At 47.1% G+C, this 278168-nt stretch overlaps 12 protein-coding genes across 24 annotated transcripts in view; 6 read left to right on the forward strand and 6 right to left on the reverse strand.

The window, feature by feature from the left end:
* Window positions 1-2859: 2859 nt before the first annotated feature.
* Window positions 2860-23299, forward strand: LOC147646852 (uncharacterized). Its single transcript, XM_086872958.1, is given in 4 exon segments — window positions 2860-2923; window positions 5139-5941; window positions 20935-21091; window positions 21278-23299. Coding segments are annotated over 4 exon segments (2313 nt in total). The 3' UTR covers window positions 22567-23299.
* A 4347-nt stretch (window positions 23300-27646) lies between these two features.
* Window positions 27647-35961, forward strand: LOC147646853 (maestro heat-like repeat-containing protein family member 7). Of its 4 annotated transcripts, none has more exons than XM_086872838.1 (16): window positions 27647-27949; window positions 28141-28282; window positions 28531-28595; window positions 28705-29349; window positions 29534-29682; window positions 29940-30087; window positions 30294-30484; window positions 30567-30704; window positions 30976-31090; window positions 31263-31400; window positions 31616-31792; window positions 31912-32067; window positions 32227-32328; window positions 33344-33446; window positions 33723-33779; window positions 34079-34516. In XM_086872838.1, the coding sequence occupies exons 2-15, from the start codon at window positions 28165-28167 to the stop codon at window positions 33764-33766; spliced, it is 2289 nt and encodes a 762-aa protein (XP_086728964.1). In that variant the 5' UTR covers window positions 27647-27949; window positions 28141-28164; the 3' UTR covers window positions 33767-33779; window positions 34079-34516. The 4 variants fall into 4 exon arrangements, with proteins under 4 accessions (XP_086728964.1, XP_086728965.1, XP_086728967.1 ...); XM_086872839.1 differs by having other exon boundaries at window positions 27649-27949; window positions 34343-34516; XM_086872841.1 differs by lacking the exon at window positions 34079-34516 and adding an exon at window positions 34632-35961 and having other exon boundaries at window positions 27681-27949.
* Window positions 35962-39710: 3749 nt separating this feature from the next.
* On the reverse strand, window positions 39711-45314 carry LOC147646854 (uncharacterized). 3 transcript variants are annotated; one of them, XM_086872916.1, is made up of 9 exons: window positions 45088-45309; window positions 44206-44277; window positions 43932-44003; window positions 43741-43842; window positions 42826-43288; window positions 42129-42227; window positions 41577-41684; window positions 40781-40955; window positions 39711-40252 (listed from the first exon to the last, which is right to left on the reverse strand). In XM_086872916.1, the coding sequence occupies exons 5-9, from the start codon at window positions 42881-42883 to the stop codon at window positions 40009-40011; spliced, it is 684 nt and encodes a 227-aa protein (XP_086729042.1). In that variant the 5' UTR covers window positions 42884-43288; window positions 43741-43842; window positions 43932-44003; window positions 44206-44277; window positions 45088-45309; the 3' UTR covers window positions 39711-40008. The 3 variants fall into 3 exon arrangements, 2 of the variants coding, with proteins under 2 accessions (XP_086729042.1, XP_086729043.1); XR_015281779.1 differs by adding an exon at window positions 44660-44731 and having other exon boundaries at window positions 41577-43288; window positions 45088-45308; XM_086872917.1 differs by adding an exon at window positions 44660-44731 and having other exon boundaries at window positions 42129-43288; window positions 43741-44003; window positions 45088-45314.
* A 4290-nt stretch (window positions 45315-49604) lies between these two features.
* On the forward strand, window positions 49605-203104 carry LOC147646855 (uncharacterized). Its single transcript, XM_086872857.1, has 3 exons — window positions 49605-49681; window positions 49868-50945; window positions 201026-203104. Exons 1-3 carry the CDS (start codon window positions 49630-49632, stop codon window positions 201708-201710), a joined length of 1815 nt encoding a protein of 604 aa, XP_086728983.1. The 5' UTR covers window positions 49605-49629; the 3' UTR covers window positions 201711-203104.
* Window positions 65955-74228, reverse strand: LOC147646856 (serine/threonine-protein kinase pim-1-like). The gene is made up of 10 exons (XM_086872941.1): window positions 74135-74228; window positions 73563-73669; window positions 73408-73458; window positions 72837-73203; window positions 72047-72223; window positions 71659-71812; window positions 71253-71421; window positions 70753-70912; window positions 70482-70572; window positions 65955-70041 (listed from the first exon to the last, which is right to left on the reverse strand). The coding sequence occupies exons 1-6, from the start codon at window positions 74226-74228 to the stop codon at window positions 71706-71708; spliced, it is 903 nt and encodes a 300-aa protein (XP_086729067.1). The 3' UTR covers window positions 65955-70041; window positions 70482-70572; window positions 70753-70912; window positions 71253-71421; window positions 71659-71705.
* On the reverse strand, window positions 155400-161587 carry LOC147646857 (uncharacterized). 2 transcript variants are annotated; one of them, XR_015281778.1, is made up of 9 exons: window positions 161357-161587; window positions 160928-160999; window positions 160768-160839; window positions 160056-160163; window positions 159355-159426; window positions 158106-158177; window positions 156482-157482; window positions 156202-156367; window positions 155400-155672 (listed from the first exon to the last, which is right to left on the reverse strand). XR_015281778.1 is itself a non-coding variant. In XM_086872910.1 (9 exons), exons 1-9 carry the CDS (start codon window positions 161451-161453, stop codon window positions 155474-155476), a joined length of 936 nt encoding a protein of 311 aa, XP_086729036.1. In that variant the 5' UTR covers window positions 161454-161587; the 3' UTR covers window positions 155400-155473. The 2 variants fall into 2 exon arrangements, 1 of the variants encoding a protein (XP_086729036.1); XM_086872910.1 differs by having other exon boundaries at window positions 157405-157482.
* On the forward strand, window positions 168472-179078 carry LOC147646858 (maestro heat-like repeat-containing protein family member 7). 6 transcript variants are annotated; one of them, XM_086872832.1, is made up of 16 exons: window positions 168472-172499; window positions 172689-172830; window positions 173079-173143; window positions 173253-173897; window positions 174082-174230; window positions 174488-174635; window positions 174842-175032; window positions 175115-175252; window positions 175524-175638; window positions 175811-175948; window positions 176164-176340; window positions 176465-176620; window positions 176780-176881; window positions 177898-178000; window positions 178283-178339; window positions 178641-179078. In XM_086872832.1, exons 2-15 carry the CDS (start codon window positions 172713-172715, stop codon window positions 178324-178326), a joined length of 2289 nt encoding a protein of 762 aa, XP_086728958.1. In that variant the 5' UTR covers window positions 168472-172499; window positions 172689-172712; the 3' UTR covers window positions 178327-178339; window positions 178641-179078. The 6 variants fall into 6 exon arrangements, with proteins under 6 accessions (XP_086728958.1, XP_086728960.1, XP_086728961.1 ...); XM_086872834.1 differs by having other exon boundaries at window positions 172194-172499; window positions 172664-172830; XM_086872835.1 differs by having other exon boundaries at window positions 172207-172499; window positions 172674-172830.
* A 13312-nt stretch (window positions 203105-216416) lies between the features above and the next one.
* Window positions 216417-223501, reverse strand: LOC147646859 (uncharacterized). 2 transcript variants are annotated; one of them, XM_086872827.1, is made up of 6 exons: window positions 223325-223501; window positions 222937-223090; window positions 222531-222699; window positions 222031-222190; window positions 221760-221850; window positions 216417-221320 (listed from the first exon to the last, which is right to left on the reverse strand). In XM_086872827.1, the coding sequence occupies exon 6, from the start codon at window positions 220804-220806 to the stop codon at window positions 218440-218442; it is 2367 nt and encodes a 788-aa protein (XP_086728953.1). In that variant the 5' UTR covers window positions 220807-221320; window positions 221760-221850; window positions 222031-222190; window positions 222531-222699; window positions 222937-223090; window positions 223325-223501; the 3' UTR covers window positions 216417-218439. The 2 variants fall into 2 exon arrangements, with proteins under 2 accessions (XP_086728953.1, XP_086728954.1); XM_086872828.1 differs by having other exon boundaries at window positions 223325-223494.
* Window positions 222984-237823, reverse strand: LOC147646860 (serine/threonine-protein kinase pim-1-like). Its single transcript, XM_086872959.1, has 7 exons — window positions 237745-237823; window positions 224841-224947; window positions 224686-224736; window positions 224312-224394; window positions 224115-224224; window positions 223325-223501; window positions 222984-223090 (listed from the first exon to the last, which is right to left on the reverse strand). The coding sequence occupies exons 1-7, from the start codon at window positions 237821-237823 to the stop codon at window positions 222984-222986; spliced, it is 714 nt and encodes a 237-aa protein (XP_086729085.1).
* Window positions 237824-252405: 14582 nt separating this feature from the next.
* The window catches only part of LOC111944270 (uncharacterized), a 100112-nt gene continuing 74349 nt past the window's right edge, over window positions 252406-278168 (reverse strand). Inside the window, 2 exon segments of the mRNA XM_086872826.1 lie at window positions 252406-253545; window positions 268362-269201. Coding sequence (XP_086728952.1) covers window positions 252999-253545; window positions 268362-269201 — 1387 coding nt within the window. The 3' untranslated portion in view covers window positions 252406-252998.
* On the forward strand, window positions 259253-261381 carry LOC147646861 (uncharacterized). The gene is made up of 2 exons (XM_086872903.1): window positions 259253-259326; window positions 259513-261381. Exons 1-2 carry the CDS (start codon window positions 259275-259277, stop codon window positions 260517-260519), a joined length of 1059 nt encoding a protein of 352 aa, XP_086729029.1. The 5' UTR covers window positions 259253-259274; the 3' UTR covers window positions 260520-261381.
* Window positions 274265-278168, forward strand: part of LOC147646862 (uncharacterized) — a 6188-nt gene continuing 2284 nt past the window's right edge. Inside the window, exons 1-10 of the mRNA XM_086872873.1 lie at window positions 274265-274466; window positions 274824-274895; window positions 274984-275055; window positions 275144-275209; window positions 275660-275767; window positions 276397-276468; window positions 276557-276628; window positions 276716-276814; window positions 277266-277373; window positions 277659-277730. Coding sequence (XP_086728999.1) covers window positions 274370-274466; window positions 274824-274895; window positions 274984-275055; window positions 275144-275209; window positions 275660-275767; window positions 276397-276468; window positions 276557-276628; window positions 276716-276814; window positions 277266-277373; window positions 277659-277730 — 838 coding nt within the window. The 5' untranslated portion in view covers window positions 274265-274369. The remainder of the gene's footprint in view (window positions 274467-274823; window positions 274896-274983; window positions 275056-275143; window positions 275210-275659; window positions 275768-276396; window positions 276469-276556; window positions 276629-276715; window positions 276815-277265; window positions 277374-277658; window positions 277731-278168) is intronic.

The following is a 278168-nucleotide window of genomic DNA, read 5'->3' on the forward strand; positions in this document are numbered from 1 at the left end:
GGTTAGGATGGACTCGTTCGTCTGGCGGGTGAATTCCCTCCGCAGGTCACGCAGCTCACCTAGGGATAGAGAGCGAGTGATAATCTCTGGTTCTGTCTCCTCCGCTGCGTGTGAAGGTCCTGCCTCACCCTCATCAGTCACTATGCGGACTGATTTGCTTTTTGATTTCTTTTTCTGAATGGGGGCAACTTCTACCGGTTTAGGCTGCTCTGGTTCGGTGACTGTTTGTGTGGAGGTGCTCATGGCCCTTTTGGTTCCTTTCTCCTCTGTGGTAGTCTGCGTAGACATGGACGCTGTTGTTTTGCTCTTGGTTCCTTTCTCCTCTGTGGCAGTCTGAGTAGACACGGATGCTGTTGCTTTGCTCTTGGTTTCTTTCTCCTCTGTGGCAGTCTGCGTAGACACGGACGCTGTGGCTTTGCTCTTGGTTCCTTTCTCCTCTGTGGCAGTCTGTGTGGTCATGGATGCTGTTGCTCTGCTTTTGGTTCTTTTCTCTTCCTCCTCAAGAAGATGCTGTACCACACCAAACAGTGCTTTGTTTCTAAGCATGGTGTACATGGTGCAGGCCATGCAGAGAAAACAAAACAGCAAGACTAGGCTGTCCTTGGCATCCAGAGAGAACTCAATATTTTTAAAAACTGCTGTGCCTGACCTGAAAGGCTGGAAGAAACCACTCTCCACTCTTCCCACCAAGGGCAGGGTGCGATTGTTGAGAAGGTCCCAGATGTAGCAGCCCAGACTAGGACAAGCAAACAAAATTGAGTATATATTCCGAATGGTATTCATTGCCTCACAGGTTATCATGCCATAAGCATAATAAACCAATAAAGGAATTCTCATACCATTCCCTGGTCTCAACAGGAGCAATACAACAGGCAAGTAGTTCCCCATGTGAGGGAAAATATAGAGAGCAAGATACAGTACCCATATAGACAAGCCAACCACCATGGTGGATAGGTTTCTGTTAATATGAAATTGCAATTCTGACTTTCTCTCAGGTTAATGCCCCACGTTGGGCGCCAAAATATGTACTAGTTTGAAATCAAACCAGTGAGAGATCGCAAGTCAGAATTATAATTTAATAGGAAAATGATAAAAAGAATAAATGCAATAATATCAAAAACACTGACAGAGTCAGAATACAGCTTGGAACCCTGTTAGGGTGATGGTAGTCGTCCAGATGAGGTGGTCTTGTTGAAGCGTGATCCTCTGGAAGAAAGGGGGTCTGGTCTTCAGCTGAAAGTCCAGCAGTAGCTCCTGTCCTCTGGAAGTCCCGTAGGTAAGGGCTGCTGTGGTGTTCGAATTCTCAGCTTATATCCAGTATGGAATGCTTGGCTCCTCCCTCGGGGAGGAGCATCTCACAATGGGATGGTGAGTCATGAGATAAGGCCTTGATGAGCCATTAACAGAAAACAGTCCAGGAGGAAGTTATCTCTGAGTCATGCAGCAAGGCAGTGGTGGGCCCATTAACAGGGGACAATACAGGGGGAAGTTATCTATGAGTCATGGGGCAGGGCATTGATGGGCCCATTAACAGAAGGTAGCCCGGGGGGGGGGGGGAGGCAGGGAGCACTGCCTCACCTGGTTTCAACAGTACATGAGGATGGTGATAGAATATACTGCAACCCAGGACAATGAGTTTAGCTTGAAGTGCTTTGTTTTGAAGGTGAGGCAGGGTGGGAAGCCTCCATACCCTGGTGGGTTTTGCTTATGCTTTAATCATACTTAATTACTAGTAGATTATATATATAAATTTTAATTTTTTATTAAACTGTATTATTTTACTAAACTATATTCCTTTATACCACATTACTATTCAATTTAGTAAATTGTATTCATTTTTAATTAAACTGCCATTAAGCCAAGGGACCTAGTTGTCAAAATTCTAATTTCATTTATAACAATATTTTAACAAAGAAGGTTGGTACAACAACATTGGTATTTAACAAACGTGACACAATATGAGCTATATTAACAAAGAAGGCACCTTATGGTGACAACATTCTACTCTTCAAACTGTAAAACATCATTCTGTACTGATCAGAAGGTCATGATTTACTCTTTACCATCCTGATGCTGAATGTTTCCTTAGGCAGTCTGGTCACAGGGAAGAATGAATCCCTTGCAGGCTGCCCCTGTTTGGACAACCTGCTCCTCACCCCGAGCCTCAGCATGTCTGACAAGGCCCACGTGGGACTGACATCCCAAAACACTGAAAACATTTATCAACTTTTCTTTATCATTAAAATCTAATTAATTAATAAAAATAAAATTTCATTTTTAATAATAATATTCTGTGTTTTTATAATCTAATTTTTATATTTATATAAAAGATTTGATATAACTTTAGGAACAAAAAACATTAGCAGTCCTTGGTTCAAAGTACCACCATTCCCTTCATTAATTAATTGATCACTATTTCTCCCTCCTTATGCTAATTTGTCCTACTTTTAGTCCTTTGATCATGATTTTTATAATTTTCTCCGACAGGGCAAAGGGAGCCACTTTGGGCTCTATGGAGACTTTTCTGGGGAACATTTGAGGCAGTTTTGGGTCTGGGGAGGGAATTTAGAGACAACCTGGGGGTCTGGAGGACACTTGGGGAGCTGGGTGGGCTCTTGGAGGGGCACTTAGGGATTCTGTGGGACAATTCGGGGTCCGGGGGAGCACTTGGGGGCCAGGGAGGGGAATCTGGGGGCCCTCCGGGGTCTGGGCAGGCACTTGGGGGGGCTGTAACGTGGCTTCATGGGGTGCAGCGGATGATGGGACCTATAGGCGCCGATATAATACGGTTTAATGGTGCCGCGGAGCATCACGGGAGTTGTAAGCATTTTCCCAGTGGATTCCGGTGATGCGCGGGGCATGACGGGAGATGAAGTCCCGGCTGCAATAGCGCTCTATGGCGTCACGGAGCATGATGGGAGCTGTAGTCCCGGAAGTGGCTCGGAAGGCGCGTTTTGCGGTTCAGGGAAGCACTTGGAGAGCACTTCTGCGTCCAAGCCGTGGCTGCAGGTCCTCGGGGTGAATGTATACGGCTCGGGAGCACCTGGGGAGAACCTGGGGAGCTGTAACCGGGCTCTTTGGGGCCTGGGGCACGGCAGGAGGTTTGGGCGCGGAACTGTGTTCTGGGATGATGGGAGATGAATTCCCAGCCGTGTCTGGAAGGGGCATCTGTGGCGTCGGGAGCATTCAGGGATCCAGGGACGCTTTGGGGGGTCCCGAACGGGCGCTCCTGAAGGGAGGATCCCTTTGGGGATCCTGAAGGGTCTGGGGGACACATGGGACCTATGGGGGGTGATCCTAGGGTTCTGGGGAGCGCAGGGCATATTCCCAGTTCCTCACAACCTGGTCTCAGTTGCCCCCTGCAGGCTCCTACTCACTGCCAGGACGATCCCAGTATGATATCCCAGGATGATGTCAGTACACAGCCAGTGCAATCTCAGCCACTGCCAGGATGATCCCTGTACAAACCAGTCCCTGCCAGTTCTGCCACTCCTGGGATCCCCCAGTCCTCTCTGTGTTCCCCCCTCCCGCATCTCCCCAGAGGAGCCTCAAGGGCTGGCAGTCCCCAGCCAGGGTCCCCAGCCAGCCCCAGTTTTGGGGGATCTGCAGCCCCCAATTTTCCCAGTTTCCCTCTCCTTTTCCCCGTGCCGGGTTCCCTCCATCCCCAGCGGGTGGGAGCAGTGGAGAGCCCCGCGCTGCCCATCCCGACCTGTCCCGGCTCTATCCCCGCTCCTGCTGTGGGCTGTGAGGGGTTCAGGAACGGGGCACCGAGGGTGTTGCTGCTCCTGGGGGAGGAGGAGGAGGGATGGAAGAGGAGGGATGAAGGAGAGCAAGAAGGGATGGAAGTAGGAGAAGGGAGTGGTGTTAGGGAGGAAGTGGAGGAGGGAGGAAGAGGCGGAGCAGGAGGAAGAGGAAGAGGAGGGACAGAGGAGGATCAGGGAAAGGAGAAGGAATCACAAGGTCCAGCACACCCTGAATTCACAGCTCCCACCCGTGGGATCATCACCCCGCATCCCACAGCTGACCAGGGTGGGGGAGCTTGGCCCTGATATCCTGGAGGGTTCCTGGGTTGGGTTTTTTTGTGGGTGATGTTTGAAGAATGAAGAACTCCAAAGCTGTATGCAAAATGCCCCTTGGGGGGACATTGGGGGGTCCTGGTGGCAGCTGCAGGCAGAGGCAGCCTGGTGGAGCAGAGCCCTGTGTCCCCCAGGACCCCAAAGTGGGGAGCCCAGAGAGGGGGAGCGCCACAATTCACGGGACCCTCAACAGCCTGGAGAGGGGCAGGGGGGACTCCTTGGACCCCCTGCACCCCAAAGCAGAGAATAAGGGGAGAAGGGACCCTGAAGCCCCAAAAACCTCCAGCATCCCTAAGTGCTGAGATGGAAACGGGGAACTTCTCGGATTCCTGGCACTCCCAGCAGCCTGGGGAGGGCAGGGACTGAGTAGACTGGGGACCCCCAGTGCAAGCATGACCTCCAGGAGCTGGGATGGGAGGGAAACCCTGAACACCAAAGGGGAGAGACCAGAGATGGGGAACTCCTGGGAGGCATTTTCAGGGCTGAATCTTGGTGTTTGGGGTTTTTTATGGACTCCAGATGCTTGTTGACTTCTAGAGATGAACATGGGCAGAATGAACCACCTCAGCCCATGTGCTCATGAATCGTATTTTTCCCCAAGCCAGGATTTTTGATTCCCAAGCTTTGTCCAGATTGAGGAAGAGGCTGTGAGGAAGAGGAAGATGCCCCGGGACACCCAGGCAGGTGAGGAGGAAGTCAGTGCCCCTTTCCCTCTCTCTCCTGCTCCATCTCCCAGCCCAGCATGGCCCCCGGCTGCAGGACAACCCTGCTGCCGACGCTGTCCTGCTGTGGACGCACTGGGGGGATCTCCTTCCCCTTCCCTCTGGCACGGAGGCAAATCCCATCCTCTCCTTGTCCTTCCTCCCCCAGACAAGGAGCTGAGGATGGAGACCAGGGAGGAAAAATCCCTGCAGCAGAACCTTGTGGAAGAGGCTGATTTGCGCAGTTCCACAGTGCAGGAATCCAATGGGGAGGAAAAGCCCCGGAGATCCCGCAGGAGGAGAAGCTCCAAACCCATCCCAGGGTGCTCTGAGGAGGAAAGACTCACCCTGTGCTGGGAAGGTGGCTGGAGATCCAGCCGGGGCTCTGAGCTGGTGGTCCATGAGCAGCTTCACAAAGGGCAGAAACACTACAAGTGCTTGGAGTGTGGGAAGAGCTTCCGCCACAGCAACAGCCTGATCCAGCATCAGATGATTCACACTGGGGAATGGCCCTACGAGTGTGGGAAATGTGGGAAGGGCTTCAGCTTCAACTCCAAACTCATCATCCACCAACGCATCCACACTGGGGAGAGGCCCTACGAGTGTTCTGAGTGTGAGAAGAGGTTTCAGACCAGCTCCACTCTCCTCCAGCACCAGTGGATTCATACAGAGGAGAGGCCCTTCCGCTGCCCTGACTGTGGGGAGGGCTTCAATCACAACTCCAACCTCAATAGGCACCGGCGCATCCACACTGGAGAGAGGCCTTTCGAGTGTGTGGAATGTGGGAAGAGCTTCAGAAACAGCTCCTACCTGACCATCCACCAGAGGACCCACACTGGGGAACAGCCCTACGAGTGTGGGGAATGTGGGATGACCTTCAGCCAGAGGTCCCAACTGACCATTCACCAGATGATCCACGCTGGGGAGAGGCCCTACGAGTGCCCCGAATGTGGGAAGAGGTTTCATACCAGTTCCCGTCTCCTCAGGCACCAGCGGATTCACACAGAGGAGAGGCCCTTCCGCTGCCCCAACTGCAGCAAGGGCTTCAAGCACAACTCCACCCTCGTCACCCACAGGCGCATCCACACTGGGGAGAGGCTCTACAAGTGTCCCCAGTGTGGGAAGAGATTCACCCAGAGCTCTCACTTGACCAAACACCAACAGAGGCACCAGTAAGGGAAGCACTGCGAGTGCCCCAAGTGCAGGAAGAGCTTTGTGTGCTGCCCCAACTCCATCCCCCATCAGAGGACCCACGTTGGGCAAAGCCCTGATGACCCACATTACCAGTGATCTGTGTTGGGAAGACACTGGGCTGGTGGTCATTTTAGTTTGGTTTCAATTATCTTTTGGTTCATCTTCATCCTTGTAAAACAGACAAAATTGGGGTAAAAATCAACAAATTCATCAAAAGCATCTTAAGCCTCACTTTTTACTAGTGTTTCAAGGGAATCTGGGATTTAGGGAGAAACTTGGGAGTTGTGGCGGTATTTGGTGTAGTTGTCTCCATTTCTTGGCATTCAAAGGGATGAGAGGGTTTTATCTGCCACCTCTAAACCACTCCAAAATTATACAATTCCACAGCCTCTAAGGGTGTGATGCCTTAAGCTTTAGCTTTCATATTTTTCATATTCTGCACTGGCTAGGTTTGTAGTTTTGAACTTCATATTAAGTGTTAGTGAGCTCTCTTCACAGAGTAGGTAGACAAAACGATTCCTTTTCTAGCTTGATAACAAGGGCAGTCGTTACAAGTTTCAGGCCCAAAAGCATAAACAACGGTGGACTAAAGGAAGAAAACAAGAAGGATGGGACTTCATCATCTGAAGCTGTAATTGGACAATGAACCCAAATATGCAGATGGACCTAAGCTTACAAAAATGTGAGACCTTACAATCAGTTGTTCATCCATTTTTGTGGCCATTTTTGGTTGATCTTGGGTGTAGCCCTGTCCAGGCTCTTGTACTGCCCAAAGCATATCTTTTAAGGCCTTTTAATAAACTTTATTCTTACCTCTGTGCAGCCTCTGTTCTAGGTCAGCCTTCTGAAGGCATCAGGTGGAATGGGGTTGGAAGGGGACTGGGCGAAGTGGGATGCAGATCAGGAGGGGTGAGATGGGCATTGGTGGGGCAGGATGGGTGGGATAGGGATTGGGAGGTGTGAAATGGGCAAAATAGGGGTTGGGAAGGAGGTCTTGATGTCCAGCAGAGATGAGATGGGTTGGCCTTGGGATTGGGGAGGTGCGGTGGGGTCTGGAATGAGACAGCCAAAGTTTGGGGATGGTGAAGGGAGGGGGAGCCCATTACTGGGTGAGCTTTTGTGTGAGGTGCCCCTGCCCAGGGAGGCAAAGATTTGGTTTCAAATGAACATGATTAAAGTGAGAGGTGTGGGCAAGAGGGAATTCCATCCCTCTGCCTTGGAGTATGGGCCCTGCGAGCCCAGGAAGAAACTCCACCCTCGTGGGGTGGCAGCCCAGGGATTTCTGATTGGCTTTGGGCCCCTGGTGTTTCTCCCTTGCTGTGTTCCCAGTCGTCCCTGATTTTGAGCTCCACCCTGATTCTCAAAACCCATCTCCCTGCCTCTGTTCGGGGCTGTCTCTGGATCTGAGTTTGTTCCTGAGCTGGATAAATAGTTTCCTGAGCAGAGTCCCATCTCATTGGTGTCCCGTGCCTGTTCCTGGTAACTGTGGCTTCCCTGGACATGATCCTGCGGCCCTGGAATGCAAGACCCCACAAAATTGAGACACACCCCCCCCCCCCCCCCAGACCCCCCAAAAATCCCAGAATTATCTAATATTTGCCCAAATCCTCCAAAATTCCCTTAATTTCTGTAAAATGCCCTTTCTGTCCCCTCCCGGACCAGGTGCCTCCACTGGATCTCGGGGATGCCCCCAGGAATTTGGAGGGGATCTCTCCTCCCCTGCCACCCCAAAAAAAACATGGCTTTAGGAAAAGAAAATTCTCCAAAATCCCTTGGATTCAAGGGGGAGTTCCTCCATTTTTAATGCATTTTTTGTGTGTTTTCCCCAAATTTTTCATTTTTTTTATTTACTTTATTTTTTTTCATTTTTGATGATTTTGGCATTTTTTGAAGTGAGCTTTTGGGGGGGGGGTTCCCCCAATTTTTTTGAGGGGGTCCCTCAATTTTTTTTCTGGAGGTTCACCCCCTCCACCAATATTTCCTCCATCCCTCTCCCCCCAAATTGAGGTGAGAAAATATTTTTTTTACTTTTTTTCTGCTTTTATTTTTTATTTTTACCTTTTGCCCCCCCTTTTTTTTTTCTTTTTTCCTCTTTTTATTTATTTATACTCAATTTGGGGGGCTGAGGGGCAGGAACTTTGGGGTGGGGTCATCTGGGGGGACAGGAAACAGGGACACCCCCCTCCCCAAAAAAACGGAAAAAAATCCTGAGATTTCTGGTATTTCTCCCCCCACCCAAGGTATGAAAAAATTTATGTTCTCAGATTTTTGGTGATTTTTGGGGAGAGAGTTGCAATTTTGGTGGAAGTTTTGGGAAGGCTTGCTGTTTTTTGGGGAGTTCTCCCAGGATTTGGGGTGGAATTGGAGAAATTTGGGGGTTCGGGGGGAAATTTGGGGTTTTGGGGCAAAACTCTTAAGGTCCTGGGGGGAATTTTGGGGTTTTAGGGCAAGAATTTAAGGATTTTTTTCTAACATTTGGGTGTTTGGGGAGGAAGTTTGGGTGTTTGGGGAGAACTTTGGGGTTTTTAGGGAGAGGATTTGGGGAAAAAAATTGGGGATTTGGGGGGGGAGGAAATTTGGTGGTTTTGGGGGGAAATTCAGGGGTCCTGGTGGAGTTCTGATTTTGGGAAGGGGATTTGGGGAGGATTTTTTGTCTTTTGGGGGAATTTCCATTGATGGGGAGAGGTCCTAATCCCAGTGAGGAGAGGCATTTTGGGGAGGCCTGAATTTGGGGAGGGGTCTCAGGGAGGATTTCCGATTTTGGAGTGAGATTTGGGGGATTTTCCAGCGATGGGGAGGTGTCTTGGGGGTGGGATTTGGGGAGGGGTCTCATTGGGGCACCATCCTGAGCTGGAAGCGGGGGAGATGTTGGGAGTGAAATTTGGGGAGCGTTATAAATGGAAATGATTTGTGCTAACTAAATTGGGACTATTTGGAAAGTTATTATTAGAAGCAATCAAGGGAATTGGTGATACAAAGCAGGTGTACCCCTTTGCAGATGTTACGTGTTGAAATTAAGGTACAGGATGTAGTTTTGAGATAAGTGGTGTCCCAAGAAGAAATCAACCTTGAGATGGATAAAGTTGGAACAACTTTAGGCATAGGCCTGAAGATTATGAAGTGTAAGACTAATTAGTGGAACACAATGCTTATTTACATAACACTTAGTACACATGCAAAACCTGTAAGGTTATCCAGAGGACAATGAGGATGAGCGTAAGCCTTCATCCAAAATACCATCGAAAGGAGACTGAAGACCCCCTAGCAACAAGTGAGGCTTGCGCCATGAAGAATAGTGATGTAAAATTAAAGAATCAAAAATAGGAGGAGACTTAGGGGAAACATGAATGAATATGTATAAGCATACAGTATATAAGTTTAGTTTGAATTGCTTTGTTTTGGTACGTGAGGCAGGGTGAGAAGCCCTGCCCATACCCCAGTCAGTTTTGCTCATGCTTTAATCATACTCAATTACTAGCAAATTATATTCACACATATATATATATATATATATATATATATATATGAAGATATTCACTAAATTGTACTCTTTTACTGAATTGTTTTCCTTTTATACCAAATATCTATTCAATCCACTAAATAGTATTATTTTATTATATTGCATCCTTGTATTCAATTCACTAAATTGTATAATTTTTTCCCTTGTTATTTAATTGCTGTTAATTCAATAAATCTAGTTGTCTGATTTTAATTTCATTTACAACAGTACCAAGAAGAAAAGGGGCTTACTGAGAGCAAGCAAACTTAATCCTCTGCCAGGACACAAATTTAGAGGGCAAAAAATTAAAAAACCCCACAGCATCAGCCCAGCTTCCCAGTGAGAAGGGTTGGAACTCTCTGCCCTCAACACTTCCCCAGCAGGTTTACAAAGGTAACTGGGATCTAAGCTGTGCCCTCTGAATCAACAGAGCCAGCCTCCCTTCAGGCTGAAAAACCACAGCCCCAGTTATAGCCCTGGGTGCCTCCTGTGCCCCAGAGAATGGCCCGGCTCACCCGGCCCAGCCTGGCCCGAGCAGCCCAGACTGGCCTCAAGGGATGGGCTCCACCTGCCCGCTGTGCCCACAGGCCGGGCCCAAGGGCTCACAAGAGGCTTCCTCCCAGCTCTGCAAAACCTCAGCCAAGACTGTCCCCTTTGCTGTGCTGAGAAGAGTAAAAACCCCTCTCAATTTAACCCCACTGCACTCCTCATGGGGAATCCCTGCACACCTTAGGAGAGAGCCCAAATTTGCCCTGTGTGCCTCATGAGGTGCAGGCCCAGGTGATGCCACTGAAGGAAATGTGCCCTCACAGCCCAGGGACGCTCAGCACGGGCTCCCCCAGCCCCTCAGGGCCCTACCGCTGGTCACGGCAGCCCCTGCCTGGCTCCTGCCTGCCCACACCATGGTCAGCCCCGCCTGCTCCTGGACATGGAGCTCAGCCGGGGCTGGTACCATGTGGGCTTTGCTGGTGGTACCAGCCGGACACTGGGGTGAGAGCTCCATCTCTTTATTTGAACAAAAAACATGGGCCAACCCCTGCTCTGGTGGACAGGGGCTGCCCACTTTCAGTCCTGGCCAGGGAACAGGGCCAGGGGGCTCAGGGGCAGAGGGTCTCGCTTGGGAGGTGTGGGTCTTGGGATGCCCTCAAGACGGGGATGCAGCTGCAGCACAGCAGATGGGGAGAGATGTGAAGAGCGAGGATAACAGGTCAGCTTCTCAGAGACTAAAATCTTTGGCTGCTCTTCTGAAGCTGCAGAGGTGCTCCTGTGGAGAGAGGAGGTGGCTGAGGCCCCCAGCTACCGCTGGCACTCAGGGACCCTCCTGCACAGCACGGCCCAGAGAGGCCAAGGCTCCCCAGCACGGCTGGAGCTGCTGGCACAGCTTGGCCCAGCTGGACAGCTGCCCCTCAAGGCCCCAAGCAAGCAGGGGATGGCTCTGGGCAGGGTCCCTGGCCAGGAGCGGGCCCCAGAGCACCTCTGCCTTTCAAGGGCAATCTCGTCCCCGCTCTTTCTCCTGCCCACCTTGCTTTGCTTCTGCCTGCTGCTCCTGGGGCTGCTCTTGGCCAGGCAGCCTCAGTGGGAGCCAGCACTGGCTGCAGCCCCAGCGGGCTCCCCAGGACAAGGCCCAGCAATTAAGAGGCCAATGAAAGGCCTGGGCAGCAGCAGAACTCTCAGCAGAGTTATTTGGGCAACCAAGGCCTACCCACAAGTGCACAGCAGCCTCACTGGGAATGTTTCCTGACCATGAGCAGCCTTTCAAGAAGCTGTTTGAGGCCGAGATCGCAAAACACTCACCGTTTTCCCTTCTGGCAATACCAGATTCCGGCACAGCACATCATCAGGAAAACTGCTCCACCAGCCACAATGGCCATTAACTTAATCAAACCATCTGTTCCCTGGTAGAAAACTCTTCTCATGCTTTCCCAGATCTTCTGAGCATGTGCTGTGGTGCCAGCTGCATCTGTGGGAGCAATGGGCAGCGTGAGCCTGTGCTGTGCTCCACTGCTGAGCTGGCAGCACGCTGGATACAGCCAGGACGTTCTCTGTTTCCCCCAGAGCTGGGGCCTGCAGGCACCTTGCCACCCCTTGGCACAAGACTGCTCAACCCCCTGAGCTCAAATGGCACAATTTCTCTGTGCTGTGCTGGTCTTCTCCAGGCAATACTTGTCAAAGACATGGATAAGAATCAGGAAAATGCCCACGGTTTTGGAAATGCTCCAGGGCCACCCCTCTTCCAAACAGACCCTAAACCTGAACTAGCCTGAGACTGGAAATTTTCAGGGGATCTCAAGGTGTGCGTGGCCCATGGTGCAGTTTGGGCTCCCTGTCAGCTGATGCCAAATGCCTTCCTGCAGAGGCTGGGGAGAAGCTGCAGCCAGGCCAGGCTGGGAAACAGCCCTGTAGGCCATGAAAGCAGCAGTGGGGCAGTGAGGCTACCATGGATTCCTTCTTGCTGTACCGGGCACACGGCGTGTCCAGATGTGCAGAGAAAGCCCCCGGCTGCTGAGTCACAGGAGAAGGCTGAGGGACATGGACCCACCATGGCATCGCTCCAGATCATTCAGGATTATGTCCAGGTATTTGAGTTCCCCCATTGCTACATTACTATCTCCTATAGGTTTGTTCTTCTTTCTCAGGGGACCATAATATAAAATATTTCCATTTCCCAGGAATGGATCCCACAGAACCAGTGCTCAGCCTGTGGGATCAGCAGAGAGGCACCACACACCCCAGCGATGGGAGCTGGGCTTGCTTGCAGAATTTAGCTCAGGAGCTGGGAAAGTCCTCCCTGCAGACACACCTGTAACTCAACAGCCACAGAAGCTTCTCTCATCTCTGCTGCACAGGCAGCACTGAGCCACAGGAGCAGTGAGAGGATTGCGTAGGACGAGGGCACACACGTGCACAGCTCTGTCCTGGCACCTGCAGCAATGCCACCCTGGCCGACCCTTGGGCTCTGAGCTGGCGGCTCTCCCAGGGGGAAAGGCCTTGACCTACCCTCAGAATCTTCCTCATCATCAGGCTCAGTAACTGATACGGACAGGGAATCCAGATCATCTTCATCATCAGGTTCATCTGCAAAGAAAGTCAGGACAGAACAACTCCCGTGACACTGCGGAAGATTCTTCTTCAGGCTAGAGTGGCAGTGAGTGCACCTGGGTAACTGGTGCCCTCCAAGGCACTCCCTCATCTCTGCCTTCCACTCAGTAGCAAGGGCAGGGGGACCACGTGCCTGCAGTGGGCCCACAGTGGGATGGAAGGAGCCCCTTGCATGGCAGTCAGGGGAGAAAGGACTCCCTGGAGCTGCCAGCAGCTCTGAACTGAGCCTCAAGCAGGGCCAGGGCTTGGCAGCTGGAGCAGGAGCATCTCAGGTTCCCTGGGGCCAGAAAGGAGCCACACAAGGCAGAGCCCCAGGGCACAGCCTTGGGCCCAGCCCTTCCCTCTCTGCTCTTCTCTGTGGCTGCACAGAGCACACAGAAGGAGACACTGGCATTGCACACAGGAAGAGGATTGACAGCTAAATGCTCCTTCCTCCCACTGACAGCAATGCTGTGGGATCACTCAGGGCTCCCTGCTCAGAAAGGAGCAGGGCAAGGTTTCCAGAATCCATCAACCTTCAGACTCTTGAGGGAAATGGCATGAGAGTGAGCTCTTGCCACCTTGACATGGATTGTTCTGTGCGGAAAGGGACATCGAGAACTTGCCTCCAGCATCTGGCAAGGTCTTCAAACCGCCATTCACCAGCACTTCCAGATGCTCCATGTCACCATCCCAATCTAGAAGGGAGCACAGATCAGAACCATTCCATGGTGAGCTGGGATCCCTTTCTGCCTTAGGGAACTGGGCATTGCAAGGGTGTCGGAGAAGGCCGTGGGAGCCAGATGTCAATGGACATGGCCAAAGCTGCAGAGGGGCCTAACGAAAGCTCTGGACTGGCTCTGGACATTCTCAACACCTTCTCCATGCTCTGTGCAAAATCCCTGAAAGGCAGGCACAGCCAAGCAGCAGAGATTTACAGCTCAAGCCTCAGCAGGGCTCAGGCCCAGAGGCACAGCAATTACCTCCTGGGGCTGTGCCTGGCATGGCCTCCCTTCCTGCAGCAGAGGCTGCCCATGAGCCACTGCTTCCTCCGGGAAATGGCACCTTCAGCACAGCCTTTGAGTTCATCTCTGGAGGAAGGAAGAGCCACAGCTGGATCAGATAGAACCATTTCCCATTGAGGAGGTGGCATGTTCAAGTGGCAATATTTGTTAAAGTCATGGTTAAGGATCAGGAGAAAGGCCAGGTTATTGGGGCTGGCCAGGGCCCTCCCTCCTCCAAACAGCCCCTACACCTGATCTAGCCCAAGACCGGGAAATTGCAAGGGATCTCTGGCTGTGCATGGCCTGTGCTGCAATTTGGGTTCCCTGTCACCTGATGCCAAATGCCTTCCTGCAGGGACTGGGGAGAAGCTGCAGCCAGGCCAGGCTGGGAAACAGCCCTGTAGGCCGTGAAAGCAGCAGTGGGACAGCGAGGCTGACATGGATCCCTTCCTGCTGTGCCAGCCATAGCATGTCCAGATGTGCAGAGAAAGCCCCCGGCTGCTGAGTCACAGGAGAAGGCTGAGGGACATGGACTCACTATGGCGTCTCTCCAGTTCATTCAACATCTTATCCATGTGTTTGGATGTCTCCAGCGACTTACTATCCTCTGTAGGTTTGTTCCTCCCTCTCAGAGAACCTTAACAGAAAGTATTTCCATTTCAGATGAATGGATCCCACAGAACCAGGGCTCAGCCTGTGGGATCAGCAGGGACACACCACTCACCCCTGTGATGGGAGCTGGGCTTGCGTGCAGCAACCAGAAAAGGAGCTTGAAATGTCCTTGATGCAGACACACCTGTAACTCAACAGCCACAGAAGCTTCTGTCACCTGGTTTGTGACAGGTTGTCAATGATTATTTCTTGTTGGGACAGTGAGAACATACCTGCATGGGGCTCCAGAGGCTTAAAATCTTCATGCAGCCAAGCTGCTGGAGGAGCCTTCCTACCACCCTCATCTGGAAGGGAGCACAGATCAGAACCATTCCATGGTGTGCTGGGACCCCCTTCTGCCTTAGGGAACTGGGCACTGCAAGGGGGTCGGGGGATGGCCGAGGGAGCCAGATGTCAGTGGACATGGCCAAAGCTGCAGAGGGGCCTGGGGAGCTCTGGGCTGGCTCTGGACACTCTCCACCTTCTTTGCAGGCCCTGTGCAACATCCCTGGTGGGGCAGCAGAACCAGCCCAGGGCCCAGGGGCTCTCCCTGCCACAGAGGTAACCATTAAGCCCTGGGCCAAACTGCAGCATTCAGTGCCACAGACATCCCTACCTCCGTCCTGCCCTCTCTCCTGCCCTCCGTCCTTCAGCTGGGACAGCTCCCCCAGCCCAAGGGGACAGAGCCAGGCCCTCTCAGGGCACACTGGAGCTTTACCCTCCCCTCAGCCCTTTCCCCACCATGGGCATTCCTTGAAGCTGCTGCCAGGTTTTGGGATGTGTCTCCCATGGAGGGACTTCAGCAGAACTGCTCAGTAGCCGAGTGCCCTGAGCCTGCTCAGGATAATTCCTCTGCACTGTGCTCACACAGCCAAGCAACAGAGATGGCAGCTCAAGCCTCAGCAGGGCTCAGGCCCAGGGGCACAGCAATTACCTCCTGGGACTGTGCCTGGCATGGTCTCCCTTCCTGCAGCAGAGGCTGCCCATGAGCCACTGCTTCCTCCGGGAAACGCTGCCTTCAGCACAGCCTTTGGGTTCATCTCTGGAGAAAAGAAGAGCCACAGCTGGATCAGGTGGGGCTGTTCCCCAACAGGAAGGTGGCATCTTCAAAAGGCAGTACTTGTCCAAGTCATGAATAAGGTTCAGGAAGCCATCAAAACTTCAGAGCCAGGACGGGGCGCTCCCTCCTCCAAAGAGCTGCCATTCCACATCTACCCCAAGACTGGGAAATTGCAAGGGATCTCTGGCTGTGCATGGCCTGTGCTGCAGTTTGGGCTCCCTGTCAGCTGATGCCAAATGCTTTCCTGCAGAGGCTGGGGAGAAGCTGCATCCAGGCCAGGCTGGGAAACAGCCCTGCAGGACATGAAAGCAGCAGGGGGCAGTGAAGCTGCCATGGATCCCTTCCCACTATGCCAGGCACGGCGTGTCCAGATGTGCAGAGAAAGCCCCTGGCTGCTGAGTCTCAGGAGAAGGCTGAGGGACTTGGACCCACCATAGCGTCTATCCAGTTCACTAAGCATCTTGTCTTCTGTGGCTTTATTCCTCCCTCTAGGAGAACCTTAACAGAAAGTATTTCCATTTCAGATGAATGGATCCCACAGAACCAGGGCTCAAGCCTGTGGGATCAGCAAGGACACACCACTCACCCCTGTGAAGGGAGCTGGGCTTGCGTGCAGCAACCAGAAAAGGAGCTTGAAATGTCCTTGATGCAGACACACCTGTAACTCAACAGCCACAGAAGCTTCTGTCACCTGGTTTGTGACAGGTTGTCAATGATTATTTCTTGCCGGGACAGTGAGAATATACCTGCATGGGGCTCCAGAGGCAGAAAATCTTCATGAAGCCAAGCTGCTGGAGGAGCCTTCCTACCACCGTCATCTGGAAGGAAGCACAGATCAGAACCATTCCATGGTGTGGTGGGACGCCCTTCTGCCTTAGGAAACTGGGCACTGCAAGGGGGTTGGGAAAGGCCGTGGCAGCCAGATGTCAGTGGACATGGCCAAAGCTGCAGAGGGGCCTGGAGAGCTCTGGGCTGGCTCTGGTCACTCTCCACCTTCTTTGAAGGCCCCATGCAACATCCCTGGTGGGGCAGCGGGACCAGCCCAGGGGCTCTGGGGACTCTGTCTCACGCACAGAGAAAGCCCTCCCTTAAGCCCTGGGGGAAAACCATCCCCAATGCTTCCCAGGGAGAAGGAAGTGCTGTCTCAGGAAAGGGAAGCCAGGCCCTGGGCTCACCTGCTCCCTGTGCTCACCATGGAGCAGCCTGGGCAGCCCTGTCAGGCAGGGCCACTGCCAGGAGGAGCAGGAGGAGGAGGCGCAGAGCAAAGGCCATGGTGCCTTGCCCACTGCCAGTCCTGCAGCTCTTGCTGCCACCACTGTCCTGACACCGCTGTCCCAATGTCAGCACCGCTGCTGCCGCCGCCGCTGCTGCCACAACAGTCGTGGTCAAGGACTGACTGCTCGGTCCTTGTGGTGCTGTGCAACCACGAGGCTCTGGGACCTCTGTGACCTCAGAGCCTGCTGTCACCTCAGCCTGCTGTCACCCCAGAGACTGCTGTGACCTCATGGCCTTGGCTGTACCCCCTGAGTGTTCTCCCATCTGTACTCCAATCTGTACTGGACTGATTGTAAATCTTTGACTTCATCAAAGGGTCATTGCTAAACAAAACCTTGGTTTTGCCTGCTGACATTGCTGGTCATGTTCTGTCCCATGAGATGCTCTTGATGGTTGCCTCTTTTCCTGGGCATGGCACTGGAGGAGGTCCAGGCCCAGGTGATGCCACTGAAGGAAATGTGCCCTCAGCCCAGGGACACTCAACACAGACTCCCCCAGCCCCTCGGGGCCCCGCCGCTGGTCACAGCAGCCCCTGCCTGGCTCCTGCCTGCCCACACCGTGGTCAGCCCTGCCTGCTCCTGGACATGGAGCTCAGCCAGGGCTGGTGCTGTGTGGGCTTTGCTGGTGGTACCAGCCAGACACTGGGGTGACAGCTCCATCTCTTTATTGGAACAGAAGAGCTGTGTCAGGCCCTGCCCTGGCAGGAGGGACCCACCTTCAGTCCAGGCCACAGAGCAGGGCGGGTCCCTTCAGGGACACAGGGCCTTGCTTTGGGTGGTGGCAGCATCTGCACAGCAGCAAGCTGGTAACGCAGCTGTGACAGGGACATCACGTATGGGCATGGAGATGTGAAATGTGTGGTGCAGGTGTCCCTGAGGGAGGTGTTTGGCCTTTCCTGTGAAGCTGTAGAGGGGAACCTGTTGAGAGAGGAGATGGCTGAGGCCCCAGCTGCAGCTGGCACACAGGGACCCTCTTGCACACTGGGAGATTCTCACTGTGCTCAAAGTTTCCCTCTGAAGACTAAGAGGTGAATGTGGATGGGCTTAGCAAGCGGTCTGCGGCCAAACAATTGAGTTAGCAAAAGAAGAAATTGAGAAAATACAAGTTTATCCATAGCAAGGAAGTAGTCAAGGCCGTTAGCATGGAAACCAATAAAAAGGTGCATAAGGGGTATTTGCAGTTGTAATAAATGGAATTGGTTTGTGCTAACTAAATTGTAGCTGTTATTAAAGTTATTATTAGAAACAATCAAGAATCAGTGTTACAAAGCAGATGTACCCCTTTGCAGATGTTACATGTCAAAATTAAGGTACAGGATGGAGTTTAGAAGATAAATGGTGTCTATAGACCAAAATGGCCTTGAGATGGACAAAATTAGAATCAATTTAGGCATTGGGCGTAAGGATTAGTAAATATAAGGCTAATTAGTAGACTAACATAACACAAGGCTTAGTACGCACATGCAAACCTGTAAGGTTATCCAAAGGACAATGAGGAAGAAGAAAAGCCTTCACCAAAAGACCACCAAAAGAAGACTGAAGACCTCCTAACAACAAGTGAGGCATGTGCTGTGAACGAAAATGATGTTAAGTCAGAAAAATCGGAAATAGGAGGAAACTTACAGGAAACATTAATGAATATGTATAAGCATACAGTATATGAGTTTAGCTTGAAGTGCTTTGTTTTGAAGGTGAGGCAGGGTGGGAAGCCTCCATACCCTGGTGGGTTTTGCTTATGCTTTAATCATACTTAATTACTAGTAGATTATATATATAAATTTTAATTTTTTATTAAACTGTATTATTTTACTAAACTATATTCTTTTATACCACACTATTATTCAGTTTAGTAAATTGTATTCATTTTTAATTAAACTGCCATTAAGCCAAGGGACCTAGTTGTCAAAATTCTAATTTCATTTATAACAATATTTTAACAAAGAAGGTTGGTACAACAACATTGGTATTTAAAAAACATGACACAATATGAGCTATATTAACAAAGAAGGCACCTTATGGTGACAACATTCTACTCTTTAGACTGTAAGCATCTTTCTGTACTGATCAGGAGGTCAGGATTTACTCTTTACCATCCTGATGCTGAATGTCTCCGTAGGCAGTCTGGTCACAGAGAAGAATGAATCCCTTGCAGGCTGCCCCTGTTTGGACAACCTGCTCCTCACCCCAAGCCTCAGCATGTCTGACATGGCCCACCTGGGACTGACATCCCAAAACATTGATAACATTTCTCTTTAGAATTTTTCTTTATAATTAAAATCTAATTAATTAAAAAAATAAAATGTTATTTTTTATAATAATATTGTTCTGTATTTTTAGAACCTAATTTTTATATTAATATAAAAGAATTGATACAATTTTAGGAACAAAAACCATTATCGGTCTTTGGTTTAAAGTACCACAATTCCCTTCATTAATTAATTGACCACTATTTCTCCCTCTGTATGCTAATTTGTCCTACTTTTAGTGCTTTGATCATATTTTTTAATCATTTTCTCAGACAGGGTAAAAGGGACCACTTTGGGGTCCATGGAAACTTTTCTGGGGAACATTTGGGGCAATTTTGTGTCTGGGGAGGGAATTTAGAGAGAACTTGGTGGTCTGGAGGACACTTGGGGGAGCCAGGTGGGCACTTAGGGATTCTGTGGGACAATTCGGGGTCTGGGGGAGCACTTGAACGTCCAGGGGGGCGCTTGGAAGTCAGGGAGGGGAATCTGGGGATACTTCGGGGCCCGGGCGAGCACTTGGGGGGCTGTAACGGGGAATCCATGGGGCGCGGGGGATGATGGGAGTTGTAGGCGCCGGTATAATACGGTTTAATGGGGCCGCGGAGCATCACGGGAGTTATAGGCGCAGCTCCAATAGATTCCGGGGGGTCGCGGGGCATGACGGGAGATGGAGTCATGGCAGAAATAGCGCTCTATGGGCGCCGTGGAGCATGATGGGAGCTGTAGTCCAGGAAGTGGCTCGGAAGGCGCGTTTTGCGGTTCAGGGAAGCACTTGGAGTGCACTTCTGCGAACGAGCCGTGGCTGCAGGTCCTCGGGCGAATGTATACGGCTCGGGAGCACCTGGGGAGAACCTGGGGAGCTGTAACCGGGCTCTTTGCGGCGCGGGGCACGGCAGGAGGTTTGGGCGTGGAACCGTGTTCTGGGATGATGGGAGATGAATTCCCAGCCGTGTCTGGAAGGGGCATCTGTGGGGTCGGGAGCATTCAGGGATCCGGGGACGTTTTGGGGGGTCCTGAACGGGCGCTGAGGGGGCACTCGGGGATCCTGAAGGGTTTGGGGCACACCTATGGGACATATGGGGGGCGATCCCGGGGTTCCGGGGAGCGCCGGGCATATTCCAAGTTCCTTCCAGCATGATCCCATTTGCTCTCAACTCTCCCAGTCAGCCTCAGCACGATCCCATTCACTCCCAGTATATCATATTTGCCCCCAACCTGGTCTCAATTGCCCCCTGCAGCCTCCTACTCACTGCCAGTATCATCCCAGTATGATCCCAGTAAGATCTGTCTCCCTCAGTGTGATCGCAGTCTCTCCTGGCATGGTCCCAGCTGTTCCCAGTATCATCCCAGTATGATGTCAGTACACAGCCAGTGCAATCTCAGCCACTGCCAGGATGATCCCAGTACAAGCCAGTCCCTGCCAGTGCTGCCACTCCTGGGATCCCCCAGCCCTCTCTGTGTTCCCCCCTCCCGCATCTTCCCAGAGGAGCCCCAGGGGCTGGCAGTCCCCAGCCAGGGTCCCCAGCCAGCCCCAGTTTTGGGGGATCTGCAGCCCCCAATTTTCCCAGTTTCCCTCTCCTTTTCCCCGGGCCGGGTTCCCCCCGTCCCCAGCGCGTGGGAGCAGCGGAGAGCCCCGCGCTGCCCATCCCGACCTATCCCAGCTCCATCCCCGCTCCTGCCGTGGGCTGTGAGGGGTTCAGGAACGGGGCACCAAGGTTGTCACTGCTCCTGGGGGAGGAGGGGGAGGGATGGAAGAGGAGGGACAAAGGAAGATCATAGAAAGAAGAAGGAACCACAAATTCACTGGACCCTCAATAGCCTGGAGAGGAGCAGGGGGGAATCCTTGGACCCCCTGCACTCCAAAGCAGAGAATCAGGGGACAAGGGACCATGGGAATCCAAAAAGCCCCATCATCCCTAAATGAGGAGATGGAAACAGGGGGAACTTTTTGGATTCCTGGCACTCCCAGTAGCCTGAAAAGGGCAGGGACTGAGCAGACAGGGGAACCTGAGTGCAAGCGTAACCCCCAGCAGCTGAGACAGGGAGGAACTCCTGAAGACCAAAGGGGAGAGACCAGAGATGGGGAGCTCCTGGGAGGCAATTTCAGGGCTGAATTTTGGTGTCTGGGAGGTTTTTATGGGCCCCAGATGACCGGTGACTTCTAAAGATGGTCTTGGACCAAGAGACATTCAAAGTCAATGTACTCTTCCCCTGTTTTACCCATACCAGGATTTCCCAATCCCAGACCTTGTCTGGATGGAGAAGGAGGCTGTGAGGAAGAAGAAGATGCCCCAGGACACCCAGGCAGGTGAGGAGGAAGTCAGTGCCCCTTTCCCTCTCTCTCCTGCTCCATCTCCCAGCTCAGCCTGGCCCCCAGCTGCAGGACAACCCCGCTGCCGACACCATCCTGCTGGGGACGCACTGGGGGGATCTCCTTCCCCTTCCCTCTGGCATGGAGGCAAATCCCATCCTCTCCTTGAACTTCCTCCCCCAGACAAGGAGCTGAGGATGGAGACCAGGGAGGAAAAATCCCCATGGCAGAACCTCATGGAAGAGGCCATTTTGAGCAGCTCCACAGTGCAGGAATCCAATGGGGAGGAAAAGCCCTGGAGATCCCACAGGAGGAGGGGCTCCAAACCCATCCCAGGGTGCTCTGAGGAGGAAAGACCCACCCTGTGCAGGGAAGGTGACCAGAGATCAAGCCAGGGCTCTGAGCTGGTGGTCCATGAGCAGCTTCAGGATGGGGAGAAGCGCTACAAGTGCTTGGAGTGTGGGAAGAGCTTCCGCCACAGCAACAGCCTGATCTGCCACCAGATGATCCACACTGGGGAATGGCCCTACGAGTGTGGGAAATGTGGGAAGGGCTTCAGCTGCAACTCCCAACTCGTCATCCATCAGCACATCCACACTGGGGAGAGGCCCTACGAGTGTCCTGAGTGTGGGAAGAGGTTTCGGAGGAGCTCAGATCTCCTCGTGCACCAGCGGATTCACACAGATGAGAGCCCCTTCCGCTGCCCCGACTGTGGGGAGGGCTTCAAGTACAACTCCAACCTCATCAACCACCGGCGCATCCACACTGGGGAGAGGCCCTTTGAGTGTGGGGAATGTGGGAAGAGGTTTCTGAGGAGCTCAGATCTCCTCGTGCACCAGCGGATTCACACAGATGAGAGGCCCTTCCGCTGCCCCGACTGTGGGGAGGGCTTCAAGTACAACTCCAACCTCATCAACCACCGGCGCATCCACACTGGGGAGAGGCCCTTTGAGTGTGGGGAATGTGGGAAGAGCTTCCGCCAGAGCTCCAGCCTCATTACCCACAAACGCATCCACACTGGGGAACGGCCCTATGAGTGTGGGGAATGTGGGATGACCTTCAGGTGTAGGTCCCAACTGATCATCCACCAGATGATCCACACTGGGGAGAGGCCCTACGAGTGTTCCAAGTGTGGGAAGAGGTTTCAGACCAGCTCCAGTCTCCTCCAGCACCAGCGGATTCACACGGATGAGAGGCCCTTCCGCTGCCCCGAGTGCGGGAAGGGCTTCAAGATAAGCTCCCACCTCTTCAGTCACCGGCGCATCCACACTGGGGAGAGGCCCTATGAGTGTCCCCAGTGTGGGAAGAGCTTCTCCAGGAGCTGTAACTTGACCAGACACCAACAGAGGCACCACTAAGGGAAGCCCTGCGAGTGCCCCAAGTGCAGGAAGAGCTTCATGTGCTGCTCCAGCTCCATCCCCTATGGGAGGCCCCACGCTGGGCAGAGCCCTGATGACCCACGTTTCCCGTGACCTGCATTGGGAAGACAGTGAGCTGGTGGTGATTTTTTTGGCTCTAATATTCTTTTGATTCATCTTCATCCCTTTAAAATTTACAAAATTGGAGTAACAACCAACAGATTCATCAAAGGCATCTAAAATCTCACTTTTTACTAGTGCTTCAAGGGAATCTGGGATTGAGGGAGGTACATGGGAGGGTTTTGGGGGTTATTTGGTGTATTTGTCTCCATCTTTTAGCACTCAAGGAGATGAGAGGGTTTGATCTGTCACCTCAAAACCACTCAATGCCACCGAAAAGTACTCATTCTCACCCACAATTACTGGATTCCACAGGTTCTCAGGGTGTAATGCCTTAAGCTTTAGCTTTCATATTTTTCATATTCTGCGCTGCCTAGGTTTGTAGTTTTGAACTTCATATTAAGTGTTGGTGAGCTCTCTTCACAGAGTAGGTAGACAAAACAATTCCTTTTCTAGCTTGATACTAAGGGCACTTGTTACAAGTTTCAGGCCCAAAACCATAAACAAGGGTGGACTGAAGAGAGAAAAGAAGAAGGACAGGGCTTCGTCATCTGAAGCTGTAATTGGTATGGTGATGGACCTCAACTTCTAAAAATGTGAGACCTTGTGATCAGTTGTCCATTTTTGTGACCATTTTTGCTCCATCTTTGGTGTACTTTTGGCCAGGCTCTTGTACTGCCCAAAGCATATCCTTTAAGGCCTTTAATAAACTTTATTCTTAACTCTGTCTAGCCTCTGTTCTAGGTCAGCCTTCTGAAGGCATCAGGTGGAATGGGGTTGGAAGGGGATTGGGCCAAGTGGGATGCAAATCAGGAGGGGTGAGATGGGCATTGGGTGGGGCAGGATGGATGTGATGGAGTTTGGGAGGTGTGAAATGGGGGAAATAGGGCTTGGGAAGGGGGTCTTGATGTCCAGCATGGATGGGATGGGTTGGGATTGGGACTGGAGAGGTGGGGTGGGGTCTGCAATGAGACAGTCAAAGTTTGGGGATAATGAACAAAGGGGGAGCCCATTACTGAGTGAGTTTTTGGATATTCTACGTTCCTGCAGAGATTTTGCGGTATCTTATGTTTCTGAGGTGGTTTTTGGGCACTCCCCAAGTCTTAGGGGGTTCCTGAGAGCAGCTCCATGGAGCCCCACTGCCAGGAGTGGTTGCCATGGGCATGAGCTCAGAGCTGTAGCCAGAGTGCATTGCCTCAGTGCTTGATAGCAGAGAAATGATGAATGGCCCCAAACATCTCCAGTGTGCGTTTGGTGTCAAGATGAAAAATGAGGGATGGGGCCACTATGCTTTGAGATGATTTATTGCTCAAGTAGTTCGATAAGATATCAGTCTCAAGGCATGAGATTAATAGAGGAGCAACAAGTCAGCCATAGCTTGTGGAAGTCAGAGTTTCTTCTCTGCACAGAAATATATAACATTTTGGTCCAATAGGCCAATGGAAAACTGTTCAGACTATTCACTGAGTCCTCATAGCGGTGTAGTGAACGTTGTTTATTTCTATCTTTAGCACACTTTTGTAGGGTCTGACAGGGTTCGCGGGGCTTAACAAGCTACTATTGGTTAACACGTATTGTTTACATTCTTTTGCATGTACACCATGCCATTGTTTTTCTTTATTCTCGCTGTGCCAGGAGAATTTCAACGACAGTGCCTTTAATATTGTCACCTGAATTAAAAGCTGGGTTGTTCAGACAGGCTTTTACTAAAATATCATGCTTTTATTCTATTAAAGTATTTCCCTACATAGGGAATATACATACAGTAAATACAGGATATGTTATAATACACAGAGTCCTAAGACCTTTCTTTTGTTGCCCAGGGTGTGCAGGGCATACGGGAAGAGACGGAAATGGGTGCTTGTGCTCAGCAACCTGTCAGGGCATGCCGTGGTGCAGGGAAAATGGCCAGAAACCCTTGGCCTTTGGTGGTTCTGCTGAAGGCACAAGCCCTGTCCCATCCAGGAAGTGCCATCTGTGTCCTGCTGCCCGTGTGGTGCTGGCTGGGTTGCTGAGGGCTCCCAGGTGCCTCTTGATCCAGCTCCTCTGGAGCTCCTGTGGGGCTGCAGCGCTGCTGCTGGGCCAGGCTGGGGGAGACGCTGAGGGAACAGGGCACTGGGAGGCTGTAAATGGATGAGGGGCTGTGCAGGCCCAGACGGGACAAAACCGTGGGAAGGCGTGAGGGGGATGTGTGGAGGCTGGAGGCTCCAAGGGGACAGGAGGCCCCTGAGGGGCCGGGGTGGTGGGAAGACCTGAGGAATTGGGTGTCAGAGGCCATAAGCAGCCCCCGGGCAGCCGCCTTGTTCCTGACACCCGACTGCTCTGGTGCTTCCACAAAATGTCTTCCAGGCCTGCAGCAGAAGCCCTCGAGGCTGGGAAACCAGCCCTCCAGGAGGGTGGGGAAAGCCCAAGGTGCCCAGGCTGGGCTGGCTGGGGACATGGAGGGCAGGGGGGTGCTGCCAGGCCACAGCCACTGGGTGCCTCCAGGAAGGGGCAGTGCGCAGAGGCAGGGCTGGCCACCAGCCCAGGCCCTCACGGCTGCCCAGGCCACGGTGCTGTGACCGTGGCTCTCCTGACACAGAGCTCAGGGCCCACAGAGCTGCTGCCACCATGGGGAGGTTGGCGATGTCTCCTCGAGCAGGGCTGCAGAGTCGCTGCTGCTGAAGAGGCTCTGGAGCCACAGAAACAGCAGCAGAGTGGGCACAGGAACAGCAGCACCCCGAACGTCGGCACCTGCACAGTGAGGTGTCCGCAGCAGCCGGGTGCCAAACGGGGAGGCTGTGGGCACAGCTGCCTTTGGCTTGGCAAAAGGTTTCAGCAGAATTGGCCGCAATGGCTTTCTCTTCACTTGCAGCCTCACAGCAACACTGGGCAGCTTCAGCTGCAGCCTGTGCCCGTGACTGACTTGGATGGCCGTGCTTGAGGGTGGGCTCCCCTTTCACACTCAGGTGTCCCAAGGCAGCGGCATTGGTGCCATCGTGAGAGAGAGACACTGATGGGGTTCGAGCCTTGTGCTACACCTGTCCTCCCTCTCTTCTGTGAAGGCATCTTAATGACAGAGGCGTCAGCTCTGAAACTAAACCCTGGACTTGCTTAGAACAAAGGAAGAAGCAGCATGTGCTGAAAAAAAGCCGGGACTTACACAGCTCAGTTTTGCTCTCCACTTGGGGAACCACAGAATTCCAGAGCACTTTGTGTTGCAAAGAATCATAAACATCATCCAGTTCCAACCACCCTGCCATGGGCACAGGTGGTGTGCAGACACAACTGTCACTAGAACTGGAAGAACATTTCTCCATGTTTACCTTTTCTTCTCCTGGATTTCAAGCAAAGATGAAAAAATCATCTGGTGAATCACAAATGAATATTGTAGCTCACAGAATTAGGAGCAGGAGTCTCCAGTGGCCCATGGTGTGTCCATTCAACCATTGTTAGATTGTCCAGTTGGACTCAGCCTGGTGCAGCCTGAGCACAGGCACCAGGCTGGTCCATTTCAGCATCCCCAAGTCTTTGTGGTTCCCTGTGCACCCATTGCCTCCTGAATCCATTCTTGAATTCCCAGTTACTGCTGTGCAGGACATGAGAACACAGCAATAGCTTGTTTGGCTCATTCTTGTGTTCGCTGCTCCTGCCTAAAGTAATCATCAGGACTATATGCTGATGTAAAGATATAGCCAAACAGCAAAGATTTTTTCTGTAATGTCTAATACTAAAACCTTGTGTGACTGTTCACACTCTAAAATCCAGGGTGAAAATGACAGCTTTGGTATGGAAGAATCCTAGAAATTTTGACATGTGATTTTTCTAGTCAAGGATTTTAATGCCAATGCGGAAACTACAAAAATATTAAAACTTTTCATTTGCAACCCCTTTGAAATGGCATCAGCACACTTACAGGAGACAGGGTGTGACAGCAGGGACAGTACTTGGCAGTTCATGGCTTCAGATGTGGGAGATAAATATTTTGCCTGGGTTCAACCTGAAGTTCATGTTTTCCCAGGGTTTTGATTGACTGGTCATTGCAGGTAAATTTAATAAATGCAAAAGGATGTAAAAGCACAATTTCTGGAGAATGTGCACCTGGGAGAAAATTGGGAGAAAACCTTGAACACAGCCAGCAGGCTCTGGAAAAATTTTAAAAAGTTAAAAATTAAAAATAGATGTAGCTCTGTGATTGTCCAGGCAGGACTTTTTGTGTCTGGGGAAAATGTCTGCCTTGTACCAGCTGCACACAGAAAGACAGGCAGCAACTGAAGCCTTGAACATCAGAGAGTGGGCTAATGTTTCTCCCAGAAAAACAGACCGAAGATCAGACTGAAATGTGACAGTGCCTCCGTACAATCAAACCATCCTAGGAAACTCAGCAGCTGATGGTGTTTTTGTGCTACTGCAAACCCCTTCCATGGAAAACCTCATTCCAGGAAGGAGCAACATCATCTGACAGATAGCAAGTGGCCAGCAGTAGCTCCAGGAGCTTCCTGCAGGAAGGAGCCCAGCCCCCAATGCACATGGGCTTTGGCTGCCCTCTGGCACAGAAGCCCCCCAGGGGCACAGGTCTCTGGGGCAGGAGATGGGCACCAGCACTGCCAGGGCTCGGGTGGGGTGGCAGGTCTGCCTCGGTGGGGACTCTGCCACACCTGCTGATTTCAGTGCTGGCTGGGCCCCAGGGCTCAGAGCAGCATTCGTGCCCTGGCCCACACGTTCCTTGTCTGTGTCACACCTGCAAGTTTAGAATGGTCACCAGCCAGGACGTGTCCAAAAGAGGCCGTATCAGCTTCTGTGCAAGGCCCCGTGCCCTTCCATCTGTGGCTGCATCGGCAGCCCTGGGGCTCCTTCTGCTGCCCTGAGCCTGCAGGGCAGGGCAGCGTTTGCTGATGGTTTGAGGTGTTCCAAAAATCCTGTTGGGCTGTCTTAGACACTTTGGGCAAGGGATTCCTTCCAACCTGGGCCACTTATGGGGGGAGGGGGGCGGCCCCAGGGTAGAGGGCAGTGTGTGTAAGGGCCCTTTGTGACACGGCGCAGCACGGTCACCATAGGATGGAAATGGACAGGGTGTCAGAGGGCCCTTTGTGACACATGGTGACATAGGAGCTGGCGGTGACAGGGCCACACCACAGTGCTCGGTGCATGCGACAGGACAGGACGCGCCAGAGTGGTGCTGTGAGGAGCCCCCACACAGCACACTCATTTGTGTCTGACCTGGAGCTTTTCCGAGGCTTTACTCCCACAGGTGACCTTGTGGAAAGACTGCGAGACTCGGTGGCCGTGGCCTTCCCGAGGCTTTTCTTTTGCAGGTGTCTGCAAGGCCGGACTGTGGGACTTGGTAACCCAGAGCTTTCCTGAGGCATCTGCCATCCTTCTGGCCTGTGCCCTCAAGGTGAGACTGTGGGACTCGGTGACCAGAATCATTTAAGAGGAGTCTCCTGTCATTGTGGCAGGAGCCCTCAAGACCAGACTGCAGGACTTGCTGTCCTGTAGTCTTCCTGCAGCATCTCTACCGCAGGTGTCTTCAAGGCACAACTGCGGGCTTTGTTGACTCAGAGTTTTCCCAAGGCATCTCTCTTTAAGGTGCCCTCAAGGCCAGACTCTAGCATGGCAGGCAGATTCCTCAGCCTCTTCAAAGTGGTCAGGGGGAAAAGGAAGAAGGACACTGGAGCTGCTCCAGCACAACAGCCTGAAGAGCCGGAGCAGTTCCAGCCACTGCAGGATGGTGAGTGGCAGAGCTGGGCCACAGGGCTGATGGCTGCAGCCAGCTTGGCCCCATCCCATCCCACCTGCTTTGGACATGCCCACAGACAGAATGGAAGAGGGGCCAGGGCTGCCCCACCCCCCACAGCAGCCCTGCTCCATCCCCTGGCGCATCCCAGGGCTGTCCCTGCCTGGGGAGTGCACGGCTGGGCTGTGTTCTCCAGCCTCTCCCACAGCCCCTCAGCTCTGGCTGCACTCGCTCTTTGCCAGATGCAGCCATGGACCGGACCCAAGAGCAGGACCCCTCCCTTGGCCGCTTCCGCAGAACGCTGAAGGTACCTGCAGCCATCCCCACCTGGGCTGGGCCTGCTGTCACTGCTCAGCTGAGAACTGCACTTTTAGCACTCCATGGAACATGCCTAGCTTCTCTTTGTTCTCCTGCAGATGTTCCGGAGGTTTGTGCCCATTCAGCACAGAAAGAGCAGTACCACAGCAACTGAGAGCACAGCCAAGCCTGACTCTGGGCTGACCGAGCTCCAGGCAGAGCCTGATGTCAGCCCAGATTCATCTGAGCTCTCAGAAAAGTTTGACACCGGAGTGACTGAAAACTGGGAAGAGGCTTTTCTCATGTCAATGACTGAGGATGTGGCCACCACAGACACTATCAGTGGAGAGACTCAGGGCCTGACAAAGACTGAAACCAGCCCTGATTTGGCTGAGCACTCAGAAGATTCTGACAGTGCAATGAATGATCACAGGCCAAAGGCTGACATGGAAGTGACTGAGGACATGGCCATCACCAACTCCAGCACTGGTGTGGCCATCACAGACACTGTCAATGAAGAGACTCAGGGCACGACAAAGACTGAAACCAGCCCAGATTTGGCTGAGTGCTCAGAAGACTTTGACAGTGAAATGAATGATCACAGGGCAAAGGCTGACATGGAAGTGATTGAGGACGTGGCCACCACAAACGCCGACACTGGAGTGGCTCAGGACATCGCAAATACTGACACCATGCCAACTCCCACAGTTATTCATGCTCCCTCTACAGATTTCTTTGAGGAGAGAGGATTTGCTTCTCAGCAGGTACCCAGCCTGGGGCTAGGGCTGGAGGCCTCCCAGGGTTGTGTGCCCCCTCAAGCCATGGCCACTGGGCCCCCTCAGCCTTTCAGGCCAGCACAGTGTGGTGGGAAGGGAAGCACTTCTTGGGGGAAGCTGGGGAAGCTGATCCCTTTTACAGTGCTCCAAGTCTTTCCCATGCCTCCTCCAGGTGCCAGTCATGGTGAAAAACATTCACCAGAGTCTCACGTCCCATGTCACTGTGGGTGCCAGGCTGGCCACGAACATTCTGAAGCTGGCTGAAAAACACCCTGTTGATGTGGTGCTGACCCTCCTGCGCTGTGCCCCATCATGTGACAGGTATGGGGCCCACGTGCCTTGAGAGCTCAGGGCTCACCAGCCTTTAGGGCCCATTGCCCTGCACAGCCTGTCCAATGGGCTCTGCCCAACAGGCAGAGAGGTCCAGGAGCCTTGGGCCCCTCTGTTTCTCCAGGCTGCTGCCAATGTTCCCTCCCTGCCCCTCAGGGCACTGGGGCTTTGTCACTTGGGCTCCCACAGCTGCATAGGTCATGGTGCTATGACTGAGACACCCCTGATACAGAGCTCTGATCCCACAGAGCTGCTGCAATGATGTGGAGAACTATCGCCTCGTCGGGACCAACAATGAAGAAGGTGCTGGCAATACTGCTCTGTGTGATGGAGGATTGGCCTCTGCACAGCATGTGCACCTCCGATGGGGACAACAAGACTGTTTTTTCCCTGGCTGTGAGTTTATGGGCCCTTGCTCAGTCCCAGATCACCTCTCCAGCAGCTCTCCACCCTCTCCCTGCCTCTGCGAGCGCTGGGCTGAAACCTGGGCTAGGGGAAGGCTCAAGGGACACCGGGCCCGCTGCTCCCCCTGCGTCTCCCCTTGGGCCCTGCCCCATGGACACCTCAGCACTGAGCACTGTCTTTGGGTGCTTCTTTTGCAGGCAACTCTGGTGCTCTGGGTGATTATCCAAGTGCCTGAGTGCCACGAGGCCATGATCCTTTATTCCGCCCGCCTGTTTGTGGCTCTGCTGTTCCATGTTGTCATCACCACCCAGAAGATGCCACCAGTGGAAGTTGACATCTTCTGGAGAGCATGCCAGGAGGAACACCGCCTTCCCAGCAACCCCAACAGGTGCCAGTCCTCCTGTCCTTCCCATGCCTTTGTAGACACTGCCAGTTTTCCCAGTGTGACCTGGGCTTTGCTCTGCACACAGGTTTGCAGTGCAGGCCATGAAGGCTCTGCTCTGCTGTTTGCACTATGATAGTGAGTTGATGGCTATGGAGCGCAAGCGTGGCTGGGACACGCTGCTCTGTGCTGACACCCAGCACTATGCCGTGGGTCTGTTGGCCAGGTGAGACCCCCTTCTCCCCACTACCTCCAGCTTTTGTGCCCGGTGCCTGAGGTGTCCCCCACAGTCCCTGTGGTCCTGGGCCAGAGGGTCACTGAGAGATGGCTGAGCAGACTGGAAAAGGCCAGGAGAGGATGCCCAGAAGGAGCCACCTCCCAAAGTACCCACAGTCCCTCCAGGGATGCTGAGGAAAGACCAGACCTCAGTGAGTCATTCCTAGGAGAGGTTTGCCCTCCCCACCTCAGGGTCTTTGTGCCTTTTTCCCCGCTTCCAGGGAGATGCACGGTGCCTCCCTATCCTTATGTTCTGGGATTGCACTCCGCCTGCTCCGGCTGCTCAGCAGGGAGGAGCCATGCTGGGATCTGCCCTTCCTGCCATTCCTTGTGGAGGTGAGCTTGATGGCCAGCACTACCTCACTGACCTGCCTCTCAGCTCTCTGCCCTTGCATAGCCACAGCTGCCTGGGACGGTGCCTGCTCCCTGTGCCGCTGCCTGGACCCAGCCCTGTGTGGTTCCAGGCTCCTGCCAGCTGGGTCCCCTGTCACTGCCCTGTGCCTTTCAGGTCCTGGATTGCCTGGACTTGCGTGAACGTGGTGACAGCATCCTGGAGATCATGTCAATGCACCTGCAGAATGAGTGCAGGCAGAGGCGTCGCCTGGCGCTCAGAGGCCTCATGGTGCTCAGCAAGGATCCCTCGATGGTGAGGACAGGGCAGCAGCTGAAGCTGTGCTGGGGAAAGCAGCTCCTTGTGCTGGCTGGGCTTCAGGAGCTGAGGCAGCTGCTCCCAGCTCTCCTGCCTCACCTGCCTGAGTGCTTTGGGACAGCCCTTTGGCCTCTGGGCCCGGCGGCAGCAGAGTGGGGTTGCAGTGCCAGGGCCGTTCATGGCTTCTCATCACAGCCTTGTTTTCCACACAGGCCATAAGAATGTGCAGCCTGTCTCAAAGCCTTCTGGAGCTGCTGGGTGATGCAGACAGAGATGTGGTTGGCATGACCCTCCATGTGTTCACTAATATGCTCAAGAACAAAGACATTCTGATATCCAGTACCACTGCCCCAAAGCTGGCTGAGGCACTCCTGCTGCTCTTTGACCATGTAAGGCTCTGTACACGAGCACTGGCTGCCGTACAAAACTTTGTGCTTGACAGATATTTGGGCCTTCACCCAGGTGAGCCTGGAGTAATTGGTATTAAGTTCTTTTTCTCTTCCTTCAGGACCACAGCCATGTGCAGCTGCTCTCCCTTGACCTCTTCTTCAACATGATGGACTTGGTAATGGATGAGGGAAAAAAGCCCCTGGAGAAGATTTTGAGCCAGAGCCTGATTCCCCTCTTCATCCACTGCTATGATGAGAACCAGCATGTGGCGAAGGTCAGGTTTTGTGTGATGCTGGTGCATCCCTGGGAGGGGCATTGGCTTCCTCATGCCCTAGAACCTCCCGGGCTGCAGCCTCCTCTGGGCCCTGTCACTCAGACAAGAGTCCTGTGCCCTTGGCTGCATTGCCATCTCTGCATCTCTGCTGCTCTCCAGGCCTCTCGGGAAATGCTGATTCGTGTGGCTGAGTTCCTAAAGAGGAGGAATCTCAAGCAGCTGATGAAGAAGGAGCAGCTGTCGAACTTTGCAGAGTGTCTGGTAAGGACAGCCTAGAAGCCCCAGCCTCAGCCTGGAGAAGACCCTTGGCCCCAGCACTCAGTGTGTGGTGCTGGCATCTGTGCCCCTGCCCGGTGCCGCACCCAGGGGCGCCAGCCTGCGCCGCACACACCGCCCCCTTCCCTGGGCCGCACACGTTCTTCTCCAGGCTCCCGTGGCCCCGAGCCAGGTGCCAATGGAGCCCTTGGTATGCGGATAGAAAAACTCTATAACTCACAGAGTAGTTATGAGAGTAGGTATGAATTTATTCAGTGCTGAGGTGCATGGGGGATATCTCCTCCAAAAGCATGCACACCTTGGAGACTTGTTTCTCCCTTTTTATTCTCTACAAACCAGTGTTACACAGTATGCCTAATACATATTCATTTGCTAACCCTGCCTTTCCCTGCTTCATACTAAAATTAGTACCACGCCTATTTGCAGCTGCGCACTGCTCCTTGTTGTCACTCTGGTGGTCATCTGGGGGTCTTTAGGGCTGAAGTCAGCAATTTTCCTTCAGCTGAACTTTTCACCTTGTCTTTTTGTGCATGCTCCTTTCAGTTCTTTTGAACCCTCTCTTTCCATTTCTTGTGGCTTAGGGGTCCAAAAGAATCCAAGGAACCCCCCTCATCCTATGGTGCATTTATGCTTCCATCCTGTTTACGTATTCTAGCTCTTTATCTCATCCTGCAGTCTTTATTCTCTTCCTGCTCTTATGGGAGCAGTCAGCATTTCACACGGGTTTTGTAGCCCTTTCTTTTACTCAAGGCAATTTTTATAAATGATTCCTAATTCCTAATTTCTCTGTTTCACCCTGGCCCACTGGGGCTGTGGGCCGCGTCGGCACCGCGGCTCCCCAGGCAGCACCCGGCCCTCTGCCCCCTCCAGAGCCCGGCGCCAGCGGCTGCTGGCCGGGCCTCAGGGCTGGGCGGGCACGGGAGGCCGGGGCTGGCCGCAGGCAGTGCCCGACCGAGGGGCACAGCCCGCGCCAACCCTTCCCTCCTGCCGCTCTCTGCAGCTGGCACAGGACGAGAGGCGAGCAGCTGAGCACCTGCGCCGGGCCCTGCCGTACCTGCAGAGCCCTCAGGAGTCCCTGCGAGCGGCGGCCATCAGGTTCATCGGTGAGCCACGAACCTGGCTGGGCTCCCTCCCCGCCCCGCCGCAGCTCGGGCCCAGCCCCGGCTGCTGCCCCGGCATCCGGGCCCGGCGCCCTGGAGCCCCGGCTGCCCGCGGGGCTGCTGCCGGCCTCTGGCAGCCGTGCCCTTGGGCTGAGTCAGGATGCGGCAAGGGCCCGGGCTGAGCCCTGCCGGGGGCGGGAGGGCGTGTGGCCCCAGGGCTGGCAGCGCCGCTGGCAGGGAGCTGTGCCGCTGGGGCCCTGACAGGCTCTGTGTTCCCAGAGATGGTCGAGGTGCCAATGAGGGGTCAGCAGGAAGAGCTCTAGGCCTTCAGTAAGGGTGAGTGAGTGCTGTCCGTGGGGGCTGGCGGGGGGAGCTGCAGTCTCTGCCCTGGCCACTGAGGGCTTTGCTCCCTGTGTGGACAAGGGGTGGTGAGGGCAGAGCACAGAGAGATTTCAGGGACGTGGGGCGGGGGGTTTGGCGGGTGTGGATTCGTGACCAGGACCTTGCAGCTGATCCCGTTGGCCACTCTCCTCTTGTAACTGGCAAGAGCAGGCTGGGATGGCCTTGGCAGGACATTCTCCTAGGATTCCCACAGATGCGGGCTCTGATTGTGGCTCTGTTCCTCTCTCTTCCAGCCTTTTAAGCCCTGAGGAGGAATGACAGCCCTTCCCAGACAAACATAGTAGTTCAACTGATATTCAGTGAAAGAGCTGCAGAAGTACACTCATCTGCTGGCTCAGAAGAAACAGTGTTCATTTAAGACCTCCAGATACCATGGAAGATGAGAACACCTTGACACCAGAAGAGACCAGCTGGAGCTCCAGGCACAGCTAATGATTGACACAGCTGAGCCTGTGGGAAGCTCATGTGGCTTCAGGCCTCTCCCTGCCTGTAGATAGTTCCCTCCCTGCAGCCCTCAGACACTGCCCACTCCTTCTTTTTCCCTTCCACTCTTCCTCCCTTTTGACAGCTCCATGCCCCCAGCCCTCAGACTGTGCCACCCCCTTTTTTGCCTCTCAGCTCATCCCTTTGCTTTGCCTTCCAGCAATAAACAGTTTGGCTTTTTCACTTAACCTGCATCTATGTGGAGCTGAAGGGTCACAATTCTGGAGTTCTGTGACACAAATCCTGAGCCCTGAGACACACGGGCCCCTCCTGCTGTTCTCTTCTGCACTGTGTTTTGTTTAGAGATGCAGCGGAACGAGCGCAGATCAGGCTGGATAGGTGCCTGTGCTGAAGGTCCAGTTCCACAACATTGTGGAGTTAAAGGTCTTGCTGAGCACCCTGAGCCTTGGATTTTGGAAGAGCCAAGCTGAGTATGTCCTGAACCCCACTGTGTGGGGTTCTGTGTCAAGCATCCACAGACAGCAAAGGAGCTTAGAATGCCTGAGGCTTTCAAGAATAGCTTCCTGAAAGCACAGTAATGCTCCATCCCTGCTCAGGATCAGGAAGAGGGCAGAACCAGAGAGCATCTGGGCTTAACAGGGAGCTGTGGGTGTGTCTAAGAGCAAATGAAGCAGCAGCACAGTGGCCGAGACTCGGACGCACAACCGTGCCGGCGTCCGGAGCGCTGTCAGGCAGTGCCGGGATCCCGGCCTTGGTTCTGGGCCCCACAACTGAGGAACTGCAGCCCCTGCCTCAGAGCCTGTCAGAAAGCCAAGCAAGTGAGACCAGAGGGAGGGCATCCTTCCAGTCTCTCTTGGGCATGGCCACAAAACAGCTCCTGCTCCTTCTTCCTCCGCCTCTGTTTGGGCTCTGCTGTTACAAATGGAGACAAGTTTAGACAAGTTCTGCCTTTGTCTCAGCTTTGTGGCAGCAGCTCATTTTGAGGCAGCCTGCACCCCAAATGTCACTCATTCACAAGTTCTTAAGAATGGCTGATTTGGTTTATTATAAAATTAATTCTTTATTGAATTGACAAAGGATTAACAGACATCAGACTTTAAACAGACCACTTAGTACATAGGACAAAACAAAAAGAGCTACTACTAGATCAAAAATACAGTGGACAATAAAGGGTACCTTGTTATAAATCCATGTTGCGATACTGGCTTTTGCAAGTATTAAGATGAATGCTGTATGTTCTATGCTTTTGCAATGTCTTTTTCTCCTGCTAGCAAGTTTTAGGCATAGGTCAAGAAGAATTTTGGACGTTAGGGCAATGTCCTGTCTGTGCAAAGCAAGATAACCTCCAGGAAACAAATGATGGGGCCCAGGCTGCTATCAACACTGACCACCTGCAGAAGAAGGAAGCCCAGCCCAAATAAAAATGTGCTAAAGGGAAATAAAATCTGTAAGACACATGCTCTAAAAAGGCAGATTCAGGGCGTAGACATGAAAAATACTTTTTGGAAAAATATGAATATGCATTAAAACCCCCCAGCAGAATGGGAGTGTTCCAAAGATATCAGGTGTGTTCCTGGCAACGCACCAGGATACCCCAGCTGTTTTAACCCTTTGCTTTATTGTCTTTGTCTCCTAATTGTCTTTTTGTTTATATTAAACCTTTTATAATTTATTAAGTGAGTGAACCTCGTTTTTCACAATAGGAAGGAGTTCTTCACAGAAAGGCTGATTGGGAATTGGAATGGGCTGGCCAGAGGGGAGGTGGTGGAGTCACTGTGTCTCTCCAGTGGTGTGGGGGAGTAACATCAATCTCTGTGCAATAACTGATTTTGCTTTAAAACAATTGCTTCAAAATTGCTTCCTGTTCCACCGTGAGTGTCTGTGCTGGTTTGTATTAGTTGATAGTTGGTGAGGAGGGAAGAAGCCACCCATGCAAATGCTTTTTCTAGGAGGGGGCTGCTAAGAGCTTCCTCTGTGCTTAGCAAAACCAATAGCTGGCTGGCTCTGAGAATTGACAACCTATGAAACCATTTAGAAGCTGGATTCTCCTCTGTGAAATCCACATTTTAAAGACAGTCAAGCCGAGGAAAGCTCTCTGTTGTTTCCAGCTGTGAAGAGTTAACTGGGTGCTGGTCAGGCTGGCCCTGCTCCACCCTGGCCTGCACCGAGCCGGGCTCCGCCAGGCCCCCTTCACCACGGCCCGCGTGGCCCCAGCGGCTGCCGGGCACAGGGAGGGGAAGCCATCGGCCCGCAGCTGAAATTGAAGGAAGCAGGGGCCTGGACCAGCCATGCAGGCAGAACAGCCATGACTGTTCTGGCCGGGCCCCCTGAGATCTTTGCACAGCTCCAGGGCAGCCTGAAATTCATCACTGTGACTGCTTTTGGACCAGGCAAAAACCATCATGATCATCTGCAGGCCTGGGTGAGATATTAACTCTTTCAGTGCACAGATGAGACCTGCAGACCTCGATCCTCCCCTTGGGTGAGAGAAAAGGACAGAGTGAGGACATGTAGAAGACAACATGAAGACGCCAAAGTCAGTAAAGAAGGAGTCAAGTCCCAGATGAAAGGAGAATGAGGAGATGCCTTAGTATTGGGGCTGAAAGTTCTTTTGGTAAGGCCATGGACATGGACTATGATACACTAAAATATCCCCTTTAATTCATTAGAAAATATGGAAAGATGGAGTGTTCAAACTCTAAACATGGGCAGAGGCCTGTAAGAAACGGTCCAGTTTCCCTCATCTGCCTCATAACCATTGCAAGAACAGAGATCGAGACCCTGAAGACACCAAGGGACTTTGTGCAGGGGTTCTGGCCTGGTTGAGGTGGAAGCTTGCCAGGTGATTGTTTGCAGGAGTGCTTGCTGTGCTGTCAAGGTACACTGCCTTCATTCCTGCTGGTGAGCAGGGACTTGTAAGGAGCGGCCTGTTCTGTACCTTACACCTGCTTCCCAGAGCAAGGGGTCTCATCAAAATAGCCGAGGAATTTCCCCACCTCTTGGCCAGCTGCCCCTTGCTTTGAAACAGACTGTAAAAATGACTTTTCCAAGTTACTTTCTTTGAGAGAGATGTCTCCATGGAAGAAGACACCGGCGACCCTGTCTTGTCCGTTGGTAGCTATAACCCCACCCCCCCCCTTTTTTCTCCTTGCATTTTGCCTCTTTATCCCTCTCTCCCTCTCTCTCTCCCTGTCCTCTATCGCATCACCCTTGTTGCTGGCACTAAAATAAAGACGCATTACTGCTGATGTGATTTAAACTGAAATCCTTTGGTGTCCTTTTTGCAATCTGAGATCAAACGAACCTCTCATGACTCCCACTTGTGTTAGCGGATCGTGACACTCGGGAGCGGGGTGACCCAAGGTGCGGCTTAGAGCAAATGCTCCACGGCACGAGGATATTGGTAGGCGCACGGTGGAGACAAGGATGAGGAGGAGATCTCCAGTATGGGTTCCAAAGGCTTTTACTCCACTGCAGCATCCAGGGACTGAAGACCAAGAACACAACTAAGTGTGGGTTTTTATATGGGGGAGGCCAGAGGGAGGGCACAAAATTTTAACCAATAGGAAGAAACTATGGGAGGAGTGGAAGGTTCCATTCAACAATACAATAGGGGAAACAAGGGGAGCAGAGTGGGTCACATGGGCCAGTGGGGAATTGGAGATTAGGGGATTTCCAGAGGGGCGGTTCAGGTAGGAGGCTGGCCTAAGGGAAGACTGACAAATGGGTGTAATGACAGATGGGGAACATGAGAAAACAGGGGCTGGGCTTGAGGCAGGTTGGATTGATAGGTGGGTAGGAGGATACAAACTAGGAGCAAACCAATGACTTAGGGGAATAATTGGAGAAACCATTCAAACAAAGCAGACATCACAACAATAGAACTGTTAACCATTACAGGAGGTGGCATCTTCAAGAGGCGGTGGCATGTGAGTGAGCTCTTGCCACATTGACACTCATTGTTCTACGTGGAAAGGGACATTGAGAACTTGCCTCCAGCATTCTCCATGGATCTCAAACTGTCATGTGCCAGGGCTTCCAGATAATCCATGTTCTGATATCAATCTAGACGGGAGCACAGATCAGAAGCCTTTCCATGGTGCCCCCAGTGGAGCCGCGTCCGCCTTTGTCTGTCAGGAAAAGGGATGCGGGAAAAGTGGGCAGGTGCCACCCTGCTCTATTTGTGTGCCAGGCCTGAGCCTCAAGTGTTTCTGGTTTCTTAGCTAATTTCTCCCTGGCTCCTCTTTAATACGAGCAAGAGAATAGCATTGCACAGTCCAGTTTGACAAATAAGGCTTGTGCACAACTGAGTGCTTCCACTAAATTAAGAACCCAATGTGCTTGAAAGCCGACCTTCTGTTTGCTCAGGCCTCCTCACCTCTGTAGATGAGGTGACTTTATGCTGCTGGTATGTGGGTTTTAGGAGTATGTGGGTTTTTATCTGTGGTAGAGGTGAGGAAGTGTTGAACTCATTCCAATGAGCTGGCCAAAGCAATGACTTTAGTGTCTCTTTGGCTGGGAAGTAGCACTAGCCTTGTTGAACACAGCAGCACGAGCAGGGCTCCTCCAGCAGCAGGGACACACCATGAACCAGGAGGGGACCGTGGCACCGGAGGGGACTGTGGCACCAGAGGGGACTGTGGCACCAGAGGGGACCGTGGCACCGGAGGGGACCGTGGCACCAGAGGGGACCGTGGCACCAGCCGTGCCAAAGGCCTGAAAAGGGTGGCAAAGTCAGGTGGTGCTGCCTGGCTGCATGAACAGCTCAGGCAGGGCGTGGTGAGGAGCCAGATCTGGGGGCCATCCAAGGAGTCCTGTCAAGAGCAAATGGTTCTAATATTCTCTCGGGGAAAAAAAAGGGGCAATCTTTAGAGTGAACTGAAGTGCTAATAAATATTTGCTCACATATGGTGGGGTTTCTCTGCAAATGGGCTTTGATGGGAAATTTCTGACCACATTTAGTTTTGCTCTGTAAGTTGAGCACCTGAGTAGCTTTGTTGAGGAATGGAGAATTGTTTGTAGCTCAGTATTTTCTCAGGAGGAGCCTTACATTTTAGCACAGGAGGAAGGTAAGGCAAAGGTTTAAAAGCTTTCCCCTCCTGAAGTGACACACTTTCTGAGGAGTCTGAGGAGAATTCCCCTCAGCCTCTGCCAGGGCTGTTTGCCTCCTCTGCAGGCTCAGGATTCTGGGAGTTCCAGGAGCCTCAGGTGACACGGTATTTTCCTCTGAATATTTCTTGTTGTGCAGTATACAGGGAGAATATTTTGTGTGAGATTCTCCTCTGGGCTTTGAGGTGAATCTCAGTAATTCTGTTGATTTTCATGTCCAGATGAACTTTTTGTAGATAGGAAGGAAAAGGGAAGAGGCACCATGGAAAATTAATTGCTCAAAATTTGAGTGGCCCAACCACATTAAAAATGAAGTCTAAACTGAAGAAATCTTTTATTTTTATTTTTTTTTTCCTTGGTAGGTGGGGTAAAACATGAAGTGTAAATAAATAAAGTTCTTTGTAAAGGTTCAGCCAGCACCCAGCTGTATGAAAATCAAAAGGGATAAGACAGGGCATGGGAAGAATCTTCAGCCCTTCCCACTAAAGGTAAAAGAGTAGGAAAAGTGCCTCTGGCTGTTACCCACAGGTAATGTGTTATTTGAAGCCAAGAGCAGATGCCCCAAGCTGCTGGTGGCCCAAGCCCTGCCATGGCTGTCCCACTTTCAGTCCTAGCTGGACCAGGGTGGCTGGCTCGGGAGGGGAGGAGGTGGGGGAATCTCAGGGGGCTTCCTCTTCACAGCCAGGCTGGGGGGCCGTGGGGGAGGCACGGAGTGCTGGTGCTCTGCTTTCCAGGTCGACTCCTGCTTCTGAGGCCACATCTGAGAGCTGTCGAACGAGGCAGTCTCTGGGCTCCCTGGGGGCAAGGGAGAATCACACCTTCTTGGCTGGTATGCTGGAGCTGCAGCAGGGTGACTGTGGAGAGAGGAGGTGGCTGAGGCCCCCAGCTGCCATGGGCACTCAGGGACCCTCCTGCACAGCAGGGCCCAGAGCGGCCAAGGCTCCCCAGCACGGCTGGAGCTGCTGGCACAGCTTGGCCCAGCTGGACAGCTGCCCCTCAAGGCCCCAAGCAAGCAGGGGATGGCTCTGGGCAGGGTCCTTGGCCAGGAGCGGGCCCCAGAGCACCTCTGCTTTTCAAGGGCAATCTCGTCCCCGCTCTTTCTCCTGCTCACCTTGCTTTGCCTCTGCCCGCTGCTCCTGGGGCTGCTCTTGGCCAGGCAGCCTCAGTGGGAGCCAGCACTGGCTGCAGCCCCAGCGGGCTCCCCAGGACAAGGCCCAGCAATTAAGAGGCCAATGAAAGGCCTGGGCAGCAGCAGAACTCTCAGCAGAGTTATTTGGGCAACCACTGACTACCCACAAGTGCACAGCAGCCTCACTGGGAATGTTTCCTGACTATGAGCAGCCTTTCAAGAAGCTGGAGGGTGGAGATGAACAACAACTTACTGTTTCTTGTCCTTCCACCACCGGAATCCAACATAGCACAGGACCATGGAAAGTGGCACTGTGAACAGTGTCACTGCTGTGCCTATCATGCAGGACTTGCGCACATCCTGCGGGCAGAACACTCTTGGGGTGCTCGGTGGATTCTCAGCATTTATACTGGACTTGCCAAGCGCATCTGTGGGAGCAATGGGCAGTGTGAGCCTGTGCTGTGCTCCATTGCTGAGCTGGCAGCACACTGGATATGGCCAGGACATTCTCTGTTTCCCCCAGAGCTGGGGCCTGCAGGCACCTTGCCACCCCTTGGCACAGGCTGTGCCACCCAACAAAGCCCAGAAGGCCGAGAGCAGAGCCCAGGACAGCACAGCTGCTTGGGCAGTGGCTCCTTCCAGGGACATGGGCCAAACCCATCCCTGAGCAGCCACTGCCACCCCTGACCCTCCCTGCTCTGTGACAGCTCCCCCAGCCCAAGGGGACAGAGCTAGGCCCTGTAAGGGGCCAGTGCATCCTCTGCCCAGTTGGGAGCCAGGGCTGGCTGTGGCCCTGGGCTCACGGCAGGGCTCCCACTCTGGGCTGCTCCTGTGTCTTGGGCCTCTGGATGCTTAGGGCCAGCTCCAGGAGCAGCTGCTGGGGGAGAGATGTTGGTGCACAAGTCCCGATTCCCAGGGGCTGGGAATGAGCTCCAGAGGCCTGGAAGCCGCGGCACCTCCAGCTTTGGCTGCTGCCAGGCCATGCAGGCCTTGAGGGAAGAGCTGCTGGCACACAGCCCTGCCGAGGGAGAGCCCAGCACAGCAATTACCTCCTGTGCCTGGGCCTGGCATCTCCTCCTTTCCTGCATCAGGAGATGGCACAGGGCCATTCCTTCCTCTAGCATATGCCATCATCTGCACAAACATCTGCTCCAGCACTTGAGAAAGGAAAAAGGACAGCTGGATAAGATAGAACTGTTCACCATTAGGGGAGGTGGTATCTTCAGGAGGCAATACTTGTCAAAGTCATGGATAAGGGTCAGGAAAATATCCAGGTTATTGGGGCTGGGCCAGGGCCCTCCCTCCTCCAAACAGCCGCTACACCTGATCTAGCCCAAGACCAGGAAATATCAGGGGATCTCAGGGTGTGCATGGCCCATGCTGCAGTTTGGGCTCCCTGTCATCTGATGCCAAATGCCTTCCTAGAGGGACTGGGGAGAAGCTGCAGCCAGGCCAGGCTGGGAAACAGCCCTGCAGGCCATGAAAGCAGCAGTGGGGCAGCAAGGCTGCCATGGATCCCTTCCTGCTGTGCCGGGCACGGCGTGTCCAGATGTGCCCCTGGCTGCTGAGTGTCAGGAGAAGGCTGAGGGACATGAACCCACCACGGCGTCTCTCCAGATCACTCAGCATCCTGTCCAGAAGTTGGGATGCCTCCAGGGAATTTTTGTCTTCTATCTCTTTGTTCTTCCATCTTGGAGGACCTTAATGGAAAGTAGTTCCATTTCTCCATCAGTCCAGAGTAGCAGTGAGTGTACCTGGGTGACTGGTGCCCTCCAAGGCACTCCCTCCTCTCTGCCTTCCACTCAGGGGCAGGAGCAGGGGGACAAGGTGCCTGCAGTGGGCCCAAACTGGGATAGAAGAAGCCCCTTGCATTGCAGTCAGGGGAGAAAGGCCTCCCTGGAGCTGCCAGCAGCTCTGAACTGCACCCCAGGCAGGTCCAGGGCTTGGCAGCAGCAACAGGAGCAGCTCAGTCTCCCTGGGGCTGGCAAAGGAGCCACACAAGGCACAGCCCTGGGGCACAGCCCTGGGCCCGGCCCCTTCCTCTCTGATCTTCCTTGTAGCTGCACAGAGCACACGGAAGGAGACACTGGCATTGCACAGTGGAAGAAGATTGATAGTTAAATGCTCCTTCCTCCCACTGACAGCAATGCTGTGGGATCACTCAGGGCTCCAGAACGGAGCAGAGCGAGGGTTCCAGAATCCATCAGCCTTCAGATTCTTAAGGGAAATGGCATGAGAGTGAGCTCTTCCCACACTCACACTGATAATTCTGTGCAGAAATGGACATAGAGAACTTGCCTCCAGCATTCTCCATGGGTCTCAAACCATTATGTGCCAGGGCTTTCAGATGCTCCATGTCACCATCCCAATCTAGAAGGGAGCACAGATCAGAACCATTCCATGGTGAGCTGGGACCCCTTTCTGCCTTAGGGAACTGGGCACTTCAAGGGGGTAAGGGAAGGCCATGGGAGCCAGATGTCAATGGACATGGCCAAAGCTGCAGAGGGGCCTGGGGAGCTCCGGGCTGGCCCTGGACGCTCTCAACACCTTTTCCATGCTCTGTGCAACATCCCTGAAAGGCAGGCACTGCCAAGCAGCAGATATTTACAGCTCAAGCCTCAGCAGGGTTCAGGCCCAGAGGCACAGCAATTACCTCCTGGGGCTGTGCCTGGCATGGCCTCCCTTCCTGCAGCAGAGGCTGCCCAGGAGCCACTGCTTCCTCCGGGAAACGCTGCCTTCAGCACAGCCTTTGGGTTCATCTCTGGAGAAAGGAAAAGTGATAGCTGGATTGGATGGAACCATTCCTCTTTCAGGGAAGTGGTGTCATCATGATGCAATACTAGTCGAGGTCATGCATAAGGATTAGGAAATCATATAAACTTATGGGATTGGCCAGAGCCCTCCCTCCTCCAAACAGCCCCTACACCTGATCTAGCCCAAGACCAGGAAATTTCAGGGGATCTCAGGATGTGCATGGCCCATGCTGCAGTTTGGGCTCCCTGTCAGCTGATGCCAAATGCCTTCCTGCAGAGGCTGGGGAGAAGCTGCAGCCAGGCCAGGCTGGGAAACAGCCCTGCAGGCCATGAAAGCAGCAGTGGGGCAGCAAGGCTGCCATGGATCCCTTCCTGCCGTGCTGGGCACGGTGTGACCAGATGTGCAGAGAAAGCCCCCGGCTGCTGAGTGTCAGGAGAAGGCTGAGGGACATGGACCCACCTTGTCCTCCCTGCAGCATTTCCTTCAGCATTTGCTGCATGGTATTGGATGGCTCATGGGGTTTCCGGTGTCCTGTACCTTTGTTCTTTCCTCTTGGAGGACCTTATAAAAAAATATATATCCATTTCCCAGGAATAGATCCTAAAAAATCAGGGTTCAGCTTGTGGGATCAGCAAGGACACAATACTCACCCCTGCGACGGGAGCTGGGCTTGCGTGCAGCATCCAGCCCAGGAGCCTGGAAAGTCCTCCCTGCAGACACACCTGTAACTCAACAGCCACAGAAGCTTCTGTCATGTCTGCTGATCTGCAAAGGCAGCACTGAGCTGCAGGAGCGGTGAGGGGATCACGCAGGGCGAGGGCACACACGTGCACAGCTCTGTCCTGGCACCTTCAGCGATGCTGCCCTGGCTGAGCTTTGGGCTCTGAGCTGGCAGCTCTCCCAGGGGGAAAGGCCTTGACCTACCCTCACCATCTCCCAGAGCCTCAGTCCTGGATGTGGGTTGGGAAGCCAGATCACCTTCACCAAGAGGCTTGGCTGCAAAGAAAGGCAGGACAGAAGAGTTCCCATGGCACTGTAGAAGATCCTCAGGCTCCCTGGGGCTGGCAAAGGAGCCACACGAGGCCCAGCCCCGGGGCACAGCCCTGGGCCCGGCCCCTTCCTCTCTGATCTTCCTTGTAGCTGCACAGAGCACACGGAAGGAGACACGAGCATTGCACATGGGAAGAAGATTGATAGTTAAATGCTCCTTCCTCCCACTGACAGCAATGCTGTGGGATCACTCAGGGCTCCAGAACGGAGCAGAGCGAGGGTTCCAGAATCCATCAGCCTTCAGATTCTTAAGTGAAGTGGCACGTGAGTAAGTTCTTGCCACATTGACACTGATTATACTGAGCGGAAAGGGACATTGAGAACTTGCCTCCAGCATTCTCCATGGGTCTCAAACCGTCATGTCCCGGGGCTTCCAGATGCCCCATGTCACCATCCCAGTCTAGAAGGGAGCACAGATCAGAACCATTCCATGGTGAGCTGGGACCCCTTTCTGCCTTAGGGAACTGGGCACTGCAAGGGGGTCAGGTAAGGCCATGGGAGCCAGATGTCAATGGACATGGCCAAAGATGCAGAGGGGCCTGGGGAGCTCTAGGCTGGCTCTGGTCACTCTCCACCCTCTTTGCAGGCCCTGTGCAAAATTCCTGGAGAGGCAGCAGGACCAGCCCAGGGGCTCTGGGGACTCTCTCCCTCCCACAGAGGAAACCCTCCCTGAAGCCCTGCGGAAAACCATCCCCAATGCTTCCCAGGGAGAAGGAAGTGCTGTCTCAGGAAAGGGAAGCCAGGCCCTGGGCTCACCTGCTCCCTGTGCTTGCCATGGAGCAGCCTGGGCAGCCCTGTCAGGCAGGGCCACTGCCAGGAGGAGCAGGAGGATGAGGTGCAGAGCAAAGGCCATGGTGCCTTGCCCACTGCCAGTCCTGCAGCTCTTGCTGCCACCACTGTCCTGACACCGCTGTCCCAATGTCAGCACCGCTGCTGCCGCCGCCGCTGCTGCCACAACAGTCGTGGTCAAGGACTGACTGCTTGGTCCTTGTGGTGCTGTGCAACCACGGGGCTCTGGGACCTCTGTGACCTCAGAGCCTGCTGTCACCTCAGCCTGCTGTCACCCCAGAGACTGCTGTGACCTCATGGCCTTGGCTGTACCCCCTGAGTGTTCTCCCCTCTGTACTCCAATCTGTACAGGACTGATTGTAAATCTTTGACTTCATCAAAGGGTCATTGCCAAACAAAACCTTGGTTTTGCCTGCTGACATTGCTGGTCATGTTCTGTCCCATGAGATGCTCTTGGTGGTTGCCTCTTTTCCTGGGCATGGCACTGGAGGAGGTCCAGGCCCAGGTGATGCCACTGAAGGAAATGTGCCCTCAGCCCAGGGACACTCAACACAGACTCCCCCAGCCCCTCGGGGCCCCGCTGCTGGTCACAGCAGCCCCTGCCTGGCTCCTGCCTGCCCACACCGTGGTCAGCCCTGCCTGCTCCTGGACATGGAGCTCAGCCAGGGCTGGTGCTGTGTGGGCTTTGCTGGTGGTACCAGCCAGACACTGGGGTGACAGCTCCATCTCTTTATTGGAACAGAAGAGCTGTGTCAGGCCCTGCCCTGGCAGGAAGCACCTTCAGTCCAGGCCACAGAGCAGGGCGGGTCCCTTCAGGGACACAGGGCCTTGCTGTGTGTGGTGGCAGCATCTGCACAGCAGCAAGCTGGTAATGCAGCTGTGACAGGGACATCACGTATGGGCATGGAGATGCGAAATGTGTGGTGCAGGTGTCCCTGAAGGAGGTGTTGGCCTTTCCTGTGAAGCTGCAGTGGGGAAGCTGTTGAGAGAGGAGATGGCTGAGGCCCCAGCTGCAGCTGGTACACAGGGACCCTCTTGCACACTGGGAGATTCTCACTGTGCTCAAAGTTTCCCTCTGAAGACTAAGAGCTGAATGTGGATGGGCTTAGCAACTGGTCTGCAGGCCAAACAATTGAGTTAGCAAAAGAAGAAATAGAGAAAATACAAGTTTATCCATAGCAAGGAAGAAAGCAAGGCCGTTAGCATGGAAACCAATAAAAAGGTGCATAAGGGGTATTTGCAGTTGTAATAAATGGAATTGGTTTGTGCTAACTAAATTGTAGCTGTTCTTAAAGTTATTATTAGAAACAATCAAGAATCAGTGTTACAAAGCAGATGTACCCCTTTGCAGATGTTACATGTCAAAATTGAGGTACAGGATGTAGTTTAGAAGATAAATGGTGTCTCAAGACCAAATGGCCTTGAGATGGATCAAAATTAGAACAAATTTAGGCATTGGGCGTAAAGATTAGTAAACATAAGTCTAATTAGTAGACTAACATAACACAAGGCTTAGTAGGCACGCGCAAACCTGTAAGGTTATCTAAAGGACAATGAGGAAGAAGAGAAGCCTTCACCAAAAGACCACCAAAAGAAGACTGAAGACCCCATTGCAACAAGTGAGGCATGTGCCGTGAAGAAAAGTGATGTTAAGTCAGAAAAATTTGAAATAGGAGGAAACTTGCAGGAAACATTAATGAATATATATAAGCATGCAGTATATGAGTTTAGCTTGAAGTGCTTTGTTTTGAAGGTGAGGCAGGGTGGGAAGCCTCCGTACCCTGGTGGGTTTTGCTTATGCTTTAATCATACTTAATTACTAGTAGATTATATATATAAATTTTAATTTTTTATTAAACTGTATTATTTTACAAAACTGTATTCTTTTATATATTCAGATTAGTAAATTGTATTCATTTTTAATTAAACTGCCATTAAGCCAAGGGACCTAGTTGTCAAAATTCTAATTTCATTTATAATAATATTTTAACAAAGAAGGTTGGTACAACAATATTGGTATTTAACAAACATGACACAATATGAGCTATATTAACAAAGAAGGCACCTTACAGTGACAACATTCTACTGTTCAAACTGTAAAACATCTTTGTGTACTGACCAGGAGGTCAGGATTTGCTCTTTACAATCCTGATGCTGAATGTCTCCTTAGGCAGTCTGGTCACAGAGAAAAATGAATCCCTTGCAGGCTGCCCCTGTTTGGACAACCTGCTCCTCACCCCAAGCCTCAGCATGTCTGACATGGCCCACCTGGGACTGACATCCCAAAACATTGATAACATTTCTCTTTAGAATTTTTCTTTATCATTAAAATCTAATTAATTAATAAAAATAAATTTTGATTTTTATTATAATATTGTTCTATATTTTTAGAACCTAATTTTTATATTTATATGAAAGAATTGATACATTTTTAGCAACTAAAAACATTATCGGTCCTTGGTTCAAAGTAACACAATTCCATTTTCATTAATTAATTGATCACTATTTCTCCCTCCTTATGCTAATTACACCTATTTTTAGTCCTTTAATCATATTTTTTAATAATTTTCTCAGACAGGGTAAAAGGGACCACTTTGGGGTCCATAGAAACTTTTCTGGGGAACATTTGGGGCAGTTTTGTGTCTGGGGAGGGAATTTAGAGAGAACTTGGTGGTCTGGAGGACACTTGGGGGAGCCAGGTGGGCACTTAGGGATTCTGTGGGACAATTCATGGTTTGGGGGAGCACTTGAGCGTCCAGGGGGGCGCTTGGAAGTCAGGGAGGAGAATCTGGGGGCCCTTCGGGGTCTGGGCGGGCACTTGCGAGACTGTAACGGGGAATCTATGGGCCGCGGGGGATGATGGGAGTTGTAGGCACCGGTATAATACGGTTTAATGGGGCCGCGGAGCATCACGGGAGTTATAGGCGCATCTCCACTGGATTCCGGTGGGGCGTGGGGCATGACGGGAGATGGAGTCATGGCTGGAATAGCACTCTATGGGCGCCGCGGAGCATGATGGGAGCTGTAGTCCCGGAAGTGGCTCGGAAGGCGCGTTTGGCGGTGCAGGGAAGCACTCAGAGAGAACTTTTCCGTCCGAGTTGTGATTGCAGGTCCTCGGGGCGAATGTATACGGCTCGGGAGCACTTGGGGGAACCTGGGGAGCTGTAACCGGGCTCTTTTGGGCGTGGGGCACGGCAGGAGGTTTGGGCGCGGAACCGTGTTCTGGGATGATTGGAGATGAATTCCCAGCCGTGTCTGGAAGGGGCATCTGTGGGGTCGGGAGCATTCAGGGATCCAGGGAGGCTTTGGGGGGTCCTGAACGAGCGCTGAGGGGGCACTCGGGGATCCTGGAGGGTTTGGGGGAGACTTATGGGACATATGGGGGGCGATGCCGGGGTTCTGGGGAGCACAGGGCATAATCCCAGTTCCCGACAACCTGATCTCAATTGCCCCCTGCAGCCTGCTAATCACTGGCAGGACGATCCCAGTATGATATCCCAGGATGATGTCAGTACACAGCCAGTGCAATCTCAGCCACTGCCAGGACGATCCCAGTACAAACCAGTCCCTGCCATTGCTGCCACTCCTGGGATCCCCCAGCCCTCTCTGTGTTCCCCCCTCCTGCATCTCCCCAGAGGAGCCCCAAGGGCTGGCAGTCCCCAGCCAGGGTCTCCAGCCAGCCCCAGGTTGGATCTGCAGCCCCCAGTTTTCCCAGTTTCCCTCTCCTTTTCCTCAGGCCGGGTTCCCCCCGTCCCCAGAGGGTGGGAGCAGTGGAGAGCCCCGCACTGCCCATCCCGACCTGTCCCGGCTCCGTCCCCGCTCCTGCTGTGGGCTGTGAGGGGCTCGGGAACAGGGCACTGAGGGTGTCACTGCTCCTGGGGGAGGAGGAGGAGGGATGAAAGAGGAGCAGGAGGAGGAGGAGGGACAAATGAGGATCAGGGAAAGGAGAAGGAACTACAAGGTCCAGCACTCCCTGAATTTATAGTCCCCCACCTGTGCGATCATCACCCACCATCCCACAGGTGACTGGGGAGCGGGAGCTTTGCCCAGATATCCTGGGGGGGTCCCTGGGTTGGGTTTATTTGGGGGGGGTATGTTTGGAGAATGTGGAACTCCAAAGCTGAGTGGAAAATCCTACTTGGGGGGATATTGGGGGGTCCCACCGTCCTTAAGTGGGGAGATGGAAACAGGGGGAACTTTTCGGATTCCTGGCACTCTCAGCAGCCCGGGGAGGGCAGGGACCAAGCCGACAGGTGATCCCCAGTACAAGCGTGACTCCCAGCAGCTGGGACAGGGGGGAACCCTTGAACCCCAAACAGGAGAGACCAGAGATGGGGAACTCCTGGGAGGCATTTTCAGGCTGAATCTTGGTGTTTTCTGGAGGTTTTATGGACCCCAGATGTCCGATGACTTCTAGAGATGAACACGGGCAGAGGGACCTGCAAACTCAATGTCCTCATCCCTTGTATTTCCCCAAAACAGGATTTCCCATTGCCAAACCTTGGCTGGATGGAGAGGAAGGCTGCAAGAAAGAGGAAGATGCCTCGGGACACCCAGGCAGGTGAGGAGGAAGTCAGTGCCCCTTTCCCTCTCTCTCCTGCTCCATCTCCCAGCCCAGCCTGGCCCCCGGCTGCAGGACTACCCTGTTGCCGAGGCTGTCCTGCCGGGGATGCACTGGGGGGATCTCCTTCCCCTTCCCTCTGTCACAGAGGCAAATCCCATCCTCTCCTTGTCCTTCCTCCCTCAGACAAGGAGCTGAGGATGGAGACCAGGGAGGACAAATCCCTGCAGCAGAACCTTGTGGAAGAGGCTGATTTGAGCAGTTCCACAGTGCAGGAATCCAATGGGGAGGAAAAGCCCCGGAGATCCCGCAGGAGGAGAAGCTCCAAACCCATCCCAGGGTGCTCTGAGGAGGAAAGACCCACCCTGTGCAGGGAAGGCGGCCGGAGATCCAGCCGGGGCTCTGAGCTGGTAGTCCATGAGCAGCTTCACAAAGGGCAGAAGCGCTACAAGTGCTTGGAGTGTGGGAAGAGCTTCAGCCAGAGCAACAGCCTGATCTGCCACCAGATGATCCACACTGGGGAATGGCCCTACAAGTGTGGGAAATGTGGGAAGGGCTTCAGCTTTAACTCCAAACTCATCATCCACCAGCGCAGCCACACTGGGGAGAGGCCCTACGAGTGTCCCGAGTGTGGAAAGAGTTTTCGGATCAGCTCCAGTCTCCTCGTGCACCAGAGGATTCACACAGAGGAGAGGCCCTTCCGCTGCCCTGACTGTGGGGAGGGCTTCAAGCACAGCTCCACCCTCACCATTCACCGGCGCATCCACACTGGGGAGAGGCCCTTCAAGTGTGGGGAATGTGGGAAGAGCTTCAGACGGAGGTCCCACCTGATCCGCCACCAGAGGACCCACTCCGGGGAATGTCCCTATGAATGTGAGGAATGTGGGAAGAGCTTCAGCCGGAGCTCCCAACTGACCATCCATCAGATGATCCACACTGGGGAGAGGCCCTACGAGTGTCCAGAATGTGGGAAGAGGTTTCAGACCAGCTTCCAGTTCCTCAGGCACCAGCAGATTCACACGGATGAGAGGCCCTTCCGCTGCCCTGACTGTGGGGAGCGCTTCAAGCAAAACTCCCACCTCATCACCCACCGGCGCATCCACACTGGGGAGAGGCCTTATAAGTGTGACGAATGTGGGAAGGGGTTCAGCCAGAGCTCTAGCCTCAGTACCCACAAACGCATCCACACCGGGGAGAGGCCCTATGAGTGTCCCCAGTGTGGGAAGAACTTCTCAGACAGCTCTCAATTGACCAGACATAAACGGAGGCACCACTAAGGGAAGCCCTGCAAGTGCTCCAAGTGCAGGAAGAGCTTCGTGCGCTGCTCCAACTCCATCCCCCATCAGTGGACCCACGTTGGGCAGAGCCCTGATGGCCCATGTTCCCTGTGATCTGTGTTGGGAAGACACTGGGCTGGTGGTCATTTTGGTTTTGTTCTAATTATCTTTAGATTCATCTTCATCCCTTTGGAACAGACTAAATTGGGGTAAAAATCAACAAATTAATGGCATCTAATTAATCAATGGCACCTAAAACCTCACATTTTACTAGTGCTTCAAGAGCAACTGGGAATCAGGGAGCTACTTGAGAGTATTTAGGGGTTGTGGGGTATTTGGAGTTGTCTCCATTTCTTGGCACTCAAAGAGATGAGGGGCTTCAATCTGTCACCTCAAGACCTCTCAGTGCCTCTGAATGCTACTCAGTCCCACCCCAAAATTATTCAATTCCACCCCCCCTCCAGCTATGATGCCCTTAGTTTTAGCTTTCATTTTTTTCATATTCTGCACTGCCTAGGTTTGTAGTTTTGAACTTCATATTAATTGTTAGTGTCAGAAAAAATTAATCCACAAACACCAGAGGTTTATATGCAAAAAGGAGATAGAGGAGTGCTTTCAATTTTTTCAAATAAAGGGAGAGGCCATGGGGCATTCCCCTGGGATCTCTCTAATTTTTGGAGGGCGCAGCCTCCCTTTTATCCCAATTCCAGGCCGTACGTCCCTTCTCCCTTTCCCCATAGGCTGAGGGATTTGAGAGGTACAGACTTCCTGGTACACATGATACCTGAGATACCATCCCCCCTCCCCCCAGTGCATAATCTCCTTCTTAGTTCTCAGCCCTCTTGGAATTTTATGGTGTTTCCCCAGTGTCTCTTTCATCTTTCAGTTGAATCCATCCCATTGTTTCTGTTATCTCTCAGTGATAGTTTCATTTTATCGGCAGACTCACAGCTTGTTTGTAAAGACAAGTGTCACTCTGACAGTATAAGGTTTTAAAATCTTAGAAAATTTGGGGACTTAGAAAGAAAGTTAGGTTTGGTGAGCCCGGGAAGAGTAGGTCCTGGGAAGTGTTAGGCCTTGTACTTGCTAAAGATCATGTCAAACTGCACCTGTGTAATTGGTATATGATGAATGATACAATTGTTAGATGTGATTAGATATAATTATTGTTTAAAGAACATGAGGAACAATGTTAGGGGGTTGAGGGGGATCAGGAGCAATCCATGCTTGGGTAAAAACAATGCATACAATAGAACAATGTAAGTTTAATAATATGAAAGTTATATAATGATAGAGTATAAAAGTATGTTCAACTCAAAACCAAGTCAGGTCAGATTTGGGTATGTGTACCCCTGACACCCAGAGCTCTTAATAAAGCACCTTAATTTAATCATTCTGTGATTATGTGTGTTCCTGAACACTAACATTTTGGCGACCCCAGATGGGACCTTGTGAGTGCTGCTGAGCAAACTCACGACCCGATCACGCTCCAGCTGGCACCAAGGAATTCTTGGGGACCCCATCAGCTGCGACCGTCTCTGCTGCTCACAATTTCCCCAGGAGAGAAAGGTAAGGTGCTTTACTGTGGGGGTCAGAAAACCAGCTGATTCAGAGATCCTGGCTCTCCCTTGGAGGCAAGGCACTTTCTCTCAGAGAGAGAAAAGTATTACTCCCAGAAATCTTTGAGTTAGTTGCCTAGGCGCCGTCTGTCAGACAACTGCAATAGTGTTGCAGATCCAGCATTTGTGGTATATTGTAGTTATAATATGGAGAAACTTAAAGGGATTTTGGGCAGCAATGCTCCCATACCAGATACTTCTCCTTTGGGTGCTTATTAGCACGTTGGAAACAAGGTAACTTTGGGGAAGAATTACATAAGACTAAGATAATTTCGGCCAAATCTTCCCACAGAAAAAGACCCCAGCAACCCCGTCTCTTCTGTTGGTAGCTATAACCCCCTCTTCTCTCGCTTTACTTTGTTTTCTTTATCTCACCCTCTCTTCCTCTCCTCTCTCGCATAACCCTTGTTGGCACTAAAATAAAGGTACATTATTGTTGTTGTGATTTAAACTGAAATCCCTTGTGTCCGTCTTGCACTCTGAGATCAAACAAACCTCTCACGAGTCCCACTCGCGTTAGCGAATCTTGGCATTTAAACTGGAGTCACGGACAGGATTTCTGACAGACAGAAGGGGCTGCAGGTTTGTTGTGCAGTCTGTATTAGGGGAAGGACATTTTGCTCCAGTTGCACCCAGCCCGACACTCCCAAAAGAGTGAGCGGTGTCTGGAAAGCAAGAGGGGCAACTTGAATTTCCCGCAAATTGCACACGCCGAGGTGAAAAGCACCCCGCACTCACTTGAGGGCTCTGTCTGCAGAATTTCGCAAAAGATCTCTTAGTGCAAAAGGGCTGGATTGTTTTTGTTGTTGTGTGTATGAATTTTGACTGCTTGGTGTAGCAAAGAGACAATCAGAATTTTAAACTGAAGGAGTGCCTCCCAAGCAGATTTTTCCTTTTTACCCATACAGGGAAGCAAAAATTTGTGTGTGTGTGTGTGTAATTTAAGTTGATACCTCCCTGTAGTGGTTTTTCCCTCTGTAAAAATGACTGAAAATGGCTGCAGAAGTTAAAGCTGCATTTTATGCATGTTATGCTTTGTTAGCAAAACACAGTGCCAAACCTCCAGGAGGGAAAGGTTCATGCTTAATAATTGGTTTAATTTGGAAAATGTGATTGATAGACTATGTTTTTTTTACAACATGAAACAGAATTTAAACTGGGCAAAAATAAAACTCTACTCTGCTCATTTTTGGGAGCTTGTCTTACAGCAGCTATAGAAACTTGCTTTAAGTGAAGAAGTTAGGAAAGAACTATAATAGACTCCCTCCAAAACCTAGTTAAAATTTTGCAAAAACAATTGGATGAAGAAAGGAGTAAGATCAATCTGTTGTGAGTAGCCCTCCATGATAAAAATTCAAAAAATGCTGACTTGCTAAAGGAAACAAGAGAGGGAAACCCCTCTCATTAATCAAATTTACCCTCAAAAGGAGCTAACTTGGATAAAATTGTGGGGAACACTGGTGTCTTAGTTTGAAACCTCTAATTAAAAGACAATATAATATAATTATATCAATAATGAAAAGGATCCGCATATAACGACTGAAAATAAAGAAAAAGAAAAAAAAAAAAAAAAAAAAGGGAGTACGGGAGTCTGCCTCATGAGTCAGAGACAGAATATGTATTCTGAGTGTCTCTTACTGGAGGTGATTAAATTCGATTGAGAGAACAGGAAGCCAGTGGGTACTGGGGACATGGAGTCTTCGTAACAACAGGAGACAGATATAACCCATGGTCCCTAAATCAGCATGCAGCTTATCAGGCAGAGGGGCTAAACCCCTTGGAAAGGGGGGACCCTATAGCTATAGTTGGTACCCCCAACCAACTACTGGAAAACATTCACAAAGTTGCCTGCTTGAAAATGATACACAAAAGAAAATTAATTGCTGGTTCTAAATCACCAGTGTTGTTACCTGTGAAAACTGAAATTATGATCTCTTTAATTCAAGGCCTTCCAGAATCACTTAATCCTACAGCAATTTTTCTCATAAAAAACCCCCAAAACCATAGCAGCTATAACCCCTGTGGAGAGACTAGATAGATTTCTTGGGAACCCGACTGATTGACCTGGTTCCGCTGATCCTGGGTTTACTCCCTTCACCACCCCCTCTCAGCCGACAGGTTCACAACTGCGTTCTCCTGCTAGGAACCATAAAATTTGGACATGGAGCAAAGTTGCAAAAGAGTTAATTAATTACAGTAGAAATTATGGACCTGTAAAAATCCCAGAAGAAAAATCAGAGAAAGCAAAGGGTGTTAGATACATTGGTTCTCTTAATGAAAACCCAGAAAAGAGAAAACAAATCTCTAACCACCAGTACTGGTGGTCACTAAGGATAAAGAAGAGGGTCCCCAGAAACATAATGGATGACTTATCACTTAAAAGTTGAGTAAAGTAGTTTCTAATTAACACTGTCCCAAGTTCATTGTATCGAATGCCCCATTGTATAACCCAGCACACCTCTACAGGCTCTGGGCTGTGAGCCAAAGCAGTCTCCTTCTCAGCTTCTGGGAGTGGAGCCCAAACAGCCTCAAACCCCAAATCAGGGAAACTGGTAACTCTGCCTCTCATGGGTGAGCAGAGAGGTGGAGGTTGGTTGTATTTAAAATGCTCACTAGAAATAACAAAACTGGAGACATACTGATTTTAGCAATGGTGGGTCCCAAACGTGCGCCTATTACTTCTGTAGTTAATGCTAGAGCCCAAATTTCTGTGTTGACCAATACAGACTAGTACAGGATTTGAGAGCAATAAATGCAATAACTAAAGATATTTACCCAGTGGTAGCTAATCCTTGCACATTGTTAACATCCATAAAAGAGAAATATAAATGGTTTACTGTAATTGATTTAAAAGATGCCTTTTTCTGCATACCCCTTGACAAATATATATGATAAAAATATATGAGATAAATATATGAGACAAATATATGAGATAACACACTTAATGTATCTCAATTTTTCTGCATACCCTTGACAAAGAAAGTAGGAAACTACTTGCCTTTGAGTGGGAAAATCCAGAAAATGGAAGGAAAACTCAGCTCACCTGGACACACCTCCCACAAGGATACAAGAACAGTCCAACCCTATTTGGAAGCCAGCTATTTAAGGAGCTGGAGATTTGGACTGAGAATGAGCAAGTACTGAGAGAACAATACCTGCTGTTACAGTATGTTGATGATATACTGACAATTACAGAAGAGAAAACAACCTGCATAAAGGTAACAATTGAAATTTTAAATCAGCTGGGAATGGAAGGATATCAGGTGTCTAAAGAGAAGGCACAAATTGCCTGGCAAACTGTGATTTACATGGGATGTGAAATCTCACAAGGGCAACATAAGCTGGGTACTGATCATATTCAAGCTATTTGTGCTATTCCAGAACCCCAGAACCTGCATGAGCTGCGAGTTTTCCTTGGGATGACAGGGTGGTGCCACCTGTGGATCATGGATTATGGACTAATTGCAAAACCCCTGTATGAAGCCCAGAAGACGCAGCCGTTTACCTGGGGCAAACCACAGAAGGAGACCTTCCTCAAACTGAAGGAGGCATTGACAACGGCTCCGGCATTAGGATTGCCTGATTTACCCAAAGATATTCACCTGTTTGTGCATGAAAGACTACACTAGCACTGGGAGTGCTGACCCAACCTTTGGGAGGCTGGAAAAGGCCGGTAGGCTACTTCTCCAAACAACTTGACAATGAGAGTGCCGGATGGCCTTCGTGCCTGTGGGCAGTCGCAGCCACTGTGATGCTGATACAAGAAGCCAGGAAACTCACAATGGGTAGAGACATAGATGTCTACGTGCCACACATGGTGACCACTGTTTTAGAACAAAAGGGGGGCCATTGGCTATCTCCAAGCAGGATGATGAAATTCCAGGTAATCCTGACTGAGCAGGATGATGTCACACAAAAGACAACTAACCTCTTGAATCCAGCTTTGTTCCTGGCTACCACAACTGAAGAAGGCCCATTAGAGCACAACTGTGTAGAAGTAATAGAGTACACCTATTTGGCAAGAGAAGACCTGAAAGACATCCCACTAGAGCAAGCAGAGTGAGAGCTATTCACAGATGGAAGCAGCTTGGTGGAGAACGGGACCAGATACGCTGAATATGCGGTAACAATAGTCAGTACAATAGCGGAGGCAAAAGCAAATACCAAATACAAATCACCAAATTCATCTGCCCAGAGGGCAGAACTGGTTGCCTTAAGCAGATCACTAGAATTGAGTAAAGGGAAAAGGGTAAAGATATGGACTGACTCAAAGTATGCTTTTGGAGTAGTGTCTTCTCAAGGTACACATGTTAAACATCAAGATACAGTCCTGCAATTGATAAAAGCAATACAAAAACCTGAACAAGTAGCAATTATACAGTGTAAAGCACACCAATCAAGAAACTCCAAAATTTGTGAGGAAAATCGAAAAGCAGACTGGACAGCTCGACAGATTGCTTGAGAAGTGCAAACAACAATGGCATTGATACCTTTAAATGTTAATGTATCTCAATGTAATTTGCCTCCAAAACCAAAATATTCAGTAGAAGATGAGAAATTGGGACATTAGCTAAATGCACAAAATAATTCAGAAGAGTGGTATGTAACTGCACAAAGACAAATAGTGTTAACCCCCTTGATAATGAGAGAAGTTCTACAAATTAAACATAACAAATGCCATTGGGGTGCAGAAACATTGGTAAAATTGCTAAAACAAAAATTAATCTTGGTATGGGTGCTAACAATGGCAAAATCAACTCAGTGGCTAGACACAGGCAGAGCTAGGAAGGATTAAGATAGGAATAGAATCAAGATGACACTTGGCAAGAACCCTTTAGTAGAGTGAAATTTGGGTGGGCCCTAGAGTCTTTGCTCGGTCCTATAGCAAGCTATCAGAATAAAGAAATGTTGTACAAACTTACAGGTCAGGTAGATAAATTAGCAAGAGTGACCTGAGAAAGATTTAAAGAACTAAACGTACAATTACAATTTACTACTCCTGAAAGAGCATGGAGTGTGTGGGTTTTTTAAAGGGATGGATTGATCATTGCTGCATCCACATCCCAAATGTAACTGCAGATGTAGAATATGACATCAATCAGTTGCAACAAATAGAGCATGGAGCACAGGAAGAACAAAAGGATTTGACTACAATTGGTTAGGCAGAATCTTCAAAGGGTTAGGGTGGAATGTGAGGTCGTGGAGTAAATCTATCATTGAGAGTGCCATAATCTTACTAATTGTATTCTTAGCAATTTGGTTAGTTTGCAGCATCTTCAAGGTAGAAATACAGAAGAAAATGTCCTGGAACCAGAAAATAATAAAGGCACTGATGTGAGATCCACCATCTTCTGGTTCTCCAGTTCCTGACAGCATCCAGGACAGCTCACCTGGATGAGGTTTACATCAATCAAGGATTCAAAGAACATCAAGTATAAACTCAGAAGCAAAGAACTGTATCAAGTGAAAACATTTGCACTTATAGTGAAGTGAAAATGCTTTCATTTTGATATGTAATATCAAATATATAATACAAATATGTAATGATAGTAAAAGGTCTCAAAATCTTAGAAAATGCAAGGACTTAGAAAGTTAGGTTTGCCAAGCCTGGGAAAAGTTGGCCCTGGGAAATGTTAGGCCTTGTACTTGCTAAAAATCAGGTCAAAACTGCACCTGTGTAATCAGTAGATGATCATGATACAATTGTTAGATGTGATTAGCTATAATTATTGTTTAAAGAACATGAGAATGTTGGGGGGCTGGGGGGGATCAGGAGAAATCCATGCTTGGGTAAAAACAATGCATACAATAGAACAACGTAAGTTTAATAATTAATATATAAGTTATATAATAACAGAGTATAAAACATGTTCAACTCAAAACCAAGATGGGTCAGATTTGGGTATGTGAACCCCTGACACCCAGAGCTCTTAATAAAGTCCCTGCATACAATCATTTGTGATTATGTGTGTTCCTGAACGCTAACAATTTCATCAGATTTTACTGGAATTTTCTGGGATTTTTCTGGAATTTTGTGGGATTTTTCTTGAATTGTGTGGGATTTTTCTTGAATATTGTGGGGTTTGGAGAAGATTTAGGGACTTGTGGGATTTTTCTGGAATTTTGTGGGATTCTCATGAAATTTTGTGGGATTTTGAGGAGACTTGAAGAATTCTAAGGGATTTTCCTTAGATTTTGTGGAAATTTGTGGAGATATTGTGGAATATTTCTGGAATTTGGTAGCATTTTGAGAAGATTTAGGGGATTTTGTGGGATTTTTTTTCAATTTTGTGGGATTTTTGTGGAAGTATGTGAGACTTTGAACAAATGAAAATAATTTTGTGGGATGTTTCTTGAATTTTGTGGGATTTTTGTGAATGTTCTAGAATTGCCTAAAATTTTGTAGGATTTTTTAAAATTATTTTTGTGGGATTTTTCGGAAATTTTGTGGGACTTTTCTGGAATTTTGAAGGATTGTTCTCGAATTTTATGGGATATTCAGGCAATTTTGTGGGATTTTTCTGGAATTTTGTGGGATGTTTCTGGAATTTGGTAGGGTTTTGAGGAGATTTAGGGAATTTTTTGTGATTTTTCTGCAATTTACCAGGATATTGATGAGATTTTGTGGGATTTCTCTGGAATTACGTGGGATTTTTCTGGAATTTGGAAATATTTTGAGGAGATTTAGGGAATTTTGTGGGATTTTTTTGAATATTAGTGGGATATTGAGATTTTTTGGGATGTTTCTGTAATTTTATGGGATTTTTCTTGAATTTTGTGAGGTTTTCCAAGGATTTTGTGAGATTTTTCTGGAATATCGTCAAACTTGGCGGAGATATTGTGGGATTTTTCTGGATTTTTTTTGAATTTTCCAGGAGTTTTGTTGGAAGTGGAGGAGATTTTGTGGGATGTTTCTGGAATTTGGTGGGATTTTTCTGAAATTTTGTGGGATTTTCCTTGAATGATGTGGGATTTTTTTCTAGATTTTCTGGGAATTTGTGCAGATTTTGTGGGATGTTTTGTTATTTAGTGGGGTTTTGAGAAGATGTAGGGAATTTTGTGGGATTTTTCAGGAATTTGTGGGATTTTTCTTAAATTTTGTGGGATGTTTCTGGAATTTTGTAGGATTTTGAGGAGACTTGAAGAATTTTGAGGGATTTTTCTTAGAATTTGTGGAAATTTGTAAAGATCTTGTGGGATGTTTCTGGAATTTTGTGGATTTTTCTTCAATCTTGTGGGATTTTTCTGTAATCTTGTGAAATTTTTCAGGATTTTTTCAGAAATTTGTGGAGATTTAGTGAAATATTTCTGGAATTTGGTAGGGTTTCCTGACGATTTATGGAATTTTGTGGAATTTTTATTGAATTTGTTAGGATTTTTCTGGAATTGTGTGGGATTTTGAGGAAATGTTTTGGAATTTTGTGGGATGTTTGTGGATTTTTGTGGGATGTTTGTGGAATCTTCTAGGCTTTTTCTGGAATTTTGTAGAAAATTGGAGAAAATTTTGTGGGATGTTTCTGGAATTTGGTAGCGTTTTGAGAAGATTTAGGGAATTATGTTGGATTTTTCAGGAATTTAGTGGGATATTTCTGGAATTTTGTGGGATTTTCCTTGAATTTTGTGTGACATTTCCTGAATTTTGTGGAATTTTTTTGGCATGTTGTGGAATGTTTTGGCATTTTGTGGGATTTTAGGGAGACTTGAAGGATTTTGAGAGATTTTTCTTAGATTTTCTGGAAATTGGAGGAGATTTTGTGGGATGTTTCTGGAATTTGGTGGGGTTTTTGTGGCATTTTGTGGCATTTTGAGGGACTTGAAGAATTTTGAGGGATTTTTCTGAGATTTTGTGGAAATTTGTAAAGAATTTTTTGGGATGTTTCTGGAATTTCATAGCGTTTTGGAAAGATTTAGGGTATTTTGTGGGATTTTTCTTCAATCTTGTGGTATTTTTCTGCAATTGTGTGGAAATTGGAGGAGATTTTGTGGGATTTTTTGGAATTTGGTAGGGTTTTGAGAAGATTTAAGGAATTTTGTGGCATTTTTGTGGAGTTTTGTTGGCCTTTTGTCCTTCTTTAAGGCCAATTTAGGAGGAAAACTCCAAGTGGGGGTTTCCCCAGGGAAATGACCCCTCCCCCCCCAACTGTTCCGGGAAAGGAAAAGAATTTCCTTGGAGAGAAGTGGGAGAAGCTGTTTATTTAACAGAAATTGAATAATATTAAATAAGAAAACCTCTCGCTGTTGAATGGGATGGCAAATCTAGGAAGAAAAGTCCTTTTCATGTGCTGTAGCTCGGCTCGCTCAGGTTCTTATCAGTCCTTTCGGCGCTGGAAAGTGCCGAGGCCCAGGCCCCGGTGGGCCACAGGCGTGAGCTCCCGGGGTTTGGCTGCGTGTTCGGTCCAGAGCAGGCTTGCACAGATGCAGGTAAAAAGGGAAAAAACAAAGGTCCAGGGAACTCCTCTGCCTCAGCTAGCTAAAACTAACTAAAAGCCAGAGAGAAGCTGTGTCCTGCAGTGTGTCCGTGCTGCAGACACCACAGTCCAGGAGCGGGATGTGGGGGAGTGATGTTTTCTTTCAACACAAATTGCGCACTTCTTCTTCCGCCCCCTTCGCTCTCAGAGCCAGGCTTAAAGGTGCACAACTTAATATATAACATAAACCAGACGACTGGGGATACCAGGATCATAAAGTCACCCCAGGACAGCTCTATATATGACCTTTTTATTATTATTTTTTTTCCTACCAACTGGCCTCCTTTTCAGACACCTTAAGTCTTTTTAGCAAGAAAATTAAGCAGCTTTACAGTAGCCTCTTCAACCACTTTTTGTCCCCCTGACAAAAGCAAATCATCCACATCCTGCAACATCCTAACTCCTGAGGCTGGAGTAAACTCTCTTAATATTTTCTGCAAAGCTTGCCCAAACAAAACCAGTGACGCCGGATATCCCTGTGGGAGGACTGTCCATGTCAAATGTTGTTGTACCATTTTCCTTCCTTTTGTTCCAGTCATTTTCCTTTTAAACATGTTCCAGTTCAGTGGCAAGCAATGCCACTGCCTAAAGCCAATCACATTTTTTGTTTTAGTAACCAATTGCTCCCTGTCCCAATTTTTCGCATCAAGTCCATCTTAGGCGTAGGGAGGTGACTAAAAAATTAACCAAGGAAAGATAATAAAATACTTTCCCCTCAAGTTTTCCTACAGCCCCCACAGAGGAAGCTGCATGAGAAATACCTGGGCCTGCATAGGGACAGCACCAGCCCCGCACGGCAGCAGCTGCAGAATCGGCCTCAGAACTGAATCCTGCCAATTCTGCCTTTTTACAACAAAACACACAAAAAGCAGAAGGGGCACGGTGAGACACAAACTTTGAAGAATTTAAGATTCTAGAGAAGCTGAGGCCTTAATTAAAAAGAAGCCTTGCTAACTCTAATTAAAATCAATAGATGGGCCTTGCTAAAATTAAAGGTAGATAAAGAGGATGTCGCTCTATTAGGAACGGCGAGAAGAACGACACAGACTCTCTTGGGAGTCGATCAGGAGAATTTCTCTCTGGTTTATTACCTCAGGTCTTTTTTATAGACCGATACGTGAAAAGTACAGAAAAGAAACTCTTATTGGTTAGTAAACTAACACATCACTATCATTGGTCAGTGGGGTACACCACCCCTCGACCTTCTCTTGCAAGAAAACAAGGAACAGACAAACAGCACCTGCAAGGCTGTTTTCTGTCTCTGAGGATTGTTTTAATTCCTCCTCATGATTTCCCAGGCCACTTTCTCAGGCAAGACTGAGAAAGCTATGTGGCCTGCAATTTCCATAGGCACCGTGCTCTCTGTTTCAGTTAGCATCCACAAGAGGCCTTGCTAAAATAGAGGTTAAGCATTGGCTAATAACTAATTGTCAACTTTATGCTTGTTCAGTTGGGCTTATAGTGAGAAATAAAGTATCTGGTAAAGAACTTCAAGAACATAAGACAGTTGCAAATCAGAAACTCATTGAAGATATGAAACAAGGAGCCCAGCCAAGGGTCCATTTGTCACTTTGCATTGAAAAGGTTGAAAGGGCAGAACGAGGAAGAGCCATATCCCTTCCTCCCTTCTGTGACCCCTCCTCAGAAAAAGACCACTGACCCATTTCAAGGATCATGCTTAACTGCTTTTTTTCCTAAGTAGCATAGGAAGTGAAAAGTTGGTGGGAACTGGGTCATGAATATGTATTTGTATTCAATACTTCTGTAAATAAAAAGCCTGTATTCACCTGTGCTTGGGGCCGTGTGTATTAAGGGGTGACCTGACACATCAGCCCAGTGCTGTGAATAAACATACACTTTTTAATCCTAAAACAGTTAAGGAGTCTTTGTCTTTCTCAGTTGGATATTGATACCAGATCATATCCATGTTTTAGTAAATCAGCCTTAAAATGAATCCAAAAATTGTATGTGGAAAAAGGAAAAGAATTTGGGGGTTTGGGAAGAGTAGGATGGGTTTTGTTAACAGCAAATAGGAAAAAGCACCAACAGAAGGAACAATTGTTTTTGGAACACTCCCATGTGGAGTGACAGAAGAAGGTTATAGTCTTGAGCTCAGATTTGTTTGTACAAGTGAAAAAACAACAACAAGAACAATGATGATAATGATTATAATAATGATGATAATGATGATAATGATAATGATAATGATAATGATAATGATAATGATAATGATAATAATAATATAACACAATAATATATATTTATATACATAATTAAAAATTGATAATTTGAAATAATGTTGACAGTACTGATTTGTGAGCTTTGGCTGCTCACTGTAACACTAAGCACCCTACAAAAAAGGACTGGCAAAGACCCAAATGTCAGTGGTAAACTTTTGTGAATTGTATACATGGAATAAAGGAGGAAGGGGTGAAATTGGCTGTTTTTATAGGGTTTGGTGATACTATGATGCAGAATGCTCTGTCTGTTCCTGTGAAAAACACACTGATTAAGACTGCTGGGTTTTTCATGTACCAGACTCTCTACAAGCTGCAGGATTGGTTGAACAGGTGAAGGAGTTGTTAAGAGAGCAGTTGATAAAATGAGGAAATGGGAACCTGTCCTGGTGGAGAACCCATCTCCCAGATGTGTTCCATGCCCTTAACAATGGGCCCACTGGGGAAATGGAAACCCCTGGGTGTGCAGGGCTGCACCCAATTTGCAAACACAACCATGGACAGTGAGACTTGGACTGCCTGGGAAATGGTTCTGGGTGTGATGGCCCCTGACAGGGCCACCCCAGAGGCTGCAGGGCTGGACCTTCATGCACTGGAATTAATTAGGAAAAAGCCAAAGCAAATGAAAGTTAACAATACAAGAATAGGAATTCAGATTCCTCCAGGATGCTTTGGTTTGGTAACTGCTCACTTGAGCTTGGCCTTGCAAAGTGTTGATGTCATGGGAGGAGGAATTGATGCAGATTATCAAGGAAAAATTGATGTAAGTCTGTTAAACAATAATGAACAAGATTTTATTTTCCAACCCCATGGCAGGGTATTACAGTTATTAATACTGCAGTTTTAAAAACAATTGTGAAAGAAGGACATCTACCTCAAATCACCTCTGTTCATGGAGATCAAGAGTTTGGATGCACCAGTCCTAATAATTGGTCCAGAGGCCAAATGGCCCTCCAGAGGCAGCTGAAGGAACAGCTCTGGGGAAAGACAACAGTGTTTGAATCCTGAGACCTGGGCAGGAACAATGGGAATATATCCCTGCAGCCAAGTGTTCTCTGCCACAACAAGCTGATGTTATGGGATATTGTTTTACAGATGCTGCCAGAGCAAATTACCCTGTTTGGCCCAACGACCCCTTTGGAAAATGCTCTGATCTACGGGGCTCCATGTGAAGGCTGATGTGACACTGAGGGACTTCCACACCAATTCCAGACAGGAGCCTGGGTGCCCGTCAGGGACTGGGACCTGGCACTTCTTCAGCCGAAGGGGAGAGGATCCCAGTTTCCAGCTCCTGGCTGGAATTGGTGTGCAAGTCCCTCAGTGTCACATCAGCCTTCACATGGAGCCCCGTGGATCAGAGCATTTTCCAAAGGGGTCGTTGGGCCAAACAGGGAGATTTGCTCTGGCAGCATCTGTAAAACAATATTGACTTTTTCTGGCAGAGAACACTTGGCTGCAGGGACATATTCCCATTCTTCATGCTCAGGTTTCAGGATTCAAACAGTGTTGTCTTTCCCCAGAGCTGTTCCTTCAGCTGCCTCTGGAGGGCCATTTGGCCTCTGGACCCACACTCTGGACCAATTATTAGGACTGCTGCATCCAAACCTTTTATCTCCACAAACAGTGCTGATTGGAGGTGGATCTCCTTCTTTCACAATCGTTTTTAAACTGCAATATCAATATTTGTGATAACCTGTCATGGGGTTGAATAATCCAATCTTGTTCATTCATTTTTAACAGAATTTCTTTAATTTCTCCTTCATAATCTGCATCAATTCCTCCTCCCATGACATCAACACTTTGCAAGGCCAAGCTCAAGTGAGCAGTTACCAAACCAAAGCGTCCTGGAGGAATCTGAATTCCTATTCTTGTATTGTTAACTTTCATTTGCTTTGGCTTTTTCCTAATTAATTCCAGTGCATGAAGGTCCAGCCCTGCAGCCTCTGGGGTGGCCCTGTCAGGGGCCATCACACCCAGAACCATTTCCCAGGCAGTCCAAGTCTCACTGTCCATGGTTGTGTTTGCAAATTGGGTGCAGCCCTGCACACCCAGGGGTTTCCATTTCCCCAGTGGGCCCATTGTTAAGGGCATGGAACACATCTGGGAGATGGGTTCTCCACCAGGACAGGTTCCCATTTCCTCATTTTATCAACTGCTCTCTTAACAACTCCTTCACCTGTTCAACCAATCCTGCAGCTTGTAGAGAGTCTGGTACATGAAAAACCCAGCAGTCTTAATCAGTGTGTTTTTCACAGGAACAGACAGAGCATTCTGCATCATAGTATCAACAAACCCTATAAAAACAGCCAGTTTTATCCGTTCCTCCTTTATTCCTTGTATAAAATTCACAAAGTTTACCACTGACATTTGGGTCTTTGCCAGTTCTTTTTTGTAGGGTATTTAGTGTTACAGTGAGCAGCCAAAGCTCACAAATTGGTATTTTCAGCATTATTTCACATTATTGAGTTTTGGTTATATATATAAATATATATTATTGTGTTGTTATTGTTATTGTTATTGTTATTATGTTACTTGCACAAACAAATCTGAGCTCAAGACTAAAACCTTTTTCTGTACCTTCATGTGGGAGCATTCCAAAAAACAACTGTTCCTTCTGTTGGTGCTGTTAACAAAATCCATCCTTGTCTTCCCAAACCCACAAGTTCTTTTCCTTTTTCCATATGCAATGTTTGGATGCATTTTAAGACATCCTGCAGTTCAGCCTCTTTTAACCGACTGCCCCACTGCTCGCACGGTGCTCCCACCTCAGCCCCACTCCAGAGCCAGTGAACTCTGGGGAGGGCTTCCCTTCTGGGAATTTCAGATGGGACTGATTCCTTACATTTACATTTAAAAAGTGATATTTTGCTGTGATCTGGCCAGACTTTGCCAATTTTGTTTCACCAGTGGGCAGAGTCAGCACCAAAGGCACAAACACCACCTGAAGGAATCAGTGTCACTTACTGCAGCTCCAAGCAGCAAAGGATCACAAAAGGAGCAGCTCAGCAATGCACCCAATCATCACTGCCAAAGATTGCCTGCAGGCATTAACAAAGATCCAGTTCCCCTCAGACTTTGCCATCCCCAGATCCACCCATCAGCTGGGGATGCTGTCACAGCCAAGGACTGGAGAGCCACTCCTGGACACTGGGAAATCCTGCAGGTGCCTCCAGCCACAGGTGAGGCTCAACCCCCGCTGTGAGAGAGGGCCCAGCTTTGATAGTGCTGAATAAACAAACTGACAGCACTTCTGCTGTGGGAACATCTGGTTTCATCCTCCTCTTGCGTCCCTACCAAAGCCTGGCCAGGCCTCAAGGAGGAACCAAGGGAGTTGACTCTGTCCATACACCCCAAACAAGGCCAGATGTCGGATTTAATGGCCTTGTCTGGCTTCTAAACACAGAAAGGTCAATCCATGTTTCATTGATGAGTGGATCCATCTATCACAGTGCTAATGACCATGCATATTTCAGTAATGAGCAGACAGACAGATAACCTCTGGTTGGAAGGTTCATCCAGAGGTCACCTTTGGCTCAGGGCCTGTTGTTCAGGCCTCACTCAGGGCCTGTTGTTCAGACCTTGGCACTTCAGGGACGAGGTTTAGTGCTGGGCTTGACACTGCTGGGTGACTGGCTGGACTGGATGAGCTCAGAGGCCTTTTCCAGCAAAATGGATTCTATAATTGCAGGATTCTATCTGCTGCATTCAGCTAGGTCCATTACTTAGCAGCATTACTTTGGCCCAAAAGCCCCCTCTTACTCAGCTCTTGTGGCCTGAGGCTTCAGCTCCTTCAGCTCCTGGTGCTGAGCTGCTCACACTGAACGAGACGACTCAGAGAGAAGAATACAGTTCATCCAATTCCTTCTGGGACACAGAGAGGGGAGGTGTGAAAACAGGAGCATTGTTTGGTGTGGCCTCTTCTCTGCCCTTCACACCTTTCAGGGCTTTGAACCAGCCAAGAGCTTCCTCCAGGAGTTCAATGAAGCAGCTGTTCCTGCTCCCAGGTCTGGCTCTTCCCAGTCTCTGACCTTGACTGCTTTTGTCCCTCTTGCTGTGCCCTCTGCTCCCCCAGGGCTTGGTGGCTGCTGCCCAGGACTGTGGGACTGGCACAGATCAAGGGGTTGAGCCCCTCCTTTCTGTGCCCTTGGAGCTGCCTGGTCACAGCAGCCTTTTCCATCTGGAAGCTCCACATGGGGAGGGAGTCCCCAGCTCTGTTCCTGGCGTAACATGCAGGAGCCCAGGGCTGCCATCTCAAGTACCTGCTGGCACTGAGGGCTCCCAGGTGCCTCAGGCTGCTGTGACACCGCTGCACAGGGAGGGAAGCATGGCAGAGGCTGCACTGAAAGTCAGCTCCATGTGCTGGTGTTGGTACTTCTGCGGGTGCTGGCACTGCTGGTGCTGGTGCTGCTGGTGCTGCTGGTGCTGGTGCTGGTGGTGCTGCTGCTGGTGCTGGTGCTGCTGCTGCTGCTGGTGGTGCAGGTGCTGGTGGTGGTGCTGCTGGTCCTGCTGGTTCTGGTGCTGCCACTGATGCTGCTGGTGGTGATGCTGGTGCTGCAGGTGCTGCTGCTGCTGTGCTGGTGATGCTGGTGCTGCTGGTGCTGGTGCTGGTGCTGCTGCTGCTGCTGCTGCTGCTGCTGCTGATCCTGCCCCTGGTGATACTGCTGGTGCTGCTGGTGCTGGTGATGCTGCTGCTGGTACTGGTGCAGGTGCTGGTGCTGGTGCTGCTGCTGCTCGCACTGGTGGCAGTGCTGCTGCTGGTTCTGCTGGTGCTGCTGGTGCTGCTGGTGCTGGTGCTGCCACTGATGCTGCTGGTGGTGATGCTGGTGCTGCAAATGCTGCTGCTGCTGCTGCTGCTGCTTCTGTGCTGGTGATGCTGGTGCTGCTGGTGCTTCTGCTGGTGCTGCTGCTGGTGCTGCTGGTGCTGGTCCAGCCCCTGGTGCTGCTGCTGGTGCTGCTGGTGCTGCTCTTGGTGGTGGTGGTGCTGTTGGTGGTGCTGCTGCAGGTGCTGCTGGTGCTGCTGCTGTTGCTGCTATTGTTGCTGCTGTTGTTGCTGCTGCCACTGATGCTGCTGCTGATGCTGCTTCTTCTGGTGCTGCTGCTGCTGCTGGTGCTGGTCCAGCCCCTGGTGCTGCTGCTGATGCTATGGCTGGTGCTGCTGCTGGTGCTGCTGGTGCTGATCCTGCCCCTGGTGCTACTGCTGGTGTTGGTGGTGCTGCTGCTGGTTCTGCTGGTACTGCTGGTGCTGCTGGTCCTGGTGCTGCAGGTGATGCTGCTGCTGGTGCTTCTGCTGGTGCTGCTGCTGGTGCTGGTGCTGCTGCTGCTGCTGCTGGTACTGGTGCAGGTGCTGCTGGTGCTGCTGCTGGCACTGCCGCTGGTGCTGCTGGCACTACTGGTACTGCTGCTGTTGCTGCTGCTGGTGGTGCTGCTGGTGGTGCTGGTGCTGCTGGTGCTGATCTTGCCCCTGGTACTACTGCTGGTGCTGGTGGTGCTGCTGGTGGTGGTGCTTCTGGTGCTGCTGGCACTGGTGGTGCTGCTGCTGCTGCTGCTGCTGGTGCTGCTCGTGCTGGTGGTGGTGCTGCTGCTGGCACTGCTGGTGAAGCTAGTGCTGGTCCTGTCCCTGGTGCTGCTACCGCTGCTGGTTCTGCTGGTACTGCTGGTGCTGCTGGTGCTGCTGGTGCTGGTGCTGCTGCTAGTGCTGCTGGTGCTGGTACTGCTGGCACTGCTGGTGCTGTTGGTGTTGGTGCTGCTGGTGCTGCTGGTCCTGCTGCTGCTGCTTCGGCTGCTGGTCGTGCTGCTGCTGGTGCTGCTTTTGGTGGTGCTGCTGCTGTTGGTGCTTCTGGAGCTGGTTCTGCTGGTGCTGCTGCTGCTGCTGCTGCTGATCCTGCCCCTGGTGCTGCTGCTGCTGCTGGAGCTGCTGGAGCGGGTTCTGCTGGAGCTGGTTCTGCTGGTACTGCTGGTACTGCTGGTGCTGCTGGTGCTGCTGCTGGTGCTGATCCTGCCCCTGGTGCTGCTGCTCGTGCTGCTGCTGATCGTGCTGCTGGTGGTGCTGCTGCTGGCGCTGCTGGTGAAGCTGGTGCTGGTGGTGGTGCTGGTACTGCTGGTGCTGCTGGTGCTGCTGCTGCTGCTGCTCCTGCTGCTGGTGGTGCTGCTGCTGATGCTACTGCTGGTGCTGCTGGCACTGGTGCTGCTGGTGCTGCTGGTGCTGCTGGTGCTGCTGGTGGTGGTGGTGCTGCTGCTGCGATCATATTTCCAGCACTGCCCCACACTGAGGGATCAGATCCAGGCACTGCTGCTGCTCCCTCAGGACCAGCCCCACTTTGGTTGTTGCTGTCAGTGCCAGCACAAGCCGTGGCTGGAGCAGCGGGTGCTGACAGTGCCCCAAGGCCCAGGGCTGGAGGGGTCTCTGGGCTGGGGCTGGGAGGGAGCTGCCCCTTCTTCTCCCTGTGCCTCACGCAGAGCTGGGCCAGGCACAAGTGGGGCAGCAGAGCCAACAGGGAGCCTGCGAGTCTCTTCCAGCTGTGTCTGCTCAGAGTTTGGCCTTGGAGCTTCAGGTGGGCAAAGGCAGCTGCTCTGCTCCCTCTGCGTGTCCCTGTGTTCAGCAGTGCTGCTCCATCAGTCTGTGCCCAGCAACAGGGAAAAGCCTCAGCCCTGCAGGGCCAGGAGCTGCTGGGCTCTGCCTGAGCAGCTCAGCCAGCGGGAAGGGAGCTGCTCCACACAGGAACCAGGAGCAAAGGACACTTCTTTTTCATAGCATGATTTCTGTTTTAAGGGGAAAAATGCGGAAAAATAAAAGAAAAAAAACTTATATAAAATGTGAAAGATAAAAACAGAACCCAAGTGTGCAGTGAAATATCTTCTCTAACTTTGAATTAAGGTGTAATTGGTCTTTTGAAACATAAAACACAGTTATTTACTTTGTAAATGTGCTGATGGCATGATGCATCTTACTGGCCTCAGAAACCTTTCTGAAAAAGTTTTTGGGGTTTGATTCCAATATTGTTATTTGAAATTGTGGTGAAATTGGAGTGAAGCAAGAAGAAAGTGCTTTGCGCCTTCACAGCTCCAAGCAGCGCTGGGAATCTAAACTCTGTCAAACCCCAAATCCTTTAGAAGGTGCCCTTCCTTCTCACCCTGTGAATGAGCTGCACATTCCCTTTCAAACATTCAGGGGTTTCTTAAAGATGCAAAGTCCCACTTACAGCTTTTTGCTCTGGTTTGGAAGTGCAGAAGGGCGATTCTTCATCCATCAGCTCCAGACTGAACTGCCTCAGGAACACAGCAGTGGCACTTCTAGAGGAGGAAGAAAGTGCAATTGCACAATTGCAGCCAAAAAGAAAGGAAGAGTGGGACACAGAAAACATCCTGTGCAGATGCAGGCATTCAGCTGGGACTGTGGAGAGTTTGGGTCCTTGCCAATTATATGTGTGTCCCTAACTGCAATCTCTTGGCCTGCAGGAGAGTCTCACTCACCTGCAAAAGTAGAAAGCTCAGGCGGTGTGCTGGGAACGGGCTCGTGTGATGCAAAGCTGTCAGAGCAATGGGAGGGCAGGGTGAGCCCAGCTGTGCCTGGGGCTGAGCCCAGCAGAGCCCTGGCAGAGCCCAGAGCAGCCTCAGCATCCGCAGAGCCCGGCTGCAAGGAGAGAAACCAGAAACCGCCCGTCAGCTGAAGGCTCCTGTCCCCTTGTCCCAGCCATCCGTGGTGCCCAGGTCATGCTGGCCGTGCTCAGAGCTGGGCCCAAAGCTGCCCATCACTGCTGCCTTTGGGAGCAGAGCAGGAGGGCAGGCCATGTGCCCAGCCTGCAGCCAGCCACGGCAGACCCAGCCCCTCAGCAGCTGTCCAGAGACAAAAAGCAGCTTGGCAGCCAACTGAAGAATTGCTTGCATCCACCCCAGCCAAGGGGGGAACCTTTGGTGCCTGGCCAGGCTGTGCCATGCCCAGATCAGGGAGCATCCCCTGGCTGTGGACTCACCTGCAAATTGGGCGTGGAGCGAGTCTTTGAAGAAGACATGCCAGAATTGAAATCCACCATCTTCAGCTGGCCAGCTGGAGGAAGAGATTGCCATCCTTGAGGTTGCCCTTGGTGTCTCCAGCAGCAGCCCCAGGTGGTAACAGCTTCTCCAGGGGCTCCTTCTCCTTGCCTAGGGACCAGACCAAGCTGTCAGTGCTCTGCCCAGGGTCCCAGCCATCAGTGAAGCAGACAAGCAAAAGCAGGGGGAATGGTGGCCACCAGTGCTTGCCACACCAGGTGTCCAGCTCAGCTCCAGCCCAAGAGCTGTGTGTTCCCTTCTGATGACCCCTGCTCAGAGCTACAGGCACGACAAAAACAGCCTGGTTTGCTTTGCCACCGATTGCCAAGAAATGTGTGGAGCTGTTACCTGCCAGGCCCCTGGATCCAACTGTGCATGTGGATCTCTCCCATCTCCTAGGGCAGATGAACAGCCTGCATCCAAGGATCGCGCAAAAGGTCTTCTAAGGATGGCCTGTCCGAGGGTTGCATGGACAAACACCTCTTAATAATATCTTGGCATTCTGAAGAGAGAAACCAGGAATCACCAGTCAGTTGGAGAAGTTGCCGCCCCCTTCCAGTGCCCAGGCCATGCTGGGTGTGCCCAGAGCTGGGCCTCAACTTCCCCATGGATTCCCTGTTTGCAGGAGAGCAGGACATGTGCCACCTCCTCAGCAGCTGCCAGAGCAGGATGCTCATAAGCCCACAGCTGTCTCCCAAGCCTGGTGTTCCCCCTGTGCCCAGAGATGAGGATTCACCTTGGGAGAGCCGTCGTGGGAACAAGATCCGCCCCCAGATGATCTGCTGGCCCCTCATGAATGGGTGCTTCCCTATGACCAGCTGGTAGAGCAGGAGGCCCAGGGACCAGATTGTTGCTGCCTGGCCATGGTAGCGTTGCTGGTGGATCCACTCTGGTGGGCTGTAGGACAGGGTTCCTGTGGAACACAGATGGAGCTCATCAGGGGGATGCTGCTGCTCCCAGAGCCTGGCCCCAGCATCCCTGGGCATGTGGGGGCTGCCCCAGCGGCACACGGGGTGACCCACTGCCCTCTTGCCAGCACCTGGCACTTGGCTACAAACCCAGGGTTGGAAAAGAAGCCACTGCGGCTGGAAGAGGGCAGCAGAAGCACTGGGGAGGCCCAACCATGGCAACCAAATAAAAACACACCCCGTGGTAGAGAAAACACACTCTCCTCCCTGCCTGCATGGCCTCCAAAAAATTGTTAATAGGCCAAGGCAAACGTGGGGAGCAGAGGAGTTCAAGCCCTTCCTCGCTGACTCACTAAACTCTCTGGGGCATGGGGTCAGACCCCTGCCCTCTGCTACCCCCATGGGGGTTTTTGTCAGGCTGGCTGTCCCAGCCCCAGCCCAGGGCACAGTGGGTGCTGAAGGCTCTTGGCAGGGCTGGGAGCTGGTCCCCCTCACACCCCCATCCAAATCAATTTGCCTCAAGCATTGATCCCATCCTGGCAGCACCACGGGGAATCCCCGGTGCCACAGCCAGGCTGGGCCATGAGACGGCCAGGAGCATCCCCTGCGAGGGCTCACCTGCAAACTGGGTGTAGGCTGTGTCTTGCAGGAAGGCGCCACAGCCAAAGTCGATCAATTTCAGCTGCCCAGTGGCCAGGTCGAGCAGGATGTTCTCCGGTTTTATGTCCCTGTGCAGGACCCCGCAGCTGCTGCAGTGCTGCACGGCCTCCAGCACCTGGCGAAAGAGCCCCCGCGCCTCCTCCTCTGGCAGGAACCTCCGCTCCGCCAGCAAATGCGAGAGGTCCTGGCACCGCTGTGGACGCTCCAACACTAACACGAAGCTGTCGGGGAGCTCAAGCCACTCCAGCAGCTGAATGACTGCAGCACAGCCAGAGGACACCCTGTCCAGCAGCACAATCTCCATGGGAGCACGGGTGCCGTCGGGCTGCGGGAGGAGCACGGTGCTGTCAGTGGGGCTGAGGCCGGGCCAGGGCTCTGGGACCCCTCAGCCAGCCCGGGATGCTCTGCACACCTCGCTCACCCCACGCCCTCTCTCCCCGCAGGGCTCTCGGCGGCTCCCACCCCGCCTGGCCCCGGCTCATCCCTGCCCGGCACGCCCCGGCTTCTGCCGCTGGCCCCGCACACTCACCAGCTCGCCCCAGAGCCGGACGCGATCCCGCGGCACACATTTGATGGCCACCTGCGAGCAAGGAGCAGCAGAGGCTTGAGCTCGCTGCCCGCCCCGCCGCGCCCCCGCCATCTCCTCCGCCCCCTCCTCCTCCTCCTCCTCTGCCCACCGCTCACCGGGGCGCCGTCCGAGAGTCGCGTGGCCGCGAAGACGCTGCCGAAGCCGCCGCGCCCCAGCAGCGGGCCCAGCTCGTAGCGCTGCTGCAGGGCCTCCTGCGCCTTCCCTGGGGGCGAGTCGCGGCCATCAGCGCTCGGCCCGGGGACAGGAACGGCCCCCGAGCGCTCCCCGAGCTCCCCGGGCCGGGCATCCGCAGGCGTTCCCTCATTGGAACGCGGCAGCGGCGGCTCGGGGCCAGCGGCCGCGCTGCTGAGCGGCGGAGCTCGGGCCGGGGAAGCCGCAGCGGAGGCGGCGGCAGCGGCCCCGCCGCCTGTGTCCTCCGCGGGCCCCGGGAGGAGCCGGGGCCGGGGCCGGGGCCGGGGCCGGGGCCGGGGCCGGGGCCGGGGCCGGGGCCGGGGGCAGGGCTGCGGTCGGGACCGGAGCTGGGGCCGGGACCGGAGCCTGCGTCGGGGCCGGGGCCGGGATCGGGCAAGGCGGAGCCAAAGGGCAGCGATGCCGCCCCAGCCCCAGGCAATGATGCCCGCCCAGCAGCGCCAGCGCCAGCACAGCCAGAGCCCAGCGGAGGCGAGACCACGGCGGGACGGCCGGGGACGGGGCCGGGGCCGCCGGGGCCGGGGCAGCCCCGCCTGGGCCCGTGGGCGGGTCCGGGGGCGGGCCGGGGGCATGGCCCGGGCGGGTACGGGGAGAGGGAACCTGGAAGAGGGGGGGACGCAGGAAAAGGGAGACCCGGAGGGAATGTGGGTCCGTGGGAAAGGGAGAGGAGAGACAGAAAAGTGATAAATTTGATGCTTTCGCTGCTTCCACTGCTGCTGCTGCCGCCGCTGCTGCTGCTGCTGCCGCTGCCGCCGCTGCAACTGAAGCACCGGGACCGTTTGTCCCCGTGTCCGTTTGTCCGTTGCCCGCTCGGCCCCGGCCCGAGCCCCGCACTCCCCGGGCAGCCCCTGAGCCTTGCCAAACACGGGAACTTTGCCGTGTTGAGCCAAGAGCCAGAGTCTTGAATCCTGCACAGGGGCACAGGAATGCCCTTGGCTGCTGCTGTGCCTTGTCCCTGCTGAGGGTCAGGCACCATCTGAGCACATTCCCTGAATGCAGAATTTGTACCGGACCCAAGCGCTGCACTTGTGTCTCCAGCATTGCTTTCCAAGGAAAACAGGGCAAGGCAAACTGGGTATAGCTCATGGTATTTTACAGTGTCTAAAACTTGCCAAGTCTCAGATCTTAGAGGTGAGATCCATTTGGAATGAATGGGATGGAGAAAGTGCAAGATGGAAAAGGGGAACATAAAAATAAATAGAGAAAAATAGAGAAAAACATATTGGTTGTTTCTTTTGATTTGATTTTCATTTCATAAGAAAGTTGTTTCAATTTTCCCAGAATCTTCTCCACAGTCCCGTCTGTTCTTTCCAAAAACCTGTCCTGGAGAACAAGGCGCAGCTCCTATCACAAGATGTGCCCCCAGCTGCAGCTTCTCTTGGCTTCCCACACTGTAAGTGACTGCAGCACAACTCTTGCAGCAAAGCAGAACAAATATTTGAAGCACTTGAAACTTGTTCTTTCTTTTCCTTGTGCACTGGGGAGTTGTGCCATTGGTAAGGTTTCCACTGTTACTCATCTAGCCAAAGAAAACATGATGAGGTACCAGGAATTGTTAGGGAATACAAGCCTGGCTGAATGTGGAGAAAGAATCTCCAGGGTGTGCAGCCAGAAGTGGAGAGCTGATCATTCCAAATCCCCCATGGACACCTTGAAAGTGATCTGGAACATGAAAATGGGCTGACAGAGAGAGTTTGTTTCTGTGTTCAGTTTAGATGATTCTACATCTCTTGCACTGGGAGAAATCAAGAGCACAATCAGTTGATGATAAGCATCAGAACATGATAAGCTGGACCTCTCTGGATGACAGAAAGAATGTGAAAAGGAGAAATGCAGGGAATGACTTGGTGAACTTTGTATATAAGAAGGTACATTTTTTCCTAATAATTTCCAATTCATTCCCTTTGTTTTAGCCTTTTAAAAAGGCCAATTGCATCTCAGATTCCCCATGAAATGAGAACCCTGAGCTTGTGGAACTGCCTGAAAGGTGCCCTGTTCCTTTTTCTTCTGCTGCTCGGTAGAAACAGTGAAGTGAGTTGGGGAGTTCTGGGTTTTTTTTCTCCTAGTCGATTTTTTCATTTTATTTGCCACTGTAAAGGCAATTTCTGTGATGGCCTCTGTCAGTTGATTCTATTTCAGCAGCAGCAGCAGCAACAGGGCTGTGTTTGAGCACTGCAAATGTGACCTGTGTGGCTTTAATTCTCTTTGATTTTGTGCTCAGGGAGTTGGGAGCATTTGGAGATCTACTACTCATGAGGCCTTTTTAACAAGCAGTCCGAGTTCCCTGTCAGAAAAGCACAGTGGGTAGCACTGATTGAAAGAGGCAATTGCAGCTGTACTGCTAAAATTCAAGTGGCAAGCAGAAGAGGGGCAAGATCAGCTGGGATCTCCAATTGCCAAGGCCAAGGCACCAACAGCCTCCTGCTGTCACCTCAGGGTGAGCAAAACAGTGCTGAAAACAGCGCTGGAACCCGATCCTTTCTTCCTCTGAGGGCTGGCTGAGGGCAGCAGAGGCGGGCCTGAGGAATCAGGGCTGTTTGTGGGGGATTGTTGGTGTAGTCCAGAATTGCCCTGGCAAAAGGCCTGGCAAGCCGAGGCAGGAGCAGGTGGGAAGGGCCGGCGCTGCTGCTGCTCGTGGCCGGGAGCCCCGGCCGGGCCGGGCCGGCGCCCGCTGCGCTGCGGCTGCTGCTGCTGCCAGAGCCGGGCGGGACTCGGGGACAGGGAATGGACACGGGGGGACAGCAAAGGCCTTGGGGGCTGCAGGGATGTTGGTGCTCGCGCCAGCGCCAGCACAGAGCTTCAGCCCGCAATGAACCCCGAGGGAAACGCTGGGGAAAGGCTCCATTCAGCCTTTGTTTACTCGTCGCTATGAAGGGACCGAAATAAAAGGAGAAAGAGCAGGGCCCGACCCCTTCTCCTTTGGGAGGAGCCCCGCGCCTGGAGCTGAGAGGGGCCGTGAGGAAAAATGAGGGGCCATGAAGGGCTTTGAGAGGCCATGAGGGACCATGAGAGGCCATGAGAGGTTTTATGGGGCCATGAGAGGTTCTGTGGGGCAATGAGCGGCTGTGAGGGGCCATGAGGAGCCTCAGCCCTGGCAGGAGGGGGTCCCACCACGTCCCCAGGGCAGGGCCGCCGTGAGGGGCCGCGAGTGCAGAAGTGGCAGCAGAGCGGGCTTGGGGCGCCTCTGGGAGGGGATGAGACCCTTCCCCAGCTCCAAACCACACCAAACCCGGCATTAACAGGATTTTCCGTCTTTAGAATCCACTGGCAACTTGGAGTTGAGTGTCCAGTTTAATTCTGGTGGGAAAAACAAGGGAATTTTCCCAGTGTGTGACATCCAGCATTTGTTATTTATGTCTAAGATTTAAAAGTCTTGACAATGAAAAGTAATACTAAAAAATAATAATAACAACAAGACCAAGAAATAAAGCCCCGAATCCCAACAGTCAGCTCAGAAACATGTTTTTGTTTGTAGTAATAGAGTAGTACTAAAGAAATAAATGAAAGGGATTTAATTTGTAATTCAGACAAAAGATGTTTCATCTTTTTCCAAGGTTCTGGTCCCCTTCCTCCAGGGTCATTTCCTTTACTCACCCACTTTCTAATAGGTAGAAGGGAGTTAAGGCCATTGGAAAAGACAACAGCTCCTGTTTCCAAGATTAGCAGCCACCACTCCAGGGACCCTGAATTGCCCCCAGGCACGTGTGTGCACTTGAAGGGTGAGCGGGTGTTGGGGACAGAGATCTCAAACTCCTTCTAAGGCTGTGAGAAACCCACAAGTGGCAAAGTATCATTGTGGGTCAGCTCCTGCTGAAATTGCATTCCCCCACACCCTCCAAATGGGCAGGCAGGGCTGGGCTCTGGCAGGGTTCAGTTTTGAGTGCCTTGTGCTCCCTGGCATGGAAGTGATCCTATGAACTCTGGCATTGATGGACTGTGGTATGGCTGCTGAAAGAGGAGGGGGAATCTCAGGAGACAGGAATGTCTCTTGTTCTCCCTTCTCCCTGCAGAACCCCCTCTCCAAAGAGAAATGCCTGTGCCGGGTTTCCATGAGACCCCTTCCCTCAGGCCAGTGTCTGAGCCACTGTGTGGTCTGCAGGAGCCAAAGCCAGGGGAGTCCCAATATCAGTCACCCCATGGTCCCCACACAGCAGGAGAAAGCACTGCTTGCAGTGGGGCTGCTGATCTGTGACCTGTCCTGGTTCCATCCACCCCACTCCTCTCAGCCACAGGACCAGAAGGATCCCAGGAAAGCCACAGTGCTCTACCAGATGTCAGGAGCACTCCCTGCTGTGGCCTCAGGGATGCTGGGTGACCTCGTCGATGAGGATCTCTGACTGGTGATGGAATGTACAGTTACAGCAGAGAACGTTGCTTGTTTCTAGAACTAGAACAAAGATCCCAGATGGAACAAGCCTTGCTGGTTATAGTCAGAAGCATCAGTGACCAAAAGTTGTATTTCCTTTGGTTTGGTCACTTCTTTGTTCCTTCTCAGTGTTCAGGCTGGGCTGTGGGGTGTCCTCATTTGCTGCATTTTCTGAGCTCCTCTTGGATCCTTTGAGCAATAGGTTGTGCCCTCTGAGGATCCTTTGTGCTCCTTGGTGACCCAGGAGAACCTTGCAAACAATTTTTGGGGGAGCTGCTGCTGTGATGTCACAGGAACGTTGCCGTGTCCTTGTGGTGTTCCCGTTGCTGTGGGGCACAGAGGCCTCAGTGTCAGAGCGGCTCTGGGCACCTGCTCATTGCCTGAGGATCGTCCTGCCCGAGGCATTCTCAGCAGCCAGCCCAGCCCCTGATGGGTGTCCTTCTGTCCTTGCAGGGGGACAGAGAGTCTGCAGACATGTGCAGCACAGCCAAAATGATCCAGCAAGTGGTTGTTGCAGTTTTGCACTCTGGACTCTGTGGCTTCTTATGGGTATTTTTTAACCCACTGGGCCCTGAAGTTGAGGATTTCCCCAGGTGCACCATATGTGCCTTTGGGATTGCTGTGGGCTTTCTGTTCATCCTTTGGAACGGAGGTGATTTTGAATGAAAATTGCCATTAAGATGCCATTTATTTGGGAGAGCTCCTGCCAACAACTTCTTAAAAAAGGGGTTGTTTGTAACCAGCAGGGTGTGCACAGCATTGGAATGGAGCCTTGGGGGGTTCTGTTCCCCAAGAGGAGAGTCTGTGGCAACGGACCCTGGCGCTCCCTCTGTTTGCTCACCCAGCCAAAAACTGGACACAGCCTTATATTTTGTGCTGTTCTCTTGCTTGCTGTGTGATTCAAAAGGACTATGACTCCAGGAGGGAAGTTGTGAAAGTAAAATGCTCTCTCTTGGCATTGACTTGTTGTGTGGGATTTGCCAGCAGAGGCAGCTTTTTCTCCTAACAGCATCTGGTTCAGGTGAAGGTCCCCTCACACATGGACACTGGGAAGCTCCTTCTTCAGTGGGCAGGAAAAAAACCTTTGGTGTTCAGAGATCCCAGCTGTTCCCTTTCAACACCAGTATGAGTCCAGTAAGCTCCAGTATGATCCTTGTCACATGGCAGCACTCCCAGGATGGTCCCATTTGCCTCTGACTAGATCAACCCAGTCAGTCCCAGGATGATGCCGTTGGCTCCCAGCACGCTCCCAGTTGCTCCCAGTCACCCCCAGTATGGGGGATGATGTGCATGGCATGTTCCCAGTCATTCTCAGATACTCCCAGTATGAGTCCAGTCACTCTCAGTATGATCCAAAACTGGATTGCTGGGAGGCTTCATGGAATCCTGGAGACCATTGTGACACTCTAGGGCCCCATGGAACCGTGGTGACACCAGCTTGGCTGGGAGTGTTGATGTGCTGCAGGGTAGAAGGGCTCTGCACAGGCAGCTGGACAGGCTGGATCCAGGGCCCAAACCCAACAAGGTGAGGTTTAACAAGTCCAAGTGTCGGGTCGTGCACTTTGGCCCCAACAACCCCTGCAGTGCTACAGGCTGGGGACAGAGTGTCTGGACAGCAGCCAGGCAGAAAGGGAGCTGGGACACTGATGGACAGCAGGCTGGGCATGAGCCAGCAGTGTGCCCAGGTGGCCAAGAAGGCCAATGGCTCCTGGCCTGGATCAGGAACAGTGTGGCCAGCAGGAGCAGGCAGGGATTCCTCCCCTCTACTCTGCACTGGTTGGGCAGCACCTCGAGTGCTGTGTCCAGTTCTGGGCCCCCAATTTATTTAGGAAGGTCATGGATGGGCTGGAGCGTGTCCAGAGAAGGGCAACAAGGCTGGTGAGGGGTCTGGAGCACACAAGTCCTGTAAGTGATAGTAAAAGGTCTCAAAATGTTAGAAAATTTGGGGACTTAGAAAGGAAGTTAGGTTTGGAAAGGCCTTGGAAAAGTTGGCCCTGGGAAATGTTAGGCCTTGTACTTGCTAAAAATCAGGTCAAAATTGCACCTGTGTAATCAGTAGATGATCATGATACAATTGTTAGATGTGATTAGCTGTAATTTTTGTTTAAAGAACATGAGGAACAATGTTAGGGGGCTGGGGTGGATCAGGAGAAATCCATGCTTGGGTAAAAACAATGCATACAATAGAACAATGTAAGTTTAATAATTAATATGTGAGTTATATAATGCTAGACTATGAAAATATGTTCAACCCAAAACCAAGTTGAGAGAGATTTGGGTATGTGTACCCCTGACACCCAGATCTCTTAATAAAGCACCCGCATATAATCATTTGTGATTATGTGTGTTCCTGAACGCTAACAATTTAATCAGATTTTACTGGAATTTTCGGAGATATTTGTGGAATTTTGTGTAATACTTGTGGAATTCTGTGGGATGTTTCTGGAATTTTGTGGGATTTTTGTGGAATTTTGTGGGATACTGAGGAGACTTAAAAATTCTGAGGGATTTTTCTTCGATTTTGTGGAAATCCGTAAAGATTTTGTGGGATGGTTCTGGAAAATGGTAGGGTTTTGAGAAGATTTAAAGATTTTGTTGGGATGTTTGTGGAATTTTCTGGGATTTCTCTGGAATTTTCTAGGATGTTCCTGGAATTTTGAAAAATTTTAACTAGACTTGAAGAATTTTGAAATATTTTTCTTAGATTGTATGGAAATTTGGGGAGATTTTGTGGGATGTTTCTGGAATTTGATGGAGTTTTGTGAAAACGTAAAGAATTTTGTAAGAGGTTTCTGGAATGTGCAGTTTTTTTGAAATCTTGTGGAATGTTCTGGAATTTGGTGAGATTTTGAGAAGACTTGAAAAATTTTGAGGGATTTTTCTAGGATGAGTGGAAATTTATAAAGTTTTTGTGGGAAGTTTCTGGAATTTGGTGGAGTTTTGAGAAGATTTAAGGAGTTTGTTGGGATGTTCATGGAATTTTGTGGGATTTTTCTAGAATTTTGAAGGACTTTGAAGAGACATGAAGAATTTTGAGGTATTTTTCATAGATTGTGTGGTAATTTGTAAAGATTTAGTGGGATATTTCTGGAATTCGGTGGGGTGTTTGTTGGGATGTTTGTGGAATTTAGTGGGATTTTTCTGGAATTTGGTGGAGTGTTTGTGGAATTTTGTGGAAATTGGTAAAGTTTTTGTGGGATATTCCTGGAATTTGGTAGGGTTTTGAGAAGGTTTAGGGAATTGTGTGGGATGTTTGTGGAATTTCGAAAGACTTTGAGGAGACATGAAGAATTTTGAGGTATTTTTCTTAGATTGTGTGGAAATCTGTGGAGATTTTGTGAGATGTTTCTGGAATTTGGTGGAGTTTTGTGAAAATGTAAAGAATTTTGTGGGAGGTTTCTGGAATGTTGTGCGATTTCTTTGAAATGTTGTGGAATGTTCTGGAATTAGGTGAGATGTTGAGGAGATTTGAAGAATTTTGAGGGATTTTTCTAGGATGTGTGGAAATTTGTAAAGTTTTTGTGGGATGTTTCTGGAATTTGGTGGGGTTTTGAGAAGCTTTTTCTAGAATTTTGTGAGATGTTTCTGGAATTTGGTAGGGTTTTGATAAGACTTCGGGAGTTTGTTGGGATGTTTGTGGAATTTTGTGGGATGTTTCTGGAATTTTGAAGGACTTTGAGGAGACATGAAGAATTTTGAGGTATTTTGCTTATATTGTGTGGAAATTTGTGGAGATTTTGTGGGATATTTCTGGAATTTGGTGGGGTTTTGAGAAGATTTTTCTGGAATTTTGTGCGATGTTTTCGGAATTTTGTGGGAAGTGGAAGAGATTTTGTGGGATGTTTCTGGAATTTGGAAGGGTTTTGAGAAGATTTAGGGAATTGTGTGGGATGTTTGTGGAATTTCGAAAGACTTTGAGGAGACATGAAGAATTTTGAGGTATTTTTCTTAGATTGTGTGGAAATTTGTGGAGATTATGTGGGATGTTTCTGGAATATGGTAGGGTTTCGAGAAGATTTTGGGAGTTTGTTGGGATGTTTGTGGAATTTTGTGGGATGTTTCCGGAATTTGGTGTGATTTTTCTGGAATTGTGTGGGGTGTTTCTGGAAATTGAAGGACTTTGAGGAGACATGAAGCAATTTGAGGTATTTTTCTTAGATTGTGTGGAAATTTTTGGAGATTTTGTGGGATGTTTCTGAAATTTGAAAGACTTTGAGGAGTCATGAAGAATTTTGAGGGTTTTTTTAGATTGTGTGGAAATTTGTCAAGATTTTGTGGGATATTTCTGGAAATTCGTAGGGTTGTGAAAAGATTTTTCTGGAATTTTGTGGGATGTTTGTGGAATTTTGTGGAAATTTTTGTAGATTTTGTGGGAAGTTTCTGGAATTTGGTAGAGTTTTGAGAAGATTTAGGGAGTGTGTTGGGATGTTTGTGGAATTCCGTGGAATGTTTTTGGAATTTGGTGGGATTTTTGAGGGATTTTGCTGGATGTTTCTGGAATTTGGTAGGGTTTTGAAAAGATTTTTCTGGAATTGTGCGGGATATTTGTAGAATTTTGTGGAAATTTTTGGAGATTTTTGTGGGATGTTTCTGGAATTTGAGAGAGTTTTGCAAAAATGTAATCAATTTTGTGTGAGGTTTCTGGAATTTGCTAGGGTTTTGAGAAGACATGAAGAATTTTAAGGTATTTTTCTTTGTGTGGTAATTTGTAAAGACTTTGTGAGATATTTCTGGAATTTGGTAGGGTTTTGATAAGACTTAGGGAGTTTGTTGGGATGTTTGTGGAATTTTGTGGGATTTTTCTGGAATTTGTGGAATGTTTGTGGAATTTTGTGGAAATTGGAAAAGTTTTTGTGGGATGTTTCTAGAATTTGGTAGGGTTTTGAGAAGATTTAGGGAGTTTGTTGGGATGTTTGTGGAGATTTTGTGGGATGTTTCTGGAATTTGGTGGAGTTTTGCGAAAATGTAAAGAATTTTGTGGGAGGTTTCTGGAATGTTGTGCGATTTCTTTGAAATGTCGTGGAATGTTCTGGAATTTGGTGAGATTTTGAGAAGGCTTGAAGAATTTTGAGGGTTTTTCTAGGATATGTGGAAATTTGTAAAGATTTTGTGGGGTGTTTCTGGAATTTCGTAGGGTTTTGAAAAGACATGAAGAATTTTGAGGTATTTTTCTTAGATTGTGTGGTAATTTGTAAGGATTTTGTGGGATATTTCTGGAATTTGAGAAAGTTTTGCAAAATTGTAAAGGATTTTGTGGGAGATTTCTGGAATTTGGTAGGGTTTTGAGAAGACATGAAGAATTTTGAGGTATTTTTCTTAGATTGTGTGGTAATTTGTAAAGATTTTTTGGGATATTTCTGGAATTTGGTGGGGTTTTGATAAGACTTAGGGTGTTTGTGGGGATGTTTGTGGAATTTTGTGGGATTTTTCTGGAATTTTGTGGAATGTTTGTGGAATTTTGTGGAAATTGGAAAAGTTTTTGTGGGATGTTTCTGGAATTTGGAAGGTTTTGAGAAGATTTAAGGAGTTGGTTGGGATGTTTCTGGAATTTTGAAGGACTTTGAGGAGACATGAAGCATTTTGAGGGTTTTTTTTAGATTTTGTGGAAATTTGTCAAGTTTTTGTGGGATATTTCTGGAATTTGGTAGCGTTTTGAGAAGATTTTTCTGGAATTTTGTGCAATTTTCGTAGAATTTTGTGGAAATTTTTGGAGATTTTTGTGGGATGTTTCTGGAATTTTGAAGGACTTTGAGGGGACATGAAGAATTTTGAGGGTATTTCTTAGTATGTGTGGAAATTTGTCAAGATTTTGTGGGATATTTCTGGAATTTGGTGGGGATTGGCGAAGATTTTTCTGTAATTTTGTGGGATGTTTGTGGAATTTTGTGGGAAGTGTAAGAGATTTTGTGGGATGTTTCTAGAATTTGGAAGGGTTTTGAGAAGATTTAGGGAGTTTGTTGGGATGTTTGTGGAATTTTGTGGGATTTTTCTGGAATTTATGGAATGTTTGTTGAATTTTGTGGAAATTGGAAAAGTTTTTGTGGGATTTTTCTGTAATTTGGTAGGGTTTTGAGAAGATTTAGGGAGTTTGTTGGGATGTTTCTGGAATTTTGTGGGATGTTTCTAGAATTTTGTGGGATTTTTTTGGAATTTGGTGGGATGTTTCTGGAATTTTGTGGGACTTAGAGGAGACATGAAGTACTTTGAGGTATTTTTCTTAGATTGTGTGGAAATTTTTGGATATTTTGTGGGTTATGTCTTTAATTTGTAAGACTTTGAGGAGTCATGAAGAATTTTGAGGGTTTTTTTAGATTTTGTGGAAATTTCTCAAGTTTTTGTGGGATATTTCTGGAATTTGGTAGGGTTTTAAGAGGATTTTTCTGGAATTTTGTGGGATCTTTGTGGACCTTTGTGGAAATTTTTGTAGATTTTGTGGGATGTTTCTGGAATTTGGAAGGTTTTGAGAAGATTTAGGGAATGGGTTGAAATGTTTGTGGAATTCCGTGGAATGTTTTTGGAATTTGGTGGGATTTTTGAGGGATTTTACAAGATGTTTCTGGAATTTGGTAGGGTTGTGAAAAGATTTTTCTGGAATTTTGTGTGATGTTTGTAGAATTTTGTGGAAATTTTTGGAGATTTTTGTGGGATGTTTCTGGAATTTGGTAAGGTTTTGAGAAGATTTAGTGAGTTTTTTTGGATATTTGTGGAATTCTGTGGGATGTTTTTGGAATTTGGTAGGGTTTTGAGAAGATTTTTCTGGAATTTTGTGGGATGTTTGTGGAATTTTGTGGAAATTGGAAGAGTTTTTGTGGGATGTTTCTGGAATTTGGAAGGGTTTTGAGAATATTTAAGGAATTGTGTGGGATGTTTGTGGAATTTCGAAAGACTTTGAGGAGACATGAAGAATTTTGAGGTATTTTTCTTAGATTGTGTGGAAATTTGTGGAGATTTTGTGGGATGTTTCTGGAATTTGATGGAGTTTCGCGAAAATGTAAAGAATTTTGTGGGAGGTTTCTGGAATGCTGTGTGATTTTTTTGAAATGTTGTGGAATGTTCAGGAATTTAGTGAGATTTTGAGGAGACGTGAAGAATTTGAAGGACTTTTCTAGGATGTGTGGAAATTTGTAAAGATTTTGTGGGAAGTTTCTGGAATTTGGTAGGGCTTTGAGAAGATTTTTCGAGAATTGTGTGAGATGTTTCTGGAATTTGGTAGGGCTTTGAGAAGGTTTAAGGAGTTTATTGGGATGTTTGTTGAATTGTGTGGGAAGTTTGTGGAATTTCAAAAGACTTTGAGGAGACATGAAGAATTTTGAGGTATTTTTCTTAGATTGTGTGGAAATTTGTGGAGATTTTGTGGGATGTTTCTGGAATTTGGTGGAGTTTTGTGAAAATGTAAAGAATTTTGTGGGAGGTTTCTGGAATGTTGTGCGATTTCTTTGAAATGTTGTGGAATGTTCTGGAATTTGGTGAGATTTTGAGAAGACTTGAAGAATTTTGAGGGAATTTTCTAGGATGTGTGGAAATTTGGAAAGTTTTTGTGGGAAGTTTCTGGAATTTGGTAGGGTTTTGCGAAGATTTTTCTAGAATTTTGTGAGATGTTTCTGGAATTTGGTAGACTGAAGAGACGTGAAGCATTTTGAGGTATTTTTCTTAGCTTGTGTGCAAAATGGAGGAGGTTTTGTGCAAAGTTTCTGGAATTTGGTAGGGTTTTGAGAAGATTTAGGGAGTTTGTTGGGATGTTTGTGGAATTTTTTGGGATTTTTCTGGAATTTGGTGGGATGTTTCTGGAATTTTGTGGGATTTTGACTAGACTTGAAGAATTTTGAAAGATTTTTCTTAGCTTGCTTGCAAATTGGTGGAGGTTTAGTGGGAAGTTTCTGCAATTTGGTAGGGTTTTGTGAAAATGTAAAGAATTTTGTATGAGATTTCTGGAAGGTTGCGCGATTTTTTTGGAATGTTGTGGAATGTTTTGGAATTTGGTAAGATTTTAAAGAGACTTGAAGAATTTTGAGGGATTTTTCGATGATGTGTGGAAATTTTTAAGGTTTTTGACTTTGAGGAGACATGAAGCATTTTGAAGTATTTTTCTTAAATTGTGTGGAAATTTTTGGAGATTTTGTGGGATGTTTCTGGAATTTGAAAGACTTTGAGGAGACATGAAGAATTTTGAGGGTTTTTTTTTGATTGTGTGGAAATTTGTCAAGATTTTGTGGGATATTTCTGGAATTTGGTGGGGTTTTGAGAAGATTTTTCGAGAATTGTGTGAGATGTTTCTGGAATTTGGAAGGGCTTTGAGAAGGTTTAAGGAGTTTGTTGGGATGTTTGTGGAGTTGTGTGGGATGTTTGTGGTATTTCAAAAGACTTTGAGGAGACATGAAGAATTTTGAGGTATTTTGCTTATATTGTGTGGAAATTTGTGGAGATTTTGTGGGATATTTCTGGAATTTGGTGGGGTTTTGAGAAGATTTTTCTGGAATTTTGTGCGATGTTTTCGGAATTTTGTGGGAAGTGGAAGAGATTTTGTGGGATGTTTCTGGAATTTGGAAGGGTTTTGAGAAGATTTAGGGAATTGTGTGGGATGTTTGTGGAATTTCGAAAGACTTTGAGGAGACATGAAGAATTTTGAGGTATTTTTCTTAGATTGTGTGGAAATTTGTGGAGATTTTGTGGGATGTTTCTGGAATATGGTAGGGTTTCGAGAAGATTTTGGGAGTTTGTTGGGATGTTTGTGGAATTTTGTGGGATGTTTCCGGAATTTGGTGTGATTTTTCTGGAATTGTGTGGGGTGTTTCTGGAAATTGAAGGACTTTGAGGAGACATGAAGCAATTTGAGGTATTTTTCTTAGATTGTGTGGAAATTTTTGGAGATTTTGTGGGATGTTTCTGAAATTTGAAAGACTTTGAGGAGTCATGAAGAATTTTGAGGGTTTTTTTAGATTGTGTGGAAATTTGTCAAGATTTTGTGGGATATTTCTGGAAATTCGTAGGGTTGTGAAAAGATTTTTCTGGAATTTTGTGGGATGTTTGTGGAATTTTGTGGAAATTTTTGTAGATTTTGTGGGAAGTTTCTGGAATTTGGTAGAGTTTTGAGAAGATTTAGGGAGTGTGTTGGGATGTTTGTGGAATTCCGTGGAATGTTTTTGGAATTTGGTGGGATTTTTGAGGGATTTTGCTGGATGTTTCTGGAATTTGGTAGGGTTTTGAAAAGATTTTTCTGGAATTGTGCGGGATGTTTGTAGAATTTTGTGGAAATTTTTGGAGATTTTTGTGGGATGTTTCTGGAATTTGAGAGAGTTTTGCAAAAATGTAATCAATTTTGTGTGAGGTTTCTGGAATTTGCTAGGGTTTTGAGAAGACATGAAGAATTTTAAGGTATTTTTCTTTGTGTGGTAATTTGTAAAGACTTTGTGAGATATTTCTGGAATTTGGTAGGGTTTTGATAAGACTTAGGGAGTTTGTTGGGATGTTTGTGGAATTTTGTGGGATTTTTCTGGAATTTGTGGAATGTTTGTGGAATTTTGTGGAAATTGGAAAAGTTTTTGTGGGATGTTTCTAGAATTTGGTAGGGTTTTGAGAAGATTTAGGGAGTTTGTTGGGATGTTTGTGGAGATTTTGTGGGATGTTTCTGGAATTTGGTGGAGTTTTGCGAAAATGTAAAGAATTTTGTGGGAGGTTTCTGGAATGTTGTGCGATTTCTTTGAAATGTCGTGGAATGTTCTGAAATTTGGTGAGATTTTGAGAAGGCTTGAAGAATTTTGAGGGTTTTTCTAGGATATGTGGAAATTTGTAAAGATTTTGTGGGGTGTTTCTGGAATTTCGTAGGGTTTTGAGAAGACATGAAGAATTTTGAGGTATTTTTCTTAGATTGTGTGGTAATTTGTAAAGATTTTTTGGGATATTTCTGGAATTTGGTGGGGTTTTGATAAGACTTAGGGTGTTTGTGGGGATGTTTGTGGAATTTTGTGGGATTTTTCTGGAATTTTGTGGAATGTTTGTGGAATTTTGTGGAAATTGGAAAAGTTTTTGTGGGATGTTTCTGGAATTTGGAAGGTTTTGAGAAGATTTAAGGAGTTGGTTGGGATGTTTCTGGAATTTTGAAGGACTTTGAGGAGACATGAAGCATTTTGAGGGTTTTTTTTAGATTTTGTGGAAATTTGTCAAGTTTTTGTGGGATATTTCTGGAATTTGGTAGCGTTTTGAGAAGATTTTTCTGGAATTTTGTGCAATTTTCGTAGAATTTTGTGGAAATTTTTGGAGATTTTTGTGGGATGTTTCTGGAATTTTGAAGGACTTTGAGGGGACATGAAGAATTTTGAGGGTATTTCTTAGTATGTGTGGAAATTTGTCAAGATTTTGTGGGATATTTCTGGAATTTGGTGGGGATTGGCGAAGATTTTTCTGTAATTTTGTGGGATGTTTGTGGAATTTTGTGGGAAGTGTAAGAGATTTTGTGGGATGTTTCTAGAATTTGGAAGGGTTTTGAGAAGATTTAGGGAGTTTGTTGGGATGTTTGTGGAATTTTGTGGGATTTTTCTGGAATTTATGGAATGTTTGTTGAATTTTGTGGAAATTGGAAAAGTTTTTGTGGGATTTTTCTGTAATTTGGTAGGGTTTTGAGAAGATTTAGGGAGTTTGTTGGGATGTTTCTGGAATTTTGTGGGATGTTTCTAGAATTTTGTGGGATTTTTTTGGAATTTGGTGGGATGTTTCTGGAATTTTGTGGGACTTAGAGGAGACATGAAGTACTTTGAGGTATTTTTCTTAGATTGTGTGGAAATTTTTGGATATTTTGTGGGTTATGTCTTTAATTTGTAAGACTTTGAGGAGTCATGAAGAATTTTGAGGGTTTTTTTAGATTTTGTGGAAATTTCTCAAGTTTTTGTGGGATATTTCTGGAATTTGGTAGGGTTTTAAGAGGATTTTTCTGGAATTTTGTGGGATCTTTGTGGACCTTTGTGGAAATTTTTGTAGATTTTGTGGGATGTTTCTGGAATTTGGAAGGTTTTGAGAAGATTTAGGGAATGGGTTGAAATGTTTGTGGAATTCCGTGGAATGTTTTTGGAATTTGGTGGGATTTTTGAGGGATTTTACAAGATGTTTCTGGAATTTGGTAGGGTTGTGAAAAGATTTTTCTGGAATTTTGTGTGATGTTTGTAGAATTTTGTGGAAATTTTTGGAGATTTTTGTGGGATGTTTCTGGAATTTGGTAAGGTTTTGAGAAGATTTAGTGAGTTTTTTTGGATATTTGTGGAATTCTGTGGGATGTTTTTGGAATTTGGTAGGGTTTTGAGAAGATTTTTCTGGAATTTTGTGGGATGTTTGTGGAATTTTGTGGAAATTGGAAGAGTTTTTGTGGGATGTTTCTGGAATTTGGAAGGGTTTTGAGAATATTTAAGGAATTGTGTGGGATGTTTGTGGAATTTCGAAAGACTTTGAGGAGATATGAAGAATTTTGAGGTATTTTTCTTAGATTGTGTGGAAATTTGTGGAGATTTTGTGGGATGTTTCTGGAATTTGATGGAGTTTCGCGAAAATGTAAAGAATTTTGTGGGAGGTTTCTGGAATGCTGTGTGATTTTTTTGAAATGTTGTGGAATGTTCAGGAATTTAGTGAGATTTTGAGGAGACGTGAAGAATTTGAAGGACTTTTCTAGGATGTGTGGAAATTTGTAAAGATTTTGTGGGAAGTTTCTGGAATTTGGTAGGGCTTTGAGAAGATTTTTCGAGAATTGTGTGAGATGTTTCTGGAATTTGGTAGGGCTTTGAGAAGGTTTAAGGAGTTTATTGGGATGTTTGTTGAATTGTGTGGGAAGTTTGTGGAATTTCAAAAGACTTTGAGGAGACATGAAGAATTTTGAGGTATTTTTCTTAGATTGTGTGGAAATTTGTGGAGATTTTGTGGGATGTTTCTGGAATTTGGTGGAGTTTTGTGAAAATGTAAAGAATTTTGTGGGAGGTTTCTGGAATGTTGTGCGATTTCTTTGAAATGTTGTGGAATGTTCTGGAATTTGGTGAGATTTTGAGAAGACTTGAAGAATTTTGAGGGAATTTTCTAGGATGTGTGGAAATTTGGAAAGTTTTTGTGGGAAGTTTCTGGAATTTGGTAGGGTTTTGCGAAGATTTTTCTAGAATTTTGTGAGATGTTTCTGGAATTTGGTAGGGTTTTGATAAGACTTAGGGAGTTTGTTGGGATGTTTGTGGAATTTTTTGGGATGTTTGTGGAATTTTGTGGGATTTTGACTAGACTTGAAGAATTTTGAAAGATTTTTTTTAGATCGCTTGCAAATTGGAGGAGATTTTGTAAGATGTTTCTGGAATTTGGTAGACTGAAGAGACGTGAAGAATTTTGAGGTATTTTCCTTAGCTTGTGTGCAAAATGGAGGAGGTTTTGTGCAAAGTTTCTGGAATTTGGTAGGGTTTTGAGAAGATTTAGGGAGTTTGTTGGGATGTTTGTGGAATTTTTTGGGATTTTTCTGGAATTTGGTGGGATGTTTCTGGAATTTTGTGGGATTTTGACTAGACTTGAAGAATTTTGAAAGATTTTTCTTAGCTTGCTTGCAAATTGGTGGAGGTTTAGTGGGAAGTTTCTGCAATTTGGTAGGGTTTTGTGAAAATGTAAAGAATTTTGTATGAGATTTCTGGAAGGTTGCGCGATTTTTTTGGAATGTTGTGGAATGTTTTGGAATTTGGTAAGATTTTAAAGAGACTTGAAGAATTTTGAGGGATTTTTCGATGATGTGTGGAAATTTTTAAGGTTTTTGACTTTGAGGAGACATGAAGCATTTTGAAGTATTTTTCTTAAATTGTGTGGAAATTTTTGGAGATTTTGTGGGATGTTTCTGGAATTTGAAAGACTTTGAGGAGACATGAAGAATTTTGAGGGTTTTTTTTTGATTGTGTGGAAATTTGTCAAGATTTTGTGGGATATTTCTGGAATTTGGTGGGGTTTTGAGAAGATTTTTCGAGAATTGTGTGAGATGTTTCTGGAATTTGGAAGGGCTTTGAGAAGGTTTAAGGAGTTTGTTGGGATGTTTGTGGAGTTGTGTGGGATGTTTGTGGAATTTCAAAAGACTTTGAGGAGACATGAAGAATTTTGAGGTATTTTTCTTAGATTGTGTGGAAATTTTTGGAGATTTTGTGGGATGTTTCTGGAATTTGAAAGACTTTGAGGAGACATGAATAATTTTGAGGGTTTTTTTTTTGATTGTGTGGAAATTTGTGGAGATTTTGTGGGATATTTCTGGAATTTGGTAGGGTTTTGAAAAGATTTTTCTGGAATTTTGTGGGATGTTTGTGGAATTTTTGGAAATAGGAAGAGTTTTTGTGGGATGTTTCTAAAATTTGGAAGTGTTTTGAGAAGATTTAGGGAATTGTGTGGGATGTTTGAGGAATTTCGAAAGACTTTGAGGAGACATGAAGAATTTTGAGGTATTTTTCTTAGATTGTGTGGAAATTTGTGGAGATTTTGTGGGATGTTTCTGGAATTTGATGGAGTTTTGCGAAAATGTAAAGAATTTTGTGGGAGGTTTCTGGAATGTTTTGCCATTTTTTTGAAATGTTGTGGAATGTTCTGGAATTTAGTGAGATTTTGAGAAGACTTGAAGAATGTTGAGGGATTTTTCTAGGATGTGTGGAAATTTGTAAAGATTTTGTGGGAAGTTTCTGGAATTTGGTGGGGTTTTGAGAAGATTTTTCGAGAATTGTGTGAGATGTTTCTGGAATTTGGTAGGGCTTTGAGAAGGTTTAAGGAGTTTGTTGGGATGTTTGTGGAATTGTGTGGGATGTTTGTGGAATTTGTAAGACTTTGAGGAGACATGAAGAATTTTGAGGGTTTTTTTTTGATTGTGTGGAAATTTGTAAAGATTTTGTGGGAAGTTTCTGGAATTTGTTGGGGTTTTGAGAAGATTTTTCGAGAATTTTGTGAGATGTTTCTGGAATTTGGTAGGGCTTTGCGAAGGTTTAAGGAGTTTGTTGGGATGTTTGTGGAATTGTGTGGGATGTTTGTGGAATTTCAAAAGACTTTGAGGAGACATGAAGAATTTTGAGGTATTTTTTTTAGATTTTGTGGAAATTTTTGGAGATTTTGTGGGATGTTTCTGGAATTTGGTAGCGTTTTGAGAAGACTTAGGGAGTTTGTTGGGATGTTTGTGGAATTTTTTGGGATGTTTGTGGAATTTTGTGGGATTTTGACTAGACTTGAAGAATTTTGAAAGATTTTTTTTTAGATTGTGTGCAAATTGGTGGAGGTTTAGTGGGAAGTTTCTGGAATTTGGTAGGGTTTTGTGAAATTGTAAAGAATTTTGTAGGAGGTTTCTGGAAGGTTGTGCGATATTTTTGGAATGTTGTGGGATGTTCTGGAATTTGGTAAGACTTTAAAGAGACTTGAAGAATTTTGAGGGATTTTTCTAGGATGAGTGGAAATTTATAAAGATTTTGTGGGATGTTTCTGGAATTTGGTGGGGTTTTGAGAAGCTTTTTCTAGAATTTTGTGAGATGTTTCTGGAATTTGGAAGGGCTTTGAGAAGGTTTAAGGAGTTTGTTGGGATGTTTGTGGAGTTGTGTGGGATGTTTGTGGTATTTCAAAAGACTTTGAGGAGACATGAAGAATTTTGAGGTATTTTGCTTATATTGTGTGGAAATTTGTGGAGATTTTGTGGGATATTTCTGGAATTTGGTGGGGTTTTGAGAAGATTTTTCTGGAATTTTGTGCGATGTTTTCGGAATTTTGTGGGAAGTGGAAGAGATTTTGTGGGATGTTTCTGGAATTTGGAAGGGTTTTGAGAAGATTTAGGGAATTGTGTGGGATGTTTGTGGAATTTCGAAAGACTTTGAGGAGACATGAAGAATTTTGAGGTATTTTTCTTAGATTGTGTGGAAATTTGTGGAGATTTTGTGGGATGTTTCTGGAATATGGTAGGGTTTCGAGAAGATTTTGGGAGTTTGTTGGGATGTTTGTGGAATTTTGTGGGATGTTTCCGGAATTTGGTGTGATTTTTCTGGAATTGTGTGGGGTGTTTCTGGAAATTGAAGGACTTTGAGGAGACATGAAGCAATTTGAGGTATTTTTCTTAGATTGTGTGGAAATTTTTGGAGATTTTGTGGGATGTTTCTGAAATTTGAAAGACTTTGAGGAGTCATGAAGAATTTTGAGGGTTTTTTTAGATTGTGTGGAAATTTGTCAAGATTTTGTGGGATATTTCTGGAAATTCGTAGGGTTGTGAAAAGATTTTTCTGGAATTTTGTGGGATGTTTGTGGAATTTTGTGGAAATTTTTGTAGATTTTGTGGGAAGTTTCTGGAATTTGGTAGAGTTTTGAGAAGATTTAGGGAGTGTGTTGGGATGTTTGTGGAATTCCGTGGAATGTTTTTGGAATTTGGTGGGATTTTTGAGGGATTTTGCTGGATGTTTCTGGAATTTGGTAGGGTTTTGAAAAGATTTTTCTGGAATTGTGCGGGATGTTTGTAGAATTTTGTGGAAATTTTTGGAGATTTTTGTGGGATGTTTCTGGAATTTGAGAGAGTTTTGCAAAAATGTAATCAATTTTGTGTGAGGTTTCTGGAATTTGCTAGGGTTTTGAGAAGACATGAAGAATTTTAAGGTATTTTTCTTTGTGTGGTAATTTGTAAAGACTTTGTGAGATATTTCTGGAATTTGGTAGGGTTTTGATAAGACTTAGGGAGTTTGTTGGGATGTTTGTGGAATTTTGTGGGATTTTTCTGGAATTTGTGGAATGTTTGTGGAATTTTGTGGAAATTGGAAAAGTTTTTGTGGGATGTTTCTAGAATTTGGTAGGGTTTTGAGAAGATTTAGGGAGTTTGTTGGGATGTTTGTGGAGATTTTGTGGGATGTTTCTGGAATTTGGTGGAGTTTTGCGAAAATGTAAAGAATTTTGTGGGAGGTTTCTGGAATGTTGTGCGATTTCTTTGAAATGTCGTGGAATGTTCTGGAATTTGGTGAGATTTTGAGAAGGCTTGGAGAATTTTGAGGGTTTTTCTAGGATATGTGGAAATTTGTAAAGATTTTGTGGGGTGTTTCTGGAATTTCGTAGGGTTTTGAGAAGACATGAAGAATTTTGAGGTATTTTTCTTAGATTGTGTGGTAATTTGTAAGGATTTTGTGGGATATTTCTGGAATTTGAGAAAGTTTTGCAAAATTGTAAAGGATTTTGTGGGAGGTTTCTGGAATTTGGTAGGGTTTTGAGAAGACATGAAGAATTTTGAGGTATTTTTCTTAGATTGTGTGGTAATTTGTAAAGATTTTTTAGGATATTTCTGGAATTTGGTGGGGTTTTGATAAGACTTAGGGTGTTTGTGGGGATGTATGTGGAATTCTGTGGGATTTTTCTGGAATTTTGTGGAATGTTTGTGGAATTTTGTGGAAATTGGAAAAGTTTTTGTGGGATGTTTCTGGAATTTGGAAGGTTTTGAGAAGATTTAAGGAGTTGGTTGGGATGTTTCTGGAATTTTGAAGGACTTTGAGGAGACATGAAGCATTTGAGGGTTTTTTTTAGATTTTGTGGAAATTTGTCAAGTTTTTGTGGGATATTTCTGGAATTTTGTAGCGTTTTGAGAAGATTTTTCGAGAATTGTGTGAGATGTTTCTGGAATTTGGTAGGGCTTTGAGGAGGTTTAAGGAGTTTGTTGGAATGTTTGTGGAATTGTGTGGGATGTTTGTGGAATTTCAAAAGACTTTGAGGAGACATGAAGAATTTTGAGGTATTTTTCTTAGATTGTGTGGAAATTTGTGGAGATTTTGTGGGATGTTTCTGGAATTTGATGGGGTTTTGATAAGACTTAGGGTTTTTGTGGGGATGTTTGTGGAATTTTGTGGGATTTTTCTGGAATTTTGTGGAATGTTTGTGGAATTTTGTGGAAATTGGAAAAGTTTTTGTGGGATGTTTCTGGAATTTGGAAGGTTTTGAGAAGATTTAAGGAGTTGGTTGGGATGTTTCTGGAATTTTGAAGGACTTTGAGGAGACATGAAGCATTTGAGGGTTTTTTTTAGATTTTGTGGAAATTTGTCAAGTTTTTGTGGGATATTTCTGGAATTTTGTAGCGTTTTGAGAAGATTTTTCGAGAATTGTGTGAGATGTTTCTGGAATTTGGTAGGGCTTTGAGGAGGTTTAAGGAGTTTGTTGGGATGTTTGTGGAATTGTGTGGGATGTTTGTGGAATTTTTTGGGATTTTGACTAGACTTGAAGAATTTTGAAAGATTTTTTTTTAGATTGTGTGCAAATTGGTGGAGGTTTAGTGGGAAGTTTCTGGAATTTGGTAGGGTTTTGTGAAATTGTAAAGAATTTTGTAGGAGGTTTCTGGAAGGTTGTGCGATTTTTTTGGAATGTTGTGGAATGTTCTGGAATTTGGTAAGATTTTAAAGAGACTTGAAGAATTTTGAGGGATTTTTCGATGATGTGTGGAAATTTTTAAGGGTTTTGACTTTGAGGAGACATGAAGCATTTTGAAGTATTTTTCTTAAATTGTGTGGAAATTTTTGGAGATTTTGTGGGATGTTTCTGGAATTTGAAAGACTTTGAGGAGACATGAAGAATTTTGAGGGTTTTTTTTTGATTGTGTGGAAATTTGTCAAGATTTTGTGGGATATTTCTGGAATTTGGTAGGGTTTTGAAAAGATTTTTCTGGAATTTTGTGGGATGTTTGTGGAATTTTTGGAAATAGGAAGAGTTTTTGTGGGATGTTTCTGGAATTTGGAAGGGTTTTGAGAATATTTAGGGAATTGTGTGGGAAGTTTGTGGAATTTCGAAAGACTTTGAGGGGACATGAAGAATTTTGAGGTATTTTTCTTAGATTGTGTGGAAATTTGTGGAGATTTTGTGGGATGTTTCTGGAATTTGGTGGAGTTTTGCGAAAATGTAAAGAATTTTGTGGGAGGTTTCTGGAATGCTGTGCGATTTTTTTGAAATGTTGTGGAATGTTCTGGAATTTAGTGAGATTTTGAGAAGACTTGAAGAATGTTGAGGGAATTTTCTAGGATGTGTGGAAATTTGTAAAGATTTTGTGGGAAGTTTCTGGAATTTGGTGGGGTTTTGAGAAGATTTTTCGAGAATTGTGTGAGATGTTTCTGGATTTGGTAGACTGAAGAGACGTGAAGCATTTTGAGGTATTTTCCTTAGCTTGTGTGCAAAATGGAGGAGGTTTTGTGCAAAGTTTCTGGAATTTGGTAGGGTTTTGAGAAGATTTAGGGAGTTTGTTGGGATGTTTGTGGAATTTTTTGGGATTTTTCTGGAATTTGGTGGGATGTTTCTGGAATTTTGTGGGATTTTGACTAGACTTGAAGAATTTTGAAAGATTTTTCTTAGCTTGCTTGCAAATTGGTGGAGGTTTAGTGGGAAGTTTCTGCAATTTGGTAGGGTTTTGTGAAAATGTAAAGAATTTTGTATGAGATTTCTGGAAGGTTGCGCGATTTTTTTGGAATGTTGTGGAATGTTTTGGAATTTGGTAAGATTTTAAAGAGACTTGAAGAATTTTGAGGGATTTTTCGATGATGTGTGGAAATTTTTAAGGTTTTTGACTTTGAGGAGACATGAAGCATTTTGAAGTATTTTTCTTAAATTGTGTGGAAATTTTTGGAGATTTTGTGGGATGTTTCTGGAATTTGAAAGACTTTGAGGAGACATGAAGAATTTTGAGGGTTTTTTTTTGATTGTGTGGAAATTTGTCAAGATTTTGTGGGATATTTCTGGAATTTGGTGGGGTTTTGAGAAGATTTTTCGAGAATTGTGTGAGATGTTTCTGGAATTTGGAAGGGCTTTGAGAAGGTTTAAGGAGTTTGTTGGGATGTTTGTGGAGTTGTGTGGGATGTTTGTGGAATTTCAAAAGACTTTGAGGAGACATGAAGAATTTTGAGGTATTTTTCTTAGATTGTGTGGAAATTTTTGGAGATTTTGTGGGATGTTTCTGGAATTTGAAAGACTTTGAGGAGACATGAATAATTTTGAGGGTTTTTTTTTTGATTGTGTGGAAATTTGTGGAGATTTTGTGGGATATTTCTGGAATTTGGTAGGGTTTTGAAAAGATTTTTCTGGAATTTTGTGGGATGTTTGTGGAATTTTTGGAAATAGGAAGAGTTTTTGTGGGATGTTTCTAAAATTTGGAAGTGTTTTGAGAAGATTTAGGGAATTGTGTGGGATGTTTGTGGAATTTCGAAAGACTTTGAGGAGACATGAAGAATTTTGAGGTATTTTTCTTAGATTGTGTGGAAATTTGTGGAGATTTTGTGGGATGTTTCTGGAATTTGATGGAGTTTTGCGAAAATGTAAAGAATTTTGTGGGAGGTTTCTGGAATGTTTTGCCATTTTTTTGAAATGTTGTGGAATGTTCTGGAATTTAGTGAGATTTTGAGAAGACTTGAAGAATGTTGAGGGATTTTTCTAGGATGTGTGGAAATTTGTAAAGATTTTGTGGGAAGTTTCTGGAATTTGGTGGGGTTTTGAGAAGATTTTTCGAGAATTGTGTGAGATGTTTCTGGAATTTGGTAGGGCTTTGAGAAGGTTTAAGGAGTTTGTTGGGATGTTTGTGGAATTGTGTGGGATGTTTGTGGAATTTGTAAGACTTTGAGGAGACATGAAGAATTTTGAGGGTTTTTTTTTGATTGTGTGGAAATTTGTAAAGATTTTGTGGGAAGTTTCTGGAATTTGTTGGGGTTTTGAGAAGATTTTTCGAGAATTTTGTGAGATGTTTCTGGAATTTGGTAGGGCTTTGCGAAGGTTTAAGGAGTTTGTTGGGATGTTTGTGGAATTGTGTGGGATGTTTGTGGAATTTCAAAAGACTTTGAGGAGACATGAAGAATTTTGAGGTATTTTTTTTAGATTTTGTGGAAATTTTTGGAGATTTTGTGGGATGTTTCTGGAATTTGGTAGCGTTTTGAGAAGACTTAGGGAGTTTGTTGGGATGTTTGTGGAATTTTTTGGGATGTTTGTGGAATTTTTTGGGATTTTGACTAGACTTGAAGAATTTTGAAAGATTTTTTTTTAGATTGTGTGCAAATTGGTGGAGGTTTAGTGGGAAGTTTCTGGAATTTGGTAGGGTTTTGTGAAATTGTAAAGAATTTTGTAGGAGGTTTCTGGAAGGTTGTGCGATATTTTTGGAATGTTGTGGGATGTTCTGGAATTTGGTAAGACTTTAAAGAGACTTGAAGAATTTTGAGGGATTTTTCTAGGATGAGTGGAAATTTATAAAGATTTTGTGGGATGTTTCTGGAATTTGGTGGGGTTTTGAGAAGCTTTTTCTAGAATTTTGTGAGATGTTTCTGGAATTTGGTAGGGTTTTGATAAGACTTCGGGAGTTTGTTGGGCTGTTTGTGGAATTTTGTGGGATGTTTCTGGAATTTTGAAGGACTTTTAGGAGACATGAAGAATTTTGAGGTATTTTTCTTAGATTGTGTGGAAATTTGTGGAGATTTTGTGGGATATTTCTGGAATTTGGTGGGGTTTTGAGAAGATTTTTCTGGAATTTTGTGCGATGTTTTCGGAATTTTGTGGGAAGTGGAAGAGATTTTGTGGGATGTTTCTGGAATTTGGAAGGGTTTTGAGAAGATTTAGGAAATTGTGTGGGATGTTTGTGGAATTTCGAAAGACTTTGAGGAGACATGAAGAATTTTGAGGTATTTTTCTTAGATTGTGTGGAAATTTGTGGAGATTTTGTGGGATGTTTCTGGAATATGGTAGGGTTTCGAGAAGATTTTGGGAGTTTGTTGGGAAGTTTGTGGAATTTTGTGGGATGTTTCCGGAATTTGGTGTGATTTTTCTGGAATTGTGTGGGGTGTTTCTGGAAATTGAAGGACTTTGATGAGACATGAAGCAATTTGAGGTATTTTTCTTAGATTGTGTGGAAATTTTTGGAGATTTTGTGGGATGTTTCTGAAATTTGAAAGACTTTGAGGAGTCATGAAGAATTTTGAGGGTTTTTTTAGATTGTGTGGAAATTTGTCAAGATTTTGTGGGATATTTCTGGAAATTCGTAGGGTTGTGAAAAGATTTTTCTGGAATTTTGTGGGATGTTTGTGGAATTTTGTGGAAATTTTTGTAGATTTTGTGGGAAGTTTCTGGAATTTGGTAGAGTTTTGAGAAGATTTAGGGAGTGTGTTGGGATGTTTGTGGAATTCCGTGGAATGTTTTTGGAATTTGGTGGGATTTTTGAGGGATTTTGCTGGATGTTTCTGGAATTTGGTAGGGTTTTGAAAAGATTTTTCTGGAATTGTGCGGGATGTTTGTAGAATTTTGTGGAAATTTTTGGAGATTTTTGTGGGATGTTTCTGGAATTTGAGAGAGTTTTGCAAAAATGTAATCAATTTTGTGTGAGGTTTCTGGAATTTGCTAGGGTTTTGAGAAGACATGAAGAATTTTAAGGTATTTTTCTTTGTGTGGTAATTTGTAAAGACTTTGTGAGATATTTCTGGAATTTGGTAGGGTTTTGATAAGACTTAGGGAGTTTGTTGGGATGTTTGTGGAATTTTGTGGGATTTTTCTGGAATTTGTGGAATGTTTGTGGAATTTTGTGGAAATTGGAAAAGTTTTTGTGGGATGTTTCTAGAATTTGGTAGGGTTTTGAGAAGATTTAGGGAGTTTGTTGGGATGTTTGTGGAGATTTTGTGGGATGTTTCTGGAATTTGGTGGAGTTTTGCGAAAATGTAAAGAATTTTGTGGGAGGTTTCTGGAATGTTGTGCGATTTCTTTGAAATGTCGTGGAATGTTCTAGAATTTGGTGAGATTTTGAGAAGGCTTGGAGAATTTTGAGGGTTTTTCTAGGATATGTGGAAATTTGTAAAGATTTTGTGGGGTGTTTCTGGAATTTCGTAGGGTTTTGAGAAGACATGAAGAATTTTGAGGTATTTTTCTTAGATTGTGTGGTAATTTGTAAGGATTTTGTGGGATATTTCTGGAATTTGAGAAAGTTTTGCAAAATTGTAAAGGATTTTGTGGGAGGTTTCTGGAATTTGGTAGGGTTTTGAGAAGACATGAAGAATTTTGAGGTATTTTTCTTAGATTGTGTGGTAATTTGTAAAGATTTTTTAGGATATTTCTGGAATTTGGTGGGGTTTTGATAAGACTTAGGGTGTTTGTGGGGATGTTTGTGGAATTCTGTGGGATTTTTCTGGAATTTTGTGGAATGTTTGTGGAATTTTGTGGAAATTGGAAAAGTTTTTGTGGGATGTTTCTGGAATTTGGAAGGTTTTGAGAAGATTTAAGGAGTTGGTTGGGATGTTTCTGGAATTTTGAAGGACTTTGAGGAGACATGAAGCATTTGAGGGTTTTTTTTAGATTTTGTGGAAATTTGTCAAGTTTTTGTGGGATATTTCTGGAATTTTGTAGCGTTTTGAGAAGATTTTTCGAGAATTGTGTGAGATGTTTCTGGAATTTGGTAGGGCTTTGAGGAGGTTTAAGGAGTTTGTTGGAATGTTTGTGGAATTGTGTGGGATGTTTGTGGAATTTCAAAAGACTTTGAGGAGACATGAAGAATTTTGAGGTATTTTTCTTAGATTGTGTGGAAATTTGTGGAGATTTTGTGGGATGTTTCTGGAATTTGATGGGGTTTTGATAAGACTTAGGGTTTTTGTGGGGATGTTTGTGGAATTTTTTGGGATGTTTGTGGAATTTTTTGGGATTTTGACTAGACTTGAAGAATTTTGAAAGATTTTTTTTTAGATTGTGTGCAAATTGGTGGAGGTTTAGTGGGAAGTTTCTGGAATTTGGTAGGGTTTTGTGAAATTGTAAAGAATTTTGTAGGAGGTTTCTGGAAGGTTGTGCGATTTTTTTGGAATGTTGTGGAATGTTCTGGAATTTGGTAAGATTTTAAAGAGACTTGAAGAATTTTGAGGGATTTTTCGATGATGTGTGGAAATTTTTAAGGGTTTTGACTTTGAGGAGACATGAAGCATTTTGAAGTATTTTTCTTAAATTGTGTGGAAATTTTTGGAGATTTTGTGGGATGTTTCTGGAATTTGAAAGACTTTGAGGAGACATGAAGAATTTTGAGGGTTTTTTTTTGATTGTGTGGAAATTTGTCAAGATTTTGTGGGATATTTCTGGAATTTGGTAGGGTTTTGAAAAGATTTTTCTGGAATTTTGTGGGATGTTTGTGGAATTTTTGGAAATAGGAAGAGTTTTTGTGGGATGTTTCTGGAATTTGGAAGGGTTTTGAGAATATTTAGGGAATTGTGTGGGAAGTTTGTGGAATTTCGAAAGACTTTGAGGGGACATGAAGAATTTTGAGGTATTTTTCTTAGATTGTGTGGAAATTTGTGGAGATTTTGTGGGATGTTTCTGGAATTTGGTGGAGTTTTGCGAAAATGTAAAGAATTTTGTGGGAGGTTTCTGGAATGCTGTGCGATTTTTTTGAAATGTTGTGGAATGTTCTGGAATTTAGTGAGATTTTGAGAAGACTTGAAGAATGTTGAGGGAATTTTCTAGGATGTGTGGAAATTTGTAAAGATTTTGTGGGATGTTTCTGGAATTTGGTGGGGTTTTGAGAAGATTTTTCTAGAATTTTGTGAGATGTTTCTGGAATTTGGTAGGGCTTTGAGAAGGTTTAAGGAGTTTGTTGGGATGTTTGGGAATTGTGTGGGATGTTTGTGGAATTTCAAAAGACTTTGAGGAGACATGAAGAATTTTGAGGTATTTTTCTTAGATTGTGTGGAAATTTGTGGAGATTTTGTGGGATGTTTCTGGAATTTGGTAGCGTTTTGAGAAGACTTAGGGAGTTTGTTGGGATGTTTGTGGAATTTTTTGGGATGTTTCTGGAATTTTGTGGGATTTTGACTAGACTTGAAGAATTTTGAAAGATTTTTTTTAGATCGCTTGCAAATTGGAGGAGATTTTGTGGGATGTTTCTGGAATTTGGTAGACTGAAGAGACGTGAAGCATTTTGAGGTATTTTTCTTAGCTTGTGTGTAAAATGGAGGAGTTTTTGTGCAAAGTTTCTGGAATTTGGTAGGGTTTTGTGAAAATGTAAAGAATTTTTGTGGGAGGTTTCTGGAATGTTGTGCGATTTTTTTGGAATGTTGTGGAATGTTCTGGAATTTGGTAAGATTTTAAAGAGACTTGAAGAATTTTGAGGGTTTTTTCGATGATGTGTGGAAATTTTTAAGGTTTTTGACTTTGAGGAGACATGAAGCATTTTGAAGCATTTTTCTGAAATTGTGTGGAAATTTTTGGAGATTTTGTGGGATGTTTCTGGAATTTGAAAGACTTTGAGGAGACATGAAGAATTTTGAGGGTTTTTTTTTGATTGTGTGGAAATTTGTCAAGATTTTGTGGGATATTTCTGGAATTTGGTAGGGTTTTGAAAAGATTTTTCTGGAATTTTGTGGGATGTTTGTGGCATTTTTGGAAATAGGAAGAGTTTTTGTGGGATGTTTCTAAAATTTGGAAGGGTTTTGAGAATATTTAGGGAATTGTGTGGGAAGTTTGTGGAATTTCGAAAGACTTTGAGGGGACATGAAGAATTTTGAGGTATTTTTCTTATATTGTGTGGAAATTTGTGGAGATTTTGTGGGATGTTTCTGGAATTTGGTGGAGTTTTGCGAAAATGTAAAGAATTTTTGTGGGAGGTTTCTGGAATGTTGTGCGATTTCTTTGAAATGTTGTGGAATGTTCTGGAATTTAGTGAGATTTTGAGAAGACTTGAAGAATGTTGAGGGATTTTTCTAGGATGTGTGGAAATTTGTAAAGATTTTGTGGGAAGTTTCTGGAATTTGGTGGGGTTTTGAGAAGATTTTTCGAGAATTGTGTGAGATGTTTCTGGAATTTGGTAGGGCTTTGAGAAGGTTTAAGGAGTTTGTTGGGATGTTTGTGGAATTGTGTGGGATGTTTGTGGAATTTGTAAGACTTTGAGGAGACATGAAGAATTTTGAGGTATTTTTCTTAGATTGTGTGGAAATTGGAAAAGTTTTTGTGGGATGTTTCTGGGATTTGGTAGGGTTTTGAGAAGATGTAGGGAGTTTGATGGGATGTATGTGGAATTTTGTGTGATTTTTCTGGAATTCGGTGGGATGTTTCTGGAATTTTGTGGGATTTTGACTAGACTTGAAGAATTTTGAAAGATTTTTCTTAGATTGTGTGCAAATTGGTGGAGGTTTAGTGGGAAGTTTCTGGAATTTGGTAGGGTTTTGTGAAATTGTAAAGAATTTTGTCAGAGGTTTCTGGAAGGTTGTGCGATTTTTTTGGAATGTTGTGGAATGTTCTGGAATTTGGTAAGATTTTAAAGAGACTTGAAGAATTTTGAGGGATTTTTCTAGGATGAGTGGAAATTGGAAAAGTTTTTGTGGGATTTTTCTGGAATGTGGTAGGGTTTTGAGAAGATTTAGGGAGTTTGATGGGATGTATGTGGAATTTTGTGTGATTTTTCTGGAATTTGGTGGGATGTTTCTGGAATTTTGTGGGATTTTGACTAGACTTGAAGAATTTTGAAAGATTTTTCTTAGCTTGCTTGCAAATTGGTGGAGGTTTAGTGGGAAGTTTCTGCAATTTGGTAGGGTTTTGTGAAAATGTAAAGAATTTTGTATGAGATTTCTGGAAGGTTGCGCGATTTTTTTGGAATGTTGTAGAATGTTTTGGAATTTGGTAAGATTTTAAAGAGACTTGAAGAATTTTGAGGGTTTTTTCGATGATGTGTGGAAATTTTTAAGGTTTTTGACTTTGAGGAGACATGAAGCATTTTGAAGCATTTTTCTGAAATTGTGTGGAAATTTTTGGAGATTTTGTGGGATGTTTCTGGAATTTGAAAGACTTTGAGGAGACATGAAGAATTTTGAGGGTTTTTTTTTGATTGTGTGGAAATTTGTCAAGATTTTGTGGGATATTTCTGGAATTTGGTAGGGTTTTGAAAAGATTTTTCTGGAATTTTGTGGGATGTTTGTGGCATTTTTGGAAATAGGAAGAGTTTTTGTGGGATGTTTCTAAAATTTGGAAGGGTTTTGAGAATATTTAGGGAATTGTGTGGGAAGTTTGTGGAATTTCGAAAGACTTTGAGGGGACATGAAGAATTTTGAGGTATTTTTCTCATATTGTGTGGAAATTTGTGGAGATTTTGTGGGATGTTTCTGGAATTTGGTGGAGTTTTGCGAAAATGTAAAGAATTTTGTGGGAGGTTTCTGGAATGTTGTGCGATTTCTTTGAAATGTTGTGGAATGTTCTGGAATTTAGTGAGATTTTGAGAAGACTTGAAGAATGTTGAGGGATTTTTCTAGGATGTGTGGAAATTTGTAAAGATTTTGTGGGAAGTTTCTGGAATTTGGTGGGGTTTTGAGAAGATTTTTCGAGAATTGTGTGAGATGTTTCTGGAATTTGGTAGGGCTTTGAGAAGGTTTAAGGAGTTTGTTGGGATGTTTGTGGAATTGTGTGGGATGTTTGTGGAATTTGTAAGACTTTGAGGAGACATGAAGAATTTTGAGGTATTTTTCTTAGATTGTGTGGAAATTGGAAAAGTTTTTGTGGGATGTTTCTGGGATTTGGTAGGGTTTTGAGAAGATTTAGGGAGTTTGTTGGGATGTATGTGGAATTTTGTGTGATTTTTCTGGAATTTGGTGGGATGTTTCTGGAATTTTGTGGGATTTTGACTAGACTTGAAGAATTTTGAAAGATTTTTCTTAGATTGTGTGCAAATTGGTGGAGGTTTAGTGGGAAGTTTCTGGAATTTGGTAGGGTTTTGTGAAATTGTAAAGAATTTTGTAGGAGGTTTCTGGAAGGTTGTGCGATTTTTTTGGAATGTTGTGGAATGTTCTGGAATTTGGTAAGATTTTAAAGAGACTTGAAGAATTTTGAGGGATTTTTCTAGGATGAGTGGAAATTGGAAAAGTTTTTGTGGGATTTTTCTGGAATGTGGTAGGGTTTTGAGAAGATTTAGGGAGTTTGATGGGATGTATGTGGAATTTTGTGTGATTTTTCTGGAATTTGGTGGGATGTTTCTGGAATTTTGTGGGATTTTGACTAGACTTGAAGAATTTTGAAAGATTTTTTTTAGATTGTGTGCAAATTGGTGGAGGTTTAGTGGGAAGTTTCTGCAATTTGGTGGAGTTTTGCGAAAATGTAAAGAATTTTGTGGGAGGTTTCTGGAATGTTGTGCGATTTCTTTGAAATGTTGTGAAATGTTCTGGAATTTAGTGAGATTTTGAGAAGACTTGAAGAATGTTGAGGGATTTTTCTAGGATGTGTGGAAATTTGTAAAGATTTTGTGGGAAGTTTCTGGAATTTGGTGGGGTTTTGAGTAGATTTTTCTAGAATTTTGTGAGATGTTTCTGGAATTTGGTAGGGCTTTGAGAAGGTTTAAGGAGTTTGTTGGGATGTTTGTGGAATTGTGTGGGATGTTTGTGGAATTTGTAAGACTTTGAGGAGACATGAAGAATTTTGAGGTATTTTTCTTAGATTGTGTGGAAATTGGAAAAGTTTTTGTGGGATGTTTCTGGGATTTGGTAGGGTTTTGAGAAGATTTAGGGAGTTTGATGGGATGTATGTGGAATTTTGTGTGATTTTTCTGGAATTCGGTGGGATGTTTCTGGAATTTTGTGGGATTTTGACTAGACTTGAAGAATTTTGAAAGATTTTTTTTAGATTGTGTGCAAATTGGTGGAGGTTTAGTGGGAAGTTTCTGCAATTTGGTAGGGTTTTGTGAAATTGTAAAGAATTTTGTAGGAGGTTTCTGGAAGGCTGTGCGATTTTTTTGGAATGTTGTGGAATGTTCTGGAATTTGGTAAGATTTTAAAGAGACTTGAAGAATTTTGAGGGATTTTTCTAGGATGAGTGGAAATTGGAAAAGTTTTTGTGGGATTTTTCTGGAATGTGGTAGGGTTTTGAGAAGATTTAGGGAGTTTGATGGGATGTATGTGGAATTTTGTGTGATTTTTCTGGAATTTGGTGGGATGTTTCTGGAATTTTGTGGGATTTTGACTAGACTTGAAGAATTTTGAAAGATTTTTCTTAGCTTGCTTGCAAATTGGTGGAGGTTTAGTGGGAAGTTTCTGCAATTTGGTAGGGTTTTGTGAAAATGTAAAGAATTTTGTATGAGATTTCTGGAAGGTTGCGCGATTTTTTTGGAATGTTGTAGAATGTTTTGGAATTTGGTAAGATTTTAAAGAGACTTGAAGAATTTTGAGGGTTTTTTCGATGATGTGTGGAAATTTTTAAGGTTTTTGACTTTGAGGAGACATGAAGCATTTTGAAGCATTTTTCTGAAATTGTGTGGAAATTTTTGGAGATTTTGTGGGATGTTTCTGGAATTTGAAAGACTTTGAGGAGACATGAAGAATTTTGAGGGTTTTTTTTTGATTGTGTGGAAATTTGTCAAGATTTTGTGGGATATTTCTGGAATTTGATAGGGTTTTGAAAAGATTTTTCTGGAATTTTGTGGGATGTTTGTGGAATTTTTGGAAATAGGAAGAGTTTTTGTGGGATGTTTCTGGAATTTGGAAGGGTTTTGAGAATATTTAGGGAATTGTGTGGGAAGTTTGTGGAATTTCAAAAGACTTTGAGGGGACATGAAGAATTTTGAGGTATTTTTCTTATATTGTGTGGAAATTTGTGGAGATTTTGTGGGATGTTTCTGGAATTTGGTGGAGTTTTGCGAAAATGTAAAGAATTTTGTGGGAGGTTTCTGGAATGTTGTGCGATTTTTTTGAAATGTGGAATGTTCTGGAATTTAGTGAGATTTTGAGAAGACTTGAAGAATTTTGAGGGAATTTTCTAGGTTGTGTGGAAATTTGTAAAGATTTTGTGGGAAGTTTCTGGAATTTGGTGGGGTTTTGAGCAGATTTTTCGAGAATTGTGTGAGATGTTTCTGGAATTTGGTAGGGCTTTGAGAAGGTTTAAGGAGTTTGTTGGGATGTTTGTGGAATTTTTTGGGATGTTTGTGGAATTTTGTGGGATTTTGACTAGACTTGAAGAATTTTGAAAGATTTTTTTAGATTGCTTGCAAATTGGAGGAGATTTTGTGGGATGTTTCTGGAATTTGGTAGACTGAAGAGACGTGAAGCATTTTGAGGTATTTTTCTTAGCTTGTGTGCAAAATGGAGGAGGTTTTGTGTAAAGTTTCTGGAATTTGGTAGGGTTTTGAGAAGATTTAGGGAGTTTGATGGGATGTATGTGGAATTTTGTGTGATTTTTCTGGAATTTTGTGGGATGTTTCTGGAATTTTGTGGGATTTTGACTAGACTTGAAGAATTTTGAAAGATTTTTCTTAGCTTGCTTACAAATTGGTGGAGGTTAAGTGGGAAGTTTCTGCAATTTGGTAGGGTTTTGTGAAAATGTAAAGAATTTTGTAGGAGATTTCTGGAAGGTTGCGCGATTTTTTTGGAATGTTGTAGAATGTTTTGGAATTTGGTAAGATTTTAAAGAGACTTGAAGAATTTTGAGGGTTTTTTCGATGATGTGTGGAAATTTTTAAGGTTTTTGACTTTGAGGAGACATGAAGCATTTTGAAGCATTTTTCTGAAATTGTGTGGAAATTTTTGGAGATTTTGTGGGATGTTTCTGGAATTTGAAAGACTTTGAGGAGACATGAAGAATTTTCAGGTTTTTTTTTTTGATTGTGTGGAAATTTGTCAAGATTTTGTGGGATATTTCTGGAATTTGGTAGGGTTTTGAAAAGATTTTTCTGGAATTTTGTGGGATGTTTGTGGAATTTTTGGAAATAGGAAGAGTTTTTGTGGGATGTTTCTGGAATTTGGAAGGGTTTTGAGAATATTTAGGGAATTGTGTGGGAAGTTTGTGGAATTTCGAAAGACTTTGAGGGGACATGAAGAATTTTGAGGTATTTTTCTTATATTGTGTGGAAATTTGTGGAGATTTTGTGGGATGTTTCTGGAATTTGGTGGAGTTTTGCGAAAATGTAAAGAATTTTGTGGGAGGTTTCTGGAATGTTGTGCGATTTCTTTGAAATGTTGTGGAATGTTCTGGAATTTAGTGGAATTTTGAGAAGACTTGAAGAATGTTGAGGGATTTTTCTAGGATGTGTGGAAATTTGTAAAGATTTTGTGGGAAGTTTCTGGAATTTGGTGGGGTTTTGAGAAGATTTTTCGAGAATTGTGTGAGATGTTTCTGGAATTTGGTAGGGCTTTGAGAAGGTTTAAGGAGTTTGTTGGGATGTTTGTGGAATTGTGTGGGATGTTTGTGGAATTTGTAAGACTTTGAGGAGACATGAAGAATTTTGAGGTATTTTTCTTAGATTGTGTGGAAATTGGAAAAGTTTTTGTGGGATGTTTCTGGGATTTGGTAGGGTTTTGAGAAGATTTAGGGAGTTTGATGGGATGTATGTGGAATTTTGTGTGATTTTTCTGGAATTTGGTGGGATGTTTCTGGAATTTTGTGGGATTTTGACTAGACTTGAAGAATTTTGAAAGATTTTTCTTAGATTGTGTGCAAATTGGTGGAGGTTTAGTGGGAAGTTTCTGGAATTTGGTAGGGTTTTGTGAAATTGTAAAGAATTTTGTCGGAGGTTTCTGGAAGGTTGTGTGATTTTTTTGGAATGTTGTGGAATGTTTTGGAATTTGGTAAGATTTTAAAGAGACTTGAAGAATTTTGAGGGATTTTTCTAGGATGAGTGGAAATTGGAAAAGTTTTTGTGGGATTTTTCTGGAATGTGGTAGGGTTTTGAGAAGATTTAGGGAGTTTGATGGGATGTATGTGGAATTTTGTGTGATTTTTCTGGAATTTGGTGGGATGTTTCTGGAATTTTGTGGGATTTTGACTAGACTTGAAGAATTTTGAAAGATTTTTCTTAGCTTGCTTGCAAATTGGTGGAGGTTTAGTGGGAAGTTTCTGCAATTTGGTAGGGTTTTGTGAAAATGTAAAGAATTTTGTATGAGATTTCTGGAAGGTTGCGCGATTTTTTTGGAATGTTGTAGAATGTTTTGGAATTTGGTAAGATTTTAAAGAGACTTGAAGAATTTTGAGGGTTTTTTCGATGATGTGTGGAAATTTTTAAGGTTTTTGACTTTGAGGAGACATGAAGCATTTTGAAGCATTTTTCTGAAATTGTGTGGAAATTTTTGGAGATTTTGTGGGATGTTTCTGGAATTTGAAAGACTTTGAGGAGACATGAAGAATTTTGAGGGTTTTTTTTTGATTGTGTGGAAATTTGTCAAGATTTTGTGGGATATTTCTGGAATTTGGTAGGGTTTTGAAAAGATTTTTCTGGAATTTTGTGGGATGTTTGTGGTATTTTTGGAAATAGGAAGAGTTTTTGTGGGATGTTTCTAAAATTTGGAAGGGTTTTGAGAATATTTAGGGAATTGTGTGGGAAGTTTGTGGAATTTCGAAAGACTTTGAGGGGACATGAAGAATTTTGAGGTATTTTTCTTATATTGTGTGGAAATTTGTGGAGATTTTGTGGGATGTTTCTGGAATTTGGTGGAGTTTTGCGAAAATGTAAAGAATTTTTGTGGGAGGTTTCTGGAATGTTGTGCGATTTCTTTGAAATGTTGTGGAATGTTCTGGAATTTAGTGAGATTTTGAGAAGACTTGAAGAATGTTGAGGGATTTTTCTAGGATGTGTGGAAATTTGTAAAGATTTTGTGGGAAGTTTCTGGAATTTGGTGGGGTTTTGAGAAGATTTTTCGAGAATTGTGTGAGATGTTTCTGGAATTTGGTAGGGCTTTGAGAAGGTTTAAGGAGTTTGTTGGGATGTTTGTGGAATTGTGTGGGATGTTTGTGGAATTTCAAAAGACTTTGAGGAGACATGAAGAATTTTGAGGTATTTTTCTTAGATTGTGTGGAAATTGGAAAAGTTTTTGTGGGATGTTTCTGGGATTTGGTAGGGTTTTGAGAAGATTTAGGGAGTTTGATGGGATGTATGTGGAATTTTGTGTGATTTTTCTGGAATTTGGTGGGATGTTTCTGGAATTTTGTGGGATTTTGACTAGACTTGAAGAATTTTGAAAGATTTTTCTTAGATTGTGTGCAAATTGGTGGAGGTTTAGTGGGAAGTTTCTGGAATTTGGTAGGGTTTTGTGAAATTGTAAAGAATTTTGTAGGAGGTTTCTGGAAGGTTGTGCGATTTTTTTGGAATGTTGTGGACTGTTCTGGAATTTGGTAAGATTTTAAAGAGACTTGAAGAATTTTGAGGGATTTTTCTAGGATGAGTGGAAATTGGAAAAGTTTTTGTGGGATTTTTCTGGAATGTGGTAGTGTTTTGAGAAGATTTAGGGAGTTTGATGGGATGTATGTGGAATTTTGTGTGATTTTTCTGGAATTTGGTGGGATGTTTCTGGAATTTTGTGGGATTTTGACTAGACTTGAAGAATTTTGAAAGATTTTTTTTAGATTGTGTGCAAATTGGTGGAGGTTTAGTGGGAAGTTTCTGGAATTTGGTAGGGTTTTGTGAAATTGTAAAGAATTTTGTAGGAGGTTTCTGGAAGGTTGTGCGATTTTTTTGGAATGTTGTGGAATGTTCTGGAATTTGGTAAGATTTTAAAGAGACTTGAAGAATTTTGAGGGATTTTTCTAGGATGAGTGGAAATTGGAAAAGTTTTTGTGGGATTTTTCTGGAATGTGGTAGGGTTTTGAGAAGATTTAGGGAGTTTGATGGGATGTATGTGGAATTTTGTGTGATTTTTCTGGAATTTGGTGGGATGTTTCTGGAATTTTGTGGGATTTTGACTAGACTTGAAGAATTTTGAAAGATTTTTCTTAGATTGTGTGCAAATTGGTGGAGGTTTAGTGGGAAGTTTCTGCAATTTGGTAGGGTTTTGTGAAAATGTAAAGAATTTTGTATGAGATTTCTGGAAGGTTGCGCGATTTTTTTGGAATGTTGTAGAATGTTTTGGAATTTGGTAAGATTTTAAAGAGACTTGAAGAATTTTGAGGGTTTTTTCGATGATGTGTGGAAATTTTTAAGGTTTTTGACTTTGAGGAGACATGAAGCATTTTGAAGCATTTTTCTTAAATTGAGTGGAAATTTTTGGAGATTTTGTGGGATGTTTCTGGAATTTGGTGGAGTTTTGCGAAAATGTAAAGAATTTTGTGGGAGGTTTCTGGAATGTTGTGCGATTTCTTTGAAATGTTGTGAAATGTTCTGGAATTTAGTGAGATTTTGAGAAGACTTGAAGAATGTTGAGGGATTTTTCTAGGATGTGTGGAAATTTGTAAAGATTTTGTGGGAAGTTTCTGGAATTTGGTGGGGTTTTTAGTAGATTTTCCTAGAATTTTGTGAGATGTTTCTGGAATTTGGTAGGGCTTTGAGAAGGTTTAAGGAGTTTGTTGGGATGTTTGTGGAATTGTGTGGGATGTTTGTGGAATTTGTAAGACTTTGAGGAGACATGAAGAATTTTGAGGTATTTTTCTTAGATTGTGTGGAAATTGGAAAAGTTTTTGTGGGATGTTTCTGGGATTTGGTAGGGTTTTGAGAAGATTTAGGGAGTTTGTTGGGATGTATGTGGAATTTTGTGTGATTTTTCTGGAATTTGGTGGGATGTTTCTGGAATTTTGTGGGATTTTGACTAGACTTGAAGAATTTTGAAAGATTTTTCTTAGCTTGCTTGCAAATTGGTGGAGGTTTAGTGGGAAGTTTCTGCAATTTGGTAGGGTTTTGTGAAAATGTAAAGAATTTTGTATGAGATTTCTGGAAGGTTGCGCGATTTTTTTGGAATGTTGTAGAATGTTTTGGAATTTGGTAAGATTTTAAAGAGACTTGAAGAATTTTGAGGGATTTTTCGATGATGTGTGGAAATTTTTAAGGTTTTTGACTTTGAGGAGACATGAAGCATTTTGAAGCATTTTTCTGAAATTGTGTGGAAATTTTTGGAGATTTTGTGGGATGTTTCTGGAATTTGAAAGACTTTGAGGAGACATGAAGAATTTTGAGGGTTTTTTTTTGATTGTGTGGAAATTTGTCAAGATTTTGTGGGATATTTCTGGAATTTGGTAGGGTTTTGAAAAGATTTTTCTGGAATTTTGTGGGATGTTTGTGGCATTTTTGGAAATAGGAAGAGTTTTTGTGGGATATTTCTAAAATTTGGAAGGGTTTTGAGAATATTTAGGGAATTGTGTGGGAAGTTTGTGGAATTTCAAAAGACTTTGAGGGGACATGAAGAATTTTGAGGTATTTTTCTTATATTGTGTGGAAATTTGTGGAGATTTTGTGGGATGTTTCTGGAATTTGGTGGAGTTTTGCGAAAATGTAAAGAATTTTGTGGGAGGTTTCTGGAATGTTGTGCGATTTCTTTGAAATGTTGTGGAATGTTCTGGAATTTAGTGAGATTTTGAGAAGACTTGAAGAATGTTGAGGGATTTTTCTAGGATGTGTGGAAATTTGTAAAGATTTTGTGGGAAGTTTCTGGAATTTGGTGGGGTTTTGAGAAGATTTTTCGAGAATTGTGTGAGATGTTTCTGGAATTTGGTAGGGCTTTGAGAAGGTTTAAGGAGTTTGTTGGGATGTTTGTGGAATTGTGTGGGATGTTTGTGGAATTTCAAAAGACTTTGAGGAGACATGAAGAATTTTGAGGTATTTTTCTTAGATTGTGTGGAAATTGGAAAAGTTTTTGTGGGATGTTTCTCGGATTTGGTAGGGTTTTGAGAAGATTTAGGGAGTTTGATGGGATGTATGTGGAATTTTGTGTGATTTTTCTGGAATTTGGTGGGATGTTTCTGGAATTTTGTGGGATTTTGACTAGACTTGAAGAATTTTGAAAGATTTTTCTTAGATTGTGTGCAAATTGGTGGAGGTTTAGTGGGAAGTTTCTGCAATTTGGTAGCGTTTTGTGAAATTGTAAAGAATTTTGTAGGAGGTTTCTGGAAGGTTGTGCGATTTTTTTGGAATGTTGTGGAATGTTCTGGAATTTGGTAAGATTTTAAAGAGACTTGAAGAATTTTGAGGGATTTTTCTAGGATGAGTGGAAATTGGAAAAGTTTTTGTGGGATTTTTCTGGAATGTGGTAGTGTTTTGAGAAGATTTAGGGAGTTTGATGGGATGTATGTGGAATTTTGTGTGATTTTTCTGGAATTTGGTGGGATGTTTCTGGAATTTTGTGGGATTTTGACTAGACTTGAAGAATTTTGAAAGATTTTTTTTAGATTGTGTGCAAATTGGTGGAGGTTTAGTGGGAAGTTTCTGCAATTTGGTAGGGTTTTGTGAAATTGTAAAGAATTTTGTAGGAGGTTTCTGGAAGGTTGTGCGATTTTTTTGGAATGTTGTGGAATGTTCTGGAATTTGGTAAGATTTTAAAGAGACTTGAAGAATTTTGAGGGATTTTTCTAGGATGAGTGGAAATTGGAAAAGTTTTTGTGGGATTTTTCTGGAATGTGGTAGGGTTTTGAGAAGATTTAGGGAGTTTGATGGGATGTATGTGGAATTTTGTGTGATTTTTCTGGAATTTGGTGGGATGTTTCTGGAATTTTGTGGGATTTTGACTAGACTTGAAGAATTTTGAAAGATTTTTCTTAGATTGTGTGCAAATTGGTGGAGGTTTAGTGGGAAGTTTCTGCAATTTGGTAGGGTTTTGTGAAAATGTAAAGAATTTTGTATGAGATTTCTGGAAGGTTGCGCGATTTTTTTGGAATGTTGTAGAATGTTTTGGAATTTGGTAAGATTTTAAAGAGACTTGAAGAATTTTGAGGGTTTTTTCGATGATGTGTGGAAATTTTTAAGGTTTTTGACTTTGAGGAGACATGAAGCATTTTGAAGCATTTTTCTTAAATTGTGTGGAAATTTTTGGAGATTTTGTGGGATGTTTCTGGAATTTGGTGGAGTTTTGCGAAAATGTTAAGAATTTTGTGGGAGGTTTCTGGAATGTTGTGCGATTTCTTTGAAATGTTGTGAAATGGTCTGGAATTTAGTGAGATTTTGAGAAAACTTGAAGAATGTTGAGGGATTTTTCTAGGATGGGTGGAAATTTGTGAAGATTTTGTGGGAAGTTTCTGGAATTTGGTGGGGTTTTGAGTAGATTTTTCTAGAATTTTGTGAGATGTTTCTGGAATTTGGTAGGGCTTTGAGAAGGTTTAAGGAGTTTGTTGGGATGTTTGTGGAATTGTGTGGGATGTTTGTGGAATTTGTAAGACTTTCAGGAGACATAAAGAATTTTGAGGTATTTTTCTTAGATTGTGTGGAAATTGGAAAAGTTTTTGTGGGATGTTTCTGGGATTTGGTAGGGTTTTGAGAAGATTTAGGGAGTTTGTTGGGATGTATGTGGAATTTTGTGTGATTTTTCTGGAATTTGGTGGGATGTTTCTGGAATTTTGTGGGATTTTGACTAGACTTGAAGAATTTTGAAAGATTTTTTTTAGATTGTGTGCAAATTGGTGGAGGTTTAGTGGGAAGTTTCTGGAATTTGGTAGGGTTTTGTGAAATTGTAAAGAATTTTGTCGGAGGTTTCTGGAAGGTTGTGCGATTTTTTTGGAATGTTGTGGAATGTTCTGGAATTTGGTAAGATTTTAAAGAGACTTGAAGAATTTTGAGGGATTTTTCTAGGATGAGTGGAAATTGGAAAAGTTTTTGTGGGATTTTTCTGGAATGTGGTAGGGTTTTGAGAAGATTTAGGGAGTTTGATGGGATGTATGTGGAATTTTGTGTGATTTTTCTGGAATTTGGTGGGATGTTTCTGGAATTTTGTGGGATTTTGACTAGACTTGAAGAATTTTGAAAGATTTTTCTTAGCTTGCTTGCAAATTGGTGGAGGTTTAGTGGGAAGTTTCTGCAATTTGGTAGGGTTTTGTGAAAATGTAAAGAATTTTGTATGAGATTTCTGGAAGGTTGCGCGATTTTTTTGGAATGTTGTAGAATGTTTTGGAATTTGGTAAGATTTTAAAGAGACTTGAAGAATTTTGAGGGAATTATCTAGGATGTGTGGAAATTTGTAAAGATTTTGTGGGAAGTTTCTGGAATTTGGTGGGGTTTTGAGAAGATTTTTCGAGAATTGTGTGAGATGTTTCTGGAATTTGGTAGGACTTTGAGAAGGTTTAAGGAGTTTGTTGGGATGTTTGTGGAATTGTGTGGGATGTTTGGGGAATTTCAAAAGACTGAGGAGACATGAAGAATTTTGAGGTATTTTTCTTAGATTGTGTGGAAATTTGTGGAGATTTTGTGGGATGTTTCTGGAATTTGGTGGAGTTTTGCGAAAATGTAAAGAATTTTGTGGGAGGTTTCTGGAATGTTGTGCGATTTCTTTGAAATGTTGTGGAATGTTCTGGAATTTGGTGAGATTTTGAGAAGACTTGATGAATTTTGAGGGAATTTTCTAGGATGTGTGGAAATTTGGAATGTTTTTGTGGGAAGTTTCTGGAATTTGGTAGGGTTTTGATAAGATTTTTCTAGAATTTTGTGAGATGTTTCTGGAATTAGGAAGGGTTTTGATAAGACTTAGGGAGTTTGTTGGGATGTTTGTGGAATTTTTTGGGATGTTTGTGAAATTTTGTGGGATTTTGACTAGACTTGAAGAATTTTGAAAGATTTTTTTAGATCGCTTGTAAATTGGAGGAGATTTTGTGGGATGTTTCTGGAATTTGGTAGACTGAAGGGACGTGAAGCATTTTGAGGTATTTTTCTTAGCTTGTGTGCAAAATGGAGGAGGTTTTGTGCAAAGTTTCTGGAATTTGGTAGGGTTTTGAGAAGATTTAGGGAGTTTGATGGGATGTATGTGGAATTTTGTGTGATTTTTCTGGAATTTGGTGGGATGTTTCTGGAATTTTGTGGGATTTTGACTAGACTTGAAGAATTTTGAAAGATTTTTCTTAGATTGCTTGCAAATTGGTGGAGGTTTAGTGGGAAGTTTCTGCAATTTGGTAGGGTTTTGTGAAAATGTAAAGAATTTTGTATGAGATTTCTGGAAGGTTGCGCGATTTTTTTGGAATGTTGTAGAATGTTTTGGAATTTGGTAAGATTTTAAAGAGACTTGAAGAATTTTGAGGGATTTTTCGATGATGTGTGGAAATTTTTAAGGTTTTTGACTTTGAGGAGACATGAAGCATTTTGAAGCATTTTTCTTAAATTGTGTGGAAATTTTTGGAGATTTTGTGGGATGTTTCTGGAATTTGGTGGAGTTTTGCGAAAATGTTAAGAATTTTGTGGGAGGTTTCTGGAATGTTGTGCGATTTCTTTGAAATGTTGTGAAATGTTCTGGAATTTAGTGAGATTTTGAGAAGACTTGAAGAATGTTGAGGGATTTTTCTAGGATGTGTGGAAATTTGTAAAGATTTTGTGGGAAGTTTCTGGAATTTGGTGGGGTTTTGAGAAGATTTTTCGAGAATTGTGTGAGATGTTTCTGGAATTTGGTAGGGCTTTGAGAAGGTTTAAGGAGTTTGTTGGGATGTTTGTGGAATTGTGTGGGATGTTTGTGGAATTTGTAAGACTTTGAGGAGACATGAAGAATTTTGAGGTATTTTTCTTAGATTGTGTGGAAATTGGAAAAGTTTTTGTGGGATGTTTCTGGGATTTGGTAGGGTTTTGAGAAGATTTAGGGAGTTTGTTGGGATGTATGTGGAATTTTGTGTGATTTTTCTGGAATTTGGTGGGATGTTTCTGGAATTTTGTGGTATTTTGACTAGACTTGAAGAATTTTGAAAGATTTTTTTTAGATTGTGTGCAAATTGGTGGAGGTTTAGTGGGAAGTTTCTGCAATTTGGTAGCGTTTTGTGAAATTGTAAAGAATTTTGTAGGAGGTTTCTGGAAGGTTGTGCGATTTTTTTGGAATGTTGTGGAATGTTTTGGAATTTGGTAAGATTTTAAAGAGACTTGAAGAATTTTGAGGGATTTTTCTAGGATGAGTGGAAATTGGAAAAGTTTTTGTGGGATTTTTCTGGAATGTGGTAGGGTTTTGAGAAGATTTAGGGAGTTTGATGGGATGTATGTGGAATTTTGTGTGATTTTTCTGGAATTTGGTGGGATGTTTCTGGAATTTTGTGGGATTTTGACTAGACTTGAAGAATTTTGAAAGATTTTTCTTAGCTTGCTTGCAAATTGGTGGAGGTTTAGTGGGAAGTTTCTGCAATTTGGTAGGGTTTTGTGAAAATGTAAAGAATTTTGTATGAGATTTCTGGAAGGTTGCGCGATTTTTTTGGAATGTTGTAGAATGTTTTGGAATTTGGTAAGATTTTAAAGAGACTTGAAGAATTTTGAGGGTTTTTTCGATGATGTGTGGAAATTTTTAAGGTTTTTGACTTTGAGGAGACATGAAGCATTTTGAAGCATTTTTCTTAAATTGTGTGGAAATTTTTGGAGATTTTGTGGGATGTTTCTGGAATTTGAAAGACTTTGAGGAGACATGAAGAATTTTGAGGGTTTTTTTTTGATTGTGTGGAAATTTGTCAAGATTTTGTGGGATATTTCTGGAATTTGGTAGGGTTTTGAAAAGATTTTTCTGGAATTTTGTGGGATGTTTGTGGAATTTTTGGAAATAGGAAGAGTTTTTGTGGGATGTTTCTGGAATTTGGAAGGGTTTTGAGAATATTTAGGGAATTGTGTGGGAAGTTTGTGGAATTTCGAAAGACTTTGAGGGGACATGAAGAATTTTGAGGTATTTTTCTTATATTGTGTGGAAATTTGTGGAGATTTTGTGGGATGTTTCTGGAATTTGGTGGAGTTTTGCGAAAATGTAAAGAATTTTTGTGGGAGGTTTCTGGAATGTTGTGCGATTTCTTTGAAATGTTGTGGAATGTTCTGGAATTTAGTGAGATTTTGAGAAGACTTGAAGAATGTTGAGGGATTTTTCTAGGATGTGTGGAAATTTGTAAAGATTTTGTGGGAAGTTTCTGGAATTTGGTGGGGTTTTGAGTAGATTTTTCGAGAATTGTGTGAGATGTTTCTGGAATTTGGTAGGGCTTTGAGAAGGTTTAAGGAGTTTGTTGGGATGTTTGTGGAATTGTGTGGGATGTTTGTGGAATTTGTAAGACTTTGAGGAGACATGAAGAATTTTGAGGTATTTTTCTTAGATTGTGTGGAAATTGGAAAAGTTTTTGTGGGATGTTTCTGGGATTTGGTAGGGTTTTGAGAAGATTTAGGGAGTTTGTTGGGATGTATGTGGAATTTTGTGTGATTTTTCTGGAATTTGGTGGGATGTTTCTGGAATTTTGTGGGATTTTGACTAGACTTGAAGAATTTTGAAAGATTTTTCTTAGATTGTGTGCAAATTGGTGGAGGTTTAGTGGGAAGTTTCTGCAATTTGGTAGGGTTTTGTGAAATTGTAAAGAATTTTGTAGGAGGTTTCTGGAAGGTTGTGCGATTTTTTTGGAATGTTGTGGAATGTTCTGGAATTTGGTAAGATTTTAAAGAGACTTGAAGAATTTTGAGGGAATTATCTAGGATGTGTGGAAATTTGTAAAGATTTTGTGGGAAGTTTCTGGAATTTGGTGGGGTTTTGAGAAGATTTTTCGAGAATTGTGTGAGATGTTTCTGGAATTTGGAAGGGCTTTGAGAAGGTTTAAGGAGTTTGTTGGGATGTTTGTGGAATTGTGTGGGATGTTTGGGGAATTTCAAAAGACTTTGAGGAGACATGAAGAATTTTGAGGTATTTTTCTTAGATTGTGTGGAAATTTGTGGAGATTTTGTGGGATGTTTCTGGAATTTGGTGGAGTTTTGCGAAAATGTAAAGAATTTTGTGGGAGGTTTCTGGAATGTTGTGCGATTTCTTTGAAATGTTGTGGAATGTTCTGGAATTTGGTGAGATTTTGAGAAGACTTGATGAATTTTGAGGGAATTTTCTAGGATGTGTGGAAATTTGGAATGTTTTTGTGGGAAGTTTCTGGAATTTGGTAGGGTTTTGATAAGATTTTTCTAGAATTTTGTGAGATGTTTCTGGAATTAGGAAGGGTTTTGATAAGACTTAGGGAGTTTGTTGGGATGTTTGTGGAATTTTTTGGGATGTTTGTGAAATTTTGTGGGATTTTGACTAGACTTGAAGAATTTTGAAAGATTTTGTTTAGATCGCTTGCAAATTGGAGGAGATTTTGTGGGATGTTTCTGGAATTTGGTAGACTGAAGGGACGTGAAGCATTTTGAGGTATTTTTCTTAGCTTGTGTGCAAAATGGAGGAGGTTTTGTGCAAAGTTTCTGGAATTTGGTAGGGTTTTGAGAAGATTTAGGGAGTTTGATGGGATGTATGTGGAATTTTGTGTGATTTTTCTGGAATTTGGTGGGATGTTTCTGGAATTTTGTGGGATTTTGACTAGACTTGAAGAATTTTGAAAGATTTTTCTTAGCTTGCTTGCAAATTGGTGGAGGTTTAGTGGGAAGTTTCTGCAATTTGGTAGGGTTTTGTGAAAATGTAAAGAATTTTGTATGAGATTTCTGGAAGGTTGCGCGATTTTTTTGGAATGTTGTAGAATGTTTTGGAATTTGGTAAGATTTTAAAGAGACTTGAAGAATTTTGAGGGATTTTTCGATGATGTGTGGAAATTTTTAAGGTTTTTGACTTTGAGGAGACATGAAGCATTTTGAAGCATTTTTCTTAAATTGTGTGGAAATTTTTGGAGATTTTGTGGGATGTTTCTGGAATTTGGTGGAGTTTTGCGAAAATGTTAAGAATTTTGTGGGAGGTTTCTGGAATGTTGTGCGATTTCTTTGAAATGTTGTGAAATGTTCTGGAATTTAGTGAGATTTTGAGAAGACTTGAAGAATTTTGAGAAAATTTTCTAGGATGTGTGGAAATTTGTAAAGATTTTGTGGGAAGTTTCTGGAATTTGGTGGGGTTTTCAGAAGATTTTTCGAGAATTGTGTGAGATGTTTCTGGAATTTGGTAGGGCTTTGAGAAGGTTTAAGGAGTTTGTTGGGATGTTTGTGGAATTGTGAGGGATATTTGTGGAATTTCAAAAGACTTTGAGGAGACATGAAGAATTTTGAGGTATTTTCCTTAGATTGTGTGGAAATTTGTGGAGATTTTGTGGGATGTTTCTGGAATTTGGTGGAGTTTTGTGAAAATGTAAAGAATTTTGTGGGTGGTTTCTGGAATGTTGTGCGATTTCTTTGAAATGTTGTGGAATGTTCTGGAATTTGGTGAGATTTTGAGGAGACTTGAAGAATTTTGAGGGAATTTTCTAGGATGTGTGGAAATTTGGAATGTTTTTGTGGGAAGTTTCTGGAATTTGGTAGGGTTTTGAGAAGATTTTTCTAGAATTTTGTGAGATGTTTCTGGAATTTGGTAGGTTTTTGATAAGACTTAGGGAGTTTGTTGGGATGTTTGTGGAATTTTTTGGGATGTTTGTGGAATTTTGTGGGATTTTGACTAGACTTGAAGAATTTTGAAAGATTTTTTTAGATCGCTTGGAAATTGGAGGAGATTTTGTGGGATGTTTCTGGAATTTGGTAGACTGAAGAGACGTGAAGCATTTTGAGGTATTTTTCTTAGCTTGTGTGCAAAATGGAGGAGGTTTTGTGCAAAGTTTCTGGAATTTGGAAGGGTTTTGAGAAGATTTAGGCAGTTTGTTGGGATGTATGTGGAATTTTGTGTGATTTTTCTGGAATTTGGTGGGATGTTTCTGGAATTTTGTGGGATTTTGACTAGACGTGAAGAATCTTGAAAGATTTTTCTTAGATTGCTTGCAAATTGGTGGAGGTTTAGTGGGAAGTTTCTGCAATTTGGTAGGGTTTTGTGAAAATGTAAAGAATTTTGTATGAGATTTCTGGAAGGTTGCGCGATTTTTTTGGAATGTTGTAGAATGTTTTGGAATTTGGTAAGATTTTAAAGAAACTTGAAGAATTTTGAGGGTTTTTTCGATGATGTGTGGAAATTTTTAAGGTTTTTGACTTTGAGGAGACATGAAGCATTTTGAAGCATTTTTCTTAAATTGTGTGGAAATTTTTGGAGATTTTGTGGGATGTTTCTGGAATTTGGTGGAGTTTTGCGAAAATGTTAAGAATTTTGTGGGAGGTTTCTGGAATGTTGTGCGATTTCTTTGAAATGTTGTGAAATGTTCTGGAATTTAGTGAGATTTTGAGAAGACTTGAAGAATGTTGAGGGATTTTTCTAGGATGTGCGGAAATTTGTAAAGATTTTGTGGGAAGTTTCGGGAATTTGGTGGGGTTTTGAGTAGATTTTTCTAGAATTTTGTGAGATGTTTCTGGAATTTGGTAGGGCTTTGAGAAGGTTTAAGGAGTTTGTTGGGATGTTTGTGGAATTGTGTGGGATGTTTGTGGAATTTGTAAGACTTTGAGGAGACATGAAGAATTTTGAGGTATTTTTCTTAGATTGTGTGGAAATTGGAAAAGTTTTTGTGGGATGTTTCTGGGATTTGGTAGGGTTTTGAGAAGATTTAGGGAGTTTGTTGGGATGTATGTGGAATTTTGTGTGATTTTTCTGGAATTTGGTGGGATGTTTCTGGAATTTTGTGGGATTTTGACTAGACTTGAAGAATTTTGCAAGATTTTTCTTAGATTGTGTGCAAATTGGTGGAGGTTTAGTGGGAAGTTTCTGCAATTTGGTAGGGTTTTGTGAAATTGTAAAGAATTTTGTAGGAGGTTTCTGGAAGGTTGTGCGATTTTTTTGGAATGTTGTGGAATGTTCTGGAATTTGGTAAGATTTTAAAGAGACTTGAAGAATTTTGAGGGAATTATCTAGGATGTGTGGAAATTTGTAAAGATTTTGTGGGAAGTTTCTGGAATTTGGTTGGGTTTTGAGAAGATTTTTCGAGAATTGTGTGAGATGTTTCTGGAATTTGGTAGGACTTTGAGAAGGTTTAAGGAGTTTGTTGGGATGTTTGTGGAATTGTGTGGGATGTTTGGGGAATTTCAAAAGACTTTGAGGAGACATGAAGAATTTTGAGGTATTTTTCTTAGATTGTGTGGAAATTTGTGGAGATTTTGTGGGATGTTTCTGGAATTTGGTGGAGTTTTGCGAAAATGTAAAGAATTTTGTGGGAGGTTTCTGGAATGTTGTGCGATTTCTTTGAAATGTTGTGGAATGTTCTGGAATTTGGTGAGATTTTGAGAAGACTTGATGAATTTTGAGGGAATTTTCTAGGATGTGTGGAAATTTGGAATGTTTTTGTGGGAAGTTTCTGGAATTTGGTAGGGTTTTGATAAGATTTTTCTAGAATTTTGTGAGATGTTTCTGGAATTAGGAAGGGTTTTGATAAGACTTAGGGAGTTTGTTGGGATGTTTGTGGAATTTTTTGGGATGTTTGTGAAATTTTGTGGGATTTTGACTAGACTTGAAGAATTTTGAAAGATTTTTTTAGATCGCTTGTAAATTGGAGGAGATTTTGTGGGATGTTTCTGGAATTTGGTAGACTGAAGGGACGTGAAGCATTTTGAGGTATTTTTCTTAGCTTGTGTGCAAAATGGAGGAGGTTTTGTGCAAAGTTTCTGGAATTTGGTAGGGTTTTGAGAAGATTTAGGGAGTTTGATGGGATGTATGTGGAATTTTGTGTGATTTTTCTGGAATTTGGTGGGATGTTTCTGGAATTTTGTGGGATTTTGACTAGACTTGAAGAATTTTGAAAGATTTTTCTTAGATTGCTTGCAAATTGGTGGAGGTTTAGTGGGAAGTTTCTGCAATTTGGTAGGGTTTTGTGAAATTGTAAAGAATTTTGTATGAGATTTCTGGAAGGTTGCGCGATTTTTTTGGAATGTTGTAGAATGTTTTGGAATTTGGTAAGATTTTAAAGAGACTTGAAGAATTTTGAGGGATTTTTCGATGATGTGTGGAAATTTTTAAGGTTTTTGACTTTGAGGAGACATGAAGCATTTTGAAGCATTTTTCTGAAATTGTGTGGAAATTTTTGGAGATTTTGTGGGATGTTTCTGGAATTTGAAAGACTTTGAGGAGACATGAAGAATTTTGAGGGTTTTTTTTTGATTGTGTGGAAATTTGTCAAGATTTTGTGGGATATTTCTGGAATTTGGTAGGGTTTTGAAAAGATTTTTCTGGAATTTTGTGGGATGTTTGTGGAATTTTTGGAAATAGGAAGAGTTTTTGTGGGATGTTTCTGGAATTTGGGAGGGTTTTGAGAATATTTAGGGAATTGTGTGGGAAGTTTGTGGAATTTCGAAAGACTTTGAGGGGACATGAAGAATTTTGAGGTATTTTTCTTATATTGTGTGGAAATTTGTGGAGATTTTGTGGGATGTTTCTGGAATTTGGTGGAGTTTTGCGAAAATGTAAAGAATTTTGTGGGAGGTTTCTGGAATGTTGTGCGATTTCTTTGAAATGTTGTGAAATGTTCTGGAATTTAGTGAGATTTTGAGAAGACTTGAAGAATGTTGAGGGATTTTTCTAGGATGTGTGGAAATTTGTAAAGATTTTGTGGGAAGTTTCTGGAATTTGGTGGGGTTTTGAGAAGATTTTTCGAGAATTGTGTGAGATGTTTCTGGAATTTGGTAGGGCTTTGAGAAGGTTTAAGGAGTTTGTTGGGATGTTTGTGGAATTGTGTGGGATGTTTGTGGAATTTGTAAGACTTTGAGGAGACATGAAGAATTTTGAGGTATTTTTCTTAGATTGTGTGGAAATTGGAAAAGTTTTTGTGGGATGTTTCTGGGATTTGGTAGGGTTTTGAGAAGATTTAGGGAGTTTGTTGGGATGTATGTGGAATTTTGTGTGATTTTTCTGGAATTTGGTGGGATGTTTCTGGAATTTTGTGGTATTTTGACTAGACTTGAAGAATTTTGAAAGATTTTTTTTAGATTGTGTGCAAATTGGTGGAGGTTTAGTGGGAAGTTTCTGCAATTTGGTAGCGTTTTGTGAAATTGTAAAGAATTTTGTAGGAGGTTTCTGGAAGGTTGTGCGATTTTTTTGGAATGTTGTGGAATGTTCTGGAATTTGGTAAGATTTTAAAGAGACTTGAAGAATTTTGAGGGATTTTTCGATGATGTGTGGAAATTTTTAAGGTTTTTGACTTTGAGGAGACATGAAGCATTTTGAAGCATTTTTCTTAAATTGTGTGGAAATTTTTGGAGATTTTGTGGGATGTTTCTGGAATTTGAAAGACTTTGAGGAGACATGAAGAATTTTGAGGGTTTTTTTTTGATTGTGTGGAAATTTGTCAAGATTTTGTGGGATATTTCTGGAATTTGGTAGGGTTTTGAAAAGATTTTTCTGGAATTTTGTGGGATGTTTGTGGAATTTTTGGAAATAGGAAGATTTTTTGTGGGATGTTTCTGGAATTTGGGAGGGTTTTGAGAATATTTAGGGAATTGTGTGGGAAGTTTGTGGAATTTCGAAAGACTTTGAGGGGACATGAAGAATTTTGAGGTATTTTTCTTATATTGTGTGGAAATTTGTGGAGATTTTGTGGGATGTTTCTGGAATTTGGTGGAGTTTTGCGAAAATGTTAAGAATTTTGTGGGAGGTTTCTGGAATGTTGTGCGATTTCTTTGAAATGTTGTGAAATGTTCTGGAATTTAGTGAGATTTTGAGAAGACTTGAAGAATGTTGAGGGATTTTTCTAGGATGTGTGGAAATTTGTAAAGATTTTGTGGGAAGTTTCTGGAATTTGGTGGGGTTTTGAGAAGATTTTTCGAGAATTGTGTGAGATGTTTCTGGAATTTGGTAGGGCTTTGAGAAGGTTTAAGGAGTTTGTTGGGATGTTTGTGGAATTGTGTGGGATGTTTGTGGAATTTGTAAGACTTTGAGGAGACATGAAGAATTTTGAGGTATTTTTCTTAGATTGTGTGGAAATTGGAAAAGTTTTTGTGGGATGTTTCTGGGATTTGGTAGGGTTTTGAGAAGATTTAGGGAGTTTGTTGGGATGTATGTGGAATTTTGTGTGATTTTTCTGGAATTTGGTGGGATGTTTCTGGAATTTTGTGGGATTTTGACTAGACTTGAAGAATTTTGCAAGATTTTTCTTAGATTGTGTGCAAATTGGTGGAGGTTTAGTGGGAAGTTTCTGGAATTTGGTAGGGTTTTGTGAAATTGTAAAGAATTTTGTAGGAGGTTTCTGGAAGGTTGTGCGATTTTTTTGGAATGTTGTGGAATGTTCTGGAATTTGGTAAGATTTTAAAGAGACTTGAAGAATTTTGAGGGATTTTTCGATGATGTGTGGAAATTTTTAAGGTTTTTGATTTTGAGGAGACATGAAGCATTTTGAAGCATTTTTCTTAAATTGTGTGGAAATTTTTGGAGATTTTGTGGGATGTTTCTGGTATTTGGTGGAGTTTTGCGAAAATGTTAAGAATTTTGTGGGAGGTTTCTGGAATGTAGTGCGATTTCTTTGAAATGTTGTGAAATGTTCTGGAATTTAGTGAGATTTTGAGAAGACTTGAAGAATGTTGAGGGATTTTTCTAGGATGTGCGGAAATTTGTAAAGATTTTGTGGGAAGTTTCTGGAATTTGGTGGGGTTTTGAGTAGATTTTTCTAGAATTTTGTGAGATGTTTCTGGAATTTGGTAGGGCTTTGAGAAGGTTTAAGGAGTTTGTTGGGATGTTTGTGGAATTGTGTGGGATGTTTGTGGAATTTGTAAGACTTTGAGGAGACATGAAGAATTTTGAGGTATTTTTCTTAGATTGTGTGGAAATTGGAAAAGTTTTTGTGGGATGTTTCTGGGATTTGGTAGGGTTTTGAGAAGATTTAGGGAGTTTGATGGGATGTATGTGGAATTTTGTGTGATTTTTCTGGAATTTGGTGGGATGTTTCTGGAATTTTGTGGGATTTTGACTAGACTTGAAGAATTTTGAAAGATTTTTTTTAGATTGTGTGCAAATTGGTGGAGGTTTAGTGGGAAGTTTCTGCAATTTGGTAGCGTTTTGTGAAATTGTAAAGAATTTTGTAGGAGGTTTCTGGAAGGTTGTGCGATTTTTTTGGAATGTTGTGGAATGTTCTGGAATTTGGTAAGATTTTAAAGAGACTTGAAGAATTTTGAGGGATTTTTCTAGGATGAGTGGAAATTGGAAAAGTTTTTGTGGGATTTTTCTGGAATGTGGTAGGGTTTTGAGAAGATTTAGGGAGTTTGATGGGATGTATGTGGAATTTAGTGTGATTTTTCTGGAATTTGGTGGGATGTTTCTGGAATTTTGTGGGATTTTGACTAGACTTGAAGAATTTTGAAAGATTTTTCTTAGATTGCTTGCAAATTGGTGGAGGTTTAGTGGGAAGTTTCTGCAATTTGGTAGGGTTTTGTGAAAATGTAAAGAATTTTGTATGAGATTTCTGGAAGGTTGTGCGATTTTTTTGGAATGTTGTAGAATGTTTTGGAATTTGGTAAGATTTTAAAGAGACTTGAAGAATTTTGAGGGTTTTTTCGATGATGTGTGGAAATTTTTAAGGTTTTTGACTTTGAGGAGACATGAAGCATTTTGAAGCATTTTTCTTAAATTGTGTGGAAATTTTTGGAGATTTTGTGGGATGTTTCTGGAATTTGAAAGACTTTGAGGAGACATGAAGAATTTTGAGGGTTTTTTTTTGATTGTGTGGAAATTTGTCAAGATTTTGTGGGATATTTCTGGAATTTGGTAGGGTTTTGAAAAGATTTTTCTGGAATTTTGTGGGATGTTTGTGGAATTTTTGGAAATAGGAAGAGTTTTTGTGGGATGTTTCTGGAATTTGGAAGGGTTTTGAGAATATTTAGGGAATTGTGTGGGAAGTTTGTGGAATTTCGAAAGACTTTGAGGGGACATGAAGAATTTTGAGGTATTTTTCTTATATTGTGTGGAAATTTGTGGAGATTTTGTGGGATGTTTCTGGAATTTGGTGGAGTTTTGCGAAAATGTTAAGAATTTTGTGGGAGGTTTCTGGAATGTTGTGCGATTTCTTTGAAATGTTGTGAAATGTTCTGGAATTTAGTGAGATTTTGAGAAGACTTGAAGAATGTTGAGGGATTTTTCTAGGATGTGTGGAAATTTGTAAAGATTTTGTGGGAAGTTTCTGGAATTTGGTGGGGTTTTGAGTAGATTTTTCTAGAATTTTGTGAGATGTTTCTGGAATTTGGTAGGGCTTTGAGAAGGTTTAAGGAGTTTGTTGGGATGTTTGTGGAATTGTGTGGGATGTTTGTGGAATTTGTAAGACTTTGAGGAGACATGAAGAATTTTGAGGTATTTTTCTTAGATTGTGTGGAAATTGGAAAAGTTTTTGTGGGATGTTTCTGGGATTTGGTAGGGTTTTGAGAAGATTTAGGGAGTTTGTTGGGATGTATGTGGAATTTTGTGTGATTTTTCTGGAATTTGGTGGGATGTTTCTGGAATTTTGTGGGATTTTGACTAGACTTGAAGAATTTTGCAAGATTTTTCTTAGATTGTGTGCAAATTGGTGGAGGTTTAGTGGGAAGTTTCTGGAATTTGGTAGGGTTTTGTGAAATTGTAAAGAATTTTGTAGGAGGTTTCTGGAAGGTTGTGCGATTTTTTTGGAATGTTGTGGAATGTTCTGGAATTTGGTAAGATTTTAAAGAGACTTGAAGAATTTTGAGGGATTTTTCGATGATGTGTGGAAATTTTTAAGGTTTTTGATTTTGAGGAGACATGAAGCATTTTGAAGCATTTTTCTTAAATTGTGTGGAAATTTTTGGAGATTTTGTGGGATGTTTCTGGTATTTGGTGGAGTTTTGCGAAAATGTTAAGAATTTTGTGGGAGGTTTCTGGAATGTAGTGCGATTTCTTTGAAATGTTGTGAAATGTTCTGGAATTTAGTGAGATTTTGAGAAGACTTGAAGAATGTTGAGGGATTTTTCTAGGATGTGCGGAAATTTGTAAAGATTTTGTGGGAAGTTTCTGGAATTTGGTGGGGTTTTGAGTAGATTTTTCTAGAATTTTGTGAGATGTTTCTGGAATTTGGTAGGGCTTTGAGAAGGTTTAAGGAGTTTGTTGGGATGTTTGTGGAATTGTGTGGGATGTTTGTGGAATTTGTAAGACTTTGAGGAGACATGAAGAATTTTGAGGTATTTTTCTTAGATTGTGTGGAAATTGGAAAAGTTTTTGTGGGATGTTTCTGGGATTTGGTAGGGTTTTGAGAAGATTTAGGGAGTTTGATGGGATGTATGTGGAATTTTGTGTGATTTTTCTGGAATTTGGTGGGATGTTTCTGGAATTTTGTGGGATTTTGACTAGACTTGAAGAATTTTGAAAGATTTTTTTTAGATTGTGTGCAAATTGGTGGAGGTTTAGTGGGAAGTTTCTGCAATTTGGTAGCGTTTTGTGAAATTGTAAAGAATTTTGTAGGAGGTTTCTGGAAGGTTGTGCGATTTTTTTGGAATGTTGTGGAATGTTCTGGAATTTGGTAAGATTTTAAAGAGACTTGAAGAATTTTGAGGGATTTTTCTAGGATGAGTGGAAATTGGAAAAGTTTTTGTGGGATTTTTCTGGAATGTGGTAGGGTTTTGAGAAGATTTAGGGAGTTTGATGGGATGTATGTGGAATTTAGTGTGATTTTTCTGGAATTTGGTGGGATGTTTCTGGAATTTTGTGGGATTTTGACTAGACTTGAAGAATTTTGAAAGATTTTTCTTAGATTGCTTGCAAATTGGTGGAGGTTTAGTGGGAAGTTTCTGCAATTTGGTAGGGTTTTGTGAAAATGTAAAGAATTTTGTATGAGATTTCTGGAAGGTTGTGCGATTTTTTTGGAATGTTGTAGAATGTTTTGGAATTTGGTAAGATTTTAAAGAGACTTGAAGAATTTTGAGGGTTTTTTCGATGATGTGTGGAAATTTTTAAGGTTTTTGACTTTGAGGAGACATGAAGCATTTTGAAGCATTTTTCTTAAATTGTGTGGAAATTTTTGGAGATTTTGTGGGATGTTTCTGGAATTTGAAAGACTTTGAGGAGACATGAAGAATTTTGAGGGTTTTTTTTTGATTGTGTGGAAATTTGTCAAGATTTTGTGGGATATTTCTGGAATTTGGTAGGGTTTTGAAAAGATTTTTCTGGAATTTTGTGGGATGTTTGTGGAATTTTTGGAAATAGGAAGAGTTTTTGTGGGATGTTTCTGGAATTTGGAAGGGTTTTGAGAATATTTAGGGAATTGTGTGGGAAGTTTGTGGAATTTCGAAAGACTTTGAGGGGACATGAAGAATTTTGAGGTATTTTTCTTATATTGTGTGGAAATTTGTGGAGATTTTGTGGGATGTTTCTGGAATTTGGTGGAGTTTTGCGAAAATGTAAAGAATTTTGTGGGAGGTTTCTGGAATGTTGTGCGATTTCTTTGAAATGTTGTGAAATGTTCTGGAATTTAGTGAGATTTTGAGAAGACTTGAAGAATGTTGAGGGATTTTTCTAGGATGTGTGGAAATTTGTAAAGATTTTGTGGGAAGTTTCTGGAATTTGGTGGGGTTTTGAGTAGATTTTTCTAGAATTTTGTGAGATGTTTCTGGAATTTGGTAGGGCTTTGAGAAGGTTTAAGGAGTTTGTTGGGATGTTTGTGGAATTGTGTGGGATGTTTGTGGAATTTGTAAGACTTTGAGGAGACATGAAGAATTTTGAGGTATTTTTCTTAGATTGTGTGGAAATTGGAAAAGTTTTTGTGGGATGTTTCTGGGATTTGGTAGGGTTTTGAGAAGATTTAGGGAGTTTGTTGGGATGTATGTGGAATTTTGTGTGATTTTTCTGGAATTTGGTGGGATGTTTCTGGAATTTTGTGGGATTTTGACTAGACTTGAAGAATTTTGAAAGATTTTTCTTAGCTTGCTTGCAAATTGGTGGAGGTTTAGTGGGAAGTTTCTGCAATTTGGTAGCGTTTTGTGAAATTGTAAAGAATTTTGTAGGAGGTTTCTGGAAGGTTGTGCGATTTTTTTGGAATGTTGTGGAATGTTCTGGAATTTGGTAAGATTTTAAAGAGACTTGAAGAATTTTGAGGGATTTTTCTAGGATGAGTGGAAATTGGAAAAGTTTTTGTGGGATTTTTCTGGAATGTGGTAGGGTTTTGAGAAGATTTAGGGAGTTTGATGGGATGTATGTGGAATTTTGTGTGATTTTTCTGGAATTTGGTGGGATGTTTCTGGAATTTTGTGGGATTTTGACTATTCTTGAAGAATTTTGAAAGATTTTTCTTAGATTGCTTGCAAATTGGTGGAGGTTTAGTGGGAAGTTTCTGCAATTTGGTAGGGTTTTGTGAAAATGTAAAGAATTTTGTATGAGATTTCTGGAAGGTTGCGCGATTTTTTTGGAATGTTGTAGAATGTTTTGGAATTTGGTAAGATTTTAAAGAGACTTGAAGAATTTTGAGGGTTTTTTCGATGATGTGTGGAAATTTTTAAGGTTTTTGACTTTGAGGAGACATGAAGCATTTTGAAGCATTTTTCTGAAATTGTGTGGAAATTTTTGGAGATTTTGTGGGATGTTTCTGGAATTTGAAAGACTTTGAGGAGACATGAAGAATTTTGAGGGTTTTTTTTTGATTGTGTGGAAATTTGTCAAGATTTTGTGGGATATTTCTGGAATTTGGTAGGGTTTTGAAAAGATTTTTCTGGAATTTTGTGGGATGTTTGTGGAATTTTTGGAAATAGGAAGAGTTTTTGTGGGATGTTTCTGGAATTTGGAAGGGTTTTGAGAATATTTAGGGAATTGTGTGGGAAGTTTGTGGAATTTCGAAAGACTTTGAGGGGACATGAAGAATTTTGAGGTATTTTTCTTATATTGTGTGGAAATTTGTGGAGATTTTGTGGGATGTTTCTGGAATTTGGTGGAGTTTTGCGAAAATGTAAAGAATTTTGTGGGAGGTTTCTGGAATGTTGTGCGATTTCTTTGAAATGTTGTGAAATGTTCTGGAATTTAGTGAGATTTTGAGAAGACTTGAAGAATGTTGAGGGATTTTTCTAGGATGTGTGGAAATTTGTAAAGATTTTGTGGGAAGTTTCTGGAATTTGGTGGGGTTTTTAGTAGATTTTTCTAGAATTTTGTGAGATGTTTCTGGAATTTGGTAGGGCTTTGAGAAGGTTTAAGGAGTTTGTTGGGATGTTTGTGGAATTGTGTGGGATGTTTGTGGAATTTGTAAGACTTTGAGGAGACATGAAGAATTTTGAGGTATTTTTCTTAGATTGTGTGGAAATTGGAAAAGTTTTTGTGGGATGTTTCTGGGATTTGGTAGGGTTTTGAGAAGATTTAGGGAGTTTGTTGGGATGTATGTGGAATTTTGTGTGATTTTTCTGGAATTTGGTGGGATGTTTCTGGAATTTTGTGGGATTTTGACTAGACTTGAAGAATTTTGCAAGATTTTTCTTAGATTGTGTGCAAATTGGTGGAGGTTTAGTGGGAAGTTTCTGGAATTTGGTAGGGTTTTGTGAAATTGTAAAGAATTTTGTAGGAGGTTTCTGGAAGGTTGTGCGATTTTTTTGGAATGTTGTGGAATGTTCTGGAATTTGGTAAGATTTTAAAGAGACTTGAAGAATTTTGAGGGATTTTTCGATGATGTGTGGAAATTTTTAAGGTTTTTGACTTTGAGGAGACATGAAGCATTTTGAAGCATTTTTCTTAAATTGTGTGGAAATTTTTGGAGATTTTGTGGGATGTTTCTGGTATTTGGTGGAGTTTTGCGAAAATGTTAAGAATTTTGTGGGAGGTTTCTGGAATGTTGTGCGATTTCTTTGAAATGTTGTGAAATGTTCTGGAATTTAGTGAGATTTTGAGAAGACTTGAAGAATGTTGAGGGATTTTTCTAGGATGTGCGGAAATTTGTAAAGATTTTGTGGGAAGTTTCTGGAATTTGGTGGGGTTTTGAGTAGATTTTTCTAGAATTTTGTGAGATGTTTCTGGAATTTGGTAGGGCTTTGAGAAGGTTTAAGGAGTTTGTTGGGATGTTTGTGGAATTGTGTGGGATGTTTGTGGAATTTGTAAGACTTTGAGGAGACATGAAGAATTTTGAGGTATTTTTCTTAGATTGTGTGGAAATTGGAAAAGTTTTTGTGGGATGTTTCTGGGATTTGGTAGGGTTTTGAGAAGATTTAGGGAGTTTGTTGGGATGTATGTGGAATTTTGTGTGATTTTTCTGGAATTTGGTGGGATGTTTCTGGAATTTTGTGGGATTTTGACTAGACTTGAAGAATTTTGAAAGATTTTTCTTAGCTTGCTTGCAAATTGGTGGAGGTTTAGTGGGAAGTTTCTGCAATTTGGTAGCGTTTTGTGAAATTGTAAAGAATTTTGTAGGAGGTTTCTGGAAGGTTGTGCGATTTTTTTGGAATGTTGTGGAATGTTCTGGAATTTGGTAAGATTTTAAAGAGACTTGAAGAATTTTGAGGGATTTTTCTAGGATGAGTGGAAATTGGAAAAGTTTTTGTGGGATTTTTCTGGAATGTGGTAGGGTTTTGAGAAGATTTAGGGAGTTTGATGGGATGTATGTGGAATTTTGTGTGATTTTTCTGGAATTTGGTGGGATGTTTCTGGAATTTTGTGGGATTTTGACTATTCTTGAAGAATTTTGAAAGATTTTTCTTAGATTGCTTGCAAATTGGTGGAGGTTTAGTGGGAAGTTTCTGCAATTTGGTAGGGTTTTGTGAAAATGTAAAGAATTTTGTATGAGATTTCTGGAAGGTTGCGCGATTTTTTTGGAATGTTGTAGAATGTTTTGGAATTTGGTAAGATTTTAAAGAGACTTGAAGAATTTTGAGGGTTTTTTCGATGATGTGTGGAAATTTTTAAGGTTTTTGACTTTGAGGAGACATGAAGCATTTTGAAGCATTTTTCTGAAATTGTGTGGAAATTTTTGGAGATTTTGTGGGATGTTTCTGGAATTTGAAAGACTTTGAGGAGACATGAAGAATTTTGAGGGTTTTTTTTTGATTGTGTGGAAATTTGTCAAGATTTTGTGGGATATTTCTGGAATTTGGTAGGGTTTTGAAAAGATTTTTCTGGAATTTTGTGGGATGTTTGTGGAATTTTTGGAAATAGGAAGAGTTTTTGTGGGATGTTTCTGGAATTTGGAAGGGTTTTGAGAATATTTAGGGAATTGTGTGGGAAGTTTGTGGAATTTCGAAAGACTTTGAGGGGACATGAAGAATTTTGAGGTATTTTTCTTATATTGTGTGGAAATTTGTGGAGATTTTGTGGGATGTTTCTGGAATTTGGTGGAGTTTTGCGAAAATGTAAAGAATTTTGTGGGAGGTTTCTGGAATGTTGTGCGATTTCTTTGAAATGTTGTGAAATGTTCTGGAATTTAGTGAGATTTTGAGAAGACTTGAAGAATGTTGAGGGATTTTTCTAGGATGTGTGGAAATTTGTAAAGATTTTGTGGGAAGTTTCTGGAATTTGGTGGGGTTTTTAGTAGATTTTTCTAGAATTTTGTGAGATGTTTCTGGAATTTGGTAGGGCTTTGAGAAGGTTTAAGGAGTTTGTTGGGATGTTTGTGGAATTGTGTGGGATGTTTGTGGAATTTGTAAGACTTTGAGGAGACATGAAGAATTTTGAGGTATTTTTCTTAGATTGTGTGGAAATTGGAAAAGTTTTTGTGGGATGTTTCTGGGATTTGGTAGGGTTTTGAGAAGATTTAGGGAGTTTGTTGGGATGTATGTGGAATTTTGTGTGATTTTTCTGGAATTTGGTGGGATGTTTCTGGAATTTTGTGGGATTTTGACTAGACTTGAAGAATTTTGCAAGATTTTTCTTAGATTGTGTGCAAATTGGTGGAGGTTTAGTGGGAAGTTTCTGGAATTTGGTAGGGTTTTGTGAAATTGTAAAGAATTTTGTAGGAGGTTTCTGGAAGGTTGTGCGATTTTTTTGGAATGTTGTGGAATGTTCTGGAATTTGGTAAGATTTTAAAGAGACTTGAAGAATTTTGAGGGATTTTTCGATGATGTGTGGAAATTTTTAAGGTTTTTGACTTTGAGGAGACATGAAGCATTTTGAAGCATTTTTCTTAAATTGTGTGGAAATTTTTGGAGATTTTGTGGGATGTTTCTGGTATTTGGTGGAGTTTTGCGAAAATGTTAAGAATTTTGTGGGAGGTTTCTGGAATGTTGTGCGATTTCTTTGAAATGTTGTGAAATGTTCTGGAATTTAGTGAGATTTTGAGAAGACTTGAAGAATGTTGAGGGATTTTTCTAGGATGTGCGGAAATTTGTAAAGATTTTGTGGGAAGTTTCTGGAATTTGGTGGGGTTTTGAGTAGATTTTTCTAGAATTTTGTGAGATGTTTCTGGAATTTGGTAGGGCTTTGAGAAGGTTTAAGGAGTTTGTTGGGATGTTTGTGGAATTGTGTGGGATGTTTGTGGAATTTGTAAGACTTTGAGGAGACATGAAGAATTTTGAGGTATTTTTCTTAGATTGTGTGGAAATTGGAAAAGTTTTTGTGGGATGTTTCTGGGATTTGGTAGGGTTTTGAGAAGATTTAGGGAGTTTGATGGGATGTATGTGGAATTTTGTGTGATTTTTCTGGAATTTGGTGGGATGTTTCTGGAATTTTGTGGGATTTTGACTAGACTTGAAGAATTTTGAAAGATTTTTTTTAGATTGTGTGCAAATTGGTGGAGGTTTAGTGGGAAGTTTCTGCAATTTGGTAGCGTTTTGTGAAATTGTAAAGAATTTTGTAGGAGGTTTCTGGAAGGTTGTGCGATTTTTTTGGAATGTTGTGGAATGTTCTGGAATTTGGTAAGATTTTAAAGAGACTTGAAGAATTTTGAGGGATTTTTCTAGGATGAGTGGAAATTGGAAAAGTTTTTGTGGGATTTTTCTGGAATGTGGTAGGGTTTTGAGAAGATTTAGGGAGTTTGATGGGATGTTTGTGGAATTTTGTGTGATTTTTCTGGAATTTGGTGGGATGTTTCTGGAATTTTGTGGGATTTTGACTAGACTTGAAGAATTTTGAAAGATTTTTCTTAGATTGCTTGCAAATTGGTGGAGGTTTAGTGGGAAGTTTCTGCAATTTGGTAGGGTTTTGTGAAAATGTAAAGAATTTTGTATGAGATTTCTGGAAGGTTGCGCGATTTTTTTGGAATGTTGTAGAATGTTTTGGAATTTGGTAAGATTTTAAAGAGACTTGAAGAATTTTGAGGGATTTTTCGATGATGTGTGGAAATTTTTAAGGTTTTTGACTTTGAGGAGACATGAAGCATTTTGAAGTATTTTTCTTAAATTGTGTGGAAATTTTTGGAGATTTTGTGGGATGTTTCTGGAATTTGAAAGACTTTGAGGAGACATGAAGAATTTTGAGGTTTTTTTTTTTGATTGTGTGGAAATTTGTCAAGATTTTGTGGGATATTTCTGGAATTTGGTAGGGTTTTGAAAAGATTTTTCTGGAATTTTGTGGGATGTTTGTGGAATTTTTGGAAATAGGAAGAGTTTTTGTGGGATGTTTCTGGAATTTGGAAGGGTTTTGAGAATATTTAGGGAATTGTGTGGGAAGTTTGTGGAATTTCGAAAGACTTTGAGGGGACATGAAGAATTTTGAGGTATTTTTCTTATATTGTGTGGAAATTTGTGGAGATTTTGTGGGATGTTTCTGGAATTTGGTGGAGTTTTGCGAAAATGTAAAGAATTTTGTGGGAGGTTTCTGGAATGTTGTGCGATTTTTTTGAAATGTTCTGGAATGTTCTGGAATTTAGTGAGATTTTGAGAAGACTTGAAGAATTTTGAGGGAATTTTCTAGGATGTGTGGAAATTTGTAAAGATTTTGTGGGAAGTTTCTGGAATTTGGTGGGGTTTTGAGAAGATTTTTCGAGAATTGTGTGAGATGTTTCTGGAATTTGGTAGGGCTTTGAGAAGGTTTAAGGAGTTTGTTGGGATGTTTGTGGAATTGTGTGGGATGTTTGTGGAATTTCAAAAGACTTTGAGGAGACATGAAGAATTTTGAGGTATTTTTCTTAGATTGTGTGGAAATTGGAAAAGTTTTTGTGGGATGTTTCTGGGATTTGGTAGGGTTTTGAGAAGATTTAGGGAGTTTGTTGGGATGTATGTGGAATTTTGTGTGATTTTTCTGGAATTTGGTGGGATGTTTCTGGAATTTTGTGGTATTTTGACTAGACTTGAAGAATTTTGAAAGATTTTTCTTAGATTGTGTGCAAATTGGTGGAGGTTTAGTGGGAAGTTTCTGCAATTTGGTAGCGTTTTGTGAAATTGTAAAGAATTTTGTAGGAGGTTTCTGGAAGGTTGTGCGATTTTTTTGGAATGTTGTGGAATGTTCTGGAATCTGGTAAGATTTTAAAGAGACTTGAAGAATTTTGAGGGATTTTTCTAGGATGAGTGGAAATTGGAAAAGTTTTTGTGGGATTTTTCTGGAATGTGGTAGGGTTTTGAGAAGATTTAGGGAGTTTGATGGGATGTATGTGGAATTTTGTGTGATTTTTCTGGAATTGTGGGGATGTTTCTGGAATTTGTAGGATTTTGACTAGACTTGAAGAATTTTGAAAGATTTTTCTTAGATTGCTTGCAAATTGGTGGAGGTTTAGTGGGAAGTTTCTGCAATTTGGTAGGGTTTTGTGAAAATGTAAAGAATTTTGTAGGAGATTTCTGGAAGGTTGCGCGATTTTTTTGGAATGTTGTAGAATGTTTTGGAATTTGGTAAGATTTTAAAGAGACTTGAAGAATTTTGAGGGATTTTTCGATGATGTGTGGAAATTTTTAAGGTTTTTGACTTTGAGGAGACATGAAGCATTTTGAAGTATTTTTCTTAAATTGTGTGGAAATTTTTGGAGATTTTGTGGGATGTTTCTGGAATTTGAAAGACTTTGAGGAGACATGAAGAATTTTGAGGTTTTTTTTTGATTGTGTGGAAATTTGTCAAGATTTTGTGGGATATTTCTGGAATTTGGTAGGGTTTTGAAAAGATTTTTCTGGAATTTTGTGGGATGTTTGTGGCATTTTTGGAAATAGGAAGAGTTTTTGTGGGATGTTTCTGGAATTTGGAAGGGTTTTGAGAATATTTAGGGAATTGTGTGGGAAGTTTGTGGAATTTCGAAAGACTTTGAGGGGACATGAAGAATTTTGAGGTATTTTTCTTATATTGTGTGGAAATTTGTGGAGATTTTGTGGGATGTTTCTGGAATTTGGTGGAGTTTTGCGAAAATGTAAAGAATTTTGTGGGAGGTTTCTGGAATGTTGTGCGATTTTTTTGAAATGTTCTGGAATGTTCTGGAATTTAGTGAGATTTTGAGAAGACTTGAAGAATTTTGAGGGAATTTTCTAGGATGTGTGGAAATTTGTAAAGATTTTGTGGGAAGTTTCTGGAATTTGGTGGGGTTTTGAGAAGATTTTTCGAGAATTGTGTGAGATGTTTCTGGAATTTGGTAGGGCTTTGAGAAGGTTTAAGGAGTTTGTTGGGATGTTTGTGGAATTTTTTGGGATGTTTGTGGAATTTTGTGGGATTTTGACTAGACTTGAAGAATTTTGAAAGATTTTTTTAGATCGCTTGCAAATTGGAGGAGATTTTGTGGGATGTTTCTGGAATTTGGTAGACTGAAGAGACGTGAAGCATTTTGAGGTATTTTTCTTAGCTTGTGTGCAAAATGGAGGAGGTTTTGTGCAAAGTTTCTGGAATTTGGTAGGGTTTTGAGAAGATTTAGGCAGTTTGTTGGGATGTATGTGGAATTTTGTGTGATTTTTCTGGAATTTGGTGGGATGTTTCTGGAATTTTGTGGGATTTTGACTAGACTTGAAGAATTTTGAAAGATTTTTCTTAGATTGTGTGCAAATTGGTGGAGGTTTAGTGGGAAGTTTCTGCAATTTGGTAGCGTTTTGTGAAAATGTAAAGAATTTTGTATGAGATTTCTGGAAGGTTGCGCGATTTTTTTGGAATGTTGTAGAATGTTTTGGAATTTGGTAAGATTTTAAAGAGACTTGAAGAATTTTGAGGGATTTTTCGATGATGTGTGGAAATTTTTAAGGTTTTTGACTTTGAGGAGACATGAAGCATTTTGAAGTATTTTTCTTAAATTGTGTGGAAATTTTTGGAGATTTTGTGGGATGTTTCTGGAATTTGAAAGACTTTGAGGAGACATGAAGAATTTTGAGGGTTTTTTTTTGATTGTGTGGAAATTTGTCAAGATTTTGTGGTATGTTTCTGGAATTTGGTAGGGTTTTGAAAAGATTTTTCTGGAATTTTGTGGGATGTTTGTGGAATTTTTGGAAATAGGAAGAGTTTTTGTGGGATGTTTCTGGAATTTGTAAGGGTTTTGAGAATATTTAGGGAATTGTGTGGGAAGTTTGTGGAATTTCGAAAGACTTTGAGGAGACATGAAGAATTTTGAGGTATTTTTCTTAGATTGTGTGGAAATTTGTGGAGATTTTGTGGGATGTTTCTGGAATTTGGTGGAGTTTTGTGAAAATGTAAAGAATTTTGTGGGAGGTTTCTGGAATGTTGTGCGATTTCTTTGAAATGTTGTGGAATGTTCTGGAATTTAGTGAAATTTTGAGGAGACTTGAAGAATTTTGAGGGAATTTTCTAGGATGTGTGGAAATTTGGAACGTTTTTGTGGGAAGTTTCTGGAATTTGGTAGGGTTTTGAGAAGATTTTTCTAGAATTTTGTGAGATGTTTCTGGAATTTGGTAGGGTTTTGATAAGACTTAGGGAGTTTGTTGGGATGTTTGTGGAATTTTTTGGGATGTATGTGGAATTTTGTGGGATTTTGACTAGACTTGAAGAATTTTGAAAGATTTTTTTAGATCGCTTGCAAATTGGAGGAGATTTTGTTGGATGTTTCTGGAATTTGGTAGACTGAAGAGACGTGAAGCATTTTGAGGTATTTTTCTTAGCTTGTGTGTAAAATGGAGGAGTTTTTGTGCGAAGTTTCTGGAATTTGGTAGGGTTTTGTGAAAATGTAAAGAATTTTGTCTGAGGTTTCTGGAAGGTTGTGCGATTTTTTTGGAATGTTGTGGAATGTTCTGGAATTTGGTAAGATTTTAAAGAGACTTGAAGAATTTTGCGGGATTTTTCGATGATGTGTGGAAATTTTTAAGGTTTTTGACTTTGAGGAGACATGAAGCATTTTGAAGTATTTTTCTTAAAATGAGTGGAAATTTTTGGAGATTTTGTGGGATGTTTCTGGAATTTGAAAGACTTTGAGGAGACATGAAGAATTTTGAGGGTTTTTTTTAGATTGTGTGGAAATTTGTCAAGATTTTGTGGGATATTTCTGGAATTTGGTAGGGTTTTGAGAAGATTTTTCTGGAATTTTGTGGGATGTTAGTGGAATTTTGTGGAAATTGGAAGAGATTTTGTGGGATGTTTCTGGAATTTGTAAGTGTTTTGAGAAGATTTAGGCAATTGTGTGGGATGTTTGTGGAATTTTAAAACACTTTGAGGAGACATGAAGAGCTTTGATGTATTTTTCTTACATTGTGTGGAGATTTGTGGAGATTTTGTGGGATGTTTCTGGAATTTGGTAGACTTTGAAGAGACATTAAGGATTTTGAGGTATTTTTCGTAGATTGTGTGGAAATTTGTGGAGATTTTGTGGGATGTTTCTGGAATTTGATGGAGTTTTGCAAAAATGTAAAGAATTTTGTGTGAGGTTTCTGCTGGAATTTGTGCGATTTTTTTGGAATGGTGTGGAATGTTCTGGAATTAGGTGAGATTTTGAGGAGACTTGAAGAATTTTGAGGGATTTTTCTAGGATGTGTGGAAATTTGTAAAGCTTTTGTGGGAAGTTTCTGGAATTTGGTAGGGTTTTGAGAAGATTTTTCTAGAATTTTGTGAGATGTTTCTGGAATTTAGTAGGGTTTTGAGAAGATTTAGGGAGTTTGTTGGGATGTTTGTGGAATTTTGTGGGATTTTTCCGGAATTTGGTGGCATGTTTCTGGAATTTGAAAGACTGAGGCGACATGCAGCATTTTGAAGTATTTTTCTTAGATTGTGTGGTAATTTGTGGTGATTTTTGTGGGATGTTTCTGGAATTTGGTAGGGTTTTGAGAAGACTTAGGGAGTATTTTGGGATGTTTGTGGAATTTTGTGGGATGTTTTTGGAATTGGGCGGCATTTTTGTGGAATTTTGTAGGATGTTTCTGGAATTTTGAGGGACTTTGAGGAGACATGAAGAATTTTGAGGTATTTTTTCTTAGATTGTGTGGAAATTTTTGGAGATTTTGTGGGATGATTTTGGAATGTGGTAGTGTTTTGAGAAGGTTTAGGGAGTTTGTTGGGATGTTTGTGGAATTTTGTGGAATTTTGACGAGACTTGAATCATTTTGAACGATTTTTCATAGGTTGTGTGCAAATCTGTGGAGATTTTGTGGAATGTTTCTGGAATTTGAAAGACTTTGAAGAGATGTCGTGGTTTTAAACCAATAACTGAGAAAATTATTTATTTCTTGCTTTGAGATACGTATTAGAACAAGAGCAAAACAGGCCTAAAACTTAAAAGGAAAAAGGAAAGTTTATTGACAAACTACAATAATAAGAACACCAGAATAAACTTCCAGAAAACCTTTTCATCCGCTATCTACCCACTATTTCCTTGTTCACATGACATCAGAGACAAAAACGTTGGAACTTTGATGGTTAAAACAGTCCCAATTCTTGCTACAGTCTTTTCACCAGTCTTTGTAGAGAAACAGAAGTTTCTTCCTGTTAATTTATGGAGTTTCTTAGAAGAAAACTATTTTTATTATAGTTTTCCATTGCCCTAATGTTAGCTGCCCAGAGCTGCTATTATTAGAGCCCACTCCTCCCATTTTCACATCACTCTGAGGTTTGTATGGGCCATGAGTCTAGGGATAGCATTTTTAAGGATAAGTTATTCAAAGGCAATAAGTCTTCATCTGTTCTGTGAGCTTCACTAGAAAACAGTTTTTTCATTGCCTCTCAAGGCTTCAAATCTCCCAGCACTTCACTATACCATAATTACTCTACTTTTTACTCAAATTTACACTTTGAACACTTTATTCCTCTCTAGATTCTGTATCATGAATTAAAGGAGTTCTTTTCAGAACTGTCCATCTCCAGAGTTTTAACAGAAAGATATTTCAGCTTAATTAAAGCATCTTCTTAATTCTCTACCTTTCCTGAAGCTTCTTTTCTTTCCTGTCAGTGGTAGTTTATAAAGTCTCTTTTCATGTTGATCCCTCTCTCTCTCTCTCTGGATAAAAAGATTAATCCGCAAGTCTCATCTGGGTAATGAAAGAGTTAAAATCTTGCCCAGGCTTTTTGTAGGTGGTTCGGTGATCTCTGCTGAACAGGAGCTGGAGCCGTCTGCGATGGAAGGTTCTTCATGGCTGCTCTGGAGAGTGTAGTCGCCGCTCCAGCCCGCTGCAAGTCCAGGGCCTCTCTCTTTCTTCACTCGGCATTTTCCAGTGAATTTAGTTACAGCAAAACCTGCAGCCGAGCCAGAGATCGGTTCGGCCTGGCCTGGGCCCGAGGAAAACCTTCCGCAGGCCCCCCGCCATCTGCCAGCCGGGACACGCGGCTGGCCCCGGCCCCGGCCCCGCCCGGCCGCATGGCCTGGGCAGGGAACGGGAGGCCTGGAGCTCTGCCACCCTTCACAGCCAGGAAACAAAGAGAACCAAGAGAGCCCTGGTTTTACACTTTAAGGTAGGGTTCACAAGTTGATCCCACTTTTCAATGGCGTAAACTGCTGTCAATTCTCAGCAATGACCGATAATTGGTCAGGAGAAAAGACTCCAGGCAGTTCCCAGCAACTCCAACTCCCTTAAAGGTAAAGTTAACTCCATGACAATATGATTATATTGTTTTAATTAAAGGTTTCAAGCTAGGACAGCAGTGCTGCCCACAATTTTTCATCAGTTAGTTCTTTTTGAGGCTAAATTTGATTAATGAGAGGGGTTTCCCTCTCCACTGTTTCTTTGGTGAGTAAGCATTCTTTGAATTTTTAACCCATTCCTCTCTTCGGGCCACTGGCAAGAGATGGGTCTCTTTCCTTTCTTCATCTAATTGTTTCTGCAAAATTTCAACTAGGTTTTGAAAGGAGATGTCATGGTTTTAAACCAGTAACTAAAAAATTACTTATTTCTTGCTGTGAGATATGGATTAGAACAAGGGCAAAACAGGCTTAAAACTTAAAAAGGGATAAAGAAAGTTTATTAACAAAACTACAAGAACACCAGAATAAACTTCCAGAAAACTCTTCTATCTCTCACTACTTGACCATTTCTTTGTATACATGACACCATAGAGACAAAAAAAATTTTGAACTTTGGTGGTTAAAAACAGTCCCAATTCTTGCTACAGTCTTTTCATCAGTCTTTGTAGAGAAACAGAAGTCTCTTTCTGATAACCTATGGAGTTTCTCACAAGAAAACTATTTCTGTTACACTTCTCTGTTGCTCTGATGCCAGCTGCCCGGAAATCTGTCATCAGTTCTTCTCCTCTCATTTCACATCACTCTGAGGTGTGCATGGGCCATGAGTCTAGGGATGTCATTTTAAGGATGAGTCATTCAAAGGCAAAAGTCTTCTTCATCTGTCTCTGTGAGCTTTCCTAGAAAACAGTTTTCTCATTGCCCCCAAGGCTTCAAAATCTTCGCTTTACTCAGTTCCAGCAACTCACTGTATCACAATTACTCTCTCTTTTGCTCAAAAATCCACACTTTGAACACTCCAAGCTTCCCAATACTCTGTCATGAATTAAAGGAGTCTTTTTAAGCTACTATTGTCCATCTCCATAGCTTTAACAGAAAGGTATTTCAGCTTGTAAAGCATCTCCTTATTCTCTCTTCCCCATTTAAAACTTAACTCTTTTCCTCACTGTTTTTAGTGGTTTTATGATGTCTTCTTCATGTTGATTGTCTCTCTCTTTCTCTGTCTTTCTGGGAAAAAGGAGTAATCTGTACGTTTTATTCAGGTAGTAAAAGAATTAAAAGCTTTAGAAAAGCTGCAAGAGTTCATGGTGTCAGGTTTCAGTCCAGCAGCAGAAACTGAAAACTAAACCAGGTTGGCCGGCTCTGCTTTCTTTTCCTCTGCGCCCCCCCCGCCCCCGTCCCCCCCCCCTTTGTCCTCTGCGGCCTTGTCCGGCTTGGGAGGGGAGGGGGCAGGGGAGAAGGAGGAGGCCACGACAGAGCCTTGTTACCTTTTCAGAAGCCAGAAACAAAAGAGTGGACCAGAGTGCTCTGACTTTACATATTAGGGCGGTGTTCACAGTTTGAATTCACTTTTTAATGGTCAAAACTGCTGTCAATTGTTCTTAAAAATGACTGATAACTGGTCAGGAGGAAAGTCTCCCATCAGCCACCAGCACCTTCAACCTCCTTAGCTCCTAAAATCACTATAAAGGTAAAGCCACCCCATGACATCAATTAAAGACAGGAATGGGAGCGTGGTGGGGAAAAAGGGTTTCTGGAAGTTCTATTCTGCATTCTTAACCTTGTAGTTTGGTTAATAAACTTACTCATTCCTTTAAGTTTGAAGCTTCTTTTGCCCTTCTCATCATCCACATCTCACAGCAAGAAATGAGTAAGTTTTACAGTGATTTTCTAACTAATGCTTTAAAACCACAACAGGCGTAACAGAGAGTGGAACACTGGGGCTGTGCCTGCTGTGCTGTCACAGAGAGGGGGAAATTGGGACAGTCACAGCAGTGGTGTCACAAAGAGGAGGACATGGTAGCTATCACTGCTGTGGTGTCACAGAGAGGAGAACACTGGGGCTGTCCCTGCTGTGGTGTCACAGATAGAACACTGGGGCTGTCCCTGCTGTGGTGTCACAGAGAGGGGAACACTGGGGCTGTCACTTGTGCTAGTGTGTGTTAGATTGACATTTATGAAAAAAAGAGAAGCAGCTAAGGAAGTTAAGGTTGCTGGAAACTGATTGGAGTTTTTTGTCCTGGCCAATACCTGGCCATTTCTGGAATTGACAGTAGTTTTGCCCATTGAAAAGTGACATGAAGCTGTGAACACCACCCTTTCAATTTTAAGCCTGGGAATTTCTCTTTCTCTTTGCTTTCTGGCTTTTGAAGAGGTAACAGGGCTCTGGTTCAGCCTCCGCCGCTCCACGTCAGACAAGGCCGCGGCGGGGAGCGGGGCTGGCTGGAGTTCTGCGGTTCCTGGTGCTGGATGGCGACTGTGAAGTGACAGGAGCCCCTTCCCAGAGGGGCTGAAGCCCTCGCAGGGCTCGCTGCGCCTTGTGCAGCGGGGCTGCCGGGTCAGGCCACTTCCTGGCTCGGCTGCAGTTTCTGACGCTGCTGGCTTTCAGCAGAGACTGCCGAGGAAGGGGAGGGAAAGCTCTTGAGCTGCGGCGTGCTGAGACAGTGGCCACACTCCTCCAGAGCAGCTACCAAAAACCTTCCCTGGCAAACGGCTCCAGCCGCTGCCTCGGCAGAGATCAAGGCCTGGGCAAGAGTTTAACCCTTTCACTAGGCAGATGAGACTTGCAGATTAATCCTTTTTCCAGAGAGAGGGGAAGAGAGAGGGATCACCATGGAAAGAGACAGCATCAAGGATCAAAGGCAGCAAGGGAAGGAATTAACCCTCAGATGGAAAGACAATAAGGAGATGCCTGAATAAGCTGAAGTTTTCTTTTGTTCAAGCTATGGAGAGGGACAATAATGTCCTGAAAAAACTCCTTTCATTCCTGGAAGAGTATTTTGGGGGGAATGGAGTATTTCAAAGTGTAGATCTGAGCAAAAGTAATTCATTGATAAAGCTGAGTCAAGGGTGAAGTGGTTGTAATCCTAGGAGATGCTGGAAGAGAAAAGGAGAAGTGAGAGTTGTTGAAGATTTGTGGCTCTTAAGAGACAAAGCAAAAATTTCTGTTTCCAGAGATGGTCACAGAGACAAATGAAGAGAACTTTTGCCTTGGAAGATCTCATCCTTCAAAGGACACCCCTTGAATCATGGCCCAAGAACACAGCTCAGAGTGGTGTGAAATGGGAGGAAAGGACTGATGGCAGAGTTTTCTGGGCCACTGGCATCAGAGCAATAGGAAGCCATGAGAAAATGGTTTTCTTATGAAAAACTCCATAGATTGAAATAAAAGAACTTCTTTTTCTCGACAAAGACTGCTGAAAAGACTATAGAAAAGTTTGGACTGTTTTAACCACCAGGGCTTGGTTTTTTTCCTCTATGTTGTCAATTAAAGACAGGAATGGCAGCGTGGTGGGGAAAAAGGGTTTCTGGAAGTTCTATTCTGCATTCTTAACCTTGTAGTTTGGTTAATAAACTTACTCATTCCTTTAGGTTTTAAGCTTCTTTTGCCCTTCTCATCATCCACATCTCACAGCAAGAAATGAGTAAGTTTTACAGTGATTTTCTAACTAATGCTTTAAAACCACGACAGGCGTAACAGAGAGTGGAACACTGGGGCTGTGCTTGCTGTGGTGTCACAGAAAGGAGAACACTGGGGCTGTCCCTGCTGTGCTGTCACAGAGAGGAGAACACTGGGGCTGTCCCTGCTGTGCTGTCACAGAGAGGTGGAAACTGGGACATTCACAGCGCTTGTGTCAAAGTGTCATGGGGTGGTTTTACCTTTATGGTAGTTTTGAGAGCTAAGGAAGTTGAAGGTGCTGGTGGCTGATGGCAGTCTTTCCTCCAGACCAATTATCAGTCATTTCTAACAATTGACAGCAGTTTTGACCATTAAAACGTAGAGTCACGCTGTGAACACCTCCTTAAGATGTAAAGTCAGAGCACTCTTGTCCTCTTTTGTTTCTGGCTTCTGAAAAGGTAACAAGGCTCTGTCTTGGCCTCCTCCTCTCCCCCCCCACCCTCCAGGCCGGACAAGGCCACAGAGGACGAAGGGGGGGGGCGGAGGAAAAGAAAGCAGAGCCGGCCAACCTGGTTTAGTTTTCAGTTTCTGCTGCTGGACTGAAACCTGACACCATGAACTCTTGCAGCTTTTCTAAAGCTTTTAATTCTTTTACTACCTGAATAAAACGTACAGATTACTCCTTTTTCCCAGAAAGACAGAAAAAGAGAGAGACAATCAACATGAAGAAGACATCATAAAACCAGTAAAAACAGTGAGGAAAAGAGTTAAGTTTTAAATGGGGAAGAGAGAATAAGGAGATGCTTTACAAGCTGAAATACCTTTCTGTTAAAGCTATGGAGATGGACAATAGTAGCTTAAAAAGACTCCTTTAATTCATGACTGAGTACTGGATCCCACACTGAGCCTGTACACAGTCAAGTCGCCGGATCTCGTGGCCAGGTTAAATCTTGTGAAACTTGGAATCAAGATTGTTGGCTGAATTTAACAGCTGTACAATTGTCCTCCAAATTTGTGTGTGGTAAAAACAATACCAGATATTGGGGAGAGCTTAATGTTCATGTTGTAATACCTACCACACAGCCACCAATTAGATTGACTCCAAAAATTTCTGAAACCGGACCCTATGTAATCAGGAAAACTGGCCAACAACAAATGCTATTTAATCCAGCATGGTCTATCAAACTGTGATGGATTGGCATTTAAGAAAACAAAGAGAAACACCTAAGGAAGTTCAAACCGCTGGAGCCTGATGGGAGTTTGTCTCCTAGCCAACAGCTGGTCATTTCTAAGAATTGACAGCAGTTCTTAACCATTGAAAAGTGAGACACCACCTTAAGACCTAAGCCTGGGAATTTCTTGGTCTCTTTGTTTCCTGTCTGTGAAAGGTAACTGAGCTTTAGCTGGCTTCCCGTCCCCGGCCCAGCCCATGCGGCCCGGGCAGGGGCTGGGCTGGGCCTGCCGCAGCTCCCGGCCGGGAGATGGGGCCTGCGGGGCTTGCCCCGGGCTCTGGCCGAGCCAGGCCGGTCCCTGGCTTGGCTGCAGTTTTTGCTGTGACTGAATTCACCAGAGACTGCCAAGTAAGGAAAGAAAAGAAGCTCTTGACCTGCGGCGGGCTGAGACAGTGACCACACTCTCCAGAGCAGCCATGAACAATCTTCCATCGCAGACAACTCCAGCTGCTGCTCCGGCAGAGATCACAGAACCATCTACAAAGCCTGGGCAAGATTTTAAGTCTTTCATCACCCAGATGAGACTTTCAGATTAATCCTTTTTTTCCAGAAAAAGAAAAATATAGTAATCAACATGTAAAGAGACTTTATAAACTATCAGAGACAGTAAAGAAAAGAGTTAAGCTTCAGAAGAGGTAGAGAATAAGGAGATGCTTTAATTAAGCTGAAATACTTTTCTGTTAAAGTTATGGAGATGGACAATAGTGTCCTGAAAAAACTCCTTCAATTCATGACAGAGTATATAGGGAGGAATGGAGTGTTCAAAGTATAGATTTTGAGCAAAAGGTGGAGGAATTGTGATACAGTGAAGTGCTGGAACAGAGTGGGGAGAAGTAATAGTTGAAGATTTGAAGCCTTGAGAGGCAAAGAGAAAATTTCTTTTTTCAAGGGAAGCTCACAAAGACAAATGAAGAGAACTTTTGCCTTTGAATAACTCATCCTTAAAAATGACATCCCTAGACTCATGGCCCATAACACACCTCAGAGTGATGTGAAATGGGAGGAGAAAATATGATGACAGATTTCTGGACATCAGAAAAATAGAAAGCTATAACAAAAATAGTTTTCTTGTGAGAAACTCCATAGATTAGCAGAAGAAGACTTCTGTTTCTCTACAAAGGCTGATGAAAAGACTCTATCAGGAATTGGGACTGTTTTAAACACCTGAGTTCCAAACTTTTTTGTCTCTATGTTGTCATTTGAACGAGGGAATGGTTAAGTAGTGGGGGATAAAAAGGTTTTTCTGGAGGTTTATTCTGGTGTTCTTATTCTTGTAGTTTTGTTAATGAACTTACTTTATTCCTTTTAAGTTTTAAGCCTGTTTTGCTCTTGTTCTAATCCACATCTCATAGCAAGAAATAAGTAAATTTTCTAGTAATTTTTTAGTTACTGCTTTAAAACCACGACACTTTTGTAGTCTAAAAGGATTGCTCCTTTGAAAAAGAAGCCAAATTTTAAATTATAATTTACTTTTTCTCTCTTATTTTTTAAACCTCCTCAGGGCTTCATATAATTCTATTTTATAGCAAAAAGAACATTTGCCAAAAAGCTTTAAAACAAATAGCCAAGCACTGATACATGGTAAAATGCTGATCTTTTTATCTTTTTTTTTACCATTTCTTATCAGTGTTTTTTCTTCTTCTTTTCACTGCAATAGCATCACAAGTACGGAGAAAGAAAAAAGGCCACAGTCCATCATCATTTTCATCATTTTACAGAAATTTCTAAAAACTTTTGGGAATGAGGATGGGCAAAATCAGAACTACAAGAACAGGAGGCAACTGCAAGTCCCATCAGAAAGAAACCGGGATTTTCCTGGAAAAAAACAAAATGCAGTAACATTGATAAACACAAAAAAATTCCCAAATAAAATGAAAAATTTGGGCTCTACCAGGCCTTGGTAACCTGTTGTGTTGGAATTTCTCCTATTCCACCTCCAAGTTATTCTTTTCTCTCGCACTGTATTAGGAACGGCGAGGAGTACGACACTGACTCCCTTGGCTGCATTGTCCAAGAAAGCAAAGTTTATTATTCTTAATCTACTTTTATACACATGTTTGAGAAGGTCTGAGAGGTAAAACTCCCATTGCTCATTAAAGGTACACATCACCTTCATTGCTTAAGTGGAACACCAGCCCTTGACTAACACCTGCAAATTGGTGTCCTTTACCAAGAACTGTTGGGATTCCTTCTTATGCTTTCCCAGGCCAGAGAGAGAAGCCTGTGTGACTCAGTTTCACACAGGCTCTGTGCTCCCTGCCTGCTTTCAGCATCCATATGCATCCAGTGCATTTGGTTGGAATGTTATCCTTTTTTTCCCTTCTTAAAAATGCTTTTTTTCCCAGTTTCTTTGTGCTTGTTTCTACTGCGATTTCCCCATTCCCTGCACTATCCGGTATTTTTCTGGATCTGGATTCTCTCCTGCCTCACTCCCCGCTGTCTCAGACACCTGAAATCCCGCCCCCAAAAAAATCCCCAAAACTCTCAGAAGACTGGATCAGCACAACTTGTATCAGCACCATCACCAGAGTGTTCCTCGACAAACAGGCAGATTATTTGGGATGAGAACCCATCATCCAGCAGATCCATGAGTTCCTCCAATGTGGGGCTGGAAAAAGCTGCTAAAATCAGGATTTTGCCATTCTGGGAGTGTTTTGGAGCCCAGGTTTATTCCCATGGGGAATAAAATCCTTCCTGGTTTGAACCAATCCATTTGGAAGGCTGCACATGGCTCACCTGGGCTGGGAAAAAGCAGAAAAATCCTGGATCACACACCTGAGGGAGGGGTCTGTTAATCCTGGCTCATCCCACAAACTTCCATTCCTCAATCAGGGAAGGATGGATTAGGGAAATCCCCCGTCCAGGAGCACATATGGCACCTCCCAAAAAAACATTTCCTTCTTTTTCCAATTCCAGGAACCAAATTCCTGGATTATTTCCCATCAGGAAATGGGGTTAATTAAAGATCAGTTTTTTTCCCAGCATTCCGGTCTTAAGCACTCCAGCGATTCTGCTGATCTCTATCCCAGGTGTGATTCAGAGGGTTGGGATCTCCTGGAAAAGGGTATTGATGGTTTCTTCCTTGGAAACCCCAGGGCTCTGGTCCTGGCACATCCTGGCATTCTCACCCCCCTCAGATAAACCTGCTCCAGTTAGGAGCCCCAGGGAAGCACCAGAGCAGCCGGCTGTCAGGAACAAGGCAAATCAAGCCTGGGGGCTGCTCATGGAGCTGGATCAAGACGCACCTGGGAGCCCTCAGCAATCCAGCCAGCACCACATGGGCAGGAGGACACAGACGGCGCTGCCAGGCTGGGACAGGGCTTGTGGCTTTAGCACAACCACCAAAGGCCAAGGGGCTTCTGGCCATTTTCCCTGCACCACTGCACACCTGGGCAGCTTGCTGAGCACAAAGACCCTTTTCCCCCTCTTCCCCTATGCCCTGCAGACCCTGGGCAGCAAAAGAACAGTCTTGCAGTCTGTTTATTAGAACACATCTTTTATTTATACACTACAGAAAAATGATAAAAGAACAGTCTTGAAATAAATGGAGAATGCCTGCTGGATCAGGTGGCCACAGCAGACAGAGCCTTGCAGATCAGGTCCCTGTGGAGCTCCAGCAGCACAGCCAGGCACAGCCCCACGGACGAGGCCGTGTTCTTTTCCCAGCTGTGCATCTCTTTAAATACCTTCATGCAGTCTTTGGTTATTTTACTAATGGTGTGGGTGGGATTCTTATTTTTCTTTTTGAGAATTTCTTGGAAGGTTTCCTGATACAAAATGAAGGTGCCATCACTGATCTTTGATGGGATAATATCTTCCTAGTGTTTTTTCAACTGCTTTATTTTGGTTTCTTTACGCTTTGATGGCTTTTGAATTTTTTCCTGTGGCTGCTCTTCTGTTTTTCTGTTAGTTTGTAATCCAATTGAGGCTTGTTGTTTTAACATCAGATAGCATCTCTTGTCACTGATTTGTTTTGCAGTTTTGGATGGGATGTGTTCAGCAATCAGTTTATTAATGTTTTTATTACCCTCATATTGTTTTATTAGTTGGATTAGCAGATTTTCCTCCTCTTCACTCCAGCATTTCTTGTGGGCTCCTCTTGCTGATGTTTCTTTTGGTCTCATGGCTTCTAGCCTCTCCTGGTTTCTGACTGCTGGATGTGCAATTCTTTTATGTTGTCCCAGTCCAATTTTAGTTTGAAAACTCATCTGGCATACATTGCAGGGCCATTTTCCTGGGGATGTTTTTTTTATTTTACCTTTGCATTTTGGATAGTGGCAGGCAATGCTGTGAAAATTTGTATTTTCCAAATCACATCTGGTGCATTTAAATTTGCATTCTCTAATTCCATGTGCTCTGAGTAAATGTTCAATTAATCCAGGCATTTTATTCGTTTTAATACCGCAGCACGGGCAGGGTGGATTCTCATCTGGAACTGATATGACAGGGCAGTCTTCTGATTCCCCATTGTTTGGTGGTTGAATAGTGGTTTCCTCTGGCTCTGATAAAACTGCTGCTTCTTCCTGGGTGGGTGGGGGTGTGGCAGTCTTTTCCTGGCTCTTATCAATCCCGTTATCATCTAGAGATAAGCAAGTCATTGTATCATCACAGTACACATCAGGGTATTCCTCCAGCCCCTCCCGCCCCACACAATGGGCATTACATTCTTCGGCACAATGCATCGAGTTGTAGAACTCCAGTTTTAAACTTTTCCAAACCTCCCTTCCCAATTCTGAGGGTTTAAAATTTGGGTTTTGTGGCGATTTTATATGCCAGTCTTTAAAATTAGTTTGAGTCGCCGTGGACACACGGAGTAGCTTTAAAGCCTTTACCGTGGTGCCGTTTCAAAGTAAAACTAAGTCCAATTGAGGGAATATTGACTAACAGCACCCCCTCAAGCGCTGTCAGCTTTGCCCAACTTGACCGCGGGCTCGGTTTCAGGCAGGGAGCTTTTAAGGAGCTTCTGCCGATAACTTTTCGACGCAAAATCGTGAAACTGCACTTTGGGTGGCGAGTCCAAAGGCAGGGAGGCAGTGAAAAACACAACCTCACTCACACTGGGGCAGAAATCAGCTAGTTACCCTTGCGGGTATCCAGCGGGACCACGAGGAGGTCTGATTTCAGCGGCTAAGCCCAGTTAGGAATGCAAACTTACCTCTGTTAAGAGTCATAGTGACTCGACTCGAGTCGCCGGCAGAGGCGGCGAGCGGGCGGCCGCTTGCACAGGCCGGCAACGGGGCGTCCCCACCCCGCGGGGAGCAGACACGGCACCAGCCAGCAAGCGGCACCTCGGGGCGGACAGCGGGGAAAAGGAAGCAGGCGGAAGCGGGCGGTGGGACGCGGCTGGAACCCGCCGGCCCCCGGCGTGACTCGACTCGAATCCCCGGCAGAGGCGGCGAGCGGGCGGCCGCTTGCACAGGCCGGCTCTTCGGCGCTCCGCGCAGGTCTTTGGCCCCGGGCCCGCCTCCGGGGGCTCGCCGGGCGGCCCCGCCCTCTGACGTCACCCTGCCTTGGCACCGCCTTCCGGGCTTTCCCCGCCCCCCTGCGGCTTGGGTTCGGGCCGCCGCCGTCGGCCCCTCCCCGCCCACGGCCCAGGCGGCTCCTCAAGCGGCCGGCCGCTCGGCACCGCGACAACGCCTGCGGGGGCTGAGGAGCGGGCCGACGGGGCCGCCGGCGGCTTGAGGCTCGGTCTCCTCCCTTTCCGAGGAAGCTTTCTCGCCGGCGCTCTCTCGGAGGCTTTCGCTCCGACGGCGGCTTCCTTCCCGCTCGCCCCCGGCCGGCCCCACCGAAACCTGCAGGCGGACGGCAGCCCCGCTGACCGAGCCAGCCGGGCAGAAACCGAGGCGGGAGCAGGGCCGCCATCTGCTCGGGCCCAGACGCGGGAGGGAGCGCCGCCGGCTTCTGAGGGCTCCCTCCTTCCCTCTCGGGGAGACGCGAAGGCGGCGAGGCGCTCAGGCCGATAGGGGAGAGCCGCTCGACGCGTCACACGGCGGCCCGCCGGCCGACAGCAGGTCTGCCCAGCCGCCGGCCGACAGCAGCCACCAAAGGCCGCTCGCGTGCCACTGGGCTCCACCCCAAAGGCCGCCAACTGCCGAGGGCCGCTGTCCTGGTTTAGGGCAAATTTGGGAGAAAACCTCCAATGGGCCTCCCCCCGGGAAGCAAACCCAGGTGGCCCTTTTCTCCCACCCCTCAACCGGTTCGGAAGAGATTTCTCTGAGAGAAGTGGAAAAATCCTGTTTATTTCACAGGCACAGCTCTACCCAGCACAAGAATGAATGATATCAAATTACAAAACCTCTCGCCATTCAGAAGAGATGACGAACTTCAGAGGGTCTCTTTCCTGGGGGTGTTCGCTCTGTTATCAGTCCCTCTGGCGCTGGAAAATGCCGCTGCCCAGGCTGGGCTCCCGGTAGTCCACGGGTGCAAGCTCCCGGTGCTCCCCCGAGTCCCCAGTTCAGAGCAGGTGTTCGATTCGTTTCAGAAAAAGGGAAAGAAAACAGTCCAGGAAGACCTCTCTGCTCCGGCTAGTTGGAAAGCCAAGGCGATCTGTGTCTTGTGTCTGTCTGTGCTGTAGTCAAAACTCCCGATGCGGGGGGAGCAAGTACAGTCTGATAACAGGCTCAGTGCTTCTTTTCCACTCACTTTTACTCTTAGATGGAATTTTTAGAATACAAAATCTGTGTCTGGGTTAGGTGGACGAATGGGGATACAATTTAACATCATAATCAACCCAGGACACGGGGGGTCCCTCAATTTTTTTTTTCTGGAGGTTCACCCCCTCCCCCAATATTTCCTCCATCCCCCTCCCCCCAAATTGAGGTGAGAAAATATTTTTTTTAATTTTTTTTCTGGCTTTTTTTTTTTTTATTCCCCCCCCCCTTTTTTTTTTCCCTTTTTTCATCTTTTTACTTATTTACACTTAATTTGGGGGGCCAAGGGGCAGGAATTTTGGGGTGGGGTCATCTGGGGGGACAGGAAACAGGGAGACCCCCCTCCCCAAAAAAACGGGAAAAATCCTGAGATTTCTGGTGTTTCTCCCCCCACCCAAGGTATGAAAAAATTTATGTTCTCAGATTTTTGGTGATTTTTGGGGAGAGAGTTGCAATTTTGGTGGAGGTTTTGGGAAGGCTTGCTGGTTTTTGGGGAGTTCTCCCAGGATTTGGGGTGGAATTGGAGAAATTTGGGGGTTCAGGGGGAAATTTGGGGTTTTGGGGTGAAACTCTGAAGGTCCTGGGGGGAATTTTGGGGTTTTAGGGCAAGAATTTAAGGATTTTTTTCTAACATTTGGGTGTTTGGGGAGGAAGTTTGGGGCTTTGGGGAGAACTTTGGGGTTTTTAGGGAGAGGATTTGGGATTTGGGGAAAAAAATTGGGGATTTGGGGGGGGGAGGAAATTTGGTGGTTTTGGGGGGAAATTCAGGGGTCCTGGTGGAGTTCTGATTTTGGGAAGGGGATTTGGGGAGGATTTTTTGTCTTTTGGGGGAATTTCCATTGATGGGGAGAGGTCCTAATCCCAGTGAGGAGGGGCATTTTGGGGAGGCCTGAATTTGGGGAGGGGTCTCAGGGAGGATTCCCAATTTTGGAGTGAGATTTGGGGGATTTTCCAGCGATGGGGAGGTGTCTTGGGGGTGGGATTTGGGGAGGGGTCTCATCAGGGCACCATCCTGAGCTGGAAGCGGAGGAGATGTTGGGAGTGAAATTTGGGGAGCGTTATAAATGGAAATGATTTGTGCTAACTAAATTGGGACTATTTGGAAAGTTATTATTAGAAGCAATCAAGGGAATTGGTGATACAAGGCAGATGTACCCCTTTGCAGATGTTACGTGTTGAAATTAAGGTACAGGATGTAGTTTTGAGGTAAGTGGTGTCCCAAGAAGAAATCAACCTTGAGATGGATAAAGTTGGAACAACTTTAGGCATAGGCCTGAAGATTATGAAGTGTAAGACTAATTAGTGGAACACAATGCTTATTTACATAACAGTTAGTACCCATGCAAAACCTGTAAGGTTATCCAGAGGACAATGAGGATGAGTGTAAGCCTTCATCCAAAATACCATCGAAAGGAGACTGAAGACCCCCTAGCAACAAGTGAGGCTTGCGCCATGAAGAATAGTGATGTAAAATTAAAGAATCAAAAACAGGAGGAGACTTAGGGGAAACATGAATGAATATGTATAAGCATACAGTATATAAGTTTAGTTTGAATTGCTTTGTTTTGGTACGTGAGGCAGGGTGAGAAGCCCTGCCCATACCCCAGACAGTTTTGCTCATGCTTTAATCATACTCAATTACTAGCAAATTATATTCACATATATATATATATATGAAGATATTCACTAAATTGTACTCTTTTACTGAATTGTTTTCCTTTTATACCAAATATCTATTCAATCCACTAAATAGTATTATTTTATTATATTGCATCCTTGTATTCAATTCACTAAGTTGTATAATTTTTTCCCTTGTTATTTAATTGCTGTTAATTCAATAGATCTAGTTGTCTGATTTTAATTTCATTTACAACAGCACCAAGAAGAAAAGGGGCTTACTGAGAGCAAGCAAACTTAATCCTCTGCCAGGACACAAATTTAGAGGGCAAAAAATTAAAAAACCCCACAGCATCAGCCCAGCTTCCCAGTGAGAAGGGTTGGAACTCTCTGCCCTCAACACTTCCCCAGCAGGTTTACAAAGGTAACTGGGATCTAAGCTGTGCCCTCTGAACCAACAGAGCCAGCCTCCCTTCAAGCTGAAAAACCACAGCCCCAGTTATAGCCCTGGGTGCCTCCTGTGCCCCAGAGAATGGCCCGGCTCACCCGGCCCAGCCTGGCCCGAGCAGCCCAGACTGGCCTCAAGGGATGGGCTCCACCTGCCTGCTGTGCCCACAGGCCGGGCCCAAGGGCTCACAAGAGGCTTCCTCCCAGCTCTGCAAAACCTCAGCCAAGACTGTCCCGTTTGCTGTGCTGAGAAGAGTAAAAACCCCTCTCAGTTTAACCCCACTGCACTCCTCATGGGGAATCCCTGCACACCTTAGGAGAGAGCCCAAATTTTCCCTGTGTGCCTCATGAGGTGCAGGCCCAGGTGATGCCACTGAAGGAAATGTGCCCTCACAGCCCAGGGACGCTCAGCACGGGTTCCCCCAGCCCCTCAGGGCCCTACCGCTGGTCACAGCAGCCCCTGCCTGGCTCCTGCCTGCCCACACCATGGTCAGCCCTGCCTGCTCCTGGACATGGAGCTCAGCCAAGGCTGGTGCCGTGTGGGCTTTGCTGGTGGTACCAGCCGGACACTGGGGTGAGAGCTCCATCTCTTTATTTGAACAAAAAACATGGGCCAACCCCTGCTCTGGTGGACAGGGGCTGCCCAATTTCAGTCCTGGCCAGGGAACAGGGCCAGGGGGCTCAGGGGCAGAGGGTCTCGCTTGGGAGGTGTGCGTCTTGGGATGCCCTCAAGACGGGGTTGCAGCCGCAGCACAGCAGATGGGGAGAGATGTGAAGAGCGAGGATAACAGGTCAGCTTCTCAGAGACTAAAATCTTTGGCTGCTCTTCTGAAGCTGCAGAGGTGCTCCTGTGGAGAGAGGAGGTGGCTGAGGCCCCCAGCTACCGCTGGCACTCAGGGACCCTCCTGCACAGCAGGGCCCAGAGCTGCCAAGGCTCCCCAGCACCGCTGGAGCTGCTGGCACAGCTTGGCCCAGCTGGACAGCTGCCCCTCAAGGCCCCAGCGAGCAGGGGATGGCTCTGGGCAGGGTCCCTGGCCAGGAGTGGGCCCCAGAGCACCTCTGCCTTTCAGGGGCAATCTCGTCCCCGCTCTTTCTCCTGCCCACCTTGCTTTGCCTCTGCCTGCTGCTCCTGGGGCTGCTCTTGGCCAGGCAGCCTCAGTGGGAGCCAGCACTGGCTGCAGCCCCAGCGGGCTCCCCAGGACAAGGCCCAGCAATTAAGAGGCCAATGAAAGGCCTGGGCAGCAGCAGAACTCTCAGCAGAGTTATTTGGGCAACCACTGATTACCCACAAGTGCACAGCAGCCTCACTGGGAATGTTTCCTGACCATGAGCAGCCTTTCAAGAAGCTGTTTGAGGCCGAGATTGCAAAACACTCACCGTTTTCCCTTCTGGCAATACCAGATTCCGGCACAGCACATCATCAGGAAAACTGCTCCACCAGCCACAATGGCCATTAACTTAATCAAACCATCTGTTCCCTGGTAGAAAACTCTTCTCATGCTTTCCCAGATCTTCTGAGCATGTGCTGTGGTGCCAGCTGCATCTGTGGGAGCAATGGGCAGCGTGAGCCTGTGCTGTGCTCCACTGCTGAGCTGGCAGCACGCTGGATACAGCCAGGACGTTCTCTGTTTCCTCCAGAGCTGGGGCCTGCAGGCACCTTGCCACCCCTTGGCACAAGACTGCTCAACCCCCTGAGCTCAAATGGCACAATTTCTCTGTGATGTCCTGGTCTTCTCCAGGCAATTCTTGTCAAAGACATGGATAAGGATCAGGAAAATGCCCACGGTTTTGGAAATGCTCCAGGGCCACCCCTCTTCCAAACAGACCCTAAACCTGAACTAGCCTGAGACCGGAAATTTTCAGGGGATCTCAAGGTGTGCGTGGCCCATGGTGCAGTTTGGGCTCCCTGTCAGCTGATGCCAAATGCCTTCCTGCAGAGGCTGGGGAGAAGCTGCAGCCAGGCCAGGCTGGGAAACAGCCCTGCAGGCCATGAAAGCAGCAGTGGGGCAGTGAGGCTACCATGGATTCCTTCCTGCTGTGCCGGGCACACGGCGTGTCCAGATGTGCAGAGAAAGCCCCCGGCTGCTGAGTCACAGGAGAAGGCTGAGGGACATGGACCCACCATGGCATCCCTCCAGATCACTCAGGATTATGTCCAGGTATTTGAGTTCCCCCATTGCTACATTACTATCTCCTATAGGTTTGTTCTTCTTTCTCAGGGGACCATAATATAAAATATTTCCATTTCCCAGGAATGGATCCCACAGAACCAGTGCTCAGCCTGTGGGATCAGCAGGGACGCACCACAAACCCCAGCGATGGGAGCTGGGCTTGCTTGCAGAATTTAGCTCAGGAGCTGGGAAAGTCCTTGCTGCAGACAAACCTGTAACTCAACAGCCACAGAAGCTTCTCTCATCTCTGCTGCACAGGCAGCACTGAGCCACAGGAGCAGTGAGAGTATCACGTAGGACAAGGGCACACACGTGCACGGCTCAGTCCTGGCACCTGCAGCAATGCCACCCTGGCCGAGCCTTGGGCTCTGAGCTGGCGGCTCTCCCAGGGGGAAAGGCCTTGACCTACCCTCAGAATCTTCCTCATCATCAGGCTCAGTAACTGATATGGATGGGGAATCCAGATCATCTTCATCATCAGGTTCATCTGCAAAGAAAGTCAGGACAGAACAACTCCCGTGACACTGCTGAAGATTCTTCTTCAGGCTGGAGTGGCAGTGAGTACACCCAGGTGACTGCTGCCCTCCAAGGCACTTCCTCATCTCTGCCTTCAACTCAGGAGCAAGGACAGGGGGACCACGTGCCTGCAGTGGGCCCACAGTGGGGTGGAAGAAGCCCCTTGCACGGCAGTCAGGGGAGAAAGGACTCCCTGGAGCTGCCAGCAGCTCTGAACTGAGCCTCAAGCAGGGCCAGGGCTTGGCAGCTGGAGCAGGAGCATCTCAGGTTCCCTGGGGCCAGAAAGGAGCCACACAAGGCAGAGCCCCAGGGCACAGCCCTGAGCCCAGCCCTTCCCTCTCTGCTCTTCTCTGTGGCTGCACAGAGCACACGGAAGGAGACACTGGCATTACACACAGGAAGAGGATTGACAGCTAAATGCTCCTTCCTCCCACTGACAGCAATGCTGTGGGATCACTCAGGGCTCCAGAAGGGAGCAGGGCAAGGTTTCCAGAATCCGTCAACCTTCAGATTCTTGAGGGAAATGGCACATGAGTGAGCTCTTGCCACCTTGACACGGATTGTTCTGTGCGGAAAGGGACATTGAGAACTTGCCTCCAGCATCTGGCAAGGTCTTCAAACCGCCATTTACCAGCACTTCCAGATGCTCCATGTCACCATCCCAATCTAGAAGGGAGCACAGATCAGAACCATTCCATGGTGAGCTGGGATCCCCTTCTGCCTTAGGGAACTGGGCACTGCAAGAAGGTCACGTAAGGCCATGGGAGCCACATGTCAATGGACATGGCCAAAGCTGCAGAGGGGCCTGAGGAAAGCTCTGGACTGGCTCTGGACATTCTCAACACCTTTTCCATGCTCTGTGCAAAATCCCTGAAAGGCAGGCACTGCCAAGGAGCAGAGATTTACAGCTCAAGCCTCAGCAGGGCTCAGGCCCAGAGGCACAGCAATTACCTCCTGGGACTGTGCCTGGCATGGCCTCCCTTCCTGCAGCAGAGGCTGCCCATGAGCCACTGCTTCCTCCGGGAAACGCTGCCTTCAGCACAGCCTTTGGGTTCATCTCTGGAGGAAGTAAGAGCCACAGCTGGATCAGATAGAACCATTCCCCATTGAGGAGGTGGCATGTTCAAGTGGCAATATTTGTTAAAGTCATGGTTAAGGATCAGGAGAAAGGCCAGGTTATTTGGGCTGGCCAGGGCCCTCCCTCCTCCAAACAGCCCCTACACCTGATCTAGCCCAAGACCGGGAAATTGCAAGGGATCTCTGGCTGTGCATGGCCCATGGTGCAGTTTGGGCTCCCTGTCAGCTGATGCCAAATGCCTTCCTGCAGGGACTGGGGAGAAGCTGCAGCCAGGCCAGGCTGGGAAACAGCCCTGTTGGCCATGAAAGCAGCAGTGGGACAGCGAGGCTGACATGGATCCCTTCCTGCTGTGCCAGCCATAGCATGTCCAGATGTGCAGAGAAAGCCCCCAGCTGCTGAGTCACAGGAGAAGGCTGAGGGACATGGACTCTCCAGTTCACTCAACATCTTATCCATGTGTTTGGATGTCTCCAGCGACTTACTATCCTCTGTAGGTTTGTTCCTCCCTCTCGGAGAACCTTAACAGAAAGTATTTCCATTTCAGATGAATGGATCCCATAGAACCAGGGCTCAGCCTGTGGGATCAGCAGGGACAAACCACTCAGCCCTGTGATGGGAGCTGGGCTTGCGTGCAGCAACCAGAAAAGGAGCTTGAAATGTCTTTGATGCAGACACACCTGTAACTCAACAGCCACAGAAGCTTCTGTCACCTGGTTTGTGACAGGTTGTCAATGATTATTTCTTGTTGGGACAGTGAGAACATACCTGCATGGGGCTCCAGAGGCTTAAAATCTTCATGCAGCCAAGCTGCTGGAGGAGCCTTCCTACCACCCTTGTCTAGAAAGGAGCACAGATCAGAACCATTCCATGGTGTGCTGGGACCCCCTTCTGCCTTAGGAAACTGGGCACTGCAAGGGGGTCGGGGGATGGCCAAGGGAGCCAGATGTCAGTGGACATGGCCAAAGGTGCAGAGGGGCCTGGGGAGCTCTGGACTGGCTCTGGACACTCTCCACCCTCTTTGCAGGCCCTGTGCAATATCCCTGGTGGGGTAGCGGCACCAGCCCAGGGCCCAGGGGCTCTCCCTGCCACAGAGGTAACCATTAAGCCCTGGGCCAAACTGCAGCATTCAGTGCCACAGACATCCCTACCTCCGTCCTGCCCTCTCTCCTGCCCCCCGTCCTTCAGCTGGGACAGCTCCCCCAGCCCAAGGGGACAGAGCCAGGCCCTCTCAGGGCACACTGGAGCTTTACCCTCCCCTCAGCCCTTTCCCCACCATGGGCATTCCTTGAAGCCGCTGCCAGGTTTTGGGATGTGTCTCCCATGGAGGGACCTCAGCAGAACTGCTCAGTAGCCGAGTGCCCTGAGCCTGCTCAGGATAATTCCTCTGCACTGTGCTCACACAGCCAAGCAACAGAGATGGCAGCTCAAGCCTCAGCAGGGCTCAGGCCCAGAGGCACAGCAATTACCTCCTGGGACTGTGCCTGGCATGGCCTCCCTTCCTGCAGCAGAGGCTGCCCATGAGCCACTGCTTCCTCCGGGAAACGCTGCCTTCAGCACAGCCTTTGGGTTCATCTCTGGAGAAAAGAAGAGCCACAGCTGGATCAGGTGGGGCTGTTCCCCAACAGGAAGGTGGCATCTTCAAAAGGCAATACTTGTCCAAGTCATGAATAAGGTTCAGGAAGCCATCAAAACTTCGGAGCCAGGACAGGGCCCTCCCTCCTCCAAAGAGCTGCCATTCCACATCTACCCCAAGACTGGGAAATTGCAAGGGATCTCTGGCTCTGCATGGCCTGTGCTGCAGTTTGGGCTCCCTGTCAGCTGATGCCAAATGCCTTCCTGCAGAGGCTGGGGAGAAGCTGTAGCCAGGCCAGGCTGGGAAACAGCCCTGCAGGCCATGAAAGAAGCAGGGGGCAGTGAAGCTGCCATGGATCCCTTCCCACTGTGCCAGGCACGGTGTGTCCAGATGTGCAGAGAAAGCCCCTGGCTGCTGAGTCTCAGGAGAAGGCTGAGGGACTTGGACCCACCATAGCGTCTATCCAGTTCACTAAGCATCTTGTCTTTTGTGGGTTTATTCCTCCCTCTAGGAGAACCTTAACAGAAAGTATTTCCATTTCAGATGAATGGATCCCAGAGAACCAGGGCTCAAGCCTGTGGGATCAGCAAGGACACACCACTCACCCCTGTGATGGGAGCTGGGCTTGCGTGCAGCAACCAGAAAAGGAGCTTGAAATGTCCTTGATGCAGACACACCTGTAACTCAACAGCCACAGAAGCTTCTGTCACCTGGTTCATGACAGGTGGTCAATGATTATCTCTTGCTGGGACAGTGAGAATATACCTGCATGGGGCTCCAGAGGCAGAAAATCTTCATGAAGCCAAGCTGCTGGAGGAGCCTTCCTACCACCCTCATCTGGAAGGAAGCACAGATCAGAACCATTCCATGGTGTGCTGGGACCCCCTTCTGCATTAGGGAACTGGGCACTGCAAGGGGGTTGGGAAAGGCCGTGGCAGCCAGATGTCAGTGGACATGGCCAAAGCTGCAGAGGGGCCTGGAGAGCTCTGGGCTGGCTCTGGTCACTCTCCACCTTCTTTGCAGGCCCCATGCAACATCCCTGGTGGGGCAGCGGGACCAGCCCAGGGGCTCTGGGGACTCTCTCCCACGCACAGAGGAAGCCCTCCCTTAAGCCCTGGGGGAAAACCATCCCCAATGCTTCCCAGGGAGAAGGAAGTGCTGTCTCAGGAAAGGGAAGCCAGGCCCTGGGCTCACCTGCTCCCTGTGCTTGCCACGGAGCAGCCTGGGCAGCCCTGTCAGGCAGGGCCACTGCCAGGAGGAGCAGGAGGAGGAGGCGCAGAGCAAAGGCCATGGTGCCTTGCCCACTGCCAGCCCCGCAGCTCTTGCTGCCACCACTGTCCTGACACCGCTGTCCCAATGTCAGCACCGCTGCTGCCACAACAGTCGTGGTCAGGGACTGACTGCTCGGTCCTTGTGGTGCTGTGCAACCACGGGGCTCTGGGACCTCTGTGACCTCAGAGCCTGCTGTCACCTCAGCCTGCTGTCACCCCAGAGACTGCTGTGACCTCATGGCCTTGGCTGTACCCCCTGAGTGTTCTCCCATCTGTACTCCAATCTGTACTGGACTGATTGTAAATCTTTGACTTCATCAAAGGGTCATTGCTAAACAAAACCTTGGTTTTGCCTGCTGACATTGCTGGTCATGTTCTGTCCCATGAGATGCTCTTGATGGTTCCCTCTTTTCCTGGGCATGGCACTGGAGGAGGTCCAGGCCCAGGTGATGCCACTGAAGGAAATGTGCCCTCAGCCCAGGGACACTCAACACAGACTCCCCCAGCCCCTCGGGGCCCCGCTGCTGGTCACAGCAGCCCCTGCCTGGCTCCTGCCTGCCCACACCGTGGTCAGCCCCGCCTGCTCCTGGACATGGAGCTCAGCCAGGGCTGGTGCTGTGTGGGCTTAGCTGGTGGTACCAGCCAGACACTGGGGTGACAGCTCCATCTCTTTATTGGAACAGAAGAGCTGTGTCAGGCCCTGCCCTGGCAGGAGGGACCCACCTTCAGTCCAGGCCACAGAGCAGGGTAGGTCCCTTCAGGGACACAGGGCCTTGCTGTGGGTGGTGGCAGCATCTGCACAGCAGCAAGCTGGTAATGCAGCTGTGACAGGGACATCACGTATGGGCATGGAGATGTGAAATGTGTGGTGCAGGTGTCCCTGAGGGAGGTGTTTGGCCTTTCCTGTGAAGCTGCAGAGGGGAACCTGTTGAGAAAGGAGATGGCTGAGGCCCCAGCTGCAGCTGGCACACAGGGACCCTCTTGCACACTGGGAGATTCTCACTGTGCTCACAGTTTCCCTCTGAAGACTAAGAGCTGAATGTGGATGGGCTTAGCAACTGGTCTGCAGGCCTAACAATTGAGGCAGCAAAAGAAGAAATTGAGAAAATACAAGTTTATCCATAGCAAGGAAGAAAGCAAGGCCGTTAGCATGGAAACCAATAAAAAGGTGCATAAGGGGTATTTACAGTTGTAATAAATGGAATTGGTTCGTGCTAACTAAATTGTAACTGTTATTAAAGTTATTATTAGAAACAATCAAGAATCAGTGTTACAAAGCAGATGTACCCCTTTGCAGATGTTACATGTCAAAATTAAGGTACAGGATGTAGTTTAGAAGATAAATGGTGTCTCAAGACCAAAATGGCCTTGAGATGGACCAAAATTAGAAGAAATTTAGGCATTGGGCGTAAGGATTAGTAAATATAAGGCTAATTAGTAGACTAACATAACACAAGGCTTAGTACGCACATGCAAACCTGTAAGGTTATCCAAAGGACAATGAGGAAGAAGAGAAGCCTTCACCAAAAGACCACCAAAAGAAGACTGAAGACCTCCTAACAACAAGTGAGGCATGTGCCGTGAAGAAAAGTGACGTATAATCAGAAAAATCAGAAATAGGAGGAAACTTACAGGAAACATTAATGAATATGTATAAGCATACAGTATATGAGTTTAGCTTGAAGTGCTTTGTTTTGAAGGTGAGGCAGGGTGGGAAGCCTCCGTACCCTGGTGGGTTTTGCTTATGCTTTAATCATACTTAATTACTAGTAGATTATATATATAAATTTTATTTTTTTATTAAACTGTATTATTTTACTAAACTGCATTCTTTTACACCACACTATTATTCAGTTTAGTAAATTGTATTCATTTTTAATTAAACTGCCATTAAGCCAAGGGACCTAGTTGTCAAAATTCTAATTTCATTTATAACAATATTTTAGCAAAGAAGGCTGGTACAACAACATTGGTATTTAAAAAACATGACACAATATGAGCTATATTAACAAAGAAGGCACCTTACAGTGACAACATTCTACTGTTCAAACTGTAAAACATCTTTCTGTACTGATCAGGAGGTCAGGATTTACTCTTTACAATCCTGATGCTGAATGTCTCCTTAGGCTGTCTGGCCACAGAGAAGAATGAATCCCTTGCAGGCTGCCCCTGTTTGGACAACCTGCTCCTCACCCCGAGCCTCAGCATGTCTGACATGGCCCACCTGGGACAGACATCCCAAAACATTGATAACATTTCTCTTTAGAATTTTTCTTTATCATTAAAATCTAATTAATTAAAAAAATAAAATTTTATTATTTTATAATAATATTGTTCTGTATTTTTAGAACCTAATTTTTATATTTATATGAAAGAATTGATACATTTTTAGCAACTAAAAACATTATCATTCCTTGGTCAAAGTACCACAATTCCCTTCATTAATTAATTGATCACTATTTATCCCTCTTTATGCTAATTTGTCCTACTTTTAGTCCTTTGATCATATTTTTTAATCATTTTCTCAGACAGGGTAAAAGGGACCACTTTGGGGTCCATGGAAACTTTTCTGGGGAACATTTGGGGCAGTTTTGGGTCTGGAGACGGAATTTAGAGAGAACTTGGTGGTCTGGAGGACACTTGGGGGAGCCAGGTGGGCACTTAGGGATTCTGTGGGACAATTCGTGGTCTGGGGGAGCACTTGGGCATCCAGGGGGGCTCTTGGAAGTCAGGGAGGGGAATCTGGGGATACTTCGGGGTCTGGGCGAGCACTTGGGGGGCTGTAACAGGGAATCTATGGGTCGCGGGGGATGATGGGAGTTGTAGGCGCCGGTATAATACGGTTTAATGGGGCCGCGGAGCATCACGGGAGTTATAGGCGCATCTCCAGTGGATTCCGGTGGGGCGTGGGGCATGACGGGAGATGGAGTCATGGCAGAAATAGTGTTCCATGGGCGCCGCGGAGCATGATGGGAGCTGTAGTCCAGGAAGTGGCTCGGAAGGCGCGTTTGGCGGTGTGGGGAAGCACTTGGAGAGCACTTCTGCGTCCGAGCCGTGGCTGCAGGTCCTCGGGGCGAATGTATACGGCTCGGGAGCACTTGGGGGGAACCTGGGGAGCTCTAACTGGGCCCTTTTGGGCAGGGGACACGGCAGGAGGTTTGGGCGCGGAACTGTGTTCTGGGATGATGGGAGATGAATTCCCAGCCGTGTCTGGAAGGGGCATCTGTTGGGTCGGGAGCATTCAGGGATCCAGGGATGCTTTGGAGGGTCCTGAATGGGTGCTGAGCGAACACTTGGGGATCTTGGAGGGTTTGGGGCACACTTATGGGACATATGGGGGGCGATACTGGGGTTCTGGGGAGCGCAGGGCATATTCCCAGTTTCTCCCAGTTCCTTCCAGCATGATCCCATTTGATCTCAACTCTCCCAGTCAGCCTCAGCACGATCCCATTCACTCCCAGTATATCACATTTGCCCCCAACCTGGTCTCAATTGCCCCCTGCAGCCTCCTACTCACTGCCAGTATCTTCCCAGTATGATCCCAGTATGATCTGTCTCCCTCAGTGTGATCACAGTCTCTCCTGACATGGTCCCACCTGCTCCCAGTATCATCCCAGTATGATGTCAGTACACAGCCAGTGCAATCTCAGCCACTGCCAGGACGATCCCAGGATGATCCCAGTACAAATCAGTCCCTGCCAGTGCTGCCACTCCTGGGATCCCCCAGCCCTCTCTGTGTTCCCCCCTCCCGCATCTTCCCAGAGGAGCCTCAAGGGTTGGCAGTCCCCAGCCAGGGTCCCCAGCCAGCCCCAGGTTGGATCTGCAGCCCCCAATTTTCCCAATCTCCCAGCGGGTGGGAGCAGCGGAGAGCCCCACGCTGCCCATCCCGACCTGTCCCAGCTCCATCCCTGCTCCTGCCGTGGGCTGTGAGGGGTTTGGGAATGGGTCACTGAGGTTGTCACTGCTCCTGGGGGAGGAGGGGGAGGGATGGAAGAGGAGGGACAAAGGAAGATCATAGAAAGGAGAAGGAACCACAAATTCACGGGACCCTCAACAGCCTGGAGAGGAGCGGGGGGGAATCCTTGGACCCCCTGCACTCCAAAGCAGAGCATCAGGGGAGAAGGGGCCATGGGAATCCAAAAAGCCCCATCATCCCTAAATGAGGAGATGGAAACAGGGGAAACTTTTTGGATTCCTGGCACTCCCAGTAGCCTGAAAAGGGCAGGGACTGAGCAGACAGGGGAACCTGAGTGCAAGTGTAACCCCCAGCAGCTGAGACAGGGAGGAACCCCTGAACACCAAAGGCGAGAGACCAGAGATGGAGAGCTCCTGGGAGGCAATTTCAGGGCTGAATTTTGGTGTTTGGGAGGTTTTTATGGGCCCCAGATGACCGGTGACTTCTAGAGATGGACTTGGACCGAGACATTCAAAGTCAATGTACTCTTCCCCTATTTTACCCATACCAGGATTTCCCAATCCTAAACCTTGTCCGGATGGAGAAGGAGGCTGTGAGAAAGAGGAAGATGCCCCAGGAAACCCAAGTAGGTGAGGAGGAAGTCAGTGCCCCTTTCCCCCTCTCTTCTGCTCCATCTCCCAGCCCAGCATGGCCCCGGCTGCAGGACAACCCCGCTGCCGACACCGTCCTGCTGGGGACACACTGGGAGGATCTCCTTCCCCTTCCCTCTGGAATGGAGGCAAATCCCATCCTCTCCTTGTCCTTCCTCCCTCAGACAAGGAGCTGAGGATGGAGACCAGAGAGGACAAATCCCTGGGGCAGAACCTCGTGGAAGAGGCCATTTTGAGCAGCTCCACAGTGCAGGAATCCAATGGGGAGGAAAAGCCCTGGAGATCCCGCAGGAGGAGGGGCTCCAAACCCCTTTTCCTCTGAGGGGGAAAGACCCACCCTGTGCAGGGAAGGTGACCAGAGATCCAGCCGGGGCTCTGAGCTGGTGGTCCATGAGCAGCTTCAGGATGGGGAGAAGCCCTATGAGTGCTTGGAGTGTGGGAAGAGCTTCAGCCACAGCAACAGCCTGATCTGCCACCAAATGATCCACACCAGGGAATGGCCCTACAAGTGTGGGAAATGTGGGAAGGGCTTCAGCTGCAACTCCCAGCTCGTCATCCATCAGCACATCCACACTGGGGAGAGGCCCTACGAGTGTGGGGAATGTGGGAAGAGCTTCCGCCAGAGCTCCAGCCTCATTACCCACAAACGCATCTACACAGGGGAACGGCCCTATGAGTGTGGGGAATGTGGGATAACCTTCAGGTGTAGGTCCCAACTGATCATCCACCAGATGATCCACACTGGGGAGAGGCCCTACGAGTGTCCCAAGTGTGGGAAGAGGTTTCAGACCAGCTCCAGTCTCCTCTAGCACCAGCGGATTCACACAGAGGAGAGGCCCTTCCGCTGCCCAGAGTGCGGGAAGGGCTTCAAGCAAAGCTCCCACCTCTTCAGGCACTGGCGCATCCAAACTGGGGAGAGGCCCTGTGAGTGTCCCCAGTGTGGGAAGAGCTTCTCCAAGAGCTGTAGCTTGGCCAGACACCAACTGAGGCACCACTAAGGGAAGCCCTGTGAGTGCCCCGAGTGAAGGAAGAGCTTCATGTGCTGCTCCAGCTCCATCCCCTATGGGAGGCCCCACGCTGGGCAGAGCCCTGATGACCCATGTTTCCCGTGATCTGCATTGGGAAGACAGTGTGTTGGTGGTGATTTTGTTTTGGCTCTAATATTCCTTTGATTCATCTTCATCCCTTTAAAATTTACAAAATTGGAGTAACAATCAACAGATTCATCAAAGGCATCTAAAACCTCACTTTTTACTAGTGCTTCAAGGGAATCTGGGATTCAGGGAGGTACATGGGAGGGTTTTGGGGGTTATTTGGTGTATTTGTCTCCATCTTTTGCCACTCAAGGAGATGAGAGAGTTTGATCTGTCACCTCAAAACCACTCAATGCCCCCCAAAAAATATTCATTCCCACCCACAATTACTGGATTCCACAGGTCCTCAGGGTGTAATGCCTTAAGTTTTAGCTTTCATATTTTTCATATTCTGCGCTGCCTAGGTTTGTAGTTTTGAACTTCATATTAAGTGTTGGTGAGCTCTCTTCACAGAAGAGGTAGACAAAACAATTCCTTTTCTAGCTTGATACTAAGGGCACTTGTTACAAGTTTCAGGCCCAAAAGCATAAACCAGGGTGGACTGAAGAGAGAAAACAAGAAGGACAGGGCTTCGTCATCTGAAGCTGTAATTGGACCATGAACCCAAGTATGGTGATGGACCTCAACTTCTAAAAATGTGAGACCTTGTGATCAGTTGTCCATTTTTGTGACCATTTTTGCTCCATCTTGGGTGTACTTTTGGCCAGGCTCTTGTACTGCCCAAGGTGTATCCTTTAAGGCCTTTAATAAACTTTATTCTTAACTTTGTCTAGCCTCTGTTCTAGGTCAGCCTTCTGAAGGCATCAGGTGGAATGGAGTTGGAAGGGGATTGGGCCAAGTGGGATGCAAATCAGGAGGGGTGAGATGGGCATTGGGTGGGGCAGGATGGATGTGATGGAGTTTGGGAGGTGTGAAATGGGGGAAATAGGGCTTGGGAAGGGGGTCTTGATGTCCAGCAGGGATGGGATGGGTTGGGATTGGGACTGGGGAGGTGGGGTGGGGTCTGCAATGAGACAGTCAAAGTTTGGGGATAATGAACAAAGGGGGAGCCCATTACTGAGTGAGTTTTTGGATATTCCACGTTCCTGCAGAGATTTTGAGGTATCTTATGTTTCTGAGGTGGTTTTGGAGCACTCCCCAAGTCTTAGGGGGTTCCTGAGAGCAGCTCCATGGAGCCCCATTGCCAGGAGTGGTTGCCATGGGCATGAGCTCAGAGCTGTAGCCAGAGTGCATTGCCTCAGTGCTGGAGAGCAGAGAAATGATGAATGGCTCCAGACATCTCCAGTGTGCGTTTGGTGTCAAGATGAAAAATGAGGGATGAGACCACTATGCTTTGAGATGATTTATTGCTCAAATAGTTCGATAAGAGATCAGTCTCATGGCATGAGATTAGTAGAGGAGCAACAAGTCAGCCATAGCTTGTGGAAGTCAGAGTTTCTTCTCTGCACAGAAATATATAACATTTTGGTCCAATAGGCCAATGGAAAACTGTTCAGACTATTCACTGAGTCCTCATAGAGGTGTAGCGAACGTCGTTTATTTCTATCTTTAGCACACTTTTGTAGGGTCTGACAGGGTTTGCGGGGCTTAACAAGCTACTATTGGTTAACACATATTGTTTACATTCTTTTGCATGTACACCATGCCATTGTTTTTCTTTATTCTCGCTGTTCCAGGAGAGTTTCAAGGACACTGCCTTTAATATTGTCACCTGAATTAAAAGCTGGGCTGTGCAGACAGGCTTTTACTAAAATATCATGCTTTTACTCTATTAAAGTATTTCCCTACATAGGGAATATACATACAGTAAATACAGGATATGTCATAATACACAGAGTCCTAAGATTTTTCTTTTGTTGCCCAGGGTGTGCAGGACATACGGGAAGAGACGGAAATGGGTGCTTGTGCTCAGCAACCTGTCAGGGCATGCCGTGGTGCAGGGAAAATGGCCAGAAGCCCCTTGGCTTTTGGTGGTTCTGCTGAAGGCACAAGCCCTGTCCCATCCAGGAAGCGCCATCTGTGTCCTGCTGCCCGTGTGGTGCTGGCTGGGTTGCTGAGGGCTCCCAGGTGCGTCTTGATCCAGCTCCTCTGGAGCTCCTGTGGGGCTGCAGCACTGCTACTGGGCCAGGCTGGGGGAGACGCTGAGGGAACAGGGCACTGGGAGGCTGTAAATGGATGAGGGGCTGTGGAGGCCCAGACGGGACAAAACCGTGGGAAGGCGTGAGGGGGATGTGTGGAGGCTGGAGGCTCCAAGGGGACAGGAGGCCCCTGAGGGGCCGGGGTGGTGGGAAGACCTGAGGAATTGGGTGTCAGAGGCCATAAGCAGCCCCCGGGCAGCCACCTTGTTCCTGACACCCGGCTGCTCCGGTGCTTCCACAAAATGTCTCCCAGGCCTGCAGCAGAAGCCCTCGAGGCTGGGACACCAGCCCTCCAGGAGGGTGGGGAAAGCCCAAGGTGCCCAGGCTGGGCTGGCTGGGGACATGGAGGGCAGGGGGGTGCTGCCAGGCCACGGCCACTGGGTGCCTCCAGGAAGGGGCAGTGGGCAGAGGCAGGGCTGGCCACCAGCCCAGGCCCTCACGGCTGCCCAGGCCACGGTGCTGTGACCGAGGCCCCCCTGACACAGAGCTCGGGGCCCACAGAGCTGCTGCCACCATGGGGAGGGTGGCGATGTCTCCTCGAGCAGGGCTGCAGAGTCGCTGCTGCTGAAGAGGCTCTGGAGCCCACAGAAACAGCAGCAGAGTGGGCACAGGAACAGCAGCACCCCGAACGTCGGCACCTGCACAGTGAGGTGTCCGCAGCAGCCGGGTGCCAAACGGGGAGGCTGTGGGCACAGCTGCCTTTGGTTTGGCAAAAGGTTTCAGCAGAGTTGGCCACAATGGCTTTCTCTTCACTTGCAGCCTCACAGCAACACTGGGCAGCTTCAGCTGCAGCCTGTGCCCGTGACTGACTTGGGTGGCCGTGCTTGAGGGCGGGCTCGCCTTCCACACTCAGGTGTCCCAAGGCAGCGGCATTGGTGCCATCGTGAGAGAGAGACACTGATGGGGTTCGAGCCTTGTGCTACACCTGCCCTCCCTCTCTTCTGTGAAGGCATCTTAATGACAGAGGCGTCAGCTCTGAAACTAAATCCTGGACTTGCTTAGAACAATGGAAGAAGCAGCATGCGCTGAAAAAAAGCAGGGACTTAGACAGCTCAGTTTTGCTCTCCACTTGGGGAACCACAGAATTCCAGAGCACCTTGTGTTGCAAAGAATCATAAACATCATCCAGTTCCAACCACCCTGCCATGGGCACAGGTGGTGTGCAGACACAACTGTCACTAGAACTGGAAGAACATTTCTCCATGTTTACCTTTTCTTCTCCTGGATTTCAAGCAAAGATGAAAAAATCATCTGGTGAATCACAAATGAATATTGTAGCTCACAGAATTAGGAGCAGGAGTCTCCAGTGGCCCATGGTGTGTCCATTCAACCATTGTTAGATCGTCCAGTTGGACTCAGCCTGGTGCAGCCTGGGCACACGCACCAGGCTGGTCCATTTCAGCATCCCAAAGTCTTTGTGGTTCCCTGTGCACCCATTGCCTCCTGAATCCATTCTTGAATTCCCAGTTACTGCTGTGCAGGACATGAGAACACAGGAATAGCTTGTTTGGCTCATTCTTGTGTTCGCTGCTCCTGCCTAAAGTAATCATCAGGACTACATGCTGATGTAAAGATATAGCCAAACAGCAAAGATTTTTTCTTTAATGTCTAATACTAAAACCTTGTGTGACTGTTCAGACACTCTAAAATCCAGGGTGAAAATGACAGCTTTGGTATGGAAGAATCCTAGAAATTTTGACATGTGATTTTTCTAATCAAGGATTTTAATGCCAATGCGGAAACTACAAAAATATTAAAACTTTTCATTTGTAACCCCTTTGAAATGGCATCAGCACACTTACAGGAGACAGGGTGTGACAGCAGGGACAGTACTTGGCAGTTCATGGCTTCAGATGTGGGAGATAAATATTTTGCCTGGGTTCAACCTGAAGTTCATGTTTTCCCAGGGTTTTGATTGACTGGTCATTGCAGGTAAATTTAATAAATGCAAAAGGATGTAAAAGCACAATTTCTGGAGAATGTGCACCTGGGAGAAAATTGGGAGAAAACCTTGAACACAGCCAGCAGGCTCTGGAAAAATTTTTAAAAGTTAAAATTAAAAATAGATGTAGCTCTGTGATTGTCCAGGCAGGACTTTTTGTGTCTGGGGAAAATGTCTGCCTTGTACCAGCTGCACACAGACAGACAGGCAGCAACTGAAGCCTTGAACATCAGAGAGTGGGCTAATGTTTCTCCCAGAAAAACAGACCGAAGATCAGACTGAAATGTGACAGTGCCTCCGTACAATCAAACCATCCTAGGAAACTCAGCAGCTGATGGTGTTTTTGTGCTACTGCAAACCCCTTCCATGGAAAACCTCATTCCAGGAAGGAGCAACATCATCTGACAGATAGCAAGTGGCCAGCAGTAGCTCCAGGAGCTTCCTGCAGGAAGGAGCCCAGCCCCCAATGCACATGGGCTTTGGCTGCCCTCTGGCACAGAAGCCCCCCAGGGGCACAGGTCTCTGGGGCAGGAGAAGGGCACCAGCACTGCCAGGGCTCAGGGGGTGGCAGGTCTGCCTCGGTGGGGACTCTGCCACACCTGCTGATTTCAGTGCTGGCTGGGCCCCAGGGCTCAGAGCAGCATTGGTGCCCTGGCCCACACGTTCCTTGTCTGTGTCACACCTGCAAGTTTAGAATGGTCACCAGACAGGACGTGTCCCAAGAAGGCCGTACCAGCTTCTACCCTTCCATCTGTGGCTGCATCGGCAGCCCTGGGGGCTCCTTCTGCTGCCCTGAGCCTGCAGAGCTGGGCAGCATTTACTGACGGTTTGAGGTGTTCCAAAAATCCTGTTGGGCTGTCTTAGACACTTTGGGCAAGGGATTCCTTCCAACCTGGGCCACTTAGGGGGGGATGGGGGCTGCTCCAGGGCAGAGGGCAGTGTGTGCAAGGGCCCTTTGTGACACGGCACAGCACGGTCACCATGGGATGGAAATGGACAGGGTGTCAGAGGGCCCTTTGTGACACATGGTGACATAGGAGCTGGCGGTGACAGGGCCACACCACAGTGCTCGGTGCATGCGACAGGACAGGACGCGCCAGAGTGGTGCTGTGAGGAGCCCCCACACAGCGCACTCATTTGTGTCTGACCTGGAGCTTTTCCGAGGCTTTACTCCCACAGGTGACCTTGTGGAAAGACTGCGAGACTCGGTGGCCGTGGCCTTCCCGAGGCTTTTCTTTTGCAGGTGTCTGCAAGGCCGGACTGTTGGACTTGGTAACCCAGAGCTTTCCTGAGGCATCTGCCATCCTTCTGGCCTGTGCCCTCAAGGTGAGACTGTGGGACTCGGTGACCAGAATCATTTAAGAGGAGTCTCCTGTCATTGTGGCAGGAGCCCTCAAGACCAGACTGCAGGACTTGCTGTCCTGTAGTCTTCCTGCAGCATCTCTACCGCAGGTGTCTTCAAGGCACAACTGCGGGCTTTGTTGACTCAGTTTTCCCAAGGCATCTCTCTTTAAGGTGCCCTCAAGGCCAGACTCTAGCATGGCAGGCAGATTCCTCAGCCTCTTCAAAGTGGTCAGGGGGAAAAGGAAGAAGGACACTGGAGCTGCTCCAGCACAACAGCCTGAAGAGCCGGAGCAGTTCCAGCCACTGCAGGATGGTGAGTGGCAGAGCTGGGCCACAGGGCTGATGGCTGCAGCCAGCTTGGCCCCATCCCATCCCACCTGCTTTGGACATGCCCACAGACAGAATGGAAGAGGGGCCAGGGCTGCCCCACCCCCCACAGCAGCCCTGCTCCATCCCCTGGCGCATCCCAGGGCTGTCCCTGCCTGGGGAGTGCATGGCTGGGCTGTGTTCTCCAGCCTCTCCCACAGCCCCTCAGCTCTGGCTGCACTCGCTCTTTGCCAGATGCAGCCATGGACCGGACCCAAGAGCAGGACCCCTCCCTTGGCCGCTTCCGCAGAACGCTGAAGGTACCTGCAGCCATCCCCACCTGGGCTGGGCCTGCTGTCACTGCTCAGCTGAGAACTGCACTTTTAGCACTCCATGGAACATGCCTAGCTTCTCTTTGTTCTCCTGCAGATGTTCCGGAAGTTTGTGCCCATTCAGCGCAGAAAGAGCAGTACCACAGCAACTGAGAGCACAGCCAAGCCTGACTCTGGGCTGACCGAGCTCCAGGCAGAGCCTGATGTCAGCCCAGATTCATCTGAGCTCTCAGAAAAGTTTGACACCGCAGTGACTGAAAACTGGGAAGAGGCTTTTCTCATGTCAATGACTGAGGATGTGGCCATCACAGACACTATCAGTGGAGAGACTCAGGGCCTGACAAAGACTGAAACCAGCCCTGATTTGGCTGAGCACTCAGAAGACTCTGACAGTGCAATGAATGATCACAGGCCAAGGACTGACGTGGAAGTGACTGAGGACATGGCCATCACCAACTCCAGCACTGGTGTGGCCATCACAGACACTGTCAATGAAGAGACTCAGGGCATGACAAAGACTGAAACCAGCCCAGATTTGGCTGAGTGCTCAGAAGACTTTGACAGTGCAATGAACGATCACAGGGCAAAGGCTGACATAGAAGTGACTGAGGACGTGGCCACCACAAACGCCGACACTGGAGTGGCTCAGGACATCGCAAATACTGACACCATGCCCACTCCCACAATTATTCATGCTCCCTCTACAGATTTCTTTGAGGAGAGAGGATTTTCTTCTCAGCAGGTACCCAGCCTGGGGCTAGGGTTGGAGGCCTCCCAGGGTCGTGTGCCCCCTCAAGCCATAGCCACTGGGCCCCCTCAGCCTTTCAGGCCAGCACAGTGTGGTGGGAAGGGAAGCACTTCTTGGGGGAAGCTGGGGAAGCTGATCCCTTTTACAGTGCTCCAAGTCTTTCCCATGCCTCCTCCAGGTGCCAGTCATGGTGAAAAACATTCACCAGAGTCTCATGTCCCATGTCACTGTGGGTGCCAGGCTGGCCACGAACATTCTGAAGCTGGCTGAAAAACACCCTGTTGATGTGGTGCTGACCCTCCTGCGCTGTGCCCCATCATGTGACAGGTATGGGGCCCACGTGCCTTGAGAGCTCAGGGCTCACCAGCCTTTAGGGCCCATTGCCCTGCACAGCCTGTCCAATGGGCTCTGCCCAACAGGCAGAGAGGTCCAGGAGCCTTGGGCCCCTCTGTTTCTCCAGGCTGCTGCCAATGTTCCCTCCCTGCCCCTCAGGGCACTGGGGCTTTGTCACTTGGGCTCCCACAGCTGCATAGGTCATGGTGCTATGACTGAGACACCCCTGATACAGAGCTCTGATCCCACAGAGCTGCTGCAATGATGTGGAGAACTATCGCCTCGTCGGGACCAACAATGGAGAAGGTGCTGGCAATACTGCTCTGTGTGATGGAGGATTGGCCTCTGCACAGCATGTGCACCTCCGATGGGGACAACAAGACTGTTTTTTCCCTGGCTGTGAGTTTATGGGCCCTTGCTCAGTCCCAGATCACCTCTCCAGCAGCTCTCCACCCTCTCCCTGCCTCTGCGAGTGCTGGGCTGAAACCTGGGCTAGGGGGAGGCTCAGGGGACACCAGGCCCGCTGCTCCGCCTGCGTCTCCCCTTGGGCCCTGCCCCATGGACACCTCAGCACTGAGCACTGTCTTTGGGTGCTTCTTTTGCAGGCAACTCTGGTGCTCTGGGTGATTATCCAAGTGCCTGAGTGCCACGAGGCCATGATCCTTTATTCCGCCCGCCTGTTTGTGGCTCTGCTGTTCCATGTTGTCATCACCACCCAGCAGATGCCACCAGTGGAAGTTGACATCTTCTGGAGAGCATGCCAGGAGGAACACCGCCTTCCCAGCAACCCCAACAGGTGCCAGTCCTCCTGTCCTTCCCATGCCTTTGTAGACACTGCCAGTTTTCCCAGTGTGACCTGGGCTTTGCTCTGCACACAGGTTCGCAGTGCAGGCCATGAAGGCTCTGCTCTGCTGTTTGCACTATGATAGTGAGTTGATGGCTATGGAGCGCAAGCGTGGCTGGGACACGCTGCTCTGTGCTGACACCCAGCACTATGCCGTGGGTCTGTTGGCCAGGTGAGACCCCCTTCTCCCCGCTACCTCCAGCTTTTGTGCCCGGTGCCTGAGGTGTCCCCCACAGTCCCTGTGGTCCTGGGCCAGAGGGTCACTGAGAGACGGCTGAGCAGACTGGAAAAGGCCAGGAGAGGATGCCCAGAAGGAGCCACCTCCCAAAGTACCCACAGTCCCTCCAGGGATGCTGAGGAAAGACCAGACCTCAGTGAGTCATTCCTAGGAGAGGTTTGCCCTCCCCACCTCAGGGTCTTTGTGCCTTTTTCCCCGCTTCCAGGGAGATGCACGGTGCCTCCCTATCCTTATGTTCTGGGATTGCACTCCGCCTGCTCCGGCTGCTCAGCAGGGAGGAGCCATGCTGGGATCTGCCCTTCCTGCCATTCCTTGTGGAGGTGAGCTTGATGGCCAGCACTACCTCACTGACCTGCCTCTCAGCTCTCTGCCCTTGCATAGCCACAGCTGCCTGGGACAGTGCCTGCTCCCTGTGCTGCTGCCTGGACCCAGCCCTGTGTGGTTCCAGGCTCCTGCCAGCTGGGTCCCCTGTCACTGCCCTGTGCCTTTCAGGTCCTGGATTGCCTGGACTTGCGTGAACATGGTGACAGCATCCTGGAGATCATGTCAATGCACCTGCAGAATGAGTGCAGGCAGAGGCGTCGCCTGGCGCTCAGAGGCCTCATGGTGCTCAGCAAGGATCCCTCGATGGTGAGGACAGGGCAGTGGCTGAAGCTGTGCTGGGGAAAGCAGCTCCTTGTGCTGGCTGGGCTTCAGGAGCTGAGGCAGCTGCTCCCAGCTCTCCTACCTCACCTGCCTGAGTGCTTTGGGACAGCCCTTTGGCCTCTGGGCCCGGCAGCAGCAGAGTGGGGCTGCAGTGCCAGGGCCGTTCATGGCTTCTCATCACAGCCTTGTTTTCCACACAGGCCATAAGAATGTGCAGCCTGTCTCAAAGCCTTCTGGAGCTGCTGGGTGATGCAGACAGAGATGTGCTTGGCATGACCCTCCACGTGTTCACTAATATGCTCAAGACCAAAGACATCCTGATATCCAGTACCACTGCCCCAAAGCTGGCTGAGGCACTCCTGCTGCTCTTTGACCATGTAAGGCTCTGTGCCCCCAGCCACGAGCACTGGCTGCTGTACAAAACTTTGCTTGACAGATATTTGGGCCTTCACCCAGTGAGCCTGGAGTAATTGGTATTAAGTTCTTTTTCTCTTCCTTCAGGACCACAGCCATGTGCAGCTGCTCTCCCTTGACCTCTTCTTCAACATGATGGACTTGGTAATGGATGAGGGAAAAAAGCCTCTGGAGAAGATTTTGAGCCAGAGCCTGATTCCCCTCTTCATCCACTGCTATGATGTGAACCAGCATGTGGCGAAGGTCAGGTTTTGTGTGATGCTGGTGCATCCCTGGGAGGGGCATTGGCTTCCTCATGCCCTAGAACCTCCCAGGCTGCAGCCTCCTCTGGGCCCTGTCACCCAGACAAGAGTCCTGTGCCCTTGGCTGCATTGCCATCTCTGCATCTCTGCTGCTCTCCAGGCCTCTCGGAAAACGCTGATTCGTGTGGCCGAGTTCCTGAAGAGGAGAAATCTCAAGCAGCTGATGAAGAAGGAGCAGCTGTCGAACTTTGCAGAGTGTCTGGTAAGGACAGCCTAGAAGCCCCAGCCTCAGCCTGGAGAAGACCCTTGGCCCCAGCACTCAGTGTGTGGTGCTGGCATCTGTGCCCCTGCCTGGTGCCGCACCCAGGGGTGCCAGCTTGCGCCGCACACACCGCTCCCTTCCCTGGGCCGCACACGTTCTTCTCCAGGCTCCCGTGGCCCCGAGCCGGGTGCCAAAGGAGCCCTTGGTATGCGGATAGAAAAACTCTATAGCTCACAGAGTAGTTATGAGAGTAGGTATGAATTTATTCAGTGCTGAGGTGCATGGGGGATATCTCCTCCGAAAGCATGCACACCTTGGAGACTTGTTTCTCCCTTTTTATTCTCTACAAACCAGGGTTACACAGTATGCCTAATACATATTCATTTGCTAACCCTGCCTTTCCCCGCTTCATACTAAAATTAGTTCCACGCCTATTTGCAGCTGCACACTGCTCCTTGTTGGTCACTCTGGTGGTCGTCTGGGGGTCTTTAGGGCTGAAGTCAGCAATTTTCCTGCAGCTGAACTTTTCACCTTGTCTTTTTGTGCATGCTCCTTTCAGTTCTTTTGAACCCTCTCTTTCCATTTCTTGTGGCTTAGGGGTCCAAAAGAATCCAAGGAACCCCCCTCATCCTATGGTGCATTTATGCTTGCATCCTGTTTACGTATTCTAGCTCTTTATCTCATCCTGCAGTCTTTATTCTCTTCCTGCTCTTATGGGAGCAGTCAGCATTTCACACAGGTTTTGTAGCCCCTTCTTTTACTCAAGGCAATTTTTATAAATGATTCCTAATTCCTAATTTCTCTGTTTCACCCTGGCCCACTGGGGCTGTGGGCCGGGTCGGCACCGCGGCTCCCCAGGCAGCACCCGGCCCTCTGCCCCCTCCAGAGCCCGGCGCCAGCGGCTGCTGGCCGGGCCTCAGGGCTGGGCGGGCACGGGAGGCCGGGGCTGGCCGCAGGCAGTGCCCGACCGAGGGGCACAGCCCGCGCCAACCCTTCCCTCCTGCCGCTCTCTGCAGCTGGCACAGGACGAGAGGCGAGCAGCTGAGCACCTGCGCCGGGCCCTGCCGTACCTGCAGAGCCCACAGGAGTCCCTGCGAGCGGCGGCCATCAGGTTCATCGGTGAGCCACGAACCTGGCTGGGCTCCCTCCCCGCCCCGCCGCAGCTCGGGCCCAGCCGCGGCTGCTGCCCCGGCAGCGGCACCCGGGCCCGGCGCCCTGGAGCCCCGGCTGCCCTCGGGGCTGCTGCCGGCCTCTGGCAGCCGTGCCCTTGGGCTGAGTCAGGATGCGGCACGGGCCCGGGCTGAGCCCTGCCGGGGGCGGGAGGGCGTGTGGCCCCAGGGCTGGCAGCGTCGCTGGCAGGGAGCTGTGCCGCTGGGGCCCTGACAGGCTCTGTGTTCCCAGAGATGGTCGAGGTGCCAATGAGGGGGCAGCAGGAAGAGCTCTAGGCCTTCAGTAAGGGTGAGTGAGTGCTGTCCGTGGGGGCTGGCGGGGGGAGCTGCAGTCTCTGCCCTGGCCACTGAGGGCTTTGCTCCCTGTGTGGACAAGGGGTGGTGAGGGCAAAGCACAGAGAGATTTCAGGGACGTGGGGCGGGGGGTTTGGCGGGTGTGCATTCGTGACCAGGACCTTGCAGCTGATCCCGTTGTCCACTCCCCTCTTGTAACTCTGGCATGAGCAGGCTGGGATGGCCTTGGCAGGACATTCTCCTAGGATTCCCGCAGATGCGGGCTCTGATTGTGGCTCTGTTCCTCTCTCTTCCAGCCTTTTAAGCCCTGAGGAGGAATGACAGCCCTTCCCAGACAAACATAGTAGTTCAACTGATATTCAGTGAAAGAGCTGCAGAAGTACACTCATCTGCTGGCTCAGAAGAAACAGTGTTCATTGAAGACCTCCAGATGCCATGGAAGATGAGAACACCTTGACACCAGAAGAGACCAGCTGGAGCTCCAGGCACAGCTAATGATTGGCACAGCTGAGCCTGTGGGAAGCTCATGTGGCTTCAGCCCTCTCCCTGCCTGTAGATAGTTCCCTCCCTGCAGCCCTCAGACACTGCCCACTCCTTCTTTTTCCCTTCCACTCTTCCTCCCTTTTGACAGCTCCATCCCCCCAGCCCTCAGACTGTGCCACCCCCTTTTTTGCCTCTCAGCTCATCCCTTTGCTTTGCCTTCCAGCAATAAACAGTTTGGCTTTTTCACTTAACCTGCATCTATGTGGAGCTGAAGGGTCACAATTCTGGAGTTCTGTGACACAAATCCTGAGCCCTGAGACACACGGGCCCCTCCTGCTGTTCTCTTCTGCACTGTGTTTTGTTCAGAGATGCAGAGGAACGAGCGCAGATCAGGCTGGATAGGTCCGTGTGCTGAAGGTCCAGTTCCACAACATTGTGGAGTTAAAGGTCTTGCTGAGCACCCTGAGCCTTGGATTTTGGAAGAGCCAAGCTGAGTATGCCCTGAACCCTGCTGTGTGGGGTTCTGTGTCAAGCATCCACAGACAGCAAAGGAGCTTAGAATGCCTGAGGCTTTCAAGAATAGCTTCCTGAAAGCACAGTAATGCTCCATCCCTGCTCAGGATCAGGAAGAGGGCAGAACCAGAGAGCATCTGGGCTTAACAGGGAGCTGTGGGTGTGTCTAAGAGCAAATGAAGCAGCAGCACAGTGGCTGAGACTAGGACGCACAACCGTGCCGGCGTCCGGAGCGCTGTCAGGCAGTGCCGGGATCCCGGCTTTGGTTCTGGGCCCCACAACTGAGGAACTGCAGCCCCTGCCTCAGAGCCTGTCAGAAAGCCAAGCAAGTGAGACCAGAGGGAGGGCATCCTTCCAGTCTCTCTTGGGCATGGCCACAAAACAGCTCCTGCTCCTTCTTCCTCCGCCTGTTTGGGCTCTGCTGTTGCAAATGGAGACAAGTTTAGACAAGTTCTGCCTTTGTCTCAGCTTTGTGGCAGCAGCTCATTTTGAGGCAGCCTGCACCCCAAATGTCACTCATTCACAAGTTCTTAAGAATGGCTGATTGGGTTTATTATAAAATGAATTCTTTATTGAATTGACAAAGGATTAACAGACATCAGACTTTAAACAGACCACTTAGTACATAGGACAAAACAAAAAGAGCCACTACTAGATCAAAAATACAGTGGACAATAAAGGGTACCTTGTTATAAATCCATGTTGTGATACTGGCTTTTGCAAGTATTAAGATGAATGCTGTATGTTCTATGCTTTTGCAATGTCTTTTTCTCCTGCTAGCAAGTTTTAGGCATAGGTCAAGAAGAATTTTGGACGTTAGGGCAATGTCCTGTCTGTGCAAAGCAAGATAACCTCCAGGAAACAAATGATGGGGCCCAGGCTGCTATCAACACTGACCACCTGCAGAAGAAGGAAGCCCAGCCCAAATAAAAATGTGCTAAAGGGAAATAAAATCTGTAAGACACATGCTCTAAAAAGGCAGATTCAGGGCGTAGACATGAAAAATACTTTTTGGAAAAATATGAATATGCATTAAAACCCCACAGCAGAATGGGAGTGTTCCAAAGATATCAGGTGTGTTCCTGGCAATGCACCAGGATACCCTGGCTGTTTTAACCCTTTGCTTTATTGTCTTTGTCTCCTAATTGTCTTTTTGTTTATATTAAACCTTTTATAATTTATTAAGTGAGTGAACCTCGTTTTTCACAATAGGAAGGAGTTCTTCACAGAAAGGCTGATTGGGAATTGGAATGGGCTGGCCAGAGGGGAGGTGGTGGAGTCACTGTGTCTCTCCAGTGGTGTGGGGGAGTAACATCAATCTCTGTGCAATAACTGATTTTGCTTTAAAACAATTGCTTCAAAATTGCTTCCTGTTCCACCGTGAGTGTCTGTGCTGGTTTGTATTAGTTGATAGTTGGTGAGGAGGGAAGAAGCCACCCATGCAAATGCTTTTTCTAGGAGGGGGCTGCTAAGAGCTTCCTCTGTGCTTAGCAAAACCAATAGCTGGCTGGCTCTGAGAATTGACAACCTATGAAACCATTTAGAAGCTGGATTCTCCTCTGTGAAATTGACATTTTAAAGACAGTCAAGCCGAGGAAAGCTCTCTGTTGTTTCCAGCTGTGAAGAGTTAACTGGGTGCTGGTCAGGCCGGCCCTGCTCCACCCTGGCCTGCACCGAGCCGGGCTCCGCCAGGCCCCCTTCACCACGGCCCGCGCGGCCCCAGCGGCTGCCGGGCACAGGGAGGGGAAGCCATCGGCCCGCAGCTGAAATTGAAGGAAGCAGGGGCCTGGGACCAGCCATGTGGGCAGAACAGCCATGACTGTTCTGGCTGGGCCCCCTGAGATCTTTGCACAGCTCCAGGGCAGCCTGAAATTCATCACTGTGACTGCTTTTGGACCAGGCAAAAACCATCATGATCATCTGCAGGCCTGGGTGAGATATTAACTATTTCAGTGCACAGATGAGACCTGCAGACCCCGATCCTCCCCTTGGGTGAGAAAAAAGAACAGAGTGAGGACATGTAGAAGACAACATGAAGACGCCAAAGTCAGTAAAGAAGGAGTCAAGTCCCAGATGAAAGGAGAATGAGGAGATGCCTTAGTATTGGGGCTGAAAGTTCTTTTGGTAAGGCCATGGACATGGACTATGATACACTAAAATATCCCCTTTAATTCATTAGAAAATATGGAGAGCTGGAGTGTTCAAACTCTAAACATGGGCTGAGGCCTGTAAGAAACGGTCCAAAGTTTCCCTCATCTGCCTCATAATCATTGCAAGAACAGAGACTGAGACCCTGAAGACACCAATAGAATTTGTGCAGGGGTTCTGGCCTGGTTGAGGTGGAAGCTTACCAGGCGATTGTTTGCAGGCGTGCTTTCTGTGCTGTCAAGGTACACTGCCTTCATTCCTGCTGGTGAGCAGGGACTTGTAAGGAGCGGCCTGTTCTGTACCTTACACCTGCTTCCCAGAGCAAGGGGTCTCATCAAAATAGCCGAGGAATTTCCCCACCTCTTGGCCAGCTGCCCCTTGCTTTGAAACAGACTGTAAAAATGACTTTTCCAAGTTACTTTCTTTGAGAGAGATGTCTCCATGGAAGAAGACACCGGCGACCCTGTCTTGTCCGTTGGTAGCTATAACCCCACCCCCCCCCTTTTTTCTCCTTGCATTTTGCCTCTTTATCCCTCTCTCCCTCTCTCTCTCCCTGTCCTCTATCGCATCACCCTTGTTGCTGGCACTAAAATAAAGACGCATTACTGCTGTTGTGATTTAAACTGAAATCCTTTGGTGTCCTTTTTGCAATCTGAGATCAAATGAACCTCTCATGACTCCCACTTGTGTTAGCGGATCGTGACACTCGGGAGCGGGGTGACCCAAGGTGCGGCTTAGAGCAAATGCTCCACGGCACGAGGATATTGGTAGGCGCACGGTGGAGACCAGGATGAGGAGGAGATCTCCAGTATGGGTTCCAAAGGCTTTTACTCCACTGGAGCATCCAGGGACTGAAGACCAAGAACACAACTGAGTGTGGGTTTTTATATGGGGGAGGCCAGAGGGAGGGCACAAAATTTTAACCAATAGGAAGAAACTATGGGAGGAGTGGAAGGTTCCATTCAACAATACAATAGGGGAAACAAGGGGAGCAGAGTGGGTCACATGGGCCAATGGGGAATTGGAGATTAGGGGATTTCCAGAGGGGCGGTTCAGGTAGGAGGCTGGCCTAAGGGAAGACTGACAAATGGGTGTAATGACAGATGGGGAACATGAGAAAACAAGGGCTGGGCTTGAGGCAGGTTGGATTGATAGGTGGGTAGGAGGATACAAACTAGGAGCAAACCAATGACTTAGGGGAATAATTGGAGAAACCATTCAAACAAAGCAGACATCACAACAATAGAACTGTTAACCATTACAGGAGGTGGCATCTTCAAGAGGCGATGGCATGTGAGTGAGCTCTTGCCACATTGACACTCATTGTTCTACATGGAAAGGGACATGGAGAACTTGCCTCCAGCATTCTCCATGGATCTCAAACTGTCACGTGCCAGGGCTTCCAAATAATCCATGTTCTGATATCAATCTAGACGGGAGCACAGATCAGAAGCCTTTCCATGGTGCCCCCAGTGGAGCCGCGTCCGCCTTTGTCTGTCAGGAAAAGGGATGCGGGAAAAGTGGGCAGGTGCCACCCTGCTCTATTTGTGTGCCAGGCCTGAGCCTCAAGTGTTTCTGGTTTCTTAGCTAATTTCTCCCTGGCTCCTCTTTAATATGAGCAAGAGAAGAGCATCGCACAGTCCAGTTTGACAAATAAGGCTTGTGCACAACTGAGTGCTTCCACTAAATTAAGAACCCAATGTGCTTGAAAGCCGACCTTCTGTTTGCTCAGGCCTCCTCACCTCTGTAGATGAGGTGACTTTATGCTGCTGGTATGTGGGTTTTAGGAGTATGTGGGTTTTTATCTGTGATAGAGGTGAGGAAGTGTTGAACTCATTCCAATGAGCTAGCCAAAGCAGTGACTTTAGTGTCTCTTTGGCTGGGAAGTAGCACCGGCCTTGTTGAATGCAGACGCACGAGCAGGGCTCCTCCAGCAGCAGGGACACACCATGAACCAGGAGGGGACCGTGGTACCAGAGGGGACTGTGGCACCAGAGGGGACTATGGCACCAGAGGGGACCGTGGCACCAGCCGTGCCCAAGGCCTGAAAAGGGTGGCAAAGTCAGGTGGTGCTGCCTGGCTGCATGAACAGCTCGGGCAGGGCGTGGTGAGGAGCCAGGTCTGGGGGCCATCCAAGGAGTCCTATCAAGAGCAAATGGTTCTAATATTCTCTCTGGGAAAAAAAAGGAGCAATCTTTAGAGTGAACTGAAGTGCTAATAAATATTTGCTCATGTATGGTGGGGTTTCTCTGCAAATGGGCTTTGATGGGAAATTTCTGACCACATTTAGTTTTGCTCTGTAAGTTGAGCACCTGAGTAGCTTTGTTGAGGAATGGAGAATTGTTTGTAGCTCAGTATTTTCTCAGGAGGAGCCTTACATTTTAGCACAGGAGGAAGGTAATGCAAAGGTTTAAAAGCTTTCCCCTCCTGAAGTGACACACTTTCTGAGGAGTCTGAGGAGAATTCCCCTCAGCCTCTGCCAGGGCTGTTTGCCTCTTCTGCAGGCTCAGGATTCTGGGAGTTCCAGGAGCCTCAGCTGCCACGGTATTTTCCTCTGAATATTTCTTGTTGTGCAGTATACAGGGAGAATATTTTGTGTGAGATTCTCCTCTGGGCTTTGAGGTGAATCTCAGTAATTCTGTTGATTTTCATGTCCAGATGAACTTTTTCTAGAAAGTTCATGGAAAATTAATTGCTCAAAATTTGAGTGGCCCAACCACATTAAAAATGAAGTCTAAACTGAAGAAATCTTTTATTTTTATTTTTTTTTCCTTGCTAGGTGGGGTAAAACATGAAGTGTAAATAAATAAAGTTCTTTGAAAAGGTTCAGCCAGCACCCAGCTGTATGAAAATCAAAAGGGATAAGACAGGGCATGGGAAGAATCTTCAGCCCTTCCCACTGAAGGTAAAAGAGTAGGAAAAGTGCCTCTGGCTGTTACCCACAGGTAATGTGTTATTTGAAGCCAAGAGCAGATGCCCCAAGCTGCTGGTGGCCCAAGCCCTGCCATGGCTGGCCCACTTTCAGTCCTAGCTGGACCAGGGTGGCCGGCTTGGGAGGGGAGGAGGTGGGGGAATCTCAGGGGGCTTCCTCTTCACAGCTGGGCTGGGGGGCCGTGGGGGAGGCACGGAGTGCTGGTGCTCTGCTTTCCAGGTCGACTCCTGCTTCTGAGGCCACATTTGAGAGCTGTCGAAGGAGGCAGTCTCTGGGCTCCCTGGGGGCAAGGGAGAATCACACCTTCTTGGCTGGTATGCTGGAGCTGCAGCAGGGTGACTGTGGAGAGAGGAGGTGGCTGAGGCCCCCAGCTGCCATGGGCTCACAAGGACCCTCCTGCACAGCAGGGCCCAGAGCGGCCAAGGCTCCCCAGCACGGCTGGAGCTGCTGGCACAGCTTGGCCCAGCTGGACAGCTGCCCCTCAAGGCCCCAAGCAAGCAGGGGATGGCTCTGGGCAGGGTCCCTGGCCAGAAGCGGGCCCCAGAGCACCTCTGCCTTTCAAGGGCAATCTCGTCCCTGCTCTTTCTCCTGCCCACCTTGCTTTGCCTCTGCCCACTGCTCCGGGGGCTGCTCTTAGCCAGGCAGCCTCAGTGGGAGCCAGCACTGGCTGCAGCCCCAGCGGGCTCCCCAGGACAAGGCCCAGCAATTAAGAGGCCAATGAAAGGCCTGGGCAGCAGCAGAACTCTCAGCGGAGTTATTTGGGCAACCACTGATTACCCACAAGTGCACAGCAGCCTCACTGGGAATGTTTCCTGACTATGAGCAGCCTTTCAAGAAGCTGGAGGGTGGAGATGAAAAACAACTTACCGTTTCTTGTCCTTCCACCACTGGAATCCAACATAGCACAGGACCATGGAAAGTGGCACTGTGAACAGTGTCACTGCTGTGCCTATCATGCAGGACTTGCGCACATCCTGCGGGCAGAACACTCTTGGGGTGCTCGGTGGCTTCTCAGCATTTATATTGGACTTGCCAAGCGCATCTGTGGGAGCAATGGGCAGCGTGAGCCTGTGCTGTGCTCCATTGCTGAGCTGGCAGCACGCTGGATACGGCCAGGACATTCTCTGTTTCCCCCAGAGCTGGGGCCTGCAGGCACCTTGCCACCCCTTGGCACAGGCTGTGCCACCCAACAAAGCCCAGAAGGCCGAGAGCAGAGCCCAGGACAGCACAGCTGCTTGGGCAGTGGCTCCTAACAGGGACACGGGTCAACCCATCCCTGAGCAGCCACTGCCACCCCTGACCCTCCCTGCTCTGTGACAGCTCCCCCAGCCCAAGGGGACAGAGCCAGGCCCTGTAAGGGGCCAGTGCATCCCCTGCCCAGTTGGGAGCCAGGGCTGGCTGTGGCCCTGGGCTCACGGCAGGGCTCCCACTCGGGGCTGCTCCTGTGTCTTGGGCCTCTGGATGCTTAGGGGCAGCTCCAGGAGCAGCTGCAGGGGGAGAGATGTTGGTGCACAAGTCCCAATTCCCAGGGGCTGGGAATGAGCTCCAGAGGCCTGGAAGCCGCGGCACCTCCAGCATTGGCTGCTGCCGGGCCATGCAGGCCCTGAGGGAAGAGCTGCTGGCACACAGCCCTGCCGAGGGAGAGCCCAGCACAGCAATTACCTCCTGTGCCTGGGCCTGGCATCTCCTCCTTTCCTGCATCAGGAGCTGGCACAGGGCCATTCCTTCCTCTAGCATATGCCATCATCTGCACAAACATCTGCTCCAGCACTTGAGAAAGGAAAAAGGACAGCTGGATAAGATAGAACTGTTCACCATTAGGGGAGGTGGTATCTTCAGGAGGCAATACTTGTTAAAGTCATGGATAAAGGTCAGGAAAATATCCAGGTTATTGGGGCTGGGCCAGGGCTCTCCCTCCTCCAAACAGCCGCTACACCTGATCTAGCCCAAGACCAGGAAATTTCAGAGGATCTCAGGGTGTGCATGGCCCATGCTGCAGTTTGGGCTCCCTGTCAGCTGATGCCAAATGCCTTCCTACAGGGACTGGGGAGAAGCTGCAGCCAGGCCAGGCTGGGAAACAGCCCTGCAGGCCATGAAAGCAGCAGCGGGGCAGCAAGGCTGCCATGGATCCCTTCCTGCTGTGCCAGGCACAGCGTGTCCAGATGTGCCCCTGGCTTCTGGATGTCAGGAGAAGGCTGAGGGACATGAACCCACCACGGCGTCTCTCCAGATCACTCAGCATCCTGTCCAGAAGTTGGGATGCCTCCAGGGAATTCTTGTCTTCTATCTCTTTGTTCTTCCATCTTGGAGGACCTTAATGGAAAGTAGTTCCATTTCTCCATCAGTCCAGAGTAGCAGTGAGTGCACCTGGGTGACTGGTGCCCTCCAAGGCACTCCCTCCTCTCTGCCTTCCACTCAGGAGCAGGAGCAGGGGGACAAGGTGCCTGCAGTGGGCCCACACTGGGATAGAAGAAGCCCCTTGCATTGCAGTCAGGGGAGAAAGGACTCCCTGGAGCTGCCAGCAGCTCTGAACTGAGCCCCAGGCAGGGCCAGGGCTTGGCAGCAGCAACAGGAGCAGCTCAGTCTCCCTGGGGCTGGCAAAGGAGCCACACGAGGCACAGCCCTGGGGCACAGCCCTGGGCCCGGCCCCTTCCTCTCTGATCTTCCTTGTAGCTGCACAGAGCACACGGAAAGTGACACGGGCATTGCACAGTGGAAGAAGATTGACAGCTAAATCCTCCTTCCTCCCACTGACAGCAATGCTGTGGGATCACTCAGGGCTCCAGATGGGAGCAGAGCGAAGTTCCCAGAATACATCAACCTTCAGATTCTTAAGGGAAATGGCATGAGAGTGAACTCTTGCCACACTCACACTGATAATTCTGTGCAGAAATGGACATAGAGAACTTGCCTCCAGCATTCTCCATGGATCTCAAACCATTATGTGCCAGGGCTTTCAGATGCTCCATGTCACCATCCCAATCTAGAAGGGAGCACAGATCAGAACCATTCCATGGTGAGCTGGGACCCCCTTCTGCCTTAGGGAACTGGGCACTGCAAGGGGGTCAGGTAAGGCCATGGGAGCCAGATGTCAATGGACATGGCCAAAGCTGCAGAGGGGCCTGGGGAGCTCTGGGCTGGCCGTGGACGCTCTCAACACCTTTTCCATGCTCTGTGCAACATCCCTGAAAGGCAGGCACTGCCAAGCAGCAGATATTTACAGCTCAAGCCTCAGCAGGGTTCAGGCCCAGAGGCACAGCAATTACCTCCTGGGGCTGTGCCTGGCATGGCCTCCCTTCCTGCAGCAGAGGCTGCCCATGAGCCACTGCTTCCTCCGGGAAACGCTGCCTTCAGCACAGCCTTTGGGTTCATCTCTGGAGAAAGGAAAAGCCACAGCTGGATCAGATGGAACCATTCTCTTTTCAGGGAAGTGGTGTCATCATGATGCAATACTAGTCGAGGTCATGCATAAGGATTAGGAAATCATATAAACTTATGGGATTGGCCAGAGCCCTCCCTCCTCCAAACAGCCCCTACACCTGATCTAGCCCAAGACCAGGAAATTTCAGGGGATCTCAGGATGTGCATGGCCCATGCTGCAGTTTGGGCTCCCTGTCAGCTGATGCCAAATGCCTTCCTGCAGAGGCTGGGGAGAAGCTGCAGCCAGGCCAGGCTGGGAAACAGCCCTGCAGGGCATGAAAGCAGCAGTGGGGCAGCAAGGCTGCCATGGATCCTGCTGTGCTAGGCACGGTGTGACCAGATGTGCAGAGAAAGCCCCCAGCTGCTGAGTGTCAGGAGGAGGCTGAGGGACATGGACCCACCTTGTCCTCCCTGCAGCATTTCCTTCAGCATTTGCTGCATGGTATTGGATGGCTCATGGGGTTTCCGGTGTCCTGCAGCTTTGTTCTTTCCTCTTGGAGGACCTTATAAAAAAATATATATCCATTTCCCAGGAATAGATCCTAAAAAATCAGGGTTCAGCTTGTGGGATCAGCAAGGACACAATACTCACCCCTGCGACGGGAGCTGGGCTTGCGTGCAGCATCCAGCCCAGGAGCCTGGAAAGTCCTCCCTGCAGACACACCTGTAACTCAACAGCCACAGAAGCTTCTGTCATGTCTGCTGATCTGCAAAGGCAGCACTGAGCTGCAGGAGCGGTGAGGGGATCACGCAGGGCGAGGGCACACACGTGCACAGCTCTGTCCTGGCACCTTCAGCGATGCTGCCCTGGCTGTGATTTGGGCTCTGAGCTGGCAGCTCTCCCAGGGGGAAAGGCCTTGACCTACCCTCACCATCTCCCAGAGCCTCAGTCCTGGATGTGGGTTGGGAAGCCAGATCACCTTCACCAAGAGGCTTGGCTGCAAAGAAAGGCAGGACAGAAGAGTTCCCATGGCACTGTAGAAGATCCTCAGGCTCCCTGGGGCTGGCAAAGGAGCCACACGAGGCCCAGCGCTGGGGCACAGCCCTGGGCCCGGCCCCTTCCTCTCTGATCTTCCTTGTAGCTGCACAGAGCACACGGAAAGTGACACTGGCATTGCACATGGGAAGAAGATTGATAGTTAAATGCTCCTTCCTCCCACTGACAGCAATGCTGTGGGATCACTCAGGGCTCCAGAACGGAGCAGAGCGAGGGTTCCAGAATCCATCAGCCTTCAGATTCTTAAGTGAAGTGGCACGTGAGTAAGTTCTTGCCACATTGACACTGATTATACTGAGCAGAAAGGGACATTGAGAACTTGCCTCCAGCATTCTCCATGGGTCTCAAACCGTCATGTCCCGGGCCTTCCAGATGCCCCATGTCACGATCCCAATCTAGAAGGGAGCACAGATCAGAATCATTCCATGGTGAGCTGGGACCCCCTTCTGCCTTAAGGAACTGGGCACTGCAAGGGGGTCAGGTAAGGCCGTGGGAGCCAGATGTCAATGGACATGGCCAAAGCTGCAGAGGGGCCTGGGGAGCTCTAGGCTGGCTCTGGTCACTCTCCACCCTCTTTGCAGGCCCTGTGCAAAATTCCTGGAGAGGCAGCAGGACCAGCCCAGGGGCTCTGGGGACTCTCTCCCTCCCACAGAGGAAACCCTCCCTGAAGCCCTGGGGAAAACCATCCCCAACGCTTCCCAGGGAGAAGGAAGTGCTGTCCCAGGAAAGGGAAGCCAGGCCCTGGGCTCACCTGCTCGCCGTGCTCGCCACGGAGCAGCCTGGGCAGCCCTGTCAGGCAGGGCCACTGCCAGGAGGAGCAGGAGGATGAGGTGCAGAGCAAAGGCCATGGTGCCTTGCCCACTGCCAGTCCTGCAGCTCTTGCTGCCACCACTGTCCTGACACCGCTGTCCCAATGTCAGCACCGCTGCCGCCGCCGCTGCTGCCACAACAGTCGTGGTCAAGGACTGACTGCTTGGTCCTTGTGGTGCTGTGCAACCACGGGGCTCTGGGACCTCTGTGACCTCAGAGCCTGCTGTCACCTCAGCCTGCTATCACCCCAGAGACTGCTGTGACCTCATGGCCTTGGCTGTACCCCCTGAGTGTTCTCCCCTCTGTACTCCAATCTGTACTGGACTGATTGTAAATCTTTGACTTCATCAAAGGGTCATTGCCAAACAAAACCTTGGTTTTGCCTGCTGACATTGCTGGTCATGTTCTGTCCCATGAGATGCTCTTGATGGTTCCCTCTTTTCCTGGGCATGGCACTGGAGGAGGTCCAGGCCCAGGTGATGCCACTGAAGGAAATGTGCCCTCAGACCAGGGACGCTCAACACAGACTCCCCCAGCCCCTCGGGGCCCCGCTGCTGGTCACAGCAGCCCCTGCCTGGCTCCTGCCTGCCCACACCGTGGTCAGCCCCGCCTGCTCCTGGACATGGAGCTCAGCCAGGGCTGGTGCTGTGTGGGCTTTGCTGGTGGTACCAGCCAGACACTGGGGTGACAGCTCCATCTCTTTATTGGAACAGAAGAGCTGTGTCAGGCCCTGCCCTGGCAGGAGGGACCCACCTTCAGTCCAGGCCACAGAGCAGGGTGGGTCCCTTCAGGGACACAGGGCCTTGCTTTGGGTGGTGGCAGCATCTGCACAGCAGCAAGCTGGTAACGCAGCTGTGACAGGGACATCACGTATGGGCATGGAGATGTGAAATGTGTGGTGCAGGTGTCCCTGAAGGAGGTGTTTGGCCTTTCCTGTGAAGCTGCAGAGGGGAACCTGTTGAGAGAGGAGATGGCTGAGGCCCCAGCTGCAGCTGGCACACAGGGACCCTCTTGCACACTGGGAGATTCTCACTGTGCTCACAGTTTCCCTCTGAAGACTAAGAGCTGAAAGTGGATGGGCTTAGCAACTGGTCTGCAGGCCAAAGAATTGAGGTAGTAAAAAAAGAAATTGAGAAAATACAAGTTTATCCATAGCAAGGAAGAAAGCAAGGCCGTTAGCATGGAAACCAATAAAAAGGTGCATAAGGGGTATTTGTAATAAATGTTGTAATAAATGGAATTGGTTCGTGCTAACTAAATTGTAACTGTTATTAAAGTTATTATTAGAAACAATCAAGAATCAGTGTTACAAAGCAGATGTACCCCTTTGCAGATGTTACATGTCAAAATTGAGGTACAGGATGTAGTTTAGAAGATAAATGGTGTCTCAAGACCAAAATGGCCTTGAGATGGACCAAAATTAGAAGAAATTTAGGCATTGGGCGTAAGGATTAGTAAACATAAGGCTAATTAGTAGACTAACATAACACAAGGCTTAGTAGGCACGCGCAAACCTGTAAGGTTATCCAAAGGACAATGAGGAAGAAGAGAAGCCTTCACCAAAAGACCACTGTACTAGTTTGAAATCAAACCAGTGAGAGATCGCAAGTCAGAATTATAATTTAATAGGAAAATGATAAAAAGAATAAATGCAATAATATCAAAAACACTGACAGAGTCAGAATACAGCCTGGAACCCTGTTAGGGTGATGGTAGTCGTCCAGATGAGGTGGTCTTGTTGAAGCGTGATCCTCTGGAAGAAAAGGGGGTCTGGTCTTCAGCTGAAAGTCCAGCAGTAGCTCCTGTCCTCTGGAAGTCCCGTAGGTAAGGGCTGCTGTGGTGTTCGAATTCTCAGCTTATATCCAGTATGGAATGCTTGGCTCCTCCCTCGGGGAGGAGCATCTCACAATGGGATGGTGAGTCATGAGATAAGGCCTTGATGAGCCATTAACAGAAAACAGTCCAGGAGGAAGTTATCTCTGAGTCATGCAGCAAGGCAGTGGTGGGCCCATTAACAGGGGACAATACAGGGGGAAGTTATCTATGAGTCATGGGGCAGGGCATTGATGGGCCCATTAACAGAAGGTAGCCCGGGGGGGGGGGGGGGGGGAGGCAGGGAGCACTGCCTCACCTGGTTTCAACAGTACATGAGGATGGTGATAGAATATACTGCAACCCAGGACATAATCCACCCCTTATTCTATTACCATCTACATAATTCCAAATCAGTACCTTCCTTAAACTCCACACACACACACACACACATATATATATATATATACAATGGAACCTTACACACAGTTCTCACTTAAAATGAGGTCTCCTTGTGGCACACATCGGGTTTCCCCATCTTTCCGCATTACCCACCAAGTGCAACCAGGTCCTTGAGCGAAGACAATCCCACGGATAGGTTTGCTCTTGCCTGAGGTGGGATTAATCCAAACAGTCTTTCCTAACATACCTCTCATGTGTACCACAGGGACTTTATCTCCATCCACCGTGTGCAAGGGTTCAGACTGGGCAGGACCAGCTCGATTGATGGATCCTCTGGTGTTAACCATCCAGGTGGCCTTTGCTAAGTTCACTTCCCAATTTTTGAAGGTTCCTCCACCAAGTGCTTTTAGGGTAGTCTTGAGTAGTCCATTGCACCGTTCAACTTTCCCAGCAGCTGGTGCATGATAAGGGATATGATAGATCCATTCAATTCCATGTTCTCTGGCCCAAGATGGTGTTCCGGGCAGTAGCATGAGGCACAGGGTATGTCTCCAGCCATCCAGTGGTTGCTTCCACCATGGTCAACACGTAGCGCTTGCCTTGGCGGGTTTGGGGAAGGGTGATGTAGTCAATTTGCCAGGCTTCCCCATACCTGTACTTGGACCATCTTCCACCGTACCACAGAGGCTTCACCCGCTTGGCCTGTTTGATTGCAGCGCAGGTCTCGCAGTTGTGGATAACCTGTGAGATGCTGTCCATAGTAAGGTCCACCCCTCGCTCACGAGCCCATCGGTACGTTGCATCTCGTCCCTGATGACCAGAGGCATCATGGGCCCAACGAGCTAAAAATAATTCTCCCTTGTGCTGCCAGTCCAGATCCACCTGTGATATTTTCACCTTGGCAGCTCGATCCACCTGCTCATTGTTACGGTGCTCTTCATTAGCCCGACTTTTGGGTACATGAGCATCCACGTGTCGAACCTTCACGATCAGCTTCTCCACCCGAGCGGCGATGTCCTGCCAAATCTCAGCGGCCCAGATGGGTTTCCCTCTGCGCTGCCAGTTGGCTTTTCTCCAGCGATCCAGCCATCCCCACAGAGCATTAGCTACCATCCAGGAGTCAGTGTAGAGATAGAGCCTCGGCCACTTCTCTCTTTCAGCAATATCTAAAGCCAGCTGGACAGCTTTAAGTTCTGCGACCTGACTCGATCCACCCTCTCCCTCGGTAGCTTGTGCAACTCGTCGTGTGGGGCTCCATACAGCAGCTTTCCATTTCCGGTTAGTGCTTACAATTCGGCAGGAACCATCGGTGAAGAGGGCATATCGTCTTTCACTCTCCGGTAGCTCATTATATGGTGGGGCTTCCTCAGCACGTGTCACTTGCTCCTCTTCTTCAGAAGATAATCCAAAAGTCTCACCTTCAGGCCAGTTTGTTATAATTTCCAGAATCCCAGGGCGGTTCAGGTTTCCAATACGGGCACGCTGTGTAATGAGGGCAATCCATTTGCTCCAAGTAGCATCGGTGGCATGATGCGTGGAAGGAATCTTTCCCTTGAACATCCACCCCAGCACCGGCAGTCGGGGTGCCAGAAGCAGCTGCGCTTCAGTACCAATGACCTCTGAGGCAGCTTGGACTCCTTCATAGGCGGCCAAAATTTCCTTCTCTGTTGGGGTGTAGTTGGCCTCGGATCCTCTGTAGCTTCGGCTCCAGAATCCCAGTGGTCGACCCCGAGTCTCACCAGGCACCTTCTGCCAAAGGCTCCAGGACAGACCATTGTTCCCGGCTGCAGAGTAGAGCACGTTTTTCACTTCTGGCCCCGTTCTGACTGGACCAAGGGCTACCGCATGAGCGATTTCCTGCTTGATCTGGGCGAAAGCTTGTTGTTGTTCAGGGCCCCAATGGAAATTGTTCTTCTTGCGGGTAACCAGGTAGAGAGGGCTCACAATCTGGCTATATTCAGGAATGTGCATTCTCCAAAAGCCTATGGCACCTAGGAAAGCTTGTGTTTCCTTCTTGTTGGTCGGTGGAGACATCGCAGTGATCTTATTGATGACTTCAGTGGGAATCTGACGCCGTCCATCTTGCCACTTTACCCCCAGGAACTGGATCTCCCGGGCAGGTCCCTTCACTTTGCTCCTCTTGATGGCAAAACCAGCCTTCAGGAGAATCTGGATGATCTTCTGTCCCTTCTCAAATACTTCTGCTGCCGTGTTCCCCCACACAATGATGTCATCAATGTACTGCAGGTGTTCTGGAGCCTCACCCTTTTCTAGCACAGTCTGGATCAGTCCATGGCAGATAGTAGGACTGTGCTTCCACCCCTGGGGCAATCGGTTCCAGGTATACTGCACACCCCTCCAGGTGAAGGCAAACTGAGGCCTGCACTCTGCTGCCAGAGGAATGGAGAAGAACGCATTTGCAATATCAATGGTCGCGTACCACTTTGCTGCCTTGGATTCCAGCTCATACTGAAGCTCCAGCATGTCTGGTACGGCTGCACTCAGTGGTGGCGTGACTTCATTCAGTCCACGGTAATCCACCGTCAGTCTCCATTCTCCTCTGGACTTACGCACTGGCCATATGGGGCTGTTAAAGGGTGAACGAGCCTTGCTGACCACCCCTTGGCTCTCCAGCTCACGAATCATCGTATGGATGGGGACCACAGAGTCTCTGTCGGTGCGGTATTGCCGACGGTGCACTGTTGCTCTGGCAATTGGTACCTGTTGTTCTTCAACTCTCAGTAGTCCCACAGCAGAAGGGTTGTCTGAGAGACCAGGCAAGGTACTCAGTTGTCTGATGCCTTCTGTCTCTAGAGCAGCTATCCCAAAAGCCCAGCGATAACCTTTTGGGTCTTTGAAGTACCCGTTCCTGAGGTAATCTATGCCGAGGATGCATGGGGCCTCTGGACCAGTCACGATGGGGTGTTTCTGCCACTCATTCCCAGTTAAACTCACTTCAGCTTCCAGTACCGTGAGCTCCTGGGATCCCCCTGTCACCCCAGAAATAGAAATGGGTTCCGCTCCCACATACCTTGATGGCATTAGAGTGCATTGAGCGCCGGTATCAACCAAAGCCGTATATCTTTGTGGGTCAGATGTGCCAGGCCATCGGATCCACACTGTCCAATAGATCCGGTTGTCCCTCTCCTCTACCTGGCTAGAGGCAGGGACCCTCTAATCCTGGTCATGGTGCACGTTGCTCTCCTCCGGTGAATATGCTCTTGATGTCCCTTCAAGAGGATCACTCATATCATCATTTCTATACCTTCTGATGTTCTGGCCACGAGAGACCGGAGCGGCGCTGGCTCTAGATGAGCTCCTTGTGGTAGTTGTCCCTCTTTTTAGTTCACGTACCCGGGCTGCTAAGGAGGAGGTGGGTTTTCCATCCCACTTCCTCATGTCTTCTCCATGCTCCTGGAGAAAAAACCAGAGGTTACCTCGTGGAGTGTATCCTTTCTCCCTGGCTGGGGAATGCCTACTCCTAATAGCAGAGACTCTTGTTGGTTCTGGGGAGACGTGGTAAATTTCTTCCTTAAGTTCCTTTTTTAGTTTCTGATGGCCCTCTTCAATCAAGCTCCGGACTTGCTCAGCCAGCCTTGTTTCCACAGATGAGACATGGGTGCGAAACGGGGCAGTGACAGTGTCCTCGTAGATTCTTAGTTTATTGGCCAGGACACCCACCCTGTCCTCACCTTCCCTCCATTGCAGTGTTGCCAGGTAACGGGAGTACATCTCTGGTCCAAGCCGTGCAAATCTCAGCCACATCTGTGACGTGCACTGGACACCATCTGGGCTCTTAGGAAATCTCTCATCTTCTGCAAAAATGATCTCCAGCACAGCCAACTCCCTCAGGCATCGGATACCCTGTTCCATTGTGCTCCATTTTCCCTGGTGCACCTGGAGGTCTTTGCAGAGGTATCTGTCCCTTACACTTGTCAGCAGTCGCCTCCAGAGGCTGAGAGTTTCTTGGGTTCTCCCAATCCCCTGGTCAATGACCACATCCCGGGACAGCGATCCCAGTTGCCTGGCCTCACTTCCATCCAGGATGGTGTCGTTTGCTGCAGCGTCCCAGATGCGGAGCAGCCAGGTTAGGATGGACTCGTTCGTCTGGCGGGTGAATTCCCTCCGCAGGTCACGCAGCTCACCTAGGGATAGAGAGCGAGTGATAATCTCTGGTTCTGTCTCCTCCGCTGCGTGTGAAGGTCCTGCCTCACCCTCATCAGTCACTATGCGGACTGATTTGCTTTTTGATTTCTTTTTCTGAATGGGGGCAACTTCTACCGGTTTAGGCTGCTCTGGTTCGGTGACTGTTTGTGTGGAGGTGCTCATGGCCCTTTTGGTTCCTTTCTCCTCTGTGGTAGTCTGCGTAGACATGGACGCTGTTGTTTTGCTCTTGGTTCCTTTCTCCTCTGTGGCAGTCTGAGTGGACACGGATGCTGTTGCTTTGCTCTTGGTTTCTTTCTCCTCTGTGGCAGTCTGCGTAGACACGGACGCTGTGGCTTTGCTCTTGGTTCCTTTCTCCTCTGTGGATGCTGTTGCTCTGCTTTTGGTTCTTTTCTCTTCCTCCTCAAGAAGACGCTGTACCACACCAAACAGTGCTTTGTTTCTAAGCATGGTGTACATGGTGCAGGCCATGCAGAGAAAACAAAACAGCAAGACTAGGCTGTCCTTGGCATCCAGAGAGAACTCAATATTTTTAAAAACTGCTGTGCCTGACCTGAAAGGCTGGAAGAAACTACTCTCCACTCTTCCCACCAAGGGCAGGGTGCGATTGTTGAGAAGGTCCCAGATGTAGCAGCCCAGACTAGGACAAGCAAACAAAATTGAGTATATATTCCGAATGGTATTCATTGCCTCACAGGTTATCATGCCATAAGCATAATAAACCAATAAAGGAATTCTCATACCATTCCCTGGTCTCAACAGGAGCAATACAACAGGCAAGTAGTTCCCCATGTGAGGGAAAATATAGAGAGCAAGATACAGTACCCATATAGACAAGCCAACCACCATGGTGGATAGGTTTCTGTTAATATGAAATTGCAATTCTGACTTTCTCTCAGGTTAATGCCCCACGTTGGGCGCCAAAATATGTACTAGTTTGAAATCAAACCAGTGAGAGATCGCAAGTCAGAATTATAATTTAATAGGAAAATGATAAAAAGAATAAATGCAATAATATCAAAAACACTGACAGAGTCAGAATACAGCCTGGAACCCTGTTAGGGTGATGGTAGTCGTCCAGATGAGGTGGTCTTGTTGAAGCGTGATCCTCTGGAAGAAAAGGGGGTCTGGTCTTCAGCTGAAAGTCCAGCAGTAGCTCCTGTCCTCTGGAAGTCCCGTAGGTAAGGGCTGCTGTGGTGTTCGAATTCTCAGCTTATATCCAGTATGGAATGCTTGGCTCCTCCCTCGGGGAGGAGCATCTCACAATGGGATGGTGAGTCATGAGATAAGGCCTTGATGAGCCATTAACAGAAAACAGTCCAGGAGGAAGTTATCTCTGAGTCATGCAGCAAGGCAGTGGTGGGCCCATTAACAGGGGACAATACAGGGGGAAGTTATCTATGAGTCATGGGGCAGGGCATTGATGGGCCCATTAACAGAAGGTAGCCCGGGGGCGGGGGGGGGGAGGCAGGGAGCACTGCCTCACCTGGTTTCAACAGTACATGAGGATGGTGATAGAATATACTGCAACCCAGGACAACCACCAAAAGAAGACTGAAGACCCCATTGCAACAAGTGAGGCATGTGCCATGAAGAAAAGTGATGTTAAGTCTGAAAAATTTAAAATAGGAGGAAACTTGCAGTAAGTGTAGCTTGAAGTGCTTTGTTTTGAACGTGAGGCAGGGTGGGAAGCCTCCGTACCCTGATGGGTTTTGCTTATGCTTTAATCATACTTAATTACTAGTAGATTATATATATAAATTTTAATTTTTTATTAAACTGTATTATTTTACAAAACTGTATTCTTTTATACCACATTGCTATTCAGATTAGTAAATTGTATTCATTTTTAATTAAACTTCCATTAAGCCAAGGGACCTAGTTGTCAAAATTCTAATTTCATTTATAATAATATTTTAACAAAGAAGGTTGGTACAACAATATTGGTATTTAACAAACGTGACACAATATGAGCTATATTAACAAAGAAGGCACCTTACGGTGACAACATTCTACTCTTCAGACTGTAAACATCTTTGTGTACTGATCAGGAGGTCAGGATTTGCTCTTTACAATCCTGATGCTGAATGTCTCCGTAGGCAGTCTGCTCACAGAGAAGAATGAATCCCTTGCAGGCTGCCCCTTTTTGGACAACCTGCTCCTCACCCCAAGCCTCAGCATGTCTGACATGGCCCACCTGGGACTGACATCCCAAAACATTGATAACATTTCTCTTTAGAATTTTTCTTTATCATTAAAATCTAATTAATTAATAAAAATAAATTTTGATTTTTATTATAATATTGTTCTATATTTTTAGAACCTAATTTTTATATTTATATAAAATAATTGATACATTTTTAGCAACTAAAAACATTATCGGTCCTTGGTTCAAAGTAACACAATTCCACTTTCATTAATTAATTGACCACTATTTCTCCCTCTTTATGCTAATTACACCTATTTTTAGTCCTTTGATCATATTTTTTAATCATTTTCTCAGACAGGGTAAAAGAGACCACTTTGGGGTCCATAGAAACTTTTCTGGGGAACATTTGGGGCAGTTTTGTGTCTGGGGAGGGAATTTAGAGAGAACTTGGTGGTCTGGAGGACACCTGGGGGAGCCAGGTGGGCACTTAGGGATTCTGTGGGACAATTCATGGTTTGGGGGAGCACTTGAGCGTCCAGGGGGGCTCTTGGAAGTCAGGGAGGGGAATCTGGGGGCCCTTCGGGGTCCGGGCGGGCACTTGCGAGACTGTAACGGGGAATCTATGGGGCGCGGGGGATGATGGGAGTTGTAGGCGCCGATATAATACGGTTTAACGGGGCCGCGGAGCATCACGGGAGTTATAGGCGCATCTCCAGTGGATTCCGGTGGGGCGTGGGGCATGACGGGAGATGGAGTCATGACTGGAATGGCACTCTATGGGCGCTGCGGAGCATGACGGGAGCTGTAGTCCCGAAAGTGGCTCAGAAGGCGCGTTTGGCGGTGCAGGGAAGCACTCAGAGAGAACTTTTCCGTCCGAGTTGTGATTGCAGGTCCTCGGGGCGAATGTATACGGCTCGGGAGCACTTGGGGGGAACCTGGGGAGCTGTAACAGGGCTCTTTTGGGCGTGGGGCACGGCAGGAGGTTTGGGCGCGGAACTGTGTTCTGGGATGATGGGAGATGAATTCCCAGCCGTGTCTGGAAGGGGCATCTGTGGTGTCGGGAGAACTCAGGGGTCCAGAGATGCTTTGGGGGGTCCTGAACGAGCGCTGAGGGGGCACTCGGGGATCCTGGAGGGTTTGGGGCACACTTATGGGACATATGGGGGGCGATGCCGGGGTTCTAGGGAGTGCAGGGCATGTTCCCAGTTCCTCACAACCTGATCTCAATTTCCCCCTGCACCCTGCTACTCACTGCCAGGACGATCCCAGTATGATATCCCAGTGTGATGTCACTACACAGCCAGTGCAATCTCAGCCACTGCCAGGATGATCCCAGTACAAACCAGTCCCTGCCATTGCTGCCACTCCTGGGATCCCCCAGCCCTCTCTGTGTTCCCCCCTCCTGCATCTCCCCAGAGGAGCCCCAAGGGCTGGCAGTCCCCAGCCAGGGTCTCCAGCCAGCCCCAGGTTGGATATGCAGCCCCCAGTTTTCCCAGTTTCCCTCTCCTTTTCCTCAGGCCAGGTTCCCCCCGTCCCCAGAGGGTGGGAGCAGCGGAGAGCCCCGCGCTGCCCATCCCGACCTGTCCCGGCTCCATCCCCGTTCCTCCCATGGGCTGTGAGGGGTTCGGGAATGGGGCACTGAGGGTGTCACTGCTCCTGGGGGAGGAGGGGGAGGGATGAAAGAGGAGCAGGAGGAGGAGGAGGGACAAATGAGGATCAGGGAAAGGAGAAGGGACTACAAGGTCCAGCACTCCCTGAATTTATAGTCCCCCACCTGTGCGCTCATCACCCACCATCCCACAGGTGACTGGGGAGCGGGAGCTTTGCCCAGATATCCTGGGCGGGTCCCTGGGTTGGGTTCATTTGGGGGGGGGAATGTTTGGAGAATGTGGAACTCCAAAGCTGAGTGGAAAATCCTACTTGGGGGGATATTGGGGGGTCCCACCGTCCTTAAGTGGGGAGATGGAAACAGGGGGAACTTTTCAGATTCCTGGCACTCTCAGCAGCCCGGGGAGGGCAGGGACCGAGCAGACAGGTGATCGCCAGTACAAGCGTGACTCCCAGCAGCTGGGACAGGGGGGAACCCTTGAACCCCAAACAGGAGAGACCAGAGATGGGGAACTCCTGGGAGGCATTTTCAGGCTGAATTTTGGTGTTTTCTGGAGGTTTTATGGACCCCAGATGTCCGATGACTTCTAGAGATGAACGCGGGCAGAGGGACCTGCAAACTCAATGTCCTCATCCCTTGTATTTCCCCAAACCAAGATTTCCCATTGCCAAACCTTGGCTGGATGGAGAGGAAGGCTGCGAGGAAGAGGAAGATGCCTCGGGACACCCAGGCAGGTGAGGAGGAAGTCAGTGCCCCTTTCCCTCTCTCTCCTGCTCCATCTCCCAGCCCAGCATGGCCCCCAGCTGCAGGACAACCCTGTTGCCGAGGCTGTCCTGCCGGGGACGCACTGGGGGGATCTCCTTCCCCTTCCCTCTGGCACCAAGGTAAATCCCATCCTCTCCTTGTCCTTCCTCCCTCAGACAAGGAGCTGAGGATGGAGACCAGGGAGGACAAATCCCTGCAGCAGAACCTTGTGGAAGAGGCTGATTTGAGCAGTTCCACAGTGCAGGAATCCAACGGGGAGGAAAAGCCCCGGAGATCCCGCAGGAGGAGGGGCTCCAAACCCATCCCAGGGTGCTCTGAGGAGGAAAGACCCACCCTGTGCCGGGAAGGTGACCAGAGATCCAGCCGGGGCTCTGAGCTGGTGGTCCATGAGCAGCTTCAGGATGGGGAGAAGTGCTACAAGTGCTTGGAGTGTGGGAAGAGCTTCAGCCAGAGCAACAGCCTGATCTGCCACCAGATGGTCCACACTGGGGAATGGCCCTACAAGTGTGGGAAATGTGGGAAGGGTTTCAGCTTTAACTCCAAACTCATCATCCACCAGCGCATCCACACTGGGGAGAGGCCCTACGAGTGTCCCAAGTGTGGGAAGAGGTTTCGGATCAGCTCCAGTCTCCTCGTGCACCAGAGGATTCACACAGAGGAGAGGCCCTTCCGCTGCCCTGACTGTGGGGAGGGCTTCAAGCACAACTCCACCCTCACCATTCACCGGCGCATCCACACTGGGGAGAGACCCTTCAAGTGTGGGGAATGTGGGAAGAGCTTCAGCCGGAGGTCCCAACTGACCATCCATCAGATGATCCACACTGGGGAGAGGCCCTACGAGTGTCCAGAATGTGGGAAGAGGTTTCAGACCAGCTTCCAGTTCCTCAGGCACCAGCAGATTCACACGGATGAGAGGCCCTTCCGCTGCTGTGACTGTGGGGAGCGCTTCAAGCAAAACTCCCACCTCATCACCCACCGGCGCATCCACACTGGGGAGAGGCCTTATAAGTGTGACGAATGTGGGAAGGCGTTCAGCCAGAGCTCCAGCCTCAGTACCCACAAACGCATCCACACCGGGGAGAGGCCCTATGAGTGTCCCCACTGTGGGAAGAACTTCTCAGACAGCTCTCAACTGACCAGACACAAACGGAGGCACCACTAAGGGAAGCCCTGCGAGTGCTCCAAGTGCAGGAAGAGCTTCGTGCGCTGCTCCAACTCCATCCCCCATCAGTGGACCCATGTTGGGCAGAGCCCTGATGGCCCATGTTCCCTGTGATCTGTGTTGGGAAGACACTGGGCTGGTGGTTGTTTTGGTTTTGTTCGAATTATCTTTAGATTCATCTTCATCCTTGTAAAACAGACTAAATTGGGGTAAAAATCAACAAATTAATGGCATCTAATTAATCAATGGCACCTAAAACCTCACATTTTACTAGTGCTTCAAGAGAAACTGGGAATCAGGGAGCTACTTGAGAGTATTTAGGGGTTGTGGGGTATTTGGAGTTGTCTCCATTTCTTGGCACTCAAAGAGATGAGGGGCTTCAATCTGTCACCTCAAGACCTCTCAGTGCCTCTGACTGCTACTCAGTCCCACCCCAAAATTATTCAATTCCACCCCCCCTCCAGCTATGATGCCCTTAGTTTTAGCTTTCATATTTTTCATATTCTGCACTGCCTAGGTTTGTAGTTTTGAACTTCATATTAATTGTTAGTGTCAGAAAAAATTAATCCACAAACACCAGAGGTTTATATGCAAAAAGGAGATAGAGGAGTGCTTTCAATTTTTTCAAATAAAGGGAGAGGCCATGGGGCATTCCCCTGGGATCTCTCTAATTTTTGGAGGGCGCAGCCTCCCTTTTATCCCAATTCCAGGCCGTACGTCCCTTCTCCCTTTCCCCATAGGCTGAGGGATTTGAGAGGTACAGACTTCCTGGTACACATGATACCTGAGATACCATCCCCACTCCCCCCAGTGCATAATCTCCTTCTTAGTTCTCAGCCCTGTTGGAATTTTATGGTGTTTCCCCAGTGTCTCTTTCATCTTTCAGTTGAATCCATCCCATTGTTTCTGTTATCTCTCAGTGATAGTTTCATTTTATCGGCAGACTCACAGCTTGTTTGTAAAGACAAGTGTCACTCTGATAGTATAAGGTTTTAAAATCTTAGAAAATTCGGGGACTTAGAAAGAAAGTTAGGTTTGGTGAGCCCGGGAAGAGTAGGCCCTGGGAAGTGTTAGGCCTTGTACTTGCTAAAGATCATGTCAAACTGCACCTGTGTAATTGGTATATGATGAATGATACAATTGTTAGATGTGATTAGATATAATTATTGTTTAAAGAACATGAGGAACAATGTTAGGGGGTTGAGGGGGATCAGGAGCAATCCATGCTTGGGTAAAAACAATGCATACAATAGAACAATGTAAGTTTAATAATTAATATGAAAGTTATATAATGATAGAGTATAAAAGCATGTTCAACTCAAAACCAAGTCAGGTCAGATTTGGGTATGTGTACCCCTGACACCCAGAGCTCTTAATAAAGCACCTTAATTTAATCATTCTGTGATTATGTGTGTTCCTGAACACTAACATTTTGGCGACCCCAGATGGGACCTTGTGAGTGCTGCTGAGCAAACTCACGACCCGATCACGCTCCAGCCGGCACCGAGGGATTCTTGGGGACCCCATCAGCTGCGACCGTCTCTGCTGCTCACAATTTCCCCAGGAGAGAAAGGTAAGGTGCTTTACTGTGGGGGTCCGGAAACCAGCTGATTCAGAGATCCTGGCTCTCCCTTGGAGGCAAGGCACTTTCTCTCAGAGAGAGAAAAGTGTTACTCCCAGAAATCTTTGAGTTAGTTGCGTAGGCGCCGTCTGTCAGACGACTGCAATAGCGTTGCAGATCCAGCATTTGTGGTATATTGTAGTTATAATATGGAGAAACTTAAAGGGATTTTGGGCAGCAATGCTCCCATACCAGATACTTCTCCTTTGGGTGCTTATTAGCACATTGGAAACAAGGTAACATTGGGGAAGAATTACATAAGACTAAGATAATTTCGGCCAAATCTTCCCACAGAAAAAGACCCCAGCAACCCCGTCTCTTCTGTTGGTAGCTATAACCCGCTCTTCTCTCTCTTTACTTTGTTTTCTTTATCTCACCCTCTCTTCCTCTCCTCTCTCGCATAACCCTTGTTGTTGTCACTAAAATAAAGGTACATTATTGTTGTTGTGATTTAAACTGAAATCCCTTGTGTCCGTCTTGCACTCTGAGATCAAACGAACCTCTCACGAGTCCCACTCGCGTTAGCGAATCGTGGCATTTAAACTGGAGTCACGGACAGGATTTCTGACAGACAGAAGGGGCTGCAGGTTTGTTGTGCAGTCTGTATTAGGGGAAGGACGTTTTGCTCCAGTTGCACCCAGCCCGACACTCCCAAAGAGTCAGTGGTGTCTAGAAAGCAAGAGGGGCAACTTGAATTTCCTGCAAACTGCACACGCCGAGGTGAAAAGCACCCCGCACTCACTTGAGGGCTCTGTCTGCAGAATTTCGCAAAAGATCTCTTAGTGCAAAAGGGCTGGATTGTTTTTGTTGTGTGTATGAATTTTGACAGCTTGGTGTAGCAAAGAGACAACCAGAATTTTAAACTGAAGGAGTGCCTCCCAAGCAGATTTGTTCTTTTTACCCATACAGGGAAGCAAAAATTTGTGTGTGTGTGTGTGTGTGTGTGTAATTTAAGTTGATACCTCCCTGTAGTGGTTTTTCCCTCTGTAAAAATGACCGAAAATGGCTGCAGAAGTTAAAGCTGCATTTTATGCATGTTATGCTTTGTTAGCAAAACACAATGCCAAACCTCCAGGAGGGAAAGGTTCGTGCTTAATAATTGGTTTAATTTGGAAAATGTGATTGATAGACTATGTTTTTTTTACAACATGAAACAGAATTTAAACTGGGCAAAAATAAAACTCTACTCTGCTCAGTTTTGGGAGCTTGTCTTACAGCAGCTATAGAAACTTGCTTTAAGTGAAGAAGTTAGGAAAGAACTATAATAGACTCCCTCCAAAACCTAGTTAAAATTTTGCAAAAACAATTGGATGAAGAAAGGAGTAAGATCAATCTGTTGTGAGTAGCCCTCCATGATAAAAATTCAAAAAATGCTGACTTGCTAAAGGAAACAAGAGAGGGAAACCCCTCTCATTAATCAAATTTACCCTCAAAAGGAGCTAACTTGGATAAAATTGTGGGGAACACTGGTGTCTTAGTTTGAAACCTCTAATTAAAAGACAATATAATATAATTATATCAATAATGAAAAGGATCCGCATATAACGACTGAAAATAAAGAAAAAGAAAAAAAAAAAAAAAAAGGGAGTACGGGAGTCTGCCTCACGAGTCAGAGACAGAATATGTATTCTGAGTGTCTCTTACTGGAGGTGATTAAATTCGATTGAGAGAACAGGAAGCCAGTGGGTACTGGGGACATGGAGTCTTCGTAACAACAGGAGACAGACATAACCCATGGTCCCTAAATCAGCATGCAGCTTATCAGGCAGAAGGGCTTAACCCCTTGGAAAGGGGGGACCCTATAGCTATAGTTGGTACCCCCAACCAACTACTGGAAAACATTCACAAAGCTGCCTGCTTGAAAATGATACACAAAAGAAAATTAATTGCTGGTTCTAAATCACCAGTGTTGTTACCTGTGAAAACTGAAATTATGATCTCTTTAATTCAAGGCCTTCCAGAATCACTTAAACCTACAGCAATTTTTCTCATAAAAAACCCCCAAAACCATAGCAGCTATAACCCCTGTGGATAGACTAGATAGATTTCTTGGGAACCCGACTGATTGACCTGGTTCCGCTGATCCTGGGTTTACTCCCTTCACCACCCCCTCTCAGCCGACAGGTTCACAACTGTGTTCTCCTGCTAGGAACCATAAAATTTGGACATGGAGCAAAGTTGCAAAAGAGTTAATTAATTACAGTAGAAATTATGGACCTGTAAAAATCCCAGAAGAAAAATCAGAGAAAGCAAAGGGTGTCATATACATTGGTTCTCTTAATGAAAACCCAGAAAAGAGAAAACAAATCTCTAACCACCAGTACTGGTGGTCACTAAGGATAAAGAAGAGGGTCCCCAGAAACATAATGGATGACTTATCACTTAAAAGTTGAGTAAAGTAGTTTCTAATTAACACTGTCCCAAGTTCATTGTATCGAATGCCCCATTGTATAACCCAGCACACCTCCACAGGCTCTGGGCTGCGAGCCAAAGCAGTCTCCTTCTCAGCTTCTGGGAGTGGAGCCCAAACAGCCTCAAACCCCAAATCAGGGAAACTGGTAACTCTGCCTCTCATGGGTGAGCAGAGAGGTGGAGGTTGGTTGTATTTAAAATGCTCACTAGAAATAACAAAACTGGAGACATACTGATTTTAGCAATGGTGGGTCCCAAACATGCACCTATTACTTCTGTAGTTAATGCTAGAGCCCAAATTTCTGTGTTGACCAATACAGACTAGTTCAGGATTTGAGAGCAATAAATGCAATAACTAAAGATATTTATCCAGTGGTAGCTAATCCTTGCACATTGTTAACATTCATAAAAGAGAAATATAAATGGTTTACTGTAATTGATTTAAAAGATGCCATTTTCTACATACCCCTTGACAAATATATATGATAAAAATATATGAGATAAATATATGAGACAAATATATGAGATAACACACTTAATGTATCTCAATTTTTCTGCATACCCTTGACAAAGAAAGTAGGAAACTACTTGCCTTTGAGTGGGAAAATCCAGAAAATGGAAGGAAAACTCAGCTCACCTGGACACACCTCCCACAAGGATACAAGAACAGTCCAACCCTATTTGGAAGCCAGCTATTTAAGGAGCTGGAGATTTGGACTGAGAATGAGCAAGTACTGAGAGAACAATACCTGCTGTTACAGTATGTTGATGATATACTGACAATTACAGAAGAGAAAACAACCTGCATAAAGGTAACAATTGAAATTTTAAATCAGCTGGGAATGGAAGGATATAAGGTGTTTAAAGAGAAGGCACAAATTGCCTGGCAAACTGTGATTTACATGGGATGTGAAATCTCACAAGGGCAACATAAGCTGGGTACTGATCATATTCAAGCTATTTGTGCTATTCCAGAACCCCAGAACCTGCATGAGCTGCGAGTTTTCCTTGGGATGACAGGGTGGTGCCACCTGTGGATCATGGACTATGGACTAATTGCAAAACCCCTGTATGAAGCCCAGAAGACACAACCATTTACCTGGGGCAAACCACAGAAGGAGACCTTCCTCAAACTGAAGGAGGCATTGACAACGGCTCCGGCATTAGGATTGCCTGATTTACCCAAAGATATTCACCTGTTTGTGCATGAAAGACTACACCTAGCACTGGGAGTGCTGACCCAACCTTTGGGAGGCTGGAAAAGGCCGGTAGGCTACTTCTCCAAACAACTTGACAATGAGAGTGCCTGATGGCCTTCGTGCCTGCGGGCAGTTGTAGCCACCGTGATGCTGATACAAGAAGCCAGGAAACTCACAATGGGTAGAGACATAGATGTCTATGTGCCACACATGGTGACCACTGTTTTAGAACAAAAGGGGGGCCATGGGCTATATCCAAGCAGGATGATGAAATTCCAGGTAATCCTGACTGAGCAGGATGATGTCACACAAAAGACAACTAACCTCTTGAATCCAGCTTTGTTCCCACGTACCACAACTGAAGAAGGCCCATTAGAGCACGACTGTGTAGAAGTAATAGAGTACACCTATTTGGCAAGAGAAGACCTGAAAGACATCCCACTAGAGCAAGCAGAGTGAGAGCTATTCACAGATGGAAGCAGCTTCGTGGAGAACGGGACCAGATACGCTGGATATGCGGTAACAACAGTCAGTACAATAGTGGAGGCAAAAGCATTATTACCAAATCCATCTGCCCAGAGGGCAGAACTGGTTGCCTTAAGCAGAGCACTAGAATTGAGTAAAGGGAAAAGGGTAAACATATGGACTGACTCAAAGTATGCTTTTGGAGTAGTACATGTACATGGAGCACTGTAGAAAGAAAGAAGACTACTGGCTTCTCAAGGTACACACGTTAAACATCAAGATGCAGTCCTGCAATTGATAAAAGCAATACAAAAACCTGAACAAGTATCAATTATACAGTGTAAAGCACACCAATCAAGAAACTCCAAAATTTGTGAGGAAAATCGAAAAGCAGACTGGACAGCTCGACAGATTGCTTTAGAAGTGCAAACAACAATGGCATTGATACCTTTAAATGTTAATGTAGCTCAATGTAATTTGCCTCCAAAACCAAAATATTCAGTAGAAGATGAGAAATTGGGACATTAGCTAAATGCACAAAATAATTCAGAAGAGTGGTATGTAACTGCACAAAGACAAATAGTGTTAACCCCCTTGATAATGAGAGAAGTTCTACAAATTAAACATAACGAATGCCATTGGGGTGCAGAAACATTGGTAAAATTGCTAAAACAAAAATTAATCTTGGTATGGATGCTAACAATGGCAAAATCAACTCAGTGGCTAGACACAGGCAGAGCTAGGAAGGATTAAGATAGGAATAGAATCAAGATGACACTTGGTAAGAACCCTTTAGTAGAGCGAAATTTGGGTGGGCCCTAGAGTCTTTGCTTGGTCCTATAGCAAACTATCAGAATAAAGAAATGTTGTACAAACTTACAGGTCAGGTAGATAAATTAGCAAGAGTGACCTGAGAAAGATTTAAAGAACTAAACATACAATTACAATTTACTACTCCTGAAAGAGCATGGAGTGTGTGGGTTTTTTAAAGGGAAGGACTGATCATTGCTGCATCCACATCCCAAATGTAACTGCAGATGTAGAATATGACATCAATCAGTTGCAACAAATAGAGCATGGAGCACAGGAAGAGCAAAAGGATTTGACTACAATTGGTTAGGGAGAATCTTCAAAGGGTTAGGGTGGAATGTGAGGTCATGGAGTAAATCTATCATTGAGAGTGCCATAATCTTACTAATTGTATTCTTAGCAATTTGGTTAGTTTGCAGCATCTTCAAGGTAGAAATACAGAAGAAAATGTCCTGGAACCAGAAAATAATAAAGGCACTGATGTGAGATCCACCATCTTCTGGTTCTCCAGTTCCTGACAGCATCCAGGACAGCTCACCTGGATGAGGTTTACATCAATCAAGGATTCAAAGAACATCAAGTATAAACTCAGAAACAAAGAACTGTATCAAGTGAAAACATTTGCACTTATAGTGAAGTGAAATATGTAGTATTTAGATATGTAATATCAAATATATAATACAAATATGTAATGATAGTAAAAGGTCTCAAAATCTTAGAAAATCCAGGGACTTAGAAAGTTAGGTTTGCCAAGCCTGGGAAAAGTTGGCCCTGGGAAATGTTAGGCCTTGTACTTGCTAAAAATCAGGTCAAAACTGCACCTGTGTAATCAGTAGATGATCATGATACAATTGTTAGACGTGATTAGCTATAATTATTGTTTAAAGAACATGAGGAACAATGTTAGGGGGCTGGGGGGGATCAGGAGAAATCCATGCTTGGGTAAAAACAATGCATACAATAGAACAATTTAATAATTAATATATAAGTTATATAATAACAGAGTATAAAACATGTTCAACTCAAAACCAAGATGGGTCAGATTTGGGTATGTGTACCCCTGACACCCAGATCTCTTAATAAAGCCCCTGCATATAATCATTTGTGATTATGTGTGTTCCTGAACGCTAACAATTTCATCAGATTTTACTGGAATTTTGTGGGATTTTTCTTGAGTTTTGTGGGATTTTTCTTGAATTTTGTGGGGTTTTGAGAAGATTTAGGGACTTGTGGGATTTTTCTTGAATTTTGTGGGATTTTTCTTGGATTTTTCTGGCTATTGAAGAGATTTTGTGGGATGTTTCTGGAATTTTGTGGGATTCTCATGGAATTTTGTGGGATTTTGAGAAGACTTGAAAAAGTCTAAGGGATTTTCCTTAGATTTTGTGGAAATTTGTGGAGATATTGTGGAATATTTGTGGAATTTGGTAGCATTTTGAGAAGATCTAGGGAATTATGTGGGATTTTTTTTCAATTTTGCGGGATTTTTGTGGAATTATGTGAGATTTTGAACAAATGAAAATAATTTTGTGGGATGTTTCTTCAATTTTCTGTGATTTTTGTGAATGTTGTAGAATTGCCTAAAATTTTGTAGGATTTTTTAAATTATTTTTGTGGGATTTTTCTGGACTTTTGCGGGATGTTTCTGGAATTTGGTAGGGTTTTGAGGAGATTTAGGGAATTTTTTGTGATTTTTATGCAATTTACCAGGATATTGAGGAGATTTTGTGGGATTTCTCTGGAATTACGTGTGATTTTTCTGGAATTTGGAAATATTTTGAGGAGATTTAGGGAATTTTGTGGGATTTTTTTGAATATTAATGGGATATTGAGATTTTTTGGGATGTTTCTGTAATTTTATGGGATTTTTCTTGAATTTTGTGAGGTTTTCCAAGGATTTTGTGAAATTTTTCTGGAATATTGTCAAAATTGGCGGAGATATTGTGGGATTTTTCTGGAATTTTTTGGAATTTTCCAGGAGTTTTGTTGGAAGTGGAGGAGATTTTGTGGGATGTTTCTAGAATTTGGTGGGATTTTTCTGAAATTTTGTGGGATTTTCCTTGAATGATGTGGGATTTTTTTTGAGATTTTCTGGGAATTTGTGCAGATTTTGTGGGATGTTTTGTTATTTAGTGGGGTTTTGAGAAGATGTAGGGAATTTTGCGGGATTTTTCAGGAATTTGTGGGATTTTTCTTAAATTTTGTGGGATGTTTCTGGAATTTTGTAGGATTTTGAGGAGACTTGAAGAATTTTGAGGGATTTTTCTTAGAATTTGTGGAAATTTGTAAAGATCTTGTGGGATGTTTCTGGAATTTTGTGGATTTTTCTTCAATCTTGTGGTATTTTTCTGTAATCTTGTGAAATTTTTCAGGATTTTTTTTGAAATTTGTGGAGATTTAGTGAAATGTTTCTGGAATTTGGTAGGGTTTTCAGAAGATTTATGGAATTTTGTGGAATTTTTATTGAATTTCGTAGGATTTTTCTAGAATTGTGTAGGATTTTGAAGAAATGTTTTGGAATTTTGTGGGATGTACCTGGATTTTTGTGAGATGTTTGTGGAATCTTCTAGGCTTTTTCTGGAATTTTGTATGAAATTGGAGAAAATTTTGTGGGATGTTTCTGGAATTTGGTAGCGTTTTGAGAAGATTTAGGGAATTATGTTGGATTTTTCAGGAATTTAGTGGGATATTTCTGGAATTTTGTGGGATTTTTCTTGAATTTTGTGTGACATTTCTTGAATTTTGTGGAATTTTTTTGGCATGTTGTGGAATGTTTTGGCATTCTGTGGGATTTTAGGGAGAATTGAAGAATTTTGAGAGATTTTTCTTAGATTTTCTGGAAATTGGAGGAGATTTTGTGGGATGTTTCTGTTATTTGGTGGGGTTTTTGTTGGAATATCTAGGAAATTGTAGGAGATTTTGTGGGATGTTTCTGGAATTTGGTGGGGTTTTTGTGGCATTTTGTGGCATTTTGAGGAGACTTGAATTTTGAGGGATTTTTCTGAGATTTTGTGGAAATTTGTAAAGAATTTTGTGGGATGTTTCTGGAATTTCGTAGCATTTTGAAAAGATTTAGGGTATTTTGTGGGATTTTTCTTCAATCTTGTGGTATTTTTCTGCAATTTTGTGGAAATTGGAGGAGATTTTGTGGGATGTTTTTGGAATTTGGTAGGGTTTTGAGAAGATTTAAGGAATCTTGTGGCATTTTTGTGGAGTTTTGTTGGCTTTTTGTCCTTCTTTAAGGCCAATTTAGGAGGAAAACTCCAAGTGGGGGTTTCCCCAGGGAAATGACCCCTCCCCCACAACTGTTCCGGGAAAGGAAAAAAATTTCCTTGGAGAGAAGTGGGAGAAGCTGTTTATTTAACAGAAATTGAATAATATTAAATAAGAAAACCTCTTGCTGTTGAATGGGATGGCAAATCTAGGAAGAAAAGTCCTTTTCATGTGCTGTAGCTCGGCTCGCTCAGGATCTTATCAGTCCTTTCGGCGCTGGAAAGTGCCGAGGCCCAGGCCCCGGTGGGCCATAGGCGTGAGCTCCCGGGGTTTGGCTGCGTGTTCGGTCCAGAGCAGGCTTGCACAGATGCAGGTAAAAAGGGAAAAAACAAAGGTCCAGGGAACTCCTCTGCCTCAGCTAGCTAAAACTAACTAAAAGCCAGAGAGAAGCTGTGTCCTGCAGTGTGTCCGTGCTGCAGACACCACAGTCCAGGAGCGGGATGTGGGGGAGTGATGTTTTCTTTCAACACAAATTGCGCACTTCTTCTTCCACCCCCTTCGCTCTCAGAGCCAGGCTTAAAGGTGCACAACTTAATATATAACATAAACCAGACGATTGGGGATACCAGGATCATAAAGTCACCCCAGGACAGCTTTATATATGACCTTTTTATTATTATTTTTTTTCCTACCAACTGGCCTCCTTTTCAGACACCTTAAGTCTTTTTTTAGCAAGAAAATTAAGCAGCTTTACAGTAGCCTCTTCAACCACCTTTTGTCCTCCTGACAAAAGCAAATCATCCACATCCTGCAACATCCTAACTCCTGAGGCTGGAGTAAACTCTCTTAATATTTTCTGCAAAGCTTGCCCAAACAAAACCACTGACGCTGGATATCCCTGTGGGAGGACTGTCCATGCCAAATGTTGTTGTACCATTTTCCTTCCTTTTGTTCCAGTCATTTTCCTTTTAAACATGATCCAGTTCAGTGGCAAGCAATGCCACTGCCTAAAGCCAATCACATTTTTTGTTTTAGTAACCAATTGCTCCCTGTCCCAATTTTTCGCATCAAGTCCATCTTAGGTGTAGGGAGGTGACTAACAAATTAACCAAGGAAAGATAATAAAATACTTTCCCCTCAAGTTTTCCTACAGCCCCCACAGAGGAAGCTGCATGAGAAATACCTGGGCCTGCATAGGGACAGCACCAGCCCCACAAGGCAGCAGCTGCAGAATCGGCCTCAGAACTGAATCCTGCCAATTCTGCCTTTTTACAACAAAACACACAAAAAGCAGAGGGGCATGGTGAGACACAAACTTTGAAGAATTTAAGATTCTAGAGAAGCTGAGGCCTTAATTAAAAAGAAGCCTTGCTAACTCTAATTAAAATCAATAGATGGGCCTTGCTAAAATTAAAGGTAGATAGAGAGGATGTTGCTCTATTAGGAACAGCGAGAAGAACGACACAGACTCTCTTGGGAGTCGATCAGGAGAATTTCTCTCTGGTTTATTACCTCAGGTCTTTTTTATAGACCGATACGTGAAAAGTACAGAAAAGAAACTCTTATTGGTTAGTAAACTAACACATCACTATCATTGGTCAGTGGGGTACACCACCCCTCGACCTTCTCTTGCAAGAAAACAAGGAACAGACAAACAGCACCTGCAAGGCTGTTTTCTGTCTCTGAGGATTGTTTTAATTCCTCCTCATGATTTCCCAGGCCACTTTCTCAGGCAAGACTGAGAAAGCTATGTGGCCTGCAATTTCCACAGGCACCGTGCTCTCTGTTTCACAGTTAGCATCCATAAGAGGCCTTGCTAAAATAGAGGTTAATCATTGGCTAATAACTAATTGTCAACTTTATGCTTGTTCAGTTGGGCTTAGAGTGAGAAATAAAGTATCTGGTAAAGAACTTCAAGAACATAAGACAGTTGCAAATCAGAAACTCATTGAAGATATGAAACAAGGAGCCCAGCCAAGGGTCCATTTGTCACTTTGCATTGAAAAGGTAGAAAGGTCAGAACGAGGAAGAGCCATATCCCTTCCTCCCTTCTGTGACCCCTCCTCAGAAAAAGACCACCGACCCATTTCAAGGATCATGCTTAATTGCTTTTTTTCCTAAGTAGCATAGGAAGTGAAAAGTTGGTGGGAACTGGGTCATGAATATGTATTTGTATTCAATACTTCTGTAAATAAAAAGCCTGTATTCACCTGTGCTTGGGGCCGTGTGTATTAAGGGGTGACCTGACACATCAGCCCAGTGCTGTGAATAAACATACACTTTTTAATCCTAAAACAGTTAAGGAGACTTTGTCTTTCTCAGTTGGATATTGATACCAGATCATATCCATGTTTTAGTAAATCAGCCTTAAAATGAATCCAAAAATTGCATGTGGAAAAAGGAAAAGAATTTGGGGGTTTGGGAAGAGTAGGATGGGTTTTGTTAACAGCAAATAGGAAAAAGCACCAACAGAAGGAACAATTGTTTTTGGAACACTCCCATGTGGAGTGACAGAAGAAGGTTATAGTCTTGAGCTCAGATTTGTTTGTACAAGTGAAAAAACAACAACAAGAACAATGATGATAATGATTATAATAATGATGATAATGATGATAATGATAATGATAATGATAATGATAATGATAATGATGATAATGATGATAATAATATAACACAATAATATATATTTATATACATAATTAAAAATTGATAATTTGAAATAATGTTGACAGTACTGATTTGTGAGCTTTGGCTGCTCACTGTAACACTAAGCACCCTACAAAAAAGGACTGGCAAAGACCCAAATGTCAGTGGTAAACTTTTGTGAATTGTATACATGGAATAAAGGAGGAAGGGGTGAAATTGGCTGTTTCTATAGGGTTTGGTGATACTATGATGCAGAATGCTTTGTCTGTTCCTGTGAAAAACACACTGATTAAGACTGCTGGGTTTTTCATGTACCAGACTCTCTACAAGCTGCAGGATTGGTTGAACAGGTGAAGGAGTTGTTAAGAGAGCAGTTGATAAAATGAGGAAATGGGAACCTGTCCTGGTGGAGAACCCATCTCCCAGATGTGTTCCATGCCCTTAACAATGGGCCCACTGGGGAAATGGAAACCCCTGGGTGTGCAGGGCTGCACCCAATTTGCAAACACAACCATGGACAGTGAGATTTAGATTGCCTGGGAAATTGTTCTGGGTGTGATGGCCCCTGACAGGGCCACCCCAGAGGCTGCAGGGCTGGACCTTCATGCACTGGAATTAATTAGGAAAAAGCCAAAGCAAATGAAAGTTAACAATATAAGAATAGGAATTCAGATTCCTCCAGGATGCTTTGGTTTGGTAACTGCTCACTTGAGCTTGGCCTTGCAAAGTGTTGATGTCATGGGAGGAGGAATTGATGCAGATTATCAAGGAAAAATTGATGTAAGTCTGTTAAACAATAATGAACAAGATTTTGTTTTCCAACCCCATGGCAGGATAGAACAGTTATTAATATTGCAGTTTTAAAAACAATTGTGAAAGAAGGACATCTACCTCAAATCACCTCTGTTCATGGAGATCAAGAGTTTGGATCCAGCAGTCCTAATAATGGAGCCAGAGTGTGGGTCCAGAGGCCAAATGGCCCTCCAGAGGCAGCTGAAGGAACAGCTCTGGGGAAAGACAACACTGTTTGAATCCTGAGACCTGGGCAGGAACAATGGGAATATGTCCCTGCAGCCAAGTGTTCTCTGACACAACAAGCTGATGTTATGGGATATTGTTTTACAGATGCTGCCAGACCAAATCTCCCTGTTTGCCCCAACGACCCCTTTGGAAAATGCTCTGATCTACGGGGCTCCATGTGAAGGCTGATGTGACACTGAGGGACTTCCACACCAATTCCAGCCAGGAGCCTGGGTGCCCGTCAGGGACTGGGACCTGGCACTTCTCCAGCCGAAGGGGAGAGGATCCCAGTTTCCAGCTCCTGGCTGGAATTGGTGTGGAAGTCCCTCAGTGTCACATCAGCCTTCACATGGAGCCCCGTGGATCAGAGCATTTTCCAAAGGGGTCGTTGGGCCAAACAGGGAAATTTGCTCTGGCAGCATCTGTAAAACAATATTGACTTTTTCTGGCAGAGAACACTTGGCTGCAGGGACATATTCCCATTCTTCATGCTCAGGTCTCAGGATTCAACCAGTGTTGTCTTTCCCCAGAGCTGTTCCTTCAGCTGCCTCTGGAGGGCCATTTGGCCTCTGGACCCACACTCTGGACCAATTATTAGGACTGCTGCATCCAAACCTTTTATCTCCACAAACAGTGCTGATTGGAGGTGGATCTCCTTCTTTCACAATCGTTTTTAAACTGCAATATCAATATTTGTGATAACCTGTCATGGGGTTGAATAATCCAATCTTGTTCATTCATTTTTAACAGAATTTCTTTAATTTCTCCTTGATAATCTGCATCAATTCCTCCTCCCATGACATCAACACTTTGCAAGGCCAAGCTCAAGTGAGCAGTTACCAAACCAAAGTGTCCTGGAGGAATCTGAATTCCTATTCTTGTATTGTTAACTTTCATTTGCTTTGGCTTTTTCCTAATTAATTCCAGTGCATGAAGGTCCAGCCCTGCAGCCTCTGGGGTGGCCCTGTCAGGGGCCATCACACCCAGAACCATTTCCCAGGCAGTCCAAGTCTCACTGTCCATGGTTGTGTTTGCAAATTGGGTGCAGCCCTGCACACCCAGGGGTTTCCATTTCCCCAGTGGGCCCATTGTTAAGGGCATGGAACACATCTGGGAGATGGGTTCTCCACCAGGACAGGTTCCCATTTCCTCATTTTATCAACTGCTCTTTTAACAACTCCTTCACCTGTTCAACCAATCCTGCAGCTTGTAGAGAGTCTGGTACATGAAAAACCCAGCAGTCTTAATCAGTGTGTTTTTCACAGGAACAGACAAAGCATTCTGCATCATAGTATCAACAAACCCTATAAAAACAGCCAGTTTTATCCGTTCCTCCTTTATTCCTTGTATAAAATTCACAAAGTTTACCACTGACATTTGGGTCTTTGCCAGTTCTTTTTTGTAGGGTATTTAGTGTTACAGTGAGCAGCCAAAGCTCACAAATTGGTATTTTCAGCATTATTTCACATTATTGAGTTTTGGTTATATATATAAATATATATTATTGTGTTGTTATTGTTATTATGTTACTTGCACAAACAAACCTGACCTCAAGACTAAAACCTTTTTCTGCACCTTCATGTGGGAGCATTCCAAAAAACAACTGTTCCTTCTGTTGGTGCTGTTAAGAAAATCCATCCTTGTCTTCCCAAACCCACAAGTTCTTTTCCTTTTTCCATATGCAATGTTTGGATGCATTTTAAGACATCCTGCGGTTCAGCCTCTTTTAACCGACTGCCCCACTGCTCGCACGGTGCTCCCACCTCAGCCCCCCTCCAGAGCCAGTGAACTCTGGGAGGGCTTCCCTTCTGGGAATTTCAGATGGGACTGATTCCTTACATTTACATTTAAAAAGTGATATTTTGTTGTGATCTGGCCAGACTTTGCCAATTTGGTTTCACCAGTGGGCAGGGTCAGCACCAAAGGCACCAACACCACCTAAAGGAATCAGTGTCACTTACTGCAGCTCCAAGCAGCAAAGGATCACAAAAGGAGCAGCTCAGCAATGCACCCAATCATCACTGTCAAAGATTGCCTGCAGGCATTAACAAAGATCCAGTTCCCCTCAGACTTTGCCATCCCCAGATCCACCCATCAGCTGGGGAAGCTGTCACAGCCAAGGACTGGAGAGCCACTCCCGGACACTGGGAAATCCTGCAGGTGCCTCCAGCCACAGGTGAGGCTCAACCCCGGCTGTGAGAGAGGGCCCAGCTTTGATAGTGCTGAATGAACAAACTGACAGCACTTCTGCTGTGGGAACATCTGGTTTCATCCTCCTCTTGCGTCCCTACCAAAGCCTGGCCAGGCCTCAAGGAGGAACCAAGGGAGTTGACTCTGTCCATACACCCCAAACAAGGCCAGATGTCGGATTGAATGGCCTTGTCTGGCTTCTAAACACAGAAAGGTCAATCCATGTTTCATTGATGAGTGGATCCATCTATCACAGTGCTAATGACCATGCATATTTCAGTAATGAGCAGACAGACAGATAACCTCTGGTTGGAAGGTTCATCCAGAGGTCACCTTTGGCTCAGGGCCTGTTGTTCAGGCCTCACTCAGGGCCTGTTGTTCAGACCTTGGCACTTCAGGGACGAGGTTTAGTGCTGGGCTTGACACTGCTGCGTGACTGGCTGGACTGGATGAGCTCAGAGGCCTTTTCCAGCAAAATGGATTCTATAATTGCAGGATTCTATCTGCTGCATTCAGCTAGGTCCATTACTTAGCAGCATTACTTTGGCCCAAAAGCCCCCTCTTGCTCAGCTCTTGTGGCCTGAGGCTTCAGCTCCTTCAGCTCCTGGTGCTGAGCTGCTCACACTGAACGAGACGACTCAGAGAGAAGAATACAGTTCATCCAATTCCTTCTGGGACACAGAGAGGGGAGGTGTGAAAACAGGAGCATTGTTTGGTGTGGCCTCTTCTCTGCCCTTCACACCTTTCAGGGCTTTGAACCAGCCAAGAGCTTCCTCCAGGAGTTCAATGAAGCAGCTGTTCCTGCTCCCAGGTCTGCCTCTTCCCAGTCTCTGACCTTGACGGCTTTTGTCCCTCTTGCTGTGCCCTCTGTTCCCCCAGGGCTCGGTGGCTGCTGCCCAGGACTGTGGGACTGGCACAGATCAAGGGGTTGAGCCCCTCCTTTCTGTGCCCTTGGAGCTGCCTGGTCACAGCAGCCTTTTCCATCTGGAAGCTCCACATGGGGAGGGAGTCCCCAGCTCTGTTCCTGGCTTAACATGCAGGAGCCCAGGGCTGCCATCTCAAGTACCTGCTGGCACTGAGGGCTCCCAGGTGCCTCAGGCTGCTGTGACAGCGCTGCACAGGGAGGGAAGCATGGCAGAGGCTGCACTGAAAGTCAGCTCCATGTGCTGGTGTTGGTACTGCTGCGGGTGCTGGCACTGCTGGTGCTGGTGCTGCTGGTGCTGGTGGTGCTGGTGCTGGTGGTGCTGCTGCTGGTGCTGGTGCTGCTGCTGCTGCTGGTGGTGCAGGTGCTGGTGGTGGTGCTGCTGGTCCTGCTGGTTCTGGTGCTGCCACTGATGCTGCTGGTGGTGATGCTGGTGCTGCAGGTGCTGCTGCTGCTGCTGCTGTGCTGGTGCTGCTGATGCTGGTGCTGGTGCTGGTGCTGGTGCTGCTGCTGCTGCTGCTGCTGCTGCTGCTGCTGCTGCTGCTGATCCTGCCCCTGGTGATACTGCTGGTGCTGCTGGTGCTGGTGATGCTGCTGCTGGTACTGGTGCAGGTGCTGGTGCTGGTGCTGCTGCTGCTCGCACTGGTGGCAGTGCTGCTGCTGGTTCTGCTGGTGCTGCTGGTGCTGCTGGTGCTGGTGCTGCCACTGATGCTGCTGGTGGTGATGCTGGTGCTGCAAATGCTGCTGCTGCTGCTGCTGCTGCTTCTGTGCTGGTGATGCTGGTGCTGCTGGTGCTTCTGCTGGTGCTGCTGCTGGTGCTGCTGGTGCTGGTCCAGCCCCTGGTGCTGCTGCTGGTGCTGCTGGTGCTGGCAGTGCTCGTGCTGCTGTTGCTGGTGCTGCTGGTGCTGGTGCTGCTGCTGGTGCTGGCACTGCTGGTGCTGCCACTGATGTTGCTGCTGGTGCTGCTGGTGCTGGTCCAGCCCCTGGTGCTGCTGCTGGTGCTGCTGGTGCTGGCAGTGCTCGTGCTGCTGTTGCTGGTGCTGCTGGTGCTGCTGGTGCTGCTGCTGCTGGTGCTGGCACTGCTGGTGCTGCCACTGATGTTGCTGCTGGTGCTGCTGGTGCTGGTCCAGCCCCTGGTGCTGCTGCTGGTGCTGCTGGTGCTGGCAGTGCTCGTGCTGCTGTTGCTGGTGCTGCTGGTGCTGGTGCTGCTGCTGGTGCTGCTGGTGCTGATCCTGCCCCTGGTGCTACTGCTGGCGCTGGCGGTTCTGTTGCTGCTGTTGCTGCTGCTGGTGCTGCTGCTAGCACTGCTGGTGCTGGTGGTGGTGGTGCTGCTGCTGGTGCTGCTGGTACTGGTGCTGCTGGTGCTGCTCTTGGTGGTGGTGGTGCTGTTGGTGGTGCTGCTGCAGGTGCTGGTGGTGCTGCTGCTGTTGCTGCTATTGTTGCTGCTGTTGTTGCTGCTGCCACTGATGCTGCTGCTGATGCTGCTTCTTCTGGTGCTGCTGCTGCTGCTGCTGCTGGTCCTGGTCCAGCCCCTGGTGCTGCTGCTGATGCTATGGCTGGTGCTGCTGCTGGTGCTGCTGGTGCTGATCCTGCCCCTGGTGCTACTGCTGGTGCTGGTGGTGCTGCTGCTGGCACTGGTGGTAGTGCTGCTGCTGGTTCTGCTGGTACTGCTGGTGCTGCTGGTCCTGGTGCTGCAGGTGATGCTGCTGCTGCTGCTGGTGATGCTGGTGCTGCTGGTGCTTCTGCTTCTGCTGCTGCTGGTGCTGGTGGTGCTGCTGCTGCTGCTGGTATTGGTGCAGGTGCTGCTGGTGCTGCTGCTGGCACTGCCGCTGGTGCTGCTGGCACTACTGGTACTGCTGCTGTTGCTGCTGCTGTTGCTGCTGCTGGTGGTGCTGCTGGTGGTGCTGGTGCTGCTGGTGCTGATCTTGCCCCTGGTACTACTGCTGGTGCTGGTGGTGCTGCTGGTGGTGGTGCTTCTGGTGCTGCTGGCACTGGTGGTGCTGCTGGTGCTGGTGCTGCTGCTGCTGGTGCTGCTCGTGCTGGTGGTGGTGCTGCTGCTGGCACTGCTGGTGAAGCTAGTGCTGGTCCTGTCCCTGGTGCTGCTACCGCTGCTGGTTCTGCTGGTACTGCTGGTGCTGCTGGTGCTGCTGGTGCTGGTGCTGCTGCTAGTGCTGCTGGTGCTGGTACTGCTGGCACTGCTGGTGCTGTTGGTGTTGGTGCTGGTGCTGCTGGTGCTGCTGGTCCTGCTGCTGCTGCTTCGGCTGCTGGTCGTGCTGCTGCTGGTGCTGCTTTTGGTGCTGCTGCTGCTGTTGGTGCTTCTGGAGCTGGTTCTGCTGGTGCTGCTGCTGGTGCTGATCCTGCCCCTGGTGCTGCTGCTCGTGCTGCTGCTGATTGTGCTGCTGGTGGTGCTGCTGCTGGCGCTGCTGGTGAAGCTGGTGCTGGTGGTGGTGCTGGTACTGCTGCTGCTGCTGCTGCTGCTGCTGCTGCTGCTGCTGCTGCTGCTGCTGCTGCTGCTGCTGATGCTACTGCTGGTGCTGCTGGCGCTGGTGCTGCTGGTGCTGCTGGTGCTGCTGCTGGTGGTGCTGCTGCTGCGATCATATTTCCAGCACTGCCCCACACTGAGGGATCAGATCGAGGCACTGCTGCTGCTCCCTCGGGACCAGCCCCAGTTTGGTTGTTGCTGTCAGTGCCAGCACAAGCCGTGGCTGGAGCAGCGGGTGCTGACAGTGCCCCAAGGCCCAGGGCTGGAGGGGTCCCTGGGCTGGGGCTGGGAGGGAGCTGCCCCTTCTTCTCCCTGTGCCTCACGCAGAGCTGGGCCAGGCACAAGTGGGGCAGCAGAGCCAACAGGGAGCCTGCGAGTCTCTTCCAGCCGTGCCTGCTCAGAGTTTGGCCTTGGAGCTTCAGGTGGGCAAAGGCAGCTGCTCTGCTCCCTCTGCGTGTGCCCGTGTTCAGCAGTGCTGCTCCATCAGTCTGTGCCCAGCAACGGGGAAAAGCCTCAGCCCTGCAGGGCCAGGAGCTGCTGGGCTCTGCCTGAGCAGCTCAGCCAGCGGGAAGGGAGCTGCTCCACACAGGAACCAGGAGCAAAGGACACTTCTTTTTCATAGCATGATTTCTGTTTTAAGGGGAAAAATGCGGAAAAATAAAAGAAAAAAACTTCTATAAAATGTGAAAGATAAAAACAGAACCCAAGCGTACAGTGAAAAATCTTCTCTAACTTTGAATTAAGGTGTAATTGGTCTTTTGAAACATAAAACACAGTTATTTACTTTGTAGATGTGCTGATGGCATGATGCATCTTACCGGCCTCAGAAACCTTTCTGAAAAAGTTTTTGGGGTTTGATTCCAATATTGTTATTTGAAATTGTGGTGAAATTGGAGTGAAGCAAGAAGAAAGTGCTTTGCGCCTTGCCAGCTCCAAGCAGCACTGGGAATCTAAACTCTGTCAAACCCCAAATCCTTTAGAAGGTGCCCTTCCTTCTCACCCTGTGAATGAGCTTCACATTCCCTTTCAAACATTCAGGGGTTTCTTAAAGATGCAAAGTCCCACTTACAGCTTTTTGCTCTGGTTTGGAAGTGCAGAGGGGCGATTCTTCATCCATCAGCTCCAGACTGCACTGCCTCAGGAACACAGCAGTGGCACTTCTAGAGGAGGAAGAAAGTGCAATTGCACAATTGCAGCCAAAAAGAAAGGAAGAGTGGGACACAGAAAACATCCTGTGCAGATGCAGGCATTCAGCTGGGACTGTGGAGAGTTTGGGTCCTTGCCAATTATATGTGTGTCCCTAACTGCAATCTCTTGGCCTGCAGGAGAGTCTCACTCACCTGCAAAAGCAGAAAGCTCAGGCGCTGTGCTGGGAACGGGCTCGTGTGATGCAAAGCTGTCAGAGCAATGGGAGGGCAGGGTGAGCCCAGCTGTGCCTGGGGCTGAGCCCAGCAGAGCCCTGGCAGAGCCCAGAGCAGCCTCAGCATCCGCAGAGACCGGCTGCAAGGAGAGAAACCAGAAACCGCCCGTCAGCTGAAGGCTCCTGTCCCCTTGTCCCAGCCACCTGCGGTGCCCAGGCCATGCTGGCCGTGCTCAGAGCTGGGCCCAAAGCTGCCCATCACTGCTGCCTTTGGGAGCAGAGCAGGAGGGCAGGCCATGTGCCCAGCCTGCAGCCAGCCACGGCAGACCCAGCCCCTCAGCAGCTGTCCAGAGACAAAAAGCAGCTTGGCAGCCAACTGAAGAATTGCTTGCATCCACCCCAGCCAAGGGGGGAACCTTTGGTGCCTGGCCAGGCTGTGCCATGCCCAGATCTGGGAGCATCCCCTGGCTGTGGACTCACCTGCAAATTGGGCGTGGAGCGAGTCTTTGAAGAAGACATGCCAGAATTGAAATCCATCATCTTCAGCTGGCCAGCTGGAGGAAGAGATTGCCATCCTTGAGGTTGCCCTTGGTGTCTCCAGCAGCAGCCCCAGCTGGTAATAGCTTCTCCAGGGGCTCCATCTCCTTGCCTAGGGGCCAGACCAAGCTGTCAGTGCTCTGCCCAGGGTCCCAGCCATCAGTGAAGCAGACAAGCAAAAGCAGGGGGAATGGTGGCCACCAGTGCTTGCCACACCAGGTGTCCAGCTCAGCTCCAGCCCAAGAGCTGTGTGTTCCCTTCTGATGACCCCTGCTCAGAGCTACAGGCACGACAAAAACAGCCTGGTTTGCTTTGCCACCGATTGCCAAGAAATGTGTGGAGCTGTTACCTGCCAGGCCCCTGGATCCAACTGTGCATGTGGATCTCTCCCATCTCCTAGGGCAGATGAACAGCCTGCATCCAAGGATCGCGGAAAAGGTCTTCTAAGGATGGCCTGTCCGAGGGTTGCATGGACAAACACCTCTTAATAATATCTTGGCATTCTGAAGAGAGAAACCAGGAATCACCAGTCAGTTGGAGAAGTTGCCGCCCCCTTCCAGTGCCCAGGCCATGCTGGGTGTGCCCAGAGCTGGGCCTCAACTTCCCCATGGATTCCCTGTCTGCAGGAGAGCAGGACATGTGCCACCTCCTCAGCAGCTGCCAGAGCAGGATGCTCATGAGCCCACTGCTGTCTCCCAAGCCTGGTGTTCCCCCTGTGCCCAGAGATGAGGATTCACCTTGGGAGAGCCGTCGTGGGAACAAGATCCGCCCCCAGATGATCTGCTGGCCCCTCATGAATGGGTGCTTCCCTATGACCAGCTGGTAGAGCAGGAGGCCCAGGGACCAGATTGTTGCTGCCTGGCCATGGTAGCGTTGCTGGTGGATCCACTCTGGTGGGCTGTAGGACAGGGTTCCTGTGGAACACAGATGGAGCTCATCAGGGGGATGCTGCTGCTCCCAGAGCCTGGCCCCAGCATCCCTGGGCGTGTGGAGGCTGCCCCAGCGGCACACGGGGTGACCCACTGCCCTCTTGCCAGCACCTGGCACTTGGCTACAAACCCAGGGTTGGAAAAGAAGCCACTGCGGCTGGAAGAGGGCAGCAGAAGCACTGGGGAGGTCCAACCATGGCAACCAAATAAAAACACACCCCGTGGTAGAGAAAACACACTCTCCTCCCTGCCTGCATGGCCTCCAAAAAATTGTTAATAGGCCAAAGCAAACGTGGGGAGCAGAGGAGTTCAAGCCCTTCCTCGCTGACTCACTAAACTCTCTGGGGCATGGGGTCCGATCCCCGCCCTCTGCTACCCCCATGGGGGTTTTTGTCAGGCTGGCTGTCCCAGCCCCAGCCCAGGGCACAGTGGGTGCTGAAGGCTCTTGGCAGGGCTGGGAGCTGGTCCCACTCACACCCCCATCCAAATCAATTTGCCTCAAGCATTGATCCCATCCTGGCAGCACCACGGGGAATCCCCGGTGCCACAGCCAGGCTGGGCCATGAGATGGCCAGGAGCATCCCCTGCGAGGGCTCACCTGCAAACTGGGTGTAGGCTGTGTCTTGCAGGAAGGTGCCACAGCCAAAGTCGATCAATTTCAGCTGCCCTGTGGCCAGGTCGAGCAGGATGTTCTCCGGTTTTATGTCCCTGTGCAGGACCCCGCAGCTGCTGCAGTGCTGCACGGCCTCCAGCACCTGGCGAAAGAGCCCCCGCGCCTCCTCCTCTGGCAGGAACCTCCGCTCCGCCAGCAAATGCGAGAGGTCCTGGCACCGCTGTGGACGCTCCAACACTAACACGAAGCTGTCAGGGAGCTCAAGCTACTCCAGCAGCTGAATGACTGCAGCACAGCCAGAGGACACCCTGTCCAGCAGCACAATCTCCATGGGAGCACGGGTGCCGTCGGGCTGCGGGAGGAGCACGGTGCTGTCAGTGGGGCTGAGGCCGGGCCAGGGCTCTGGGACCCCTCAGCCAGCCCGGGATGCTCTGCACACCTCGCTCACCCCACGCCCGCTCTCCCCGCAGGGCTCTCGGCGGCTCCCACCCCGCCGGGCCCCGGCTCATCCCTGCCCGGCACGCCCCGGCTTCTGCCGCTGGCCCCGCACACTCACCAGCTCGCCCCAGAGCCGGACGCGATCCCGCGGCACACATTTGATGGCCACCTGCGAGCAAGGAGCAGCAGAGGCTTGAGCTCGCTGCCCGCCCCGCCGCGCCCCCGCCATCTCCTCCGCCCCCTCCTCCTCCTCCTCCTCTGCCCACCGCTCACCGGGGCGCCGTCCGAGAGTCGCGTGGCCGCGAAGACGCTGCCGAAGCCGCCGCGCCCCAGCAGCGGGCCCAGCTCGTAGCGCTGCTGCAGGGCCTCCTGCGCCTTCCCTGGGGGCGAGTCGCGGCCATCAGCGCTCGGCCCGGGGACAGGAACGGCCCCCGAGCGCTCCCCGAGCTCCCCGGGCCGGGCATCCGCAGGCGTTCCCTCATTGGAACGCGGCAGCGGCGGCTCGGGGCCAGCGGCCGCGCTGCTGAGCGGCGGAGCTCGGGCCGGGGAAGCCGCAGCGGAGGCGGCGGCAGCGGCCGCGCCGCCTGTGTCCTCCGCGGGCCCCGGGAGGAGCCGGGGCCGGGGCCGGGGCCGGGGGCAGGGCTGGGGTCGGGATCGGAGCTGGGGTCGGGACCGGAGCCTGCGTCGGGGCCGGGGCCGGGATCGGGCAAGGCGGAGCCAAAGGGCAGCGATTCCGCCCCAGCCCCAGGCAATGATGCCCGCCCAGCAGCGCCAGCGCCAGCACAGCCAGAGCCCGGCGGAGGCGAGACCACGGCGGGACGGCCGGGGACGGGGACGGGGCCGGGACCGGGGCCGGGGCAACCCCGCCTGGGCCCGTGGGCGGGTCCGGGGGCGGGCCGGGGGCATGGCCCGGGCGGGTACGGGGAGAGGGAACCTGGAAGAGGGGGGGACGCAGGAAAAGGGAGACCCGGAGGGAATGTGGGTCCGTGGGAAAGGGAGAGGAGAGACAGAAAAGTGATAAATTTGATGCTTTCGCTGCTTCCACTGCTGCTGCTGCCGCCGCTGCTGCTGCTGCTGCCGCTGCCGCCGCTGCAACTGAAGCACCGGGACCGTTTGTCCCCGTGTCCGTTTGTCCGTTGCCCGCTCGGCCCCGGCCCGAGCCCCGCACTCCCCGGGCAGCCCCTGAGCCTGGCCAAACACGGGAACTTTGCCGTGTTGAGCCAAGAGCCAGAGTCTTGACTCCTGCACAGGGGCACAGGAATGCCCTTGGCTGCTGCTGTGCCTTGTCCCTGCTGAGGGTCCAACACCATCTGAGCACATTCCCTGAATGCAGAATTTGTACCGGACCCAAGCGCTGCACTTGTGTCTCCAGCATTGCTTTCCAAGGAAAACAGGGCAAGGCAAACTGGGTATAGCTCATGGTATTTTACAGTGTCTAAAACTTGCCAAGTCTCAGATCTTAGAGGTGAGATCCATTTGGAATGAATGGGATGGAGAAAGTGCAAGATGGAAAAGGGGAACATAAAAATAAATAGAGAAAAATAGAGAAAAACGTATTGGTTGTTTCTTTTGATTTGATTTTCATTTCATAAGAAAGTTGTTTCAATTTTCCCAGAATCTTCTCCACAGTCCCGTCTGTTCTTTCCAAAAACCTGTTCTGGACAACAAGGCGCAGCTCCTATCACAAGATATGCCCCCAGCTGCAGCTTCTCTTGGCTTCCCACACTGTAAGTGACTGCAGCACAACTCTTGCAGCAAAGCAGAACAAATATTTGAAGCACTTGAAACTTGTTCTTTCTTTTCCTTGTGCACTGGGGAGTTGTGCCATTGGTAAGGTTTCCACTGTTACTCTTCTAGCCAAAGAAAACATGATGAGGTACCAGGAATTGTTAGGGAATACAAGCCTGGCTGAATGTGGAGAAAGAATCTCCAGGGTGTGCAGCCAGAAGTGGAGAGCTGATCATTCCAAATCCCCCATGGACACCTTGAAAGTGATCTGGAACATGAAAATGGGCTGACAGAGAGACTTTGTTTCTGTGTTCAGTTTAGATGATTCTCCATCTCTTGCAGTGGTAGAAATCAAGAGCACAATCAGTTGATGATAAGCATCAGAACATGATAAGCTGGACCTCTCTGGATGACAGAAAGAATGTGAAAAGGAGAAATGCAGGGAATGACTTGGTGAACTTTGTATATAAGAAGGTACATTTTTTCCTAATAATTTCCAATTCATTCCCTTTGTTTTATCCTTTTAAAAAGGCCAATTGCATCTCAGATTCCCCATGAAATGAGAACCCTGAGCTTGTGGAACTGCCTGAAAGGTGCCCTGTTCCTTTTTCTTCTGCTGCTCGGTAGAAACAGTGAAGTGAGTTGGGGAGTTCTGGGTTTTTTTTCTCCTAGTCGATTTTTTCATTTTATTTGCCACTGTAAAGGCAATTTCTGTGATGGCCTCTGTCAGTTGATTCTATTTCAGCAGCAGCAGCAACAGGGCTGTGTTTGATCACTGCAAATGTGACCTGTGTGGCTTTAATTCTCTTTGATTTTGTGCTCAGGGAGTTGGGAGCATTTGGAGATCTACTACTCATGAGGCCTTTTTAACAAGCAGTCCGAGTTCCCTGTCAGAAAAGCACAGTGGGTAGCACTGATTGAAAGAGGCAATTGCAGCTGTACTGCTAAAATTCAAGTGGCAAGCAGAAGAGGGGCAAGATCAGCTGGGATCCACAATTGCCAAGGCCAAGGCCCCAACAGCCTCCTGCTGTCACCTCAGGGTGAGTAAAACAGTGCTGAAAACAGCGCTGGAACCCGATCCTTTCTTCCTCTGAGGGCTGGCTGAGGGCAGCAGAGGCGGGCCTGAGGAATCAGGGCTGTTTGTGGGGGATTGTTGCTGTAGTCCAGAATTGCCCTGGCAAAAGCCCTGGCAAGCCGAGGCAGGAGCAGGTGGGAAGGGCCGGCGCTGCTGCTGCTCGTGGCCGGGAGCCCCGGCCGGGCCGGGCCGGCGCCCGCTGCGCTGCGGCTGCTGCTGCTGCCAGAGCCGGGCGGGACTCGGGGACAGGGAATGGACACGGGGGGACAGCAAAGGCCTTGGGGGCTGCAGGGATGTTGGCACTGGGGCCAGCGCCAGCACAGAGCTTCAGCCCGCAATGAACCCCGAGGGAAACGCTGGGGAAAGGCTCCATTCAGCCTTTGTTTACTCATCGCTATGAAGGGACCGAAATAAAAGGAGAAAGAGCAGGGCCCGACCCCTTCTCCTTTGGGAGGAGCCCCGCGCCTGGAGCTGAGAGTGGCCGTGAGGAAAAATGAGGGGCCATGAAGGGCTCTGAGAGTCCATGAGGGACCATGAGAGGCCATGTGAGGTTTTATGGGGCCATGAGAAGTTCTATGGGGCCTTGAGGGGCTGTGAGGGGCCATGAGGAGCCTCAGCCCTGGCAGGAGGGGGTCCCACCATGTTCCCAGGGCAGGGCCGCCGTGAGGGGCCGCGAGTGCAGAAGTGGCAGCAGAGCGGGCTTGGGGCGCCTCTGGGAGGGGATGAGACCCTTCCCCAGCTCCAAACCACACCAAACCCAGCATTAACAGGATTTTCCGTCTTTAGAATCCACTGGCAACTTGGAGTTGAGTGTCCAGTTTAATTCTGGTGGGAAAAACAAGGGAATTTTCCCAGTGTGTGACATCCAGTCATTGTTATTTATGTCTAAGATTTAAAAGTCTTGACAATGAAAAGTAATACTAATAAATAATAATAACAACAACAAGAACAAGAAATAAAGCCCCGAATCCCAACAATCAGCTCAGAAACATGTTTTTGTTTGTAGTAATGGAGTAGTACTAAAGAAATAAATGAAAGAGATTTAATTTGTAATTCAGACAAAAGATGTTTCATCTTTTTCCAAGGTTCTGGTCCCCTTCCTCCAGGGTCATTTCCTTTACTCAGCCACTTTCTAATAGGTAGAAGGGAGTTAAGCACACAGGAAAAGACAACAGCTCCTGTTTCCAAGATTAGCAGCCACCACTCCAGGGACCCTGAATTGCCCCCAGGTGCATGTGTGCACTTGAAGGGTGAGCGGGTGTTGGGGACAGAGATCTCAAACTCCTTCTAAGGCTGTGAGAAACCCACAAGTGGCAAAGTATCATTGTGGGTCAGCTCCTGCTGAAATTCCATTCCCCCACACCCTCCAAGTGGGCAGGCAGGGCTGGGCTCTGGCAGGGCTCAGTTTTGAGTGCCTTGTGCTTCCTGGCATGGAAGTGATCCTATGAACTCTGGCATTGATGGACTGTGGTATGGCTGCTGAAAGAGGAGGGGGAATCTCAGGAGACAGGAACGTCTCTTGTTCTCCCTTCTCCCTGCAGAACCCCCTCTCCAAAGAGAAATGCCTGTGCCGGGTTTCCATGAGACCCCTTCCCTCAGACCAGTGTCTGAGCCACTGTGTGGTCTGCAGGAGCCAAAGCCAGAGGAGTCCCAATATCAGTCACCCCATGGTCCCCACACAGCAGGAGAAAGCACTGCTTGCAGTGGGGTGCTGATCTGTGACCCGTCCTGGTTCCATCCACCGCACTCCTCTCAGCCACAGGACCAGAAGGATCCCAGGAAAGCCACAGTGCTGTACCAGATGTCAGGAGCACTCCCTGCTGTGGCCTTAGGGATGCTGGGTGACCTCGTCAATGAGGATCTCTAGCTGGTGATGGAATGTGTGGATGGAGGCCCTTGTCAGGAGGTTGTTGGACACATGCATGGCACAAGACTTCTTTTCCCCAAGTTCCAGCTTTATGTACAGTTACAGCAGAGAACGTTGCTTGTTTCTAGAACTAGAACAAAGATCCCAGATGGAACAAGCCTTGCTGGTTATAGTCAGAAGCATCAGTGACCAAAAGTTGTATTTCCTTTGGTTTGGTCACTTCTTTGTTCCTTCTCAGTGTTCAGGCTGGGCTGTGGGGTGTCCTCATTTGCTGCATTTTCTGAGCTCCTCTTGGATCCTTTGAGCAATAGGTTGTGCCCTCTGAGGATCCTTTGTGCTCCTTGGTGACCCAGGAGAACCTTGCAAACAATTTTTGGGGGAGCTGCTGCTGTGATGTCACAGGAACGTTGCCGTGTCCTTGTGGTGTTCCCGTTGCTGTGGGGCACAGAGGCCTCAGTGTCAGAGCGGCTCTGGGCACCTGCTCATTGCCTGAGGATCCTCCTGCCTGAGGCATTCTCAGCAGCCAGCCCAGCCCCTGATGGGTGTCCTTCTGTCCTTGCAGGGGGACAGACAGTCTGCAGACGTGTGCAGCACAGCCAAAATGATCCAGCAAGAGCTTGCTGCAGTTTGCACTCTGGACACTGGGGCTTCTTATGGGTATTTTTTAACCCACTGGGCCCCTAAGTCGAGGATTTCCCCAGGTGCACCATGTGTGCCTTTGGGATTGCTCTGGGCCTTTTGTTCTTTCATTGGAACGAAGGTGATTTTGAATGAAAATTGCCATTAAGATGCCATTTATTTGGGAGAGCTCCTGCCAACAACTTCTTAAAAAAGGGGTTGTTTGTAGCCAGCAGGGTGTGCACAGCATTTGGAATGGAGCCTGGGGGGGTTCTGTTCCCCGAGAGTCTGTGGCAGCAGATCCTGGAACTCCCTCTGTTTGCTCACCCAGCCAAAAACTGGACACAGCCTTATATTTTGTGCTGTTCTCTTGCTTGCTGTGTGATCCAAAAGGACTATGACTCCAGGAGGGAAGTTGTGAAAGTAAAATGCTCTCTCTTGGCATTGACTTGTTGTGTGGGATTTGCCAGCAGAGGCAGCTTTTTCTCCTAACAGCATCTGGTTCAGGTGAAGGTCCCCTCACACATGGACCCTGGGAAGCTCCTTCTTCAGTGAGCAGGAAAGGAACCTTTGGTGTTCAGAGATCCCAGCTGTTCCTTTTCAACACCAGTATGAGTCCAGTAAGCTCCAGTATGATCCTTGTCACATGGCAGCACTCCCAGGATGGTCCCATTTGCCTCGGACTAGATCAACCCAGTCAGTCCCAGTATGATGCCGTTGGCTCCCAGCACGCTCCCAGTTGCTCCCAGTCACCCCCAGTATGGGGGATGATGTGCATGGTATGTTCCCAGTCATTCTCAGATACTCCCTGTATGAGTCCAGTCACTCCCAGTATGATCCAAAATTGGACTGCTGGGAGGCTTCATGGAATCCTGGAGACCATTGTGACACTCTAGGGCCCCATGGATCCGTGGTGACACCAGGTTGGCTGGGAGTGTTGATGTGCTGCAGGGTAGAAGGGCTCTGCACAGGCAGCTGGACAGGCTGGATCCAGGGCCCAAACCCAACAAGGTGAGGTTTAACAAGCCCAAGTGTCGGGTCGTGCACTTTGGCCCCAACGACCCCTGCTACAGGCTGGGGACAGAGTGGCTGGACAGCAGCCAGGAAGAAAGGGACCTGAGGCACTGATGGACAGCAGGCTGGGCATGAGCCAGCAGTGTGCCCAGGTGGCCAAGAAGGCCAATGGCTCCTGGCCTGGATCAGGAACAGTGTGGCCAGCAGGAGCAGGCAGGGATTCCTCCCCTCTACTCTGCACTGGTTGGGCAGCACCTCGAGTGCTGTGTCCAGTTCTGGGCCCCCAATTTATTTAGGAAGGCCATGGATGGGCTGGAGCATGTCCAGAGAAGGGCAACAAGGCTGGTGAGGGGTCTGGAGCACAAGTCCTGTAAGTGATAGTAAAAGGTCTCAAAATGTTAGAAAATCCGGGGACTTAGAAAGAAAGTTAGGTTTGGAAAGGCCTTGGAAAAGTTGGCCCTGGGAAATGTTAGGCCTTGTACTTGCTAAAAATCAGGTCAAAACTGCACCTGTGTAATCAGTCGATTGTCATGATACAATTGTTAGATATGATTAGCTATAATTATTGTTTAAAGAACATGAAGAACAATGTTAGGGGGCTGGGGGAATCAGGGGAAATCCATGCTTGGGTAAAAACAATGCATACGATAGAACAATGTAAGGTTAATAATTAATATGTAAGTTAAATAATGCTAGAGTATAAAACATGTTGAGTTCAAAACCAAGATGGGAGAGATTTGGGTATGTGTACCCCTGAAACCCAGATCTCTTAATAAAGTACCTGCATATAATCATTTGTGATTATGTGTGGTCCTGAATGCTAACAATTTCATCAGATTTTACTGGAATTTTCTGAGATATTTGTGGAATTTTGTGGAATATTTGTGGAATATTGCGGGATGTTTCTGGAATTTTGTGTGATTTTGAGGAGACTTGAAGAATTTTGAGGGATTTTTCTTACATTTAGTGGGAATTTGTGGACATTTTGTGGGATGCTTCTGGAATTTTTTAGGGTTTTGAGAAGATATAGAGCGTTTTTTTAATTTTTCAGCAATTTCGTGAGATTTTGCTGGAATTTAATGGGATTTTGAGAAAATTTAAATAATTTTGTGGGATTTTTCTTGAATTTTGCGGGATTATCTTGAATTTTGAGGGATTTTTATTGAATTTTGTGGGATATTGAGGAAATTTAAGTTATTTTGTGGGTTGTTTCTGGAATTTTCTGAATTTTTGAAAAAATTGTGGAATTTTGTGGGATTTTGTGGGATTTTGAATAGACTTTAAAAATTTTGAGCGATTTACCTGGGATTTTTCAGAAATTTCTGTAGATTTGGTGAGATGTTTTTGGAATTTTGTGGGATTTTTCAGGAATGTAGTGGGATATTGAGATTTTGTGGGATGTTTATGTAAATTTTGGATTTTGAAGAGACATGAAGAATTCAGAGGTATTTTTCTAGACTGTGTGGAAATTTGTGAAGATTTTGTTAGATGTTTGTGGAATTTTCTGGATTTTGTGGAATTTTGTGGGATATTGAGGAGATTTGTAAAATTTTGAGGGATTTTAATTAGATTTTGTGGAAATTTCTGGAGATTTTTTGGGATGTTTCTGGAACTTGGTTGGGGTTTTGAGAAGATTTAGGGAGTTTTGAGTATTTTTTCTGGAATTTTATGGATTTTTGTGGTATTTTCTGGGATCTTTCCGGAATTTCGTAGGGTTTTGAGAAAGTTCAGGAAATTTTTCCGGATTCTTTCACACTTTTGTGATGCTTTTCAAGAATTTTCTGTGATTTTCAGAAAATTTAAAGACTTTTGTAAGATATTAATTTTATTGGGATATTGAGGCAACTTGCAGAATCTGGAGGGATTTTTCCTAGATTGTGTGGAAATTGGAAAAGATTTTGTGGGATGTTTCTGGAATTTGGTGGGGTTTTGAGAAGATTTTGAGACTTTTGTGGGTGGTTTATGGAATTTTGTGGGTGGTTTTTGGAATTTTGTGAGATGTTTGTGGAATTTTGTGGGACATTTCCTGAATTTTGAAGGACTTTGAGGAGACACGAAGCACTTGAGGTATTTTTCTTAGATTTTGCGGAAATTTGTAAAGATTTTGATGGATGTTTCTGGAATTTAGAAGGGTTTTGAGTAGATTTAAGGTGTTTGTTGGGATGTTTGTGGAATTTTGTGGGTGGTTTGTGGATATTTGTGGAATTTATCTCGAATTTTGTGTGAAGTTTCTGGAATTTTGTGGGGTTTTTTCTGGAATTTTGTGGATTTTTTGTGGGATTTTGTGGAATGTTTTCGGAATTTTGAAGGACTTTGAGGAGACACGAAGCACTTTGAGGTATTTTTCTTAGATTGTGTGGAAATTTGTAAAGATTTTGCGGGATGTTTCTGGAATTTGGTAGGGTTTTGAGAAGATTTAGAGAGTTGGTTGGGATTTTTGTGGAATTTTGTGGGTGGTTTGTGTAGAATTTTGTGGGTGGTATGTGGAATTTTGTGGATTTTCTGTGGAGTTTTGTGGGATGTTTCCTGAATTTTGAAGGACTTTGAGGAGACACAAAGCACTTTGAGGTATTTTTTCTTAGACTGTGTGGTAATTTGTAAAGACTTTGTGGGATATTTCTGGAATTTGGTAAGGTTTTGAGAAGATTTTGGGAATTTTGCCGGTTTTTTTCTTGATTTTTGTAAAGAATTTTGTGGAGATTTTGTGGGATATTGAGGAGACTTGTAGAATTGGGAGGGATTTTTCCTAGACTGCATGGTAATTTGTAAAGGTTTTGAGGGATGTTTCTGGAATTTGGTAGGGTTTTGAGAAAATTTAGGGAGTTTGTTGGGATGTTTGTGGAATTTCGTGGGATGTTTGCAGAATTTTGTGGGACTTTTTCTGGAATTTTGTGGGATTTGGAGGAGACTTGAAGAATTCTGAGGAAATTTTCTAAGATTGTGTGGAAATTTGTAAAGGTTTTGTGGGATGTTTCTGGAATTTTGTAGGGTTTTGATAAGACTTAGGGAGTTTGTTGGGATGTTTGTGGAATTTTTTGGGATGTTTGGAATTTTGTGGGATTTTGACTAGACTTGAAGAATTTTGAAAGATTTTTTTAGATTGCTTGCAAATTGGAGGAGATTTTGTGGGATGTTTCTGGAGTTTGGTAGATTGAAGAGACGTGAAGCATTTTGAGGTATTTTTCTTAGCTTGTGTGCAAAATGGAGGAGGTTTTGTGCAAAGTTTCTGGAATTTGGTAGGGTTTTGAGAAGATTTAGGGAGTTTGTTGGGATGTTTGTGGAATTTCGTGGGATGTTTGCAGAATTTTGTGGGACTTTTTCTGGAATTTTGTGGGATTTGGAGGAGACTTGAAGAATTCTGAGGAAATTTTCTAAGATTGTGTGGAAATTTGTAAAGGTTTTGTGGGATGTTTCTGGAATTTTGTAGGGTTTTGAGAAAATTTTGGGAATTTTGTGGGATATTTTGTAATTTTGTGGGATGTTTGTGGAATTTTGTGGAATTTTGTGGAATTTTGTGGAAATTTGTAAAGGTTTTGTGGGATGTTTCTGGAATTTTGTAGGGTTTTGGGAAAATTTTGTAAATTTTTTGAGATTTCTCTATAATTTGTTGGTATTTTTCTTGAATTTTGTGGGGCTTTTCAAGAATTTTGTGGGGTTTTTCTTTCATTTTGAGGAATTTGGAGGAGATTTTGTGGGATGTTTCTGGAATTTGTTGAGGTTTTGCAAACATTTAGGGAGTTTTGTGGGATTTTTCTGCAACTTCGATGGGTTTTTCTAGAATTTTGAGTGATTTTTATTAAATTTTGTGCGATTTTTCTTAGATTTTGTGAAGATTTGTGGAGATATTGTGGGATGTTTTTGGAATTTTGTTGGGTTTTGAGAAGATTCTGGGACTTTTGTGGCATTTTTCTGAAACTTCCTGGCATTTTTCTTGAATTTTTTGTAATATTGAGGAGATTTTGTGGGATGTTTCTGGATTTTGGTAGGGTTTTGTGAAGAATTTTGTGGAATTTTGTGGGATTTTTCTTGAATTTTGTCGTATGTTTCTGGAATTTTCAGGATTTTGAGGAGGTTTGGGGTATTTTGTGGTTTTTTTCTGGAGTTTTTCAGGATTTTGAGAACTTTTGGGGGAATTTTTATGAAGCTTTTCATGAAAAAAACAGGGAAAAAAAAGGAGTAGAAGTGATTATATTTCACTAAACAAAGGTGGAACGCAAAACCATCCAAAGGGACCTCAACTCCGTGCTAAATCTGCATGGTTTGGCCTAGCATCAGCCAAATGGGGTTAAGGTCATCCCAAGGTGTCCAAAGTGCAACCAAAAGGGCATAGAAATGCCCAAACTGGTGTCAAACCCACTCCAAATGGCCTAAAATCAGCCTTGAATCTCCCAAATGTGTGCAAGATCCACCCTGAGAGTAGCTGGTTTTGCCTCAAATCACCCAAAGGGCCCCAACATCACCCAAACTGGCCTGAAACACCCGAAAGTGATCTAAAATCACCTGAAAAGGGCTCGGTTTGACCAGTACCGGGACTGGGAGTGAGACTGAGATCGAGACTGAGACCGAGACTGAGACCTAAACTGGGCCTGAGACTGGGACTGAATCCAGCACCGGCACCGAGACTGGCACGGCTCCAGGACCGAGACTGAGACCAGGACTGGGATCAGCACTGGGATCACTCCTGGAGCAGCACTGGGATCAGCACCGGGATCAGCACCGGGATCACTCCAGAACCAGCACTGGGATCAGCACCGGGATCGCTCCAGGACCAGCACTGACACTGGGACAGGAACTGCTCCGAGGCCAAGACTGAGACCAGGACTGAAACCAGCACTGGCACCGGCACTGAGACTGGCACTGCTCCGGGACCAAGACCAAGACCGGGACTGAGAGTGAGATCGAGACAAAGACTGGGACTGGGAGCGCGCTGGGACCGACAATGGGACCACCACAGCTCCGGGACAGAGATCGACACCGGGACTGGAATCAGCTCTGGGATCGCTCTGGGACCACCGTGTTCACTCCAGGCAGTTTTGGCTGTGCCCCCAGGTGAGACTGGGAAGGGCTGGGAGGCACTGGGAGAGAACTGGGAGGGAACTGGGAGGGAACTGGGTGAGAGCTTTCAGCGGGGCGGGACTGCCGTGGTTTGCATCGTTCCGGTGCAGCCATCCCAGTCCATGTGGTCCCGGTCCATGTGATCCCAATCTCTGGTGCTGATCCATATGGTCCCGGTCTGTGCAATCCCAGTCTGTGCAATCCCAGTCTGTGCAATCCCAGTCTGTGCAATCCCAGTCTGTGCGATCCCAGTCTATGCAATCCCAGCCCATGGATCCCAGTCTGTGTGGTCCTGCATGGCACACACTCCAAGAGTCTGGAATTGCAGTTGCCAGCAAGGAAAAGATGTTCCTGCCCTTGAAGGCAAAGCTCTTGAGAAGGGGCCGAGAGCCAAGTGCAGCAAGATCTTACAGTGACATTTCCCTGCCAGCCCCCAGAACTTCACCCATGCTTGTTGTAGCTCCTGGATTGGGAATTAAATCAGGGAAGGGTTCTGGTGGGAGCTGCCCTGGGTGCAGGGAGACGCTGATGTTAGCGTTCAGGAACACACATAATCACAGATTGATTATATGCAGGTGCTTTATTGAAGCGTGCGGGATCTAGGGGTATCAGCAACCCAAATCTAGCTCCATCATCTTTGTCCAAAGTGCACATATTTCCACAATTTCAGCTGGAGCAGTAATCACTGTAACAACCTTATCAATATTGCTTCATTAATATTGCTTGATTAGCTTTATCAATATTGCTTCATGACAGTTAGCTCATCCTTGTACAAACATGTACAAATCTGATCTCTGGGTGGGTATCTTGGAATCCCCAAGTACCAGTTCCCTTTACCATAAACATTTCAGCTTGCTAGACCATCCCCAATACCAGACATTCTTGCGGCCTACTTCTTCATGGTTTTAAGAAACCTTTTCAGAAACATTAAACCCCATAGTAACATATTTCTCCTCTTTGAAAGTATTTCACTTTACTAAAATTAATGTAATGCTTTCACTATATAGTCTTGTTGCTCTGAGTTTATACTTGATGTTCATTTTCGAATCTACAGTTGTTGTAAGCGTTGTTACACTCTGGAGGACTTGGAGATGACAAATGCGGATGTGGATCTCTGTCCCGGGTCAGTGCCTTTATTATTTTCTGGTTCCAAGATACTCTTTTCTTTATCTCTCCTTTCAGAACTGCGTAGATTAACCAGATTGCTAAGAACACAATCACTAGGATTATCAGACTCTTAAGAATAGATTTGATCCATGAGCTCACATTCCATCCCAATCCTTCAAAAAATTTTATCTAACTAACTTGTGGTCAGATCTTGCTGCTCTTTCTGTGCTTCATGTTCTATTGGTTTTAATTGATTAATGTCGTGTTCTACATCTGCAGTTCCATTTGGGATGTGGATGCAGCAGTGATCAATTTGTCCTTTTATGTACCCCCATACTCCGTGTTCTTTCAACAATAACATATCTAAAGCCAATCTGTTTTGCACGGTCATTTTAGTCGTGGCTTGTAATTGTACATTTAGCTCTCTAAATCCCTCTGGTAACTCTTGCCAATCTTTCTACCTGACCTGTAAGTTTGTACATCTTTCTGTTATTGTAATTTTTTATTGGACTAAACAAGGATTCCAGAGCTCACTCAAATTTTATACTACTGGAGGGTTCTTGCCATCTTTCTTCATCTTCAATTTTGTTTTCCTGAACTTCTTGTCTCGTCCTTACTTGCAGAAGTTCATGTTCTCTTTTAAATGGGGACCTTTTCCAAATTGGGCATAAGGTGGGGAGGCCTAAAGTAATCTCTTTTACTTTTCCACTTACAGGCAAATGTGTTGTCCAGGTGCCATCGCTTGCTGCCCACACAAATTGGCCTGGACTCTGAACTGTACTTCTGCTCCATACTACCTTTTGGATCACTTGTCCTATCTTGTCATTTTTTTCACCTTGTTTATGTTTGATTCCTCTGCAGGCACATCCAATTCGCAGAGCTACCACTGGCAGTGGCATTTGTTTTATTTCCTCATCATCAGAAGTACAGTCCTAAGTTTTGTTACATACCCACCAATTCACTTTGTCTGCTTCCATTCTACTACTGCTTGCAGTGTTCCGTACTTATGGACCTGTTTCATTTTCAGAGCCTTCCCACTTAATGCACCAAGGGCTATCTGACATGTATTGGAATTTCTGAAGCACACTCACTCACCATGCACTGTCCCAAGCTTCAGCCCGATCTTTTCTTTCCTTTCATACTTCCATTGTGACACTGGAATCTTTTCTTTAATAACCTTTACTATCTTTTCATAACACCATCCATAATTTCCTAATCCCCCATACCAGCCTAGTTTTGGTTCATCCTTTCCTCCATTTTCATGACAATCCCATATAGATGAATACTTTGGCTTCACAGCATTTTCAAACACTGTCTTATTTGGGTACTGGTAATCTATTTGCAATACACAGCTCACGTTTTCATTTTTATTCTTTTGTATTTCAGGTAATTTTGATGGTATAATTCCCCAACTTATTGGGTCTCCTGCTGCCTTTGGTATTGGCAGACAGACAGTTATTTTGCTGGTGTTTTGCATGTTGGCAAAATCTTTAATTAATCCAATCATCACATTTTCTGCCTAAATGGTATTAGAGACTTTTATCACTTGTGTTTCAGGCTGCACCCCCACATCCCTCTTCATTCTAAAATGAAGAGTTGTCAGCTGATCCTTTTGCATTTCACATCTCAAGGTAACATTGATTCCAACTGATGGCACTAAAGGCCATAAAATAATCACCATTACAGTCACTAGCAACCTAGACATTTGAAACAATCAAACCTGCTTTATCTGCAGCTTCCTTGGTCCTACAGTTTGCACAGTCCACAGTGCAAGGGAAACCTTCACTCTGGTGTAAGTTATCCAGGGATCCAGTCCAGCTACTTTGACTGCTGTAAAGGAAGTTAACAGTACCTGATAGGGTCCATTCCACCTTTCTTTTAATGGTTCTTCGTTCCAGCTTTTAACGTACACTTCATCTCCCGGGGGGATGTCATGAACTGGATTCTCAAGAGTCAGCGGCCTATTCCACACAAGGGTGCTCTGAAGTTGAGCTAGAGCTTTTCCAAGAGACAACATAATTCTACACCTCTTGCTTCCCTGTAACATGTACATTTGCATTAGGTTCAGGGGATTCCTATGGTTTCCCATACAATATCTCAAAAGGACTGACTGACATCCCGCTTCTAGGCTTTATCCGAATCCTCAGCAGTGCTATTGGTAGAGCTTGTGGCCACTGCAGTTTAGCCTCTTGGCATATTTTGCTGATTTGCTTCTTCAAGGTCTGATTCATCCTCTCTACCTGTCCACTGGATTGGGGTCTCCATGGTGTGTGGAGATCCCAAGCTATTCCCAGCAACTGACTCACCTCCCTCACTACTGTGGCTATGAAATGTGGGCCCCTATCTGATGATATTCCTAGAGGCACCCCAAATCCTGGAATGATTTCTTGCAGTACCCACTTGACTGTCTCCTTTGCTTGATTTGTGTGACAGGGAAGAGCTTCTGGCCATCCTGAAAATGTGTTCAACCCCTACCAATAGATATTTGTATCCTCGAGTTCTTGGTAATTCTACAAAATCTACTTGCCAATAATCTCCTGGTTCTGCTCCTACCCAAATTCTTCCTATTTGTGCCTGTTGTCTAGCCACTGGATTGTTTTTTAACCAAATTTCACATTTTGACATTACTGATTTTGCCATTGTTAACATCCGTACTGAAATTAAATTTGGTTTTAACAATTTCACCAATGCCTCTGCACCCCATGACGTTCGTTATGTTTAATTTGTAGAACTTCTCTCATTATCAAGGGAGGTACCGCTACTTATCCCTGTGTAGTCACATACCACCCTTCTGAATTCTTCTGTGCATTCAGTGAGTGTCCCAATTTCTCATCTTCTATTGAATATTTTGGTTCTGGAGGTAAATTGAATTGAGATACAGGAGTTTTTAAAGGTATCAATGCCATTGCAGTTTGCACTTCTCAAGCAACTTGTCGGGCTGTCCAGTCTGCTTTCCGATTTCCCTCATGAATTTTGGAGCTTCCTGATTGGTGAGCTTTGCAGTGCATGACTGCTACTTGCTCAGGCTTTTGTACTGCTTTTATTAATTGCAAGACCGCATCTTGATGTTTAATGTGCGTGTCTTTAGAAGACAGCAGTCCTCTTTCTTTCCACAGTGCCCCGTGTACATGCACCACTCCAAAAGCGTATTTTGAATCACTCCATCTATTTACTTTCTTCCCTTCACTCAGCTCTAACGCCCTGGTCAAGGCAACCAGTTCTGCTCGTTGGGCAGATGTGTTTGCTGGCAAGGCCTTTGCCTCCACCACTGCACCTGTTGTTATTACCGCATATCCAGCATATCTGGTCCTGTTCTCCACAAAACTGCTTCCATCTGTAAACAGCTCCCAGTCTGCCTGTTCCAGTGGGACGTCTTTCAAATCTGCTCTAGCTGAGCAGGTGTGTTCTATCACTTCCACACAATCATGTTCCAATGGGCCTTCTTCAGTTGTGGTACATGGGAACAAAGCTGGATTCAAGAGGTTAGTTGTCTTTCGTGTGACATCATCCTGCTCAGTCAGGATTACCTGGAATTTCATCCTCCTGCTTGGATATAGCCAATGACGCCCCTTTTGTTCTGAAACAGTGGTCACCATGTGTGGCACGTAGACATCTATGTCTCTACCCATCATGAGTTTCCTAACCTCTTGTATCAGCATCACAGTGGCTGCGACTGCCCACAGGCACGAAGGCCATCCGGCACTCTCGTTGTCAAGTTGTTTGGAGAAGTAGCCTACCGGCCTTTTCCAGCTTCCCAAAGGTTGGGTCAGCACTCCCAGTGCTAGGTGTGATCTTTCATGCACAAACAGGTGAATATCTTTGGGTAAATCAGGCAATCCTAATGCCAGAGCTGTTGTCAATGCTTTCTTCAGTTTGAGGAAGGTCTCCTTCTGTGGTTTGCCCCAGGTAAATGGTTGTGTCTTCTGGGCTTCATACAGGGGTTTTGCAATTAGTCCATAATCCATGATCCACAGATGGCACCACCCTGTCATCCCAAGGAAAACTCGCAGCTCATGCAGGTTCTGGGGTTCTGGAATAGCACAAATAGCTTGAATATGATCAGTACCCAGCTTATGTTGCCTTTGTGAGATTTCACATCCCAGGTAAATCACAGTCTGCTGGGGAATTTGTGTCTTTTCCTTAGACACCTTATATCCTCCCATTCCCAGCTGATTTAAAATTTCAATTGTTACCTTTATGCAGGTTGTTTTCTCTTCTGTAGCTGACAGTGTACTGACATACTGTAACAGCAGGTATTGTTCTCTCAGAACTTGCCCATTTTCGATCCAAATCTCCAGCTTCTTAGCCAGCTGGCTTCCAAATAGGGTTGGACTGTTCTTGTATCCTTGTGGGAGGTGTGTCCAGGTGAGCTGAGTTTTCCTTCCATTTTCTGGATTTTCCCATTCAAAGGCAAACAGTTTCCTACTTTCTTTGTCAAGGGGTATGCAGAAAAAGGCATCTTTTAAATCAAATACAGTAAACCATTTATATTTCTCTTTTATCGAGAACAATGTGTAAGGATTATCTTCCACTGGGTAAATATCTTTAGTTATTCTATTTATTGCTCTCAAATCCTGTACTAGTCTGTATCAGTCAACACAGAAATTTGGGCTCTAGTGTTAACTACAGAAGTAATAGGTGCATGTTTAGGACCCACTATTGCTGTAATCAGTATGTCTCCAGTTTTGTTATTTCTAGTGAGCATTTTAAATACAACTAACTTCCACCTCTCTGCTCACCCATGAGAGGCAGAGTTACCAGTTTCCCTGATTCTGAGGCTGTTTGGGATCCACTCCCAGAAGCTGAGAAGGAGACTGCTTTGGCTCGCAGCCCAGAGCCTGTGGAGGTGTGCTGGGTTATACAATGGGGCATTCGATACAATGAACTTGGGACAGTGTTAATTAGAAACTACTTTACTCAACGATTAAGTGATAAGCCACCCATTATGTTTTTGGAGACCCCTTTCTTTATCTCTAGTGACCACCAATACTGGCGATTAGAGATTTGTTTTCTCTTTTTTTGGGCTTTCATTAAGAGAACCAATGTATCTAACACCCTTTGCTTTCTCTGATTTTTTTCCTTCTGGGATTTTTTACAGGTCCATAATTTCAGTTTTCACAGGTAACAACATTGGTGATTCATAACCAACAATTAATTTTCTTTTGTGTATCATTTGCAAGCAGGCAGCTTTCTGAATATTTTTCAGTAGATGGTTGGGGGTACAAACTATAACAATAAAGTCCCCCCCTTTCCAAGGAGTTAAGCCCCTCTGCCCAATAATCTGTGTGCTGAGTTAGGGACCATGGGTTACGTCTGTCTCCTGTTGTTAAGAAGACCTCATGTCCCAGTGCCCACTAGATTCCCGTTCTCTCAATCGAATTTGATCACCTCCAGTGAGAGACACTCAGAATACATATTCTGTCTCTGACTCGTGAGGGAGACACCCATACTCCCTCTTTTTTCTTTTTTTTTCTACTTTTTTCCCACTTTTTTCTTTTTTTCCTTTTATTTTTTTCCCTTTTTCTATTTTTAGTGGTTATGTGCGGATCAAGATCCTTATCATTGATATAGTTATATTCTGTTTTAATTAAAGGTTTCAAACTAGGACAGCAGTGTTCCCCACAATTTTATCCCAGTTAGATCTTTTTGAGGGTAAATTTGATTAATGACAGGGGTTTCCCTCTCTTGTTTCCTTTAGCAAGTCAGCATTTTTTGAATTTTTATCATGGAGGGCTACTCACAACAGATTGATCTTACTCCTTTCTTCATCCAATTGTTTTTGCAAAATTTTAACTAGGTTTTGGAGGGAGTCTATTGTAGTTTTTTCCTTACTTCTTTACTTACAGTGAGTTTCTATAGCTGCTGTAAGACAAGCTCCCAAAACTGAGCAGAGTATAGTTTTATTTTTGCCCAGTTTAAATTTTGTTTCATGTTGTAAAGAACATACTCTATCAATCACATTTGCCAAATTAAACCAATTATTGAGCACCAACTTTTCCCTCCTGGAGAAGGTCTGGCATTGTGTTTTGCTAACAGAGCATAACATGCGTAAAATGCAGCTTTAACTTCTGCACTGCTGTTTTCAGTCATTTTTACAAAGGAAAAACCACTACAGGGAGGTATCAACTTAAATTATACACATACACACACACACAACTTTTTGCTTCCCTGTATGGGTACAAAGAACAAATCTGCTTGGGAGGCACTCCTTCAGTTTAAAATTCTGGTTGTCTCTTTGCTACACCAAGCTGTCAAAATTCATACACACAACAACAACAAAAACAGTCCCGCCCTTTTGCACTAAGAGATCTTTTGCGAAATTCTGCAGACAGAGCCCTCAAGTGAGTGTGGGGTGCTTTTCACCTCAGTGTGTGCAGTTTGTGGGAAATTCAAGTTGCCCCCCTTGCTTTCCAGACACCGCTGACTCTTTGGGAGTGTCAGGCTGGGTGCAACTGGAGCAAAACGTCCTTCCCCTAATACAGACTGCACAACAAACCTGCAACCCCTTCTGTCTTTCAGAAATCCTGTCCGTGACTCCAGTTTAAATGCCACGATTCGCTAACGCGAGTGGGACTCGTGAGAGGTTCGTTTGATCTCAGAGTGCAAGACGGACACAAGGGATTTCAGTTTAAATCATAACAACAATAACGTACCTTTATTTTAGTGCCAACAACAAGGGTTATGCAATAGAAGAGAGAGAGAGAGATGAGGAAAACAAAGTAAAGAAAGAGAGAAGAGGTTATAGCTACCAACAGATGAGATGGGGTTGCTGGGGTCTTTTTCTGTGGGAGATCTGGCCGAAATTATCTTAGTCTTATGTAATTCTTCCCCAAAGTCATCTTGTTTCCAATGTGCTAATAAGCACCCAAAGGAGAAGTACCTGGTATGGGAGCATAGCAGCCCAAAACCCTTCTCCATGTTGCAACTACAATGCACCAAATGCCGAACCTGCGACGCTTTCGCAGTCGTCTTATGGACGGCGCCTAGGCAATACCAACGGGAATTCCTTTAGCCCAACCACGTGCAGCTCTCACTGTGTCTAACTGGCAGGCACCCAAACCAAAATAAAGCAACTTACCTTTCTCTCCTAAGGATGTTGTGAGCAGCAGAGACAGTCGCAGCTGATGGGTTCCCTGAGAATCCCTCGGTGCCGGCTGGAGCGTGATTGGTCACGAGTTCGCTCAGCAGCACTCACAAGGTCCCATCTGGGGTCGCCAAAATGTTAGTGTTCAGGAACACACATAATCACAGAATGATTAAATGAAGGTGCTTTATTGAAGAGCTCTGGGTGTCAGGGGTACACATACCCAAATCTGACCAGATTTGGTTTTGAGTTGAATGTGTTTTATACTCTATCGTTATATAACTTTCATATTAATTATTAAACTTACATTGTTCTATTGTAAGCATTGTTTTTACCCAAGCATAAACTTCTCGTGATTCCCCCCAGCCCCCTAACATTGTTCCTTATGTTCTTTAAACTATAATTATATCTAATCACATCTAACAATTGTATCATTTATCATCTACTGACTACACAGGTACAGTTTGACCTGATCTTTAGCAAGCACAAGGCCTAACATTTCTCAGGGCCTACTTTTCCCAGGGCTTTCCAAACCTAACTTTCTTTCTAAGTCTCTGAATTTTCTAATATTTTAGAACCTTTTACTATCATCCACACTGCAGCCTTGAGCTCCTGGTTCCTCAGACTGTAGATGAGGGGGTTCAGGCCTGGAGGCACCATCAAGTACAGAACGGGCACTGCCAGATCCAGGGATGGGGAGGAGATAGAGGGGGGCTTCAGGTAGGCAAATGCTGCAGTGCTGAGGAACAGGGAGAGCACGGCCAGGTGAGGGAGGCAGGTAGAAAAGGCTTTGTGCCGTCCCTGCTCAGAGGAGATCCTCAGCACAGCCCTGAAGATCTGCACATAGGAGAAAATGAACACAAAACAACCTAAAGTTAAACACACACCAACAGCAAGAAGGAAAATTTCCCTGAGATAGGATTTGGAGCAGGAGAGCTTGGGAATCTGGGGCACCTCACAGAAGAATTGGCCCAGGGCATTGCCCTGGCACAGGGGCAGGGAAAATGTATTGGCCGTATGCAGCAGTGAATAGAGAAAGCCACTGGCCCAGGCAGCTGCTGCCATGTGGGCACAAGCTCTGCTGCCCAGGAGGGTCTTGTAGTGCAGGGGTTTGCAGATGGACATGTAGCAGTCATAGGACATGATGGTCAGGGCACAGTGGTGCAGATGCAGCCCAGGTCGCTGAGGGACAGGTTGAGCAGGAAGAAGAACATGGGGCTGTGCAGGTGGTGGCTGCAGGCTACGGCGCTGATGATGAGGCCGTTGCCCAGGAGGGCAGCCAGGGAGATGCCCAGGAAGAGGCAGAAGTGCAGGAGCTGCAGCTGCCGCGTGTCTGCCAATGCCAGCAGGAGGAAGTGGCTGATGGAGCTGCTGTTGGACATTTGCTGTGGCTGGACATTGGGTACTGCCTAGAGAAAAGGACAGTGAAGAGTTAGGGTTGATCTGTAATAAAAATCAAAGCCATTTCCCATTCTCCCTCTTCGGTAACATACATGGACATACTTTTGTGTTTAAGAGTCCTGAGGTTTTCTTTATAAGCTCCTGTATATCTCTCCTGGTATTCTTGGATACCAAACCCTCTGCATTTCTGCATCTGCCACGAAGAACCGAGCAAGTTCTGTGAGGCAAAGTAATGAGTGCAGAGTGAAGGGAGATGATCTATGGTTTGACCTGTTCAGAGTTTTTCGGGGCTTTAACCTTCCTCCAGTGGAGTATGATCACCTTCCCATGTTTCCCTATTAAGACAGCTAGATATTGCAGAAAGCAGATGGACCCAGCATAGCCCAGCTCCACATTTGTATCCGAGGACTCATGTTGCTCATTTCACCAACCCAGCAGCATTTTCATTGTCAGAACACCTCTGCCTTTCCCCACGAGTCTTTCAGATAACACAAAGATGCTCTAGGACAGGTTTGCATCCTGGATTGGAGCTCCCAGCTGTGACTGAAATCTCAGGGAGACTTCCAAGTGTCCTTATGATGGCATTGGATGAAGGGAGATCCAGCTCCTTCCCTGGCTGCACTGCCAGCATTGCCCACAGCCGGGCACTGGGGACAGCGTCACCCTGAGCCAGCTGTGCCCCCTGCCAGAGCCCCCAGTGCTGGGCAGCTGCTCCCAGCCCTGTGCTCTGCAGAGGGAACTGGGCCCGGGACTGCAGAGCTGCCCCACAGCTCTGCTGCAACTCTGCCTGCACAGGAGGGGCTTCACACCTGGGAGCCTGGCCCTGAGGGCAGAGGCTGGGGGGACAGGAGGGAAGGGGCTTGTTCAGAGGTAGGGGCTGCACTGCAGGGGCTCCTGTGGACATCTCTAAACTCCCTCTGCCACAGGATTTCTGGGCTTTTGTTTTCTCTCATTCCCTGAGCTTCTCTCTGCTTCCTGGAGATTTTCCTCCTGCAGGTGCTTCCCTGTGCCTGATCTCTCTCTGCCAGCACCCACACACCCCAAATCTCTGTGCACTCCCCTTGGCCTGACAGAACGCTGCCTGTTTGCAGGGCTCTGTCTGGGGGCAGGTTCTGTTTGCAGCTTGGAGAAAGGAGAGCTCAGACTAAGCCTGATGGGTTCAGCAAAGGTAATGCTGGTGCTGTCCATGGGAAGAGCAGCTGAAAGAACATCAGGAATCTCCTGTGAACCTACTGATCACTAAAAGTAACAGTTTGGATGTCTCAGGCACTTCTCAAAAATTCATAATACCTTTAATATTTATCCCCATTGTCCCTGCAGTTCTGCAACAGTAGGAAACTGAGTACAAAGTCTTAAGAAATGTCCTCATTTTTATCAAAATGCTTGTCTTGGAAATATTTTATGACTGATCAGAAACCCTCAGCATGTCAGAGCTTCATGAGCATTCACCTCCCCTCCACCAGAAATACTCAGAGTTGTACTCACAGAGTCTGTAGGCACTGGGATGTTCCAGCTTTAGGAGATGCCTCCAGGAGCTGCAGCTGCATTGTCCTGCAGCCAGAGGCTTCCTGTGTCAAGGGCTGGCAGTGATTGTGCCCCAGGCACTTCTCAGCACCTTCCCAGCCCTGACTGATTGAAGCTCTCTGTGCCTCTGAGCTGTGCCTGGGGTGGCTGCAGGCAGTGCCCCAGCCCTGCTGGGCTGGCAGAAGAGCTGCTCAGCAAGAGAAATGTGCTTTTGAAGCTCTTCTTGGTTTCCAGGAGCTGCCTCTGTGCCAGGAGCCTGGCCCAGCTCAGCAGCACAGACACAGCAGCAGGACTTTAATGAGCCTCTTGGGGCTTTGTGCTGAGGCCCTGAACATCAGTCCCTGAGAGGGAGGGGAAGAAACCTCTCAAGAACTTCCAAGTCAGAATCCAGCTCCAAAGTTTCTTTTCCTTTTAATGGGTCCCACTGAGGGACGTGACTGAGAAAGTGTACCCAGGCCCCAGGCAGAGCAGAGAACTGGAGGCTCTGATGACAGATGGGGACAAAGAGAAGCCAAGTCCTGGTGCCCTGGGCCACAGCAGCCTCTGTGCCAGCAAGGGCTGTGAGGAGACACCTTGTCCTGAGGCCCTGGGGCCTCCTGGCACAACCCCAGCAAGGCTGGCCACTGTCACCCCCTTGGCCTGCCCTCAGCATCCCCCCTAGCCCACATGCCAGTGGCCTCAGGGATCTGCTGGAAGGGGTCCCTGGGGAGCCTTGCTCAGGAATGGCCCTGGGGGCTCCTTCATGCTCCCAGGGACTGCAGCTTTTTCAAAGGACTTTGGCTTTTGCCTTGCAGTCTCTGAGAGCTTTGTGCAATCCTGGTCTCCAATTATCTGCTGTAATTAGTCCCTTGAGAGGCTTTGTCATTAACAACACTCTGTGGGGCTCATTAATGCTTCAAGGTACTTCAGTTTTTAAGGTACTTTCTTTTTTCCTTCCCACACTGAGTGTCTGAGAAGTTTGTGCAATCAAGGCCCCAATTATCTGCTTTAACGAGTCCCTTGGGAGCTTTGCATTGACACTCGGTGGGGCTCATCAATACTTTGAGATACTCTGGGGTTTTTCAGCTACTTTGGATTTTCCTTCCAACACTGAGTCTCTGAGAGGTTTCTGTGCAATTCTGGCCTCCAGTTCTCTCCTCCAAGGAGTCCATCAGGAGCCTGTGTTGGGGATGAACCTCAGTGGCACCCATTAATGTTTGGAAATACTTTGGGTTTTTCCTCTGACTTGGACTCCTGGAAAGGTTTGTGCAATCTCCTCTCAGGCCCTGAGGTTCAAGGGCTCAGCTCCAAATGCACCACGGGGCTCATTAGGATCAAGCAAATCCTAACAAACCATGGCTGTGCCTTGATTTCCCTCTGGTCTGGTGCAGTTCTTAGGAAAGTTTCCTACAATAGTTATGGAGAAATAGTTCAAAGAGCTTCTAGGAAGTATGTGTTCCTATTTTAAAGGGTGTCTTTTATTCCTGTTCTCTTTAGAGCAGATGTGATTGCAGCATTCAGTGATGGATATTGATCCAGGGTCTCTCCTAAGGAGGTCTGGCCAGGTCAGAGAAGCTGTGCCTTGAGGTCTGACCCAGTGTGGACAACCTTGTTCCACATTCCCCAGCCCCATCCTGTCTCTCCTCCCTCACCTGGGACCTGCTTTGCTCACAGAACTGGCTGCACTCAGGCAAAGAGGGGTTTTTCTTCTTTTATTGTAGCAATCTAAAACTTCTGAGTTTCCCCATGGAAATCAGATACCCTCCTCAAGTGTGTGCCAAGGCCAAGGTGCCACCAAGGAGGTTCCCCTTCCCCAAGGCAGAACCACACAAGGAATGTTTCAGACACACAGGGAGTTCTACAAGAAACACAAACCTAAAGTTGGCTGAAGGCAGAATTAGAGCAGCTGCAGAGGGACAGACAAGCTTTGAACTCCTTGCAGCTGAAAGCACCAAGTGGGTTGTTGGGAGGTGTGTGAGTGAGGCAAGAGTGAGGGAAGGGAAATGCAGAGAGCCCTGGAAGTGCTTCTGTGCAGACAGGCTGTGGGAAAGGGCACTGCAGAGCTGCCCTGGGCCAGCTGTGAGAGTGGATTATCATCCCAACCTGCACTGGGCCATTGCAAGGGGCTGTTGCCATGGACACTGCACTGACCCCACTGTTGGGTTTGGGTGCCACAGCTGGCCTCATCAGATTTGAAAACTTGAATCAAATTATTCCTAGAGGTTTGGCTTGTTTAGGTCTTCTGAATGCTCGTGAGCCCTGGGGCACTGAATTCCTGACTTGAAGAGCTGAAGGTTGAACAAGCCTCTGGAGAAGTAAAACTCAGCACCAGCAGTCTCCAAGTTTCTGAGGAAGTCAGCAGCCCCCACTGAGGCCATCCCTGCCCAGAGACTGTGAGGGAATGGGCAGACAAGGAGAGCATCCCTGGGGCTGGGGAAGCAGAACTCAGAGGCACCAGCAGCTCCAGGTGGGAAATGGAGCGTGGAATGGGGCTGTGAAAGCCCTGTCTGGGCTGTGCCAATCAGGACAGACAAACCCTGACCCCCATCCCCCAGACAACTCTCTCAAGGATACATTTAGAAGGAATTACAATTGTTTGTGTCCTCTGAGTTGGATGCACTGGAGAAATACCTACAAGAAATTTTTTAGAGCTCAAAAGAACAAAATATACTTTACTGGCAACTTTAGAAACTCAGAGAAACTTTGTCAAAAGGTTTAATATGACATTCAACCAACAAAAAATATTTCTCAAAGCAATAACTTGGCTCATTCAACTTTAAAAACTCTAAGTTTTTAAGTTTCTCAAAATTTGCAAGAGGATAGAAATAGAAGAAGAAGACACTGAAAGACAGAAAGACAACAAAACCTTAGAGAAGCACACACAGCTACCAACTCCTGGATTCCAGCAGCGTTCAGATTGAAATTCCAAGAGGATGTAGGGTCAAGACTTGTTCTTGCCTTGTGGTCAGCCTTAAATTCCCCTTGGTCTTCCTGGGCCCTTTCCCCAGGTGGGATTTCCCATCATTTGGTCACTCAGGAGCTGGGCTGGGTGCTCCAGAGGTGGGTGTGGAGCATTGCCTTTGGTGTGCCAGGGACTGGCAGACACTGCTGGGCTGGGAGAGAGGCTCTGAGGGGATTTGGGCTACAGGGCAGTGCAGTGCTGGGGTTACAGGGCAGGACAAGGCTGGACCTGCCCCTTCCTTCCCCACAGACAAGATGTTTCCAGCCAACAACCTCCTCCAGTCTCTCACAACAGGCAACGATGGAGGTGGAATCCCAGTTCTGGCCATGGATACCTGGCTGAGAAGGTCAGTTCTTTTTCATTGGAGGGAAGTACAGAGCCCCAGGGTTTGGAAGGCAAGTGAGACATGGACATCAGGAGGCCAAGGCCAGCCAGACTTGCCAATAATGGCAGACTTAATCTGGGAGCAGAATTTTCCTGGCAATATTCCTATGGGAAAACTGCTGAATATCAGGAAATTTGGAGATGCAATCCCAATTCTGGTTTTTGGTGCCTAGAGAAGAAGGACAGTTCTTTTTCATAGCAAGGAAAGCATGGAGCCCCTGTGTTCTAGTAGCAGATGAGAAGTGATCCTCAAGAGGCCCAGGTCAGCCACACAAGTCAGGCCAAGCCAGACCTGTTCCATGTTCCCATGGTTCCATTGGGCCCTGCAGTGTCACAATGGTCTCTGTGGTTCCACAGGTCCCAAAATGTCACAATGGGCCCTTGGTCCCATGGAGCCCCCCAGGGTCACTGTGGTTCCCTTGGATCCATGAGGCCCCGTGGTATCACAATGGATCCTTGGTTCCATGGAGCCCCACAGTGTCAGAATGTTCTGCTTGGTTCCATTGGGCCCTGTAGTGTCACAATGGTCCCTTGGTTCCATGGGGCCCTGTGCTGGTGCATTCCCCCCTGCCCTTCTCAGGCCGCCCTGCCAGCTGAGAAATGCTCCTTGGGCCTGGGCCTTGGCCAACAGCCCCTGGGCTCAGCTCCTCTGCAGCTCATCAGAAACACTGTCTGCTCCCAGGCACTGCTGCTGCCCAAGCAGCTCCTGCTTGCTTCAGGAGCAGCCCTGGGAACTGTTTCTGTTCCCTCCGTGGCACAACATCCCTGTTCTCAGCCTTGCAAAGAAAGCTGTCGATGCCAAGAGCGGCCAGGATGAAACATTGCTGTGCCTGAAGCCCCTCTCTTGAGGCCCTACAAACAGCGCTCCAAAAGGAGCCCCTTGCAGCTCTCCTGGGCCAGCCACCTCCCTCGGAGTGGGGCCTCTGTGAGCCGGGAACTCTCCCGGTTTGCTGCACTCGGGGCATCCCCGAACAAGGATGGAGCCTGGGCCGATCCCCCCACTCCTCCAGGCTCAGCCCTTGCCCACTGGGGAGATGCCAAAGCATCCGCAGGGAGCATTTCCCTGCCCTGAAGGGGAATTTCTCACAGCTGCCTTGCACTGCCTCTTTGTGTCTGTGTGCACACACCAGTGCTGTGCCCTGGCAAATGGGGCAGAAATGCTGCTGTCGGAGAGGTTGGAGTGCCTTGGAGATGTGAGTCAGTCAGGCCTGTAAGTGAGGTTCAGTCACGAGGTCTAAGCTAAGTTAAATGCTGCTAAGTTTTGTTCTTTTCCTAACTTGTAATGTTTTATATATATATTATAAGCTAAGTTAAATACTGTTAAATATTATTCATCTGCTAAACTGCTAAGTCATATAAGTTAGGTTAAATACAGTAAATACTGTTCTTTTGCTAAATTGTGATGTTTGGGATATCAATTAAGGTTAAGGTATCAGTTAAGTCCTGTTAAGTTTGAGCTCTGTTAATCTTTTAGGCTGTATTCCTTTTATCCTTGCCCTCACTGTCCTTTTGTCACACACACACACACACACACACACACACACACACACACACATATACACACACAGACACTTCTGGGTTCATTTTTGGTTTAGTTGCCTGGAATTTGTTTGCTTTTGTTGTTGCTTTGTTTCCTTGCTGTGCCTGAAGTGTCCAGTCAGGACTACAGTGACTCTTGCAAAGGAACTTTGTGCTGCTGGTGCTTAATATTAAATCCTGTTTTTGTTCCTTCCTTGCCAGGGATTTTTTAAACGCTCTCAAGCCTTTGTTTGTGACAGGGTGAAGGAGCCCTGGCCCAGGCTCTGGTTCTGGCAGCACTGGCCAAACGCTGCTGGAGCTCAGCCAGCCCTGGAGCTGGGAGCCCTCCCTGGGGAGCCTGTTCAGTGACCCAGCAGCCTCGGGGGAAAAACCTTTTCCTCACATCCAGCCTAAACCTGCCCGGCTCAGCTCCAGCTGCTCCCTCCACTCCTGTCCCTGGGCACCAGAGGGAAGAGGTTCTGCAGCCCCCAGCCAGGGACCCGCTCCCAAGGCTGCTGCCACGGCAACCAGGCCTGGCACCAGCTGGGATGCTCGGATTCCATGGGCTGGGCTTCAGGAATGGGATTCCCCAATTTCCTGCTCCCGCTAAATTCGCGCTGCCGCTCACTTCCCTCCCGCCTCCCATGGAAAACACAAAAGGCAAAGATCCCAGGCTTGGATAAGAACAATTTATTGAGAATAGAAACAAGATAAGGAACTAACAGGAAGAGAAACAATTTGGATTACAGAAGGGATAAGACAAACTATTTACAGGGAAAAGTAAACACCACCTACTGGCTCTTCCTGGACATGTATTTCCTCCTGCCAGGAAATGACACCCTTCTCCTCTGGTGAGTCCTTTTCCTGCCCCTGGCAATGACCTGAGATGGGATTGAATATAATGACAGGGCCATGGCCATACCCTCACATTCTTTGATCCCAAATCATGTCATTGCCACAGGCAGGAAAAGGTACAGGGGTGTTCTCAGCATGGATTACATGGAACATGGATCACAAAGTCACCAGGTCACTTCCCAACATGGATCCTCTGGAGCTGGAGCCATGGACAGAGCTCTTGCTGCATTTGGGGCTTTAGCAGGGCTTGGTGGAGGCACTTACTGGTGCCTCCGTTGGTGTTTGATCAAGTGAGAGTGCCTGGAGAAGCTCTTCCCACACTGGGGACATTCGTAGGGCCTCTCCCCAGTGTGCGTGAGTTTGTGGGTACTGAGGCTGGAGCTTGGGCTGAAGCTCTTTCCACATTCCCCACATTCATAAGGCCTCTCCCCAATGTGGATCCACCGGTGCCTGATGAGGGTGGAATTGTGCTTGAAGCCCTCCCCACAGTCAGGGCAGCAGAAGGGCTTCTCATCTGTGTGAATCCACTGGTGCTGGAGGAGATTGGAGCTGGTCTGAAACCTCTTCCCACACTCAGGACATTCGTAGGGCCTCTCCCCAGTGTGGATGCGCTGGTGGATGATGAATTCGGAGTTGAAGCTGAAGCCCTTCCCACATTTCTCACACTTGTAGGGCCATTCCCCAGTGTGGATCATCTGGTGGCGGATCATTTTGCTGCTCCGGCTGAAGCTCTTCCCACATTCCAAGCACTTGTAGCGCTTCTGCCCTTTGTGAAGCTGCTCATGGACCACCAGCTCAGAGCCCTGGCTGGATCTCCGGCCGCCTTCCCTGCACAGGGTGGGTCTTTCCTCCTCAGAGCACCTTGGGATGGGTTTGGATTCCCTCCTCCTGCGGGATCTCCAGGGATTTTCCTCCCCGTTTGATTTTTGTGCTGTGGAGCTGCTCAAAACAGCCTCTTCCATGAGGTTCTGCCCTGGGGATTTGTCCTCCCTGGTCTCCATCTTAAGTTCCTTGTCTGGGGGAGGAAGGACAAGGAGAGGATGGGATTTGCCTCTGTGCCAGAGGGAAGGGGAAGGAGATCCCCCCAGTGCGTCCCCGGTAGGACAGTGTTGGCAGTGGGGTTGTCCTGCAGCCGGGGGCCAGGCTGGGCTGGGAGATGGAGCAGGAGAGAGGGGGAAAGGGGCACTGACTTCCTCCTCACCTGCCTGGGTGTCCTGGGGCATCTTCCTCTTCCTCACAGCCTCCTCTTCCATCTGGACAAGGTCTGGGAATGAGAAATCCTGGTTTGGGAGAAAACAAGGAATGAGCACAATGAGTTTGAATGTCCCTTGGCCCAAGTCCCTCTCTAGAAGCCACTGGATATCTGAGGTGTCTTGGTTTGAAAGGAAAGGTGTTTTCTAGGGTAGGCGGAAACCTCCACTGAAATTGATAAAAATGTAAGCAACAACCCCTTCAAAATTCCAGAAACATCCCACAAAATCTCCTCCAATTTGCACACAATCGAAGAAAAATCTTTCAAAATTCTTCAAGTCCCATAAAAATCCCTAAAAATTCCACGAAATTCCACAAACAGCCCACAAAATTCCACAAACAAAAAATTCCACAAAAATTCTCGAAATCTTCTCAAAACCCTACCAAATTCCACAAACATCCCACAAAATCTCCTCCAATTTCCACACAATCTTAAAAAAATCTCTCAAAATTCTTCAAGTCTCCTCAAAATCCCTCAAAATTCAAGAAAATCCCACAAAACCTTTACAAATTTCCACATAATCTAAGAAAATCTCCTCAAAATTCTTCAAGTCTCCTCAAAATCCCACAAAATTCTAGAAAATTCTACATCTCAAAAATCCCCACAAAATTCCACAAACATCCCACAAAATTCCCTTAATCTTCTCAAAAACCTACCAAATTCCAGAAATATCCCACAAAATCTTTCTAAATTTCCACACAATCTAAGAAAAATCCCTCAAAATTTTCCAAGTGTCATCCGTATCCCACAAAGATCCAGAAAAATCCCACCAAATTCCACAAACATCCTACAAAATCTCCACAAATTTCCACACAATCTAAGAAAATCTTCTCAAAATTCCTCATGTCTTTTCAAAATCTCACCAAATTCCCGAAAATTCCACAACATTCCAAAAAACTCCATAAAATTCAAGAAAAACCCTACTAAATTCCCTAACTCTTCTGAAAACCCTACCAAATTCCAGAAACTTCTCACAAAATCTCCACAATTTTTCACAAAATTCTGGAAACATCCCTCAAAATTCCAGAAAAGTCTTCTCAAAACCCTACCAAATTTCCTAAATCCTCTCAAAACCCTACCAAATTCCAGAAACATCCCACAAAATCTCCTCCAATTTGCACACAATCGAAGAAAAATCTTTCAAAATTCTTCAAATCTCGTAAAAATCCCTCCAAATTCCACAAAAATCCCACGAAATTCCACAAACTTCCCACAAACTTGACTCCTCTCCCTGGGTGGAGCATCTCACAATGGGCTGATGTCATTTTATCAGTATTGCAGTGAGACTCAATGGCCCATTACCAGAAGATATCCCCCTGGGGGGAGGATGGGTGGTGGGAGAGATAAAGAAAACTGCCTCACCAGGTTTTAACAGCTGGCCCATTAACAGAAGACATCCCCCCCATTATGAGGGATGGGTGATGAAAGAGATAAAGAAAACTGCCTCACCAGGTTTTAACAGATGGTGATAGAATACATACTTTTGGTTACATCTTGCATTGCAACCCAAGACATGGGGTCCATAAAAATTTTACACCACCAAAATTCAGCCCTGAAAATGCCTTCCAGGAATTCCCCACCTCTGTTTTCTCCCTTTTGCTGTTCAGGGTTTACTCCTTGTCCCAGCTCCTTGGGGTCACGTGTGTACTGGGGGTCCTCTGTCTACTCAGTCCCTGACCTCTTCAGGCTGCTGGGAGTGCCAGGAATCTAAAAATTTCCCCTGTTTCCATCTCAACACTTAGGGATGCTGGAAGTTTTTGGGGTCCCAGGGTCCCTGCTCCCCTTATTCTCTTCTTGGGGTTTCAGGGGGTCCGTGGAGACACCCCCCCCCCCGTCCCTCTCCAGGCTGTTGAGGGTCCCGCGAATCGCGGCTGTCCCCCTCTCTGGGCTCCCCACTTTGGGGTCCTGGGGGTCACAGAGCTCTGCTCCTCGAGACTGCCTCTGCCAGCAGCAGCCACTGGGAACCCCCAATGTCCCCCCAAGGGGCATTTTCCACTCAGCTCTGGAGTTCTTCATTCTCCAAACATCCCCCCCCACCCCAAAACGCAACCCAGGAACCCCCCAGGATATCTGGGCCGAGCTTGCCCTCCCCAGTCACCTGTGGGATGGCGGGGTGACGATCCCACGGATGGGAGGCTGTGAATTCAGGGAATGCTCAGCTGGGATATACTGGGCCTGATATCATACTGGGATAAGAAGCACTTGACTGGGATTACTAGGAGTGTCTGGGAATGGCTATGGACATGCTGAGGGCAAATGGGATATACTGGGGGTGTCTGTGACCATACTGGGGATGACTGGGAACACACTGGGAACAATGGGAACTGTGCTGGGGACAACTGGGACCCTGTGCTGCAGACAACTGGGAACAAGTAGGAGTGACTGGGTCTGCACTGGGTGCAACTGAGTGTGACTGGGACCATGCTGGGAGCGGCTGGGTGCAACTGGGATCACACTGGGAGGAACAGGGAGCAACTGGAACCATGCTGAGGGCAACTGGCATCCTGCCGGGAACACAGTGGGAGCAGCTGGGCCATGATGGGCAAGACTGGGACCATACTGGCAGCAACTGTAACTGCACTCAGGATGACTGGGAGTGGCTGGGAGCAACTGGGATCAGGCTGGAAGCACCTGAGGAGTGACTGAGAGTGACTGGGATAGACTGGGAGAGACTGAAACCACAGTGCAGGTAAATGGGAGCAACTGGAACCACACTGGATAATCATGGGAGCAGCTGTGCCCATGCTGGGGTCATACTGGGATCCCAGTGGAACTAACTGGGATCCTACTGGGAGCAAATGGAATGATGGTGGCTGTGACTGGAAGCATGCTGGGAGGATCTGGGGTTGACTGGAACCATACTGGGAGTGACTGAGTGCAACAGCTCATACCTGAGAGTGACTGCAATTGTACTGGGAGTGGCCGGGATCATCCTGGAAATGTTTTTCTGTAGATCTTCTGTCTTTCTGGTCTCTTTTTCTTCTCCTTCTTATCCTACATACCTGGAACATTTTTGTATATCTTAATGTTACCCAAAATCTTAAGGGTTAACACTTTTTAGGTTAAATGGGCTAAGTTAGTAAACTTAATGCTATGGTAAGAGTTGTATGTTCAGTTTAATGTTGTATTAAACCCTTTGCATAGTTCCATGATTGTCTATATTGTGCCAGTTAAATTTTGTATCATTTTGACCTTTTTGCTCAGTTGGTCAGAGAATGGTGCCAGCATCACCGAGGTTGTGGGTTCAATCCTTGTGGGGCTATTCACTTAGGAATTGGACTTGATGGTCCTTGTGGGTCCCTTCCTACCAAGAATATTCTTTGCATCTGTCCATTCTGAGAATATCTGGTTGGTGTTCCTCCTGTGCACTAAACTCAAGCACAGGAACCTTTGGTTACCACCAGCATTGAAGTGTTCTGGGGTGTTACAGCCCTGCAGGCTCACAGTGGCATCTTGTTTCCATAAGGCCCCAGAGGGTCCCACTGGTTCCTTGGTTCTATGGGCCCAAGAGTGCCAAAATGATCCCCTTGGTTCCACAACTTCCCACAGTGTCCCACTGGCCCCTTGGTACCATAAGGATCTAGAATGTCACACAGGTTTATGGCATTTGTCCTTGCTGCCCCTCACATCCCACTGCCCCACAGAGAGCCCTGAGCCACCCGTGAGGGACAGGCCCTGCTGGGCCAGGCCTGGGCTCAGGGCTTGGCCTTTCTGCTTCCTCCAACCCAGCCAGGGCTGGCTCAGCATTGCAGTTCCCTGCTCAGAGCCTTTGGCTCCCGGCAATCCTGGCCTCCAGAATCTGCTCTCACCAGTGCCTGGGGAGCCTTTGGCAGTCCCTGCCCTCAGTGGGGCCGATTGAAGCTCCAAGGGTCTTGGAGTTTTGCTTCTGATTCCTTGAGCAGCTTCTTCAGCCTGAAGGAGGGACAAAAGTGGATCAGGAAAAATAGAAGGAACCACGAGGTTGAGCACTCCCTGAATTCATAGCCCCCTACTTGTGGGATCATCATCCCCCACCCCTCAATCCGAGGAGCTCGGCCCAGATATCCTGAGGGGTCCCTCAGGGGTTGGGTTTTTTGGGGAGGATGTTTGGAGAATGAAGAACTCCAGAGCTGAGTGGAAAATGCCCCTTGGGGGGATACTGGGGGATACCAGCATCCCTAAGTGAGGAGATAGAAATAGGGGGAACATTTCAAATTCCTGGCACTCCCAGCAGCCTGAAGAGGTCAGGGACCGAGTAGACAGAGGACCCCCAGTACAAGCGTGATCCCCAGCAGCTGGGACAAGGAGGAAACCGTGAACACCAAAAGAGGGAGACCAGAGATGGGGAACTCGTGGAAGGCATTTTCAGGGCTGAATCTTGGTGTTTGGGAGGTTTTTATGGACCCCATGTCTTGGGTTGCAATGCAAGATGTAACCAAAAGTATGTATTCTATCACCATCTTTTAAAACCTGGTGGGGCAGTTTTCATTATCTCCTCCATGACCCAACCCTCATAACTGGGTGATATCTTCTGTTAATGGGCCAGCTGTTAAAACCTGGTGAGGCAGTTTTCTTTATCTCTCCCACCACCCATCCTCCCCCCAGGGGGATAGCTTCTGGTAATGGGCCATTGAGTCTCACTGCAATACTGATAAAATGACATCAGCCCATTGTGAGATGCTCCACCCAGGAGCATCCTGGGCCATTCCTGCCTAGATATAATCTGAGCATCAGAACACCACAGGCAGTCTTTCTCCACTTGTATCCCAGAGGAGAGAGAAGACGCATCTACAGCACCAGAATTTCAGAGGTAAGCTACACCCTTCTATGGGATCATTGCTTCAACAGAACCACATCTGTCACTCCATGTGGACTGCAGCCACCATTTAATCTTAAATTTGGATAAGACTGCTTCCAACACCCTGACCAACAGGGTGTCAGGTTGTATTCTGATTCTCTCAGTGAGTTGTTTTTTTGTTGGTTTGTTTGTTGGTTTTTTTTTTGTACTGCTGCATTTTCATTTCCTTTCTTTAATAAATAACTGTTATTTATATTCCTATATCAATATATGAGAGGACTTTGATATCAAGATTATAATAATTCGGAGGGGGTTGTTGCTTACATTTTTATCAATTTCAGTGGAGGTTTCTGCCTTCCCTAGCAAACACCTTTCCTTTCAAACCAAGACACCTCAGATATCCAGTGGCTTCTAGAGAGGGACTTGGGCCAAGGGACATTCAAACTCATTGTGCTCATTCCTTGTTTTCTCCCAAACCAGGATTTTCCAATCCCAAATCTTGTCTGGATGGAGAAGGAGGCTGTGAGGAAGAGGAAGATGCCCCAGGACACCCAGGCAGGTGAGGAGGAAGTCAGTGCCCTTTTCCCCCTCTCTCCTGCTCCATATCCCAGCCCAGCATGGCCCCCGGCTGCAGGACAACCCCGCTGCCGACACCGTCCTGCCGGGGACGCACTGGGGGGATCTCCTTCCCCTTCCCTCTGGCACGGAGGCAAATCCCATCCTCTCCTTGTCCTTCCTCCCCCAGTCAAGCAACTTAGGATGGAGACCAGGGAGGACAAATCCTCACAGCAAAACGTCATGGAAGAGGCTGACTTGAGCGGCTCCACATTCCGGGAATCCAATGGGGAGGAAAAGCCCTGGAGATCCCGCAGGAGGAGGGGATCCAAACCCATCCCAGGGTGCTCTGAGGAGGAAAGACCCACCCTGTGCCGGGAAGGCGGCTGGAGATCCAGCCAGGGCTCTGAGCTGGTGGTCCATGAGCAGCTTCAGGATGGGGCGAAGCCCTACAAGTGCTTGGAGTGTGGGAAGAGCTTCAGCTCGAGCAGCAAACTGATACGCCACCAGATGATTCACACTGGGGAATGGGCCTATGAGTGTGGGAAATGTGGGAAGGGCTTCAGCTGCAACTCCGAATTCATCCGTCACCAGCGCATCCACACTGGGGAGAGGCCCTACGAGTGTCCCAAGTGTGGGAAGAGGTTTCAGAGGAGCTCTCATCTCCTCGTGCACCAGCGGATTCACACAGATGAGAAGCCCTTCTGCTGCCCTGACTGTGGGGAGGGCTTCAAGCACAATTCCACCCTTGTCAGGCACCAGCGGATCCACACTGGGGAGAGGCCCTACGAGTGTCCCCAGTGTGGGAAGAGCTTCAGAAACAGCTCCTACCTGACCATCCACCAGAGGACCCACACTGGGGAACGGCCCTATGAGTGTGGGGAATGTGGGATGACCTTCAGCCAGAGGTCCCAACTGACCATTCACCAGATGATCCACACTGGGGAGAGGCCCTATGAATGTCTCCAGTGTGGGAAGAGGTTTCGCATCAGCTCCACTCTCCTCGTGCACCAGCGGATTCACACAGAGGAGAGGCCCTTCCACTGCCCTGACTGCGGGAAGGGCTTCAAGCGAAACTCCCACCTCATCTCCCACCGGCGCAGCCACAGCGGGGAGAGGCTCTACAAATGTCCCCAGTGTGGGGAGAGCTTCACCCAGAGCTCTAACTTGACCAGACACCAACAGAGGCACCACTAAGGGAAGCCCTGCGAGTGCCCCAAGTGCAGGAAGAGCTTCATATGCTGCTCCAGCTCCATCCCCCATCAGAGGCCCCACGTTGGGCAGAGCCCTGATGACCCACGTTCCCAGTGATCTGTGTTGGGAAGACACTGGGCTGGTGGTCCTTTTGTTTTGTTCCGATTATCTTTTGATTCATCTTTATCCCTTTAAAACAGACAGATTTGGGGTAAAAGTCTATAAATTCATCAAAGGCATCTAGAGCCTCACATTTTACTAGTGCTTCAAGGTAATCTGGTATTCAGGGAAATACTTGGGGGTTGTGGAGCTATTTGGTGGAGTTTTCTCCATTTTTGGCACTCAAAGCAACGAGAGTTTTATCTGTCACCTCAGAACCACTCAATGCCACTGAAAACTGCACAGTGCCACTCAAAACTATTGGATTCCACAACCCCTCCGGGTGTGATGCCTTAAGTTTTAGCTTTTAAATTTTTCATATTTTGCACTGTCTAGGTTTGTAGTTTTGAACTTCATATTAAGTGTTAGTGAGCTCTCTTCACAGAGTAGGTAGACAAAACAATTCCTTTTCTAGCTTGAGACCAAGGACAATCATTACAAGTTGCAGGCTCAAAAGCATAAACAAGGGTGGACTGAAGAGAGAAAACAAGGACAGGACTTCATCATCTGAAGCTATAATTGGACCATGAACCCAAATATGCAGATGGACCTCAACTTACAAAAATGTGAGACCTCGTGATGAGTTGTTTGTTTTTGGGTTTTTTTGACCATTTTTGGTCCATTTGGGGTGTAGCACTGGGAAGGCTCTTGTACTGCCTAAGGTGTATCCTTTAAGACCTTTTAATAAACTTTATTCTTAACTCTGTCTAGCCTCTGTTCTAGGTCAGCCTTCTGAAGGCATCAGGTGGAATGGGGTTGGAAGGGGATTGGGCAAAGTGGGATGCAGATTGGGGGTTTGACATGGGCATTGGGTGGGGCAGGATAGGTGTGATGGAGTTTGGGAGGTGTGAAATGGGGGAAATCAGGCTTGGGAAGGGGGTCTTGATGTCCAGCAGGGATGGGATGGGATGGGTTGGGGTTGGGATTGGGGATGTGGGGTGGGGCCTGCAATGAGACAGCCAAAGTTTGGGAATGATGAAGGGAAGGCGTGTCCGTTACTGAGTGAGTTTTTGGATATTCCACATTCCTGAAGAGATTTTGGGGTATCCCACATTTCTGAGGCAGTTCTGGGGCACTCCCCAGCTCTTGGGGGGCTCCTGAGAGCAGCTCCATGGAGCCCCATTGTCAGGGGTAGTTGCCATGGGCATGAGCTCAGAGCTGCAGCCAGAGTGCGTTGCCTCGGTGCTGGAGAGCAGAGAAATGATGAATGGTCCCAGACATCTCCAGTGTGTGTTTGGGGGGCAGAACAAGTTCTGAATGGGTGGTGCAGTCTCTGCCCTAGCCCAGCCACTGCAGCCTCTGCTCCAGCCCCAAAGTGGCTGCCAAGCCCCTGGCACCCCAAAAACCCCACCTGGGAGAGGAACCACAGCAGGTGAGGCTGTGACACGAGTGTGACACTTGTTGGGAAGGTAGAATTAGAAAGAAATTATAAATATGACTCCTTAGCCAGAAAGGCTAAGGAAGAAATACAAATGAAAGAACAGTTTGAATAATTGAAAGAAGCCGGTCTGGTATGCCAGAACACATTCTTTCCCCCAGTAAAACTAAGCTAAGACCCCTCTTCCCAGCCTTATAAGGAAAGGTCTGAAGGACCCTGAGATAACTAAAAATATGCAAAAGCAGCGATTTCTATAGGTCACACACAAATGTTACTGTATTAGTATACTTAGAAAGATTGGTTAGTGAAGGATTAAAATATTCAATGTATAGGTTATATAAGCAACTGTAAAGGAGAGCTCGCTCTCTTGCTACGCTCTCTTGTCTCTCTTGCCTCACTTTTTCTACGCTCTTTTTCCTGCTCTTTTTACTTCTCTTCTTTATGCTCTTTTCCCAGCTCTCTCACTTCTGTTCTGTTACTCTCTTTCTTAGCTATCTTAAGTCTTGAACTCATGTATTCGTATTTTACTCCCTTTTGTATTGTTCCCTCTGAGCCTGCTTTGAGCTTCATCTGCTGGCTCCTAGCAGGTTCTCTCTCTCTCCCACGCCCTGAAATAAACTACTGACATCTAACTCGATTATAGAGGTCTCTGCCGTGTCCCGGAACGTCCACACCCCGAAAGCGTCTCTTACAGACACTGACATGTGCCACAGCCCCGGAGCTCACAGCAGCTGAGATGGCGCTGGATCCAAGGCTGACTGTGGATCTCTGTCCCTCTCTCTTCTCTTGAATTCCTTTTCTCCAAATCTGTATAACTTGAAGTTGGATGGATTAGAGTTTGCTTAGTCAGTTCTCTGTGAAGTGCTTTACTGTAATTCCATGTCACTTTATGATTTCCCAAGTACTTCATTCTCTAAATTTTTCAAGTAAAAGTTTGTTTCCCCCCTCCTGGGAAGCTAGTTGTTTTCTCCCATGCACTGCCCGAGGGGATCGAGGTACCTCAGGTCCCTTTCCAGCAGGGGCCGAGCGAGCCTGGGGCACAGCACAGGGAACTGCAATGCTGAGCCAGCCCTGGCTGGGTTGGAGGAAGCAGAAAGGCCAAACCCTGAGCCCAGGCCTGGCCCAGCAGGGCCTGTCCCTCACGGGTGGCTCGGGGCTCTTTGTGGGGCAGTGGGACATGAGGGGCAGCAAGGACAAATGCCATAAAACTGCAAGCCCTGCCAGCCTCCTCAGGGAGGGCCGAGCGAGGAGCAAAGACCTTCCTGGGGCTGTGCCCTGGGCCAGGAGGGATTGTGCCAGTGGAGTTGACCCTAAATTTCTTCTCCCAGGCAGCTTTAGGACACGGAACATGGAGAAGCCAAAGTCAACTCTCAGCTTTCCACAGTCTTCCAGTAGAATCCTGTGTGGGGAGCAGCCTGGGAGCAGGGTTTGTGTGTCAAGGGAGGGGAATTCAGAGCCCTTTTCTCCCCCATGGCCTAAGGATCTGCATTTTCAATGGCCCTGCAGCTGCCAAAGGGGCCTTTTTCACCCAGCTGAGAACAGTTCTGCTGATAACCTGCCCTAAACCTGCTTTTCCTGCAAATGTGCCAATGAAGCCTCATTTTTTGCAGCCCCAGGTCTTGTGCACATGCAGACGTGAAAACTGAAGGATGGAAAGGATCTGCTGGGAGGAGTCCTCTTTTTCTTGTTTTTTTTGGTGGTTTTAATTTTTAAATTTTTTTTTTAATTGATTCCTGCTGTCAGCTCTGGGCAGAGCTCTGTAACTGTGTGTGACACTTGTCTGTGGCACTGTGTGGGTGGCCAAGGGGACCTTCCCTGAGCTGTCTGCAGAGGAATCCACAGCAGCCCAGGCAGGGGGTGCTCAGTGGCCGCTCAGTTCCACTGACTGGATGCAGCTCTGGACGCTTCCCTTGGAGCATCTCCAGGGAGGGAACGCTGGGGCTGCCATGGCTGTGGTGTCACTGCCAGGGGAACGCTGGGGCTGCCCTGGCTGTGGTGTCACTGCCAGGGGAACACCGGGGCTGCCCCGCTCCTGCCCCACCCCATCAGCTCTGCCAGCGCCTCCAGGGGACACAAAGGCTGAGCCAAAGGCTGAGAGTTGCACAAGGGGCTGAGCTGGGATCTGGGACCCATTGGGATCATGGAGTCCAGCCCCCGGCCCTGCACAGACACCCCAACAATCGCAGCCTGTGCATCCCTGGCAGCGCTGGCCAAAGGCTCCTGGAGCTGTGGCAGCCTCGGGGCCGTGCCCATTCCCTGGGGAGCCTGGGCACTGCCCCAGCCCCCTGTGGGGGAAGAAGCTTTTGCTGATCCCCAGCCCTGCTCCGGCCCAGCTCCAGCTGTTCCCTTGGGTCCTGACCCTGCTCACCTGGGCACAGATCAGAGCTTGCCCAGAGAATCCATGGCTGCCCCTGGATCCCTGGAAGTGTCCAAGGCCAGGTTGGACAGGGCTTGGAGCAGCCTGGGATAGTGGAAGGTGTCCCTGCCCATGGCAAGTGGTGGAATGAGATGAACTTTAAGGTCTCTTCCAAGGCAAGGCATTCTGTGATTCTGTGATTTTGGGAGAGATGCTGAAGCTCTGGCTCAGCTTTATATCACCAAATGTCTGGACCCAGCAGCAGCCATGGGTGGGATCATCTCCTCCTCCCTCTCGCTGTGGATGTAACTCACCCAAGGGCAGTGTCATAAATGAAATTGAAATTTGGACGACTAGGTCTATTGGGTTAACAGCAGTTTAATAATAAGAAAAGAAAAATGATACAATTTAGTGAATTGAATGCAAGAAAACAACTAAATAAAAGAGTACAATTTAGTGGATTGAATAGCAATTTGATGTAAAGGAATATAATTTAGCAAAAGAGTACAATTTAGTGAATATATTCATATATATATATATATATATATATACACACACGTATATGCACACACACACACACATACAGATATAAATATATATATATATATATAATACAGATATATATATAGATATATAGATATATAGATATATAGATATGAATATAGCTTGCCAATAATTAAGAATGATTAAAGCACTAGCAAAACTGAACGGGTTATGGGGAGGACTTCTCACCCTACCTCACATATAAAACAAAGCAATTCAAACTAAACTTATATACTGTATGCTTATACATATTCATTCATGTTTCCTGTAAGTCTCTTCCTATTTCCGATTCTTTAATTTTACATCACTGTTCTTCACGGCGCATGTTTCACTTTTTGTTAGGGGGTCTTCAGTCTTCTTTTGGTGGTCTTTGGACAAAGGCTTACACTCATCCTTGTTGTCCTCCAGATAACCTTGCAGGTTTTGTGTGCGTACTAAGCATTGTGTTATGTAAGTAAGCATTGTGTTCCACTAATTAGTCTTACACTTCATAATTTTCAGGCCCTATGCCTGAAGTCATTCCAATTTTGTCCATCTCATGGTCAATTTTCTCTTGGGACATTACTTACCTCAAAACTACAATCCGGTATCTTAATTTTAACATGTAATATCTGTAAAGGGGTCCATCTGCCTTGCAACACCAATTCCCCTGATTGCTTCTAGTAATAACTTTCCAAATAGTTACAATTTAGTTAGCACAAATTATTTCCATTTCTAACACTCCCCAAATTCCACTCCCAACGTCCCCCCTGCTTCCAGCTCAGGATGGTCCCCCAATGAGACTCCTCCCAAAATCCCACCCCCAAGAAACCTCCCCATCACTGGAAAATCCCCCCACATCCCACCCCAAAATCAGGAATCCTCCCTGAGACCCCTCCCCAAATTCAGGCCTCCCCAAAATGCAGCTCCTCACTGTGATCAGGACTCCTCCCCATCAGTGGAGATTCCCCCAAAATCCAAAAAATCCTCCCCAAATCCCCTTCCCAAAATCAGAACTCTGCCAGCACCCCTGAATTTTCCCCCCAAAACTACCAAATTCCTCCCCAAAAAATCCAAAAATTCCTTCCAAATACCCCCAAAACCCCTATACTCTCCCAAAAGTCCCACATCCTCACAAGACTCAAATTCTCCCCCCCAAAATTTTGCCCCCAATCCCACCAAATTTTCCACCCCAAAACCCCAGTTTTTTTACCCCAAACCCCAAATCCTCCCCCTAAAAAACCCAAAGTTCTCCCCAAAACCCCAAATTTCCCCCCAAACACCCAAATGTTACAAAAAAATCCTAAAATTCCTGCTCTAAAACCCCGAAATTCCCCCCAGGAGCTCCAAAGTTTTCCCCCAAACCACCAAATTCCTCAATTCCACTCCAAAACCTGGGAACACCCCCCAAAAAACAGCAACCCTTCCCCAAAATCCCCCCAAAATTGCAACCCTCTCCCCCAAAATCACCAAAAAGGGGGGAGGGGAATGGAGGAAATATTGGGGGAGGGGGTGAACCCCCAGAAAAAAATTGAGGCACCCACCTCCAAAAAATTGGGGGAACCCCCCCCAAAAAAGCTCACTTTGAAAAATGCCAAAACCACCAAAAAATGGCAAAAAACACTGACAAATTAGGGGGGAACCCCCCCAAAATGCATACAAAATGGGGGAACACCCCCTTGAATCCAAGGGATTGTTGGGATTTTTTTTCACAAAAGTGCTGGGTTTTTGGGGGGTGGCAGAGGAGGAGAGATCTCCTCCAAATTCCTGGAGTTGTCCCCAAGACACCATCTGCAGAGGCAGCAGAGGGGGACAAAAAGAGCATTATAGGGAAATTAAGGGAATTTGGGGAGTTTTGAGTGAATTTTAGGGAATTTTGGGATTTTGGAGGTCTGGGGAGGGTCTTAATTTTGCAGGGTTTTGCGTTCCAGGGCCGCAGGTTCATGTCCAGGGAGGCTATAGTTACCAGGAACTGGCATGGGACACCAACAAGACGGGATTCTGCTCAGGAAAACATTTATCCAGCTCAGGAACAAACTCAGATCCAGAGACAGCCCCGAACAGAGGCAGGGAGATGGGTTTGGAGAATCAGGGTGGAGTTCAAGGTTAGGGACCACTGGGAACACAGCAAGGGAGAAGCACCAGGGGCCCAAAGCCAATCAGAAATCCCTGGGTTGCCATCCCATGAGGGGTCCAGGGTGGAATTTCTTCCTGGGCTCATAGGGCCCATACTCCAAGGCAGAGGGATGGAATTCCCTCTTGCCCACACCTCTCACTTTAATAATGTTCATTTGAAACCAAATCTTTGCCTCCCTGGGCAGGGGCACCTCACACAAAAGCTCACCCAGTAATGGGCTCCCCTTCCCTTCATCATCCCCAAACTTTGGCTGTCTCATTCCAGACCCCACCGCACCTCCCCAATCCCAAGGCCAACCCATCTCATCTCTGCTGGACATCAAGACCTCCTTCCCAACCCCTATTTTGCCCATTTCACCCTTCCCAATCCCTATCCCACCCATCCTGCCCCACCCAATGCCCATCTCACCCCTCCTGATCTGCATCCCACTTTGCCCAGTCCCCTTCCAATACCATTCCACCTGATGCCTTCAGAAGGCTGACCTAGAACAGAGGCTGCACAGAGTTAAGGATAAAGTTTATTAAAAGGCCTTAAAGGATATACCTTGGGTATACAAGAGCCTGGCCAGGGCTACACCCAAGATCAACCAAAAATGGCCACAAAAATGGATGAACAACTGATTGTAAGGTCTCACATTTTTGTAAACTTAGGTCCATCTGCATATTTGGGTTCATTGTCCAATTACAGCTTCAGATGGTGAAGTCCCATCCTCCTTGTTTTCTTCCTTTAGTCCACCCTTGTTTATGCTTTTGGGCCTGAAACTTGTAACAACTGCCCTTGGTATCAAGCTAGAAAAGGAATTGTTTTGTCTACCTACTAAGTGAAGAGAGCTCACCAACACTTAATATGAAGTTCAAAACTATAAACCTAGACAGTGCAGAATATGAAAAACATGAAAGCTAAAACTTAAGGCATCACACCCTTAGAGGCTGTGGAATTGTATAATTTTGGAGTGGTTTAGAGGTGGTAGATCAAACCCTCTCATCCCTTTGAATGCCAAGAAATGGAGACAACTCCACCAAATACCGCCACAACCCCCAAGTTTCTCCCTAAATCCCAGATTACCTTGAAACACTAGTAAAAAGTGAGGTTTAAGATGCTTTTGATGAATTTGTTGATTTTTACCCCAATTTTGTCTGTTTTACAAGGATGAAGATGAACCAAAAGATAATTGAAACCAAACTAAAATGACCACCAGCCCAGTGTCTTCCCAACACAGATCACTGGGAACGTGGGTCATCAGGGCTCTGCCCAACGTGGGTCCTCTGATGGGGGATGGAGCTGGGGCAGCACACAAAGCTCTTCCTGCACTTGGGGCACTCGCAGGGCTTCCCTTAGTGGTGCCTCTGTTGGTGTCTGGTCAAATTACAGCTCTGGGTGAAGCTCTTCCCACACTGGAGACACTCGTAGGGCCTCTCCCCGCTGTGGCTGCGCCGGTGGGAGATGAGGTGGGAGTTTCGCTTGAAGCCCTTCCCGCAGTCAGGGCAGCGGAAGGGCCTCTCCTCTGTGTGAATCCGCTGGTGCACGAGGAGAGTGGAGCTGATGCGAAACCTCTCCCCACACTGGAGACATTCGTAGGGCCTCTCCCCAGTGTGGGTCATCTGGTGAATGGTCAGTTGGGACCTCTGGCTGAAGGTCATCCCACATTCCCCACACTCATAGGGCCGTTCCCCAGTGTGGGTCCTCTGGTGGATGGTCAGGTAGGAGCTGTTTCTGAAGCTCTTCCCACACTGGGGACACTCATAGGGCCTCTCCCCAGTGTGGATCCGCTGGTGCCTGACAAGGGTGGAATTGTGCTTGAAGCCCTCCCCACAGTCAGGGCAGCAGAAGGGCTTCTCATCTGTGTGAATCCGCTGGTGCACGAGGAGATGAGAGCTCCTCTGAAACCTCTTCCCACACTTGGGACACTCGTAGGGCCTCTCCCCAGTGTGGATGCGCTGGTGACGGATGAATTCGGAGTTGCAGCTGAAGCCCTTCCCACATTTCCCACACTCATAGGCCCATTCCCCAGTGTGAATCATCTGGTGGCGGATCAGTTTGCTGCTCCGGCTGAAGCTCTTCCCACACTCCAAGCACTTGTAGGGCTTCGCCCCATCCTGAAGCTGCTCATGGACCACCAGCTCAGAGCCCCGGCTGGATCTCCGGCCGCCTTCCCTGCACAGGGTGGGTCTTTCCTCCTCAGAGCACCCTGGGATGGGTTTGGAGCCCCTCCTCCTGTGGGATCTCCAGGGCTTTTCTTCCCCGTTGGATTTCTGTGCTGTGGAGCTGGTCAAAACGGCCTCTTCCATGAGGTTTTGCTGTGAGGATTTGTTCTTCCTGGTCTCCATCCTCAGCTCCATGTCTGGGGGAGGAAGGACAAGGAGAGGATGGGATTTGCCTCCGTGCCAGAGGGAAGGGGAAGGAGATCCCCCCAGTGCGTCCACGGCAGGACGGCCTCGGCAGCGGAACTGTCCTGCAGCCGGGGGCCATGCTGGGCTGGGAGATGGAGCAGGAGAGAGGGGGAAAGGGGCACTGACTTCCTCCTCACCTGCCTGGGTGTCCCAGGGCATCTTCCTCTTCCTCACAGCCTCCTCTTCCATCTGGCCAAGGTTTGGGAATGGGAAATCCTGGCTTGGGGAAAAATACGATTCATGAGCACATGGGCTGAGGGGGTTCCTTCTGCCCATGTTCATCTCTAGAAATCACCGGGCATCTGCAGTCCATAAAAACCCCCAAACACCCGGATTCAGCCCTGAAAATGCCTCCCAGAAGTTCCCCATCTCTGGTCTCTCCCCTTTGGTGTTCAGGGTTTCCCTCCCATCCCAGCTCCTGGAGGTCATGCTTGCACTGGGGGTCCCCAGTCTACTCGGTCCCTGCCCTCCCCAGGCTGCTGGGAGTGCCAGGAATCCGAGAAGTTACCCGTTTCCATCTCAGCACTTAGGGATGCTGGAGGTTTTTGGGGCTTCAGAGTCCCTTCTCCCCTTATTCTCTGCTTTGGGGTGCAGGGGGTCCAAGGAGTCCCCCCTGCCCCTCTCCAGGCTGTTGAGGGTCCAACAAATTGCAGAGCTCCTCCTCTCTGGGCTCCCCACTTTGGGGTCCTGGGGGACACAGGGCTCTGCTCCTCCAGGCTGCCTCTGCTGCCAGCTGCCACCAGGACCCCCCAATGTCCCCCCAAGGGGCATTTTGCATACAGCTTTGGAGTTCTTCATTCTTCAAACATCACCCACAAAAAAACCCAACCCAGGAACCCTCCAGGATACCAGGGCCAAGCTCCCCCTCCCCTGTCAGCTGTGGGATGCGAGGTGATGATCCCACAGGTGGGGGCTGTGAATTCAGGGAGTGCTGGACCTTGTGATTCCTTCTCCTTTCCCTGATCCTCCTCTGTCCCTCCTCTTCCTCTTCCTCCTGCTCCGCCTCTTCCTCCCTCCTCCACCTCCTCCCTAACACCACTCCCATCTCCTACTTCCATCCCTTCTTGCTCTCCCTCATCCTTCCACTTCCATCCCTCCTCCTCCTCCCCCAGGAGCAGTGACAACCTCAGTGCCCCATTCCCGAACCCCTCACAGCCCACAGCAGGAGCGGGGATGGAGCCGGGACAGGTCGGGATGGGCAGCGCGGGGCTCTCCGCTGGTCCCACGCGCTGGGGATGGAGGGAACCCGGCCTGGGGAAACTGGGAAAACTGGGGGCTGCAGATCCAAACTGGGGCTGGCTGGGGACCCTGGCTGGGGACTGCCAGCCCTTGGGGCTCCTCTGGGGAGATGTGGGAGGGGGGAACACAGAGAGGGCTGGGGGATCCCAGGAGTGGCAGCACTGGCAGGGACTGGTTTGTACTGGGATCATCCTGGCACTGGCTGAGATTGCACTGGCTGTGTAGTGACATCACACTGGGATATCATACTGGGATCGTCCTGGCAGTGAGTAGGAGCCTGCAGGGGGCAATTGAGACCAGGTTGTGAGGAACTGGGAATATGCCCTGCGCTCCCCAGAACCCCGGCATCGCCCCCCATATGTCTCATAAGTCTCCCCCAAACCCTCCAGGATCCCTGAGTGTCCCCTCAGCGCCCGTTCAGGACCCCCCAAAGCATCTCTGGACACCTGAGTTCTCCCGACCCCACAGATGCCCCTTCCAGACACGGCTGGGAATTCATCTCCCATCATCCCAGAACACAGTTCCGCGCCCAAACCTCCTGCTGTGCCCCGCGCTCCAAAGAGCCCGGTTACAGCTCCCCAGGTTCCCCCCAGGTGCTCCCAAGCCGTATACATTCGCCCCGAGGACCTGCAGCCACGGCTCGGACGCAGAAGCGCTCCCCAAGTGCTTCCCTTCACCGCCAAACGCGCCTTCCGAGCCACTTCCGGGACTACATCTCCCATCATGCTCCGGGGCGCCAATAAAACGCTACTGCAGCCGGGACTCCATCTCCCGTCATGCCCCGCGCCCCCCCGGAACCCATTGGAGCTGAGCCTATAACTCCCGTGATGCTCCGCGGCACCATGAAACCATACTATACCGGCGCCTACAGTTCCCATCATCCCCCGCGGCCCATAGATTCCCCGTTACAGCCCCCCAAGTGCCGCCCAAGGGCCCAAAGGGCCCCCAGATTCCCCTCCCTGACTTCCAAGCGCTCCCCTGGACCCCCAAGTGCTCCCCCAGGCCCCGAATTGTCCCACAGAATCCCTAAGTGCCCACCCGGCTCCCCAAGTGTCCTCCAGACCACCAGGTTGTCTCTAAATTCCCTCTCCAGACACAAAACTACCCCAAATGTTCCCCAGAAAAGTCTCCATAGACCCCAAAGTGGCTCCTTTTGCCCTGTGGGAGAAAATCATTAAAAAATATGATCAAAGGACTAAAAATAGGTGTAATTAGCATAATGAGGGAGAAATAGTGATCAATTAATTAATGAAGGGAATTGTGGTACTTTGAACCAAGGACCAATAATGTTTTTTGTTCCTGAAAGTGTATCAATTCTTTCATATAAATATAAAAATTAGGTTCTAAAAACACAGAATAATATTATTATAAAAAACAAAATTTTATTTTTATTAATTAATTAGATTTTATTCATAAAGAAAAAATTATAAAGAGAAATGTTATCAATGTTTTGGGATGTCAGTCCCAGGTGGGCCATGTCAGACATGCTGAGGCTCGGGGTGAGGAGCAGGTTGTCCAAACAGGGGCAGCCTGCAAGGGATTCATTCTTCTCTGTGACCAGACTGCCTAAGGAGACATTCAGCATCAGGATTGTAAAGAGTAAATCATGACCTCCTGATCAGTACACAAAGATGTTTTACAGTTTGAACAGTAGAATGTTGTCACTGTAAGGTGCCTTCTTTGTTAATATAGCTCATATTGCGTCATGTTTTTTAAATACCAATGTTGTTGTACCAGCTTTCTTTGCTAAAATATTGTTATAAATGAAATTAGAATTTTGACAACTAGGTCCCTTGGCTTAATGGCAGTTTAATTAAAAATGAATACAATTTACTAATCTGAATAGTAATGTGGTATAAAAGAATACAGTTTAGTAAAATAATACAGTTTAATAAAAAAATAAAATTTATATATATAATCTACTAGTAATTAAGTATGATTAAAGCATAAGCAAAACCCACCAGGGTACGGAGGCTTCCCACCCTGCCTCACCTTCAAAACAAAGCACTTCAAGCTAAACTCATATACTGTATGCTTATACATATTCATTAATGTTTCCTGTAAGTTTCCTCCTATTTCCAATTTTTCTGATTATACGTCACTTTTCTTCACGGCACATGCCTCACTTGTTGCAATGGGGTCTTCAGTCTTCTTTTGGTGGTCTTTTGGTGAAGGCTTCTCTTCTTCCTCATTGTCCTTTGGATAACCTTACAGGTTTGCATGTGCGTACTAAGCCTTGTGTTATGTTAGTCTACTAATTAGCCTTATGTTTACTAATCTTTAGGCCCAATGCCTAAATTGGTTCTAATTTTGGTCCATCTCAAGGCCATTTTGGTCTTGAGACACCATTTATCTTCTAAACTACATCCTGTACTTTCATTTTGACATGTAACATCTGCAAAGGGGTACATCTGCTTTGTAACACTGATTCTTGATTGTTTCTAATAATAACTTTAATAACAGTTACAATTTAGTTAGCACGAACCAATTCCATTTATTACAACTGTAAATACCCCTTATGTCCCTTTTTATTGGTTTCCATGCTAACGGCCTTGCTTTCTTCCTTGCTATGGATAAACTTGTATTTTGTCAATTTGTTCTTCTGCTGCCTCAATTCTTTGGCCTGCAGACCAGTTGCTAAGCCCATCCACATTCAGCTCTTAGTCTTCAGAGGGAAACTTTGAGCACAGTGAGAATCTCCCAGTGTGCAAGAGGGTCCCTGTGTGCCAGCTGCAGCTGGGGCCTCAGCCATCTCCTCTCTCAACAGGTTCCCCTCTGCAGCTTCACAGGAAAGGCCAAAAACCTCAGTCAGGGACACCTGCACCACACATTTCACATCTCCATGCCCATACGTGATATCCCTGTCACAGCTGCATTACCAGCTTGCTGCTGTGCAGATGCTGCCACCACCCAAAGCAAGGCCCTGTGTCCCTGAAGGGACCCGCCCTGCTCTGTGGCCTGGACTGAAGGTGGGTCCCTCCTGCCAGGGCAGGGCCTGACACAGCTCTTCTGTTCCAATAAAGAGATGGAGCTCTCACCCCAGTGTCTGGCTGGTACCACCAGCAAAGCCCACACAGCACCAGCCCTGGCTGAGCTCCATGTCCAGGAGCAGGCAGGGCTGACCACGGTGTGGGCAGGCAGGAGCCAGGCAGGGGCTGCTGTGACCAGCGGCAGGGCACTGAGGGGCTGGGGGAGTCTGTGTTGAGTGTCCCTGGGCTGAGGGCACATTTCCTTCAGTGGCATCACCTGGGCCTGGACCTCCTCCAGTGCCATGCCCAGGAAAAGAGGCAACCATCAAGAGCATCTCATGGGACAGAACATGACCAGCAATGTCAGCAGGCAAAACCAAGGTTTTGTTTAGCAATGACCCTTTGATGAAGTCAAAGATTTACAATCAGTCCAGTACAGATTGGAGTACAGATGGGAGAACACTCAGGGGGTACAGCCAAGGCCATGAGGTCACAGCAGTCTCTGGGGTGACAGCAGGCTGAGGTGACAGCAGGCTCTGAGGTCACAGAGGTCCCAGAGCCCCGTGGTTGCACAGCACCACAAGGATCGAGCAGTCAGTCTTTGACCACGACTGTTGTGGCAGCAGCGGTGCTGACATTGGGACAGTGGTGTCAGGACAGTGGTAGCAGCAAGAGCTGCAGGACTGGCAGTGGGCAAGGCACCATGGCCTTTGCTCTGCACCTCTTCCTCCTGCTCCTCCTGGCAGTGGCCCTGTCTGACAGGGCTGCCCAGGCTGCTCCGTGGCGAGCACGGCGAGCAGGTGAGCCGGCAGCCTCGGTCCCCTTTCCGGGGACAGTGCTCCCTTCTCCCTGGGAAGTGTTGGGGATGGTTTTCCCCCAGGGCTTAAGGGAGGGTTTCCTCTGTGGGAGGGAGAGAGTCCCCAGAGCCCCTGGGCTGGTCCCACTGCCCCACACGGGATGTTGCATGGGGCCTGCAAAGAAGGTGGAGAGTGACCAGAGCCAGCCCAGAGCTCTCCAGGCCCCTCTGCAGCTTTGGCCATGTCCACCGACATCTGGCTGCCACGGCCTTTCCCAACCCCCTTGCAGTGCCCAGTTCCCTAAGGCAGAAGGGGGTCCCAGCACACCATGGAATGGTTCTGATCTGTGCTCCCTTCTAGATGACGGTGGTAGGAAGGCTTCTCCAGCAGCATGGCTTCATGAAGATTTTCTGCCTCTGGAGCCCCATGCAGGTATATTCTCACTGTCCCAACAAGAAATAATCATTGACCACCTGTCATGAACCAGGTGACAGAAGCTTCTGTGGCTGTTGAGTTACAGGTGTGTCTGCATCAAGGACATTTCAAGCTCCTTTTCTGGTTGCTGCACGCAAGCCCAGCTCCCATCACAGGGGTGAGTGGTGTGTCCTTGCCGATCCCACAGGCTTGAGCCCTGGTTCTGTGGGATCCATTCATCTGAAAAGGAAATACTTTCTGTTAAGGTTCTCCTAGAGGGAGGAATAAACCCACAGAAGACAAGATGCTTAGTGAACTGGATAGACGCTATGGTGGGTCCAAGTCCCTCAGCCTTCTCCTGACACTGAGCAGCCAGGGGCTTTCTCTGCACATCTGGACACGCCGTGCCTGGCACAGTGGGAAGGGATCCATGGCAGCTTCACTGCCCCCTGCTGCTTTCATGGCCTGCTGGGCTGTTTCCCAGCCTGGCCTGGCTACAGCTTCTCCCCAGCCTCTGCAGGAAGGCATTTGGCATCAGCTGACAGGGAGCCCAAACTGCAGCACAGGCCATGCAGAGCCAGAGATCCCTTGCAATTTCCCAGTCTTGGGGTAGATGTGGAATGGCAGCTCTTTGGAGGTGGGAGGGCCCTGGCATGGCTCCAAAGTTTTGATGGCTTCCTGAACCTTATTCATGACTTGGACAAGTATTGGCTTTTGAAGATGCCACCTTCCTGTTGGGGAAGAGCCCCACCTGATCCAGCTGTGGCTCTTCTTTTCTCCAGAGATGAACCCAAAGGCTGTGCTGAAGGCAGCGTTTCCCGGAGGAAGCAGTGGCTCATGGGCAGCCTCTGCTGCAGGAAGGGAGGCCATGCCAGGCACAGTCCCAGGAGGTAATTGCTGTGCCTCTGGGCCTGAGCCCTGCTGAGGCTTGAGCTGCCATCTCTGTTGCTTGGCTGTGTGAGCACAGTGCAGAGGAATTATCCTGAGTAGGCTCAGGGCACTCGGCTACAGAGCAGTTCTGCTGAGGTCCCTCCATGGGAGACACATCCCAAAACCTGGCAGCGGCTGTAAGGAATGCCCATGGTGGGGAAAGGGCTGAGGGGAGGGTAAAGCTCCAGTGTGCCCTGAGAGGGCCTGGCTCTGTCCCCTTGGGCTGGGGGAGCTGTCCCAGCTGAAGGACGGAGGGCAGGAGAGAGGGCAGGAGGAAGGTAGGGATATCTGTGGCACTGAATGCTGCAGTTTGGCCCAGGGCTTAATGGTTTCCTCTGTGGCAGGGAGAGCCCCTGGGCCCTGGGCTGGTGCCGCTACCCCACCAGAGATATTGCATGGGGCCTGCAAAGAAGGTGGAGAGTGTCCAGAGCCAGCCCAGAGCTCTCCAGGCCCCTCTGCAGCTTTGGCCATGTCCACTGACATCTGGCTCCCTTGGCCATCCCCCGACCCCCTTGCAGTGCCCAGTTTACTAAGGCAGAAGGGGGTCCCAGCACACCATGGAATGGTTCTGATCTGTGCTCCTTTCTAGACAAGGGTGGTAGGAAGGCTCCTCCAGCAGCTTGGCTTCATGAAGATTTTAAGCCTCTGGAGCCCCATGCAGGTATGTTCTCACTGTCCCAACAAGAAATAATCATTGACAACCTGTCACAAACCAGGTGACAGAAGCTTCTGTGGCTGTTGAGTTACAGGTGTGTCTGCATCAAGGACATTTCAAGCTCCTTTTCTGGTTGCTGCACGCAAGCCCAGCTCCCATCACAGGGGTGAGTGGTGTGTCCCTGCTGATCCCACAGGCTGAGCCCTGGTTCTGTGGGATCCATTCATCTGAAATGGAAATACTTTCTGTTAAGGTTCTCCGAGAGGGAGGAACAAACCTACAGAGGATAGTAAGTCGCTGGAGACATCCAAACACATGGATAAGATGTTGAGTGAACTGGAGAGACGCCATAGTGAGTCCATGTCCCTCAGCCTTCTCCTGTGACTCAGCAGCTGGGGGCTTTCTCTGCACATCTGGACATGCTATGGCTGGCACAGCAGGAAGGGATCCATGTCAGTCTTGCTGTCCCACTGCTGCTTTCATGGCCTACAGGGCTGTTTCCCAGCCTGGCCTGGCTGCAGCTTCTCCCCAGTCCCTGCAGGAAGGCATTTGGCATCAGCTGACAGGGAGCCCAAACTGCAGCACAGGCCATGCACAGCCAGAGATCCCTTGCAATTTCCCGGTCTTGGGCTAGATCAGGTGTAGGGGCTGTTTGGAGGAGGGAGGGCCCCGGCCAGCCCCAATAACCTGGCCTTTCTCCTGATCCTTAACCATGACTTTAACAAATATTGCCACTTGAACATGCCACCTCCTCAACGGGGAATGGTTCTATCTGATCGAGCTGTGGCTCTTCCTTCCTCCAGAGATGAACCCAAAGGCTGTGCTGAAGGTGCCATTTCCCGGAGGAAGCAGTGGCTCATGGGCAGCCTCTGCTGCAGGAAGGGAGGCCATGCCAGGCACAGCCCCAGGAGGTAATTGCTGTGCCTCTGGGCCTGAGCCCTGCTGAGGCTTGAGCTGTAAATCTCTGCTGCTTGGCAGTGCCTGCCTTTCAGGGATTTTGCACAGAGCATGGAAAAGGTGTTGAGAATGTCCAGAGCCAGTCCAGAGCTTTCCTCAGGCCCCTCTGCAGCTTTGGCCATGTCCATTGACATCTGGCTCCCATGGCCTTCCCCGACCCCCTTGCAGTGCCCAGTTCCCTAAGGCAGAAGGGGATTCCAGCACACCATGGAATGGTTCTGATCTGTGCTCCCTTCTAGATTGGGATCGTGACATGGAGCATCTGGAAGTGCTGGTAAATGGCGGTTTGAAGACCTTGCCAGATGCTGGAGGCAAGTTCTCGATGTCCCTTTCCGCACAGAACAATCCGTGTCAAGGTGGCAAGAGCTCACTCATGTGCCATTTCCTTCAAGAGTCTGAAGGTTGACGGATTCTGGAAACCTTGCCCTGCTCCCTTCTGGAGCCCTGAGTGATCCCACAGCATTGCTGTCAGTGGGAGGAAGGAGCATTTAGCCGTCAATCCTCTTCCTGTGTGTAATGCCAGTGTCTCCTTCCGTGTGCTCTGTGCAGCCACGGAGAAGAGCAGAGAGGGAAGGGCTGGGCTCAGGGCTGTGCCCTGGGGCTCTGCCTTGTGTGGCTCCTTTCTGGCCCCAGGGAACCTGAGATGCTCCTGCTCCAGCTTCCAAGCCCTGGCCCTGCTTGAGGCTCAGTTCAGAGCTGCTGGCAGCTCCAGGGAGTCCTTTCTCCCCTGACTGCCATGCAAGGGGCTC

Source organism: Cyanistes caeruleus, unplaced genomic scaffold (genome assembly GCF_971803275.1).
Source record: "Cyanistes caeruleus unplaced genomic scaffold, bCyaCae1.hap1.1 HAP1_SCAFFOLD_78, whole genome shotgun sequence".
Classification (NCBI taxonomy): Eukaryota; Metazoa; Chordata; class Aves; order Passeriformes; family Paridae; genus Cyanistes; species Cyanistes caeruleus.

Bases quoted from the DNA above. Each gene is read 5' to 3' on its own strand.
- LOC147646859 (XM_086872827.1), bottom strand. From the start codon at position 220,806: ATGATCGCAGCAGCAGCACCACCAGCAGCAGCACCAGCAGCACCAGCA.
- LOC147646861 (XM_086872903.1), top strand. From the start codon at position 259,275: ATGGAGAAGGAGGCTGTGAGGAAGAGGAAGATGCCCCAGGACACCCAG. The intron at 259,327-259,512 runs GTGAGGAGGAAG...TTCCTCCCCCAG, and splicing joins GCCCCAGGACACCCAGGCAG to TCAAGCAACTTAGGATGGAG.
- LOC147646853 (XM_086872838.1), top strand. From the start codon at position 28,165: ATGGCAGGCAGATTCCTCAGCCTCTTCAAAGTGGTCAGGGGGAAAAGG. The intron at 28,596-28,704 runs GTACCTGCAGCC...GTTCTCCTGCAG, and splicing joins GCTTCCGCAGAACGCTGAAG to ATGTTCCGGAGGTTTGTGCC. The intron at 31,793-31,911 runs GTAAGGCTCTGT...CTCTTCCTTCAG, and splicing joins TCCTGCTGCTCTTTGACCAT to GACCACAGCCATGTGCAGCT.
- LOC147646855 (XM_086872857.1), top strand. From the start codon at position 49,630: ATGGAGAGGAAGGCTGCAAGAAAGAGGAAGATGCCTCGGGACACCCAG. The intron at 49,682-49,867 runs GTGAGGAGGAAG...TTCCTCCCTCAG, and splicing joins GCCTCGGGACACCCAGGCAG to ACAAGGAGCTGAGGATGGAG. The intron at 50,946-201,025 runs GAGGCACCACTA...CTGCCACCAGAT, and splicing joins CAATTGACCAGACATAAACG to GGTCCACACTGGGGAATGGC.
- LOC147646857 (XM_086872910.1), bottom strand. From the start codon at position 161,453: ATGGCCTTTGCTCTGCGCCTCCTCCTCCTGCTCCTCCTGGCAGTGGCC. The intron at 160,840-160,927 runs GTATATTCTCAC...GTTGAGTTACAG, and splicing joins GCCTCTGGAGCCCCATGCAG to GTGTGTCTGCATCAAGGACA. The intron at 159,427-160,055 runs GTAATTGCTGTG...GCTCCTTTCTAG, and splicing joins GCCAGGCACAGTCCCAGGAG to ACAAGGGTGGTAGGAAGGCT.
- LOC147646854 (XM_086872916.1), bottom strand. From the start codon at position 42,883: ATGGAGCATCTGAAAGCCCTGGCACATAATGGTTTGAGACCCATGGAG. The intron at 42,228-42,825 runs GCAAGTTCTCTA...CTTTCCATTAAG, and splicing joins ACCCATGGAGAATGCTGGAG to GTCCTCCAAGATGGAAGAAC. The intron at 40,253-40,780 runs GTAAGTTGTTGT...CTCTCTCCACAG, and splicing joins TGGTGGAAGGACAAGAAACA to TCACCCTGCTGCAGCTCCAG.
- LOC147646858 (XM_086872830.1), top strand. From the start codon at position 172,713: ATGGCAGGCAGATTCCTCAGCCTCTTCAAAGTGGTCAGGGGGAAAAGG. The intron at 172,831-173,078 runs GTGAGTGGCAGA...GCTCTTTGCCAG, and splicing joins GTTCCAGCCACTGCAGGATG to ATGCAGCCATGGACCGGACC. The intron at 175,949-176,163 runs GTGAGGACAGGG...TTTTCCACACAG, and splicing joins TCAGCAAGGATCCCTCGATG to GCCATAAGAATGTGCAGCCT.
- LOC147646860 (XM_086872959.1), bottom strand. From the start codon at position 237,823: ATGGAGCAGAAGTACAGTTCAGAGTCCAGGCCAATTTGTGTGGGCAGC. The intron at 223,502-224,114 runs GTGAGCCCTCGC...TGTGTTCCACAG, and splicing joins AGCCTACACCCAGTTTGCAG to GAACCCTGTCCTACAGCCCA. The intron at 223,091-223,324 runs GTGAATCCTCAT...TTCTCTCTTCAG, and splicing joins CCCACGACGGCTCTCCCAAG to AATGCCAAGATATTATTAAG.
- LOC147646856 (XM_086872941.1), bottom strand. From the start codon at position 74,228: ATGCCCCCGGCCCGCCCCCGGACCCGCCCACGGGCCCAGGCGGGGCTG. The intron at 73,459-73,562 runs GTGAGCGGTGGG...CCTTGCTCGCAG, and splicing joins GACTCTCGGACGGCGCCCCG to GTGGCCATCAAATGTGTGCC. The intron at 71,813-72,046 runs GTGAATCCTCAT...TTCTCTCTTCAG, and splicing joins CCCACGACGGCTCTCCCAAG to AATGCCAAGATATTATTAAG.